This window comes from Glandiceps talaboti, chromosome 22 (genome assembly GCF_964340395.1).
Source record: "Glandiceps talaboti chromosome 22, keGlaTala1.1, whole genome shotgun sequence".
Lineage (NCBI taxonomy): Eukaryota > Metazoa > Hemichordata > Enteropneusta > Spengelidae > Glandiceps > Glandiceps talaboti.
The window spans coordinates 4,540,277-4,828,634 of record NC_135570.1 but is presented as its reverse complement, the minus strand read 5'-3'; the positions used below and the strand labels follow the sequence as shown (position 1 = coordinate 4,828,634).

The window sequence follows — 288,358 nt, the reverse complement described above, 5'->3', positions numbered from 1 at the left end:
AAATCTCTATAATAGAAAGGTATATTATCGAGCATTGAAAAATATTTTCTGTATGGCCTAAAGAGAAGCCTCGCCACCTACCCTGAAGTTATCATTGACGAAAACATATACCAATGGGTTTACAAAGCTGTTAGCACATGCTAGCCATAGAAAACAACCATGTAAAATCCTCATCGTATCTTGAGTTCGCACATCAGCGTTCTCATATAATTCTGGATAGAACTTCATGACCACATTGATGATGTGAAGCGGTAACCAGCAGAGAGCGAACATCAGAACTATAATCACCAACATCTTGACGGTCTAATATGGTGGAAAAGTCATATGCATTAGAAGACAACTAACTGTAATTCCTTGGGATGAATTGTTTAATGTTGTATGTACGATCTTTCAAATGTTGATTAAATCAACTATCTTGAGTCTGTTATGTTTCCACATCATATACAGTTCCATACATAGAAACAGTCTGTCTGTCTGTCTGTCTGTCTGTCTGTCTGGCACCTGATGAAGCTTTTCGAAAGGTTCACTGTGATTTGTTAGAAAGCAGTGAATATGAGATGATAATAAGTAGCTTGTAATACGACTTATAATAAGAAAGTGAAGCCGTGTTCGTTGGTCATTTTTTGAATACTTCTGGTCAGAAAATCTGCTTGCCTGACCATTTTTTTGAAGTTGTTATAGTTACCTTTCTTTTTGACTTGATGTGTGCTAAATCTCTGTCCTTGTCAACATAACCTGGTATCTTTCTTCCCCATAGTTGTTTCCCAATATTCAAATACGTATAGGACAGCAAGCATAATGGTATGACGTAGGTGATTATGAGGATAAATACTTCATAACCCCGAGCAGTTTGGGGATCTAATCTTTCAGTACAAAAGTAGACATGTATATCTCCTTCGCCTTCGTAGTATTCATTGAGGTCAACAAGACGTGAACTCGCAGAAGCAAGTTGTACGATAGAGAGACAGATGGAGATCAACCAGATGATAGAGATAACAAGCTTGGTACGACTCGTTGTTATTCGCCTTTTTAATGGATATACGATAGCGTAGTATCTGTCTATGCCGAGTGCTGTTAACGTGTAAATGCTGACGGAGACAGACACCTGCAAGAACAAAAACAAAATGTATGTCTGGTAAATAATCTACAAATAAGGCACACACCTTTTTCCAGACAACTTGATTGGAGCAATTACATTTCACGATTGTCATGATAGAAGTAGTGTATTACAAGACGTATTAATATTGCAAACTGGATTGTGAAATTGTATTCTACTGCAACACAGTCCTACTATCAAAACGTTATAAAACCCATTACTTGTAAAAAGGTGTGTGCGTAGGGGGGTGTTATTGAGACGCTATCTGTCTGTCTGTATGTCTGTCTGTCTGTCTGTCTGTCTGTTTCTCTTTCTGTCTGTCTATCCGTCCGTCCGTCCGTCCATCCATCCATCCATCCGTCTGTCTGTCTGTCTGTCTGTCTGTCTGTCTGTCTGTCTGTCTGTCTGTCTGTCTGTCTGTCTGTCTGTCTGTCTGTCTGTCTGTCTGTCTGTCTGTCTGTCTGTCTGTCTGTCTGTCTGTCTGTCTGTCTGTTTCTCTTTCTGTTTGTCTATCTGTCCGTCCGTCCGTCCGTCCATCCATCCATCCGTCCGTCCGTCCGTCCGTCCGTCCGTCCGTCCGTCTGTCTGTCTGTCTGTCTCTAACTTATTCGGCGTTGATATACTCCTGGACTGAGTAGTAAGTCAAGTTATGCTCGCCTTTAAAAAAAAGGGTTTTGTAATGAATTCATGACGAGTGAAATGTTGTTATGTAAACGTTCCATGTATCAAACGGAACTCTGTTTGGACAGGATGTCCACGCGTAATTGTTAGCGTAACGTTTATCGAGGAGTCCTGTACAAAATCAATTTGTTAACATGTGTGAATGTCGTTAACTAACATGTTCAATAAGTCAAATCTAGCGTTGAAGAAAACGAAACTTTCGGGTAATCATACAAAGCTGACCTGGTCAATTAAGTGGTCACAACACTATCTTGTATCAGTGAAAGAACTAGATGCTCTCCGTTTTTAGACTCATGTTACTACATGATCAATCTTCTTTATTTTTCGTATGGGTAAAAATATTTAGAATATCAATTATGATAAAATTTAGAAAGCAAAGTGGAAATAGTATATATTAATGTGCTAGATATGTGAGTAGGCGACTGGGGTAGAGTACCTTGTCATCTTCATATTACAAGATTTGGCTCAGAATAATTGAGTTATCATCAAAGAGGTTTCCCGCCAACACTGTAGACGAATACTTCTTAATTTAAATTCACAGTGCAGGCAAACATGGCCAACAGGAAAAACATAGTAACACCGGTAAAATACATCCTGTGTGCTTATAGATTTATGTATGCATGGCTGGCACAGGAAGCAGGCAACAAACAGCTTTTGTACAGTAGTATATGAGAAATTTGCCAAAATAGATGTGTATGTATGTATGTATGTATGTATGTATGTATGTATGTATGTATGTATGTATGTATGTATGTATGTATGTATGGTAGTTTTAGGAGTAAAATTGAACTAGAAGTGATATTTTTTATTTTAAAATTTGTATATTTTCTCTGTGCCTGCCTATAGCAATATGCCATGAATATACACAAATTATTCAGGACTACTATTCTGATGGACATGACAAACATTGAAATGCACACGGCATCAGATAAAGTGAATATGCTCCGTGAAATGCAATGTTTTAAAACTCATTTAGTACATTCTATCTGCAAGTGATAATAGTTTTCAACCCAACATTCAACATCTCCTCATTCAGATTAACACTATGCCTGAAACATGTTCATTCCTTTTTCTTCATTTGAAGTCTATGAAGTTATCTTAATGTGTTACAATACTGAAATCTAATAATGAAAAATAATGCCTGTACCCACAGGGACTCGTGTAAATTTGATACGTTTGGGAAAAAGGTGAGGTACAATTAGATAAAACTTCACTTCATCTCACTATGGTGAGAACATATTACTCTTGCTAAAGTTTAACGTAGTTATTTGAACTGGGTATCATTCTTAAAACAGAGCATTATTTATCAGTCAATTAACCCTTTTAGTTAGATTAACCCCTTATTTAATTTCCAACATCTCTAACAACTATCCATTACTTTTGTAACATAGAACCAGAATTAATACTACATTTTAATTCGTATTAGAATAGATAGCATTTTTATAAGAGCAACAGTTTAGTATTCATTACATTACATTATGTTTTGTGCAAAGTAATTTTCGGCTAAAATACAAAATCAACCCACACAAACCGAGATATACTATAGAAGGGTTGTATAAGTACATCCAACACAGTGTGATAGTGGTGGTTGAGTCTGTCTCTCATATATTTTTTTTTCAGCCGAGTTTCGCATTTTCTTCCAGTTTATTAGTAACGGGTAAATTATGTCATAATTACATTACATTCATATAAAACATCCCAGTGCCGGATGAGAGCTCCTCTAATTGCTAAACACAAAACAGTTTGTTGTATAGAGCTTGTCTACTAAGTTCAGTATGTAGTTTCCTCCATATCCTGTATCTGCCCAAGAAAGGAACAGGGCTGTTTCGTTCTGTTCATTGAAATGGCGACACCCAGCGACATACGATTCAATCATTCATTCCTTTTCTTCTTGGAAGCAATGTCACGCAACTTTAAGTCATATTATTCTCTTAGCGAAATACTCATTAGCGTTTGGCGTCAGTATACTGTGTCAAATATCTCTGTCGGTAGCTAAAGTAGAATCAAATTATATTACGTATTGAATTTGAAAACTTTATACAGTTTGACAATATGTGAGTTGCCATCACAAGTAAGATTTGAAAGGGAACACAGTACCACTGTGATCAGTACCAATTTGTATGTAAATAACTATTAATGACAACTCCGATAGGGAAATTCTTCCAATTCTCAAGTGTGTATCTTGGAGGAATTTTAAAATGTCTAATGTGAACAGACTCGACACCTATGACATTTATCTTAATTCAGTAGTCTTATGCAGCCACGTCACCTCGGTGTTAAATCACACCGCACTCATTTCAATTATTACAAAGAAGTCTAGTCGTTGATGGAGAATGATATGATAGCCATTTTACGCTTTTTGTGGGCATTTTAGGACTACGAGATGTACAATACTATGTAGGGTTATGATATTAAAATCATGGGCATTCCCATACTCACATACATTATGTTCTCATAGTCAGTGTTAATCTTGCTAGGTCTTGTGTACGTAAGTGTGACTTATTTCTGACAAATTTAATTTCAAAATAGTTTGTATGACGCTAAACTGAATTATGCCATTAACACTGTTATAACACATAGTTTCCTTACTGCTTTCAGTGATCGGCTTACATCGTACCCTGTAGTATAGACTTGTTGCCCATAGTGACGTCAATTTGTATACAGAGGGGAATATTTCCTTTGGGCACCATTACAGTAGCACGGGAGTAATGTATTGGTGATGACTTCCTTTGATCCAGACAAGAATACTTGCGAAAAATGTGACGTGTTATACAACACTATACTGTCTGGCCTTATTCCTGCACTAGCAGACGTTTATATTAACCAGTCGTGCTGTTATGTAGCATATATTTCCCAATGCTGAAAGTATAACATCCTCGGGGTAATAGACGTCTAGTAGAGCCCTCATAGCCAGACAATAAGCGTATTATATTTCACCTTCACCTTCACCTTGGCAATACATATCATATAGCTAGGTGTAGCCTTAGGCTAGAAAGATCAAAATCAAAGTTACGAAGTATATCAACTCAATGCCAAATAATCTGTATTCTAATAACTAACTGACCTGTGTGACTCCAATTATTCGTTCAATGTACAACGTCAATGGAAGAAAAGCTAACAGCAAACATTAACTTTAGTGATCTATGCATATAATCTTTGGAATAAATCATTATAGTGCTTGCTTGAGTTCAATCTTGATGAAAGAGTCAGTCAGATGGAATCTCTCCATAAACGGTGTGAGATTGCGCAGTTGTGCAGTGGTAGATATTAGGCTGTATTTTCTTAGTCATGATGGATGGAAAGTACAAATTCGAATAACTGACTGTAATGTTCCATTTATTTGTATTCAAGCCACTATGTGTTTTTTCACAAATCAAGAGTAAACCATGAAAGCATGTAATAGTTGAGGACAAATTTCCCTGACAGTCAAAGTTCTTTACTTCTCTCGAAATTTTTCCTGGGGGAGGGGGTATCGGTGGACCAACAACACGACTCTGATCATACATGCAATTATTTGTTAGTATTCTTGCTTCATGTACGGACAATATATACAATTTCTTTGAAAGGACAGGGACAGCTTAACTTCAAACCCATAAACTGAAAACTATAGGCCCTGGGGCTATTTGTTTAATGTTTGGGCTTTTATTAGCTTCGTTATGATTGACAGGGGACGTTCCATGTAGTAATCGTCTCCAACATAGTACGCTTGTGGCACAGCCTCACGTTTTCTTTCCAGTAGGTCGAATAAATAGGCAAAATCGTTCCTTTTTCTTCTCGATGTCAAATATATACAATGTCAGGTAGCTTTTATAAATATTTTTCGAAATCTCTTACGACCGCGAAATCTCGCGTGATTATGAAAAGTAGTCTTCTGTTCTTCGACATACATGTAACTCCTCCATCATGTGTGCGCCTGAACGTGAGCATTCTGCTCACAACTTTGTGCCAGTCTAAAATACAGATGAATAACTTCTACGTCAATAACGACTGTATTTTAATGATTTTATAAAGCGAGTGTGTCCATCATTGTCCTAAATACCCGTGGCTATTGCCTTAGCGGGAATAGTCAACAAGACGCCGGTTATTGTGTCATAGTGTGAGATAGTTATCTCGATTGGTATAGTTTCGTGACTATTCCCGCTCATTAAAGCAATGGCTAAGGGTATTTTGGCCAACGATCGACACGTTTGTCATCTAAAATCAAGAAAATACCGTCATTATTGGCGTAGAAGTTTACTCACCTCTGTTTTAGACTGGGGCCAACATTTTGTACTTATAACAGCCCGAAAACAATTTTCCAATTTCCGAAAACCTGGTATTTCACACAATTGTAGTAGGAAAAAGTGCAAAAAATTCACAAAATCTAATATTTTTTAATAATTGTTGAAGTAAAATCCAGTTGATCAACTTTTGAATATTCCTTCAGTGTTTGTACCTTGAAAATGTTAAGTACATCATATTTTAACTGCAATCATCAATTCATTTAACTACATGAAAAAATGTCAGCTTGATCATACACATACCTAAATTAATATATTTTTAATTCTGAACAGAGATTTTTAACCTTGGCATAAAAAGAGTGAAATATTACCAGTGAAATTATAAAAATTCATATAATTGCTGTAAGATTATCACAGTTTAAAACAAAATCTCTCAGGTCAGTTGTTTTAATCTAAAATTCCCAAGTTAGAATTTCAATTTCACTTCCCTGTCACACAAATCAGGCATTTTTTGAGGAAATAACAAAAAAGTCATTGTCCCCTCCACCAATCTGCAATTCTACCGGACAATATAAAATGTTTCATAGACTGGTGTGTCGGTCAGCTATCAGTTGCAGGAATTGTCCTGCAGCTGAAAGGGGTGTGTCAGTTGCAGGACTTGTCCTGAAGCTGAAAGGGGTGTGTCAGATGCAGGAATTGTCCTGAAGCTGAAAGGGGTGTGTCAGCTGCAGGAATTGTCCTGAGGCTGAAAGGGGTGTGTCAGTTGCAGGAATTGTCCTGAAGCTGAAAGGGGTGTGTCAGATGCAGGACTTGTCCTGAAGCTGAAAGGGGTGTGTCAGTTGCAGGACTTGTCCTGAAGCTGAAAGGGGTGTGTCAGTTGCAGGACTTGTCCTGAAGCTGAAAGGAGTGTGTCAGATGCAGGAATTGTCCTGCAGCTGAAAGGGGTGTGTCAGCTGCAGGACTTGTCCTGAAGCTGAGAGGGGAAGTGTCAACTGCAGGATTTCATTGCCTAACAGTTTCTGAAATTGTTGCATAGTTGAACAGCTTATAAATGCTCTGCATGACACAATCAGGATCGTGGATTTTATAAAGTAACCTATTATTTATTTGTTTTCTTTTTATTTAGTTGAGTGGGGGTGCGATATATGGGTTTTACTGCACATGTCTGCAATTACACAATCACATGAATTATGTTCTAACACCACTCAGTATATTGTGGTCACCAAGTTCAAATAAAAATAGAACAAATAGACAAAATGTTACCAATAAACACACAACATTGGATAAAAGGTTCTTCAAAACATCCATGGACTTGAACCAAGTCAACCCACACTCTTGCATTAACATTCCACACACACACACAAACAAACACAAAGAGATGTTCCCTTTAAAATTTAGTTGTTTTATTTACAATGGTGTTTCTAGTCTGTTCTCTATGGTGGTCTGAGCACTAATGCTACTTTGCTAGAAAACATGTTCAGGAAACACTTTATGGTTTTAAATTTTTTTTAAAGCCCATCAGTTTGGAGAAGATTTTAATACAAACAATTGAAAGACAGCGGAGCTAAAAATGTTTCATAATAAGCATCAGGAAACAAAAATTTAAAAATTACAATTTACACGTCTTATTAAAGACGAATCCCACACTACCTGACTTTTCTCTGTGTCTGTGTCTGTGGATGGCGGAAGAGAAATTTATTAATTTGAAGTTTCCATATAAGACACTACGCTTATGTTACAGATGTCATTATGAGCAATACAAATGAAAACGATTAGATTCAATATACACTTAAGTTATACTTGTAAATTTGAATTAGCAGACTTTCATAATGAACCATGGTATTAGAACTGAAGTATATAGTCTATGAAATTAATGAATCAAATGTTGTGATGTGTTCATGATATTTTACATCAGGGTTGCTCGGTTCTTTATGATTGGACAATATTGATGCCTGTGTGCAATCAGGACATACAAGACCACAATGAAAACTGTGAAACATTTACAGATCACTCTCATTTCAAATACAGACAATTACAGTAGGCTGGTTTTGATTTTGCCTGACCAGGTAGTACACAATGTAAAAGGCCTACACCCCAAAAGCAATGAAGGAATTAAATCGACAATCAGAAAATTATGCCTGATTCAAATTATTATTTAGTTTTGAGACCTATAAAGAACAATTTTAAAGGTTGTGGTATTGGGTTAGTGTTTGACTTTGTACATACAAGTAACAATATAAGGTAAAAGACTACTACAAAGTTGCACAAGTAAAAAATTATCTCAGTCTAATCCATCGATGTCAACTTCATTATCGGTTAATAGTGCATCTGCTAACGATCCGCATCTCAGTTTACAGAAGTTGATGCACCTTTCATCTTTGTCGATCCCAACAACACCATTGTCATAGCTGATACCAAACCACTCTATGAAACAACAAAAAAGATAACAGCATTATATTAACAATGGCTTAATATATGTTTAATATTACAATTATGTTAAAGTTTTGGAAATTGGTGATTTGAACAAACTTCTGTATATTCTAGTTTGCTGAATGGATGTAAAATAGGAATTTAATTGTTTGTAGGAATTTTTAATGTTGAAAAAAACATGTTTTCACTTATATAGTCATAATGAGTCCCCTCAACCTACAGCAGAGGCATCCACTGAATATATTAACATATATATGCATACATGGCCCAACCCACAGCCATACATCATCTTAATGGAATGCCAAGTCAAAAAATGACTTTAGCTAGATGTTTGGGCATTCCATCCTTACAGCAAACTTTTTTTGCTTATCAAATCAAAAGAAAGCCTGAATGTCTAACAGCAAGACTATCATTGCCACAGACAAGTAAGAAGCAGATTGGCAATGAGTATTGTTCCGAGGTTCTAACAGGAGGATGAGCTTGAACGTCAGTTTCAAACATATGCCAAAAGTTACAGAGTGTCACATGAGTTGCTCTTCGGGAACCATCGGTGTTTGTTTCTATAGCAACCCCAGTGTTCTCCATGAGGGTCTTTGCCTTGATGTGAACGTCTTCATGAGATTCTATTCAATGTCGTCAATGAAGGAAGTGAACAGCGACACTGCATCTTTCATCATTTATGAACTCATTTATCGCCTTGACTATAACAATGGTAGCCGAAACAAAAACAGTAAATGTAGTACCGTCTTAAAGTAGAAGACGGTATGTTTGTAGTTTCTATGGCTAGGTAAATCAACCCGGTAATTTCCAAGCCTTCTCGCATACGTAATACAGTACACATGTTTGCATACAATGAACATGTACGATGTCACGACAATTTTCACATTGTATTGATGAATACGAACAAAAACCTAAAATTTATACATGTTCTTTAGAAATAACTACTCCGGTACGGTTCCATCGTAAAATTAATGTCCTAAATGATCACGTTTGGATGTGAATCACAATCATAGTACCATGAGGTAGATCCGACGTGGCAGGCATGTTTGTTATGGTACGTTTGCACTGAACGTATTCGGTTATTCTTAGCCCAAATTCATCACATTAAAAATGTATGTACATGTATTTCCGGCAAATTTTGATGAAAAATCATTTTCCATTCATGAAAATTAAAAAGATATCAATTTTAGAGAAATAAAGGGAAATGGATTGTTTTCAGTTAATTTTTATGAATGACATGCACATTTACAAGGTGAAACCAACAACTCAAAACTAAGTGATAGCTAGCCTAGAGGTGCATACATCAACAATGCCATGTGTTGTGTTGTGTAAAACATGCTTGCCAACATTACTGTAACCGTCTGAAATATGAAAATTAGGTATAAAAAGGTGAATTTTAACGAAATACACTCACATTTGGTTGTACATGGACCTATGGGCATGGTCATTGTTGTTTGGGATATTGCACTCATTTTTGAACATGTACTCTCTTGCCTACCAGATGTTATTATGGCAAAAACACACTAGCATTTGGTTGTTGGACTTAGTCATGGTTGCTAGGGCCAATTGTGTCAAAATATTTTGAATGAAATTTACAGAATAACACTTCAAGAAACCTCTCACCAAACGCCAGTCTTATTATTAACCACATAATTTTGGAGATAAATTTTAAATTTCAGCCAAATCCTCAGAGTAGTTTTTGAATAAAACTACCTAGTATTTTTATTTCAAGTCTTTTGACCAAAAATGGCAATTTTTGCCCTAATCACACACCAGTGATGCTATTATTTTGCTTTGGACACTTTCCCAACTAGATACCAAACCTAAAGTAATGTCCCCACCAAATACCAAGGACATTGGTCTGGCAGTTTTTTGAGTTTAAATCATTCAACAACAACAACAACAAGTCAACAAAAACAGCAGCTACAAACAACAGTTGCTCACAAGTTAGTAAAATGAAAAAACAAAAAGTCACATTTTAATTTTCTTTTAATAAACTGTTAATGTAATGATAAATTGAAAGGGGCGAATTGAGTGGTACAGATTGTTTTTTGTCTGAAAATACCAGTGTCTTTCATGTACACTGCTATCTACTGAAATTTGGTTCATTTAATGTGTGAAATTACCTTTACGCTGTACTGAAAATATTCTTTGTGACATGACTGTGTTTTGATTCTTTGTGACATGATTGTGTTTTGATTTGTGGTTATCACAATGATATGTAACTTTTTCATGTAAATTCTTACTAGTATTGAATGACAGACAAATATGACAGACAACATTTTACATTTGCAGCTCTTGGAAGTTAAAAAAAAAAAAAAAGAGTTGGAAAAGGTTCATCTCAGCCTGCCATCAAAATGTAAAAGGTGCACATGCACTAAAACATACTTGACAAGTATCAAAAACTTCTGTTCAAGGTATTTTTTCATCCTATAGATATGACTATAATTTTCAACATAAACTTTTAATAACACATTCTAAATATTTCCTAAATTAGCATATTAGCAACGTCTGCTACATGTGAAACAGAAGACAATATCTCACAAGCTGAGTTAACAGAGAAAAAGTAAAATAAGTTTTTTGCACATACTTTTCAACTTTGCATGAATATACTATTACTTGTAAATATAAAGATAAATAAATAAACTTTGACATAACTCTCAATATAAAGTTACCCTAAAGATATATGGCAGGAATGAGGTAGTGAACCTGTATAGTAAAGGGTTAGTGTCAAGTAAAAATGTTGAGAAACTTGAAGAATTGAGCAAGAAACTGTGTGTCAAAAAAGATATATTAAAGGGAGCAATCCTTCATTTAGAACAGAGAACACTTGCCTCTATGAGGGAAAGAAAAAAAATGAAAGAAAGGGAGCAACATGCTGAAAAAAAATGTGATGAATATGACTGGGATGCGCTTGTCAGAAACGGTGACATTTCCAAATTGAAAGTGAAAGAACTTGATAAGTACCTTTCCAACTATGAAATTCCTGCTGTGGCAGGAATGCACAAAATAGACAATGTTGAGGCTGTACGATGCCACTATTATCAATCTAAAGAAAGTGAGAGTGATTTGTCATCTGATGACAGTGACAGTGACAGTGACAGTGAGAATGATGATACAGCTAGTTCCAACTCTGATGAAGTTGAAGGAGAATTTGGGTCTGATGATGATGATGACAATGACATGTTTATATACACAAGATCTGGAAGGAGAGCTACCACTTGGAAATCAAAAATTTAAATAAACACATTCTGAGACTTTGTTTAAAATCCTGCATTCACCTTTGTAATTTAACATCAAAACCAGTCCAATAATCAGGCTCTTACAAGGTAAATGTATTACCAGGTTCAATTACCAGGTATACAATTACTATGATAATAGGGCCATCTTAATTATCATTACCACTATGACTAATATATATCACTTGATTCCTATTCTGTTAGATGAAATGTGGCTGGCATTTTTGAGTCATACATTTATTTTCTTTTGACATTATATTGAACTAATTTACATCAAACAAGAACGGGATACATGGCAATGCATTTTATTAAGGTTTTTTTCAGTGTTATTTAGACCAATTTGATTTCTTTTAGCACACATTTAGGAAACTGAACTGGAACAATACAGTATAAAACTCTCTTTAGATAACATGTGCATCACAATATTTGCAAATACAACTAAAATGACATTCAACTGTAACACTACTAGTATAATGTACTAATACAATATTGAACAGAAAACAAAGACTCAGCTGGTCTGCTGATCATTTTGCAAGAGTTATTCAAAGTGTAATTCATTTACAAGTATATGTTGTTTTTTGGAATGGCAATGCACTGGTTAACATAACATTTTGTTTTAACTGGTGTTTGTGTATATATATACACACAATATACAAATTGATTATATATATAATGGACAAAGTTGGTATTAAGTGTATTATGTACAGTTTTGTACTTGGTATGGAATTTTAACGCACAGGAAGAGTATTCCAAAAAAAAATTATTCGGGTGGGGGGGGGGGTACTTGAAATATTTGGGGCTTTGGCAGGGGGGGGTACTTGAAAAAGTTTGGAATATGGCAGGGGGGTACTTGAAAAAAAATTAGGGTTTTACAAAAATTCTCCTGACCCCCCCCCCCCCCCCCCCCCCAACAAGTTTTTGTGAAAGCAGCCTAAACAATAGCTTACATCTGAGATGGTACAATGGCAATGGTGATATTGTTAATTTTGATTGATTCCAATTGTGCAAACGACATTTTCTGGAACTAAAACACACATGTAACCATAAATGAGGTGGCTTACCTTGCACTTCGCCGTTTATCAGCGACGATTGTTTTGAGTGTTCAATCATTGTTGACAATGATATGCTAACGACTGTTTGCCGGCCTCCGTTAAACTCTTTCCATCGTTGTAAATCGCTCTCACTCTCTCCACAAGGCTTTTGAGAATTCTGGTATACCACCACAGTGTGTTTCATAAAACATGATCACTCCATTGAAGACGCATAACTTTCACGATTGTCAGAACATGAACCAAAAACTGCTTGGCCGTGCTGACAAACACAAAGGCAAACTTTCATATCATAACCCCTGCGTGACCTAATGGTAAAGTCCATTTCTCAAAGGTACACGAGCAACAAGGGTGAAGGGCTCGTCGACTGCAGTCATTGCCCAAAGACATATAACTAAAAACTGCTTGCGTGGAAGAATCTTACTTTGAAATAGATCGAATCAAAATGCACGAAACGCGTCTTAACATGCACGGAAGAAACATTTTTATGTGTGTGTGTCTCACAGTGTGTGTAGCGTTATCATGTTCAGTTACTCGTATATGACCTGTTCATAACATGAACTAATCCTGATTACCCAGACTCCTTTTGTTCGGATATGCAACCCCAGACCATGCAACCCAGCTGGTACTGGTAAGCATTACGTAATATACGTGACCTCTGTTTTGGAAAACGACGCGATGGCCGTGTGTTTGGATCGAGGAGTCCATGAGAAATGCACGGTAAGTAACATGCCAAACAGTTGAGTTGTCCTGTTTATAGACGTATGCAAGCAGGACTAAGTTGTTGTATGATTGAGTTTGTGGATAACCGTCATATCACTTTATCAGCGAAATCGTACATGTTTTATGCAAAGTAGAAAGTCATCATGACAATCCTTCCATTGTTTGTAATGCAGTCGTTCTAAGTTCTATCTGACGGTGTTTGTATTTATCATTCGTATTGACGTTATTAGTACTACTCATTTATAGATATAAATATCGTATTTCTGTATTAAACGTGGGTGCTTTATGACGCGGTGTTTGCCTGCCTGAAATATTATACATTGCTATTCTGTTCCATGCAATGTCTTGGATCAATTGGTAAACAAACCATTCACACCAAAGGAAATTCATTACATTCAAAAGGTGCACATCATGCATTCATTTACATGTCATTACCATTCTGTCAAGATACATTGTACATATATTTTAGCATCATTTTCCCAACTGCACTAAGTACTGTAGTAGTACATGTATCTTATATTATCATATGAAGACACAAATTCACTGTTGAAAGACAAAAATCCCACACATCATTTTTAATCAAAAGTTAAGATAGCCTTGTGAAATATTTTAGAATTTATTTCTCAAATTTCAATTAGTCAAAATCTGGACTCCTAAATTAATAATTATTTATTCCAAAAATATATATCATGTACGTAACATAACAAAACACATTTACTAGTCAAGATGAATATGTATATCAATAACTAAGGGGAAAGGGGAATGAAAATATTTGTTTTGCAACTAACTAAACTAGTCATATTACAGTACATTTGACATTGAAATAAATACTATCTCGGCATAACTGCCATATGTCAAATGTGACATACTAAATCTTGGATCATCAAAATTCACACACTATGACATAGCATAAAGATATGCCCAATTTGTATTAATCGAATATAGATATTTTTTTAAACTCTCATTTGAACTCTGACTGGCGGGGCCGTGGATGTTCCTGATATTCAATGGTAGTCTATTCCATATTTTTGTGGTGCATTCTTTATGTGAAACTGACCCTACTTGTGTGTGCCTCTTGGAATACATAAATCATTGCTTGTACTTGCCTTGTTGAGTAGGAATGACTCATTGGAGTAAAACAATTGTGAATATCTTTGGAAGACTACATGTATTGTGTAAAGAATTTCTCGTGAACAAATTTAACAATGTTTAATTTGTTGAAATAATATCTGTCACATACACATTGATATAATATTTCTCGCAGTGTATATGTCAAATAGGACATTAATTCGATATATTCTTTCCTTTTTTCAGGTAATGAAGATGGATTGGTAGCACTACAAAGGCACCAGTGTTGTCTATGGTATAAGCCAAGAACACCTGTATATGACACCCCCCCCCCCCCAACACTCAACTAAATAAAAAGAAAACAAATAAATAATAGGTTACTTTATAAAATCCATGATCCTGAACCAGTTCTAGAGTGTGGTTTATTGACTGGATCCTTGTGTCATGCAGAGCATTTATAAGCAGTTCAACTATGCAACAATTTCAGAAGCTGTTAGGCAATTCAACCCTGCAACTGACACACCACTTTCAGCTTCAGGACAAATCCTGCATCTCACACATCCCTTTCAGCTTCAGGACAATTCCTGCAGCTGACACACCCCTTTCAGCTGCAGGACAATTCCTGCAACTGACACACCCCTTTCAGCTTCAGGACAATTCCTGCAACTGACACACCCCTTTCAGCTTCAGGACAATTCCTGCATCTGACACACCCCTTTCAGCTTCAGGACAAGTCCTGCAACTGACACACCCCTTTCAGCCTCAGGACAATTCCTGCATCTGACACACCCCTTTCAGCTTCAGGACAAGTCCTGCAACTAACACAGGTTCAATTTTACTGATTATGAGGGAAATTTGCTAAAATTAATAAATATCTTAATTCAGATGTAATTTTAACACATTTTGATGGAAATATTTTGAAAAATACATTGCAGTGTGTTGATTTCATTATTTCACTGGAATCTTTGCAGTATATGAAAGGGTTTGACTACAGTAAACAAAATCTTGAAAATTGTCATGGAAAAATGTCAAAATTGATACCGTACACTCATTTATGAATCTTTCTTATGAAAATAATCTAAAAATGTGTACTTTTCGGAAAGTGGAAAATAGTTTTCGGGCTGTTTTATGTCATCGCCACGCATGAAAGTCGTGAGCATTCTGCTCACGTTCAGCGCGCACACGACTCATAGCCAAAATTATCAAACACGCTAGATTGCCATGAGTGAGATTTTTGCTCAGCTGATAATTCCTCTAGTGTGCGCCTGGTGTTATCGTAGTATATTCATTGTTTCTCCTCTGTGTCTGTGACGACAACCAATTGCAAGTCTGATAAACCAGTTGAACAACTATAACGCCTTTCGCTGTACTAAATAATGGGCTGGTGAATATTTCATTGCTACCAAGTCCGTCACGCGGAGGACGTTGCGCTGTGCAAAACAGCGGACGTAATTAAATAACAGTTTAACATTATCTCAACGTTTTAATTGGTTTATTAGAACAACGGCTCAGGTGTGTGGTGCGTAGGAATGAAATTAATGAAAACATTGTGGGTAATTGAAACCAAACATACGATAATAGATTTTACCTACTTTCCGTAGCAGTGTACTCACATAGATACAGTGAAACGTTAAATCTGCCAAATGTTTGGGAGCAGAAGGAATAAAACATTGAAAACCTCACAATTTTGGTTAATATTAAAGCTTTGACCATACGCCATTTGTGCACAATTGTACGAGTACAATTGACTCTAGTTTTACCTTAGCTCTAATTAGCAAATTAATCGAACAGAAAGTCATTTTGATATCGAAACAGAGCTTTTTATTTATTAAAAGTCCATTTTGTGTCTGTCTTACAGTGCCCCAAGTTTTTCTTTGCTATGCATACTAATTGAATATCTTCAAACCTAGCATTGTGATATTACTAGATTTTATCTCCAGTGGCCGCGCGCTCCAGTGGCCGCGAGAGAGAGAGAGAGAGAGAGAGAGAGAGAGAGAGAGAGAGAGAGAGAGAGAGAGAGAGAGAGAGAGAGAGAGAGAGAGAGAGAGAGAGAGAGAGAGAGAGAGACAAATATCTTTATCTGATCATGACGTGTTGGCGATTTAAGAAACCGTATCCGATGTTATCAAACTGAATATATACATTGCAAGCGAATGGCTTTAAAATGCATGACCAGTGAACCATTATACTTAGTTTCTACTTAGAAACCAAAATCTTGGCATTTGTAATTTCATTTTCAGTGATCGATGGCTGTGTATTTATTTGATGAGTGAGGCACTCATTCTGTAAATAGCATGAAACAAATATGTCTTGTAATGTCTTGTTATGTTTTCTTATATATTATGTTGATATGTATCCTAAAGGTCTCCAAAACACTCAAAAAATGCAGCTCTTAGATGTATCCAGACAAAATCTGTCACAGCTAGCAAATGTTAGGATAAGCAAGAACCAACTCTTTTAGTAAGTTTTTGCATTTCAGCAATAACTCTCTACGACACGGAAAGTGGTTACCGTCGTATGTGGATAGAATTTGAATATGTATACATAGATACATACTTACATCGATACATAGATACACGCACGCACACACACACACACACACACACACACACACACACGCGCGCGCGCGCGCGCATACTACATACATACATACATACATACATACATACATACATACATACATACATACATACATACATACATACATACATACATACATACATACATACATACATACTTTGTTTAAGGTCAGGTTTAAAAAAGTCTATTATTTTCACTAAATGATAACTGATTAATAACAAAAAATTACCATACCTGTTGCAGAAATATAACGACTGGGCACATCACTTTACCAAATATCCAGTGACCAATCATAATAGTTGGAAATGTGAACGGCATGCAAAATATAGCCATAGTCAAATCAGCCAATGCTAAATTGACGAGATAACTAGTCAGGTCTGTCCATACCCGTGCAATGCACGTAAGAACGAGAACGACCAACACATTCCCAACGACAGACAGTAACATGTTGACGGTGAAACTGAGAGTGAGAAGGATGATACCCACACGTGGCATGGCAAGGTCTTCCGGTGAAAGAATTCGAAACTCTTGGCCTGTTAAGTTATAGTACAGCACTTTCAACAGTTCAATATCGTAGTCGGCAACATTTTGAGTCTCTGACAAGGTTTCTTGTGGTTGATTTTTCAAGCTGCTGCTGTCGTCAGTATCTCCCATATTCATAGATACACTTTAGATCAAAACGTATATGCAATACCTTGAACAACACTTTCTAAAATGTCCAACAGTATCGAAACGGACTTTTCCCCAATATCTGGATAGCTACTGCTAACATCAAAAGCTAGACAGAATCATGAGTTTGATTTGGTGGACGGTCCTGAGTTACTGGAAGAATCCATTCTACAAAGTAGTGTAGGGTGAGCGTGTAGGTTTGTAGACAGATCAATCAATCTACACAATATTTGCATGGATGCATAGATTTTCGACTGTTTCTTTCAATCACTATATTTATACAACATTAAAGCTGTACTCGCCGTAACTGTAGTATTTTTTTTTCGGTTAGACAACCAACAAGATATTCATTTTTGAATATATTTACTCTTAAAATACCAGTAATTAGACTGTGACATGTTAATTATAATATTCATAAGTAGTGCTAGTACATTTTATAACAGGTTTAAATCATGATTGCGTTGGGGGCGCTGATTTTTGGATGTGGACCTAAAAATCAATTTGATTGGAATTATTGCAACATATTATGTGAACAGCTACATACATACATTTACCCACAGGTGATTCATTACTGTTCAGGGTGTACGATATTATGAGCAAGTCATTGTATGTAATTGTAACAAAGCTGGGGTTTTTTAAAACACGTTTTCCGTTGCACCTGGAGCAGCTTTAAAGGTATCAAGTCCTGAATTTTCATCAGACCTGAGTTTTGAAGATGTGTGTACATTAACGTTAACGTTCTTGTAACGGATTAATAATACACATGGGGATAGAAATGGCATTTGTATTCTGATACTCGACTTTAGCTTCGATAAAAGCTTGTACAATTTCTAGAACTAAATGGATTTAAACTTGAACAGCTACCTACAAAATTACGTTTGGGTATTAGACTCAAACCTCCTTACGTTAGAAATACATTAAGCAGTTATCATTCAAGCTGTGTAGATAACATCCTTAGATATAAAGTTTCGTTTGTCTTCATCAGTCTTGCAATGAATAATATTTGTTAATAAGTACTTGACATTTGTTGACTTGAAACAAAACGTCTGAGTCAACAAAAATCTTAGTAACATTGCAACATTTTATCGTCTGGAGCTACAAAAATGCTTTTTATTATCTGATTGGGACATAAATATTACCAACATTGCTACATTCTCATTGCATCAGCTACAATATCTTCGAAAATCATGTAACAATGTATTCTTTCCAGAACTTGTTTTGTCCATCTAATTATTAATGTCATAGTGCAGAGGAACTGGGGATGACCCCTGATGATGCAAGCCCTAATCTATTCCGAAGCCGAAGGCACTCAGTGAATAAAGGCTACCTATGGGACGTATTAATGTGTTTATACCACGTGGTTCAGTTTTTCAGTGTCAGCACGACGTATATATTTGTAAAAAGGGTGTCATTGCGATGGGTGTTAAGATCAAAATGCTTCAAGTGATGCAATTTCACTTGATTGACTCGGATTACTATTGTACTGTGTCTTTGTCAAAGTACTCACGAAGAATTGGCTCACACTCTTTCTTTTTAATTACTGAATGCCAGGAAAAATTGATTTACAATGTGGATGGAAGGCACACGTGGTCTACCGAAATAAAATCTGTTTTGATACTACTTGAACTTTAGGAGGCCTGACTAGCTAAAGATATATTAAATGCCGAATATACCAAAAGAAGTGAGGTGAAATATAGACTTTTACCTGTTAAAATAGAAATGATAGATTCATGACAGATTTATGGGGTTAATATTATGCTACAGCTTTAATACTAATACATAAATTCGTCAAAACAATTCAACATAAAAGAGAAGGCAGTCTACTCGCTTTTTTATATCAAATATTCACTATTTTCTGTATGTACAAAAATAACCGCTGGACCAATCTTGCGTTACCAATTATTTATGATATTAATATGATGACTCGTGTTGTCTACCCTAATAGAGATTATGTGTTGTCATTGTACTGAACATAGCATCCAAACTCGTTAACCTATGGCAGTATATGTATTACGGTTTCATCTGTACCATATCTCAAATATAGTCTCTTGTGTGGGTTGCCTGAGATGTGATACATCGAATTTGACGATGCGACTCAGCACTCGGTACAACTGAGATTAATATATAAGCTTTGCATCTGTACGAATTGGGTACACGTTCCGGTAATATTCATATGGCAGAACCTGGCATACTCAACATGTACTACCTTTGGGTATTTGCACGAGTGCCTGCAGTGTTCTCTGGAGTCATACGTTTGTGAAAGTGCAACAGAAAACACTGCAAACGCGAGTGCAAATACCATGATAGTCTAAGAGTACCTACACTAGTAATACTGACGCTGCATGGGTCGTTGTTATTATTACATAAGTTTGTCGAAAACAGCAAATATCATGCAATACAAATGATACTATGCGAACACGAAAACGAACTATTATCATGATTATAACACTCGCATTCGCATGCATTTCTGCATTAATGTGCAAATACCACTAGTGTATATGCACTGGTGCTGGTGATCTGAGGTACACACAGCCCGTTGCAAGTTGCCGTTCACCGGCTCTGTTGATATAGTCACCTAGTAACCGCGATCAATCTCATCTCATCTGCAATATGTCATCAGCTACACTCAGGGCCACATCGTTTTATTGGAACAAGGCTTTCTCATATAATCTGGGAAACAACAAACTTATTTAGCACGGATACGGGATACATAATATAGTAATTCGTTTTGTCATGGACGAACGATAAACTCACTGACCGTTATGTATGCCACTGGGAATATGAATGATTCACGTTTATTGATTGTAAAGCCCTCTGGTGGGAAATTTATTTTCTGTACTGACGACTTCGAATTCAATACATCGATTTAAACGATCTTGTAGATCACTGTCGTATCCTTGGTAATATTATCTAAACCCAATTACTTTGGAAATTTCCAAGTGAAATGGGTGACGTGATTGATCTATAAAAAATATTTCGTTCCCCTCATTTATCCTGCATTACCTGCAACTGGGGAATGTTCCAATTATACGTACACTATTAAAATTGTATTTAAAACAAAAACGTGTTGTATATATATATATATATATATATATATATATATATATATATATATATATATATATATATATATATATATATATATATATATATATATATATAGTTATATATATAGTTATATATATATATATAGTTATATATATAGTTATATATATAGATATAGAGCACTGTGTTAGCAGATTGATACTCACCGAGTTATATATATATATATATATATATATATATATATATATATATATATATATATATATATATATATATATATATATATATATATATATATATTGCAGCATTGCTTTAAATGGGTTTAAAGTATCCGATGTCATCACAACCAGAGTGGACACCATCTAAGTTCTCAAGCAACTCAAAAAGTTTTAAGATAATATCCCATGCTGACAGTTATTTCTTTTCTCATCTCCTCTAATCTTATAAGACTGAAACAAACTGCAGAATCTGTATAATTGTCGATGAACAGGTCATTTCCATCTAATTCACAAAACCTACAGTTGTGACTGTTGTTGACCTAGTAATCCAAGGTCACTTTTCCATGGGCAATGCAATCAATAAGTTATTAAGCCCGACTCCATCGGGATTTAAAAAAAAACGTGAGGGTATTTTAGATCATAAGGGCACGATGATAACAAGACTTGAAAATCTACAGAAAGTATTGTAATGAGTGTTTTTAATTCACCTTATGAACTACGTCACTCAAGTTATAATTGTTTCCTTGAGATCGAAAGAGAAGCATGCGAGTCCATTCGAAGCAGTCCGTTTCGGTTGAAATGGTATAACTCTTAATACTGTGTCCATCACGCCAATTCACTCAATAGTCCATATCAGCTTCAGAGACCAAACTTCGACCAGGGAATCTAGATAACACAAGAAATCCCCCAAGGAGTGTTTGCCATATGGTGCGTGTAAGAAGTCTGGAAATCCACTGTGAAAATCCACTTTACCCAAAGGGATATTTTACGTCAGACTCAGTTGCACTTCATGTCTTGCATATCGATCAATGTAAATGCTTGAAGATAATCATTCAGTCTTCTAGAAGGGAAGAAAAGACGAAACTGGTTTTGACCTTGCTACTTTACTTGATGTCCAGTCACATCTACTACTCTTTTTTGAGTGACTTCTATAAAAAATAAGAGAACTTATCCCTGTACATGCATGAACCTACCACGTGACTGTACACTGGAGTAGGGATTTCTGGGATTGGAGCCCAATATTACGTATGCTAATCATATTACGTATGCTAATGTCACCCTATCCATCAATCAAGAGCATTAGTGTCTGTATCTATTTTCCGTTATTTGTTCTACCGTACAGGCTAATAAGTAGAAGCAATAGACGGGTGAGATAAGCTTATTAGCTAAAAACATATACCCTACACGTGTAGGCATAGCCAGTGGAGGGAGGTCTATTATATATATATATATATATACATACACCACACACATACTGGGTTGCACGTATCTAGTTTGACATAGGAGGGGGCGGGGGTTATACTGGAGTAGCTCTGTTTGCACTACAATGAGTTATACTAAGGACCAAAAGAAGTGACGCCTACAATTTATATTAATTTGGTGTAATACTGTTAACCATACTAGATGCATGTACTCAAGTTAAAACTTAAACTAAACGTCAATCTCGGATAATCACTAGAACACGCAAAGTTGATCCCCGGGAGTTGATCGTCCAGCTGAGCGTCAATACATGCAAGAGTTTTTTGACCTTGAAGTCATGTGACATAATCCTTTGAAGTATCACCTGACTTTGAGTAGTAACTCGTGCTTTGCACTTTGAGTCCTGCCTGGTCCGGAATCCACGATGGTTGAAACCATGGCCAATTTTGCTCTTATTGCGATTGTTTTTATATCATTTGGTACAGTTTGTTGTCGTCCAGAAGGTCAGTCTGGTAATTTTTACATTGGTGTCGGAAGTGGAGATATTACGGGACCTGCTGCCGATGTAAACATGGTGAGTGCCAAGTTATGACTTGTGATAGCTTCATCCAGTCGATATACGCCTACTGGTAAACTTAGACGTTATAATAACATACTATGTATGACTTTAATACATGACCACAAGTTGGTATGATTTTGTTTTTGTTAGATTAAATTTAAATTTACCTGGTACGCTGACATCTCCCATTACACTAAGTTACAACCAGGATGTGCCCTTTGACTCTGATTCCTGCTTTTTTTTAATTCGCCTGGTGAATGTGAATAAAAGATGATTAAAACTAAGCCTACTATTTAATTGAGACCATTTACACACCACTAATTAGAGTAAGTGTGCACATTCAGAGGAACATAATTCTTACTGGTACCTCAGACCACCAAATGTGTTGCCCGTTAGTAAGCTGGTACGTATATTTTAGGAGGAATCAGCATGTACGTCGCACAACTTCTGAAATAGTTGTAGTGAGTTTTTTTTTATTTTGGGCTTTGAATTTTTGAATTAAAAAAAAAATTAAAGCTTTTTTATCATACCGAGGTTGACAAAGGGAGGGTCAGTGGAAAGCAGGCTCGGGCTGTCGCGTAAAATGTCACCCTCCCCCAATTCAGTCGTGCTAAGAAGTAGCCCTCCCTCAACTTTTTTTCTCTAAAACATGACCCTCCCCGCTGTTAAAATAGTTCAAGACATGAGTAAAATGCTGGCAAAAAATTGATTATGTAAAACAACACAAGTCTCACAATCAATGGTAAGTTCTTGGTCCCACTGCTGCCACCAATATTGGAAGTTTTAAAGGCATTGGTTATTTACCTCTACTACTGCAGTGTGATGTGTTTAAAGGCACTGTGTTACCTGTGTTTGGATCTCATTGGCTGAGCTGAAGGCCACACCTTCCAATGATTATATTGGCATACACACACTCCCGACATTGTTGGAACCAAGGTCATGATCTCCACAACATTATCCGTAGTACCTTGGAAACTATGCCAGTTTTACCATATGCCCCTTTTCTGTTATACCAGGATTCCCCAACCTTAGCAAAAACACTGTACTGGAATTTTGATGGATGTACATGTACTGTATATTTGTTATAATTTTTTGAATGATTAATTATTGACCCTGTGACATGTTTTACTACAGATGGGTTATGCAGACCCATCTCAAACTGCTGGTGGTATACATCTGAAACTGTACAGTAGAGCCTACATCATAGCTGATATCAACGATGACAAACAACGTATATTGTTTATAAGTGCTGATAATTGTATGGGCTCTCAAATCGTCAAATTGGAGGTGAGTGTATTTCAGTCAGTTATTTGTTGCTGGTAGTATATTGGTAAGATCTACCTGCGATTCATGATCAGTCATTTTACCCTACCCTTGTTTTTAAGGCAGGTAATTGAGTTTCCAAGTCATTTTACCTAGGTTCCTTACCAAGATTTTGTCAAGGGTGGTATCTTAATAGAAGCTACCTGAATTATATCTCAGAGGTTATAGTACCCCTGGCAGTCATTTTACCAACATTTCCTACCAGTGTTTTTTTTCTTTTTATTAAGGGTGGTAATTAAGTGGTTTTATGGATGATAAATGGAGTATTCATTTTGGATTTTTAATTCATTTTGGATTTTTAATTCATAAAACACCTCTACTATCTTTTTATACTTGAAAAAAAAATGAAACAACATAAAATAAATCCTTGTTTGAAACTCAATAAATTGTAAAACATTAAAACATATTTAAACGATTTGTTATTGTATGTATTATTAACAAACTTTTTACACACTTTTTAACTTTTTGTAATTTATTGAGTGACAAACACAGATTTGTTCGAGTCTGTTTCACCTTGTTTTTTTTTCAAGTATAAAAACATACTTATCTAGTAGAGTTGTCTTAATAATTAAAAATCCACTGCAATGCAATACCAAAAACATTACTGCATACCTACATGCAAATGATATGAAGATTAAGATGCGATTGTTTGTTCCACATGAAAGTGTGTGATTGCATAGTGTCATTTTTACAGAAATTTGTTTGTTTCAGATAAACATATGTAATAATAACAAAACCCCATTCGATGAGAGTGCCAGTGTAGGTACTCAGGGGGTATTTGCACTCGTACTTGCAATGTTTTCTGCTGCAATTTCATACGCTATGCTCATGAAAGTACTGGCACAGAGAACACTGAGTATGCTACACTTGCAATCACACATCATGAGGTTCTGTCATAGTATTTGCTTGATCAGAGGACAACACATTTTGTTTACAGGTACTCAATAGACTAAAGAAGTTATATGGAAACTTGTACACTGAACAAAATCTATGTCTTAGTGGCATTCACACCCACTCTGCCCCAGCTGGATTTCAACAGTTTGTCTTGTTTGATATTACATCTCTGGGATTTATCTATCAAAACTTTGAAGCCATTGTACAAGGAATTGTCAAGGTAAGTTTTTAATCATGGTACATGTAGTTAATTATTGAATTGATATCACCTTGTGAGGGGATCAAATAAACCATGTCTGTGAGTGTTACATTGTAACATTCTGTCTGTACCAAATAAACTATGTCTGTGAGTGTTACATTGTAACATTTTGTCTGTACCAAATAAACTATGTCTGTGAATGTTACATTGTAACATTTTGTCTGTACCAAATAAACTATGTCTGTGAGTGTTACATTGTAACATTTTGTCTGTACCAAATAAACTATGTCTGTGAGTGTTACATTGTAACATTCTGTCTGTACCAAATAAACCATGTCTGTGAGTGTTACATTCTAAGGTAGAGCTGTTGTATTAAAGTTGCCACATGGATTTTAAATTGATAAAACAAATTTACTATTATACTACTTGAAAATAATATGAAACAACATATACCACGTTCTTGTTTGTAACTCAATAAATTGCAAAAAATTGAAAAGTGTGTAAAATATTGTCATTGTACGACCATCGTCGCAAACCACAGCCTGTTTTATGGCAACGTTCTTAACGAGCCTCCCACTTTTATTTCGAAATGTAGTGGTAGAAATAATAACTCGGTTTGCGAGAATGTGTGCGATGTACAATAACCACATTTTCCCACACTTTTGTAGCTTTTTTCAATTGATTGAATAACAAACTTGGATGCTGTTTCACATTTAATTTCAAGTGGGAGAAACATGGTGGAGTTGATTTTTATAAAATTAATTAAAAATCCAAAATAAATGCCCTTTTATTATCGTTGCAGCGACTTGAACAGTTTTACTGTCAACTTGTGAGTGGAAAATGTCTTTGTACTGAACCAGATGTGGCATTTGACAAAATATTAATTTATATTCATATTTTGAACTTTCAGAGTGTTCAAAAGGCACATGATAACTTGAAACCTGGGAATATAATGATAAATGAAGGAGAGTTATTGAATTCTAATATCAACAGAAGTCCTACAGCATATGAAAATAACCCAGCAGATGAGAAAAAAAAGTAAGTCATGATCATATTTGATAGTTTTATTAAATAAAAATAATAAGAGTTTGAAATGTTTGTGGAACTCAATCTGTTGGTGTAATCTTCAACTAGACCCTACAAGCTGTCTTTTTGTTGTTGATATTACAGGCACTGGTATAATTATGTTATTGTCAAATATTTTTCTTCATTCAGCCGGAAAATACTCATGATTTTTAGTGACAAAGGCCTCTTAGGTCACTTGTATTTTCCTTAGCCGAATGAAGAAAAATGTTGGAGAATAGCATCTAATGATATTATCTTATCTTATCTTATCTTATCTTATCTTCTACTGTACCGTTTGTTTTACAGATATAAGTACAATGTAGATAAAACTATGTTACTCCTGAAACTTTTGGATGTGAATGGTAAAGACATTGGTATGGTCAAGTAAGTGTATATTATGATAATAAAGTGGCTATATTGATGACGATTGGGTATTTATTTTGGATTTTTAATTTATAAAATAACTTTATCATGACTTCCGAGTTGAAAAAATCAATGTGAAACAACATTGATAAAGTCTGTGTTTGTAACTCAATACATTGCAAAAAAACTAGAAAATGTGTAAAAAAAGTTTGTTATTGTACATACAATAACGAAGATTTACTAATTTATTAATCTTTTGCAATTTATTGAGTTACAAACAAGGACTTGACATATATTGTTTCACATTGATTTTTCAAGTAGGAAGCCATGATAGAATTGTTTTATAAATTCAAAATCCAAAATAAATGCTTAATCCTCATCCATATGGCCATCTTAAAGGACACCAAATTCCAATTTTTTTGAAAATTTTAGATGATATTTTACTTTATATCTTAGGTTTGCTGTCCATGTTTTAAGTAAGATAGAATGTGCTTTAGGGACCATTTTGTTTGAAAATCAAAGTAATGACTTTAAAGTTAACCATAAGAAAGTATTAGTTGCTCTGGTCCTTTTGGAATCGTGTCACAGAAATTTAGTCGTTCACCGTCTTGTTTTCAAGGAAACTGGCTATCTTTTATTTGACCTGAGAGTTACAGTGCATTTGATGGCCATTTTGAAGTGCAATATTGATAAAAGTTTAGATCATTTTGTTTGCACTTTCAAAAAATTGCATGGTGACCCCTCTTTCATCTTCATGATTTTTACCTGAGACTAGGTTGAAATTTACTTCAACAAAGTATTAGCAGCAACATTTTTAAGTGGCCATATGAATGAGGATTGGGTATTTATTTTTATCATGGCGTCCTGCTTGAAAAAATCAGTGTGAAACAACATAGACGAAGTCTGTGTTTGTAACTCAATATATTACAAAAACTTGAAAAAGCTAATAAATGCGTAAAATGTTTGTTATTGTATACATACAATTGTACATACAATAACAAACATTTTACACATTTATTAATCTTGTGCAATTTATTGAGTTACAAACAAGGACTTGGTCTATGTTGCATTGCATTGATTTTTCAAGTACGACAAAATGATAAAATTGTTTTATAAAAGGGAAATTAGTAAATAAATTTATGACCACAAACTAAAATGTTGAAATTACTTGAATTTACATAGCAGCTTTTGGACACCGCTATGATAATAATTCTGTTTATTTTTGGTTTCCTTAAATTATTTTTTATTTCTTTTATTTTTGTATTTTACTTTTTTGTTATTCTGTTTTTTTAATATTATTTTTTTCAATTTTAGTTGGTTTGCTGTCCATTGTACAAGTATGAACAACACAAATAAACTGATAAGTAGTGACAACAAAGGGTATGCATCCTATCTCTTTGAACAGAAAATGAATCCTGGATCACGACCTGGTCAAGTAAGTACATTGAGTGACTACAAAGCATGGTCATTTCATGCCAAAAACTCACAACTACAACATGGTCATCTAAGTAACCTAAGGGGCTTTGTTACTACGAGTCAAAGATGAGAAATGACAAAACCATTAGGTCACAAGTATTTTTGGCTAAATAAGGAAAAATATTAGGGAATAATGTAATTGAAATAATTAAACCTGGGCAACAATAACTTCTGAAAAATCAGAAGATTAATAGTAACTCTGAATTTCTTCACTATTCTTTGAACACATTTTGAACAAATTAATGATGTAGACATGTGTTGTGATGTAGAACGATCAGGGTAGAAATGCAATATATTTTGTTCAAACGTGTTCAATTTGATTTACATGTGGTACATTGGCCAAATAGACATGTAGTTAGTTTTTGTGGAGATGAAATTATGTTGATACATATTTTTATCGTGTTTTAAATAATTCTCAAGTTTAGCTCAGTTCAGGAAGATTGATGTTTTCTAGGTTTCTTTTCTTTTTTCCTAGGGATCATTTGTCGCTGCTTTTGCACAGAGTAATGAGGGAGATGTGTCTCCTAACACGAAGGGTCCACACTGTCAAGATACTGGTCTACCCTGTGATAAAGCTACAAGTACATGCAATGGCAAGGTATGTCTGGGTCTATCTAAACAATCACTGTATGAATCATCATATTTGACCATGTCTTTCCACCCGGGGTAAAGCTTGAGCAGAGAGGATGCGTAAATGTGATGAGTATGAGACAAAGTTCCACCTTTGACTTCATTTACTGACGGCGATCTCTCCCCTGGGGGCTGTAGACAGTCAAAAGTGGTACTGCGTCTCATACTACCCTTGACAGAGATGGTAGTTAGGTGGGTCACAGGAAGTGGGTGCTAAAATAAAAGTATCTTATGCAAAGAAAATGTAGCCATGTTGGCAAGTTTTATGTCCTGCCAGACGATGAACAAACTGGGCAACCATATTAAGAGTTTAGTTGAGCCAAACAACATTTTGTTTCAAGTCAACTGCCTTCCATTGTATTATCTTAGATCTGGAAAGGGAGAGATCTGTAGCCTGAATCATACAAGTTTACTGACAATAATCTTTGAGAGACAGTTAGAATTGAAAAGTTATGATTTTGTATTTGTACACAAATATGTTTTATACATTAGATGTCAAATAAAAAGTGAAACCTCACATGACTGTAAAATATCACATTGTTTCATAACATGTTGTTTGTCGAATAGTACAGATAGTAGTTGCTAGGATAATGAAAAATCCAATTTAACTCAAACTTTGTCAAAGAAAAGCCGTTGAGGTATGAAACAAGTCAAAAATTTTACCCTGTATTGTCACTCATTTACTGCTGACTACTGGCAAATCTGACTTCCTTCTCGTTTTCTTTTTGATCAGAGTGAACTTTGTATTGCTTCTGGACCTGGCAAAAACATGATGGAAAGCACACAGATAATTGGTAAACAACAATTTGATAAGGCCGTGGTAAGTCTTCACTTACATTGTAATCCTAATCTGGTTTGGATTAATAGAGTGTAAATATCAGTTGTTATTCTATCCGTTTGAATGATGACATTAATTACATTTGTCAACTAATAATTGTGTGTTTAATTCATCTCTTACAGCTTCTATACCAGAATGCATCTACTTCTCTGTCAGGATCAGTTGGTTACATTCACCAGTATGTTAATATGAGTGATTACACTGTCAACATTGGTCAGAAAAAGGTAAGTACACTGTGAATATTGGGCAGACAATGGTAAGTGTGGGTGATTGCATTGTGAACATTGCCAGAAAAAGGTAAGCGAGTATACTGTTAAAGTGGCCATGTGGATGATAATTTTGTGGGTGGGTAATAATTTTGGATTTTTAATTTATAAAACAATTTTATCATGGCGTCCTACTTGAAAAATCAATATGAAACAACATACGCCAAGTCCATGTTTGTAACTCAATACATTTCAAAAGACTGATAAATGTGTCAAATGTTTGTTATTGTACGTACAATGACAAATTTATTTACACATTTTTTTAGCTTTTTGTAATGTATTGAGTTACAAACATGGACTTGGTCAGTGTTGTTTCACATTGATTTTTCAAGTAGGACGCCATGATAAAATTGTTTTATAAATTAAAAATCCAAAATAAATACCCAATCCTCATCCATACAGCCACTTAAATATGAATCAGACAAAGGTAAGTGTGATTACACATTGTGAACATTAGTCAGACAAAGGTAAGTAAGCAATTATGGTGTCAACTTTAGTTATTAACTGTAGTCAGACTAATGGTAAGTGACATTGCAATATGTCATTATTGATTGGATAAAAGGTAAGTGTTGTTTACAATGTTAACATTGATCAACAATAGGTAAGTGATTGTTTACAATGTTAAGATTAGTTAGATGAAAGTAAGTGAGAGATTACAATGTTAACTGTTACATTAATCGGACAAAAAGGTAAGTGCACTGATTGCGTTTACAGTATCAACATTAATACAACATAAAAGTATTAAACTCTGTAATATTTGTCAGACAGACATAAGTGAGTGTCAGGTTATGATGAGTTGATCACTGATTACTTCTAAAACACTAACTTGGTGAAGAGAACTAACTTGTAAAGTCACTATATATCTATCCAGTAACACATACCTGCTATTTCTTTTTATTTCTGTTTTAGGTGAAAACTTGCAAGCCATCTATGGGGTATAGTTTTGCTGCCGGTACCACTGATGGACCAGGTGCATTCAACTTCACTCAAGGCATGTACCGGGTCAATTCATGGCTTTTCATAAAAATATTTCAACATTCATAATATTAAAAGGAAAAGTTCTCCATGAACTAAATATTTATAATTTTTGTAGTAATATGTTCTTGTACATACCACGATGCAGGGTTTTGACACAAACTAAAACTATTGTTGTTTGATGTGGTAGATTACACAAGTTGGTGATAGCGGTTATCCTGTTGTGTGATTCTAATCACCCTGATCACGATAGTGTTAACATTTGAAGTCCCCAAAAATGTACTGTGCAAGATCATGGAAGTCATCAGAAATGCCACCCTACTATTAAGTAAATTTAACCACCATCGATTCAATAGCTTATATCAACATGTTGTAATGATTAGTTGGTGCCTATCTTAGTAAACCAAGACCTCAGTTGCCAGAGTAGTATGTTGTATTCACTTACATGTACTGTGTTTTTCTCTAGGATCAACTTCGGGTTCCTTGTTTTGGGATGCAGTCAGAAACTTGATACATGAACCATCCAAAGAACTTGTAGAGTGCCAAAAACCTAAACCAATCCTACTACCAACGGGAGAGGTGAGCCAACTTTTGAATTATTCAATTTGTAAAAACTTTAATTTTATGTGACAAATAATGATGATATGATTTAATATAAATATTGTTTACATTCAATTCTTTGTATGACGGTAGAAAAGTTTAGCTGCACGTTAGAACTCATACCTACACAGGATTATAATCATACAGGTGTATATGTAATGACACATAAATCGTTGTTTTTAGATACACGTTCAGAACACACACATGGAAGACAGTGAAACATGCGTGCACAAGCATTCACATTTTCAGTTCAGAAGGCTGAAGGCATGCTATTGTTTCCCGAACTTTTCAATATTTTAAACATTTTTCCTGTAAAAGTACCCAAAGGAAAAATTCAACAATTGTTTACAATTACATGTACATTTCTGTACTTTGAAGTTTGATATCAAAATAACAACATTCAATTGAAGAAAAATGACAAAAAGTTCACACAAATTTTACAGTTATGTGTAGACTACCATTTGTAGATACAGACATCTGCAGCTACAGAACATGTGTGTTGCCTTTGAATCATGTGACTATGACACTAGGCATGTGGAGCACTACATGCAGCTAAATCTGTCTAGTGACAACGGCACAACAGAGTTTAAATCCAACATGGAAATAACATTAAAAATTGGCAAACATTAAATGTTCTTAGAAGTGGTGTCATTGTCATTAATACATGATTCAATTTTTTGAGGGAATACAGAATAAAAATAAACAATTTATATGTACATGTATGCAATATGGATCAAAACACAAAAGTTAAATACTAGTATACAGTAGGAACCCATCATCCACTCACACAGTTAGTCCTCACAAAGTGTCCTTCCCTCTATATACAGAAATATATGAATTTTTTATAAAAACCTTAACAATTTAAGATGCCTGAAACAATAGTTCCACTTATTTCAATCGTCAATGCCAACCATACCCACATTCCAACTTTTCTCCATACACATTTAGACACCCACATTTATATAACATTGGTCAATGTTGGGCATCAATTCATATTGTCAATATTTACTTTTGAAATAACGTTACTTGATCCATGCAGTGTGCACTGTAAGTCATGAAAACTATACTGTAACATGGAGAAAGAAACGCAGACTTTCAAAAGTCTAAGGATTTTATTAAACACTTTTTTTTTTCAATCATGAGCTACTGTGATTATTTCTACCAAGTACTTAAGTTTATAATAATTTATGTTCTAGCTCAAAATACCGTATGACTGGCATCCTGATATAGTTGATACTCAGATACTGAAGGTTGGTAATCTAGCCATCATTGCTGTTCCTGGAGAATTCAGGTAAATTATAGTCACTGTGTTATTAGGTGGGAAAAAAATGTGTGTGCTTCCGATAACATGGCCTCAGAAAATAGGGTAGTTAGGTTGATATTTTGTTTTACATTTTATTTCATCTCTTTGATTGTTTTTATTTTTGAAATGATACAAAATACAAAATACAAGAAAAGTTTATTATCTCTCATAAGAGAAATTATGGTGACGTGGTTCCATACACAGATCTTAAAAAACAAAATACAAACTTTAAAAGATTTCCAATACATAATTTAAACACACAATAAATAACAAAGTTTGCCATTAAAATCTTGTAAATATTCCACTGTATAGACCTGTATAAGTCAGAGTTGTTGATAAAACAAAGCAATGTAGAGTAAATATCCTTTTAAAAAATCATCTAGTTTGGTTTAATATTCTGACTGAAGTGGGCACAAAACTTGATTTGGTTCTAACTGTTCTCAATTTTGGGATATGAAATCATCCCCTGATGGCAGAAGTTCAAAGTGTTGAGACATAACGTGGCCTTTGTTATTTATCATTTCCGTAACTTTTTTCTGTGCATGAGATGTAAACAATTCATTCAAATTAGTTTGCTTTTCGCCCACTACTTTACTGCACTCATTTACAATCTTGTTCAAGACATTCTTGTAGCTAGTCCTTAGACTACCAAACCAGAACAGAAAATGTTAGAACTGATTCAATAAAACTTCTGTAGAATGTCTGCAACACCTTGGCATTTACATTTAGGGCCTTTAGTTTTTTTGTAGACAGTAAAATCTAGATTGACATTTCTTGTGAATGGAATCTGTGTTGGCCTTGAAATTTAACTTGTCATCCAAGATTGTTCCTAAGTATCTATATTCTGTCACCCGTTCAACGTTAACATTGTCAATACACAGGTCACTGCTTTAGGAAAAACATTGCTTCGACCCAAAACCAAAATGTCAGTCAGAATACCCCAGCCCTTCTGTGATAGTTTGATGAAATATGTACAGGCATGACTTGGGAAAGAAAACAGATGTGTATGAAGATCAAGAAGACAAAGAAATTCTTATGTTTTTATTTTAAATGAAAAATGTTTAGGGTTGGCGGTTTAAACTAGGGTCAGTCAGGTTATCGGAAACACACAATTTTTTATCTTTTCTCATTATTATTATATGTAAAGAAGAATTTGGAAATTTTTAGACGTGTCAGTTTTACTTACCAATTCTTGTTTCCTTCAAATCAAAATTCATCTGTGTTTGTAAATCATTGAATTGAACTTTTGCTCCAAACACAAACAAGTATAATTGATAACTTTCTTTCCTTTTCACATTGGATATATTCAATCTCTGGAATTAGGTGAAGGATATGACCCATCATTTGACCATTTAGATCTTTATATTATTTTATGCTAAGTTGTGTAGTATCATCATGACAACCTGTACGTACAAGATATACCCTACAATGTTGAGTATTCCAAAATTTGACTAAACCTGTGTATATTTGTATTATACATATATAGTACCATGTCTGGAAGACGGACTAGAGATGCTGTTAAACAGGTTAGTGTATACACAGAGTAATTGAGATTATTTTTAATGACAGTGGAATTGATTGGTGTGTTTATTTGTTTATTAGTTACTGATTGATTGATTGATTGATTGGCTGGCTGGCTGGTTGACTGGCTGGATGACTGACTGACTAACAGTTTCACTGACTGACTGACTGACTGATTGACTACTGGCTGGCTGTCCGGCTGATTGATTGATTGATGATTGATTGATTGATTGATTGTCTGATTGACAGACTGACTGACTGACAGACTGACTGACTAACTAACAGTTTCACTGACTGATTGACTGGCTGACTGACTGGCTGGCTGATTGATTGATTGATTGATGATTGATTGATTGATTGGTTGATTGATTGATTGATGGATTGATGGATTGTCTGATTGACAGACTGACTAACAGTTTCACTGACTAACTGACTGACTGACTGACTGACTGACTAACTGACTGACTGTGACTGATGACTGACTACTGATTGACTAACTGACTGACTGATTCAAATTATTAATGATTTTCAATCCCCAGACTTTGATAGCCAATGGCTGGTCAGAAGATACCCATGTTGTTATTTCAGGATTGTCCAATGTCTACACTCATTACATAACAACCAATGAAGAATACCAGGTGAAAATAAATTTTGCACTCTTAGAAAATGAATCCTTTTTATTAAGAAAAATGTCAAAAAATCTGCAAGTACAATTTGTTTGCCTAGAATGTTTACGTCAGTCAAAACAGGAGAAATTACAAGTTTATTTTAGGAGAAGTGCATGATTTTAAACGTATGTGTACAAGTTTAGTAATGAAAATTTCTACCCACAGAATCAAAAAAAATTCTTGGAAATGAATCCAAAATTTTCACTGACATCTTGTCAGCATCGTCAGGGGTGTCGTACTAGAATCGGCTATTGTCACGTATCCCAGAAGAAACACTTGAAATGAGCTTGAGAGGAGCAGCTGATGTAATACACCCTGGCAATGCTAATGAGATGTCAACAAAAATTTTGGCTTCACTTCCAAGAAATAGTTTGACTCTGTAGGTAGAAATTTTCATTACTAAGTATGAACTCAGAGTCCATGAATATTCATTGTCGCATGTGCAACTTGTTAGTCTTACAAAAACTACAACTTCTAACATCTTGAAAGCAGCGAGGTCAGACGATATATTGCATTAAATATATTTATTGTAACCATAATAGGTTGCCTTTGTAGGCCATGCGCAAGGGAGATATAATCGCAGCTTCTTGCATTTATCTGTGAAGCGATAAGGATTACATAGTATCATAATTACTGTGTTGTTTTTGTTATGGGTTAAATGTTTCTATAGCTCTTAGATCTGCCAGAACTGTAATCCTTATCAAAACTGGACCTTCTAATAGACATTTGAAAAGTGCTAAATGTATGACTGACTGCGATTGCACTCTTGGCTTTTTGATGAAATACTAAAAACTTGGCAATTTTCATTAAAGACTTATTTTTGTTTATTTCACTGGACTACAAAAAACGCAAAAATAAGTAGTAACTAAAATGTCTTCTTGTACATGAACACAATGTACCAGTCTGATAATAAGTAGTGACTAAAATACCTTCTTGTACATAAACATGATGTAACAGTTTGGTAATTAGTAAAAATTAATCTTTGAGAACTAGCTGAAGACTGTAAAATTGCATAATTTTCTAGTAGTGAATATATCTAGGTTTACAGTAACCATTATGTACATTTTTTTTATCCCTGGGACAAACCTACAGATTCAACGTTATGAAGGAGCCTCCACTATCTATGGACCACATACACTTGAGGCATATATCCAACAGTTCAAAATACTTGCTGAAGCCCTAGCAAAAGTAAGTATGCACTTTGAAGTCCCCAATATGCATAGTCCTAGGGGGACTACTACATTGGGTTCTGTCCCTTTGTGTGCATGCATACATCCATGGCAGACCTATCGCTGAAATGCTTTGAGCTGATTTCAACCAAACTTGGCACAAATGTCAGATACTGAGTAGTCCACATTATATGCACATCACTTTGAGTCTATATCTTTGCAATAGTGGCTGAATGGCGGCCATATTTGTCATAAAAATTTCACATTTGTTGCTCACTAACTCTGGAAGATTAATAGTTAGAGACCTCATTTGAATGTTTAGACTTGTTTTATCCATAAGGAGCTTTCTAACCGACCTTGATCTTTGACCTTGACCTCTATCTATAAGTTCCAGTTCAAGTGGACAAGTACACCTTTCCATTTAAGGAACAACTCAACTGCTATATTTAGTATTAAGATATTTTCAGACTTCAATGACTTAAAGAGCTCAGAATTCCAAAAGTATCATTATGAGATTGAGAGCCATGTATACATAATTATACTCAAGATTTTACAATGAATTAGTGAGAGCAAACTTTTACTAAAATTAAATTTAGTAACAAGCCACTATTTGTTATCATATTCTTGCTCTCTCTGTGACCCTTACTGATTGTGCAATACTGTGCACAATAAACATCCACTTTAAATGCATATATTGATGTTCTCCCATCTGGTCAAAGATGCTCCAAAGTTTGATACAGAAAGAGTTTTGTTCCGTCAGCCCTCAGCTGTCAGATTGTTAAATTGATGGGCCAAGTTATATTTGTGTATATGTGTAGCTTGTCTTTGTTTTTACTCACCCTTTCACTGTTTTTTTTTAGGGATTTTGTGTTTCATGTTTTTATTTATTCTGTACAGATGTGAGCTGTAAGTTATGTATCCTTTGAGTACTAATCAATGAATAATTAAACATATCATTTTCTTTATTCCTTTATTTCTAGGGCAAATCTGTGTCTCCAGGTCCCTCACCACCATTTCTCCTAGATCAACAGATATCTCTGTTGCCACCGGTGATCTTTGATAGAGCTCCAATAGGCAAGGAGTTTGGTGATGTCATCACAGATGTCAAGTCCAAATACACCGTGGTAAGTTGATACTGTCGTATCATATCTTTATCATTTTTATTCTCCTTTGTATCTGCCATGAATATTGGACACATGTGGATCCTTAATTTAATACAAAAGTGATACATTTCGTATTGTAGCACGGCTAATCCTTATGTTGTGATTTGTCAATACATGGTCATTTGGTCTGGACTTCACCCTTGGGAAACAGTGTCTGTGTTGGGGTGACCCACAGTCCCTCAAGGAAACAGACGTATGATGTTGCCCTCACGATCAGTCAACATGTGTATAATGAGAAATGTACATCTGTTTCCGTAATGATTTGTATTGCTGGCATGTACGTACTGAGAATGACTTATTTTTACATGATCCATGTAATGAAGTGTCTTCAGTGTGCAGTAGAAATGATGTAGGCTTGGTGTTTCACTCATGGAACATTACATTTTTGACACAAAGATAGACATATTTCAACTCTAGACTAACAATAACAGAGACACAATAAACACAGCAGGATAAGCATTGCTATTCATTCACAGTGCAGTAAAACAGGCTTCTCATGAAAACAGTACATATGTTCTTGATGATTTTAATGGCTGCAATTGTTTATTTTCCAACTGATAATCAGCATATCAACTTCACTACTTCTACATCCCAACTGTGTATTGCACCAGTGTATTAAACTGTTTCTTTTGTGATTGAAGATGACTGAATGTGTGTAAAAAATGTCATGTTACATGAGTGGAACACTAAGCCTAAGTCATGTCTACTATTAATTTGGACCAATAAGAGTAGGAACACATACTGGCCATGGTATAGTCTGAGAACTTTCACATAGTCATTCATTTGTTGTTTTTCTCATTTTCTACAGAATTCAACCGTGCTGGTGTCATTTATATCTGCCAATCCAAGAAACAGTCCAAATGTAAGTTAGTTCAATTATGTCTAAGATGATTACTCCTACAACTTTTCAGGTAGAATCTGTCTACTATAATTTTGTCATAAAAGTATACATTCCTAACCCCCAAATTTAGTTTGACATTATACTATGGACCTACTAAAGAAGCAAGGCTAAAGTCCTCTCAAAATATTTGACTTTGAAATGCACAGTTTTGTTAACATATGATTACTTATACATAGAAATTAGGATGGAGCTGCCCCTCCCCTCCCTCTCCCTCCCCCTTCCCTCCCTCACCCCATGTACTGTATTGCTATTAAGAATTCCTACACATATTCCTAATCATGTTCCCACATGTAGAATTGTGTCCAGCTACCTGATTGTGATTTTTCTAGCTGATGCTCTCAATATCGAGGATTTTAACCCAATTTCCTTCATTCTTTGGCTAAAATATTTTGCTGTATTTTAAGGAGTCTGTAAATGGGACTAGTTCCCGTTGGTCAACCTGGATATAAAATAAATCAAATAAAGATCATAAACTAATGAAATTATCAGCATTTCATGAACACTTTAATGTTACTGTTGTTATCAAGTCATTAATTATGAGAACCATACACACATTGTTATACTTACAATTAGAGGTGTATGTTTTGTTTTTTATTTAGCTTGAAGAAAACTTTCTGAGTGTTGATTACAAGAACAAAGATGGCAAATGGAAACAAGTATACAATGATGGAGACTGGTGTACTAGGTAAATGAGTATGCAGTTTTATCATTATCATCATCATCATCATCATCATCATCATCATCATCGTTGTCATCATCATTACCACCACCACCACCACCATCATCATCATCATCATTACCACCACCATCATCACCACCACTTATAATCTAACATATCTTAAACAGATATCTTTCTTCAAATTGTCAATACTTTTTTATCTTTTCCAGGTTTCAATGGATTCGTACACATCTCTTACTTGGTGAAAGTCAGGTCAATATATACTGGGATATTCCTGCTGAAGTGGAACCTGGCTCTTATCGCATACATCACATTGGTTACTCCAAGCATTTCACTGGCTCAATCACCTCCTACAGTGGAATGTCTGCCATTTTCGAAATTACGAAATAATGCAAATAGCAAAGCATAACTTACCTAATTTGCATATAAACTGATTTACATCTTATAAACAGTACAGCTCAATCTTATTTTTTATTTGTGATTTTTTATGTTTTATGCTTTATGTTTTATGTTAAGACAGAACTAGTAAGCTGTAATTTTAACTTTGATAAAAATAACAAAACGATGCAAACTCAGAAGCATAACTTACCTAATTTGCATATATACCAAATAACATTTTACAAACAGAGCATTTCAATCCTGAGACAGAACTAGTAAGCTGTAATTTTCTTGAAATAACGAAACAATGCAAAAGGTGACTCGGACACATAACATACCTGATTTGCATATAAACTGAATGACATTTTACAAACAATATCTCAATCTAATTTTTATTCATGATTTTTGTGACATTTTAAATAGAATTAGTTTGTTGTCTTTGAGCTTCTACACAAGAGATGTGAAATGTCAGTATAGAACTGAAAAAAACATGATATCTTTTTGCCATAGACATTTGATGGGGCTATCAACATGACTTGACCAGATCCAGGTTATTAGCCTCATCTATTAATATTCATAAGTTATGCAGTGATATAATATTAATTATATTAATATACCAATATTGCAAACACCCCTAATCCTTGTAAATGGTGGCAAGTGATGAAAATGATGGAGCCGTCATGTAATCACTCAGATGTTATTTGTATTCCTGGATTTGATTAAACCAGGGAGTTTGAGACTTTGACAGGTAAAGAAGGATAAACACCATAATGAGATCAATTATCACTAGAGTTTGGTGTTTCATTTCTGTGTGGGGTAATGTTGGAATCTTTTTTCAAATAAGGTAAGATGGATATGATAAAGTGATATCATACTTCAGTCTAAGAGAATGTGAAATATTCTGCTTTTTGATGTGTTTGCAACATGGAGCATTAATATACACCTGATTGTGTAAATATAGAGTGTCTTATTAGTCTCCAATAGGCAGAGCCTGGATGGAGGTGACTACTAATTTGGGTCCCATACATCAGTCCAGTACCACCACAGACATTATCTCAGACATATGATTTCAACCAAACCTGGCACAAATGTGTAATCAGTATGTGAATGCATGTTTAGATGATGTGATAATCTCCCATAGGATATGATGGTAGGTAAACTGTGAGTGAAACCGATACCTTGGTAATTATAAGATGTGAAGTGTTTTCATTTTAATAGATGAAGGGAACTGAATAGAAGAAAGGACAGTGTCTTTATTAAGTCACTAAGGGGAGGAATTATTCCATCAGAAGACTTAAAAGACTACACAGGAATAGAAAAATAACAAAAAAATCAGTTTTATTCAACCACAAATATCAAATCAAATCATCACCAACATGCTTGCTGTACCCTGTGGTATATACGTTCATATGAATGTGATCAGAGGCTTTGATTATCATGATATGATGGTCATGGAGTCATGATGGTTGAATGGTTAGAGTGACTGGCTTGTAATCTGTACATTGCTGGTTGTGTAGTCATGATGGTTGAATGGTTAGAGTGGCTGGCTTGTAATCTGTACATTGCTGGTTGTGTAGTCATGATGGTTGAATGGTTAGAGTGGCTGGCTTGTAATCTGTACATTGCTGGTTGTGTAGTCATGATGGTTGAATGGTTAGAGTGGCTGGCTTGTAATATGTACATTGCTGGTTGTGAAGTTATGATGGCTGAATGGTTAGAGTGGCTGACTTGTAATCTGTACATTGCTGGTTGTGAAGTTATGATGGTTGAATGGTTAGAGTGGCTGGCTTGTAATCTGTACATTGCTGGTTGTGAAGTTATGATGGTTGAATGGTTAGAGTGGCTGGCTTGTAATCTGTACATTGCTGGTTGTGAAGTTATGATGGTTGAATGGTTAGAGTGGCTGGCTTGTAATCTGTACATTGCTGGTTGTGAAGTTATGATGGTTGAATGGTTAGAGTGGCTGGCTTGTAATATGTACATTGCTGGTTGTGGCGTTATGATGGTTGAATGGTTAGAGTGGCTGGCTTGTAATATGTACATTGCTGGTTGTGAAGTTATGATGGTTGAATGGTTAGAGTGGCTGGCTTGTAATATGTACATTGCTGGTTGTGTAGTCATGATGGTTGAATGGTTAGAGTGGCTGGCTTGTAATATGTACATTGCTGGTTGTGAAGTTATGATGGTTGAATGGTTAGTGTGGCTGGCTTGTAATTTGTACATTGCTGGTTGTGAAGTTATGATGGTTGAATGGTTAGTGTGGCTGGCTTGTAATCTGTACATTGTTGGTTGTGAAGTTATGATGGTTGAATGGTTAGAGTGGCTGGCTTGTAATCTGCACATTGCTGGTTGTGAAGTTATGATGGTTGAATGGTTAGAGTGGCTGACTTGTAATCTGTACATTGCTGGTTGTGAAGTTATGATGGTTGAATGGTTAGAGTGGCTGGCTTGTAATATGTACATTGCTGGTTGTGAAGTTATGATGGTTGAATGGTTAGAGTGGCTGGCTTGTAATCTGCACATTGCTGGTTGTGAAGTTATGATGGTTGAATGGTTAGAGTGGCTGACTTGTAATCTGTACATTGCTGGTTGTGAAGTTATGATGGTTGAATGGTTAGAGTGGCTGGCTTGTAATATGTACATTGCTGGTTGTGGCGTTATGATGGTTGAATGGTTAGAGTGGCTGGCTTGTAATATGTACATTGCTGGTTGTGAAGTTATGATGGTTGAATGGTTAGAGTGGCTGGCTTGTAATATGTACATTGCTGGTTGTGGAGTTATGATGGTTGAATGGTTAGAGTGGCTGACTTGTAATCTGTACATTGCTGGTTGTGAAGTTATGATGGGTGAATGGTTAGAGTGGCTGACTTGTAATCTTCAGGTTGCAGGTTCGAGCTCCATCTCTGCCATTTGTTTCTGAGTGGCTAAAGTCCTTGGGCAAGATTTGAACCATGATTGTGCAACCCAGCTGTATAATTGGTGACCTGGTAGGATAGAGATTACAATATGAATGCTTTAATCCTATGCGCTTATAAAGGCTGCAATAGATTGTATACTCCCCAGGGAGTTGAGGAAGTATAAAGGGTCATTGTGCCACAGTTTCCCAATGTTCAATGAAGATGTTGTGTCAAAGTGGCCATATGGATGAGGAATGGGTATTTATTTTGGATTTTTAATTTATAAAACAATGTTACATGGCGTCCTATTTGAAAAAATAATGTGAAACAACATAATACCAAGTCTGTGTTTGTAACTCAATGCATAGCAAAAGACTGATAAAAAAGTTTGTTATTGTACGTACAATAACAAATTTTTTACACATTGTTTAGCTTTTTACAATGTATTGAGTTACAAACACAGGCTTGTTCTATGCTGTTTCAGATTGATTTTTCAGGTGGGAAGCCATGATAATATTGTCTTATAAATTAAAAATCCAAAATAAATACCCAATCCTTATCCATATAGCCACCTTAGGAGAACTAGAAATTTAATAAATACTACAAAAAAATGTCATGGACGGTCATGCTTCCTACCCTTTGTATATCCAGCCCAGCATTCTAGATATTTACACAGTGAGGTGAATAACATTGCCCTTACAGTTACACCTGTTCATGTCATTCAGGCATGATGAGTCAAGTCAATAGTGTTGTATGAACGGTTTCCAGAGGGGCACCTACCATAGCGATAATGGTGCAACCCATAGGACGCCATCAACGGCGGAGGACTTCAACTATAATCGTATCACCCTGAAAATCCCGTAGGACGATTTACAGACAGCGTTGGTGTATGACGATTCTATCAGCTAGCCCTCGGATGTTCTTCCGATAAAATACGACACACAGCCGGCTAGCCGAACAACGCTATCGAGGATGGAACATCGTGTTCGGGCAAGCCCTCACATGCGAACTTCGTTCGCTTATAGTTATAGCATCGAAAGAAAGCCCGAACGTCTAGCAGCAAGACTAGACGATAGTCAGTTCAGGTAAGACAACGTCACCTCGGCTTTGATTACAACAATTGGCGTAGTCGGCCTCCCGTATCTGAGCGGTCACTCAGAATTTTGTAAACTTTTAGTTGTGGTAAACTTCTTTGTACTGGTGTGGGAACGTCATCTTGATTGACATTTGAAGGAGGGGCCAAACAAAAAGAACCCCGGGTGGCTCCACACTAGTGCACAGAGAATTACCAGTTTTCGTTTAGAATTGTTTGGTGTTGTATATTTCTGTTAGTGGCCCTCGTATGTTGTGATTTTCAAAGTGTCTTGTCAATTTCAGTTTCCATGTGGTCGTTAATTTATGCATAGCGCCCGTTCCACCTGTTAGTGGGTACGAAACTGAAAAGTGGGGCCAAGTTATAAGAAATAGTAAACACAATAAAATAGTACCAGCACTGTATATCACATTAGCAGTAAATTGTAATCAACTTATCAACATCTCAGTTTAAATACAGAACTGGTTATTGTTGAAGACGTGAAAGTTTTCTAAATTTGGTTAGAAGTGAGAAAATGAAGTTCAGCAATCCATTGAAGACCCCCCCCCCCCCAACAGACAAACATTGTTTATTGATCTTGTGTGACATTGTAGAAGTCCCTAACTCTAATCAAATTTGTTGTAATTTTGTTTGCAGAGTGGTTATTAAAGAAGACCATTCAGAAGTTAGTGTTAGTTGTGACTGACTTAGACACCAATGAAGTATTAGAAAGATGGCAGTTTGATATTGAATCAGAATGTGATAAATCAGTGACAGAGGATAGGTAAGTATTATGTAGCATACTGTTTAATAACTCTCTCACAGTCCTGGAAGCTTCGCATAAATAGCTAAAACTTGGGTTGTTTTGTATATTTCTACTGCATAATTGTACTCATATACTAGTATCCCAGTATCCCTAGCCCTGTACTGTGCGCCCTCATCGATCACATAGGGCTAACATTTTGTTGATGTGTTAGGTGAAGCTCCTACCACTGTTAGCTCTATGTGATCGATGAGGGCGCACAGTACAGGGCTAGGGATACAGGGATACTAGTATATGAGTACAATATTGCAGTAGATATATACAAAACAACCCAAGTTTTAGCTATTTATGCGAAGCTTCCAGGACTGTGAGAGAGTCTAACTGTTTAATAGCTGTACGTTAGAATGCATACGTGTATGGGAATGTAATCATGTAGGTTAACATGTTTTTTATTTCATTTTGTTATTTATTTAACTTTGACAAAAGTCAGGCAGTCCACACAGGTGATGAACACCTATAAATGTGGACCCAAATCAAATATACATAGAAAAAAAAGACTACAGTTATAGTGCACAATAAATGGAAACAAAGATAAAATTACATTCAACAACATTTTGTACAATGACGGACTGACACCTGCATGTACAGGGATTTTCATGATCAAACTTGTTCATGAGTAGCTCATGGTAATGATTTGCAATCTGAGTATTTAAATTCTTCAAATGCTTGTTTATAATGACAAGTGAAATATCAAATGACAAAGAGTTCAAAATAGAATGAATTCTGTTTAAAGTAGAATATGAGTTTTAAAATAAGGTACTTTCGTTGTTAGGATGTCATTATACCTAAAAGAAATATAATTATCTACGTTGACATCATATTTACAATTCAAACTATTGACAATAAACTTGACATCAATCAATTCCCTTCTGTAGTGTAAGAAAGTGGAAGCAGATCCAAGCTTAGAACACAAAGTTTATATGTAATATGATCATTACTATCATTGCCCAACATGTGTTTTGTTAATTCTGTATTAATGATAAATCAAGTGCTATACACATTCAGAAGACAAATTTGAAAGACACTTGAACTTGCATCTTCTGTTCAGAAGGCTGAAGGAATGACATTGTTTTTCCAAACATGCAAATTGAGGTCACTTTGAGTCACTGCTTCATACCATGTGATACAATCTAAGCCAATCACTGCAGCCTGTCTGAAAACAATGTGTTATTTCATGTGTTACATGAGTAGCACATTCACAAATAGAATTTACATATTCTTCATACGATATATTCATCTCATTCCAGCAAACCTAGAAAAGTAGTGGAGGAAGAAATCAACAAAGGAATCAAGGCAGTTATCAGACAAATCACAGCATCTGTTACATTTTTACCACTTTTGGAAGGAGCGAGTAAGTTATACTGTGATCATTATTCCGTGACCACAGGAGGGCATTGTATACTACCGATATGAGAGGATGGATATATCAGTAGTAGCCAATGCCCTCCTGCTGTCATATGACAAATTGACAAGTATAGTATGTCATTGAATTGTATGCAGTAATTTATTTATGCTCAGAGTTTGGAATTAACATTGTTACATATTGTTACACAAAATCTGATTGCAGAGCAAGGAAACAAAACTTCCACTCAAAGATTACGTATTCGGACCTTTGACCGATGATGTTGTGTTGCTATAGATAACAAACACTGATATTTCCTGAAGAGCAACTGACGTGTCACTTGGTTGTGATTATAAATCAATCCCTTGTATCATTTCATCATTGTGATTCAAATTTGATTGTTTTTCTTGTAGCTGTGTTTGATTTGCTGATCTACACAGACAAAGATGCCGATGTACCTGAAAAGTGGACAGAATCCGGTGCCCAACTCATACCACAGGCCCAAGAAGTTAAACTGAGATCATTTACCACAACAATACACAAAGTGGATGCCATGGTAACCTACAAAAGTGATCAGTGATCAGTGATCAGTGACAAACTCAAATGAATGATTTAGGGACTCTTAAAATGTCACATAAGCTCAGCAAGTGAAATTGTTTCATTTAGGTCAAGACCCCTCTCCCCCTTAAGGTAGATGGGGAAGAATCACTAGCCCCGTGAGGCACGTAGATCTGTAGCATACATTGTTGACTTCAAAGGCCATTCACATAGAAAGTTGCCTTTCATGAAACTTCAAATATAGACTTAAAAATACCTAGTGAATTGATGTATGAAACAATTATTGATTGGTGGAAGCAAAATTCTGGACAAAAACATCAAATTTGGTCAAATTTTTGGAAATAAATTAGTGAAAATTTCGCAGAGCTTTGCCTGTAAATATATTTGCCGCACACCCAGAACTGTGCCCTAGACATATTCAAAACAACAAATTCTACTGATGTTTGATAGAAAATAAGTGAATTTCCATTAATTTGACGTAAAAAAATGTGAATATGATCCATTTTGAGTTCAAACCTTGTCATTTTCAAGTCCTAGGGTAAATCGTGGAACTCCGTAACGAATAATCTGATCGAAAAACGAAAACCAATCATCGATAGGTCAGAGTTCGAAGAATTACCATACAATTACATTGCTGACAAACAAACACACACTTTGACATGTGCAAATAAAACACGTAATAAAAAGTAATAAAAAGTTCAAAGTCAATCTCGTCCTAAACACTTCGTGCTTTGTTGGAAATCAGTTGAACGATTCTTCCCCGTGTACCTTAACCAAACTCCACAAGTGCAATGTTGGGATTTGTGATGGATGTTCTATTGTGTCATTTTTGTCCATATTTATTGATCTTTGTCCAAGTTATTGATTTAATACTAAATGGAAACCACAGTGAAATGTTAATATAGATTGTGCAAAAATGAAGTTCAGCGATTGAAACGAACCAAACCCCTTCCCATAACAAAGAATTTCATGTCCTGAGCCTAGGTGACATTCCAAGACTGTCCCTTACCAGTATAGTACATTATAACACACAACAACAATGCAACACACTGCCTGTAAATTGTGTAATGTATGTTTCATGCAATCCCAGGACATTTTATGAAACTTAACTAAATCTAAATTTACTATATTACAAAACAAATCAATGATGCTACAAACTGCCAGTTAATAAAATTACAGGACTATTAATTAAATTTCTAAAAACTTCAGACTGCATGATTTTGATAAGCATGCATACAAAAGTAAAATTCTGTGAGGTTTTTTTTACGACACTAACATAACCTCAATATACTAATGTTTTGGAGTATTCCCCCTTCCAATTTAAGAGAGAATGATGGCAATTTTTCTCCAGAAAGATGAAAAGTACATAATGACAATCATAAACAAAAACCATAAAGCTATGAACATTTAAAAGATGGTTTAAAGCCAGATCCAAAGTAGATAATTTGTTCTTACTTAGGGTGCCTGTAAATAATTCTTTGTTTCTCATCGTAATACCTTAAAAATAATGGGTCTGTCAGTCAGTAGTTGGCCAGTCAGTTTGTGTATCAATCAGTCAGTCAGTCAGATATATTAATATACATAATGGTAATATTTTAATTTCACAGTTGCACTTTAACATATGACTCAGAAATGGTAATTTAAAGTCAGAAGGAAACTTTGAGCCTTTTGTTTTATTAAATTTCCCCAATTACAGCAATAAATTATAACTCAATTCACTCATGTGGTCGCCATCATGATACAAATCAGTAACGCAATATTTCCTAATCTTGCCATAGAGGGCATCATTGAAGAAATATAGGTGATGAGAAACACAGATTCAAGTACAGCCACCCTAATCTGTATATGTGTGCAATAAGTGAGTACAAAACAGCCATTTTTGTACTCGATTATTGCCGCTGTGATTAACTTACCATAGTGTTCACTCCTACTACATGTATTGGTATTTGCATTGTAGTGGAATACCGCAAACATTACATACCTGTATGCAAGTGAGTGTGGGAGTGTTTCATTCACATGAAATCACATGAATGCAAATGTAATAATACACTTGTTATGAATCTCAGTGTGTGTGTGTACATACTAGTAAGTCCATAGGAATAACATTAATCAGAAAGGCAGAATTGAACGTTGGTAATATCATTCCTTCAGGCTCCATGTAAGTACAGTTAGATTTGCAATATAAAGGGTGTGTGCAAGATACATACAATTAGCAGTCCATTAGATAGCATTTCCTATGAAACAACTAATGGTTCCCATGTTTTAAAAAAAATGTAAGCTAACAGTGAAGTACATACTCAGGATATGATTCGCCATACAAAAATCAATATGGCTGGTATGTCTGCATAAAATCATTTCATTTCATCAGTGAATGCAACTTTTAGTGAAGTACTCATGTCATTTTTTCAACCCATTTAATTGAGAAACTTCACCTACATTATTGTCTACTTTCAACCACCACAAAACCATATAAGCAGAAATGTATACTGGTAAAATTAATTATTTGACATCGTGTGAGTCGACCCAAAATTTGAAGCTAGGTCATAGGTCAAAGGAAACAATAGTTCATCTAGTTGTAAATAGACAGCTTTTTGAGGCTTCCTCGTGTCCTGACAAAAATGCAATGTTATGTTCCAATTAGCTGACTCGTCCTTGTCAACAAAAATGCCCAAATCTCTAGCATTACAAGAAAAAAATTTGATTCTAATGCACCACCATTTTAGTATTTCGTGGGACAACCAGTTTCAGATACAACCAAAAAGTCATTTGGCTAGCCTTTTGCATACGTTAGGTATCTTGAATGCACCCATATATTAATATGTATAAGAGAACTTTATGATGTGTTAAAATTAGTGTGACTATTTGTTGCATTTGTACTTTTGTATGTAGTGTTTTGTGCCATAATTTCATTAGTGAACACAGCAAGAACTACTTCCCAAATACATCGTAATTATACTCATGTGTCATGTGGTGCATCATCCCAGTCCATCATCCACAGGTAGGACAAATTCAGTTTATTAAACATACAACTAAAAAGAACAGTACCTGTCATAAATAGTAGATTGAGTGACATGTTTGTTGAGAATTATAAAAAAATATTGTCATTGCACCACTTTACACAAAATGTCCTGACCAGAAACAATTCTTTCTTTTTTTTGGCCTAAAATATCATTTCTATCATTATACTGTCATTACTGTCCACTTCTTTATTCACCAAAAAACTCACCAATAACATATTATTTATCATAGTGTAGAAAAATTAGATATCATTTAGTTTGTAGTTTCCTGGTACTGATAGTATGTTGTAAGATTGCAAGTGTTTTCCAAACAAAACGACACAAACACACCACCATATAACATCTCAAAGTCTTCCTACTTGTATAAAACAAGTTTTCTCTGTCATAAATCATTACATTCCCTTTGTTGCATTATTCCGTTGATAAGTTAAATCATTAGTTGACAGTTTGAAAAGTACTGTAAATTCACTCATATTGAATTACTTCGTGTACATATTTTATAAAAACAGCTACAATACATATACATATACATTAGCTTCTGATGAACTTACCTCGCACCACACTGCCACCAAAGTGCTTTATTCTAAACACTGCCTTCCATATAAAAGAAAACACTTTTCACATTTATTTTCTTTAATATTGTGACTAAAAATTAAGTTAGTAATATGTATATTTCTTTCTTTGTAAATGTTCTTTTTTGTTTTTGAATGTATATAATAAATTTTGAAAATACCTGTCTGTGATGAACTACATGCTTATGGGTCTCTGTAACCATGGATACAAAATGTCTGTAACCATGGATACAAAATGTCCATCACAGCTCCTTAATAGCCTTCTCTGCAATATTGAGAAAATAGAATATTTTGTGCGAGACACACTAGAATTGAAAACAAATTGAAATACAATATTTGATATCTATGTAATAGGGTATGAAAATATTTCACTTGCAATGTCCAATCATTTTTCTATCAGAGGGGGTAATACTTATTTGCTCTCAACTCTCCCATTTTATTTTTATGATCAGTATCAAAGACTTTTTCACATGCTAATTTTGACAAGTAGTTATGTACTCTCTATTTTTTCAAATTACTTTGCATTGCCAAGCAATAAAAAAATATTTTCATTTTTTCCATAAGAAAAAATTGTGTTTTATTTCAGTGTGACTAAAGCAGATACCACACTACAGAAAGTCTTACTTGCAATAGCTACCAATGCAGTGTTCGGCAGATTGTCGGCAAAAATCGAGTAAAGTGCTAATGCACACATATATATTTCTATATAATTAATATCCTTTAAATATGTAGGGTTTAAAGTAATGTATATCATCACACGACATGTGGCACAGTGGTTAAGGTTCTTGACTTCAAACCCTTAGCCTGTAAAGTTTCAGGTTCAATTCCTGTTAAGGTATAGACATTTTTTTTCATTCACTTGGTGATTGTAAAAGATAAAAGTGATAAAAACACATGTGTAAAAGGGGGGGACCCGACAGAGTAGTGGGTAAGATTGTGGACTGGCAAGACAGAGTCCTGAGTTCAATTCCTAGACTGGCAAGTAGGACTGGAGTTGGAGTTGGAGTTGGAGTTGGAGTTGGAGTTGGTGTTGGAGTTGGAGTTGGAGTAGGAGTAGGAGTAGGAGTAGGAGTAGGAGTAGGAGTAGGAGTAGGAGTTGGAGTTGGAGTTGGAGTAGGAGTAGGAGTAGGAGTTGGAGTTGGAGTAGGAGTAGGAGTTGGAGTTGGAGTTGGAGTCGAGTTGGAAAAAAGAATTGCAAATAAATCTTTATTAGAACATTTTTTTATTGACTATAAATTTGAAACAATTTCAAAATAAATGTAAGTGTTAACTTTTTTTTGCTACACAACAAATGATTCTTTATTAGAACATTTATTTATTGAGTATAATTTTGAAACAATTTCAAAATAAATGACACAAATTAACTTTCATAGTAGCTTTAACCAATTATAATGTACCACTCCAAATAAAGACTACTATAATTCTTACTAGACTTTGTTCAATATATTCCAAGTACAAATATAAATGTCAACCCTATTTTCTAAGAGTAATTTCATAACAGTAATCAATACAACTGTACTAAAGGCAGAAATATCCTTGACTGCATTAAGTTGTTATGATGAGATATGTAGAATAATTTAATTGGTCACCATTTGGGTAAAATGAGGAACCTTCAGTGATATCCCAGTTTCACCTTGGAATGGAGTAGTACATTCTGACTGGTTAAAGCTACTATGAAAGTCACTGCTTTACAATTTGATAAGCATTAGAACATCATTGTGTACTGTGAAGAAGATGTACTTAATTCCTGTTTTACCCTGGTCCCTGGAGACTAAGTGAGGATGTTGTAAGAAGATGCAGGGAGAGCTAAAATTTACATACAAAGACATAGTGTCCTGGTAAAGTTACACCTCTCACTGTTAGTCTAGTAAACAAAAGAACACAATACAATCATCATTGGGGGCGCACTTCAAAATCCACTGCATATCATGTTTCGGAGGGTAATACTTTGGTGAAAGATCAAAATATTTTTGACAGTAGATAAATAAATGTTATTCGTCCTACATAACCATTTCGTATCATTTTTAGAATGCTAAGTTTGACAACATTATTGTGAATGGCATTGTAAAATAACTGACTGAAATACATCCTGTTGTCTACTTGTTGCATGCTTAAGACTAACTGAATCATGTCTCCATGTGACGTCTAGTTCTCACCTGATATTCATGTACTGTATTGCTCATTTAAGCACTTCTGAACAATTTGTTCAGTTTCATGCACAGCCAAACAATCAGCAGCCATGATGAAGAATTGTAGCTTTCACTTTGCCAAATCTGGGGCGCCCACCTCTCAATCTACATACAATAAAGTACTTTTCAAGTCTGTGTGTCAAAAGATCGAAATTTCAGATTGGCTCGTTCCTTTCGCTGATGATCCCTGGGAAGCCAATGTGAGTCTGAATCCTTTATCAATAATGTCAGCATCGTCTTCACCCTGTACAAAATAATAAACAAATGAAAGGTTTAGTATTTTGCACTAAATTAATTTTTTTCAAACTAAAAGATGAATAGTGAAACACCATCACCCATTTTTCTCACCTATTTTCAAAATTTCCAGCTGAGGAAAGCAAAATTCTACGTGCATAATTTATGAAAAATGAAAACAAAATAGTGGTGACTTTGAACATTTGATTTTGAGCAAATGAAGAACCAATGACTTTGTCATGATGTAGGAAGACCACGGTATAAATTCCATATTTTTTGTTTGAATGTCTTCAACTTGGCTTGTGCAAAGTATAATATGCAGACACTGAATACAATTGACATGAATTTTGACTACATTGGCATGATGTAGGAAGACCACGGTATAAATTCCATATTTTTTGTGTGAATGTCTTCAACTTGGCTTGTGCGAAGTATAATATGCAGACACTGAATACAATTGACATGAATTTTGACTACATTGGCATGATGTCGGAAGACCACGGTATAAATTCCATATTTTGTGTGTGAATGTCTTCAACTTGGCTTGTGCAAAGTATAATATGCAGACACTGAATACAAAATTGGCATGATGTAGGAAGACCTGGTATAAATTCCATATTTTTTGTGTGAATGTCTTCAACTTGGCTTGTGCAAAGTATAATATGCAGACACTGAATACAGTCGACATGCATTTTGACTACATTGGCTTGATGTAGGAAGACCACGGTATAAACTCCATATTTTTTGTGAGAATGTCTTCAACTTGGCTTGTGCAAAGTATAATATGCAGACACTGAATACAAAATTGGCATGATGTAGGAAGACCACGGTATAAATTCCATATTTTTTGTGTGAATGTCTTCAACTTGGCTTGTGCAAAATATAATATGCAGACACTGAATATAAAATCAACATGAATCTTTTGACTAGTTTGACATCACTGGGAGATTATTAAAGACATTTTATTAGAATTTAATAATCAAATTATATAATTTTATATAGCCAAAAATTTAATAAAACTAATTTTTTATTTTATCACTGGTGCAGTGGTTTTAAAGCCCATTATACCATGCACATGCCATTTAGAACAAAAAATATGAAATACTAGTATGCACTCTGGTCATTCTCCGTCACAACAACACATGTCTAGCTACATCACTGGTTCTGCTGTGTTCGAAATAAGAGTCAAAACGTTCAAAACTGCTATTACTTTCCCCAATTTTTTTTGGACATGTTATGATCAAAATCTGCAGATATAGTCCAGTCAATCTTAGCTAGCGGAAAAAATGGCCAAACCCAAACATAATTGCAACAGAAATAATTTTTAGTACATCTTGCTCAGAATTTTATGCTGAATAACATATCAAAAGTCCAGAAAAATCTAAGTGGTGGAACATGGCCAAAAATGACATTTCCTAATTAACAATATTAGTGAAAAAATAATATTCATGAGATATCATTTGTTCAAAAAACCTATGCAAGTAACATGTCTATGGGTAGGTCTGAAGGTGAGAAATTACTTTGGAGTCACTGTACGATCGTGCAACCATTCCCATAGACTTAATATGTGTATTTTTAATTACTTTAATTAAGGACACTGATTACTTGTAAGGTACAATAACTATACAATTTTTGAACGTCCCTGTTAGTTGTATGTCTATCATTAGGTATTTGACTAATTGAATCCCTTACTCTCATCATTAAATACCCCCTCCCTTGTTAGACAAATATGCATGCTAAATAAGTGTTAATTAGTGTAATTAACATGTAAAACAATACATTAGTAAGCATACATGATATTTTTTGTTCAATAGTTATTGACACTCGATTTTGAGTGAACATAACTTTTCAATCATCAAACCACTCCAAGGTAAGCTAAAGAATAGTTTGTTTCCTAATTAATTAATTAATTAATTAATTAATGTAATTATCGTCAAGATGTTGAGAAGTTTTTTCGATTTAAAGTATGCAAGTAATATGTCTTTCGATAGGTCTTGACCTTAACCCTTTCACCACCAATTCCCGCTATTGCGGGAACGCTCTAGGGCGCCCACCAATTCCCGCTATTGCGGGAACGCCAAAGTTCATTCACCTACCTCGCCGTTATGCCGTTTAACGGCAGCTATTGCTGCAAAAATTGCTGCCATAACTAGTTCCACACATGCGTATTAGCCTTGTTTTATCTACACAGCCATTTTGAAAGCATGACAGTGAACGGTATCTCGAGTATGATCCAAATGACGAGCGATCGTAATTTTTTGTGCGTTTTTCGCCCACGAAATCGAATTTCAACATGGCGGAAGTAATTAACGGCTCTCATAACATGGCCTACGATATAAATTATGTCACTATCTTTGGATATTTCGACAGAATTTGACTTGAAATACATCGTTGAATACAAGTGTTTAGCTATGGGAACACATTGTACTTGTATGTAAGCATCAAATTCCCGCTAAGGCCGTGTGAGCTGCCGACGGCAGTTTACGGTTGAATTTTTGAATGTCGTTCAAATTTACGCAAAATTGTGACCGTGCCGACGCCCATGCTAACGTTCTGGAGGTAATTTTGGGCTATATAGTGGATTATTTTGGTTTTATTTCTTTTTGTTACGGCTCAATAATGACTTGTATTTGTATTAGCTCAGTGTGTAGAGGTCAGTGGAGGGAAACTTACTCGTGATATGGGCGATTTTCCGATCGGATTTTTTACGCGAGTTTTTCAATGTAAAATTCAAATTTCAACATCGCTGAGGCAAAATCTGTCTCCCCTAACATCGTTTGCAATGTAAATAAAGGTGCTGTTCGTAGAAATTTCCACTCAATTTTGACTATGAATACGATGTTTTATACAAGGAGATGGCTGCGTGAACTCGATGCAGTATATGGAAGGATCAGATTATCGCAACGTAACTTCAAAGTCCCGACTGCAGATTTGCTTTTGTTGGTAAACATGTCGGCGAAAAGCGTCACGTTGGCGTTCCGATTCGGACTCGTAAACTACCAACTTGGGGGCATTTTTTACTGATTTTGAGGATAAATTTGGTGATAATTTTTTGTTGTTCTGTCAAATAATGATATATAATTACACAAACTGATTTTTCAGAAGGTATTGGGGCGACGACTTCAGATATTTTTGTCCCTTTGATTGCCGGTGTGGGGCTGACTATTGCGTCGTAATCGGATTAGTGAGCCGTTAATTATTTTCGTTCAAATTTATTACGACTAATAATAACATTTTCTGACAAATTTTCGCCGATTTTGACCATTTAACCAGTATACAGAAGTTTTGTAGGAACATAAATGTTGGTAATTTGAATTTTGTTTGTAATATAAATATTTTGTTTATTTGTGATATGTCAACCTATGCTTGTTTTATTAATATTTTATTACATTAATCCATATTTCGGTTATGTGTGTGATATTTGAATTTATGTATTTGCTACTATGATGTAGAAAATTTATTTTCCATTCAAATGATACCTTATTTTAAAAAAATAAGCAACTCTAAGTATTTTTATATCAGTTTGATTACACCACACTCACTCTCACATTATGTTAGTGAGGGGGCTGGTGGACAACACACAATCCCATGAGGCCATTGGTGGTGAAAGGGTTAAAAGTCAGATGAACATCATTATCAAATTGTCAAACCTGAGCGGGTTGTTGGTTTTATAAATATTCACCCTATTAGACATTGTGTAAGGAGAAGATTCTGTTTTCATTATGTGATTTTATATCACACTGTGTGTCCAGATGGTCGTTCAAAAATGATGTATGGTTCCAATCGTAGCTACACCATAATTATACAACCTCAACGCTGGCAGTATCTGAGATGCTGTACTCCTAGAACTTTTTGTCTTCTTCCCAATAGTTTTGATATCACTCAGAGAAAGAAATGCCCCTTAATTCTATCAAATATTCCGTCACTGTTTGTTTACATAGGATTGTATGCATATCTATAAATATGTCTTCTTTGGGTGGGTTTACCAGTGCTGCCCTTTGTCTTTCAATTAAGGCAGCACTGATTGACTTGTTTCTAGATCCTGTTTTATCACATACGTGCTATTATTAGTGGTACCGGTTTAGGAATAAGTTGTGATTATCTGCTTATCACAATTGTATATTTTATGTAGTTTTCTTGATTTTCAGTCATTCTAAATGAACGTACTATATTTGAAAAGTACAATTTGTGTAGTATCAGTGTGTTTGTTATTTCTTACGTTGTTGATACCTTTTGGTCTTTATGTTCAATTTGTTTAAAAGTGAAAAAAATCATGTTCACATTCTGTTCTGTCTCAAAACATGCCAGTTGAAACTTTAATTTCTAACTATGAACTATGACATCCTATGAGTTATTGCATTACATTTTACAATAAAGTTTGGCTTTACTAGTTATTACTTGGCATGTTCTACCCGTTATATTTCGTTTAAAGCTCGATTACTGACAACATGATCTTGAGTTTGTAAATTGAACTGTATATTGTTTTTAGTCAAAGATATATTCTTTTGAAATTGCGCTATGTAACACGGACACATATTACTCCTACAGACAAGTATTCAGATGAGTATTATACATTTGTAGATTTCCAATATAGTATTTAATGTGTTGTCCTAAATGGACAAAGTTCATTTATTGAGCTTGTGAGATATTTTATGCGATTGTCCCTTAATCCTTGTAGAAACAATGCTGATGATATCGTTTCAACAGATTTTTAACTCCTATTCTGTTTGAAAACGATTGTATAACTCTATAAGGGGTCGTGTGATGCAGAATACTATAGGCGAAACGTAGACCAAAGCTGATTGTAAGCAAAATGAAATATAGCTACAATCAATCACCTTTGTAATATTAATAGTCTGGCTGATAATGACAACGTATTATAATTATTTCATTTTTCTTTTTATTAGTTTTATCATCTAACTTTATTCATATTTTCTGTGTTTGTGTTTACATTGTTACACAATCATCACAACATTTGTTCTAATTCCAGATGACAATGCTAATTCTTACGACATGATATTTAAAATTATCAATACTTTAGTTTGAATAGCAGGGGCGGGTAAATGTAGCGAAGTACTTCAGCTTCCCTCATTTTGTTTTCAATTTCTACAAAAATATATGGTATATTTGTTTAAATTTCATTTGATTAATTTTTATTTAATTTTGATTCCAGTTTGTGAGGGTGATTTAATCAGTTTTTATTTTTATAATTTCTTATTCCCCATAAAACACGTGCACAAGAACTAAGCATTTATCAACCATGCAGTCCCTGTTTTTTAAATGAAAATTATTTGGTTTCCATAGAATCAGTGAGAATTTAAATCCTTTTAAAGTTTTGTCAGTCAATTTTATGACAGGAGTTTTCAAATGAAACAACTGAATTTGATAGCCTTCTTGACATGTCATTTGTTTCGAACAGAATTTATACCGTATGTAATTCCTGTTATATCAGGCTAACCATTAAGTTTGACTAATTATTTGAGTCACTACATAAATGATTGCGGGCTAGATTGAATTGGAAGACGATTGCCGTCTCATTGTGGTAAATTGACACAAACAAGTGACTGATGATGTTACTTTCAAACTATATCAGTGTTGAAAGGGGTGTTTGATTAGTTTATCTTTCTGCACTGTTAATAATAATATTTATAGAATTGAATCAGAAAGTTTGAAGATGGGAATGTGTTAAAAACGAACAATATGATAAGAAAGAGATTGGCCATTTAGTTTAGTGATGAGAAAGATGAGGGGAATGGACATCCTATAATACTTTTGTGTCCTTGTCGACCCTCAGTATAAGTACACCTTAATCTTGTGTTCCTCCTAAGTTAATAACTTGATATCAGTGCGGTATGCAATAACAATATGTACATATTAGTATACAGCGATACATTGGTATTAGAAGTACATAGTGATCCAGTGATATAAGTAGTAACTTTTGCAACATTGTTGGTTAGATGCATAAAGATCATTATACCTATACTATAGGGTGTAAGTTTCAGGCAAGATGCAATTGTTAACATTTATTGCCTTGATTTCTCTGTTGCATAACTACAAAACAGAAATGTGAGTTATCAGACTGTCTTTGATGACATTAAAAGGTCCATTTTAGCCTATGTAATTTGTCATTTCAAGACCTTCCCAAAGACATATTACTTGCGTGGGAGATTGATAAACCTTGTATATGCTAATTATGCTAATTACTAATTAATTAAGAATCTTTGATACATTTTACATGAAAGGTGTTTGATGATGACAAGCACGTTAAATTTATTTCCCACTGTACTGCAAATCAAATGAAATATAACCTGCATACATTTGTGTTAAAATGTTATCAAATTTGAATATGCTGATTATAATTTTTCATAATTTACATATCAATTATGCTGATGAGATGTTGAATCATCATGTATGAAGGTCCTAGTATGCTTTTTCACCCTTAGACCTATCAATTGACATGTTACTTGCTAGGTTTTATTTCGAAAACAGCATTTTAAGAATATACTATTCTCATTAATTATGCTAATTAATAAAAACCTTATTTCACCAGGTTCCACTACTTAGATTTTTCTAGACTTTTGATATGTTGTTCAGCATAAAATTCTGAGCAAGATGCACTAAAAATTATTTCTGTTGCAATTATGTTTGGGTCAAACCTTATTTTGACTGGACTAATAGCTCTTAGACAGGTGTGAATGTTTACATTTGGCCCCCATAAGTTGGAGATTACACAACAACACCTTTACATATATGTACAGGTATACCAGATGTCTATTGGCAACAGAAGGTGAGATTCTTTTGATTTGATTTCCACAACACTGTGCCTACAGTTGCCAGCGAAGGGATGATAAGGTAGCTCTCATAGATCATGGATGTATTAGTGAGATGTAGTTTACAGGATTTTTCTAAGGTTTTTGAGGTTGGGCATTATGTTACATATATCAGCACCATATTTACATATACCAGACGTCGCATGGCAACAGTAGGTGATTCACTTGATTTGATTGCCACTGCACCATCCTACAGTGTGCCTACAGTTGTAAGGGGAATTATGATAAGGACACCCCCGCAACGTATTGAACAGTCTAGATGTGAACTCAATCTGATGTCGTGTACACTTCGCGATTTTCTTTTGACTGTTACTTTTACTGTCATTTGATTAAAAGATTTGATGTGCACTATGACTTACCAATTTGTTGAAATTCATTCCACCTTCAGGAGCTTTAGGACTTGTTTCTCTCTTAGTGTTTCTCGGCTGCTCACTTTTGGCTGGCCATGTAGGGAAATCAGACTCATTTATTGGTAGAGGTGAGTCTTTGAAATATTCATGTTCTAATGCTGTGTCTGCAGTGATACGTCTCGTACCCGGGTTGTATGTTAAAGACCTAGAAAAAAATGTTTTTAAATTTAGTTTTGCTTTTCACTCTGTGTATCTTGGTTCTCCCTTGAAGAAACGTATCAATTTTTATGGAGGAAGTATACCCCACTTTGCCTGAGATGATTGGTTGCATCAAATCATTGGCAAAACATGAAAAACAATGACAGATATGGCGGCCATCTTGGATTTTCAAATGTCCAATCAGAACCATTAAAAATACCGCCAATGGCGTAGTAGCACAACTGTACAGTTTTTAAAAATGCTACCATGCGAACAATAAGTGTTCATTTGGTGAATGACTATCCAGTTGCCTATCCAACCATGTTGCTATCTTTACGATATATGCTATCATTTGGCTGTTGCTATGGATGTGGTCTTGTTGCTAGGCATATTTACATACATTTTTTGAATGTTTATTCAATTGTCTATTAATCTCCATTGTTATCTTCACAATATATGTGATCATTTGGCTGTTGCTATGGGCGTGGTCTTGTTGCTAGGCACACTTGCATACATTTTTTGAATGTTTATTCATTTGTCTTCTATTCCTTTTATCTTTGCAATATATGTGATTATTTGGCTGTTGCTATGGGCGTGGTCTTGTTGCTAGGCATATTTACATACATTTTTTTGAATGTTTATTCAATTGTCTATTAATCCCCTTTGTTATCTTTGCAATATATGTGATCATTTGGCTGTTGCTATGGGCGTGGTCTTGTTGCTAGGCACATTTGCATACATTTTTTGAATGTTTATTCATTTGTCTTTCTATTCCTGTTATCTTTGTAATATACATGATTATTTGGCTGTTGCTATGGGCGTGGTCTTGTTGCTAGGCAAATTTACATACATTTTTTGAGCGTTTATTCAATTGTCTATTAATCCCTGTTCTTATCTTTGTGAAATACACGACCGTTTGGCTGTTGCTATTGGCATGGTCATGGTTGCTATGGTATTTGCATACATTTTTTGAATGTTTATTCATTTGCCTACCATATGATCTTATTTGACCAAAATATACTGCCATTTGGTTGTTGCTAAGGGCGTGGTCATGGTTGCTAGGGCCAATTTTGTCAAAATGTTTTGAAGAATAACATGCAGAAACATCTCACCAAGTTTCAGACTCGGTGACCAAGTACTTTTTGAGATATAAGTTTTTGACCAAAAATGAACATTTTTACACCTAATTTGCATATCACTCATGGAATCATGGTATGCTTAATATTTCTTTGTCCATACATCCCTAGATACATTCCCATTAAATTTCAGCCCAATCTGCTCAGTAGTTTTGGAATTATAGATTTTTAACCAAAAAGACACATTTTTAGCCCTAATTTGCATATCACTAATGGAATCATCCCGTCATGGACAAATCTTACTTTACATCCCCTTAAGAATGTTCCCACCAAATTTCGCACCAATCTGCCCAGTAGTTTCTGAGTTTAAGTTTTTTGACCAAATATCACATTTTTTGACCCAAATCACACATCTGTGATGCGATCATTTTGATTTGAACAATTTCCCAACTAGACACCCAAGGTAATGGACCCACCAAATATCATGGCAATCGGTTCAGCAGTTTTTGAGTTTAAGTTGTTTACACACATAAACACACACACACACACACACACACACAGACAGACAGACCTCAGTTCAGTTGTGCTAAAAAAACATCCATCAGGAATATTCAGGCCATGTTTTATGCTCATATCACACCTGTGAAGACACCATAATTTGAACACAAAATACTGTAATGGGCTTTTGAACATCAGTCACTTTATAACCAGACATGAAAACAAAAGATAAACATAAATGGGTACGTGGGGGCGCTGTTCATTTTATTTTGACCTTAGCAATGGTAATAGTTACCAGTCATTTTTGAGTTTTTGATTCTTACTGTTTGCAAAGTCCAAGTTGTCCACGTTGACAGTATTATATGTAGTTATAGGCAGCCCTCAGATATGCAACCTATGGTCACTTTAAAAAATACAACCTTTTCCTATGAACTTGCATAACTAAATTGTTTCAATGAACTGTTACATCTAAAGAAGAACTCAGGTCTGCACTCTGAATGTTACCCAACACAATCAGACAGTCCACAGTCCCTACTGGCAAGCCCTCAGGTATGTAACCTTCACTGACTTATGTAATTTAGCACATGTATCAACAATAGTTTTACATTGAGTATATTTGAATTTGCCTATAGCCTGATTTCCATACTAGTATGTAGAATGAATCTCCTTACCTTTGCACCTAGCAGTAGTTCAGGAGCTCTATACCATAGTGTCACTACTATAGGCGTGTACTGTTTGAGAGGGGTACCATACTCCCTAGCTAGTCCAAAATCACCCACTTTGAGAACACCTTTATGACTTAGCAACAGGTTAGAAGTCTTCAGATCACGATGAAGTATCCAATTGTCATGGAGATGACGTACAGCCTGTAGTAACTGACGTAGAAGACATTTCACTTCACCTACATGGATATCATAGATAATATCAATATATGCATGAACACTCATTTCATAAGACAGTACTGCTAAAAATTTTGTTTCTGAAACAAAGTTGAACAAAAGAAGTGACGGGAAAAAGGACAATGTGATTTAAACTGTAAATATTTTGATATTATTCCCCAATGTTTTTCTTTGTTCATCAAAGGAAATATGAGTGACTCAAGAGACCCATGTCACTACAAGTCGCTGGATGAGTAGTGACAACCCTTAGGTCACGAGTATTTTCATGGTGAATGAAGAAAAGAATTTGGGGAATTATACCATTGCCAGTAAATATCAAAAAGAAATCGAGGAAAGAAATGGCAATTTTTAGTGTTTTGACTCATATTTCAAACACAGCAGAACTGATGACAGCCATTGTCGTGACATAGATGTGCATTGTCATGATGTAGAATGACAAGAGTAAATATTCCATATTTTTTATTGAACTTCATTCATGCATGGTATAGTGGTACATAAAAGCGTCTTCCATGATGGATGCCATGATAACTTTGACAAAGGCCTATATCGACACAATTGCCCTCAACTCCTTAGACATGCGTTGTTGTGGCATATTAATATAGATGTGCGTTGTCACGACCAGAGTAAATATTCCATATTTTTCATTGCACCTTGCCCGCGCAAGGTATAATGAACCAAAAAAACGTCACGTCTTCCATGATGGATGCTATAATTTGGCACGGACCTATATCGACACAATGGCCCTCAACTCCATAACTTCCAATGTATTTACTCTCATATCATTCCTGTTCACTTACCCAATGTGAATGGTTGTTTCATAGTTTCAAGTCATGTTCTACATAGTCCATAGTATATAAATCTTATCCATGTTACTACCGACGTATCTCCTGTTGAGGAAGTAGAAATGTGAATTAATAACCTGGGGTGAAAATTGTTGAATCCTGTGTTTCCCAACTTGTAGGTATTTGTTTATTGTACAAACACACTCAAAGACAAACATGCGTACATACATGATAATACTTACATACACACACACACACACACACATACATACATACATACATACATACGATGCGCATGATTCTTAGATCTTTCTTCATGTATTTGACCGTTCATTAGAACTTGCGGTGTTTCGTTCTATGTCATATCATCAGAACTGTTCTACTCATTACTTTGCATTCCTACATACATACCATGTGTCAAATATATATGCATACTATGAAGTTTGCCAATCAAATCAATTAGTCTGAAGTGATTGATTCGTCAATTAATTTCACAATGTACACAATTGGATTTAAATGTTAGAAAAACTAAATAAGCACCCAATAATAAGAAGTTAACTCGCTTAGAAAATTACCTTAATTAATTGAGAATCAAGTTAACTACATGTTATTCAATAATCTCAGAAAGAATATCCTACCAACACACTATCTCATGTTCACTGACCCCATAGCCCCACGTTGGGCGCCATCTTGAACTCTCGACCATATGAGTATTTGTAGACTACTTTGCCAAGTTACAGTAGAAACTCAACAGCAACACCACTAACCCGTAGACGACCGTTTAGCTATCCATGTATCAATGAGCCATTACCAAAATCACTCTGGAAAGTTGGCTATATAGTCAGTCTTATATTTGTATCTAGTTCATCACTTTCGAACGTACCGCCATGCAGGGTCTCCACACGCGGTTACCGTATATGGTATGCACTACGTCATCAAAGTTCACGACCTTTCCCGTCCCACTGACGTAAACGTGCATGATTGGTGGAACGCTCCGAAGTCAATCGCAATACGGCCCTCGAAATCAGTTTGCGATTATACTATTACTAGTGTTGCGCCGGACCGGAGTTTAGATAAAACGTAGGGAAAAAAGGCACGAGCGACTGTCGACAGTCTATGAGCGTCCCTAAAATGGCCTGAGAACCCTGCATATATAACCTGTCATTGCATTAAGATTTTTAGTAGCATTTCTTGACACCCTCTTGTCCATGTTTGATGGCTATACATTAATTAGGGGGTTAATGGTATCAAGAAGTAGTATAGTCACAGGTCGAAATCATGATTGCGAGGGAGGGCACTGATTTTTGGCAGTGATTATCGTAATTTATGCAGCCTCAGTCAGCTGTAAATTTGCATAATTTATTCAGTAAATATTTAGTCTCCATGAGCTGTGGCAAGTGATATCAGTGGGACTTGCATTTTGAAGGTCAAGAAGACAAGTTTTGTATTTTTTGTTTTAAATGTTTAACGTTTAGTGTTGAGTTATCGAAAAACACATTTTTTTTCTATTTTGCCTAATGCCGTAATTATTCAAAATGATGAAAGATTAACAATATATCCTACTGGACTTGTTGTTTTCATTTCATTGGCACCTGGTGGTGGCAGTCCCAGATGAAGTGGGTATGCATGCTTGTTAGAAATTTCATGGAAAAGGGGGTGTTTTTCGTCACCCATCAAGGTCCGTGGAATTGTAAATAAGGGGTACTTTTTCAGATCACCCTCCGAGAATAGGGGTAGGATGCCCTCTTTCTACTCTCTCTAGATTTCCTTGAAGGAAATACGGGGTTGTTTCTTGCAGTGATTTTCTCCCAGATTCACTAGGAAAATGATGTTTTTCATTGAAATATTCCGGGAAAAGGGTTACATTTGAAATTTTGCTAGCAACCATGGGGGTACTCACCCGTCCAGGGACCGCCACCGCCAGGGATTGGCAACAGGAGTGTACACTGTGAAACTGTTGCCATGCAAAACATCCAGTCCAGTAACTTACATTACAATTGTTCCATTAACTTCATACCTGGATGACTGAGAACATTGATATAGGGATTGATATAAGGATGTTTTACTTGTACCAGACAAGTGATTTGAAGCCTTCAGAAAGTGTTTTTTAGAAAGTACTTATCCCAATAGACGGGTAGAATTTCTCATGGTTGATTTAAAACCTCTACTCACTTTATACTATAGGTAAAACTTTTCTGTACTTGCAGAAACTTTCAAAGTGATATTTCAGCATATGAATAGAAGTATATGAACAATGTTTAGGGTTGGAGGTTTAAACTAGGGTCGGTTTGGTTACCAGAAACACATAATTGGTTATTTGGCCGTACTGAGAAACTATGTGTTGATACTACCATGTTTTAAAATTTTGTTTTTTTCCAGATTAGGATTTCATCCAAGACAAAATACACAAGCCGACACAAGACAAAAAGACACTATTACTATAAGTGTTTTGACTCAACTTTTTGTATGATATGTTTTATTAGATGCAAATATGAAAAGTTAACAAATAACATTAGCGTAGTCACCAGTCGATAATTTCAATACATAAAGCCAAAGCTCCCTGATGTATATAATTATAATATATATATGTTCCAAAAATGCATATTATAAAGCACTTGTTAGTCAGCTGTAAATATTTTTAATTAATTCACTGATTCATAACTGTATAAAATGTTATATACAAATGATAATATTAAGAAAGCATAATAAATGATTTTTGTTAATCAAAACATCTTAATTGCAAATTGCTGTATAATAAAACAGTTGTAAACCTTGATAGATACATTTGTCAAGTTGATTACTTTGTACAATAACCACGATAACATATCTATATGCATCGAGAAAAGTAAGTGGGTAAATATTTAGCAGGTATGGGTTTGACATGAATTCTCAAACGCATTTTGTACACTAGATAAAAACATGATAAATGTATGCATTATATACTCCATCTAAATAGTAATATATACAGATATTTTAATTCAAGCTAGGGGGTTGGGTTTCAGAAGGCTAGGTTCATACCCCCTAGCTTACACTTTAATATGTAGCTTTGACAGCAGGTCTTATTTGCTCGCCATACTGTAAGCTAAATCTAGTACTATACGTTTGCTGTGTATGTAAGGATTACAGTCCAACACTACTGAAATAGATCATTATGCTGATAACACACAAAAAAGGTGGGTTCAAGTATAACAAACAAATTTTTGTTATCCGTACATGTAAAATGTAAAATTCGGACACAAAATTAAGTATATTTGTAGCTGTTGTTACCAGCAAGAAATTCTTTTTTGAGTTGTACATGTAGTAAAGCTAGTAAGACATTTGTACATATCTATATGAAAGAGAAGAGTGTTGGAAGCCCTTGATTTGTTTGTACATATTTGACATTTTGGTTATACCTGCACCATTCATTCTGTGTAAGGTTCCTCTTCACAATCAGTGCAGTTTTATATAAAAATAACATTTATTTATACAAAATTCATTACTTTGTTTCCTTAGTACTTTCTTCATTTTTAGTACAAGTAAAATACACATTACAATTATACAAACTGACCAGTCAATGATCAGATAGTGATTTAATATGACGTAAAGGCACAAGATTGTGTAATACTCAAAATGGAGATTGAAATGGACAGCATTATATTTGAAATCCACATACTTGATTCAAACCTCTTGAAAATATTGATGTACAAACTAAGCACTGAGGTACAAAATGTAGCAGGCAGAATTTTCTACTCAAGCCATACATTTATGACATTTAGGATCATGTGTAGTATTCATTGCTTACAATCATTGTATTTTCATTACTGTAATCCAATTTTGTAAGTTTCAGAATTCCAGTAAGGCAAAAATATGTTTGTACCTTCTTGAATTGACGAGAGACTCTGATTATTGCTTGCAATTGGTAATTTACTGTATTTTGTCATTTTTGTAGTGTTCACTAGCTCTGTTTAATATTATCACAAAGAAACCAGTAAGATACTGCACCTGCTAATAGCAAGACTGAATGAACACAGTTTATTGTAATATTTTGTCTAAATAAAATGAACTACCATGCTACCATGCAGCCATTAAAACATTCACACCTGTGTGTCCGAGACATTTTGGAGTATATTCAAATGGCTGATTTCATTCAGGAAAAATATAGCATGAAATTACAATCAGATTTCATTCAGTCAAAATGTACAATGAAATTGCAGTCTTGCTGTCTTAAATTTGCTTGAATGAGGGCACTAAACTGGCTCGATAGCGATGGGATAAAATATCATTTTTGAGAAACATGATTTTAGGATATTTCAAGGCAGCCCCGTCATTAGTACTGTTGCAAACATACTGAAAACACTCAAATATGTTTTATGGGAAAACACTTCAAAATTATAACCAGACATACATGTACATTCATAAAATTTCTCTCTGAATATTATAAAATAAACATCTTGTTTTGCAATTCAGTAACTCTACTTTTAAAATATTTTTGTTTTTTTTCTTCATTATTAAAAAACATTTAAAATTACCAATAATTTTTTTAGATATGCATATAACAAGATGGCACCATACATTGAAAACCTTTCTTTGAGAAAAACTTTCTGTGAATGAATATTCATTTTCATTCACTGCAACAATGTCTTCGGATAAAAATTGTCATCATTGTGCAAAATATATATAAAAAAAACTTCTTTACAAATTGTGGTACTGTATCTTGTATAAATATTGCAGGATATATAGAGTAACTTATATATAAACTTTGTCACTTGATTAGGAGTGTCCAGGTTGTATATATGTGTTTATACCCCTGTGAGAGGCATTGGACCTCTCTGGAGTATATACGTATACTATACTTTAGTGAGAGGTACACCTTCGTCGCTATACGTTGTATCTGACGATGGTTTTCCACGTTTTGATCCTTTATTGTTTACTGTGACAGGGTCTATACTTTCTAATCTCATCAACAAACCACGGACTGATGATTCATCTTCCAGAAAGTCTGACGTATCCACAAACATGTCCATTGTTAATTCCTGTGGATCCAAACAAAATTAACATTTTAAGTTTTGTTTCTTACATACATATAGCTGCTAATGATGTAAAATAGAGAGAATGGTTACAGTCACAGTGTAACCTTAACCTCTATGTTATCATATACCCAGTATTGCTTCCTATGTAATTTAATGGCGAGTGCACACATTTAACCCAGGCACGTTTTGTCAAAATATAGTAAGAGGCACGCTCGTCGATATCCATTTACTCAGTGATTCAGTTTAGATTTTAGTCAATATTTTTACGTTTTCAAGCATAAAATTTTTAATGTTTCACTATCAGTTTTGATGTGATTGAAATGATCTTTCCATGCCATTACATAGGGTACATGATAAATTTTTTACATAATATGGATATGCTTTTGCAGACTTCAGTAGTATGGCTTATGGGTCCTCCTAAAGTAAGGCCCTTTCCTGATACAACCTATGTCTGCAACACCTGCAAGACTGTACATTGATACAAAACACTAAGAAGTCTCTGATGAAAGTTCATGCCATGTTATGATCAGTTTATTTATGTCTGTAAAAGTTCATCATATCATTGTATACCATAGACTAACTTTCACTGACAAACTGATTAAAGCATTGCTTTAATCTACATCAGAGCAATTCACTGTTGTATGTTAGTTTGAAAGTGTGATAAGTGTACGATACAATGATACTCCGATCAGCAGTAGTTGTAAAACATGACATCAATCAATAGCTCTCAAGTCCTGTCAAATAATGGCAAAACTTAATTACAAATAGTAGTAAGTTTTATATATCAGCATGGTTGTACAAAGGTTATAATAATGTACATTGTCAAGCAGTGCAACTTTAGTTATAATAACATGCATGTAGAGCTTACAATCTGTTCTGGTTGACAGAGGTCAGCCGTAACTATGGAAATTGTCACTCTGATGAGGCTTGTCAACCAGGACTGATTACAGATTAAATTTTCTTGACTGAGTTGAACTGCTTGTGTGTTAAAACAAAACTGAATTTGATTAATTCTGCTTAACTCCTTGATCAGCATTAAATAGCAATTATTTGTATTTTGTTTTCAGATGGTGATTTGTCAAATGTGATGGACAGGAAGCATTGAGAACCATCATCAGTTTTCACAGGACTTGATTTAAGGGAAGACTGGTGTTTTTTTCTATATACTTACTTGTGACTCGTAGCCCATGTCATCTCTAAGACCTTCTCTATGTAGGGTAGAGCTGGGTTCACCATCTGCCTCCCTGGCTTGTATCCAATCATCCGTGCCGTCGTCATGCATACTAGTTCCAAACTCAACTAGAATTGATTTACCACCTGGCGGAACTTCCACTGATTTACCATCTGAACCAATCATATATGTTTTACCATCTTGAGTAACATAGGTGGTCCTATTATGCAAATTAAGACACATGATTGGTTTAATCATTACTATAAGAGAGACCTAGGTGGGACTCCAATATGAGTCATAATTTTATTATGATTGGTTTGGGGGGAAAAGATATGGGTTCAAATTTAACAAGATGACCATATACATTTCCAATGTTAAAATAGCAAAAATAGAAAAAGTTTTGTTTCGGATAACATGACTTAAGAAATTAGGATACATGTAGGTAGGTTGGAATATTATCTATTTTTTCAACCCACAGACAAGATAATCATTGGTCATAATACTTCCGTAACAGTTGATGAGGTGTAAAAGAGGTAAAAGAAGACAATTATGTGATTCAGAAGTAGACAAACACAATATGCAGACTGTGCTGACATCGTTTCTCTCTGGAATGTGAATTTTTAAAAAGTAACCAAAGATTCTTTGACAGGGTAATTGAAGTAAATTGTCATAATTTTATCTTTTTCTTTGTAAAAAATGTTTAGGGTTGGTGGCTTAAATTAGGGTTGATCAGGTTATCGTAAACACTTTTTTTATTAGGCCCAAGTAATCAAGTCAGTGATACTTTTGCATTTAAATAACTTGGCACAAAACAATGTCTTGTGTACTTTCTGACACACTGACAGCAGTTACTATGGTAATGATATGGCTTTTGAACAAGTTGATGATGAGAACAGTAGCATGTATTTGATAGATTCTGCATTTAGGTAAAATCCACTCAGTGGCACTTTCTAACTCACCTTGAATCCATAAAAGTTGATGCATCAGCTCTGTTAAAATACAAAATAATTAGGATTTAATGCATGAAATGATATTGACAAAATATACTAATGGCATCTACTTGGACAGAATATAGGAACTCACTATGTCTAGATAATCAATAAAAAGAGTAATATCCAGCAAATAACAATTTATCACTGGAAAGATTCACAGCTGTGGATATGCATAGCAAACATGAAAAAACAATTGAAAGTAATTCTAATGAGATTCCTGATTAGACAAAGAAAAAAACTCTGTTTCCAATAACAAGGTTCAGAAAATAGGGTAGATAGTTGAGGATTTTTTTTCATTTTTTGAAAACATTTTGCTTCAACCCAAAACCAAACAAAATGTCTGTCAGAATACCCTTTCTGTGATACTTTGATTAAATATGTACAGACATCACTGGGGAAAGAAAACAGACATTCATGAAGGCCTTATCTTTTTTGTTTTAAATATTAAAAAAGTGTTTAGAGTCTGCAGTTATACTCTAGGGTCAGTTGGTTATCAGAAACACAGTTTTTATATTTGGCCTTAAAACTAAACTTTCTGCAATGTTCTCTATAGGAACTTGTTCAGTTTCAACATTTTGCAAGTCACAAACATTTGCATGAAATAGATTTCAGTATAAACTCTTAGACTAGTTCTATACTTGTCTTGTACCAGTTGACCATCAATTTCAAAATAATACATAGCCGACTGAACAGGAACAATAACTTTACAAAGCAAACCACGTAATATACATATTGAAATAGTGTATGATGGGGAGGGGGGGGGGGGGAGTGATTAACTGAATGTAGAGGTTTATTACTTACTGTAGCACAGCATCTGAGTATGCAGGGTTCTCAATACCCACACCAACATTTGGTAGTGGATACATTTCAGCCCAAAGATGTTGTCGTCTAACTTGCTCCTTTTCACGCCTATATAGCAGGAAAATAAGATATACATATTTAAATATCTATGTGAACATGAAATTCAGGTGTACACAGCCAGTTTTAGTTTCCATACTGTGTGATGCAGTGTTTTTTTAAGGAAAGTCAGTACTTGTCAAGGTTCTCCACCAAAATTTATATATTACAATGTATGGAACTATTTTACCAAATTTATTCCCGTTTGTTACCGGGGTTACCACACCTTAGCAAAAGTACTGTATAATTGGAGAATATAGCAAACTGCAGCATAGTTGTGCAAATGGTACTTGTATGTTTCATAGTATTAATAATATTGCTCTTGTAATATTTCAATATAAGCTGAAAATCAAAGAAACACCTGAGACTCAAACAAACCTATAAACATTTGAAATTTGAGCATTAGGTAAACAATCAACTTTACACATGACTCCCCATAAATCTGAAATATAAGAAATCAAACTACTAAAGGTAAAGGAATGAAAATTAATGTTAAGTGATATACTTACTTCTCCCACCATATAAAGAGTGCAACGATGGCTAGAATAGATGCAATTAATATCAGTATACCCAATGCTATTAACGCCGCAACAACACCAGGTAGTTCTGACGGCTGTTTCCTTATCTTGTCAAAGATTTCTGTAATTGTGATGATTTTCCAGTCTTTCACAAATGTTTTTTCATCAATGTCACCTGGCTCCTGAGGCGATTGGCTAATGAGGCTGTTAACAGATGTAAATAGAAGCGACAATAATTACAGTTGGCTTTATAGTCTAATGGAGTACCTTCTCTTTGAGGCTATTAACAGATGCAAATTTAAGATACAACAACTACAGTACATTCTCTTTGATGATTTAAACCATGGCAGCTACTAATGGAATTTAACTGTTTATGTTTGTTACTTACTCCAAAATATCTCTAGCTGGAACTACTTGTCCACTAGCAGGATCAATGCCATAGAACCATACGTCTGTCCTGTAATCAAAACAACAGATAGTGTGAAGAAAACAAACAAACATATATTTTGTAAATTTAATGAAGTGTCAATAATAGTTTCTGAAAAATCATGAAAAATGATGGCCATTTTGAAAACATTTACTCATATTACAAGCACTATACACAAGAAATAATGTAAGGGTTAGTTTCTCTGTCCACTGCTCATGGGGATCCTAGAAGCTCTGGAGGTTTTTAAAACTTTATCATGCCTGGTATAATTCTCAATATTGGATGCCCTTGGTCAGGTCAGTTCACCAAAGGAAAATTACACAGCTGGACTCGTGAACTCATGTACCTTGTACTAAAATAAGTGTAGGTATTTATTGTCTAGTTTACATTTACAAATTAAACAAACTTACTCATCAGGGTTAACTTCATCACCTTCAACTCTTGGTCCTACTTTGATGTGGTCAATAATTAAACCTGTTAAATTAGCTAGATCACTGTAACAAAACAACAAATTGTGTACTGTTAATAGTAAAAAGATTGAAGGGAAGTTTTCATTCGGGCTAAAATTAGAATTGGCCATCTCAGTGTTGTTTCACTAATACATACATTTTGTATTACCATAATTTGATAAAACTTAGAATTGGCCACTGTGTATCCAAGGTAACCATCTCAGTTTTGTTTCACCTGTATGTGTAATACCATAACTTGGTTTGGATTATAATCATCATGTCTAGAAGCATATCCATCAATAGCAACTGTCATTGTATTGGGAGAGGGCACTGCTCCAAAAAATTATTTGCACCATATTGTGTACATACCAAAATATTCCACTTGTAGTTAGTGCAGCTTGTTTGTATCTTACTGTAATATTGACTAACTTGTAGAAAGCAGATTAAATGTAGATGTACAAACAGTAAGTCACTAAATACGCTTTGATGAGATTTAGTTTAGCATTATAAGTACAATGCAGACTATAGGAATTTCACTAGTTTTCTGAGTACTTAAGCATACTTACTCTAGAATGTCATCTAGATTTTCCAAGACCACTCCAGGTGGAAGTTCAGAGGTCACAACACCAAGATCATTCACAGTTAGTATGAAAATCTAGAAGTATGAAAACCAGTACATCACTATCATAATGTATTGTGGAAATTTCATTTCTTTCAAGTGTTGAATTATATTTCATCCACTTACAAGTAGAGATCTGAGAGTTAAAAAATCAACTGGGCAGGACAAATTTTGGTGAACCCATCTCTCCCACCTTGTGTAACTAGTCAGACTAAATTGATTGTATTGGATAGATTTTATTCATAAAACTTGACACCATAGTGAGAAAGGAACATTTTCTGAAGCCTTAGTCATGGCTACTCAACAAGTTAGTCTGACTGGTTCCAGCACTATGCACCTCTCGTGGCAATTTTGAAACAGAAGTGTGGAGTTCACCATCTTTGAAATTCTAAAATAACTTGAAGAAATAATCTTTGTCTGTCTATCTGTCTGTCTGTCTGTCTGTCTGTCTGTCTGTCTGTCTGTCTGTCTCTCTCTCTCTGTCTCATTGTATTCTATTGTATTGTTTACTTACAAGAACAGTTGCTGGTATAGCTTGATTTCCAGTTCCATAGGTATCTGAAGCTTTCACTTTAAAACTATAACGAAGTCCAGCTTTGTCAGTAAAGATGTCAGCTGTATTCACAATACCAGTTTCTTGTTGTACAATGAATTTATCACTGCTATCACTACTGTCCATATTGTACCATACCAGGCTGTGGTTACCAGTGTCAGCATCAGTTGCCTTAACAAATACAAAAAAGATATGACATTTATCTAATAAAATTATTTTTTCATCCATTCAGAGGTAGAAGACCGCATGTACAGAAGAACTTGGTGTCCTTGTGTCAGAGAAGGACTCAATATGTACAAAAACCTATTATCAAGAGCTCTGTTGATATTTTGGGACTACATGTATATTTGAATTTTTGATGTTGAAACAGTAATTAAAATGTGTTCAAAATGTACATATTATGTGTCAGTTTGTTCAATGATATGAATGATGATGTCTTTAATAACACATGTTGACTGGTCTTCTTTGGACAACAGCATACAGCGAACTGATCACCCAAAAACTAACCTAAGGCCTTTGCGGAAATAGATTGGTTTTGGGGTGATCAACAGGCCCTCATATGCTGTCACCCTCATAGCCAGTCAACAAGTGTACAATGAATACCAGGCTATACTGTAGAACAGGAAAGTACAGATTCCTACACAACTAATACGCCATAACAAATCCAGACTATGATATTTTCAAATGTATGCATCAAAGCAATGAACACATACATACCTGAAGTTGTAGAATAGAGCTGCCATAACTTGTATCATCAGTGATACCCTTGACGTATCTATCCATTGTAAATAGTGGTGGGTTATCATTGACATCACCAACAGGTACTATAACATACATCTCATTAGAGGCAAGATCTACAATATACAAGGACACTTAATTGATGAAAAAAAATAATGTTACAGAATTCATTATATCATAAATAGTTTACAAGCCTCCAGTCAAAGACATAGGCCCCCAACTTGCATTTTTATATGGCAAAGGATTTGACCAATTTGCTATTTGACCTTGATAATGGGCATCAAAGTCAAATATCAAGATATAAAAAGAAAGCTTACTTTTGGGTATAGACATTGAAATGGAGCCTTTGTGTATTCAACGTGTTGAGTTAATGTAGAAAGAAAAATTTTGTCATTTCACCTTGAATATATTTGTCAAGGTCAAAGGTCAGTCTCATTAGAAAGTTCATTATTTATAACATGAATGGTGTCCATATGTATCAAACCTTTGGCGATAACAGGCAAAATGTGCTTTTTTATCACAAATATGGCTGCCATTTTCCTATACAGTTGAAGTCCTAAATACACATGCATCAAATGGTCAAATCCAAGTCATGATTATAATATCATCATCACTTGAAATGTTTGACTCAAAAAGATGTGAACATAACCTAAATTTAGTTATTTGACCTTGAAGATATTCAAGGTCAAGGTCTTAAAAGAAAGTTCATATTTGATATTATGAATGTAGGCACTTGAATGTAGGCACTTGAATGGAGTGATTACGTATTATACATCCAAAGTTATGATATATATTGTGAAATTTAACAACAAATATGGCTGCCATTCAGCCATATTTGATTCAGCACAATACCAAGTGACTTGCATATATCTCACATAGTATGTTACCTTTGTGCCAGGTTTGGTTGAAATTGGTTTGTGCATGCCAGAGATGTGATGGGGAACACACACATGCATGCACAGACAGATGGAACCCAACATGTAAGTCTCCTATGGGCAGTGCCCGTTGAGGACTAAAAAAGACTAAATATAATAATTGTAATTGGTGTTATAAATATATAAGGTATATTTGACTTCACTAGTTGATAAAAATGGACAAAATTATCAACAAGAAGAATCTTCAAACTGCTAGTAGGTTGGTCAGTCAACCAACCAAAGATTTGTGTTGAAATTACTTACTGATGTCTCTTTTTCTTCTTTGTGTACTTGTTGTATTTCTTGTAGTTGTTGCTTGGATTAATAGTCTGTATTCTGATATTGATTCCCTATCCAACACACCTATAGTTGTTAGGTGTCGACTAACTGGATCCAATAAAAAGTGGCCTATCAAATCCAAAACAAAAAAGTTTGTAAGACGTACCCAGCACCATATATCACATTAGAAGTAAATTTTTATCAACTTATCAACACCTCAGTAGTAAATACAGACACCATGAAAGTTTTCATTATTAAATGTGCGAAAATGACGTTCAGAATTCGCATTGATGCTAGACCCTCTCCCCACCATAATGAATAAAGTTCGCTTATTGAGCTTGTGTGATCGTCCCTAAGGGTATGATAATTTTTATAGATCTATACCTTGTTCATTTCCACTGATAATAACATACATAATCTCCAAACCGTCTTCATCCAAGGGGTCATAGGCAGCTGGGATTATTTCATCATAGCTTCCACTCACAGCATTCTCCATGGCTTCAGGCATTCTGTTGATGTACAGTCACAACACACAATTTAATTCTCAAGTTACATAAAATAAAATAAAGTAAAACACAGATACAGATATCTATATTCATCTACAATCACCAGTGCAAAAGTGACTCCATACCAAATTTAGAAAAGAGCTAAAAATCTGTTTTGAAAATAGCACATCATGTACTTATGGTAATGTATATTTTGTGCTAATGATTTGGTAGTATTGATACATGTCAAGGTTTGTCTTTCATTGGGGATATCAACCCTAAGTACTTGCATTAGGCCTAAAAAAAATTGTGATTCCCAGGCCAAATAAAAAAATTGTGGGGTTCCAGTTATGCTCAATTTTAGATCAAGTGGGGTAGGTAGATTTTTTAAATTTTTTACATTTTTTTTTCATGTGTCAGTGTCTAGTTCAGGTAGTTATGTTTTCTGTTGTTTTTCAAATAGTCTCTGTGTTATTGGTTTCTTCCTATCAGATGTACAACCATTACAGATTTCAAGAACAGTTAAAACTCTGCCAAACAACTTTTTATCACCAAACTGGGCCATCACTTAGAGGATTCTAACTTCATCCAATATGTAGTGAAGTTTTGTACTAATCATCTTTTATATAATGTAATGAACAAGACCTCTCTGTCCAATTACACCAAGAATATCTACCTTTTGCATCAGCTATCATCTATCAGTCACTGTTACTGTAATAGACCATGACATTGACATTTCAACTTTGACCTCATTTTTACTTACCTATGTTCCTTATCAACATTAATGTAAGTTGGTTGACCAGCACTGTAATCCAACACACTGATCATAAGGGACTGATTTGCTTCTTGTCTTGGGTATCCACCATCATATGCAACAATAGTCAGCTGGAATACATAGGAAGATTACAGTGTTTAATGCTATACAACCAAAATCTTACAGGGGGCCACTTACAGTGTTTAATGCTATACAACCAAAATCTTACAGGGGGCCACTTACAGTATTTCATGATATACCACCAAAATCTTACAGGGGGCCCCACACAAGCTGAGTTTGTACATTTTTTAAGCAAGATTTATGCTTTGAATGTACTTACTGATTAAAAGCATACATGAATATTAAAGTGGTCATATGGATGAGGACTGGGATATTTATTTGGATTTTTAATTCATAAAATAATTATATCATGGCATCCTACTTGATAAATTTGAAACAAGATAGAAGTCTGTGTTTGTAACTCAATATATTGCAAAAATTTAAACGTGTACAAAGTTTGTTATTCTATGTACAATAACAAACATTTTAGACATTTATTAATCTTTTGCAATTTACTGAGTTACAAAACAAGGATTTGGCATATGTTGTTTCACATTCATTGTTCAAGTAGGGAGCCATAATAAAATTGTTTTATAAATTAAAAATCCAAAATAAATACCCAATCCTTATCCATATGATCACTTTAATCATTAACTATGTCAAATCATAAAGCTATAAAAACAACAGAATTAACTTTTTTTCAATGGTCCAATCAAATGAAAACTCCTTTTACCATATTCATGTGAAAATCAAATTTTTTTTCTAAGCAATAACATGTGTTATATATCATATAGACGATACAAATATCTAACCAGATATGAAGTATAGAATTTGTGATGAACGCTACAACAATTCCCATCAATATACCCAAATAAAGTGACGTTTCTTACTTCATGTGACTGCTGATTGATTCCTTGGTCAAACAAAGCAGAAGTGGTCACTTCTCCTGTGTTTCTGTCTATGGTAAAATAGGCACTGCCTTGGGACAACATATATGATATTTTGGCATTGTCACCCTGCAAATAAACAAGAAAAACAAAAGAATTGTAGACAGTAAACTCTAGGGAATAAAAGAATGAACAAAATCCATTAAATTGTCATCTGTTTTAAAACACATACTTTCATCTCATCTTATTTGAAATTTGTTCAAATACTCGCAGATACAAAAGATTTTGGAAAATTTTTATATTTTTTTAAATCATAGTATTTGATTCTTAACCCTCTTATAATGATAATATGCATAAAAGATGAAGAGCACACTTCAAGTTGAAAGTAATCATTTTATTCTTCCAAGTGAAGAGGAACACTCCTCTAGGGTATAATTTCGTATTCTGAAGTCATTTTACATTACATACATTATGAGCGATGGTTGTGAAACATTGAGTTGAAAATTGTTCCTCATTTAATATTCAGTGCAGGTGCTCACCATGGACATGCATTGCATCATGTGAGTCCACAGTTATGCATATGTAATGACTGAATATAAATATTCATGATTCCTTAGTGCATATTACCTTCAATGAAACAATCAAATTGGTAAAAACATTGATTTACCAATTCAAGGTATAGTAAAGTGGTATTTCAAGGAAGACAAATTTTGACAAAAACTAACCTCATCGGCATCTTCAGCTTGTATTGTTATCACTGGAGTACCAACATCTGATGTCAGTGGTATTACTGGGGAAATGTATGATCCAGCAAAAACAGGTAGGTTATCATTAGCATCATCAATCACTATCGCTATGGTGATGGTGTCATTTAGCTGCACTGATGCCTTGGTGTTGGTTGCCATGACAGTCACATCATACATCCCTCCTGTGCTTTCATCTTCTCTGTCTAGCTCAACGTTTGTAAAAATCTCACCAGTTTCAGAGTTTATGAAAAAGACATCTAATCCACTGCCACCTTCAAATAAAAAGATAATTCTATTTTTAGATGATGAAAGTCAGTTATTTTGGAATGACGGAGACATTCTGATCCAGCTACCATGTTTAATGCGTCGGAAATTGACATCATATAACTGTAATCACTATATCTGATTATACAAGTTGTTCTCAGTGAACAGGACACAATAACTAAAGTACTGGGTTACTCTGTATACACTGGAATTAACAGATTAAGATGTGTTGTTAACTTGAAAAAGCACATGTGAAATATTCATGATGTCGCTAGCCTACCTGTAGACTTGAAGGACTAATTTGTGTGTGGTGCTAGTGGTATTACATGTAGACTTGAAGGACTAATTTGTGTGTGTGGTGCTAGTGGTATTACATGTAGACTTGAAGGACTAATTTGTGTGTGGTGCTAGTGGTATTACATGTAGACTTTTATATCATAAAAACAAATTTAGGATAAGGATCATTTAATTACATTATACTTGTTGTCACATAATGTACAAATTCTTCTACTGGGCATTATTATCATTATTTATTTATTTCTTGTAAAAAAACGCACTACACATGCGTCTCAGCGCATTGTACAGACTGAAGTTAAAAAATTGCAAAAGTAAATAACTGAGCAAAGAAAATAACAGCACTCACACACAGGAAAAATAAATCAGCACCAAGTATAAAAATCAACCCATTAGAATAATTCTAATTGTATAAAAACCGACAAGTTAAAATCAAATACTTTCCTTAAAACCGACTGGTGAAATTAAATTACTTGAAATGTTGTCTAAAAAGATGCGTCTTTAAACTATGTTTAAAATGTCAAATGTCAATGTCTTTGCATTTCTTATTTCAAATGAAGGCAAATTCCACAGAGAGGCAATCTGATTAAAATTTGATGTGGTAAAAGCGGCTAGATATCTTTATTTACCTCTATATGTCCATCATTTTGTGTTGTTTGTTTTGTCCTGAGTGATCGCTGCCTTTGTGGGAAGGCGGCGATCACTCAGAACAAAACAAACATCACAAAACAATGGAAATAGAGGTAAATGAAAGCATCTAGCTGCTTTCACCAATTCCGATTTTAATCAGATTGACAGAGAGGGTGAGCGCACACTGAAAAAGCCCTCTGGCCATAAGACTTTTTAAAAAATAAAAACATGGTATATGATAGTTGATATTGCCGTTGTGGATGCAAGTTTCTGTTTCCCTTTACTCAATAAACACAAATAAAATTCAAAAAAAGTTTTGGTTGTGCACATGTGTATGGGGACACTAGTAAAAGTGAAGACTGTTGGTTTATGTCAGAGCAGGGTTTTATTTCTGCAATATAATTACAACTTTCTATTCCTTCTATTTACAACTTTGTGTAGAGTAAGCATTTGTGTATATAATACTTACCAACAAGTGAGTACTCCAAGTATGCATTATCACCAGTATCTCCATCACTTGCCAAAACTTGACCAACAGACGCATTGACAACATTTTCAATGACGTGGAAAGGAGCAGTGGGCTATATTATCAAGTAAAAGTAAATATAGAGAACATTATATTATGCACAAACCAAGTTATTATCTTTGAACAGAAAATATGGATTATATACCTTTGATGTTCTACATCATGACAACCTGTGTCTACGAAGTTCTTCGGTATGCGTAATGTAAGTCAAAATGTCCGTTGCCATTATTATTTCCCAATTTTCATAAATTATGCTTGAAATATGATTTTCGATATTCCATGATATTTTTCTTCATTCAGCCAGTCATTCATTCAGGGTTTTTCACTACTCGTCTAGTGACTCATAGTGACAAGGCCCCTTAGGTCACTCAATTTTTCCTTGGCTGAATGAAGAATTGCCCAAGGCAAACAACACACATCTAGGCCCTGGTCTTTCCAAAAGTTCTTGATATGACACAGCAAAAGAAATCCATGTAAAAAGCAAAATCCAGCAAATTTTGAGGAAAAAACTTTATTAGGAAGAATATGAGAATAATTGAATCACCTGTTCAAACTGTGGAAGTTCATCATTGACATCTTTTATGGTTATTCCTACAACACCATAGCCTCTTCTTGGTGGATACCCTCTATCTTCAGCGTATACCAATATCTGTTTGAAAAGTTATCAAATGAAAATTAGTAAGGTTAAATCATTTTCTTTAATTATCCATAATAGCAGGGGAATTGTCTATGGTTTACATAGGGGACATAGTGAAATTGAGAAAGCTTTGCCATTACAAGTGAGAGACAGGTAGTGCCCCAGCCCTTTCTTTCACTACTAATTTTCGAAAAAAAAGTGCATTGAAATTTGAGTTACGTTTGTTCATTTCATTTCAGAAGTCTACTGTACAAATGTTACCCTAACAATAAACTTGGTATCTACATGTATGTTAGCCTTTTTATTTCTGCTAATGTTTTACATTTGCTGAAAACAAGAATATGAAATTCACTATCAAAAATTATCAGACTAAGCACTTTGGGTCTAAATCACGTCACCTTCACAGTGATTGCAAAACTGTCTTTATACACTATATATGCAATTAAAATTAAAATATAACATTGGAGTAATATTTTTGCAATGTACATCATTGTATCATATATGTTACTTCTTCTCCAAATTTAAGATGACTGCACTGACAGTCGATCTGTGTACCCATAAATTATCAAATTACTCATTTCATTATCTGGTGCCATCTATCTGCCTACTAAACTAACAATGCAAGGAACTTTCTATCACAGCCCACCTAGAAAAAGGATTAAAATTTAGGTATGAAAAACAGAAAAGTTGGTCTCAAGGCTCCACTGATAAGATAACACTATTGTGAGAACCTGGGATTGAAACCCTGATACATATTTCTTACATTTTACGTGATATAATCTGCCATTTTGTCTTTTTGAGACTTCCTACATCATACTTACTAGATACAGTCTATATCTACAATATAAGAAGGACAAACTCTCACCTGATAATAAGTGTTTCCGTTCTCAAAGTCAAATGCTACCAAGGTTGTAACTTCACCACTTAGGGGGTCAATATCAAATACAGCATTGTTACCAGGAGTGTAACTACCTATGTACTGGATGTCAAACACAAACTCACCACTGACACCAGTATCGTCATCTGTTGCCTTAACTGTGTGAATGACACTACCTATAGCAGTATCCTGGGTAGAGAAGATCAGAAAAATTGAATCATATACACTAAGCAGTTTAATTTGGAAACATAGAATAAATAGTGAACTATCTCAGACTAAATTGAGCTGCCTCAGAAGGCCCAATCCAAAGATTGAATCAACTAATAGTAATTTAATAGGGCCAGTTTGAAATGTTTTACCGCTGGCGATGCACTCATTCTAGGTAGATTGCAGTCACTCCCATTTTTCAGTTATAATCGATCGATTCCACAATAGTCCTTACCATGCGATCTAGCAAAAGTACTTTCGGAAGACTGAGTTGATCATATGACATCTTCGCAACATTGCTCAAGATTATTTCATTTTTAAAACACTAAATACAACTAATATATCTCTACAAATTATAGGGTACATATTTCTTAAGACGGGAACTTATAAGTGCTTTTGCTAGATCATATGCCACATGCCGCTAAATTATAATAGTCATGAGTCATATGCTACCTCTGATACCCCCCCCCCCCCCCAATATCAAACAGTGTTGTATATTACCTCATTTATCTCCCGACTAAAGTCTGGTGGGGTAATGACTGGAGTATGTAAATTGCCTATCGTCCTTGTGATATTAACTGTCACAACTGTAGAGTCATTAAGTGGAGGAAGCCCACCATCCATGGCTATCACAATGAACTGTACTGAGTATGTAGCAATGGGCAGCAAAGACTTCTTGACAGTGATACGTCCATCTTGGTCAACATCAAAATATTCTACAGGAAAATTGAAATCAACAAAAGTAAACCATTAAGTTCACTTGACACATTAATCTTCATCATTTTTTTCAGAAGACTCAAATTATTTTACTGATTCAATATACCGATAGACGAGTAAATATTTTTGAAAATACCTATATTATGCACTAAAAATATAACTATTTCTAAGATATTTGTAGATTATCATTTTCCAATAGCTGATTAACACACGAAATCTAATACTGAACTGATTCAACAAGTCCCTAAAATATTTCACAGTTTTTGAGTTTATATTCAGTTGATATGACCGCCATTCGGTAAGCAGTGATTCAAGCACAAAAAGTAAGACATGTGTATATTTCTTTTGTTCTGTATTAGCTACAAATATGGCTGCCATTAGGTCAAACTTGTGAATGTCACAAAACAAAGTAATGTGTATATGTTCCATATGATATGTCACCTTTGTGCCAGGTTTGAATGAAATTGTGTAATACATGTCAGAGATATGAGGTATTGCAAATGGATGTATACACAGACAGACAGACAGACAGACAGACAGACAGACATACAGACAGACAGAGCCCAATTTGTAATAGTCCCCTGCCCTTTGAGGGACTAATAAATTGTGAACTGGACAGGATCTAACAACAAGTTGGAAATTCACTAGAAGATATCCATTTCCACCAACATCTACACTTTAATAGAGGAAAGTCCTACACACACTTACCAGTACTTGGATTATTTTCCTCAAATGTGTATGTAATTTGACCATTACCATAAGTTGGTGAATCTGCATCACTTGCTGGTGTTGTGGTTACCAAGGTACCAGGCATATCTGAATCCTTTATCTCAATGGAGTATAATGATGATGCAAATACTGGTGCAGTATTGTTTGGACTCACAACAATGACATCAACCTGTAATACAAAGTCCAAAATAGATTTACATGTGAAAATATTTAGCTTTGTACAAAATACTTTGTAGATATGATATCAAGGAGCAGAACTATGTAACCTTAAGTCGGTAATTATTTACTCTCTGATCATGACAGATCCATGCAATAATGGATTTTCTGATTAATCAAGTCCCTCAAACATTATCAATATGATCTTTTGCCAATCACCATACGAAGTGTTGTTATTCCATGTGAATAGATTTTCTGTTCATATTACTCAAGAAAAATTACCACCAGAAATATTTTACCACTTACAAATCTGTACTAAGCACTTGACTGACTGTGCAATGTAATTTCAGATGGGCATAATGAGACTAACCTGTTGTATTTCCATTTGCAGATGGAAAATACTATACTTTTAATTCACAATATGCAACTAGGCCAAATAAGTGTAAATTCAATCATGTTTTCCGAGATTCTAATGTCTGGGAAGAGAAACTATCATCCATGTTCATTCCCCTCCAAAATAACCCCCATCCTCCACCCCATTCCTCTCATACCATACAAAAAGAAAGTTCCTCATCCTGCAAACATCATGAACAAACTTTATACACAACTTACAATGATTGAGGATGATTTAGATGGATCGGATGAATTCCATGCAGTCACTTCCAGTTGATGCAATCCCGGATTTCCACTTACAGGATTCTGGAGGTACACGTTACCTGTATCTGGATCTATGATAAACATGTCACTTGGTATGACCGGCCCACCCGGATAAACTGTTGGAAGATTTAAAAACATTGTTTAAGGTAACTTATAGGATTGGAAAACTACTGCATATGATTGGAAGAGTCATCTTAATAGTATAATATTACAGCAGAAATCATAATTGCTTTCAGTTTCAATGATCAAATATGTTTGACTAATATAGGAACATCAACAAACACTTAGATAAGTAACATCTGCTTAATAATAATTAGTGTAAGTAATAAACCACAGCCAGAGTTATACTTATACACTTGAGTTAGGTTTCTAATATTTGAATATTATGCCCACTGTTTGAAGAGATCTGGATACACTCTATACTCAGCATGGTTGACAATTTACACTAATGGAACACTGATTACTATCTCATTTTACTATGTTTCGTGGTTGAATGTGACTCAGACTAAAAGTGTTTGGTCATTGAAACTGGACACAATTATAAGTTCCACTGTACCATACTATTAAAAACAACTAACAGATACTTCTCTCTTGAAGTATATTATAGAGGTTGATAATCAAAATAAAACCAGAACAAAGTATACAAATTTCAAACAAGTATCAAACACTCAAATGAAAATCTGGGTTCATCTTTCCTTGGCAGACTTAGAGAACAATTTTAATGGAAACTGTCAGTAGATTTAGTGAAAACTCAAAAAGTAGTTATTAAGAATGTAAAAGTTTTGATAAATGTCACTTCCAAACTATTCAACTGTTACAATGCTAATCACTGTACGATTACTTTAACTTTCTCAAGAAAACAGAAAGAGGGAAACATTACATTACTGTATGATTTTAGTATATTAGCTGTGAGATCAATAGTTCAATGTAAGATAAAAAACTAGTTCTTTTTAGTGAGATAAAAATATTCTTTTATTGACACTTTATATGGTCATAATTGAAAGCTGACAACAACAACAACAACAACAACAACGTACAACAAAAGTATAAACAAGTATTTCAACAAGATTTGAATATTCAACTCATGCACGGCCTATGAATGACATCAAAACAGTATATTGATGTACATTTCAGTAAAAATGAGAAGCGTTTTCAGAAATGGTTGTACATTTTGACCCTGTTCCCAATATGCCCTTGTAGTGCCATGCATGTTATACTATTAATAGTAAAAATTCTCTCATTTCTCACTTTGACAATATTTTTAAGAAAAATTTGTCTTTTGGGGTACAAAGCTGATTCCATTAAAAGTGAATTTGTTTTTGTAGCATAAGAACTAAAATGATGAAATCTCCCCCCTCCCTAACTAAAAGAATTCAGTTTTTCATCCTACATTAATCCCCCCCCCCTTCCCCTTATATACTTCTCATCATTAGTGCAAATATATTAGCTTACTGCAAACCTAATGTTAGTGTTAGTTATAAATACAGCTTCATAGTAGACATAAAATTTGCTTATACCTCATACTCTGCTTGAGATCGACAGCTGAAATGAAAGCTTGGCAAGTATTAGACTTTGCAAGATAAAATTGTCATGTTAGCACAAAGCGATAAAAGCTGAGGTTAGTTCACTATGCATATTTATCATTGTTTTTATTAATGACAAGTATTTCAAATCTTGCCCAATTCCACAAATGTTTTACAGAGGTTGCCCATCCAAATTATGTCAATTTTACCTTAGTGGCTTACATGTATAAACTACAGTAACTGTCATTTTTCCTAGGCACGGCCAGCACCAGTAGCCAGCCGCACGCATGCATGCATTGCACGAACGAACGCACGCAAGCACACACGCACATACGCACGCACGCACACATGCACGCACGCACGCACGCACGCACACACGCACACACACACACAAACACACACACACACACACACACACACACACACCCTGACCTCTAGACATTCAATGGTTACTCAAGCTCCTCTATACACATCAATACATTGCTGCCTTTAATATGTGGCTGCGATATTTGAGTCTGTATCACTGATTCACCACTTTAGTGTAGTGCATATTGTGAGACACAACTGTCGAGTTGTTGATAATAGTTAATTAATCAATAGAATAGTAGCCCAATATTGAAATATACTGTTAAACCATGATTATATTCAGTCCACCAACAGCTAGTGCAGGGTATATTCAAATTTAGGGTTTGTATGTCATCCGACCAGCATTCCTGTACACACTTTGCCAAAATTTGCTCTCATGATCTAGAAACTATACCGAACTTAAAATAGTTATTCAAACTCGTTTTGTTAATGTTCAAGAAATTGACCCTTAGATACAATTCTTATGATTTGTATTTGAATGATGTGATTTTACAACAAATCCAATCAACAAATCTGATAACAGCACTGTCTTGAAAAACTTGACCATGAAAGGTGAATACATTTGTAGTTATTTTTGTATGGCAATGCTGCAAAGGAGCATGAGATTAGTGGTATATGATAAATATCTTATTATTGTTGCAATTTCAGATCAGCACTATAGGGAATTTTTATGCAAGATAGTACTTTACAATTGCATCGACAGTATTCTAGTTACAACATACTGAAAAAGAAAGCATGAATATCTATTACTGCTACAGTACTTACCTTGCACAGTTTGGTTGGTAATGTTATAGTAGATGCCATCTGATAAACCATTGGGATTAGTGGCCACAACTTGGGTAATGGACTTGTTACCAGGTGGTGTCTCAGATGATATTGTAGTGTCTATTTCATCCTCCTTATCAAAATCAAAGTATTCCTCATATGGTGGTGCTGTAGGAGTAATGGTTTGTTGTGTTAGTACTGGGGAGGGTGTGATTCCTGTGTGAGGACCTACACTTGAACCACTAACTGTTGTTTGGGGAGTGCCAGGGCCTGTACTTGGGAGGGATCCAGGGGAGAATGAAGATAAAGGTGTTGTTTGTCCGGTTCCACCTGTACCACCAGTTCCTCCTGCTGCTGTTGTTCCACCGGCTCCTCTTGTTGTTGTTACACCTGTACCTCCTGTTGGTCCAGTCCCACCAGTACCTCCTGCCGTTGTTACACCTGTACCTCCTGGGGCTGCTGTTGTTGTAACACCTGCACCACCTGTTGGTCCAGTTCCACCAGTACCTCCTGGTGCTGTTGTTGTTACACCTGCACCTCCTGTTGGTCCAGTTCCACCAGTTCCTCCTGCCGTTGTTACACCTGTACCTCCTGGGGCTGCTGTTGTTGTAACACCTGCACCACCTGTTGGTCCAGTTCCACCAGTTCCTCCTGCTGCTGTTGTTGTTACACCAACACCTCCTGTTGGTCCAGTTCCACCAGTACCTCCTGCCGTTGTTACACCTGTACCTCCTGGGGCTGCTGTTGTTGTAACACCTGCACCACCTGTTGGTCCAGTTCCACCAGTACCTCCTGGTGCTGTTGTTGTTACACCTGCACCTCCTGTTGGTCCAGTTCCACCTGTGCCTCCTGCCGTTGTTACACCTGCACCTCCTGTTGGTCCAGTTCCACCTGTACCTCCTGGGGCTGATGTTGTTGTTACACCTGCACCTCCTGTTGGTCCAGTCCCACCAGTACCTCCTGCCGTTGTTACACCTGTACCTCCTGGGGCTGCTGTTGTTGTTACACCTGCACCTCCTGTTGGTCCAGTACCACCTGTACCTCCTGCCGTTGTTACACCCGTACCTCCTGGGACTGCTGTTGTTGTAACACCTGCACCACCTGTTGGTCCAGTTCCACCTGTACCTCCTGGGGCTGCTGTTGTTGTTACACCTGCACCACCTGTTGGTCCAGTTCCACCTGTACCTCCTGGGGCTGCTGTTGTTGTTACATCTGCACCTCCTGTTGGTCCAGTTCCACCTGTACCTCCTGCCGTTGTTACACCCGTACCTCCTGGGACTGCTGTTGTTGTAACACCTGCACCACCTGTTGGTCCAGTTCCACCTGTACCTCCTGGGGCTGCTGTTGTTGTTACACCTGCACCACCTGTTGGTCCAGTTCCACCTGTACCTCCTGGGGCTGCTGTTGTTGTTACACCTGCACCACCTGTTGGTCCAGTTCCACCTGTACCTCCTGGGGCTGCTGTTGTTGTTACACCTGCACCTCCTGTTGGTCCAGTTCCACCTGTACCTCCTGGGGCTGCTGTTGTTGTTACACCTGCACCTCCTGTTGGTCCAGTTCCACCTGTACCTCCTTGGACCGCTGTTGTTGTTACACCTGCACCTCCTGTTGGTCCAGTCCCAACTGTACCTCCTGCTGTTGTTACACCTGTACCTCCTGGGGCTGCTGTTGTTGTTACTCCTGCACCTCCTGTTGGTCCAGTTCCACCCGTACCTCCTGGGGCTGCTGTTGTTGTTACACCAGCACCTCCTGTTGGTCCAGTTCCACCTGTACCTAATGCCGTTGTTACACCCGTACCTCCTGGGGCTGCTGTTGTTGTTACACCTGCACCTCCTGTTGGTCCAGTTCCACCTGTACCTCCTGCCGTTGTTACACCTGTACCTCCTGGGGCTGCTGTTGTCCCACCTGTACCCGTGATGCCTGTATGTATGCTTGTAGTTGTTTCTGGGCTACTCCCTGTTGTGGCATCTGTAGTCAGAGTAGATCCAGTCATAAAATTGCCAGTTTGCAGTTGGTGCAATGTGATTTATGCCGAGTGAAGGAATTACAGGCGAAGCACGCAAAGTGACAATGAAGGAGCTGATCCATTGGTCCTTTCAGTTGTAGCAATTATAGCTGTGGTTGGCGAGGCAGAGAAAGAAGGGTTCATCATTGGGTATGGGGGTACTACTTAGTAGGAAAACAGTTAGTGGTGAAGCAATACTCTCTAATGGTACATTAGTTATTGAATAATCACTGTGTGTTATCAATTAGTGTCTTTACTAACAATCTACTTCTATTTAAGCTTATATTTACTTTTAATACTACATTACATGTACATTAATATCAATCTAGATATAATGTACTGGGTACTGCTGGTAACTTTAATGCATAAAGCTGTGGGAATACTGCTTACTCTACAAGTACTAAGGGATTGTCTTAATGACATATAGGCATCAGTTACTATTGGATTTCATATATAAATGACTATGGTACTTATTTTGCTTAAATATGAAGCTAAGCTGACTAATAATATTAAGTTAGGATGCGTGCTGCAAACAGAACATCTACCCATGTTGATGATGAAGGAGAGACTTTAGAACAATGTAATAGAAGAGTGTACACTGCCATCATGCTATTGACAATTGACACAGGCAAAGGTTAAAGTTCAGTCATGCTGATGGAAAAAGATGATGATGATGATGATGATGATGATGATGATGATGATGATGATGATGATGATGATGATGATGATGATGATGATGATGATGATGATGATGATGATGATGATGATGATGATGATGATGAGGTTGAAGAGGAAGAGGATGATGATGATGATGATGATTAGGATGAGGAGGAAAAGGAAGATAGTTTGAAGGGGGGGGGAGGAAACAGCGATACAAGTCCAGTCATGCTGATTAATAAGGAATAAAGATAAACCACCATTCATTGACAAAGATGATACCAACAGTGGAGAACATGCTGAATTGGTTGTCATGGTAACATGCACTGATGGTGATGATGATGACGATGATGATCATGGTGATAGTAGTAGTGTTCATGCCTCTGTTCCTGATTCAGTAAACAAACTGGACACAGCCCCTGGTCCTAATGGTCCAGATGTTCTTTGTATACTCTGTGACCTTATGGAGCAGTGACTGTTATTCCAGCTGTTCTTAGACTGGACTTCTGAAATATCTATCATACCTGTTGTTGTGATGACTGGTGTGGTTGTTTCTGGATCGTTGATAACCTGGATAGTTACCACAATTGTATCCTTCTGATCTGATACCCCAAGATTGGCAGCACTGATAGTTAAATTGAATTCTATGTCTCCTGCTTCGTAGTCTAGTGACTGGAGTGTATAGATAACACCTTCAAGTGCTGCAAGTAGATAATCAACAATGTGTGTGTTCAATTTATTCACTTTCCATTCAGAATTTCCTATGATACAACAGCGGCAATCAAGGGTTCAGCTTACTAAGATAGACACAATAACTTTGTTATTTGATGTTGTACATTACACAAGTGGATACATGATAATGGTGATAATTGTTCTAGCTATCGAAAGCAAATCTTGCTATTTCATGTTGAAGTGACACAAACCGTGTTTATAAACCTTTCACTCAATTTCCATAAAACCTAGATTAAACTATTATGGTATTATAAAATTAATGTCGAGGCATTCCTTCTATGATTGCCTTCTGGCATTATTGGAACACTTGATTGCCTGAGAATGGATTCCTTGACATTTTTCGATATGTATCAAAAATTACATTATGAGATAGTTTATGTGTTATATCGTAATACCAGGTTTAAGTTCAGTCAGTTGCAAGTGATAGTCACGTATGCTTCAGTAAGTAGAATAATACTATGACTTTTAAATACGTAGCGTAAACCTCGCCCACAAATTTATAAACTCAGATTGTGTCCCTTTAACTAACAAATATTGGGAATGATCAAATCAATGCATACTTATCTATGTCAGATTTACTCTTATATATTTCTACACATTCAAAAGTAACCTTTCCACTCTTTGAAGCCACCAAGAATGTAACACAAGTATCATACTATCTGTTATGTTGAAATGTAAAATACAAGTTGATAGACAGTCTTACGGCCAATGAAAAACTTGTTTTCTTCATTGCCATCCTCTATTGTGTAAACTGTGATATCATTGGGTGATTCATCCTTGTCATATGCAACCATTGCTGGTGTCTGTTTGGAAAAAGAACAGTTTGTTATTTATTATATACGAGTGAGTGAGTACTTGCATCAATGTACATACATACATACATACATACATACATACATACATACATAAATACATACATACATACATACATACATACATACATACATACATACATACATACATACATACATACATATACATACATACATACATACATACATACATACATACATACATACATACATACATACAGCTTTAACAGATCAATGTTATATGTTTATATATATTTTAATATTTTTGATTTTTATTACAGGTGACTCTTTATAGTGACATTTTACCAGTCATTCTACCAGTGACCAGGCACCTAATGTGACCTATGACCCCTTATTAGGCTCACGTGTCTGCAAGGTAACGTGTACTGAATAGGGAGTCAATCTGTTGACAAAGACTGAAAACAGCTTCCGGGAAACTTTCGGAAATTCTATTCCACTTTGGAAAGGTATCTTTTTTTGAATGATAAAGGGTTAATAGATATGCTGCTCACTGTAGACATATCAAATCATGACATAAACTTGCATTTGACACTTTCATTTTCAAGATTAACCCATGTAAAAAGTTGCCATTTGGCCAAAGAATTGCCCAATTTTTTGGTATTTGCCAAAATATTGGCCAATATTTTGAGACTTCCCAAAATATTGGCCAATATTTTGAGACTTCCCAAAATATTGGCCAATATTTTGTGAGTTTGCCAATATATTGGCCAATATATTTTCAGCTCTCAAATAAACTGCCCAATATATTTTTCCTAAATGAATGTATTTGGTCAATATATTGGTTTCCTTTAAACAATTTTACCATTTTGTCCCCACAGTTACAAAATTTACTACTTGTAACATGTTTTAGTCAAGGTATGTTAAACTGAGACCATGAACTGAGAGTCTCAGTTGCAAAAAAATAACCATCTGAGACTAGTCTCATTTTGCCAGTCTCAAAAGGCAAAAAAAACTTCCATGGTTAGAGTGTTTAATATATTCTTAGGATTTCGATATTTGTTTGTGTTTGTATTGTAATCAATATTGCCTTCCATACATATCTTTTGTTATTCTGTGTATATGGTGTCAACTCTTTCTTTTGTGTAGTTATCATGTGATCTGTATGTGTAGTTTACTAAGCCTAATTTGTTTTGTTTCTAGCATGGATGTATTCATAGACCCTTATGATGTATTAGGGATGCATCTATGTTACTTGTAATGTTTGTTGTCATTACAATCTTTGGTAAATTTTCAGTCTCAATAGTATACATGTAGTGTGACATCATGAATTTTTGTGAACTGAAACTATTCTCAGATAGACTTTTTTTTAATCTGGGACTGAAGTTCATGGCAAACCGAGACTGGTCTCGGATGGCTATTTTTAGCAAACTGAGACTCAGTTCATGGTCTCAGCATGTCACACCCAGTCCCTCCAGGTGGGTGGAGGGACTGTGTCTCAGTTTAATGTTTTACATGTAGGTATTTGTGTACCATTACATACCTCTTTATTCATTATATTTTAAACTCATTAATTAATTGCAGTTTTACTTGTCAAACACAACTAATAGCTCCCTTTCAAAGCCAGGCACTGCACTGTTGTGTGTTTTTAATCCCAGTAAAGCTCGAGACTTGACATTTTTTACAGCTCATTTTAAAAGATAGCCACTAGGCCAATGGGTCCATGTTCAAGATGGCCACAAGCTTATGCTCCATGTTCAACTACAACGGCTTGCCATATGGGGACCATATCTTGTGTGAATAGTTTAAATCTTAAAGGTATCTCAGACATGCAGACATGTTTACAAAACTAATTTATTTGAATGTTGACAGTTTCTTCTAATAATGTACAGAGTTTATACACATTGTGATTGTGACGTCCTATATGTAATATCTCTGGATAAATTCTCAGGATTGGGGTTGGAGAACTACTAAACATTTTGCATCGGAACTTAGGGAAGGGTTTGCCTGTGATCAGTGATAGTGGTAACATTTACCTGTTACCAGTGAATATATCACTTTGATGACAAAAAATTTTCATTTGTCCTTAAAACAGAGAGGACTTATTTTGATTCTGATGGCTAATTGAAAGATGAATATTTTGACCATGTATCTGGTACTATGAGGAAACATTTAGTCAACATCACAAAAATATTGGCAATTTGCTGAAATCTACCGACAATCTGAATAGCTGTTGGTGAATGGTAAACTAAATAACTATCGATTTGCTTGGAAAAATCATGGGAGTATAACCCACTACCTGGGATATCCCTAAACTCTTGTTCTTTGTTGAAATTTATCAACATGACAAAAGAGTGACAGTCACCCTTGTATTCAGATTGTAGCAATGTCTGTATGTACTTTACTTTTGCACTCACAATGATAACACAACATTGTAACGGTCAATACAAGTATGTTCTGTCACAGACAAGGAACACATGTGCTGCATGTCTGTGGTTCGATCTGTGTGTCACAAACCATACCCCTTTCTACCTCAAGTTGTCTTGGCCAGTAGATGTTGTCTCTCTTGCATGATCATATAAATGTATCTGTAAGTGAAGCAAGTCACGTCATTTCTGATATATTTAATATTTCATGGGTGCACCATTGAAATTTTTTCTTACTCAGATATGTGTATAGGGCTGAAAAGTATATTTTACGGCTATAGTTACCGGACATTCCCTAAATGTTGTTTTTTCAAATCAATTAAAAAAATTGTGCATTTTGTCACAGACAAGAAACACTCTGTGCTGAATGCTTTGTTAACAAATGGCATGAATGCTACATTTGGAAATAATTAGCACACTGTCATTGGGTATAAAACATGGCCAACGTAATACAAAATATGTAAATAGTATGCAAATGAGCATTTTCCAAATATGATTTAACAACCTGACAGTGTTACGTAATCATGATAAAATATCCTGAGATTATCACAGTCTACATGTCATAATCTGCAAAAGCAGCATACTAGTGCTTGACCGAAAACCGTCGCGTCATGTCTAGTCTTCAAATGCTTAGATGGCAATGTTACCATCGTATGGCACGTCAATGGAAAGAAGGAAAACTTGCCCTAGTGGAAATGTCACTTTGATAAAGAGTGGAAGTGAAAGTTCCGAGATTGTGGTAAGTGTAGCTCTATCATTTTGGAAAGTTGATTTCTGTTGTTGTGAATGTTATTGTCAATAGAAATTTTACATCCATCCTTGGAGTAATTAATTACTCAAAGATACATCTATGCTGACCAAAGATGATTTGCTACTCAATTTCCAGACTCCACAAACTTTTTTACTACAATCTCAAAACTGTTGTTCGATGTTGCACGTTTTTTTACCCATAAGTATGTGCACATATGGTGTTGGCACAGTGTAGACTACCATGCATTAACATTGTATGTCACATGTTTTGCAATGGCAAAGTGTGGGGCAACAGAATGGTTGATTTTCAAGTGAAGATGGTAATTTTATGGTAACATGTCATTGTCCAAAACGTGTGAACAGTAAGCATTCTACTGTGGAGTGGCCTTGCATTTCATTTGTTTTCTCAAAGTGTTGAACTAATCACAGACAACTAAGAAGTTAGTTGTCTGTGAACAAATTAAAGTGTAGCAGTCTTTGTTGTTTGCTTTAGAGGTGCTTCCTTATCGAACCTTCAATTACTCTTGGAAGGATGTGACCCCAACCCATTTTTACCGGTAAAAACTGAAACTTCTAGCATAGGCAGTGGATCACCTTTGTCCATAAAATATATGCTAGACCCCTCAGGCTATTTTTCTCACTATGATGGCTACCAAAGGTTTCCAGTAAGGGCTAGCCCGAAGTATCTAGGAAAAGTTGAAATTTTCCTTAGAGCTAATTTCTATTTTGTGGGTTGAGTAATGTATGGTAATCTATTCAATAACCTGTGACCTTTAGGATATGTACATTAACATACATGATTATAATGTTTGTGTTCTTACTGAGGATTACATCTTAGTGTTTGTGTAGCAACTGTTTTGCAATTCTATGCATATCTTTTCTTATTCTGTGTATATGGTGTGAACTGTTTCTTTTGTCTGTGCTTTGTGAAGTATGATTCATATCACTACTAGTGATGTGATGTGACCCCTAGCTGTACTGTCTGTGGTTGCATTTTAGCCCACATAGTGTATTCCAAGTTCAAACTGGTGATACCTCTTATACTTAGTTTCAAATTGATTTCTCACAAAAAGGCAACTAAAGCTTGGAACATTTCCCTTGAAGCATGTCAAGAGAAAGGTTCTTGTATCTGAATGCCTTTTTCAGTTATTCAGTCTATACGATGGGATGTCTATCTAGGTTCTATGCTCAGTCATGATGGTATATAATCTCACTACTGTATATACATGTATGGTAATTGTGAGTTTGATGAGTGTGTAGACATTGTCATTCACACATTTTGGTTGATCCATTGTGGTTATTTTTACCTCAGACCACTAAAGCCACTGTTCTCTGTATTACTAGCTGTCAACTACCTTCTCTGATCAGCTGTTATTTATATCATCAAAGTGTGGATGACTTTAGCTAGACCTCAGGCTTTCGCCCTTGATTGTGTCCCACCTATCAGAAACACAGTGTTGAGAAGAAAACCTTACTGCAAAAAATTTTCAATTAACATAATGAGAATGAAGATTTTTTTCCAAAAAGCCTTCAATCATCATATGGATATAATTGGAGCCATTTATTAAATTGTATGTTTGTACCAATCCAAAGCATCTCACGGGGTTGTGAAAATGTATTCTTTGCCTCTGTAATCAGTAATAACATCTGTGTTATTTTGTGATGAAATCTATAAACTTTTCATTGACATGCACAAACAATTTGTACATGATACATGACCTGTGTGTTTCTCGAAGCACAGAAAAAATGCTGAAAACAAGACCCAGAAGCTAGTGCTCTGTACAGCAGTTTGAATTTCCCGCATTTGCATAGATTAGCCATAATCCTCTTTATATAGGGCAGTTGTGTCTATATTCAGTTACATAATGCAAGTTTTAATGCAAGCTCTTTTCTTTGTTTTTCAGGTTAAAGCTGTAATGACTGCCTTATGGAGGGTGAATGGATTGTGACAATATATGATGAACTATGTGTGGGAAAGATCATAAAAACTAACTGGAAAAATGCTTTAGTACATTTTTTGGAAAAAAACTGGTGTTTATGATTTGTGGGGTGAAAGGTAATTCTGTTTGGGAGGGAAATTTCAAAATAGAAACTTTGTCTTGGGAAGGGGCTGAGATAAAGATAAATTTATGAAGTAAAAGTTAGATGTTTCAATATTACATTTATGCATCATGGTCTTTTTTCAACGTGTGTATGTGTGTGCCATTTCTCATTGTTAACTCTTCACCATGGTTACAAAAAGAACTGTAGTTCTTGAGAATGTTTCAAGAATTTTTGTGCTTTGTATCAAACACTTTTTCTTTTTATATTCCGTATGGTATGTAAAATTGCTGAGTATTTGGCTTGTCAGTATACCTTGTATATATGTGATGGTCAGACTCATTGTTATTGTTACAAGAAAGTTCAATAGGTCAGTCACAAACACTCATTCGATTGATCTGCTCAGAGCAATGAAGTTTTGTAAAAACCCCCCCCCCCCACCAAAAAAAAAAAAAAATAAATAAATAAATAAATAAATATTAATGTCAAAGCAAGAGTTCATGATGGAAATTTTGTTGAGGAAGCTTCCAACACTGCAGCAACTAGGAAGTGGGGAACATAGAATTTTGGATAGTAAATAAACAAGAAAGGATTACTTTCAGCTGTATTTCCCATTTACGATAGCTCTCCCAATATTGTCACTGTTATTATACTAGTTTGAAAGTGGTCATTTCTTTTGTCCTGGTCCATAATGTGTAACCTAGCACAGCAACTAGGCTCATTTAAAATCAATGTTCAAATATTTTAAAGTAAATTGGCAATAACAAGGTGTAGATAGGGGAAATGATGGATAGTGTATGAAAGTAAAATATTTCACAATGTTTACATTTGATGCAACATTTGGTATTAAACATTATGGGATGGAAAATTTGATTTAAAAAAATGAGGGAATAATTCCTAAAAATCCTGCAAATGGCACTGTAGCACAACTGTACAGTTTTTATAAATGTTTATCCACATGCCCAGGTCCATGTTAACAATAGGTGTTCATTTGCTGGATGACTATCCAGTTGCCTATCCAACCATGTTGCTATCTTTGCAATGTAAGCAATCATTTGGCTGTTGCTATGGGCGTGGTCATGTTGCTAGGCATACTTGCATACATTATAAAATGTTTTTCTTCACTTTTCTATGAATTCTCGATATTATCTTTGCAATGTACGCAATCATTTGGCTGTTACTATGGGCATGGTCTTGTTGCTGAATGTTTACTCACTTGCCTACCTGAAGATGTTGTTATTTGACCAAAATATACTGCCATCAGGTTGTTGTTAAGGGCGTGGTAATGGTTGCTAGGGCCAATTGTGTCAAAATATTTTAAGAAAATCTGCAGAATAACACTTTTAGAAACATCTCACCAAGTTTCAGTCTCACTGACCATGTACTTTTTGAGATATAAATTTTTGACCAAAATTCACATTTACAACTACTTTGCATATAACTGACAATATAATTTGCATCATCATGTCTTTTGAATCATCATGTCATGAACAAATCTGAATTTACTAGCCTTCAAAACTGTTCCCACCAAATTTCAGGCCAATCTACCCAGTCTTTTTTGGAGTTTAAATATTTTTACCAAAAATCACATTTTTTTGACCCAAAAGCACATTTCTGATGCAATCATTTTCATTTGAACAGTTTCCCAACTAGACACCAGAAGTAACATGACCACCAAATATCAAAGCAATCGGTCCCAGCGGTTTCTGACTTTAAGTTGTTTACACACACACACACACACACACACACACACACACACACACACACACACACACACACACAGACAGACTGACAGACAGTTTGCCATGCTTATAGCACTATTGAACCTTATCAGTTCAGTTGTGCTAAAAAGGAACCAATATATTGGCCAATACATTTATAGGGGAAAAATATATTGTGAGCTGAAAATATATTGGACAATATATTGGCAGACTCCAAAAATATTGGCCAATATATTGGTAAACTCACAAAATATTGGCCAATATTTTGGGAAGTCTCAAAATATTGGCCAATATTTTGGCAAATACCAAGAAATTGGGCAATTTTTTGGCCAAATGGCAACTTTTTACATGGGTTAATTTTGAAAATGAAAGTGTCAAATGCAAGTTTATGTCATGATTTGATATGTCTACAGTGAGCAGCATATCTATTAACCCTTTATCATTCAAAAAAAGAGACCTTTCCAAAGTGGAATAGAATTTCCGAAAGTTTTCCGGAAGCTGTTTGAAGTGTGCAGTCGAAAATTTCAGGTAAATTTTCAAGTTGTGTTTGGAGCAAAAGTTTAAATTGAATACTATTACCAGTCATTCTTGTTTATCATAAGTGACTTTTTATTAAATGGGACTCTTTTTAGTTTGTTTTCCACCTTAGTAGTTTTTATCACTTTTGTAGTGTTTGTACCTATAGGATATATGGCGCTTTACAAGTGCTATGATTATTATTATTATTAACGTTACAGATTAAATCTACTCTATTTGGACTAAAAGCAGTACAGTAATACCTACCACAGAAACTATCGTCATTGCAGGTTGATTTTCCATCACTGTACCACTATATTCAGTCTCATTGAACATTGGCAATTCATCATTCACATCTAGTACTGTTATCACTAAAGATGCATTTGATGTCTTGGATGGTGTACCATTGTCTTCTGCAACAAGCTGTCAAAATTTGAATGCATAAAATGATTTAGTCATAATCACTTATCCCTAATGATGTAGTGTTCTAGATCAAATAATAACCATAGAATATCAACAAAGGCAATCTCTGAAATCTCATTCACATAGATTAGTTACAGTGCCTTGAAAGGTGAAATGTTTGGTTTCTTTTACTCTTTTTAAAACTGTTTTCCGTTTGTCGATCTGACTTGTACTTCTCCAGTTTACTGTTGTTAGTACGGAAACGGTAGAAAATTACACGTTCAGGGTCTTGAATCTCTCAAAAATTGACCCAATAAATAAGATGTGGTATCTGTCAGCGTTGTGATAGCACAGACTGCATTTGTACTCTGATGTCGGCAGTCTTTGTGTACTTTATAAATGTCTCATGTTTCCCTTGTACAGCAATTTTCTCTTTGTCAGTATAAGATGTCATCATAAACACAAAAAACTCCTAAATCATTGGCACAATTGAGATTGATGTATAATGGCTGGACATCAGCCATTTCTGTGATTGTTCACTGGTGTTTGGGAAATATTACTTTTGTTAGTATATCAAACTGTTGAACATAATGTATTCCATTAGTAGACTTTGTATGGATAGAAAACCCTTTAGTTAAAAACTTATTAATAAGTCATATTTTTCAGAATGATGTGAGATACAGTAACTTCAATACATTATAAACCATAATTATGAAAAGCCAACTTGAATGTGAAAATTTTGCAAACTTGTATCACCTTGGATTTTACCAACAAAATAAAAGAAATGTACCACAAAATCTCATTAAGTAATTGGACTCACCAGTAGATTGTAAACAGCAAGAGCTTCCCGATCAATATCTCCACTTACAGTTACAAATACTTCACCATCTGCACTTAGAGCTACAGTAAAATCACTGTTCTCATCACCTTCCAAATGTACACTTATATTGCCATTATCAAGGATATCTTCATCAACGGCAGAGATTGTAGGACTCTGGAAAATTTAAAATAGTGGGAAAATCAACTCAATTTAAAATTTATCATGATCTGGAGAATGAAACAATAACGCTATTTCGAAATGTTTTGCTGCCGCCCATGCCAGTGCTCACTTTAGGTAGGTTGCAGCTACTTCCACTTTGCAGTTGTAATCGATTGCGTTCATGATAGTACGTGCAGCGGCATTCAGCATGTGATCTAGTGTGTGAAGTAGCATTCGGTATGTGATCTAGCAAAAAGACTTATAAGTTGCTGTCTTAGAAAATACATACCTAGAGATATATTAGTTGTGTTCAGTGTTTCAAAACAAAATAATCTTGAGCAATATCACAATCAACTCTCCACCTTCCAACAGTACTTTTGCTGGATCGTGTGCCATGGCACTTACTATCGCAGATATGATCAGTTCTATTGATATTAACTGCAAAACGGAAGTGACTGCGACCTACCTAGACAGAGTGTGCCACCAAATCATTTCAAAATAGCGTTATATATTGTAATCCATTGACTACGGATCCATAATTTCCATTATTTTAAAATAGCCAATATGGATGAGGATTGGGTATTTATATGGGTTTTAATTTGTAAATCAACTTTGTTATAGCTTCCTACTTGAAAAAATCACTGTGAAGCAGCTTAGCCCAAGTCTGTGTTTGTAACTCAATAAAGTACAAAAGATTAAGAAATGTGTAAAATCTTATTGTACGTAAAATAACAAACTTTATACACATATCTTAGCTTTTTGCAATGTATTGAGATACAAACACAGACTTGGTCTATGTTGCTTCACAGTGATTTTTTCAAGTAGGACGCAATGATAAATGAAAAATCCAAAAAATTACCCAATGACCATTTTATAATGTTTTTCACCTTGGTATGATAAATATATACAGAACTATGTCTTCCATCTCAGTATCAAGGAATATACATGTAATTACAAAGTCATATCAACTCATAAATGACACTTTTCTGGATCTTACCACATCAAGTGTTATGCCTGACAGGGTGTTCTCAACGATTGTTGCGGTGAAAGAGCTACTAGAAATTTGTGGAGCATGGTCATTTTCATCCAAGACAGCGAGTTCCACTCTTGTAAATCCCTAAAAAATAAAGCAAGAGAATATGTGAGAGGACATGTCATTTAAAGTGGCTATATGGACGAGGATTGGGGTATTTATTGGGGTTACTATCACTTGTCTAAAACATATGATTGAGGAATCCATACTAGGTAATCAGCTGATCTAACAATGCCAGAAGGCAATTGTCATGTCATAGAAGATATGCATTGACATTAATATTACAATAGCTAAATAGAGATTTTATGTAAGTATTTTCACACAACTAAAAGATTTATAAACTCAGTTTGTACCACTTTCAATGTAAACACAAATTTGACTTTTAGATATCTGCTTCACTGAGGATGACTTGTAGAGTACAGCTTTCCTATCATTTACTTGATGATTTTGATTTGTTTGAAAACTCGCAGTATTCAATACAAGATATTTCTAGATTTGACTGTTTGAATTCCCTTCATGTGTGTCTCTTACCGATCTTGGGCTACTTCCACTGTCTGTTGCTGATAGCACCAGTGTGTATCTATCCTGGGTTTCCCTGTCCAAAGTCCCATTTGTGGATACTCTTCCATCCTGTCCAAAATGATAACATAAGGTAAATTATAACATATGTACCAGAGATTACTTGCACTGGTGCATGTGCATACTAGTGGTATTTTCACTGCAGTGTACAATACTGTATACTTGTATCCAAATGATATGACAGTGCATGTACAAGGTAAAAAAACTGGTAATGTAAATAAAAAACCTGTGCAACTATTTCAAGAAATATATCAAATACTGTGAAAATGAATGAAAAAGCAGTGGTCTGAAGTCATCACCAAAATATACCTGTCACTGGATCGAGGATGTCAATGTTCAGATGAAATTAATTGACTAATATGTAATGTTTTTTCATTAAAAATATGAAAAAAAATAATGTTTCATACTTTACTTCATTTAAGCTGTTGACATCGATCTTAGACTTGACAACAGAAGTACCTATTTCATCCAATCCATCTCTCTATAGATACTAGCAAAGCAACTCATAACACAACAAAAAGTCTGTTTCTGAAACATTACTGCTCAAGCTCACCTGATCAATTTGGAATATTCCATCTTCATTTCCCGAGATAATGCTGTATGTAACGTCATCACCATCAGCGTCTGTGGCCGTCACATTACCAACTTCCATGATAAGCAATCCACCATCAAAATCATTCTCGGACACATTGAAAGTATACATCTTTTCATCAAACACTGGATTGTGGGCGTTATCTTCTATGGTATTTAGTACTGTTATTGTTACTGTTGTCTGTGTGTGTGGGAATATGAACATTTTTTACATATCAAAGATGGCCGACTTCTATAATGACTGTCTAAGTACATGTTTGGAACTCCAATTTCAAAAGTATAGTGCATGTTGATCAAGGGCTCCTTTTATCAAAGATGGCCGACTAATATAATGACTGTAGTACATGTTTGTTACTCCAATTTCAAAAGTATTGTATGTGTTGGTCAAGAGCTCCTTATAAGCCACGTAACGACTGAAAGAACTTACCTTTTTACATAAGTATTAGATAAATAAAACCAAATACATTTTATTCATAAACTACTCTATGGCTTCCATACTAACAATTGATCTGTCTATAAGGAAATCATTCCAGTTTGTTACTACACAAGAATTTTTTTCACCTACCATGGCAGAGAGCACACCATCAGTAGCTTGCACCGTGAGTGTATATTTATCTTGCTGTCTGGCATCTAGCACTGCATTCTTGAGGTAGATACCACCATTAGATACATCAATGTCAAAGGCATCTGTAAAAATTATCATTCAATATTGAAATAATTATAAGTTCAAAAGTATAAATATGTCATTTGCATAAAATTTCACAAGAGAAGGAATAACACCAAACAAAACAAAATTGTTTGGTTTGGGTAACCCAACCCAATTTTTTTTACTGCCCAAACTAAACAATTTTTTTTTAGATAATTTGAAAAAATTATAGGAAAATTGAAAAAATTTGCAAAGTCACACTAGAAATAGTGAGATTTGAAGATATCATCACGTCATGTGATCAAAACAGCATGATGTCTTGAAAATGTGATCACATCAATGATTTTTTTTTAAAATCCTACCTACCCACCCTATTTTGAAATTGGGCATTATTGGAACCACACAATTTTTTTTATCTGACCTAACCACTAAACTGAAACACTACAGAACTTTTCATTTCAAATGATGTTACTTTTAACTTCAGAAAATAAGTACAAAATTCGTTTGGAATCACTGTAGAGTAGCTTTGTAATGAGTTGAAATGTTTTTATCATGTTGTCAATCCTACAGCAAGACTACAACAGGCGACATCCGACCACAGACAAACGGAACCTGTTATACACAGGGAAAGTAAACCACTGATTTGGATTAATAATACTTGACACAGCATGTTGGAACAGCAGAGACTTTGATTACATTCCATCGTTTGACAAATGTCCAGTTCTCATGGCATTTCATGTACACATAAAGAGGCCATAAAATGGTTCTTATCAAACCATGGTGTCACAAGTGTGGTCCATGCACAACAACATGTACAACAAAAGCTGCCTCGCAAGGCCTGTATGTGACTACATCTAAACTCTGATCAATGCCAACTCCAGACTGATGAGTGAAAGTGAATGAAAACCAACACATTTCATCTCATTTCATATCCAAGTTTTAATAAATGTAGTGAATCACAAGGTTTCCTTAAAGTGACTGTATGGATGACAAGTGGGTAATTTTTTTTGGATTGTTTATGATTAAATAATTTTTACTGTGTCTTTTTTTTCTATTGGAAATTAATATGGAAACATAGACCCAAGTTAATTATTGTGACTCAATAAATTGTAAAAAAAACTTTTGTCAAACTTTGCACCAAATTTTCTACTCACCATTTGTATTTCCACTTTGAATAGTATAATTTATGGTAGGGTTCCAATCCTGATCAGTAGCTGTAACTATGACAACAGTTTTACTCAATGTCGCATCTTCTGCAACTTCTCCAGTGTATGATGATGGCATAAAGACAGGAGTATTGTCATTGACATCTTCAACATACACAGTTACCTAGAATTGTTGAAGTAAACAATTGAATAGATAACACTATGTATTGTTCATTATGGAAGCATTAAGATTCATACACAAGTTCCCTTCTTCCACTTTTAATTGAGAAACAGACATGTTTTGAACACATCACTTGTCCTTCTTCAGTGTCTAACTTGATCTGACAGAATGTTTTGATGTATTAAACCACATTACAAAGAACTTAGAATCTTTGAAAAGCAAGTCATCTGTCACAATGAACAATTCTCTCTATCTGGTGATCTATTCTAACTGACTAGAGAATCGGAAGCAGATCTGGAGTGAACAGACCCTGGAGTGAACAGACACTGGAGTGAACAGATGCTGGAGTGAACAGACGCTGGAGTGAACAGACCCTGGAGTGAACAGACCATGGAGTGAACAGACCCTGAAGTGAACAGGAGCCAGTTGACAATGTCAACTCCAAGCTGCTATGAGCAGATCAAAGTATAACATTTCATTACTTACTGTGGTTGTTGCACTTTGTGGTTGTGTTGTTCCTTTGTCTTTAGCTATTACTACAACTTCATATACACCATAGCCCTCAGTGTTAACCACGTCACAGGCTTCACGGTCAAGGGGTGAACTTGAAGATATCTCTCCCTAAAATAGGATTGGGAATTTTAGAACTTTAAAGACAATAAAATGAAACATGTAGAGTCTTTAAACAATTTCATTTGATCTAGTGAACATTTGTATTTAAAGTGGGAGTTTTCCGAAATCTAGTTTGAGAAGTTTGTTCACGGAATTGAAGCATAAAGGGCCATTGTGCCGCTAAAGATCCATGCTATGGATAATAATTGTAAAGCACTTTGAGCACAGGGTGGGAATTTAAGTGCTATATAAAAACCAACATTATTATCATTATAACAAAATGTTTCATTTACAAAACTTACCGAGGTACTATTAATACTAAATAGATTAGTATATGATGCCAATTCATACATTATTTCGCTGTTTGTACCATCATCTTTGTCATCAGCAGAAACAGACAAGATAGCCATTGCACCATCACCTAATGTCAGAAAATGAAAGAAAGATTTAAAATTTGAACCCACAAATGTATATACCTAGCTACATGTATGTTAACATAGAATTACAATATACGACAACACTGGTAATCCAGCCTTCAGTTTACTAAGATAGACACAAACTAAATTTCTTGTTCTTCAATGTGGTAGATTACACATGTGGGTGATAGCGGTTCCTCTGTTGTGCAAGTCTAACCACCCTATAATCACGATAATGTAAACATTGGAAGTCCCAAAACAGTATACTGCAAGTTCATGGAACTCTGTCAATATAACTCATGATCATTTATGGGCAAGTTTAGCTAAATTATTCATTGACCAACCTTCACTAACAGTTGTGTTGTAGGATGTACTTTCAAATTCTGGTGCATTGTCATTCTCGTCCAAGACAATAATTGTCACTGTGGTAGAATTCTGAAATGAAATGCAAAACGATTACTACAACAAACGGCATTTTTTTCCTCAAACGATCATTTAAACATACAATTCTCGTAAATTTTCTGTTTACCGCATCATGGACATTTTTAATTATCATTTAGGTATTTAAAATGCACATCAAATATCAATAACGTACAAGTTGCAATTTTCGATCTGATTAAATGTTGATGGTTTCTAGCTAGTTGTTCACTTCAATCTCTTTGTCTTAGTTTTTACTAGTATCATCATTAGTTTTTACATGTTCTCTCATTTCTGTCTTGGTCACCAACCAATTCTCATAGTTGGCAAACGTTGCATCTCGCATGTACGCATAGCCAATCAAAACTCACTGACTGTGATGGTAATTGTAAGGTGGATTTTGATTGGCTAGGTGTCTGACTGTGATGTTAATTGTAATGTGGATTTTGATTGGCCATATAGAATTTCTGACTCATCTGAAAATCAAACACAACATATATATTATGTAGACTCTACCGTTAGTCCTGCTGTATCAGTCACTATAATTGGTAAATCAAAGTTTGGTGTCGTCTCTCTGTCAATGTTGGCTGCTACTACAATGTCACCACTGTATTTGTCAATGCTGAAAATGCTGACACCTAAATGCAAAGAAAATATAGTGTAATATATAATAATCCTAATTTAGAGGTATTGCAAACACAGGACTGTTAATAACAATTTCATTACAGAAAACACTTTACAATTTTGAGACTTATATTTTGTTGTAAAAAGTTAAATTCAATAATTATTGCTTATGCTTGAAAACGCAGTTTTGCAACATCGAGGCATAAAACAGAAAACACGTTGGAAAAGTTTTAATACCAAGATTAATTACTGGAAATAACTTATTTAATATTGAGGTATAAAAAAGAAAGTGCAGCAGGTTTTGTAACAGGGGTTACAGTGGGAAGAAAAATTGAAATCTTGAAGTATACAAATGACATCCTGATTTTTGAATATACAAGGGACAAGAAGATTTGTTTGCTTGTTTGTACACTTTCAAAAAAAGTGAGATTTTGAAGGGAATTTTGCAGAAAAGACAGAAATATTAGGCCAAAAAAAAATAAAAATCTGGTTCTGGTCAGGGTAAACTTTCTAAAGTGGTGCGACGACGCGCGTTTTTTTTTTTTTTCCTAATTTTTTTTTTTTTTGGCAAATTAGTAAATACACATTTTTGACACTTTACATGCTCTCGGAAGATGTCATACAACTCTGGAAGTTGGCACTGTTGTATGGCAAGTTTTATACGATGCGGATCAATCATCCATCAGGGCATCACTAGTCACATTTACAAATTTATCTTATCGCCCAGTGATTTGCAGTTATAATCCCGATTTGCAGTTATAATCCCATCCAAGATAATGAGTCTTGCCTTGCAACCACTGTATAATGTCATTGTGCAACTTGCAACGTTAAATAACGAGAAATAGGTCTGTCCAACGGACGTAGAGGAGGCAGTGTTTTCTTTCGAGCACCGTCCATCATCAGTCTGATACGCAGTCTGTATACGGTACGATGTTTGACACGTCTTTCCAACTCATCGCAGATGGAAAGACGTGTCGAACATCGTAGCGCATACATCCAGAGCTAACTGCTTACGCTACAGGAAAATCTTTGTATTCAGAAGGCAGAACGAAACGATCACCAGAACTAAGAACACCTCGAAAGTCAGCTGAATTGATATCAACATTTCGATTGCTCACGACGTACTCAAACTTCTGACATTTTCGAAACATGTGAGCGGTTTACCACCTAGCACAGTGAACACACTATTTCCCGTGATTCCCATCAACCACGCTCATCGTACATATTACGTACACATATCGTACGGGGGATTATGGGTATGCAACAGTACTAGAAGAAAAGGGTACCCGTTACCAAATAGAAGTGCGCCATCACACGAGTTAAATTTTTTCCGCTAGCCTTGCATACAGTGTTGATCGACGGGGAATTGTAAATAAGGAACGGGAAAGCAAAAATTATCGGAAAAAAAAGGATCGACGCGGGGGTATTCAGGGCACGCGCGCGCTGACCAGAACCAGACATATTTTTTTTTTTGGCCTTACATGAAGGGCATAGTGAAGACACCATAGTGTATACAAATGTTAACCATATTGAAGAAACTTGATTCATTTATGGGCTAAGCTATTGATAACTTGCCTTCTTGTAATTTTGACAACAAAATTATCACCTTACCTGCTCCAATACTATAGATCAGGTTATCTCGATCTTCCATGTTGAGGTCAAATGCCATCACCGTGACAACTGGAGTGCCATAAACAGAGTTCTGCAAATGGAAAGTATTACTTTTATTGAGTGTATTTAGAAGTAGGTGGTGTTATTTTGTAATGTTATGTTGATGAAATACTAGCAATAGTATCGACAGTAAAGTCACATATCCTTGATGCTTGAACAGCTCTTTAATACAGAAATGTCAATTTTTTGTTTTGTGTTTTGTTTGCTGCAAGTCAGAAGTCATACTTTTTAATCTGACATATTCTTTCTTCACATTAATACAAATGTGAGTTTCAACCCTAAAGTATAACACTGTAAATGGATTTAGGGGCCCCATTCACACTGTATTTTGTACTTGACTTAGTGTCAACATAAATCACGTACTAAAATCATCTAATATTAGAATTGCCTAAATTTGTTCCAACCTTTTTCTGGTTAAGATTATATCCATTCAGAGTAGACACAACTTGTATTTTCAAGTGTGAACCCCCTAATCTATCACTAATGTATTATCCATCAGGTTGGTAAAACATAGCAATAATACATTCTTGTTCCACAACCAAGAGTTCTAATTACTTATGAGTAAAGTTTCACCTGTTCAGGTTAACAGACGTTGTCAAACTATCCATTTGCTGGCTTTACCGCTAGACGACATAGTGGTGATAACATTATTATAAAGATGATGTAATTTGTATGACCCCTCGTCCCTGTTCATGGTGTTACATTACTCGTAAATAATAAGAACCCTCGATCATGGTACAAGAATGCACTATTGCAATGTAATTTTGTCAAAAAATGAAGATAAAAGATAAGAAACATTTCAAATATTATGATCTTAAATTGTGAATCAAAAATTTTTTGTTTGTGCATGGTCTTACCTCTGTAACTTGGGCTGTATATGTTTCATTGAAGAATGGTGCAAATTCTTCAGTTCCATTAGTAGTAACATTAAAGTCAATATTCAAGGTGACAACCACAGAACTGTTGAGTGGTGGACTACCTGAATCTCGGGCATACACTGTCATGGAGTGTTGTTGGCCAAATGAGTAACCCAGAATGGGTTGCTGGAGAGTAATGGCTCCTGTTTGAAAGTTGACAGCAAATTTACCTACAACACAAAATAGAAGACATGCCATGATTTTAACTCTGCAATCTAAACAGACAGAACCAGTAAAAGATATTATTCAATGTATTGTGTGTTGAAGAGAATTACACTATCTTGAAATCATATTCATGGCAATAATTCATTTTTAAACATACTGAACTCTATAACTGTAAACACAGGTGCCTTTTGTTTTCAATGTAGTCAAAAATGGACAGACTGTTCTCATATTTGATATCTCTACAAATGATCAATTTTATGAATACCGATATACTGCCCTCTGTAGTCGAGTTGCTGGATATCTTTTGTCTTCATGACACTTTCATTCTTACCATTGTTGGTTTCTGTGAAGTAGATGACCTGATTCTGTTCATCCAAATCTGTGGCCTTGACACTGAGTACAGCTCTGCCAACTGGGTAGATTTCAGAGATTGTTTTACTGTATGAACTTTCAGAGAAGTCTGGTGCATTATCGTTAATATCTAGTACAGTCAGTGTTACTGTGGCATAGTCGACATTCACGCCATCACTAGCACTGACGTTAAGCTGCATTGTTGGAGTATTTTCTCTGTCTAACTTTTCATTGGTCTTAATTTCTCCTGATGCACTGTCGATAGTAAAAGCTGTTGGACTGTCGACTATAGCATAGGTAACAACATCACTGGGATCAGCATCTGTAGCTGTCACCTGTGAACGTAACAAATTTTATAAGAATCAAGATTTCAACCTCAGACGTCTCCTAAGCCAGATTTGCCAATTTTGTAATTCTATTTCTGAGAGGTCTGCTACATTTTATCTTCTGGCTCAACCAAAATTTTACCAACAGAGATATTTGTCAAGCAAGACTAATAAAATGTAGCAACATTTAATAGTAAGATTTTTGTTGAGCCAGATGATAAAATATCTTTTGGGCAAATTTTTTGTTCAGTCTGATGTTACAATGTAGCACTGTTGGTCAGATTTTTGTTGAGGCAGACGATAAAATGTACAATCTTGGCAAGATTTTTGTTGGGGTACATGATAAAATGTACAGTGTAGGTAAGATTTTTATTGGGGTAGATGATAAAATGTAGCAGTGTAGGTAAGCTCTTTGTTGAGGCAGATGACACTTTGTTTCAGGTCACTTTGTAGTCCATGTACCACTGTTGTAAAAACTTCACATTACCTGTACTACAAACACCGCTGGGTCTTGTTCTTCTTCAATGCTTACAACATACGTCTCCGGATTAAACATTGGTGAATTGTCATTAACATCTTGGAGTGTAATAATAACACTTGCACGGCCAACTCTAGGGGGATTACCACCTGTACAAATCAAAGCAAATTAATCACATGAGAAGAAGAATCCAGCAATATTGTACAATTTTTGTGTTGACAGGTCCAGTTTGGTTTTGGATTAAAAAATTAGAAGTGAAAAATTGTTGTCAGACAGAACTTTAAAAAATAGTTAATCCTGAACAACTTAGGAATAATCGTATGTAATCCATATGGTCCCACTGATAGGATAAATACTAATGTGAACACCTGGACTGAAATTCTGGCTGTGACATCAAAATTTCATTATTTCATTCTCACCATCGAGTTATTTTCACGCCACTATACTTTCTTGTTTTTGTTTTTACAGTTATTTTCGGGGGGGGGGGGGGATTTCTAATTCATAAGGGGGGAGAGGGAACTACATTTTGCCACCAAAATAGATGGTTTATCACTATTATTCCCTAAACAGGCGTCCATTTTTCTATCTGAAAATTCCCTAAATACGGGGTTGATAGAGGTAGAGATGTGTACCTATTCCATGCTTGGTAAAATTGTCTTGGAAAGGTCACACATTGTGTGTGCCCACTGAGTTTCTAGCATGACATTTGTAAAGGTAAGCAGTCATGTTCATGGGTAATGAATGACCTGTTAACTGCCCCCAACTGCTGAATAATCCTTAGTCATGGGTCACATTTTTGTTGAAAAATAATTGATTACAAAAGTTTAAATGTTTGGAACCTGGGTGACACACAACTCTTGTCTATACCTCATCCCCCCTCCAAACAATCTACTACAATGTACCTCTTAATACACTACATGCTATCTCTCATTGGTATCAAAGTGGTTGGATATGTGTATAGATACACTGTCTATCATCTTAACTTACCATCTTCAATGTGAACTGTCAGGCTGTATACAGGATAAGTCTTAATATCAATTACTGTACTGTTTCTCAGGGTGATTGTTCCATCACCACTGATGCTGAAGGCGTTGTCATGGTTACCTGCATCTAGGATACTATATGTGATGAAACCGTTCTGTCCTTCATCCCTGTCTGTTGCATTCACCTATCCAAGTAAGATGTTAAGAATGTTTCACACATAATTTTACTCACGTCACTGATTGTATGATGGCAATCCAAAGAGAGTGTATCTAAGCAAAAATTGTTAGTTATTGCTGAAATGGTGGAACTTTATTAAAAACAATGGTTCAAAGTTTCCTTCTGACTTTAATTGTCATTTCTACGTCATTCAGACTGTTAACATACGGTTATAAATTGAAACATGTACATATATATTTAATAATTATATCTAAAACTTCCTTCAGCATTCTAAATACAGCTATGTAATAATTTTAACATTTGTGTCTGTCACCCTCCTACTATTATGCTGTCTTTGCATTTCACATATATATATATTATCATATCATATCATAATAACAGCTGGGTAAGGCTAAGAGCCTATAAGCTGGTCCGCAAAACAATTTAAATTAAAATAGTGTCAATCCATGTCCTTATGGCTGTAGTGAGAAGTCAAAGTTCGTAGAATATTTCCAGTGTTCATATATTCAGTGATGTGGAGTGTATTTTCGTTTGTTTTTTAGTTGTTGATGAATCTGAGGACAATTTTCTGTGGTTTTATATGCAGACAATATCATAAAAATAAATTGAATTGAACCGTATACTCCATTTGTTCATGCCAAGATTCCTCGGCACAAACGCTGTAGGTTGGAAATAATTTCCGTATGAAAAGATACCTTACTTGAGGTGTGAACTGACTGTCAATCGGTTATTGCTCTGAAAATATCACTGTTTGCTCTAGAGTTAAACCCCAAGGTTTTAATCCCATAAACATTGTGATCTTTTGTTCCACTTGATCGGTAGTTTATTTACTCTCTGGGTAGTCATAAGCCATTAATTTGGTAACACGGAATTTTTCCGCGTTCAGGGAATTAGCCTAGATACATGGTTTGTGCCAGCCAATCCCCTCATGTTAACCAACTGACAGACTCATTACTAAGGTGTTACAATGAGAATCATAAAACCAAGTATAGCTTACCTGTACAACTACAAAGTTGTCAGTTTCATTTTCATTCATGTCAATTTCATACACCTCTGGTGAAAACGTTGGTGGATTATCATTCACATCTAACAACGAGACCGTCACAGTTCCATCTGTTGTGTGTTCTCCATCTGTTGCCGTGACAACTATATCATAACTGTTGGTTTGTTCATAATCAAGAATACCTGCCACCTGGATGTCCCCAGAGTCTGAAACGCTGAAAGGTGCTGAAAAATATTTTGAAATTTTATTGTAGAGGACATGACCAAATTTCAACGCCAGCCATGTTTGCTATCCTGTCAATAGTGAAGGACAGTCAAGAACACATGACAATAATACTTCAGATTATCATCCATTCATTGACATTCCTGGTCTTTTTTTGATAAAAACACCAGCCAAATCCTCATTTCAGGGAAAACACTATGTTGTACCTAAGTTATTGGGTTTAACTTCATATTGCACCGAAATTTAGCTCAACATAGCTTTGTCAGTGTTTTCTGAAGTCACAACGCATGCGTCATCATATACTTTAGACTACAATCATTACAATATGAATATGGTACATTCACAGAAGTCAGATATATTTACAACCAAAGCCAATCATTTCACATGCCGTTATTTGTATATTTATGGCAAATTCAGTCAACTGTAACCATGACTACCAAGAATTACAAGTCTTCTGAGCACTGGAAAGCAGAAAAACACCAACTGTAGGTATGTACTCACCACTAGACAGCTCACTATATGTAAGTATATACTCACCACTAGAGGGCGTGCTGCTTGTAATGGAGTAGGTAATTGTATCGCCATCGTCATCTGTTGCCGTTACACGACCAACAATTGTGTTCATTGCAGAGTTCTGTTGTAGAAATTATGACATTTTAGCAAACACATTTCAAAGCTATTTTTCTTCATCATTCTTGGTGGTAAATGAAGTCAAATTTCATTAATTAATGTTTCTTTTAGGGCAGTATGTAGGTAACATCTAACCATGTTCTTCAACCGAAAAATAATTACACAGCATGAAATCTATGCATTGGTGAAGTGGAGCATGTTAATCCTTAGTCGATTGGAAAAATGAAAAATTTAACACTGTATGAAAATTTTGCATCTCCACAATGACTAAGCTCCTGAGGAAGCCAATCAAAATGTAACTTCTTGGAAGAGGTACCACAACAATTTAGGAACACAACACTTGGATGACATGCTTATAATTAGATGCAAATTTATTCATAAATGACACCTGTAAGCTAAGATTATATCAGTAGAAGGCAGAGAGTAGGATTTAGCTAAAAACATTATTATACTTACTTCAGGAACTTGAAAGTTGTAACCATTCATGAACTGAGGTGGATTATCATTAATGTTAAGAATATTAATGATGACAGATGCAGTTCTGAAAAGGAAATTAAAGTTTGTATTAAATATTCAAAAGTGTAAACAATTACTGTAGAATTCTTTATCAATGCTGGATTATACAGTACCAGCAATCTAGGAATACTATTCAACTCTCTAGACTTATATTTGAGGTATATACATAAAGAAAAACTACCCCCTCCCCGTGCCACCTCAGTAAATGGGTTGCTTTTTTGGCCTAAAAATCACTGAAAATGGGTTAATTTTTCATCTGAAAATTTCTTAATCAAGGGGTCGATAACATGGGAAACATCTTTATGTTTTAAAAATACCTTCTAAGCACAGAATAAAAGTAAATAGCTGGAGGATTGTGACTAGAAATCCCTAACAATGGGTCTGTTCTAGAATTATCAAGATGTTTGGTTCGCACACCCCTGGGGAGTATTGTTTATAATACAGTGTTTTTGCTAAGGGCGGTAAGTAGGTAAAATTTACCTGTATTCCACTGTCATTTTTCCAGGGTTCCCTACCAGTGTTTTGCTAAGGGTGGTAAGCATGTAAAATCTACCAGGATTCCATGTCTTTTTACCTGGGTTCCCAAACAAAATTACCATAGATTTCATGGGGAAACGCTGCCATTTTTACCCTTTCTGCTAATACCAGGGTTCCCCAACCTTAGCAAAAAAACCTGATAATTACCCAGTGTTATTGCTGGCTCCACCATCAGTTGCCGTCACTTTGTATTCAAGTTTTTTCATGACCTCATAGTCTACTGGCATCTGTAGTTCTATGGTACCACTGTTATCAATAGTGATTCCATTACTAGGTTCAATGCTATAACTGATGATTTCTCCATTTGTACCAGAATCATTGTCTGTTGCTAACACTGTTGTAACACTTATTGGTAATGTTGGTGGCAATGTTGTTTCATTCATATTGATCTCATAGACCGCTGTGTTAGGATTCAATTCAGAATTGTAATGTAAGGTTAGGTCAAATTGTTTGTGATCAGCCAATAATATGCAAGACTTTAAAATGACAACAAAACTTGTCATAGAGAATTTAGTTCTTTACAGGCCTTAAACAACAACTTGATATTGTACTTTGAAAACAGAATACCATGTGTACCAAATCTCAGAAAATAAATCTATCAGATAGAATTTGAGGAAAAGAAAACAGCTGTCCTTTCCATTTTCACAAGTCAGATTAATCACACAGAATCGATTTGTGTTTAGAATAAATCTCAAAGAATATACAGTCCAATAAATACAGATATGGCACTCTCTTTCTTAGACATAACCTGGGGAAGTTAACAAATAAAAAGAAAATGTTATTTGCGTGAAACAAATTAGAACAAATCAAACTTCAAAAATTATACATATAAAATATTTACATAATTATACAAACATTTGCTTATGATGTACAAGTCTGAAACTTTTCTGTTACTTTTCTAAAGAAAACTGCAACCAATTCTCAATTAAAATCACAGGAAAAATGAGTGACCATGTAAACAGAGGTCAAAATTAGATCTCAAAAGTAACTTATTTTAAAATCCAAAATGGCCATAAAATACGATGTTGATTTCCTTGAAAACAATGCAACCCTCTCCCCATCCCCATCCTCATAAATTTCTGTTATTATTTAAATAGGCCCAGGAACAAACTTTCGTAAGAAAAAGTTGTGAGAACTATAATGACTTGCAGGTAAACTGGCTACTGTCAGTCACATTCAGGAGATTCTGAATCAAGCCATGTCGTGTGTATGTACCACAACATTAAAGCTGCGCCAGCTGTAAATGGACTTTTTTTTCTGATCAGAAAACCAAATATTCATTCAGTGAAAATTATTAAAATACAGTTAATTAGACATTGTACATGTGAAGTACAGGTCAAATTTATCCACAAGTAGGACAGTAATAGGTTGGAATTGTGATTCATAGGGTCACTGATTTTATTTTTGGTATGGACCAAAAATCAATTTGATTGGATTATTGAACCATATAATGTGTACAACTACACAAATTTGTTTATCCACAGGTGATTCAATACTGTGAAGGTTGTACAATATTACAAATAAGTCATTAAATCTAACAAAACAGTGTCAAGAAATGGTCCAGTTGTAGCGAGTGTACCTTTAATGAGAAATTTCCAATTACAGCTAGTGTACCTTTAATGAGAAATTTCCAATAAACAAAACAAATAACAACACACCATAGAGAATTCATGAAATGGGTTATATATATCTTTATTGACTAAACTCAAAATCACACATCACAATGGAACATAAAGCTATTATATTTGGAGAGGAGGAAAAGAATATGAGAATGAGGATTAATCATGCACACACATCAAATCATATCACACAATGTTAAATTGATCATATCAAATATGAAATGATTAGTGACTTTCATTTGAATTATAAACCAAAGTGACTGCCACAGTAATTTTGGTTATCTATTTTCTGAAATTCAAAATTGAATAATACGCAATAAAGAGATATTTACAAAAATCTAAAAATGGTTTCAATGAAAGTGTCAATTGAAAGTAATGAATATTTAACACAAAAATGTTACATATATCACTTCTTAGGACGTGAAATTTATAACAAGATTGTTGAATTTAATTGAAACACTTTACTGCTGTTCTTTATTTTGAAATATGAATACAAGAATCACTTTCAAGATATATCGACTTACCTTGTTTGAATACAGGACTATTATCGTTGATGTCACTGACGGTAATTTCAACAACAGTGGTATCATCTGGAGTGGTAATGTCTCCATCAGACACTGTTACCTGGAAAGAAAACAAACCAAACAGTGAATTCCTAGTAGGTGTAAAATGTACAATCATTGTATTTATCTGGGTGTATGAAAACTGTGGTAGATGGCAATTTAACACATGTGAACGTCAATTTGGTGGACAGTGCTAGGGCAAAGTAAACATTACTTGTAAATAACTTAATATCCAGTCAGCCCACCGTATTCAGTGTAACTGTCATTGATACTTTTCACAACAGTACAATACAGAAATATGACTATACTCATAAAGTATGTTTGCAAGACTTATTTCTGAAGGAAAGTATTTGCGTGAATTTAGCCGGAAAACATATGACTACAGTTGAATTTCAAACAATTCAGCATAACAAGTCAACAGCACACTGAATATACAGGACGCCAAATTTTCTATTTGAGAACTAACCTACCTAGCAATTTTGTTCTCTTTGAATAGAAATAACATCTCGATATCTAAATTACACATTATAACATTTTATCATCTTGAATGTGTTTAAATTTTTACCTAAAACACTCTTAGGAACTTCACTACAGCTATCAAAACTACTTGGCAAGTATTTTCTAGGTTTAAACTTAATCAAAAATACCAAAAATTTTACCTAATTTGCATATCATCATTCATGTCAGTTTGTAATGAATAGTTTAATAAAGGAATATATCCCTATCGATTTCAAATTTCAGACATGTCTACCAATGTAAGAAGTTCTGGTGTTAAACTTTTTGTTACCCAAAGTCATTTTTAGATCTAATTGGCACATCACAATAGGGTCATGTCATGAACAATCCCTAATCAACATCAACCCCCCCCCCCCCAACACGCACACACACGCACATGCACAGACAACAGAGAGACAGACAGACAGACAGACAGACACACACACACACACACACACACACACACACACATTTTTTTAAATACATAGCATAAAACAAACAAAAATACACTTACAGAAAGGTTGAAAAAAGTTTGGTAGTTTGGTGGATCTCTGTCTATATCTCCAATAATTGTAATATCTCCATTTGTAGGGTGGACAGAGAACAGGTTCTGATCATTTCCTGCATCGATAAAGTAGGTCATATCTGATAATGTAGGGTCAGGATCTTCAGCTGTGACAGTTACCACGGTAACACCTACTGTACTGTGTTCAGATACATCAGCTAAGTAAGAGTCATTTAAGAAGACAGGACCATGGTCATTGATATCCTGTGAAGAAATAGAGTTAAATATATGAAGACTTATTTGGAACACTGAGCTTGTAACTCCATTAAAGTTATATCAATTCTACTGGCAAATATTTTTTTATTCTCTCTTTTCCACAACAATTTACTTATGTTGTTATATTGGCTAAAGTATGAGTATATTCAAGTGGATCGCCAATCCAGGAAATAGAGACATTTTCATAAATTATGTGTTCTGGAGAGTCATTTCATGATTTTACATCACCTACAATTACACACGATTTCAGAGAAACACCATTTGAACTTCTGCCTGGAAGGTTTGCAGTGGGTCACATTGCATCATGGGAGTCAGAAGAAATGCATATACAATAGGTTAATAATGAATATTCGTGACACCTAAGTGCATGCTACCGTCAGTAAAACCTCCTTGGATTGATTTGCATATTTAATCATAACGCACCTGTACATTAATGATAACATTCTTTGAGTTATTATTCCCACTGCCAACATAAGGTTCCACATTATAAGCAGTAACTTCCAATATAAATTGTCCTCCATCAGTTTCAAGATTAATGGCTGTCTTCACACTGATTTCACCAGTGGTACTGATTTCAAAATGGCCACCATCATTACCATCACTGATCAAATATGCTGTATCATCATTGGGAGGTGAATCATCATCTGTTGACTGTAAGAAGAAAGTTATTTGAGCTGGCTTTATGATCAAATTTATGTACGATTGGTAGTTTCAAATACTGTGAATGTAGTCATTTTTGGTCCACAAAACTTTATAGAAAGACAATGTTGTCACAGTTTGGTTTCATTTCATTTAGTTTGGTGGATAAACAATTGTTTACTACAGTTATGAGTGGATCACAATGGAAACAACTGTAATAATCTTTTTTGTGTCATCCTCGGCAAAAGTATTCAGTACTGTTATCTTTTTGTATTTCCTGCGAAGTGATTGTTGTTGTCTTGCATATCCATTTTTGTTTGTGATTTTCTGAATAGTTTTTGCCAAATCAAACCAAACCAAATCAAATCAAATCAAACCAAATCAAATCAAATCAAACCAAACCAAACCATATCAAACGAAATCAAATCAAATCAAACCAAATCAAATTAAATCAAACCAAATCAAATCAAATCAAACCAAATCAAATCAAATCAAATCAAACCAAATTAAATCAAATCAAATCAAATCAAATCAAACCAAATCAAATTAAATCAAACCAAATCAAATCAAATCAAATCAAATCAAACCAAATCAAATCAAATCAAATCAAATCAAATCAAATCAAATTAAATCAAATCAAATTAAATCAAATCAAATCAAATCAAATCAAATCAAACGAAATCAAATCAAATCAAATCAAATCAAATCAAATCAAACCAAATCAAATTAAATCAAACCAAATCAAATCAAATCAAATCAAATCAAATTAAATCAAATCAAATCAAATCAAACCAAATTAAATCAAATCAAATCAAATCAAATCAAATCAAATCAAATCAAATCACTTAAAGTATTGTATTGATTTGAAATAAATCTGTTACAAAGAATTTACCAGTGAAAGTGATTTCATTTTCACACTGAATAATTTTGGTGCAAAAACAATGTTTTATCTAAATAAACTAAAATCAAGTTCTATATTTCACAATTTTAATTCCTCATAAATACATGTTTACTATAATAATATATCTAATATGTGTAGTTATCCTGGCTTACTTTTCCTTTTTAACCCCCCCCCCCCCAATATATTTGTCATGTTCAAATTATTTTTAAATAATTATCATTTGCTTAATTTCTATTACAAAGTGCTTACAATGTACTGCATTCTGCAAATCATATAATACAATAGCTGCTTCAAATTTGCTATTATCTCAACTTTTCCATACCTGCAGTATAATTATCACCATGCCAACAGCATCACCTCCTTCATCTAAATCACCTTCATAGATTCCATCTTGTGAGAACACAGGTAAATTATCATTAATATCTACAACTGTAATGCTAATTAGCACCACTGTACTTCGTGCTGACTCTCCATTATCAGATGCAACTACATACACTTGGTACACGTCTTGAGTTTCTCTGTCAAGTTCAACACCAGTAGATAATATACCAGTACTATCGACTGTGAAATAGCTGTAAGGAAAAGATACACAAATGAAAACAAAGTGAAGCTTAAAGGGGGCACAAGCTGAGTTTGTATAATTTGGGGTGAGATTTATACTGGGTATTTAAAAGCCGCTGATAGTATTCTACTTACTGAAGTATATGTACCATAAATTGGAATTAACTGAACTCAAGCCTGGTATTAAGATATAACATATGAACGATCTGATGACATAATTTTTGATATGTGTCAAAAAATGTCAAGGAATCCATGCTAAGCAATCAACTGTTCTAACAAAATTTAGAAGTCAATTATACAGTCCTGGATGGCATGCATCAACAGTAACATGATACTATAATAGTTTAGTCAAGGTTTAATTTTAAAGATTTTCACTTGAGTAAAGAGTTTATAAACTCGGCTTGTGTTACTTTAATTCTAAGTGTTTGTTTGTTTGTTTGTTTGTTGTATTTCAATGAAGTGTATTGTTAGTCTTTTTTTAAAACTGTGTGATTGTTAGTAAATTACTTTAAAATTAAAACACAAACACAAAAGGGAAATATACAACAAAACATAACATATATAGTTGTCACCACAAATAATTCTCATTGATAAGAAAGACTACAACTTACCCATTCATGTCAAAAGGTGGCATAAATGAATACAATATTTCAGCATTTCTACCCAAATCTTTATCGGTGGCCTAAATTCAAAATTGAAAAACAACAGACATCAGTAAACAGTAATGGTTTGGTTCACTTTATGAAATCATGATACATTTGAGAGTTTCGGTAACAATAAAATCCGAATGGATTTTTTTACACCAGTATCTGAAATCTGAAGGATTCTCGCTCACTACCAATTTACTCCCTGATCGGCCAGATATAGTTAATTAACAACCTAAGTGGTTCTCAATCCCCCTTAGACATAGCTTTATATGATGAGGAGCAAGACCAAGTACTGATAGCGTTCAGTGTAGTGTTGAAGGTTTGTACATCAGGTGTACAGTAAACTTCTGTTGGTATATTATAGAGTACGTTTTCCATTGGGGCAGTGTTGAGTAGTAGTAGTACATGTATAGTCTTAATTCAGCTATTTATTCTTTCATCTCATCAGTGGAGTCATGTGGATTACTCAGCAGTATTGTTGTTAAGGGTGGTAAGCAGGTAAAATCTACTGGGGTTCCCCTGTCATTTTACTAGGATTCCCAAACAAAATTATGGTAGATTGTATGGGAAACTGTACAAGTTTTAACCCTTTCCCCATTCTGTGTACCAAAGTTCCCCAACTGTAGCGTAACACTGCATTCAGGACCCACTTTTTCTAAAGCTCTGCCAATCAACTACCTTATCTTTGCCTTTTTATTTTTATCATGATTCATGAAGATATAAAATAGATTTCTGACAATGTAGTACTGATTGACTTACACTGATGCTACCAATGGTTTCATTGTCCAGTCCTTCTGTTGCATTGAAAATGTATGAATTGTAGTCAAAGACAGGAGCATTATCATTGACATCGTCAATATTGATGGTAAGGTTCACACTAGTGCTCTAGGAAAGGAAGAAATAAAGATACATACACTTAGAATATTTTAATGTATAGTTAGTAATTGTCAATCAATTACTCAATTAATTGATGCCAATCCATAAATTAATCAATCTGTCTATCAAATAATCAATTAATCAATCAATTGATCAATCAATCAATCAATCAATCAATCAATCAATCAATCAATCAATCAATCAATCAATTAAATTGTATCAAGATATTTTATATCAGCTGTTAATATTCATTTGTATCAAAATTTGAATGTTATAGAATGAGAAAACATGCGACCCCTCTGCAACTGGAAACACTTCTAAATCACGACTCATGTTTGACATCAGTCTTGCACTGAGGAAAATCTTACTAAGCAAAACTCCTATCCATGGGTTCTAAATTATTTCATTTTATTGGTTTGTTTGTTTGTTTGTTTGTTTGTTTGTTTGTTTCATTCAGCACAATTAAAATGCAAAGATTACAATATAAATCACCTACAACACCAAACTTTTATTCTTTGGATAACAAAGTAAAGTTGCAAGACTGGTTGAAAAGCAAAATGTAAAATACAATAAAAGCATAACTACTTACATAAATGCCATCTGTCACACTAACACTGACTATGTATACGTCCTGTTCTTCTCTGTTAAGTGTAGCAGCTGTTTGTATGACACCACTACACAAAAAAAGAAAAAGCAAGTTCACTGTTATTAAGAAAACAAATAACTATCGTCAAAATTATCCATTTCATGATTGAAAAGCTGAATTTTTTATAAATTGTTTGCTCGGTAGATGTAATCATTTCTCTTAGATGCATAATACAGATTCTAGGCTTGAGTTCATTCAAGTGGTGTATATCTGTTTAATACTGAACACATATATAAAATACTTCATGTTCCAGTTATCAAAGTTCTGATCGTTTCCCATGTAAGAATCACAAGAGGGCACCCAGCTTTGGCAAAGTCTAGCGAATGTCATTTTCAGACCGGACATTCCATTGAGATTACATTGAGCGGTGGGTTGGGCCATCTATGCATATATATACTTTAATATATTCAATAACCTATGACCTCGGGGAATCTCTGCATGCAAGTGTTGACAAACACATTTACGTCATTACTATGGCTTATCGGTTTATGGTAATTGTGAGTTTGATGAGTGTGTAGACGTTGTCATTCACACATTTCAGTTAACGCATTGGTGGTTATTTATACAAGCCCCTCCTCAAGATGAATATGCATGAAAATTTAGCTATTGTCCTCTGTTTGTGCTTGTCGCTAATACGGTTCTCTGATTGGCAGTTATTTATATCCTGATGACATTCGCTAGACCTCGGATGTTCCATCCTCGATAGCGTTGTTCGGCTGTGTGTCGTATTTTATCGGAAGAACATCCGAGGGCTAGCTGATAGACTACACTCCTAGTGGCCAAACTATGAAATCTTTTAACTCTCTGATAACCAGAATGTGGCATATTATCTATAATTCAATCAAAGTTTCTCTGTGTATGTTGAATAAACACACCAATTAGTGACTAATTCATCAGAAAATAGCAGTGTTATACACTGATCAATTATCAAACTAACTATAGCATGTCAAATAACAATAAAGATCATTAAAATGGAGTAAAATGAAAATTTATTTATTACCTGATGTTGTTTATAACAAACGTTGAAGATTCATCATCTATAGAATACACAAGATTACCTACAGTATCTGGGTCAGATGCCTGTGAAAGAAAAATGAATTTTTCTTAGAAATACAGAAATACAATGGCAGCATTTATATTGACATCAATATTGGCAGTGTTCAGGATGCTGAACTGCCTTAGAAATCAAAGACTTACATTTTTGCTGTTATTTTGTTCAAGAAAAAACCCCTATCTCAATTAAGAAAACTCCCTACCTCAATTAAGAAAACTCCCTATCTCAATTAAGAAAGAAAATAAATCAGGGGTACTATGCAAATTTTTAAAGAGGTCAAAATAATATTAAAATCAACTCATTCTAGAATCCAAAATCGCTGCCAAATATCGTCATTTTTTTTACACAAAGTGCAATTGGTGATTGCTGTTGTAACACTTACCAACATCTGTAAGACTGAGGTATCCAATGCAGCAGATTCATCAATATTAGCTGTGTAGATTGCCTTCTCAAACATTGGTACTATGTCGTTGATATCGAGCACATTCACAAACACATTCACTACAGCTGATCTAAATATAGGAAATGACAGACAAAATGGTGAGAAATATACCTATAGACAATAATGCTGTAATCATGATGTGTTATTGCCCACTGATGAAGCTGTACATCAGGAGTATGCTAATTAACTTGCTCTTGTTCTATAGTTGCATTCTGAACTGATGAACAAATTAAAGGCCAGGGTTTCAATCCCAGGTTCTTAGTGTTATCATATCACTGGAGACATAAGGATTAGATAGAATCATTCTGTTGTTCTGGACCAACTTTTTTCTATATCTCTGTTTATAGACAACTATTGTTCACACCTAGATTTGAATCCTAATCTGATATGAGCCTTTAAAGTTTATACTCTCAACAACTGAGCTTTTAACTTCAAATTACCTGCTTTTTCCATCCAAAGGTTGATCAGTGGCTTGTACTGTGATAACATAGCTATTCCTCAATTCATAATCCAGTTCTGTGTTATCTTGGATGAAGATGCTTCCATTGTTACCATGGATACCAAAGATATTATCCCCATTATCACTGGTTGTGTGGATACTGTATACAATGTCAGCATTGGTGTCCAAATCAACATCAGTTGCCATAACCTACATTTGTAAGTTTGAGGAAATAATTTAGTACTGTGCTGTGAAATTAATTTTGAGATGCCTCAGATTTTTTTAAAACTGTAGCCCTGCTGAATCATGAGCAACTAAACTGCGGAAATGAAAAAAGAATTGGTTTGATATCCTACAAAATATAACATTTGTTGTTCACAACCTGATTTGCTTAACACTAAATCTTAATACACGATGAACCACTGCCACTAGAGGGCACAATTTATCTGTTCAGTCATGTTCTGACAATGAACCATGTTAACTAAATTTACCCCAAGTCCTGCCATCATGCAGCCACCACACTGCAGTTTGTCTGAATTCTGGGTACCCTTGCATGATGCGAATACTCTGAAAACATTCTACATTGTGGGTAACCAAAAATGTGGTGTATTCACTCACTCATATTGTCATATTATCTTACCTCTAAGATTTCACTGCCATCATTTGCATCTTCAGTAATATTTCCCGAATACACTGATTTTTCAAATACAGGTGAATTATCATTCTCATCCAAGATTGTAATCATAATATCAACTGATTCTGTGAATGTTCCATCTGTTACCACGGTTACCAAATTATACTCATCATTGGTCTCTCTATCCAAATCTCCAGACACTATCAGTTCTCCAGTGTTAACATCAATCATGAACGGAACTAAATGTTAAACAGGAACCACAAATTAGGATTCCATTATTTTTATAAAATTTCAAAAACAAATGCACAGAATCAAAATTTTTAAAACTATATTCTGTTGTTGATCAAACAACTGCTCATTAACATTTAAAAAAAAAAAAAAATTTAAAAATGTTGTTTCTAGGTTAATAACCTAATCTAATCTAATCTTATCAAACTATTGTCACTATCCGAAAAGTCAAATTTACCCACCTTTACCCTACCTGTGACCCACCTAAATACCATCTCTGTCAAGGGGTAGTATGAGACAAAGTGACACTTTTGACTGTTTACAGCCCCCAGGGGAGAGATCACTGGAGGTAAATTAAGTCAAAGGTGGAACTTAGTCGCATACTCATCACATTTACACATCCTATGCTAAAGATTTACCCCGGTGGAAAGACATGGTCAAATATGACTTTTCGTATAGTGTGTGTTTGACCTTATCAAATTATTGATTATGACTACAATTACCAGTGGAACTTATATTTCTTGACAATTACGGCCGAGTTTTCATATTTCCAAATACAATGAAGAATAATCAAGATATATCAGACTGTACCTGAAGCACTATTTTGAATACTGTATTGTACACTATCACCATCATCATCTATGGCTTCTACTTTATTGATAACGACACCACTTCTAGAGTTCTGTGAAGAAAAACACAAATTCAGTTCACATTGACAGATTTACCATAATATTTTCAAAAAGTTCTAACAAGTTTACAAAAGTTCTAACAATTTACCTGTAATTAGTATGAATAAATTCAGATGACAGCTTTGTAGTGATACCCTACACTTTTAAAAATGAAACTTTGCATTTCAGTCTGAATAAAATTTGTTTATTTCTCTAAAGTGTAAATCTAGTTACTTATTTTCATACTCGCTAACTACAACTATCCATGACAACACCAAGTTTTGTTTATTTTCCAAGCAGAAATACCTCTAAAACTGCACTAGCTTGCAACTGGAATGTTTTTGGAAACTGTTTTGTTAGATAAATTGACTAATACTTGTAATATCGTACACCCTAGCCTGAAGAGTATTGAATCGCCCATGAGTAAACATATTTGTATAAACATATTTGTATAAACATATTTTTGTAAACATATTTGTGTAAACATATATCTGTACGCATGGTAGGATACAGTAAATCCAAAAAACCCCAGATTTTTTGGTCCGCACCCAAAAATCAGCGCCATCAATGCATTCATGATTTCAAACTATCACTGCACTACTTCTCGATAAAAGATACCACTGATTGACATGTACAATGTCTAATTATTGGTATTTTCACAATTATCAGTAATGTATTGTTGTTTGTTTGTTTTTTGTTTGTTTGTTTGAAAAATACTACTCTAGTGTACAGCTAATGCAGATTTAAAAGAAAGAACAGCAAATGGTGAAGAAAATGTCAGGATTTTTTACCTCATAAACCGTGAAGTTGAATGAAGAATCCAGATATCTTGGAGAATTGTCGTTAACATCATTAACAGTTATAACTACACCAATTGTACTGAAAATGAAATATACGTATTAGTATGCACATATTTACATAACAATCATTGAGAACCTGTTCAGAGATACAGTGAAACAGACAGACAGGCAGACAGACAGACAGAGACAGACAAACAGATAGACAGACAGACACACAGACAGACAGGTAGGCAGACAGACAGACAGACAGACAGACAGAGACAGACAGTGAAACAGACAGACAGACAGACAGACAGACAGATGGATGGATGGACAGACAGACAGACAGACAGACAGACAGGTAGAGACACACAGACAGCCAGGCAGACAGACAGGACAGGCAGACAGACAGACATGCAGACAGACAGACAGACAGACAGACAGACAGACAGACAGACAGGCAGACAGGCAGACAGGCAGACAGACAGACAGACAGACAGACAGACAGACAGACAGACAGACAGACAGACAGACAGACAGACAGACAGACAGACAGACAGACAGACAATGTTATTACAATACCTCTTGTGGATTATTGCACACTACACTGAAAGACAATCAATGTGAACACTCAGAATAAATTGATTAAATTTTTTTTTAAATTGCCGAAATGTTGGCAACAGAAAGTCAGAGTACACACTCACCCACTTCTAGGAGGATTACCACCATCCATTGCTTTGATAGTATATGTATATTGTTTGACTCCAGGGTCTAACACTCTAGTCAGAAATATCTCTCCAGTTGAATTGTCGATAACAAACACACCATCACCATTTTCAATTTCATAGCTAACAACATCACCATTGAAACCGTCATCTTTATCAGTCGCCATCACCATGCCAACATTGGTGTTCACTGTTGCATTTTCATTAACACGGAAATTATACTCGACTGTTAAAGTGAAATCAAATGAATTCTTGTTATTTTCGTACAATGTTTTCATACAGTTTTGATATTGGTGTCTTACCATTGTATTTTTATCGATATGAAAATTATGCTCCACTGTAAAAATTGAAAACAAATTTTACTACCAAACCAGAATGACTATATAGAGTTTCAATTATGTATGTAACACAGTGATTTTGAACAGGTTTCATTTTCTTAAAGTTTCAAAAGATTATTGAATGTATTAATTAAACATATACACACGAGTTCTGATCATTCAAGAAATAATTTTGGAGATGAAAACCAGGTAAGGATCTATGAAACTTAAGCAGCATAGGGGACCTAACAAAACACCGACTGAAGTAGTTCCAAACATGACATACCTTCTCCAAACACAGGCTCATTATCATTAGCATCAGTTATTGAAATATACATCAGACAGGTATCATTGTCTGTATTACCGTCACCATCACTAACAACAATCTAAGCAGAAGGGATGAAAAAATCATATTACTGTGATATATAACTCAATATAAACTAATAATATTCTACAATAATCTTTATTTATACTGGATAGTTCTTTAAGTATATAAACACTTGTCTCCCAAGAAGTCCAGTGAGGGCCATCCCTCATGGATTCAGTGTTAATATACTAGTGTATATATATATACATGGAAGCTAAAAGGTGTAAATATCTTAGATGTTCCAATATAAAACAATATGAAATCTGAAATGCATTCTTCGGTAACAATTCAGAGCTTGATTGAAAAAACAAACATACAAAAAAACACAATAAACAAACAACCATACATACTGTGAGAGTGAAGAAAGTTTGGTTGTTTGGTGGATCTCTGTCGATGCCTCCAACAACAGAGATGTCACCACTTGAAGGATTGATTTCAAAATGGCCCCCATCATTGCCATCACTTATCCAGTAAAACATATCAGATGGAATGGGATCTCTATCTACAGCTGTAACTGTTATAATAGTTGTTTCTATAGCAACATCTTCTGATATTGTTGTAGTGTAGGTGTCATTAGGGAATACTGGGCCATTATTGTTAATATCCTGGAAAAAATAACAAGAATTGCAATTTTATTTTCACTAAATTGTTGATTTAAACACACAACAGGGCATTGTGGGTAATCTATGCAAATGCAGGAACCTCAAACTGTCATGCATAGCATTGTCACCGAGATCTTGTTTTCACCTTATTTTTGATTCCCTGCGATATATGTGACTTCTAGTTTCTGTACAAACGGTTTGACATTAGTTATGTTGTTGGTGTTACAGAATATAAAAACTAAGGAAACACAGAGCCTAACCTTAAAGTTGGCCATTTGTGTCCTGGGTGACAGTGTTATGGCTTTAAAGACAACTAAAGTGTCAATTTACAAGTGATGTAGATCTGTGACATAATTCCAACAGTTGTAATCATATGTGACAATCTACACTGATATTTGATGTTTACGTAGGAAGCATGTGGAAACGTTTCATCACTAGAGGTTTGAGAACTTGATGCTCTCAAATACACTATCCATTGTCAGATGATGTCCGACTATACTTTTTTGATCATGTCCTATAATATGGACAGTAAAATTACATCAGTTCTACTGTCTTGGTAATATTTGTTCAACAGGTTGATGATTTTTGGACCTACCTGCACTGTTATGGTAACATTGACAGTGTTGTTACTTCCAACCCCATAGAAAGGTTCCACATTATAAGCAGTAACTTCCAATATAAATTGTCCTCCATCAGTTTCAAGATTAATGGCTGTCTTCACACTGATTTCACCATTGGCACTGATTTCAAAATGGCCGCCATCATTACCATCACTGATCAAATATGCTGTATCATCATTGGGAGGTGAATCATCATCTGTTGACTGTAAACAAAGTTTGTTGCAATTTCAGTAAAAACAAAATGAATTTTTTTTAATTTAACTGCAGTCCTGCCCAGTGAACATAATTTGGAAAAAACATCACGAACATCAGTCAAATGGTGATATTTTGGTTGCAGCAATGTTATAAATCATGTACCTCTTTGTGGCTCCATAAGAACCTGCCCCAAAGAAGGGGGAATAATTATCCTTCTTGTACTATCATGTGCTACAATGTTCAGTCTTGGGACACTGGAACCATTTGGAATCAAAAAACAAGTTACATATTAAATTCCCCACCTAATTTTTAATGCATGCCTGGTGGTAGTAAGACATTGTACGTTATATCTCTTCTGCATGACACGTACTGACCAATTGATTGTGTCCATTTCAAAAACTAACAAAAACACCAAACTTTGTCAAAGAGTCATTTTATTTAAGGAGATGCTCAAATGTCAAGGTCAAGTTATGTTACTGCAGGGGCTGTTTTGATGAATTATCACTTGTGCCTACTAAAGCCAATTTGACCGACGCACACAATTTCTAGTGACACATGAAAATTTGGTGTTCTCCTATCTCTTACTCTGTGCAGACCAGTGTGCCCTCTAAGCCAATTTGACGTGCCACTGATGCACACGATTTCTAGTGACCTACCAAAATTTGGTGTTCTCCTATCTCTTACTATGTAGAGACTCACAAGAAATGTCAGTTTTTATCATTTTGACCCACAACAACAAAATTTGGCTATCATTAGAGGGCACACTGATGACTTCTCAATAGTAATAGATGCAATGTTTTCTCACCTGCACTGTCACAACACCAGAACCAACAGCTGCATCACCCTCATCAACATCACCTTGATAATTACTTTGTGAGAACACTGGTAAATTATCATTAATATCAAGAATATCAATGGTGACAGGAACAGCTGTACTTCGGGGATATCGTCCCTTATCAGATGCAACGACATAAATGTCATAACTGTCCTTCAATTCTCGATCCAGTTTAGTAGCTGCAGTCATAATTTCTCCATTGTCATTTACTGAAAACCAGCTGTAAGATGAAAAGATGGAAATGTCAAGATTTTCAAGGATTTCAAGGATTAATATGAAATTCCAGGATTTTCAAAGAGTGAACAAACCGAAGATTTAAGTTGATACACTGTGTAGTTTATAAATTTAATAGGTATACTTACCCAGATGTATCAACAGGTGGTTGGAAAGAGAATGTTATTTCAGAATTAGTGCCAAGATCTATATCACTTGCCTACAGTAAGTAAAATGAAATGAATATGTTTGAATGGGTATACATTGAGACCACTGTTACATGCATATGCTGTTAGATCAGCAATTCTACAACTGAGAACAGGATTTTTAAAAGTCATTTGAAATTGCCACATTGAATATTTCTTTTTTCATATATGTTCATACCAGTTACATTTCTTCGGTCATTACTGGTATTCCTTTGTTTATCAATATCTTTCCCACCACAGCTCTATTTCTTCCTCTTATGATTATTCATCTCATTACTATTATCATTACCATGGAGTTATAATGGTCAAATCATAGTGTCTGACTTGGAATCTGTAGGTCGCAGGTTTGAGCCTTGCAGCTGTCATTTGTTTCTGAATGGCTAAAGTCGTTCGGAAAGATTTGAACCATGATTGTGCCCCAGTCAACCCAGCTTTATAATTGGGGACCTGGTAGGATAGAGGTTACTATGTGAATGCTTCCAGTTCCAGAGGCTGCAATGTCTTCTATCTACATGAGGAGTTAAGAAGTATACAGGGCTTCTGTGCTGATATATGTCCCTACCAGGCATAATAACAAGTGATTTGCACAGTGTGGGAAAACACAATATATTAATATTATTAAATTCACACAATAACAAATCACAGTACAACTTACGTTAACAATTCCTACAAGTAGTCCCATTTCCTCTTCACTAACATTGAATCTATATGTGATACTGCCAAAGACAGGACTATTGTCATTGGCATCTTCAATATGAATAGTTAGAGATGTAGTGGAATCCTGATCAGAGGTAAAAAAAAAAGACAAAAACTTAATTACAGGGTTACACTACTTGGATATTCATAGAAGTTGCTATTTCAATATGTAAGTAATGTAATATTTAACAATGTTAAATAAGAGTTTGATGACACAGGAAGGTATATACCATACAAGTTATGTAATGATATTCATAGACATAGTTTTCATAATCTGGATTCATTATCATATATCACACACATTACGACTATCTGTGGACATGTTTAATAGTATACATGAAATTGTAATAAAACAGCTGACACTATACTCACTTGTATACCATCACTGACTTGAATGGTCACTTCATAGACATCTGTATCTTCTCTGTTCAGTTCACTAACAGTTCGGATAATCCCACTAAAAATATAGGGAAACAGAACAATTATTTCCTCAGGTACCTTTTATCACGGTGGACAGGAAGGTTCTATAGTGGAGATGATTGAAGTGATCGTAAATCATTGATGAGGTCTCTCACCTGGTGTTGTCAATTTTGAAAGTTCCACTTTGGTCTTCTATACTGTACAGTAAAGTACCAACTGTGTCTGCATCTGTAGCCTGCAATCAATAAAATACAAACTCTTGGCTAGTGTTTTAGGGGACATGGGTTCAATTCCTACACAGGTATGTCACTGTTCTTTCCTCATATTAACCATTTTATAATTATAGCAAATCCAAATTGAAATGACTACCACTAATATTACCTGAATCTGAGTCACTGATGTCTCCATGGCAACTGCTTCATTGATGTATGCTACATAGGATGACTGTGGGAACTGAGGATCTTCATCATTCACATCTATAATGTTCACAATGACATTTGCAGCTGATGACCTGAAAAAAAGTGTGTAGTTTTTTAAATATATGAATTGTCATAATTAGACAGAAAATGAGCTAACTATTCAATATTTTGTGGGGAAATAGCTCACAAAAGTTAAACATATCATCAGGTTCTGTTTTCACAAAGTTTCAAAACATACCTGCTCTTGCCATCCAAAGGTTGATCAGTTGCTCTGACAGTGATGGTATAACTGCTTATTATTTCAAAGTCCAATCCTGTCTGATCTTGGATGAAGATGCCACCATTGTTGGTATGGATACCAAAGATACTATCCCCATTATCACTGGCTGCTTGGATGTTGTACAGAATGTCAGCATTGGCGTCCTTATCAGCATCAGTTGCCAAGACCTAATGTTGAGACAATTTATTATTTAGCATTGTAAACATATCAACATTGGTTAGAGTTCACTACTGAACACAATATCAAGTACTCCTAATCACATATAAGGCACTGTACTTGGTTACCTATCGGACCTGGTCTGTGTCCTGGGAGTTGAAGAAGTGTAAAGGACCACTGTGCCCCTATAGATTGTTACAGCAGTAGTAACTGTTAAGTGCTTTGAGCACAGAGTTGAAACCACAGTACAAAAACTAACATTATTAATATTATTATTATTATTATTTTAATTTGACATAATCCTCAGTCACTTTACCTGCACTAGATCCATTCCATTGACAGCATTTTCAGTTACATTGACAGCATACACCATCTCCTCATAAACGGGTGAATTATCATTCTCATCCAGGATCACCATGGTAACATTGGTTGATGCAGAAAACACACCATCAGTTACCATGACAGCAAATTCATAGCTGTCATTTCCTTCTCTGTCAATGTTTCCTGATAAGGTTATTTCTCCAGTATTACCGTCCACTTGAAAAGGTACTGCAGAAAAATTATGATCAAACAGACGATAACTTAGTAACTAACTCAGTCATTGAAACCCACTCTCTCTCAAAATCAATTTGAACAGCAATAATTTTAATTCAAATTATTTGAAAATTTCCAAATATCTTACTGGAAGTTGGGTTTTGACAAAGCTTTCAATTATGATTTTGTGTTCTAAGATGCATTGCATGAGATGACATCACCTAGGTTGGTACATTTAGTCTTGTTTTGTCTTTATTACATTTGAAATAACATTTTCATCATGAAATGATGGAAAGACATGTTGATCTATTTAATTATGAGTGATTTTATAGAACAAAGACTAAATGCCATCAATGACAGAGAAGGATTTTATCCAGGATACGGTCAGGAGATAACCATCGCCCAAGCAGTGTGCAAACCCCCCTCCCCATGTGTACAAAAGACATGGCATTGTATAGGTAGAAACATCTTGGACCAGCACCAAGTCTATAGCAGAAAGTCATAAAAATAAGTAGTATAACTCACAATTGGTAGGATCAACTATGTTATAACTCAATGTGTCTCCATCAGGATCGTCTGCCTCCAGTTTACCAACAAACACACCTGATCTGGTATTCTGTCAAATTGAGATTATAATTACACAAAAATCAATCAATTAATTATTGATCTTAACCAGATGAGGCCAACTTTGACATGCTACTCATTACAAATAAGAAGATAAATTCATTATTGATGGCTTAGATGAAAGTTGATGATAACTTCCAAAAAATCAAACATGGAATGCAATCAAATATTGTTCAACCTCATCTAGTAACAAATTTGACATGATGCTTGAAAACAAGGACCATTTTACCTAAAACTTCTGAGAATAAAGTGATACATAGCTGGCGTTTGGTGAGTATTACCCTTCTATGAGCTTAAGTCCAACAATGTAGGAAATCTATGTTATGACCAGTTTACCTGCCCAATGGTTAAAATTGTATGTGGATTCAAATAAGACATTTCAAATGATTTAACATCTCACAAAGTTTCAAAAAATGTCATATTTTCTATATCATAATGCTATATTTCAACTCATCTGATTGTAAGTCTGTGAATATACATGTACAATATTATGTATCTGATATAAATGACTGTGAGATTACAAAATAAAACATATTAACAAACCAATGGACATGGTCAAGTGCACGTAAATTGACATGTTACTTACCTCGTATACACTGAAAGTATAGTTTGATGATTTGAAGACTGGAGACTTGGTGTTGGCATTGTTTACAGTAATTTTTATAACGACAGATCTGGAAAATATTACAGGTAGAGAAAATTATATATTAAATAAATCTTTGAAAGCCAATAGATAGACATGATAAAGTCTAAATTGGCGATACAGCATGGAGATTGACACTTATGGCAAATGTTTATGACTTTGAAATTGGTAGATGGACAAGCAGACAGAAAGACACATGGCGGACAGGCAGGCAGGCAGACAAAGGATGGAAGGTATGTAGGTACACAGAGAGGAAGATAGACAGATAAATAGATGGATGGACAGACAGACAGACAGGGTGAAAAGGCAGGCAGATAAACGTACTTAGGTAGGAATTTAGAGAAACAGAGAGGTGAATAAACAGACAGACAGAGAGACAGACAGAGAGAGAGATAGACAGACACAGACAGTCAGACAGACAGACAGACAGAGAGACAGACAGACAGACAGACATTAAACAATACCTACCCCATTTGTTGAGGATTTCCACCATCTTTGGCTATCACAGTAAATTGGAATTCAGTGTCACCATTTTCATAATCTAATGGTCTATCAAGAAATATCTCTCCAGTTGTGACATTTATAGTAAAATCTGTATTTGTATTGTCAAATTCATAACTAGTAATATCACCATTAACTCCATCATCTTTATCAGTAGCTGTTATCCTGCCCACACTAGTGTCAACTACAGCATCTTCAGCCACAGTAAAACCATACGAGTCTGAAATAAAGGTAGTTTACAAATGTGAGAAAAGATACCCAATGTAAAAGTTAAATGCAGTAATTCATTTAATTTCTACAGCAATTATTTGACACTAACATAACATCTTCATAATCACATGCAGATAATCTAATACCATCTTAATAACCCTTTTTTTTTTGGCCTAAATTACATTGGAAGCTCTTTCGTGGAACATTTCTTCATTTACATATCCCTAGAAATATTCTTACCAAATTTCAAATCACTCAATCCAAGACATTTAAAACAAAAGTGCTCTGACAAAAACTTACTCTTTTAAGATAATTTGCATATCCCTGACACTACTATGATATGCAGCTTTGCACTGACAATTCTGCAGTGACACTGTCAGGCCATGCCTACACTACACTGACAATTCTGCAGTGACGCTGTCAGACCATGCCTAGCTACTCTAAATGTACACTCACTTTTCTGCAGTCATATGTTGAATAACACATCAACTACACACCCTAAGTAACATTGCCACCAAGTTCACTGTAGTCCCAAGCAGCTTTATGCCCAATAAATCCACACCCACCCTTCACCAAGCATGTTAATATCACTACTGAATTTGAGTCCAGTTTTGCTTAATAGTCTTTTTGGTGAAGATTTATCAGAGATTCAAAATTCTGATGAAAGAAGCTTCAGTTTGATTGAAACTTCCAGTTTATGCCTACTTTGCACCAACATCATCATAGTCACTTTCAAACCATTTGCCTTCTCTGACAACATGCAATCACTTTCAGAACATTATGATGAAGACTCATCTGTGTAGGTGAATAGTTAGAAATACATTCAAACTTTGTACTGCACTAAAATACTTGGAGAAATCCTAGCTTTCGAGCTGATACACTTTACCACCTGCTAGGATAATATTCTGAAGTCATGCATGCGTAAACAATGCATGACCACATCCCTGAAGAAGACCTGAGGAATGAGGTCGAAAACTATAATTTATCCAAGAATTCTGGTGCAGTACAAAGTTGAAATTCATTTGAAACTTTCACAACATGCATACTTCGTGCTGACAACACCAGTCATTTTCAGATCATTTCAATGTGACGCCTGCTTTGCCAGTGACAACTCTAATAGCAGTCATTTTCAGACCACTGGACAACAGCTGTGTACTAACAACATTGCAATCACTACAGACCATGTCTTACTATCTACTTTATATATTACAACTTCACAATCATTCCCAGTTTTGTGACAGTAAAACCAGACTCAATATATCAAAACCTTATTTCATTTGTGACACATTACTAGTTCCAAGGTTTTAAAGTCTTAGCAGCAATGTTAGTTACACACCAAAATAAGTGAAAGTAGCCAAGTTCTGAGTTAAAATTTGAACTAGAATTTTGGACCTTTATTATTTCATAATGCATAATCTGAAATATTGATAATAAAAATGATAATAATTATATATGTTCATGATTCATTATACATTCATTTCTGAATATATTTAATACATATGAAAAATGAATGAATATTTCATATTGATATGAAAACATGTTCAAATTAAACTCTGAACTCTGCTACTCAGAGGCATTTAGTACTTTACAGATAATGTATCTTGTGTATTTATAATAAGTTTAGAATATTAATACTAAGCAGTGTATGTCACTCGTTACATATTAAAGGAACCCACCTGTCATTTGTCCATCAGGTAGGTAGTCATGACAACTGCCACCTCATAAAGGAATATGACCGATGTCTACACGTAGTGTTGATACTAAGTTGGTGTTTAAATAACGCAGGTAATTCTACTAGTGTGGTCTTTAGACGCAATGGTTATTTTTACAAATTGGGTATTTAAATGTAGTGATTATTTCAAGTTATTGAGATGCAGTCAGTATGGTTATGGGTATTATAAATCGGGGTTTCACTAGAGGGATAATAGTACTAAATCAGCATTTAAATGTAGTGGTTATGGGTACTATATTGCTGTTTCTACACCATGGGTAGGGGTTTAGTGTTTAACATGTCATGGTTATGGGTATATAATATTCAGTGTAATTGAACACAGTTTGTTGTAAAAGGCACTGAACTAGTTATAATACAGAGTCACAATATAGCCATGGCGAGTACTATTAATAATTCACATATTTGCCGATTCTGTTCTCATATAGGGGGGCGTACCAATGTAACATATTACACACAAACTCTCTGGGTGGCCTTATTAATTCTGTGTTTCTCATGAACTGACCCTTTATTCCTTCAATCTGGAGAAAAAAATATAAAATAAACCCCCGCTATGGTAAGATTAGAAAAAATGACAACAATACTGTGGTTATGGGTAATTATAGCAACAAGCACATATTTGAGCAAAAACTGTTATTTATTGCTGAAATTTGGGAAAACTGATATGGAAAATTTGATAAAACAAATAGTTCAAAGATTCTTTTTAACTTTAATATTTATTTTGAAGTCATGTAGGTGGTTATGAATTGAAGTACATGTATCACCAACATGTACAGATAAAGAGAAAGCTTTTTTTTTTACTTAAAAATTTTTACCCGACCAACTGACCCAAATTTTGAAGGTGTTGCAATGAGAAACACAGAATTAAGTACAGCTGCCCTATGAAAATGTAGACCCTTATTCGTCTTAAACAATTTACTCCTCCCCTTGAAGTGAGTATCATCGACAGTGTGCCTTCAAAGCCAATTGACGCACAACTCAAAATTTGGTGTTCCCCTATCTCTTGTGAGACTCACAAGAAATGCCAGTTTTTGTCATTCTGACCCACAACAAAATTTTACTATCATTAGAGGGTACACTGATCCTCAATAATAACACTTTGTGAATTCAATACTTTGTTTATAGTTGTCCAGGGTGGTAATAAAGTAGGTAAAATCTACAGATCATCAGGATTTTTTCACTAGAGTTGCCACACCAATCTGTTGTCACAGTTCAAAAAATTAGACATGAAAATATATGACTTTCTCTACAAGATAATGAATACTGTTACTCATGACGTTATGAATTAATTTTTTTTTAAAAAGAAAAATCAAATCATTATACACCTCTTTTTAAAACATTGTTTAACAAGACCAGCACAATAAAATCTTATCTCTGCAAGTCAAGACACATAATAAGTATAAAAACAGTTTTCCAGAAAACCAGAGTACATGTATACTATTGGTACTATGATAAACAATATTTTTAAAGTTATAAATCATAAAATATTGTTTCATTCATCTGGGATAATAATCTGTTTGTCCTTCGTACATCATAAATTTACACATCTGTACATATATATCTACACTATAGTTAATAACTGAGTTTTGCTATTGAGTACATGAACAGTTAGTGTAGATGGGGTGATTCTGTGTTTTTGGACTACTGTCATTTTTAAGTGAACTAAAAAATTGTTAGGTCTGAGGGGTTGTATACAAAGAAAAAGTTGATGCTTTGGGGTTTACAGGTATAACAAAAGTTGAATCAATAAGTGTTAATTTTGGTTGAAATGTGGTAATAACAAAATAAAATTCTTCCTACCTTGTTCAAACATAGGTACATTATCATTGACATCTGTCACGGTGATCTCAACATTAGTACTGTCATTAGCCGTGTTACTGTCACCATCAGAAACTGAAACCTACACAAAACAATAAAGTACATTGTAAATATTAATAAAAACAAGTAAATTTGAATTCACCAGAAACAGAATTTATCATACAATTTGTGAAAGTATATAAGAACAGAAACTATTATTTTGTCAGGACTGTAGAAGAAAACGTTGAATTAGACACCCTAATAAATTCCATATTATACTTCACATATATGCTGTCCAGACCGTCTTGACATTAACAAGACGTGTGTGTACTGAAAGAAATGGAACTTATAGCTAATTATCAATGTAAACGTTCTTTTGCACTGTTACTGCTCTATAAGGTATCCCCTAACAACAAGACAGAATGCCAACAAAGGTTAATGGTTGCTGTTTTTTTTAGATTTCAAACTCAATAATGAGGAACTTTTCTTTAAAAAGTCTGTGTAGTCATTTCAAATGGTATCCACTCTTAGACAGATTTTATGGATAAGAATGACAAGACAGAGTTCTTTTTTTTTGCATTGCAGTCTTCATACATATTTATTCCTCAGCTGTTTTGTGCTTTTGGCTCACATGACCTCCTTTATTCGTTCTTATGTATTTCTGTATAACCCTCCTCTGGGGATAAATGGAGGTATGTTCCATAGGATAAAGAAATATACTTGATAATTTTGAAGCAACTTACTGTGAGAGTAAAAAATGTCTGATTATTTGGTGGATCTCTATCAATGTTACCAAGTGTCATTATTTCTCCTTCACTGGGATGGATGTAAAACTGGCCATCTTCGTCACCACCACTGATCCAATACAAGAAAGGAGATGGCGTAGTGTCTGGATCTACAGCTGTGACTGTGTAAAAGACACTGCCAGCCTTGATGTTTTCTTCCACGGATACACTATAAGTATCATTTATAAACACTGGACCATTGTTATTGATGTCCTGCAGAAAGTAATGAAACAGATTCCATTCCTTTAATGTCATATGTACCTTGGGTATTAAACTGTACTAGCTGCAGTTGGGACATTTTTTTCCATCAAATAACAAAAAATGCATTCACTAATAAAAATTGGTCTATTACTTATAAAAAGACATTGTGTGTTAATTTGTGGTCAATATTATCTCTACGTAGTGTATTGGTAAGTTTAAATATTGAGCGAAAGCTTGGTTTTGAATTTGTCACCATGTTAAAACTGTACTAGTTGTAACCAAAGTATTATTTTTAGATTAGAAACCACATTATATTCACTGACAATTGTTAAAATACCAATAATTAGACACTGTACATATTAATCAATGGTTGATATCATCCATAAGCAGTACAGAAACAGGTTGAAATCATGACAACTCTTGAGGGCGCTATTTTTAGGTGTAGACTAAAAAATCAATTTGATTTGATTTGATTTTTCATGTATACAGTGATATATGTGACACAGGTGATGAAATACTGTTCACAGTGTACAATATTTACAAGTAAGTTATTGTACCAAACAAAACATTTTTTTTAAACGTTCCAATTCCAGCGAGTGCAGCTGTAAAGTTTTGATTGTATATAGTTCAAAATAACTCCAGCCAGTGCACTCAGGCAAACTTTAAGAAAAGCTGCATTTGTCAAGCAAATTTTTTTTAAATCAGCACATTTTAGAATCCTAAATGGCCACTGAATATTGCATGAACTCTATAGCACATAAAAGATTATTCATTTTCCGACCTACCTGCACTGTGATGGTAACATTGACAGTGTTGTTACTTCCAACCCCATAGAAAGGTTCCACATTATAAGCAGTAACTTCCAATATAAACTGTCCTGCATCATTTTCAAGATTAATGGCTGTCTTCACACTGATTTCACCATTGGTACTGATTTCAAAATGGCCGCCATCATTACCATCACTGATCAAATATGCTGTATCATCATTGGGAGGTGAATCATCATCTGTTGACTGATGAAAGATAAACAAAGGTTCAAGGTTTGAAGAAAAACAAGCTCCAGTTTCCAAAAAATACATTCTTTATTTAGAAATTGCACTGACATAGCGGTCTCAGACAAGAGACGTTCTTTAGGGATAGACTGCACAGTTAAAAACAAAACAGTTTAAAAAGTGCACGATGTTTACCAGTTGGAACAGTTAGAGTTCAGATTAATTTTTTATTTTATCTTAGCTGCAATTCTGTATGCTTAAAGTGACACAGAAAAGTCATTTTCATCAATTCTGATTTTTGTGACCTCGCTCAAATAAAGTTAATTGGTAAATCTGGCTCAAAAGAAACCTGCTGACGTATAGTGATGCATTATGGGAAATATGCAAAAGTTAGGGGCTTTCTGTAGTTCACAAACCTAGCCACAATGTCGTACTGGAATTATTCAAGAGGTGTGAATTCCCTCCATAGTTTGAATATCGACTCAACAACATTTGAAGCAATGTCAAGTAAATTTCTCTGTACAAAAAACAACACTGCTGAGTATAGACTCGTTATGCATGCTTACAACTTCATGATTCCTAGATGTACAGGTACACTATATCAATCAATCAAAGTGTCTAAATACACAATGGAAAAGCACATTCATGTAGGATCTATGGGAAAACAAACTAACCTCTACAGAGACGACTGCAACACCTGATGTATCCTCATTCACTGTACCGCTGAAAGTCGGTTTCGTGAAAACCGGTAAATTATCGTTGATGTCCAAAACGGTCACAGTAACAGGTACTGTAGAAGATCTAGAAGCCTCTCCATTGTCACTAGCAACCACTGTGATTTCATAAACATCTTGTGATTCACGATTCAGGGAACCAATGGTGCTGATTTCACCATCAGAGCTGATATTGAAGATACTGTTGGACAGAAATATAGTGGAAACTCTTAAACATTAAAAGAAATCATTTTTCCAACTAAATTCTAAATTCTAAATTATCTTTATTTATACTGGATAGTTCCTTAAGTATATAAACACTTGTCTCCCAAAAAGTTCAGTGAAGGCCATCCCTTATGGGTTCAATGTTAATGCACGAGGAAACCAGAGTACCCTCAGGCCTGGGAAAATCTGCATTGTTCGATAGAGTCAAACTGAATAACACTTTTCTTACTTTACTTACAGCGTGGTAAATTTAATCGAACCCTGAATGGGGTTCGAACCCTGACCGCAGTGGTAAGAGGCAAGTGGTTTAACCACTTGGACACCGACAACCCAAATAATAACATAAGTTTGAAATGTTTCATAGAATTAAAACAGCTGAAATATATTAAGCCTCTTACCTTTTGTGGGGTTCTAACACTGAAAATGTTATTTCAGCATTGATTCCTTCATCAATGTCAGAAGCCTGGAAAAGAATTATCGAAATCAAAAAATAATCACATTGTAAAACTTTCACTTGCAATTAACATAATAAGAGTTTAATACCCGATAAACAAAGATCTTGCCAAGCACAGACTGACAGAAATAACCCAAATGCAAAACTGTACATGCCGCACTTTTAGATAGCAAGACTGAATGACTAAAGTTTCTTGTGGCATCTTGTCTACATCATATTAACTATGTATCACCATACAGATAACAAAACAAAGGCACCTGCATGTCTGCTTCTAGTTGTAGTGCATTTTAATAAGTGTTTTATTTCATTATGTAGCAAAAAAATTGTGACCTAACTATCTCAAGAGTTCACTATGCGGTTTCTTTATTGGTTTCTGCATGGTTGTATCAAACAAAGTCGATGAACTCTAACTTGAAACAGGCTGTAGGCTGTAGAAATATTTGTAGTGAAAAGAAATGATAACTTACATTAACAGTTCCAACAACTTCAATCTTCTCCTCTGTTACATCAAAGGCATAAGTAGAAGCACCAAATATTGGATTGTTATCATTTGCATCTTCTATTGTGATAGTCAGTGTGGTACTGGCATTCTGTCGAATATACAATATAGAACACACACAAGCAAAGTTGTGAACATAAGAACAAAAATATTGAATTTGTATCCTGGTCACTCTATGTCCTGATAATGTGTGGCCATATCAATGGTTTGAAATATAAGTCATTAAAAATATTTTCACTGTTATAGCCATTTTTTCAGAATATTACCTCAATTATGTTTAATGACAGGTATATTACATTACTTAACAATAGATTTTCTACATTTAGCTGGAACCAAAGGGTTTTCTCTACTCAGTTTCAACTAAATATTATTTGGGTTACTTGTATTTTCGTAGGCTTAACATAGAAAAACAGAATGGCGTAACATCTGGAAGTGGAAATATATTTGTAGGCTAAACATAGAAAAAACAGAGTGGAATAACATCCAAATGTGGAAAACATGAATTGTCATTTTAATATATCATCTACTTAAACTTCAACTGGTACATCCCCCCCCCCCCCCACCTCCCACAAAAAAAAAAAAAAAAATTAAAAAAAAAAAAAAAAATTAAAAAATAATGTTTTTGAACACAACATATCATAAGCATACACATCGTAGGTGCAAGTTATGTAGCTTTTAAAGGGTAACAAATTCTAATCCTAGCTGATTATAATTTCTACTCTTTGAAATGCCTTCATGGTTTATCAATAACATGGCATAAATTTTGTTATTTTTGACTTACAAAATCTCCATCCGAGGCCGTTACCACTACTGTGTACTCAGCGATTTGTTCTCGGTCTAATGTTTGTAAAGTCTTCACAATTCCACTGCAAGAATTAGAGCAATGACAAATGTTCATGGCATAGTGTATTTGATTAAAATCTAATAAGTTGGTTTTTACTACTGATTGACAATCTTATCATCTTGAATAATACACATGGTGAAAACAGCTCACTTCTCTACAGAACAGATTGGCTCTCTTAAAAAATATATAGATCAGAAATAGAAATGAAATTGCCATTTGCAAACAAAACTAGCACAGGAATGAATATTCATGGCCTCTGAGTTCATACTTAGTAATGAAATTTCTACTCACAGAGTCAAACTATTTTTTGGAAGCAAATCCAAAATTTTGGAGACATCTCATCAAATAGACCATAGTAACACACCCTGATAATACTGACAAAAATTCGGCGAAAATTTTGGATTCACTTCCTAGAAATATTTTGACTCTGTGGGTAGAAATTTCACTACTAAAACTTAAGAGTCTGAAATGTAAAGAAATATCATTAAAGTTTCTAATATAGATCATATTTACCTGTTTGTTTCAATGCTAAAACTTGTAGAGTCATCAGTGGTATATGTTAATATTTCAGTATCAGAATCAAGTGCCTGTGCAGAAGATTAATTTGATAATTGTTCAGTTAAAAGGGAAACAAAGGTGAGGATGATTTTATCTTTATAGCTGCATCTCTTATTATAAAGCTTGGGAAGTCTAGAAAAGTTTTTTCCTGAATGTATGAAGAGCCTAAATGTATTTGTTTACTTCTCATTATGCCTCTCTCCATTGTTCAGCATGTCTCCCTACCCCCATTCCCACCCCAGCCCCTGTCAGATTTGCAAACTTTCATACAAGAAGAGAGGCCACACACTGCTTACACAGGGATGTAGATGAGGGCAGGTAGATAGCAGAAACAACCAAGGAAATCAAGGAAACAAATCACAGATTACAATGCTAAGTTTTGATGTACAGATCAAATATCAATATCAAGCTATTTTAGAAACCAATATGGCTCCCAACCCCATATATTAATAATAAAAAATTGTCGATTTCCTTGAAAACAAGACAGGGAAACCCCAAATTTTGTTTATCATTTTCAGACCACAAACAAGCTTTAAGATGGCAAAGGTTTGAAAGATTTGAATAACTTTGATTCACAGGGGAATTGATCAAGGCGTATTTTACTTTAAAATGATTTTACAGACACCAAGTACTAATCTTTATGAAAGATAACTGCTGTGGAGTGATTTGTCACATTCAGTCACCATCCTATATTTATTACTCATCTCCTCATTAGCATTTTAACATACTACACACCTGTAACTGGATAACTGAAGAGCCAATGGTTGCAGCTTCATTTATGCTTGCACTATATGTTGATTGGGCAAAACTTGGTGATACATCGTTTACATCTATAACACTGACCAACACATTAACAACAGAAGACCTGATGTGTCAAAAAAATAACAATTCAGGGTTAATAAATAGTAGTATGTCATCAGATAATTTAGTTATTTTTGATGATTATTAATACAATCATGAGACTCAAATCTGCAACCTGTAGAGTCCAAGCCAACCACTCTAACCATCCAACCATGACTCCCACTAATGGAAATTTACAATCATGCAACATACAACCACCAGACAGGTTGGAAAGATATCATTATCACAAAGAGAGTCACAAGCTTATACATATTTTGTATCTGTTTACACCATAAGCATTATTTTGTCAGTAAAACAAAATTTGGTCTAAAAATAAACTTTATCAAATCACTAATGTTAATCTTACCTTTTCTTGCCCTCCATAGGTTGATCGGTTGCTTGTACTGTAATGGTATAACTTTTTATAACTTCAAAGTCCAATCCTGTGTTATCTTGAATGTAGATGGTTCCATTGTTTCCATGGATACCAAAGATATCATCCCCATTATCACTGGTTGCTAGGATACTGAATACTATTTCAGAATTGGAGTCCAAGTCTTCATCTGTAGCTTCAACCTGATTCGTTAATAGTCAGTGAAACATTCAGAATTTAGCAAACAGGAAAATCACAGCTTTGCAATATTTATCAGATCTTCTAGAATACAATCAATCAATCAATCAATCAATCAATCAATCTTTATTTCATAACAACATGCAAATGCATAAGATAAAACTATAACTTTCTGATGGGCCATTGCGACATGTAATGATTTGATGTCTCATTTCATAGAAGGTTGTGCTATATACATGAATAAAGCATTTTCAACTTTTCAAATTAAATGTACACTTTCATCATATTATCTTTTACAACAGAATTCCTATTGAGAAGTCTGCATGTTTCTCACGTAATATGTTTATAGTAAAGACTTAGGAAGTGATCTAATTTCTGCAACTCATCAGAACCATCTAATTGGTAAAATTGTAATCACTTGAAGAAAAATAGTCACAATTGATGTCAATGTGGTATGTTTATATATTAATTTAAAGACTTAGAAAGTGATCTAATTTCTGTAACTCATAAAAACTGTCCAATTGGTAAAATCGCTGCAACTTTAAGAAAAATGGTCACTAGAAATAACATCTCTATAATATTGAGGTCTTGAATGATTAATCCCATTACCTGCACAATATCTGTTCCAATGACAACATCTTCAGTCACATTGACACTGTAAAGTGACTTCACAAAGACTGGTGAATTATCATTTTCATCTAAGATTAGGAGAGTGACATTTGTAGTTGCAGATAACAAACCATCTGATGCTGTGATGACAATCTCATATACATCTTGCCCTTCTCTGTCCAGACTATCAGACACCGTTATCTCTCCTGTAGTATCATCAACTTCAAATGGCACTACAACAAAGAATCAAAGAAGTCATTTATACTCTGAGTGCTATCCCTTTGGGGAGATTTGAAAGTTTTGATTTGTTTAATAATGATCATTATACCATGCATGAGCCAGGTTCAACAAAAAATATGGAATATATACTCTAGTCATTCTACGTCACAACAACGTTGATGAGAAATCTCTGTTGACCTCTACATACACTGCATCAACCTGAACCGGACCAAAAAAAATTACCTACCTACGCCACCCTGTTTTGAAATTGGGCTTTATTGGAACCACACATTTTTTTCTTTGGCCTTGGGACTCCATTGATAAGGTAACACTGTGAGAACTAAGGATTGAATTGTGGGTCTTTAAAATTATTGATTCTTTATAGAATGCCTTACCTTCCATAATGACTGCATTTTGTATTTCTGTCTATACTTTTCACTTTTTGATATGGTCAGAAAAAAGAAAAAAAAAAGCTTTGACCAGGGGAGTCTTGCCAAACAATTTATCGCTTTTATTCCCGTTATAAATGTATACAGATTCTATGTGGTTACCTGAATTTGGTTGTGTTATCTGGTACGATAGATCATCCAAGTCTGGATCAGTTGCCATAACTTTCCCAACTAATGTACTTTTCCTGGAGTTCTAGTAAAAGAAAGGCAATAAATAACTTACATACATTCATTAAAGGAATATCTACTAACACATAAAATATTACAGTGGTCATGTGGTTGACAAATGGGGACTGTATTTGTGAAAATGTTGACGTGATACACATTGGAAGTGTTGAGACACTGACCCAGGATTGAAATTTAGCCCTTTAAAAAGAAAGCTACAACAATTTTTTGATGTAATTTGGAAAAAAAAATATTAAAAGATTTACTTGCAAGCAAAAAAAAGTGAAAGTTTCCTGTACTTAAAATAGTTAATACTTATTGAATATATAGAATCATAGTTACAAACTTGGTGACAATTTATAATAAGAAAATTTTCACCTGAAATACATTTATCATTAATTTTAGCTTACCTCATATACATTGATGGAATAATTTCCAGATGAGAAGACAGGTTCATTGTCATTTGTATTGTTTACAGTAATCACCACGACAACTGATCTGAAAACAAGGAATAACACCACATGGTCATTTGATTCACTGAATTTTTAGGATAACATTTATACTTTAATCCGTAGTGCAGTGAAACATTGCACAACAGAAATAATTTTTTCAGGATTATTTTCAAAATATCTTGACTTATTTTTATATATTTAACCGCAGGTGAGACAATGTTGGGTTTCATGTATGTAAATTCAGATGTGAAAGTACTTGTCAGTTATGTGATGATGTCACTATAGATGTCACTTTTCTGGTTACTCAACACCTCCAGCAAATTTGGATCATTCTGTCAGATACAGTTAGACACTGAAGAAGGACAAGTGCTTTGTTCAAACGTCAGTTTCTCAATCAAAAATGTAAGAAAAGAATTTGCGTATGAATCATAGTGCTTATGATAATATAGTGTTATGCAAGTTTCCTATATCTATCTGATATATGACTGGTGTACAGCAATATCTCAATTTCTGTTGGATTTACGACTTGAAATAAAGCAGCTACTAACCCTGTTTGTTGAAGATTTCCACCATCTTTGGCTATCAGAGTAAATTGGAATCCAGTGTCACCATTTTCATAATCTAAGGGTCTAGCAAGAAATATCTCTCCAGTTGTGACATTTATAGTAAAATCTGTATTTGTATTGTCAAATTCATAACTAGTAATATCACCATTAACTCCATCATCTTTATCAGTAGCTGTTATCCTGCCCACACTAGTGTCAACTATAGCATCTTCAGCAACGACGAAATTGTAGGAGCCTGTTAAAATGAAAGTGGAATTTCAAATATTGACAACCATTCTGACAATAGTTGATAGAGTATCAGCTAACAAACACAGACACAGACACAAAGTAAAAATATTATTGCAACTCAGTGATGTATAAACTACTAATGGCCATTGATGGAATTACACTCACAGTGAGGTGGCATCTCTGATGGGAGTTTTTACTCACGTGATGTCAAATCAACCTCATTCAATGTTTACACAATCTTGATTACAGGATACTTAAATCTACATACTATAGGGCACTGCTATCATCAACGTCCGTAATCTACCGCATGCAATAACAATAATTTTACTCTGTGTCTGTAGTAGTTTGTTGATTTATTACCATAGTAATAAGAACACACCATTTATATGATTTGGGGTAAATGGTTGCACAGGTTTTGCTTTGCTTATTATTAATTGAAAGCACTTTTGTTCATGGCCATGCATGCATTCGAACAAACTTACTGCAAAGCCACTTCAAATATATTCAAAGTTGATTCATAGAGAAATTTAGGTCTTAAATGAACGCTTTACACAGTTACTTCTGTTGGTTTGCCAATGTGTCTACAACTTCTTTTTTAAGTGTATATATTAAAGTTGGTAAAATGCACTATAACTTGAAATACTGAAAACAGAGTCATTCGTTTTTTTTATACATAACACAAGACAGAATTAGGGATAGCAACAGACAACACGACACAGTTTGCAAAGATGAGAAACATAATCGCAGCAGCTAGTACATACAGCAAAAAGCAAACAAAATAGATAAACAAATAAGTAAATGCAGGTGCAAGTGTAACCACAGCAGGATCAGTACCGGATTCTTAAAGGTGTTGCTTGATTGAACAATTAATATGCAAATCAAGTGAATATTAATGATATGCAAATATCAGCAAATATTAATGCCATAACATTACACCTTAGTGCATGACATTTTGTGCTTATAAATTATTAATAATTGACTTCATTAGTTTTGAATAGACTGATAATGAACTTAGGAACCCACCTTTTAGTTCCCGAGGCCTGAACGTAGAATGGTTCCAGTGATACCGCAGATTATCAGGTAAAATCGCGACCCACTCATTAGCATATCAGCGCGTTTACATTAAGCGATTAGCAGCTATTTACAAATGAGTGGATATATTCTCAAAGCTGCTGATGACTTAGTACTTGTTAGGTTGGATATACGACTCGTATTATAATGAAGGGATCATGATACGATATGGTATGATATGGTACAATAAAGGGATTGATCACATATTTCTTGTCCAAGCATTAAACATTCATTGCTTGATAATATATTCTGAAGTTTAACATTAAAGGCAAAGATAACATTAGTGGTATAAGTTATTAAATGATACACTACATCAATACTTAAGTCGCCTCTAAATACTTGTTAGTTTTGTTCCAAAAATTACTACTACTTCTACATTGGCCATTGCTGGTCTTATAATTTTTCAAAAAGGACATTTGTTACATTTCCTCAGGTGAAACATACATGTATATACAACGTATGTAGACTCGTCGATCCAAGTCATTTACTTAGTAATGAGGTTAGAATTTTATATAGCACAGTGTTTGAATTTTTTTATCCAGAGTTATCAAGTTCAAACTTTATTACTAACATTCATACAATGCGTTTTATCCAAATTTATATCATAAACCACAGGCCTCTTCATGGCACTGTCCAAAACATACCCGCCATATTGTGTTGCTTCAGGAATATGTGCTTTGGCTTGTGAGAATGGTTTAATCCAATGACAATGTTATACATGTCTTACTTTCCTACATTAATCAGACTCAACTAATGTGTGTATAAAGTTTCTCTGTGCATTCCTTATAATTTAAGTGATCTAAGAATTGTTTATGCATTCCTTAAGATGTGCCAGACAAAGAATGAATATTCAGCAAATACACATGATGAGTAATGCCTTATTACTATTGACTGGGCTAAACTGTCATGCTTTGAAAAAGAATGAAACCAACATAAAAACATCCGTCAGAGCAGAAAGACTTGAGAAGTAAAGTTGAATGGTGTGAATAAATGCAGAAAAATAGACCTTGAATTGGAAATAGTAGTGAAAGATTCACATAAATTAAACAACAAAATAGTCTGAAAAAATAAATGCTGTAAGTATAAACTTGAAACACAATAACACAGGAATGAAAAAACCTGCAAAAAACTATATGCATATGAACAGAATAATATGGTATTAAGTAGCTAGTATACATGTAGAATAGAGGGGGTAGGAGTAAAGGGGAGGGGGGGTCGAGAGTGCCATATCTGCTTACAATTGGACATGAATTATAACTAGTACATGTAGTCAATGCATGTTAATTAACATAAATTAATTTATGTTCATTACTTGATGTTTTGTTATTGATATTAATTCAGCACTATAAACTGCACTACTGCATATGCGTAGCTGGTGTTATCGATAACTTGAGTTTCCGCAATGATCACCCAAATTCTGCAGTTCATACAATGCGCCCCCCTTTTACAATAAATTTAGCTTGCAGACAGACAAATGGATACAATTTCTTCGTTTTGTAACATGATCGATCTAAGAGTGACTGTTTTTGTCAACAGCCTGAACATAAATACTTTAAAATTTGTAAGAACTGGATGATCATTGCAGATAGTATTACTCACCTTCAGTAAATACTGGCTTGTTATCATTGATGTCCAATACTGTTATTGACACAGTAGCAGTATCATTGTCCGTGGTAATGTCTCTATCTGTTACAGATACCTGTCAACATGAATGAAGGCACTGTGTTCAATCCAAAATATTAATACCTTAAATACCACCAGATAAATATCTATCACACATACAATCACTTACAAAAAAAATCCTACAGGATCCTATAGGGCAATCCTACGGACAGTATAAACATGGAAATGACAACTGAGCTTACCACTTCAATTAGTTTTGTTTTTTTGTTTTTTTGGTTTATTTTGCTATTTGTGAATGTAACGTAATCAACTTATTTACTCGCACCCTCATTCCAGGAATGAACAAGATACATTCAAAACAGTTCTAAAAGGTATATATACTATATATATACAGTTAATAAAGGCTCACCGAGAGACTGAATGACTGGTGGTTGTTATCAGGATCTCTATCTATATTACCAATAACACTGATGACACCATCGACAGGATGAATAGTAAAGATATCATTGTCATTGCCAGCACTAATCCAGTACAGAAAATCTGCCGACTTGTCAGTCAAGTCTGGATCATCAGCTTTCACTGTTAATATTGATGTTTGCAAGTCTAATTCTTCATCAATGGATATGGTGTAAGTGGAGTTCTCAAACTGTGGAGCTTCATCATTGATATCCTGAAGGATGAAAAAAAAAAAAAAAATCAGTTAATCTGAGTTCACTGCCAAACTTGATTTTACAATACATGGCAGTGGAGAATAGAAGATTGACCAATTCGGTTGTTCTTCATGTTTCCAAGGTAACCATCAATCTATTACTGGAAACCTGGAAACCTTTGCTCAGTGAAAAGAATTATTTTTGCTTATTTTGCTGGAAAACAAAAAACGGTAAGTAGTGGCTAAAGTAGTGACTAAAATGCCTTCTTAACGAAAATTTCTAGCTTTACAGTATTTTGTATATACAGATATTAACATAACTTTACTTACCACAACATTAACAGTGATATTTGCAGTGTTGTTAGTTATTCCACTGCCAACACTATAGGGCTGTATATTGTATGCAGTCACTTCCAGTATAAACTGTGAGTTGCCTCCACTGTCTACATCAATAGGATTTATGACACTGATTTCACCAGTTGAAGCATCAATATCAAAATAATTGTCATTGTTACCAGCACTTATTGCATACTCTGTCTCATCATTTGGTGAAATGTCTTCATCGGTAGACTGTTATTGATAAAATTATATAAATTAAATGACTTTTACTACATATTAATCAATAAGTATTTTCATAACTTATCGTTTTCATACAGCCTTCAGTGCTAATTGGAATAGATTGTGTCATATGGTATGGACTAGTGACTGTTATAACACACCGCATACTCGAAGTCATGATTGGTCAATGCGACGTCACATGTTATGGACCATTCTCACGCTGTTCCATGATAAATGATGTAACAGGCACTAATGAATGGAACTAGTACATAGAGACTAGTTCCATCGATTTAGTGCCTCATGATGACGTCATCTATGCACGCAAATACAGACAACATTTTCATTTCATTTTAATTTTGAAAATCCATGAACCCAAATGTAGAAAGTAAATCATCCGGTCCATTTCACTTTTTCCGTGCTCAAATAATGTTTCTAAAAATACTACTACTGATGGTTCAACAAGTAAGAAAGCAACAGCTAAAACAACAGAAAGATTTTACCTGTACTGCGACAACGACACCAGTTGCTTGATTCTCATTAATACTACCAACAGCATCAGATACTATAGGTGGATTATCATTAACATCTAATATATTGACTGTCACTTGTACAGTCGTCTGGCGATATGACGTTGCCATGTCCCGTGCTATGACGTCGATTTCATAACTGGCTTGTGTTTCACGATCTAAGGCAACACTTGTGCTTATGTCACCACTGTTGTTGATTGCAAAGACTCTAAAGATGTCAAATAAAAGGAAGACAGTATCACAAGATAAGCAGGGATATTATCAAAGGGTTTGACAGGGACCAATGCTGGTTTGAACATGGTATGAAGGAAAGAAAGTTTGCTATCCAAGTGATAAAACTAGATCATAAACTCTAAGCACCACATTCCCGCACTTATTAATCACAATTTACCCTACAAGAAATCATAATGTTGGAAACCTTAAAGAAAGAACTAAACAGAAAGAACTCAGTCCAGTTTACTGTGTTAAAGGTGATTCAAAATGCTCCATACCACAATCTTGAAAAATATTCTTGAGTGAAGAAATTCATCCAAGCTATCTATTCAAAATTGCATGATAAGTGAGAAAAAAGAGTTAACATTGGCAACCAGCAGCCGACCTGAGCAGCCATGAACCTGCAGTTATACTGGATTATGACGTCATAGAGGGTACCATTTCATTTAGTATAGCAAGCAAAGTGTTAATATGTTGTAAAACAGTTATTGTCCCTAGTCTGTATTTGTCACTGTAATATTTTCAATTGTCATATTACTACACTTTTTATCTGTTAGCAGTGTCTTTGTCTCTTATTCCCTTTTTAAAAAAGTAATATAAACTTTGTAATTTGATCAGTACACCGCAATGTTTGGAAATAAACTATTATTATTATACTACCATTATCTATGTTAGAATGTTAAAAGTACACAGGTGTGGAACAGTTACTGTAAGTATGATCATTTCTGTCTGAATGGCTGCTCTTTTGCTAAAAAAAAGCAAAATTTAACAGTACAGGGCATTTCAATAATCAAAATTCAACGTTGATACCCAATCTCTCTAATCAAAAAATATTATATGGTCACATGTTCCTGTGAATAAAAAAATTGAAAATCCAAATTGTACTTACGTGTCATAAGGTGAAAGAATCAAATATGTAACACCTCCATTGGTTCCCTCATCAACATCTGATGCCTTTGAGAAGAAAAAACATCCTATTTTAATTCATGACTATCAAAAAATGACATTATAGTTAGACAACCTATGGTATCTGAGGTAGCATTTGAATCAGATTCAATTTGGAGTTCTCATATTATCGCTATCTTATCAATCTTACAGAAGAGATAATCCTCACTGTTAATCAGGACCAACTTTTTTATAGATCTACCAGACTGTTTTTTCTTTCCAATTAAATGTTAATCCCCATCCAACAAGAGCCTATCTAAGAACTCCATTCAGAAAAATCTGACCAAACTCTTTAGTTAGCATTTAGCTTGCAGTTCACAGAAATTAATTTCTTTCTGGCCATTTATGCAACTTGTAGACTCAAGCCCTGTCACTGTCATTTGTTTCTGAGTGGTTAAAGTCCTTGGGTAAGATTTAAACTACAATTGTGCCTCAGTCAACCCAGCTGTATAATTAGGGACCTGGTAGGATAGAGGTTGCAATGTGAATGCTTTAATCCTACGCCTTTTCAGATTGATAGTGGCTGCAATGGTTTGGATGCTCTCCATGGAGTTAAAACATAAAGGGCTGTTAAGTCATTATGCTGCTATGTAGATCGTACCTCTCAGGAGAACTGAGCTGCATTTTAAATACTTATTATTATTTCTATTATCATACTTACAGTAACTGTTCCAACAGTCTGTCCAGCTACCTGCTCTTCGGTCGCTGTAAATGTATAAGTGTCTGGATCAAAAACTGGACTGTTATCATTGGCATCTTCTACTGTAATCATTAATACTGTTTCAGCTTCCTGCAAATGTAAAAAAAATATCATTTAGAAAATATAACTATCATTTTCTGAGCAAGTTCTATCAATTGTAATTGATTTTCAATATCAAATGCAATTATTTTTGTAGTCCATAGTGCAATAATTATTAGTTAAAAGTGGACTTTTCCCAAGAAATGTACAAAACAATGAACTGTCTTAAAGTGTCTAATTATCTTATCTTGCTCTGTCTTGAATTTGGGCAGAAAATATGGATTATGCATGCCTACCCTGTTCATTCTACGTCACAACAACCTGTGTCTACGTCAGTGGTTCTACAGTGCTCAAAATGCAAATCAAAATGTTCAAATTGCCATATATTTCCTGATTGTTTATGAAGAGTTATAATTATATTAGTCTCCAATAATTTTCTTCATTCAGCTAGAAATACTGGTAACCTAAGGGTTTGTCACTACTTGTCTAGCAACTCATAGTGACAAGGCCCCTTAGGTCACTCATATTTTCTTGGCTGAACAAAGAAAAATATTGGGAATGATATATAATATTATCATATGCAGAGAACAAGGAAAGAACTACGGTATATGTGTACTTACTAGTTGTCCATCAGATGCTGTCACATTTAAATTGTAACTTTTTGTAGTTTCATAGTCCAAAACAACGGCAGTTCTAACTATACCGCTATAATAAAAAATACAAATTATAAATTTACTGAACATATTCAAATTTCTTTAAAATGTCCATAACAGTTAGAAATAATTCATGGTAGTTTGAATTTGGTGGCAAATGTTATACATGAAGGATAATGGAACAGTAAAACCATGTTGATTCCCACTTTTATGATATTAGAATTAAAATCTTTGAGTACACGCAACAGAAATGGTACATTAAAGGGGAAATGCCACTCCAGGAAATAACGTTTTTTCATAAACTTTGGGTTCTGGAGAGTCATTTAAAATCTTTTAAAATAGAAATGACAACAAATGTACCTCAAGTTAATTACTATTGCAGGATATAACTTACCTGTTAATATCAATGCTGAAAGTAGATGTATCACTAAGACTGTATGTCAATGTATCACTATCTGAATCGGTTGCCTAAATATTGAAAAATAAAAATGAATAAAAAGTTATGAGATGTCAATTTTCATTTGAAAAGATAGTACACTAAATAACCATGACATAAAAAAGATAATGACAATGTCATGTAACAATTACAGTACAACAACGGCCTTTAAAAGTGGTAGAATGGACCTCAGATATACATTTTTTTAAACTTTCTGCTGTTTCTTTGTTCAAGGAAACTCAAACCTATTCTCAGTTGAGGTCACCATGCAAATTGTTTGAATAAAGGTCAAATTGATAATCAAAGTTTAGTCATTTTAGAATCCAATATGGCCACCGAATACTGTGATAACTCTATGGGAAAATAGAATCCAATATGGCCACTGAATACTGTGATAACTCTATGCCATTTTAGAATCCAATATGGCCACCGAATACTGTGATAACTCTATGCTATTTTAGAATCCAATATGGCCACCGAATACTGTGATAACTCTATGGGAAAATAGAATCCAATATGGCCACTGAATACTGTGATAACTCTATGCCATTTTAGAATCCAATATGGCCACCGAATACTGTGATAACTCTATGCTATTTTAGAATCCAATATGGCCACTGAATACTGTGATAACTCTATGGGAAAATAGAATCCAATATGGCCACTGAATACTGTGATAACTCTATGGGAAAATAGAATCCAATATGGCCACTGAATACTGTGATAACTCTATGCCATTTTAGAATCCAATATGGCCACCGAATACTGTGATAACTCTATGGGAAATTAAAAGATTGATGATTTCTGGAAAAACAAAATGGTGAACCCTCAAATTTCTTTTATTATTTAAAAGGACCATGAACAAGCTTTCATGTTGCAAAATTTGGAGAGATTTTTAAGAACTCTGATTTGCAGTGAAATTTGTCATCGAGACAATGTCAATGTCGTATATTTTACCTTCATTCCTTATATCACATATTTCAATCTTTGTAAAGTATGAATTCATTACCTGTACTTGGAATACTGAGGAGCCAGTAACTACAGCTTCGCTTACACTAGCAGTGTAAGAGTTCTCAGCAAAACTTGGTGGTTCATCGTCCACATCAAGTATACTTATAACAACAGTAGCAATCCCTGCCCTAGACATACACGGAGCAGTAACAAGAGAGAGACATTAATGCCAACTAATTTAACCATTGTGTGAACAAGATCTGTAGTAGATGGATTAAAATGTTGAATTCATTTTGAATTTACCCTTCCAAATTAACTATATTTTACTGTCATATCAAAAGAATTATGTAATTATCGTAAGCCAGGTTGAACGCAATCTTAAAAGAATATGGATTTTTATACCCTAGTCGTTCTCTGTCATGACAATTAGCATCTACATCATGTTCTGTGGTGCAGGAAATATGAGTCAAAATATTTCAAATTGACACTAAATTATTTCCATGTTTTTCATAAATTATCCCTGAGGAAGTTTAATTATATAATTCCCCAATATTTTTGTTTATTCAGCCAGAAAATACTTGTGAACTAAGGATTTTGTCACCAATCATCGACAGACTCGTAGTGACAAGGTCCCTTGTATTTTCACTAGATGTATGAAAAAAAATTGGGGGAAATTACATAATTATTCCCTTTGTCTATCTGTTACATACTGACTTCATTTCAAAAACAAAGATAATATATGTAAAAATTTATCAATCAATTTTAATGTATATACATTTTATAAATATATCACATATTTAACACAGCTAACAAAAATACATAAAATACATATTCAATGCATACTAACAAACAATCATGCAAACAATATTTCAGGTATAAAAGAAGCTGAAAAAGAAATCGTTGTACAGGTCCAAAGATATCAAAGGGATAGGTCTTTAGTATGTGCACAAAATATGTGTTAAAAATCAAATTTTGATGGTGGATTAATTGCAAACGAATCAGTGTGTGCAACTCATTCACAGCTACATTTTGGTCTAAATGACTAAATAATGTGCAGTGTAATTTGAACACTTTTGACAGGCATTAAAAAAAAGTGCATTTCAATATTTCCATGTACACTAATCTTCTTAGTTCTGTAACTTCTACAATCTATCCATTGTTACACACTACTTGCATTATTTTGATATACAGTAACATGTACTTGGTTTGTATCCCTCTTGGGCTAATAATATTCATCAGAACCATCAAATATGATTTTGCGATATCAAAGCATTTTTTTTGGAAAATGGACTCACTATGGTGAGATTATCTATCAGTTACTACAATAATATACATGTACATTGTACCTTGCAGAATTACCGTTTCATTTTTTTACACTTCAGGCCCACATATTAAAATCATCCAATGAAAATGATTCATTACTTTTCGATATAATGTATTGAGATATTCTTTTATTTCAGCTGTTGTACCCACAAACAAGTTAATAATACATTATTATACACTTAGGAATATGAGACATAACAAATATGGACCTTGCAAATAATACATCAATGTGGATCATGCAATAGTCATTGTCGGGTATGCAGAAATATATGAAAAAAAATCAACAAATTGACACAAATAAATAATTTGCGTGGTTTTCAAAGACAGGAACACCGTGCTTTGGACTAGTTAATCAGATGGTGCTATATACAATGCTGTAACAATAGCACTCAATACAAGTACCTTGGTGTATAGACAATAAAACCCATTATATTGTCTATGATTGGTGTTTCCATAGTTGTGCTCATCTCACTCCTACAACATCAACAACATCAAATGATACTTATAACATTTATCAGCACCAAATAAAACTTTCCGTCATAGTAAAACATTTGCAGTATGTTTTATGATTCCAGGATGATGCAAACAGTTCCACATCTATCAGGAATTTTAGGATCTTTGAGATTCATATCCTAATTCCAAAACACGACCCCAGAAATACATTTTAATATGATAGTACATTTGTATACAATGTGCATGCAATTGAAAAGAAGTGTTATCTTAGAACCTACTTGTGTGCAACACTCACCTTGGTGCTAGCCCACGATCAGTAGCAGCTATGGTGATAACATAACTACCAACTAAATCAGCATTTAGCAGCGATGGATTTTTGACAGATAAAACTCCAGTATCCAAGTCAATAGCAAATATCTCTTCATCATCACTTACAATTGTAAAATTAATTGCACTATTCATTTCTCCAATGTCATCATCAGTTGCTGATATCTGGAGAAGAAAATTACATTTCATTAGTGCATAAAAAAATGAGTTCACCCAACCATCCTGTCTTATTTTAGAATTCGACCAAATCCTAAGACTTCTTCTTCTTCCATTATAAGGATCAACTTCATAAATGAAGGCTCAGACCCAGGAAATGTCGAGAAGGTGATTATGTATCTTATGGAACATTATAAGACGGGCGATATGACGTCTTTCATCTAGTGTTTTCCACTCTAGTGGAATCATGTATACTCAGGCAATTTAACAACAACATGCTTATCATAAACACCCCCACCTCCCTGTGAGTGAGTGCCTTGTTCCTACATCTGACACAATATGAGTTACAAAGCTCAACTACTGAGTGAATTTTAATACTCAACCAATGACAACATGTAATGCACTGAAACATCCGGGTGCAATACCTCAGAATGCTCTGTTTCGAAAAGAGCTCAGGCTCAAGTCCAGATAACGATGTTATTCTTATTGTTTGGTGGTTCTCTTTGTTTCAATTTCGAATGTGGAGTGTTACATTGTAAGATGGATTCTGGTTGGCTTCACATATTGAAGTATGAGATTTTTACTTGAACTCTGTGTCTGATGTAGGTACAAGGTGCTCACAGGACTGTGGTAAAGACATACATTTTTGTTTGGTATTTTGTAAGCTTTAGACTTAAATGCACCATCCAGTAGATTGTCTGTGATTCTCTCTGACTCAGAGGAACCATTCTTGATCAACTGTGTTATTTAGTTTGCTAGCAAGGAAATTCATTTATCTTTGTAAACTGAAAGAAAAGTTGCCATACTTTGGGGAGTTTATATACCATGCTAAAAGATTTTTTCACCATGCATCACTTTTTATCACAATGTAGAAATATTCCAGTTGGAGTTAGCTAGCAAAATGTATTATCCAAAATGTTATGTTTATTGACAGCAAATCATACCAATATAAACTATTTTTATAAAAGTATGGTGGATTGCAGTACAATCTTACCTGGGTTGTCATAGTGACAAGCTCATTCACAGTTGCATTTTCGTAAACAGACCCGGAGTAAAATGGCTGGCTGAACACTGGACTTTCATCATTGACATCTTCAATCTTGATGTAAATTGTTGATATATTGCTTTCGCGTTCCTCTGCTGTAAGAGTTTCTTTGGCATACACCTGTAATGAAACATACAAATATCAGAAATACTTGAAGTGTGCATATTAATATTTTGGTGATAAACTGTAAACATTTCATAGAGTTGAATAATTTCATTCCATTTGTGGCGTTCTCAACAAACAATAATAAATAACATATCAGATATGATATTGAAAGCATCTGATATTTTTACTGCACTGTTGATTAATGAAACAGTGACTAAATGTTGTTATACTAAACATTTCAAATAAGAGCATTCCAGTGCTACAATACAACTAACAGTGATATTACATAAAGAGATAAAGGCACCATCACTTAAATTCTTTGTTTACCATCCACATGTGGCTAGATTTGTTGGTAGATTTAGAAAAGACAAACACATTTCGTTTTGCTGACAATTTTCACTGAGGGCTATATTTTATACAATTGTAAATGGACAAATCATACAGTTATCTTCAGAATAACTACACATATCTCTAAATAGTTAAACAAACTTTGAATTTTGACATTTGTATTTCACCAGTGTAGTAGATTTAGGTACAAACAGAAAATGAACCAACAGAAAAGTGAATTTTACATGACATGCTAGCATTGTGTTTTTTTCTGTGTTTGTTTGTTTCCCTGTCTGCCTGGTAGGTTTTTTGGGAAATTCAAGGACAACAAACAAAGTACTTAATTGAGGGAGCTTAATATTGTACAGTAGAGAAAATGTGAAAATAAAATAATGAAAATGTTGAATTTTTTTCTGGTGTATACTTACAGTAACATTGTAATATTCACGACCATGATCTGCATCTAAACCTGATGTATCTTTGACTGTGATTCTACCAAAGTGAAATGGACCAGCTGTAGTTGTCTTAATTTCAAAAATGTCAGCAGGAGTGATAACAAATTCATACACAGCATTGTCACCCTGAAAAGAAACACATTTAGGACTGAATGAATCTTACAGACTGGAAAACAAGAACTTTAGAATTTATTGAAAATAATTGACCACGGCCTAAATTATGAGTTCTGTGAGGAAGTACCCAACTATGGAGGGGGGATATAAGCTATGACCTTGCATGGAATAGCAAAGCCCATATATGGAATATAAACATTTCTTTAGATGCACAATACAGGATATTGTAGTATTAACATAATACAGTAATTGCTTCCACCTCTGTAACAAAGGTTGCCAAACTGACCTCATCCCTGTCAATTGCTTCCACCTCTGTAACAAAGGTTGCCAAACTGACCTCATCCCTGTCAATTGCTTCCACCTCTGTAACAAAGATTGCCAAACTTACCTCATCCCTGTCAATTGCTTCCACCTCTGTAACAAAGGTTGCCAAACTTACCTCATCCCTGTCAATTGCTTCCACCTCTGTAACAAAGGTTGCCAAACTTACCTCATCCCTGTCAATTGCTTCCACTTCTGTAACAAGGATGGCCAAACTCACCTCATCCCTGTCAATTGCTTCCACCTCTGTAACAAAGGTTGCCAAACTTACCTCATCCCTGTCAATTGCTTCCACTTCTGTAACAAGGATGGCCAAACTCACCTCATCCCTGTCAATTGCTTCCACCTCTGTAACAAAGGTTCCAGGTGGAGCGTCTTCTGTTAAAAATGCATTATATGATTCTTGAAGCATCTCTGGAGCATTGTCATTAATATCCAATACTTTGATTTGTACCAATACAAAATTATATCGATATCTTGGCTTGTCTTCTTGTGCAGCCTGAAAACAAACAATTTTCATTGATAGTATATGATTCTTACCACTTGATGAGTTATCCAAAGTTTCTACATAAACAGTAATAAAGTGGGTAGTTCTCATTAAATTGTACATTCATAAGTCAATCTTTCTCAACGTCAACAGAATAAGACAGCTTAAGAAAAGAAAGAATTCACACACTTCTATCAATACACCATACTCATGCCATTTTACTACTAGGCAGCATATTACATTCACATTTAGCAATAATACCACAGGGGTCAGGGAGCATGTAACTGATTGATTGATTGATTTATTGATTGATTTATTATTTGGTTGAATGATTGATCGATTGAATGATCAATTTTTTGTGGTGAAATAAAACTTATTTTGCATGTGATATTGATCAACAGGCTCATTGATTTTTGTGATGATAGAAAACTTTTCTTCTTCTTTTCCTGGCTACTTTTTTGTCTTTCAGCTGTACATAATTCTCTCTTTATTGACTAAATAAAGAGTGGTAAGGAGAGACGGGAAGGGTGTTGGAAATACAGGCAGAATGTGAGCATTATCACATGTAGAAAAGTGGAATTTCATAAAGCTCAATATCCAGAGTGATTCATTGTTCTTTTTCTGGCGTTATATCGACCTAATGGCAAATGTAAATATGAGTTTTGAAGAGAAGACGAAGTTGAATGATGGGAGGGGCAGTGGAGAGTATACCCAGGCAATATGAAGAGAGGAGAGACAGACACATATTTCTGGGCATGTGGATCTAGCGAGAGGGCATGTCATGATATGTTACAATGTGAGGACACATACAAACAGTTATCACTTTCTCAATATACCGGTATTTCATTAACAAATTTTTTGATTTCTGAATGAATTCAGAAAATTGACTCATTGGCTGCACCCGTACATGTAGTCCACAGTTTAGCAAAAGGGAGGAGACTTTAACACTGCAATTTATTCCTACATTAGCCAAAAGTTTCCTGGTATGAAATGTTTTCGCACTCACCCTAATTCTTACTAATATGTTCTCGCCATCTGCATCCTGTTCTCTATCTATGCTATGTAGAACACCTACTTGTCCTGTGGTTCGGTTGATTCGGAAGAACTCATATTCAGAAAGTGTGTCGTCTAGTAAATCATCAGGATCTAGGAAAACAAGGAAAACAAAGACATCAAATAAAGATGGGCTTGCACAAATAAACAGTTATTACTATTTCTTACTAGAAATTTACATTATTACTGTAACTCTGTCGGTATTATAATAGCAATAACACAGGTAGGAAAAAGCAACATTTTGTAAGTTACGAGAATGAATGTTCATCAACTTTGGGTTTATACTTAGTTATAGGAAATTTCTGCTCACAGAGTAAAAATATTCTACACTCTTAAAGATCCTGATGAGACATCAGGATTCGCTTCGAAATATTTTGACTATGTGAGTAGAAATTTCATTACAAAGTACGAACCCAGATCCCAGGAATATTTATTCTCGGATAAATAGCTACAGTTTTATTAATAATATACTTACTTGCAAAGCTAAACACGATGGGTTGATTCAACGTATCAGGATCATATGCATGAATAGCTGGTGTTATATTGAGTGGTAAATGTTCCTGTTCTTCAGTAATAGTGGCTGTGTACTGTGTACTTGTAAAAACGGGATTCTGATCATCTCCATCTGTGACATTGATGTATAAATATGTGGTACCAGTCCTCTGTGGAATTCCAGCATCCTACAAACAAAAACAGAATCACAGATATAAGGGTTGGATATACAATAACTTTTCAATAACAATAACTCTTCTTCCACTTTTGATTGAGAAATAGAAAAGCTTTGAACATAATCAGTTGTCGTTCTTCAGTGTCTAACAGGATCTGACAGAATGATCCAAATTTGCTGGAGGTATGAAAACGTTGGCTTCAATATATAGCAAATTTGAATCATTCTGTCCATCCAGTTAAACACTGAAGGACAAGTAATTTGTTCGAAACAATTAATTTGTTCAAAACATGTTTGTTTGTCAATCAAAAGTGGAAGAAGAGAACTTGTGTATGAATCTCAGTGCTTCCATGATGAATATACATAGTGTTACAATAACTTTTGTTTTATATACACAGAACACAGTTTGGTTTCATTAAACCCTCTGAAAAGCTGGTTGGTTGGAACTGGAAAACTGGAAGAAATCATTGTGCTTTGTTTTGAAACTTTGTTTGTAGTAGTCATTTTAAGAAAGGAGAAACCAAGAATAGATGGCTTTGTTGTATATATGTACTTCACAGCATTAAAAGCTATGAAAACGTTGTTTTTATTTGTTCATCACAAACTGTTTTATCTAAATTGAGTAATGAAGGTGTCTGTATACGATATATTGCAATGTCTGACATTCTTCAATAAACATGACAGATACTTTGGGTAACTGTCCATCGCCACTCCAGTTATGTATCTCAGAGAATTTCATTCATTTCTACTCTTACATGTTCATTTGCATATATTTTATAGTACATTCATTTGTGGTACACACATGTATATGCTTTTAATAATGTCAAAAGGAGTCCAAGTTATGGGTAGCATCCTAACCAGTGAGTTACTGAAAAGGATAATTTTGTGTCACCGCTGCTCTTTTTCGAAAGATTTGACACAAAATTTAAAGTCTTGGAGAGCTGTTTTCCTAGGTTTCAAACCTATTAATTATTCACTTATGCCAAATTCAGTGACACCTTTAATTGTCCCATTAAAATGTATCACTGGACTTTATACTGAGGTCGACTTACAACATGTAAACTCTGGAGCAATGATGATATTATTGAGTTCATCTTTTGAGTATAGTGAAAGTCTTAAACTAACTAACATATTATATGTGACAGTTTGGGACATGTAATATCTAATATTCCTACATTGTATTTTACAACTAAGTAAGTTCTGAATAACTGTCATGAATTTAGAGAAAAAAAACGTCAACTTACCATGACTAGGAGAGTGACATTGTAGAATGGATCAGTTTCAAAGTCTAGTGCTTTGATGAGTATAACTTCAGGGGTATTCAATGATTTAAATTCGACATACTCTGCCCCTGAACCCTACAAAGGAAAAGCAAAAAACGTGTAATGCAATGAAATTTCGAAAGGAAATAAAAAGTTTACTAACTTGTACTGTAGCCATTTGTGGGTGAACTTTAGCAAAAAAAATTGCATTGTGTCACATACAATAATTATTTTAAAAGACTTTATAGCTTGTCCAGGAAATTGAAAATTGTAGATATTAACAAATTTTGCAAATATTACAAACAGTTGAGTCATTTACTTACTGTAATACTGTATGTTAGCTTGGTCTTATCACCTTTTATATCTCCATCATCAGCATCAATATCATAGTATATACCAAATCCTGGTGGAGTTAACTGAAAGTTACAAAAACCAGGTACAAATTTATATTGGATGTCAGTTTTCAAATCCACTATTTCTTGCGAGACTTCACAATTTTCGCGATTTTATTATTTTTTTCTTGAATACATTAAAAAAGTTTAGGGCTGGCAGTGAAAAACTAGGTGGGGTCAGGTAACCGGAACCAAAGGATTTTTTTTTTTTTTTTTTGGGGGGGGGGGGGGGGGGGGGGGGGGGCTTCATATTGAATCAAATTGTTAAGTAACTAAATAAACAAAACAGCCTACCTCATTGACTTCCACATAGTATGGTCCATTGACGAAATCTGGATCTATGTCATTGATGTCATACAAAGTTATTACCACTGGAAGAGTCTGAAAATAACAACACGAAATTTGTCAATAAAACTCGCAATACATCACAAAATTGATTTTCAATGTTTACATAATTAGTAATGTTTTTATTTAATTCTAAATTGACACAAAGGAATACACTTAAGAAAATATATAACGAAATATGCATGTCAATTTTGCATATTAATTCAATTCATATAATTTCATTGACTACCATCATCATCACCATCACCACCTTCATCATCGATTGTCATCATTGTCATCATCGTCGTCATCGTCGTCGTCGTCGTCGTCGTCGTCATCATCATCATCATCATCGTTGTCACCATCACCATTATCTTTGTCCTCATCATCAACATCATCATTATCATTTTATTTACCCTTTTAACATACTACTTTATATGCTTTACTAGCTAGTAATCTGTGAAGAAAATATTCTTACCGTTCTAGCATTGGTGTTACTCTGTGGTTTATAACATTTGACATTGAAATACAAATCATCTGGATTGGTTGACTGAAAATATACAATGGATATGACAATGAAACTGTTTGCGAATTATTCAAAATGCTGTGTAAAACTATGGAACATTAAGAGTAACATTCATGTGTCAATCACTGATGAGGTGATGCTGTTGTTTAACTTACCAAAATTGGGTTTATCCTCGCTCAAACTGTTAGTCTGTCTGTCTATTACCATGATAGAGACTCCACTCATTTTTGACTTTGAGTCACACACACACACACACACACACACATATATACACACACACACGTGCGCACACACACATACATACACATACACACATGCACAAACACACATACACACACACACACACGCACACACACATACATACACATACACACATGCACAAACACACACATACATACACACACACACACACACACATGCACGCACACATACACACACATGCACTTGCACACATATATACACATACTGAACCATGCCTAGAGTAATTGAACCTCAGTTTACTTGTGCAAAAATTATTCAAAACAACATGGATCATGACAGATACAAGCAGATGGATATGTGAGGAAATTCAGAGTTCTGTAAAACTAGTAGAACTGTAAAATTACCATAAATGACACATAATTCAATATATTTATTCATGGTAAAACCAAACATACCAGATCAATATCATATGCTTCTTTCCATGTAATGTTCTTGCCATCAAGCTGTACATAAACAAGTGAATCAACAGCGCTTGTAGTATCTTCTAATTCTAGCCGAATACCTGTATCTATATCTCCATCAACAAGCAGGCTCTGAAGCAAAGTGTCTGCAACACCAATAAATATGATTATAACGTATCCGTTTGTCCAGAAATACATGACAATGTACATGATATGTATATTTTACAGTTTGTATTTCTATAGAAAGGAAGCCATCAAGCCAAATTGTAGCTTGTATCTATGTTATCAACTAGCCAATAGTTGATTGGCCAATGCAGTATTTTGGCTCTCAATTTATCTTGCTGAAAATGATAGTTGTGTTTTATGAGTGTGAAAATGGAATCACATTAGTCAGTAAATTGTGAATAATGGCAGTAAATAAAAAGTAGATTTATTTATATAGTCATTTAATAATAATTGAACACAAATGTTCAAAAATAAAATGGCACTCGAAAGTCCAAGTTCTGTGGTATCAATTCCGTTACAAATCAACATAAGCAAAAAACAAAAACCTTTAAATTAACCATTGCTTTGTTCAAGTAACTAGAACCCATGTTTTAGTTAAATTCAAGAAGAAGAAAAATCAGGGGCCACCGGACAATTTTTTGAAATATAGGTCAAAATAATATCAAAATTTTAGAATCCAATATGGCTGCCAAATATTTTCTTAACACTTGAAAAATAACTGATGGCCGACTTCCAATGAAAAAACAAGAACATGAATCCAAAAATGTCTTTTGTTATTTCAAAGGTCTAGGAGCAAGCTTTTATATAGCAAAGTTTGGAGAGATTTTAAGGACTTAGATTTTCAAGGAAGTTGGTCCCTGTGGTATTTATCTACCTTAACAGTTAGGATATGGGGGTGATGTTTTACCTGCTGGTTCTTCTTCGTTAGCTGCAATGAATAAGGTACCTGAATCTAAAGGGGCTTGATCAAAATCACACTCTGAAAAACAAAAACATATAAATACATTAAGGGGTTTTTATAACCAAGTCCATGAATGGAGTATGTATGCTTATAGATCAGCTCCTATAAACCTCAATATTTTCGGTAAAGACTTGTTTTCACTTATTTCACTGGAAAACAAAAACCGCAAAAATCAGTACCACAGTAGTGACTGAAAAACCTTCTTTAGTATTAGTGAAAAATTATTCTTTAGGAAACCAGTTGAAGACCGTAAAATCACAAAATTTTCTAATGGCGAAAATATCTAGGGTTCAGAGAATAAGACTAAATTTGATTTCTAAATTGCAGAAAGAAGTCAAATGAAAATATGCAATATAACAAATCATTATTGTCAATTACCAAAAATTACATTTTAAACGTACACTAGCTGCAACAGGAACAATTTTTGAAACTGTTTTGTGAGAATTAATGACTTATTTGTGATATTGTACACTTTGAACAGTATTAAATCTCCTTGGTAAACATATTTGTGTAGCAGTACACATCAGTGCAATATAGCCAAACAAATTGAATTTTGGGTCCGCATCCAAAAATGCCTACATATGAAATTGTATCATGAAAACTGAATATAGTATATCCAATAGTTTAGGTACACACATGAAAATGCATCTGTTATTCAAATCATATTAAAAATAGGACTTAATAACTTTTCAATGCAAAGTATACCAAAGTAAAAGGACTATAGCGGGTAAATAGGTTTCACACAATTGCAACCTAAAATTTCACGAATACAAAAAAAATGTTTGCTCTCATCTTTATCACAAGAAAAGAATTCACAGAACTCAAATACTGTCAAATGCTATACTTTCAAAATGAAAAGAAAAATTGTTTGAATTTCAAGGATCTAATTGTCATATACATAGGGAGGTATGCATAGTATCTATGAATAAAAAATAGTTTCAAGGATTTTATTTTAGCTGAAAAACTACACCAGCGAAAATGGTGAAAATGAAAATTTAGTATTTCACAGTAAGAGGGCCCTCAATGTAATATATTTCAGTGTCAGACCCTTAAACAAAAGAATTGACATAATGACCATAGAGGGCACTCATCAGGAATATGACAACAGCTACATTCATCTATTGGGAATCATCACAAATTTCACAAATTTCAGAAATTTTCTGCATGTATTATTTCACATCCTTTTATGATACATATTACATCTAAATTTACAAAAAAATGCAAAATTGATTACTTAAAAATAAAAAGGTGAAATTCTGTTCACGAATCAACAGTTGAAACATGGTTTACAAATGAAAAGTTTTAAAAACAACAGCTAAAATAATGAAGAGATTTATTTTCTGTAAAATTATATTCAATACGATGAAACCAACTGCATTACACTCTACAATCTGTAGCTACAAGTCTACTTTCAACATATCTAGGTCGATCTCCACCCACCATCAACAAATACACTTTTAACTGAATATTTTTCTGTGTCAATTGTCAAGCAGGTGTCAGACACCCTCCATTGTTTAAAGTCAGTTATCTGTCATTCAGTCTTTATACCTAGGTTATAATTCTTTGGTGAAGGCAGAAGTTCATCTACATATCAATGACATCCACTATTGTGTAAATATCAAATCTCTATGCTATAGGAATTTCAAGGGAACACTTGACCTCCAACTGTAAGAACGTAAAAGCAAAAAATCACTGTATGTGAAAATCAAGTATTTGTTAAAGCTACAAAAATTACCAATGACACTTCCCACGTGTTAGCTCAGTATTTTGATATGCTTTCCTTTGGTCGTAGGTATAAAACATTATCCTTAAGACCATGTCATGCTCAGTTCAGTTATGTACTCTCTCTGCCATCAGAACTTAATCAGAAAGAATGTAAGAAATAAACGAAAAGTGGGTCTGTTTGTATGTACTATACTACTCAGTTTTTGATGTCTTCATATTTTGTATTTTACTGTGTATGTTTTTCTGTACTGTTGCAAGACAACTTTCCCTGACAATAAAAAGTAAGACAATAAAGTAACAGAATACAATAAATTTAAAAGAAACTGTTTTTATGGCATGACATGCACATGATATCTATCTGAATTACAAAAGTCTCTTAATGATAACAGTCCCCACAAAATTTATGGTACATATCATGAATATAGACAACTTTTTAGATGTCGGAGTTTGCAATGTTTTCTGTTTGAAGCATTTAAAGTATGTCAGTATTGGTTTTTATTGAGATCATATACAACCATGACAGTTGAGAAACAGTTCTGATGAAAACAAGAAGTCTGTCAATAAACAAAATACTGCATATATTTGAAATTCCCAAAATGAAATAATTTTAACTGATTTTATATTTCTATGCAAGTTAAAACTGTGTGGTAGCCATATTGTAGTATAACTTTTCGTTTTCGTTTTAGAAAGCTGTGTCTCATACCTAAGGACTTCATCAGTTTGTGTTAGTATATAGTAATTACTTAAGTCTGCTGATGAAGTCCTTAGTAAAAGGACGAAAACTTTAGACACAGCTTTCCAAAACTGTGTTGGAAATTGAAAAGTTTAGACTACATTAATATAGTTTTATTGAGTTTACACTAATTATGAAGCATATTGTGAAATATCTAAAAGCCCTGTTCAGATATAAGGATTAACATTTCGGTGTGAAAAGACAGTTTTCTGGCAGAGGTATCAAAAAAAAATTGGTCCAGAACAAAAGAATAATCCTATGTAACCTTTCATCACCACTGTTAGAATAAATACGAATGGGAGAACATGGGATTGAAACCCGAACCCATAACATTAGGGTGAACCTATTTTTTTTCTGTTTCTCATTAACCGACCGACCCAAATTTTCAGCTCAGACATATAAAAAAATTATTTTTGCTCGCCCTTAATATTTTGCAGAAAAGCACCTTCTCTGGCAAGAATATGCAAGTGTCTAGACTGTTGATGTCATCTACAGTCATGGCAATGACACCTGTTGGTGGGGCTGAGAACATGCCAGTTGGGTAGAGAAGCTGGGAAAGGCTTTGTTACCGGGGAATCCAATAAAATGAAGATAAAGAGGAAGAAAATACGAAATGTAGAGAATCATGGTTTTTTTGTTTTTTTTACCTTTTTCTTTTAAACAAAATGACTGACCGACCCATAGTTCCCATGAAAAAGTAATGAGAAACATTTTTAAAAATACGGTCACCTTTATGAGACATACATAAGAACATAATATGTGTGTGTGTGTGTGTGTGTGTGTGTGTGTGGATAGGGTCACCTTTACAAGACATACATAGGGACATAATGTGTGTGTGGATAGGGTCACCTTTACAAGACATACATAGGGACATAATGTGTGTGTGGATAGGGTCACCTTTACAAGACATACATAGGGACATAATGTGTGTGTGGATAGGGTCACCTTTACAAGACATACATAGGGACATAATGTGTGTGTGGATAGGGTCACCTTTACAAGACATACATAGGGACATAATGTGTGTGTGGATAGGGTCACCTTTACAAGACATACATAGGGACATAATGTGTGTGTGGATAGGGTCACCTTTACAAGACATACATAGGGACATAATATGTGTGTGTGGATAGGGTCACCTTTACAAGATAAACATAGGGACATAATATGTGTGTGTGGATAGGGTCACCTTTATGAGACATACATAGGGACATAATATGTGTGTGTGGATAGGGTCACCTTTACAAGATAAACATAGGGACATAATATGTGTGTGTGGATAGGGTCACCTTTATGAGACATACATAGGGACATAATATGTGTGTGTGGATAGGGTCACCTTTACAAGATAAACATAGGGACATAATATGTGTGTGTGGATAGGGTCACCTTTACAAGACATATAGGGACATAATATGTGTGTGGATAGGGTTAACTTTACATACATAGGGACATAATATGTGTGTGGATAGGGTCACCTTTACGAGACATACATAGCCTATAGGGACATGATATGTGTGTGGATATAGGTCCCCTTTATGAGACATGATATATTGTGTGTGTGGATGATACAATAAAACATTTAAGGGTGGAGCTGACTAAGCTAGAATATATTGACTCATCTCAGGGTGTACCTCCTTGACCTTTAACCCCAGAACAAAACAAATGACATCACCTGCATACCAACATACCAGTGTCTGACTATGGTATCATTGAAAATAGAAAGTATACGATGTGCAAACAATGTGACTGGATAGCTTTTTATTGACCTACATACTCTGTGTCTGAATACAACATTGGCATTAAACAGAGTAATATATAGTTAAGGTTGAGTGAATAAATCATTATTAATATTTAAAGGTTGCATCACGGCTAATTTCAGCTAACCTTTCTGAAACATCACAGCTAATATTTCAGCTATTAAACCTTTCTGAAACAGCATGTGGTACTAACATGTAAATTTTATCTTAAATCACACAATATTGGTAGATATGACCAACTTCAGATGTGCTGAATCTTTATAAATGTCGGAAAACAAAATACAATATTGTGATATACTACACTGCTACCAAGCCAATTGGCAGTAGACTATAAATTAAAGTGTAACATTTTGAATATATTTTCCAGACTTTCATGACTTTAGTGGTAACAATGTCTTTTATTTACATTCTATTTTCATTTGTAAAGAGTCAGTGTGTCTGTGTTATTTTTGTCTACCAATACTCTATAATCCAAGATAAAAATACAATAGGGAACTTGCAATCCAGACTGAGCATGCTCAGACGCAAAGGACTATGGGATTATCTGAGGTTATCATATTATCTAATCTGGAGCTACCGATAAAATAAATGGTCAGGGTGACTATGAATTGATCATTTGTGGTTACAAACAATATAAAAATATTGTTCATAATACTAATTGATTAGTGTTTATTATCATTTCCCATGATGCAACATTCATCATGGTGGGTTTGCAAGTTCTCTATTGTGACACACACAAACTCTACATGTAGTTCAGCAAGCTTAGATAAAATTGGCTGTATTAATAACAGTATTAAAGGTCACACATCAATGAAAAGGTCATATCAGTATATTAAAAATAGGTCATGTGAGGTCAAATAAAAATGGTGAAGATGATCACTGGACCATGTAAAAATGTTGTTATGATCCCAATAAATGCAATTAGTATTTTATACGCTGTACAAATGACTGTAATTAGTACACATCCATGACACAGACAGGATTATTGATTACTTCAACGTCTAAATGACAACATTTTCTACAGAAAGTACAGAGAAATAGTACAAGTCATATGTACAATGAAACATGCGACTAAATACTGTGAATTAACCTGGAAATTTTCACTGAAGACTTATTATCATTTATTTCACTAAAATGAAAACTCAATGATAAGTAGTGACTAACATGCCTCTTTGCATATAAACAGTGCACCATAAAAATTAGTCTTTTAGAACGTAGTGGAAGACTGTAAAATCTCAAAATGTTCTAGCGATGAAAATATCCAGGCGTAACACTGTGTATATTCACCACATTTATCCCAGAGATGACATTATTTATAAAGCTAGATTATTCAGCCGAAATGTACCTAACAAGAATCTTTTCAAAGGGAAGACATCATAACCATAGTACAGGTGTCTTATTCGGCCCTATGCTAATGTCAACACACTTACGGACTTTGAACAAAAGAAACATGATTTAGCCATTACAGTAATGGTGAGGGCAAACAGGAAATTATATCATGTGTACATGTATACAGTTCTCTGATATGACTGTTACCACTATCAAATGCAAGCAATAGGAGATAGTCCTTTGTGTCTTTCCTTCAGGCATTTTAATCAGCAGATAGAATTTTACATCTTTCCTGGAGGTATTTAATAACAAACAATCAATATATTATGATGACTGGAGACAGTGTCATCCCATTGAGGCATCGATTTTATTACACACAATAAAATATGTATAAACAGATTTACTTAAAATGTATACCCTCTGGATATTCACTTTACAAAGTAAATGCATTCCTTTCCTTCCTTTTTGACCTCTCAGTTTTATTTACTGACGAATATTAATAGGAAATTTACCTCAAAGTGGTCATATGGATGAGGATTTGGTATTTATTTTGGATTTTTAATTTATCAAACAATTTTATCATTGCTTCTTCCTACTTGAAAATTCAATGTGAAACAATATTGACTATTAAAATCTAACTCAACACAATACCGTCTGTCATCAAATGGAATTACTATAAATATAATATTTTCAAACAAGCCTTTTTTATGATTTAGGGTAATCACCTTTTAAATATTTATTTCACAGCTGCACCAGCTGCAACTGAAAAAATTTTTAGACGTTTTTTTTAGGTGCACTAATTTACTCATAATATCATGTACCATGAACAGTATTGTATCACCTAAAGGTTAAAGGTATTTTTGTAGCTGCATACAGGATAAATCAAATGAAATTGCATTTTGGGTCCGTACCCTAAAATCCACACCTTCAACAGTGATCATAGTCTAATTCCTATACAGTATCGTTACAATTTATACCTTCACTTCGAAACCACAGTAGGCATCCTGACTACAGTGATCATGATTTCAACCTATTTCTGTACTACTTATGAATAATATCAACCACTGATTAACATGTACAATGTCTAATTATTGGTATTTTAATAATTTTCAGTAAATATATTATGGTTGTCTGATCAAAAAATGATACCCAAGTTACAACTAGTACAATTTTACCATGGTAACAGATTCAAAACCAAGCTTTCACTCAAAATTTAAACTGACCACTACACTACCTACAGATAATATTGAACACTAATTAACAGATACAATGTCTTTTTGTAACTAACTGACTGATTTTTAGTGAATATAAATAACTTAATATAAATTTTAAAATGTCCCAGTTGCAGCTAGTACAAATTCAATGTCATAAAAATATCTTAAAGACTCCCTGAATAAATGTCAAAAACTTTTTACGCTTTACATATTTATAAAATTTTAACTAATCCTTGCTTCAGGTCAAACTTGATATTAATTTTTTTTACCTACAACAAACATAATATAATTTTATTTCTTCAATCTTGGTTCAAAAAAAAAGATAAAATCCATTGAAAGCTACAGGAATGTAATCTATGATACATTCATAATATAAGAACTCAAACTTTTTATTTGTGAAGATAACCTGTAAAGATGACGTAAATGATCAAATATTAAATGCTGTTAAATAATTTTCACAAATCTCATTCCAGTACCTGAGGGAAAGAACAGAAAATTATCACACATGATGCCTCTTGTTCACATCTACATGGCAAAACATAAACAATTGTTTGTTTCTGCTAACATGACTTCAGAAAATTGGGTAGGTATATATACATGTAGGTTGGAATCTTACTTTATTTTTATTTTATTTGGAGAAATTCTTTTAACTCCAAGACAAGACAATGTGTGGTTTGTTAGTTTGATAGTTTGTAATTTCTCAACAGACTGTTTGTTTGATAGTTTGTTATTTGTTTACCTCCTGTAATCAACAGGTGGTTTGTTTGATAGTTTGTTATTTGTTTACCTCCTGTAATCAACAGGTGGTTTGTTTACTAGTTTGTTATTTGTTCACCTCCTGTAATCAACAGGTGGTTTGTTTGTTTGATTGTTATTTCTTCCTATAATCAACAGGTGGTTTGTTTACTAGTTTGTTATTTGTTTACCTCCTGTAATCAACAGGTGGTTTGATTGTTTATATTCTTTACCTCCTGTAATCAACAGGTGGTTTGTTTACTAGTTTGTTATTTGTTCACCTCCTGTAATCAACAGGTGGTTTGTTTGTTTGATTGTTATTTCTTCCTATAATCAACAGGTGGTTTGTTTACTAGTTTGTTATTTGTTCACCTCCTGTAATCAACAGGTGGTTTGATTGTTTATATTCTTTACCTCCTGTAATCAACAGGTGGTTTGTTTACTAGTTTGTTATTTGTTTACCTCCTGTAATCAACAGGTGGTTTGATTGTTTATATTCTTTACCTCCTGTAATCAACAGGTGGTTTGTTTACTAGTTTGTTATTTGTTTACCTCCTGTAATCAATAGGTGGTTTGATTGTTTATATTCTTTACCTCCTGTAATCAACAGATGTTTGATAGTTTGTTATTTGTTCACCTCCTGTAATCAACAGGTGGTTTTCTTTGAGTATTATATCTTCACTTCTGGTAATCAACAGCCTGTGTTTGATAATTTATTTCTCTATCTACACAAATAAACAGACAAGTTTTAGATGGTTTGTTGTTTCTACATCTTAAGTAATTACAGTATGATTTACTTGTTAATTGTTGCATCCTAAACCTCGAGTAGTCAAAAATTGATTTGTGTGTTGTTTTTAAATCTTTACCTCCAATAATCAACAATGCTTTGTTTGTTGGTTTTTTAATTTTTAACCTCCAGTAATCATCAGTGGTTTAATTGTTGCTATTATATTCAGATTATAAAACAAAATATCAAATGGTTTCTGCTCTAGCTACTTACCTACATTCTTATGGAATTAGTCAATATGATAGTGTAATTAATTGATAATTTTAAATCTTTCTTTAAAAACACATATTTATAACAAAGAATTTACAAAATATTTTGCACCAATTTCTGTAGTTTTGATCACCCTAAATCTGACTTCCACACATTACACATACTTACAACATACACACTCTCTCCTGAAAATACTAAATTTGTTATTCACAGCAAAAAATATGCATTTTTATTAGAATTTGACGTAAAAATGTCCCTCAATCCTTTCAGATTAAATCACACAATATGGCACCCACTACTCCATAATGGCTTGAAAAGACCATTATAACTAGATTTTCACAGATACAAATAGATACGGAGTATAAAATACTGAATGGAACATATTTGATATTTTAGCTTGCCATACTTTTTAAATATAACATGCATTACATATATCCTGCTCTTTTCATACAAGGGAAATGACCATCTTTTGTTGTGAGGCTATCAATTGCAGTTTCTAAAGCGATGTTCATATACTGTCTTTTATTGCAGAGCTGGGGTAGAACGATTCAACAGCATGCTGTTCATAAGTTGGTATGTATTCACAACTTATGTGGTGCTACACAACAGTGTCCTCTGACGACAAATATTTTTAGTTTTGGGTGAAAATAATAAACACTGGACAATTTTATGAGTCATCACTTCAGGATAAGGGAGTAACACCAAAATTTGTTGAGTCACAAAAAAATTGCTGCACTGTCAAATTTGCTTGAAGGGAACCAATATTAATGCTATCATCAAAACAATATTTGTGTGCTATGACAATGTTGCCATGACAACACAATATGAAAAAATAAGACATTTTAACTTGATTTTATTTCTTACAACTTATCAATATCAGTATTATCATACAAATCATACAAACTACTCATACTCAAACCATGACTAATAACATGGAATTAATTTTCAAAACTGTAAAGTGGCTGTATGGATGACATATTGGTATTTATTTTGGATCTTTTATTCATAAAAAAAACTGTTTTTCTACTTGAAATAATCAATGTGAAACAATGTATACCAAGTCCATGTTTGTTACTCAATAAATTGCAAAAAGCTAGAAAGTGTCTGAGAAGTTTGTTATTGTACATACAATAACAAACATTTACATGTTTTTTTTTTTAATTTTTAGCAATTTATTGAGTAACACAAAGACTAGACATATGTTGTTTCATATTGATTATTTCAAGTAGAAAAACACAAGAAAGTTGTTCTATGAAAAGAAAATCTAAAATAAATACTGATTTGTCATCCATATGGTCATTTTAATATTCAAGACTACAGCTGTACATATCCACTAATATCCCACATCATAAATATTGTACTTACACTCCGGGGTTGGTGCCATAATACATTATGTTTAAGTGGAATTTTGTACATCTCAACACAGCTTGAGAGTACACACAAAGAACTATTTATGCAACATATAAATCTCTTGGCTTTATAAGCATTGATATGTTTTGACAAGAGAATTAACTTTACATCCATATAGTTCATTCAGGTTTAATTTACTATGACTTATTATTATAATATAGCTTAACAATACAGCCTAAACAGGGTTACTTTGGCGTTTCTATACAGCTTGACAACACAGCCTAAACAGGGTTACTTTAGCGTACTATACAGCGTGACAATACATTACTTTGACATACTATACAGCTTGACAATACAGCCTATAAAACAGAGTTACTTTGATAATATTGGGTAGACACTTAAATGGAATCTCTATGTAAATAAGGTTTTGAGTTATACTGTAAAATATTGACTTTTAACTACAAATATGGCTGCCATTTGGTCTAATCTGCATATATCATAAAACAAAGTGACATGCATATTTGCCACATGATGTTACCTTTGTGTCAGGTTTGATTGAAATTGCATCTCAGAGAAATGATATAATACATATTTTGTATTACAGTTGGATGGACAGAGGTAGTTCATCATAGTAGCTCCTCCTTCTTGGGACTAAAAACATCATGTTCCATATAAAGTAAAACGCCTTGAGGTAACCTAATTTTTGTTGTCACACTGAAAGCAAACAGTACTATTATGGTAACTACACATATAATCACTCCCTCATGTGGATACGACACACACCGAATATACTGTGAAGGTCAAGCCATTAAAGTTAACAAGGCTTATAGGTATTTCTCAAATCTTGAAAAACAATAAAACATGGTTATTGCTAGTAAAAGCCTTTGAAGAAGGCAATTAGTTTGCTTACACTCTCCAGTTCTTTTCATGTCATTTTACCACTATACCAACACTTTAGATCTGTTGTTTACATTTTACTATGATTTCGTACAACAGTTTCACTTTTTAATTTGTCTGTTTTTCTTTTTACTGTTTCAGCCTTGAAAAAGACTGTCTGTGTACAGCCAAAATGTCAGGTAATTTAAATAGATGGTGATTTTTTAGTAAATCTTGGACTTGTCTCCTTAACCTAAATCATTTAATTTATGAACACAACAATATCACTGACATACTTAGTACAACAAAAGTTCACCTTATTTCAAACTCTGATTTCCAAATTTGTTCCTTTCATAATATAGCCAGTTAACAACCTACATACTCATAAGTGTTTATTCCCTTCAGTGTAAAACATCTCATGAATATTCATGAGTCTTGAGTACCCATTCCCTTCAGTGTAAAACATCTCATGAATATTCATGAGTCTTGAGTACCCATTCCCTTCAGTGTAAAACATCTCATGAATATTCATGAGTCTTGAGTACCCATTCACTTCAGTGTAAAACATCTCATGAATATTCATGAGTCTTGAGTACCCATTCCATTCAGTGTAAAACATCTCTCATGAATATTCATGAGTCTTGAGTATCCATTCCCTTCAGTGTAAAACATCTCTCATGAATATTCATGAGTCTTGAGTATCCATTCCCTTCAGTGTAAAACATCTCTCATGAATATTCATGAGTCTTGAGTACCCATTCCCTTCAGTGTAAAACATCTCATGAATATTCATGAGTCTTGAGTACCCATTCCCTTCAGTGTAAAACATCTCATGAATATTCATGAGTCTTGAGTACCCATTCCCTTCAGTGTAAAACATCTCATGAATATTCATGAGTCTTGAGTACCCATTCCCTTCAGTGTAAAACATCTCTCATGAATATTCATGAGTCTTGAGTATCCATTCCCTTCAGTGTAAAACATCTCATGAATATTTATTGTACAACCATGTATAGTCTATCAGCTAGCCCTCGGATGTTCTTCCGATAAAATACGACACACAGCCGAACAACGCTATCGAGGATGGAACATCCGAGGTCTAGCAAATATCATCACGATATAAATAACTGCCAATCAGAGAACCGTATTAGCGACAAGCACAAACAGAGGACAATAGCTAAATAAACTGATAAGACATGGTAATGACATAAATGTGTTTGTCAACACCTGCATGCAGTGATTGAATATATTAAAGTATATATATGCATATATGGCCCAACTCACCGCTTATCGTAATCTCAATGGAATGTCCGGTCTGAAAATGACATTCGCTAGACTGTTCGGGCAAGCCCTCACATGCGAACTTCGTTTGCTTATAGTTATAGCATCGAAAGAAAGCCCGAACGTCTAGCAGCAAGACTAAACCATGTATTTCTGCTGATTCCTATCATACAATAGCCCATACCCACAAAGATGCCCTATAAAGGCACAAAATCATCTGAAATCGACAAGGAATTATTTAACATGTGATGTAAATCTGAGCTTAAATTCATCACAAACATATGAGATGGTTTTGATGAAAATAATTTATATTTTGTAACGATACATGGTATAGTCTGTGTTCTGTACTGAAGCATAGTGGTAATATGACTATGGTCACCTGTTGGCAGTGTAAAGGTACTTTGTCAGTGATTTATGTTTGTGTATGCCAGGAAGCCCCGGAGAACAATAATATCACTGTCATAATTTGTCATAAGCATAACAGAAATGAGTCGGATGTACATGTAGACATCGTACAAATACATATTTTCCTGCTTGAAGCTATCATTAACTACTTATCAAATATATACTAACTTTTTGTTTGTAAAGTAAACCTAATTGTAGAATTAAATTGACAATAAGAATAAAACAAACAAGTAATGATGATGATATACCTATTACTATACAGGAACAAACAACCTAAATTTGCCTCTGTTGCCTAGCAACTGTAACAGACAGTAACATCGCACATCTTCCACATTAGAGCTTACTTTAAAGAAACACACATTAGGTTTAATTGAAGAAAACTTGATTGGATTTATATATATATGTGTATCCCAGGGGATTACGATCAAATAATTCATGTACAACTTAAAAGCTTACATGTCAAACTGTCTATTTCATAACTGTTATCAAATTCGTGTTCTGACTGCAGTCAATTAAAATCACTGACACCTACTATCTTAACAAAAATGATTAGAGGTACTAAGCCAACAAAAAGAATTTGACGATCAATCGATATTTGATGTCTAATGTATTTGGAGTTGCAAAGTGGATGATGTACTCTCTTTCTTAGAAGTTATTAGATACACATCCAATACAAACACAAGAAAAATCTATAATACAGTAGAAGGAGTAAATCAGACGTGCATATAATTATTACAACATTAAGTGAACTTCTAAAAATACGCAAAACATTTGATTGTGCAAATTTCACAAAAATTTCATTTTTCTAAATGAAATAAATGAAGCAAGATTGCTGTGACACTTCAGTATGATTTAATTTGTATTCCATTTCACTTATAAGTGAAACGTTATCATGAAGTAAATTGTTAATGTACGCGCTAAATTATAATAACCACAAATATTAATTCATTTCATGTATCATAAATCAAATAATACCAGATGTTACTATCAGAGCTATTGTCAGCTGCTCGCTGTCATGCATGATTACATTTTACCCCAACATCCAGACCTGTCGATAACTTAGAGTGACACAACTGCAGTACATGTATCTACTTTTTGTATATTAGCCCTAACAAAATTGTTTGGTTCTGGTTACCCGATCGTGCCTAGCTTTTCACTGCCAACCCGAAACTATTTTTTACATATTCAAATTTTTTTAAAAATTGCAAAAATTGTCTCACTTAAATAGTGGATGAGGAAACTGCCATCAAGTTAAAAAGACACTCTGTTCTTTCAATCTGTAATGGCTTTACATCTGATAAGATGAAATAAACAACACAGAGACCATTTGAAAAACAATGGAAAACCTGAACTAGACACGAACACAGAAAAAAAAATGCAAGATATTCAAAATATTTAACAGCTTTCCAAACTTAAAAGTTAAAGCTCGTTCTTCTATCCACCTTGTTTTCCTATAACATAATTATACATCTGTGCTGACTCCCTTGAGGCAATGTGTCCATGACAAGGAGTTAACTTGAACAATGAATGAGGAAGAAGTTTCAATGTCCATTTTTCGTGGCAATCGCATATAATTTCACTAAATGTAAGGTCATGACATGACTCTCCAAAACCTAAATTTTACAACTATGCTTTACATTATTTCTCAGAGCTGTGCTGGTTTTCTCTTTTAAAACGTATTGAGTAGTTAAACCTAATCATGCAAGTACCTGCCATGAGACAGCATTTATGCAGACATAGTTTATAATGAAATGCACACCTCAGTCTTAAGTCTCATCACCTTTGTAGGTACCTGACCTCTGGATGAACACAATATGTATTCATGTGTAACAAAACAGACAATAGTCCCTCTGTTGCTTTTCCAACCATGGCCATTTTTGAACAACAACAAACCTTTTCAAAATGGTGAAACAAAATGAATATCTAATCTTACAAATAGTTACAATTGTTATTACATTTTTGGAAATCAAGAAACACCACATGTTAATGAAACTGACCAAATCGCAAAGTTCAACGGACAATAACATGGTGATTAACTGTCCAAAGGCTAGGGGTAATTTGCATTAAATGGACATCAACATACCCCAAAGAATAATAACTAGCAATCGGCTGCCTTTACTGTCCTTAAAATAAATTCATGGCCATACATTTCAAGTACTATCTTAACTTGTGCATGAATATATATATGTTACTTGCATATATAGACTGTGCCTACGCAATAAACTTCCCTGAAAATCAAAGTTCTTCTTTTTTCTCCAAATTTTGCCATACGAAAGTTTGTTCCTGGTCCTTTTGAAATAAAAGAAACTTTGGGGTTCGCCATCTTGTTTCTAAGTATATCATCAATCTTGTATTTTCTCAGAGTTATTCACAGTATACAATCTGATTAAAATCTGATGTAGTGTACACGTTTTGTATTTTAGAGATGGTGTGCTTGGTATTTTTAAATTTTGCATTGTGAAGCGTCTCAGAACAATTGCTTTATTTTTGGATTTTGGTGCAGTACAAGTTTTTACTTTACCTTTATCTTTAACATGCGTGCTCCAATGAGACATTGTTGCCAATGGCATCAACTTACATTTCAGTGTTAAAAGTCAAATACATCAAGGGACAATAGGATAACATTTGATCTTCAAACCTATCAATAACGTCAATGTTTCTGAGGTATATTAAATAGTCTAATGAAATCAGATAGGTACCACCACACCTGACACATACATACATACATACATACATACATACATACATACATACATACATACATACATACATACATACATACATACATGCATTACAATACATGCAAACAATTCTTGTACTCAGACTCAAACACATGGTACACTAAATAGTGTAAAAGACTTCTTTGTGTTCAAAATTTAAAGTCTTTTAGTATTAGGAAACACCCATCGGCTTTCTAAAAGAATCACATAGGATACAATGGACACCATGTTCTATTGAAAATGGTATAAGTATCAACCAGTACATACGGTACAGTACATACAAAACATTTACCCTAATTTGACTACAGGGTAACATGTATAGTCACCTATGGACATATAAAGACACTTTAAATCAAACACCTGGGGTCAGTCTTAACTTTATAAAATTCGTAGAAGAAAGTGTCACCTGGGACTATAATATTGTAATTAATCTTTGTCACATGAAAAGACTCACCATGAGTGTTTACTTAGTAGAAAGTAACATGAGAACTAACACAAAAGGTATAAACCACCTCCAGGTCATATTCATACCATCTAGAATCATGCAGGTTATGCCGTGGAGTAATCTATTCATACTAGATAATAACACAGTGAAAACTAAATGAATTCCAACACAGTTCACCTCTTTTCAATATACTCACCAACTTTATGTACTAGACAGACAAGGGTGTCAGTGCAATGACCACAATCGACAATTGTGCATATTTCTTCGTTGTTGTAATGTCTGACTCATTTGAATTCAACTTATTAAATCATATAGTAACATTGAAAGGATTTCACCTATTTCTTGTAATTTTTCCGCATGACGGAATACCAATTTCCCAAGAAATATATTACCATGGAAACGGCATTGCTAGTTTTCTTACCCACATTTATTCTTAAAATTAGATTATCCAAAACATATGTGGTGCAGCACAGATTCAACTTCCGTATTTCCAAACAATATAAGCTTTCAAATCAAAGTAAGTGAAACAGGAAATAGTTGCTATGTGAATTTGAATATAAAATCTAGCTTGCATTGTATGGTGTCTACCATCATAAGGAAATCATTGCGTTATACATCAATTGAATCAAAAGACCCTTGGGGCTATACAGCTCTTAAATTAATCAATTGCTTGATTCAGTTTGTCATTTCTGACCAAAACGACTTCCGTATCAATCTTACCACTATAAGCAATGATTACATAGAATGTCACTGAAATTTAGGTAGATCGAGTAATCTGAGTTTTAAAATTAAAATGAGAGTAAGTAGAATTTAAGAGTTCCTGTTGACTAGACTGACATGCACTTAAACAATGATCTGGGGCTACATGCTACAAGGAAAGAATCCGAGGACCAAATAAAAAGATTTGTTGATAAGTTAAGTAGTATTCTCAGCTTTAAAATTACAATTACAACAACTGGGCTTGAAATTAACAGTAGTCCCGTGTCCACAGACTACCAATTCTGGTTATGAGACTACCATAATTTGCAGCTGGTAGCCCACTCAGGCTATCACTGATTATGTGATGAAGATGCAAGATTTATGGACATAAAAGTATTTTAATAACACACATATTTCCAATAGAGGAAATCTGTTTTCAGTTCAGGAATATGGGACTACAGGTCACAATCCCTTCTGAATTTTTGAAATTGGTAACCCACTATGACTACCAAAGAAAACTGAACAAGTATACAAGTTTATGTTGTTTTGAAATACTGTATTAGAGATTTAAATGTCAAGTGTTTTTGTGCAGGTTTGGGAACTCTGGCAACAACAAGTACAGAAAAACTTGTAGATTGATTGGACAATGTTACCACATTTTGTAATTGAGAAATCGAATATTATTATCAAAAATTTGAATTTTAAAAGGGCACGACCTGAGTTTATGTTTTTTGGATGTATTTTTTGTACATATTAAATGGTAATCACAGTATTCTACTTACTGATGTACACTTAACCATCACTTGTCATTCACTGAACTCAAACCTGGTATTAAGATATAACCCATAAATGATCCGATGATGAAATTTATCATACATTATACATATCAAAAATGTACAGGACCTCCCTACTATGCAATCAACAGTTCTAGCAATGCCAGACAACAAATTGTGATGTCATAGACAGCATATATCAATATTATCAATATAGTACTTTTTTAGAATAGTCTATATTGAGTTATTTGTAAGTATTTTCACTTTAGTATAAAAAAGATGCAATCTCAGCTTCTTCCTCTTTAAAGGAGAATATTTTTTTTTAATTATGATCAAATAGTTTTACATGTTCTAGAGCACCCAGTCTGACTTGTTTGAGAAGTGAAAATATTGATTATGAACACAAATGACTAATATGGTTCATTGAGATTATAAATTTACAGATGCCATTAATGAACAAGCTAATTTCAAAACAAATGTTTAAAGTGGCCAAATGACTGAGAAATAGATATTTATTTTGGATCTTGGATTTTTAATTAAAGCTGCAGTAGCCGTAACAGGAATATTTTTTGGAAATGTTTTGTTATGTACAATAACTTACTTGTTATAATGTACATTATGAACATCATTGCATCAACTGTGGGTAAACATATTTTTTTAAGGGTATACATGATCGATCAAATCAAATTGATTTGGGGGTCCGCACCCAAAAATCAGAACCCTCAATGGCAATCAAGATTTTAACCTGTTTCTGTACTACTTCGGGTTAATATCAACCACTGATTAACATGTACAATGTCCAATTATTGGTATTTTAACAATTTTCAGTGAATATGTTATGGTTGTCTTGTCGAAAATGATACTACTACACTAGTACAGTTTTAACATGACAACATATTCAAAACCAAACTTTCTCTAGAGATTTAAACTTGCCACAACACCTTCACTGGATATATTACCCACTAATTAACAGAGTCAATGTCTTTTTATATGTAACTGGCCAATTTTTAAGTGACTATATCTTTAAAAATTGCAGCTAGTGAGTGATACAGGTTAATAAGACATCTTTACTATGTTTTTCCTTAACATAGACAAAGTTAATGTTTGTAACTAATGATTGCTATTATCTGTATACATAGTGATTCACAAATAAACTTGGTAAATGCGAGGAACCACTACATCATGTCCAGACTACATACATCTAGTCACTCCCATGAAACATCACTAATGTTGTTTCACTTTCTTTTTCAAGTAGAAAAGCGTAGTAGTTGTTTTATTAATTAAAAACTCCAAAATAAATGCAAACATCTGATCCATATGGTCCCTTTAATACAAGTGTACATGTATACAACCCAACCCTAGATTAATATTTGCTAATAATATCAACAAATACAGTATTCTATGTGTAAATGAAATTTTAACAATAAACCACCAAATTCAATGTTTACTTTATATTTATTTTCTTTCAGTTAGTTCTACAGATTATTATTAATTTCATCATTTTCGGTATTGATATCTACAATTTAACTTTTTACAATAATCTTAGATATAATTTCTTTGTAATTGTACCTTCCATTACTATGATGTACACAAAGTATGTCAATGATAATTCTAATAGCGTATGGACTAAATAATGTTTCAGAAAAAAATGTAATAAAAATCCTCATATGTTTGTGCCTGTACAAGTGATATGAAATGAAGGTAGGTTGGTAGGTGGTTGGTAGTTGGTTCATCTCTGACAAACTGATGATCATCTGATGATCGCAACAGCATAAAACACTGTGTAACGGCTCCTGTATATTTTGCTTGATACTGTGCTATATTGAACACATATTGCCTGGCCATGAGGGCTATAGCACCTGTTTATTACACCCGGGGGACTGTGAGTTACCAGAATCACATGCTATTTCATATAGCATGTGATTCTGGTAACTCACAGTCACGAGGGGGTAATGAACGGGTGCTATAGCCCGAATATAGGTCAGGCAATATGTGTTTTATAATATACCTCATGCTGTGAACTCAGGTGGCACACGGTATCGTCAGAAGCTGCTATTTTGACCTGCTGTGAACTCGCGGTGGTCACATGACTATGTAATAGTTGATGGAACTATTCCCCCAGGGAAACAGTCATTCTATTTTCCTATCACGTGACTGATTCTAGCAAATCATGGCACAGCATTATCACTAGGTATATTATAAATATATATATGTGACGAAGTCTGATATAGGTATGATAAAAATATTAAGTTTTCAAAATGCTGTGTTTATCCAATAAAATTGGCACAAATATGTTTACAGTGGACAGGATAAAAGACAAGATTTGGATGAGCAGGATAATATTTAACCCCAGGTGTGTAATTAAGGTAGCATGAAATGAAAATTTTAAACTTTTGTTACTTTGTTCAAGAAACCTCAAACCCAAACTCAGTTAAAATCAAGAAAAAAATCCACTGTCACCATATACATTTTTATAATATAGCCAAAATGATACCAAAATTAAGCCAATTGTTAATCCAATATGGCCGCCAAATAACTACAGGAAAATAACAGCGTATCAATTTCCTTGAAAACAAGTGAAACCCCAAATTTCTCTTATCATTTCAAAAGGACAAAGAACAAGTTTTAATATAAGAGATTTGAATAATTTCAATTTTCAGGGAAACATGGCCCCTGAGGCATGTTCTACCTACAGTTACACAAACCGTGTGCATACTTTCTGACTGTCAGCCATTTTGTAATTTAGTGCTTGGTTGGTTATAAAGAAACCACTAATTACCCAATAGTTATCCAATGGTATGGTCTGTGAGTATATGAATGATGGATTCAACAAGACATAACAATTGAAAATTCATTTATAATCAGCACTCTAATTAGGGAACTATATAAAGTGATCGACAAATACTAAACTAACAGGAAATATTACGACTAATTTAATGTTTGGGTTGATCAAACTATATGACAGAGACCCTTAAAGTCACTTATAGTCAATTTCGAACAATCATCATATTCCATTTAATCAAAATCTTAATCAAAATGTCTCATTATGATAGTGTTTTTTTCTGTCATAATGCCAATTTTTTCAACTTAATTTGTTCGTGATGTTATTAAAATAATTTTTTACCTATACCTTCATACATGTATACAGGTCTTTAAGCACGAATTTTTTCACGAAAAAAAAACAACAAATTTTCATTTACTTAATCTAATAAAAACATAAAAATGAATTTCAGGACAACTGATTTTATTTTTTTTTTAAAAAAGAAAAGTAAGTAAGAGTTGTTACGATGATTTGACTCCAATATCATAACTGATGTCATACAAATTTTAGCAAATTAGAATATCAACAAGTGAGAATTATTAATATTATATTCAAAGAAATTATGGTTTCTCTCCAATATCATTTTTCAAATGCATATAAAGATTTTTAAAAAAGTACATAACATTTTTACCAGCCAAAAATATGCCACCATGAATAACACTAAAAGATTCATATCAAACAATTACCTCATTAATATTCATAACAGGCCTTCCTCAAGAAAAAGCCAGATAACAACCCCAGCTGATAAAACTATATCCTGTAAACCAATACTGTAATTCTGTACGATAATAACGTTACCATAGCAACCATGAAATGCTCTATCGCTATGGATATGATGCCTTTTAGCGGATGTCATACGAACAAGTCTAAAATTTCTCGACTATGAGGAAGTTAAAAATGTCTACTTTAACATCCAAAGGAGTAATTTCCTTTTTTGTATGTATATATACCCATTTGCTCATTTTCAGAACGATGTAGTCATGTCAGACATTAAATACCAGTACAAACAAGGAAATTTCCTTACATTCTAATTCAATAATATATCACACAATAAAATACAGACATTTCCCATCATGACGGACTCAGTTTTGCCGTTAACATACAATTACAAACATGTATGAAACTATCGATAAAAGTGTCGCTTGCCCATTGTTGATGGTTGTCATGGCAACAAGCTATAGTTACACCTAAGGTCTCTGCTGTTTTAGTGCCAACATTTTCCCATGAAAATGACAGCAAAATATTGTTCATATTTTATGAAATTTTACTAATGTTTTTCATTAATTTTGACCAAATTTGCAATATTTTATGTTGGTAATTATTAAATGAAAATGCAGACTTCGATAAATATTTAATACTTCACAAATAAAAAGCATTTTATGATAAAATGAAATGGAACAGAATTAGGTGAACTGTTGACACGGATACTACACACTTTTTACACATACCATTTCAATACCATACAAAGAAAATTTTCATTCAAAACACATTGATTTTGTTTCAGAATAATAAATACCAGCATTTTCCAGTTTTTAATTAAAACATGATAATAACTATCACACGATATTTTGTACCTGACAGCCCTAGTATAAAGTCTCTTGGTTCATGTACATGTAGTTTTGATATTCAGGTAGGCAAGACAATGAAGATTCAAAGCAAAGAATAAACATTCAATGGACTATGAATGGCCAAATAAAATCATTTCATAACAGTAATTTACAAAATAAGTAAAGCTAAATTCAATAGCCAAATGAATTGTTTCGTAATATTTAAATACATTATTTAAATCAGCAAAGTCAATGGCTAATTTAAGTCATTTTATAAAATATTATATTACAAATTTATAGCCAAATTCAATAGCCAAATGAATTTGTTTCTTAACATTTAAATTCATTATTTAAATGAGCAAAATTCAATGGCTAATTTAAGTCATTTTGTAAAATATTATATTACTGCCAAATCAAATCATGTATACTATTTAAATACTTATAAGCCAAATTCAATAGCCAAATAAATTTGTTTTGTAACATCTAAATAATTACGTCGTGTGTGAAAGAATTCATAATGTAACAGTATCATATAGTTGAACACATGTCACAAGTAAAAACATGTTTCAAACATGTTTACTATTATAGAAATTGTTTTCTATTCATGCAATAGGGACAAAAGACATTTATTGACATTAAGCTTTCATATGAAATTTACACCATCCTGATATTTCTCTCAGTTTCACTGATCTGTTTAAATGAAATAACAGAATTAAACTTGATTAACTTGATAGTAATTTCATGCATAATATATTTATTACTTCTAACAGAGAAAATATTGTCAAATCATAATTATAATTTTAGGTTAAGATCATTAATCAAGCAACACCTGTTACTCTATATGGATTGAGTTGCTATGGTAACTAATGAAATGATTCACACATACCACTACATGGTTAGTTATGGTAATTTCTGTCTCTATGGTAAAACATTCCCATTGTTTTTGTATCGAGAATTTTCAGTAATTTTCAGTGTCACATTTTTTAACTAGCAGGAATAAATATATAATATCAAGTTGTGATTTTGATACCGATATTGCTTCATAAAATGGCTATATAGAAACAAAGCTTAGCAATTTCCAGATTTCTTTTTTTTCAAAATATATCTAAATTATGTTTAAAAAAATGAATTCCACTCATTAAGTGACACAGTCCGGAGATGGATTCCTTACTGATGGAATGAATATGGAAGTTGTGCCACTAGCTGTCTTTGATATCAAATTATTTCACATTTGATATCAAAATCTAGCTTTCCTTTTTTCTAAATAGAACTAAATTACATGCAAAAAATGACTTCCACTACACAGCTTTTAGCTTTTGAGAATTCCGTAAACCAGTAATGAGATGGATTCCTTACTGATGGAATGAATATGGAAGTTGTGCCACTAGCTGTCTATGGTATCAAATTATTTCACATTTGATCAAAATTTTGAGTTCCATTACTTCAAATCCTTGAGTTTAATAATCCTGACACTTTGTCTGAAATTCCAATTCAGATTATTATTATAATTATTATTATTATTATTATTATTATTATTATTACAATTTAACAACAGAAATTGATCTACAGATTAGTTATATATAAAAGATCAATTTTGAAATAAATGGAGAACAGATGTACATATCACCTCGATCCTTATACCACCCCTTTATATAAAAGATACTGTAAACCTAGATATTGTCACCACAATAAAAATTTTATGATTTTACAGTTTTCAGCTAGTTCCCAGACTAATGTTTACATATTTCTATATTAAAGCCAACATGTTTATATACAAGAGGGTATTTTAGCCATTACTTATTGTCATGTTTTTGTTTTCCATCAAAATAAGCGAAAATAAATTTTTAGCAAATGCTTCAGGCTACCGTACTCATACATGTAGTCAATAATCAAATTTGCACTATACATCTGAATACATAATTCTATACATGTATGTGAGCATATGGAACAACGATGAGTTCAGCTGTCACTAACTTGACAATGGTAAAAATAATGGCCTTGTACATTATTATATAAATGTACAATAAATGTACAATATCTATCAACACATAAAATTTGGCCTACCAACTGCTGTACATGTGCGTTTCATACTGTAAGTGAACAGTTACCTTAGTTGTAACGGTTGAAAACATTGTAAGCAAAGATAACTGTGCAACCATCACAATTACAACATGGTCAAAGTTATGCAGTTATCTATTTATAGCTTAGATTATTTTAGAAAAATTATAAATTCGTTTGGGCTCCTGTACTTACTTCTATGTTTCTCACTGTAATACATGATCGGTCGGTCGGTCGGTCGGTCGGTCGGTCGAAAAAAATATTCAATAAAAAATGTATTTGTACATGTTGATACTTTCAATTCATAATCGTACTATAACAGTCTGAATGACTTAGAAATGATAACTAAAGAGAGAAGGAAACTTTGAAATATTTATTTTATTAAAGTTATAAAATTTCAGCAATAATTTTCACTGAGATATGCACTTCTGGATTCACCATCGTATAATGATGTTGTGATTTTTTCCTAATCATACCATAGAGATGTCATTTTTTTTATTTTAGTGTTTATGGTTAAACTAAGAAAGTGGATTGAAACATTCAATTTTTAAATTCATCAAAAACAGGCAATGATTTAGGGATGTAACTAAGGACCGTTAGCAGCAAAAAAACAACCAACTACTCTGCAATTTTTTGTCAGCTACTTTTTCAAGAATTTGTAGAAAATCTTTGTTTCAACCACTAAATATCCACTGTTGGGCAGATTCAAGGCTCTCCTTTGTTGGTTTTACTGCCTTTTTTACAATTCTACATTCTACTTTTAAAATTAGTTACATTACAAACGATGCGTGAATTCATCCTATTTTGGAAAATATAAAAATATCTCTGGTAGGTAGGTGTTCAAATGTATCTACACTATCTTAATCTGTTATACAGTTGTATGCATAATACTCTTTATCTGTTATAAATATATTTAGACAAAAACAACATTGGGGATTAACTGTAATGTTTAATAATCCCCTATTAATATGCAGTATTCATATTTAAGGCGAATACAAATATAACTAATTTGCATATGTATACCAGTGATTACACAAGCACTGTGTTCCCATACAGCTTGTCTCTTAATTCTCCTTTAACCTTTGACCTATAATGAAAATGCATGTTCATCAGCCTGGTGTTATCTAAAACAAATATTCTCACAAAATAATTCTTCGTTAGAAACACAATCATTTGGAAGAAATCTTCTAGAATAGCATGGCATACTTTATTAGTTTGAAAAATAGTCACTCATCCTGCAGGTACTGATCAACATATCTAAGGGTGAGGTTTTTGTTTTTTTTGTTTCTCATCTCCAATGGAATAGTCAGGCGGGTCGGGCGGGCGAAATAAAAAAAAAGGGGGGGGGGGGGGGGCAAGAAAAAAAAATGTATTTTTTCAGTTCTATTCTCTGTCCTTTCTGTCCTGTTAGTCTCTATACAACTTCATTTCTCTTCTCTTTATCGACTTTATTGATTTCCTTGTTACAAGTCTCTTTCCTTCATTTTAGCAAGGTTGACAAGTCTGTAGAACAACTTTGTAAGAAGATGATTAAATACTTATCATCCTGATGGGTGTATATCTGTAGCCATGAACTATTGTGTGATTTTATCAGGAGTACTAATACATTCGTCCTATTAATCAAAGTGGCATTGCCATCGCTAACAATGTTTTCAAGTTATCCAATTTGAACTTTAGTGTGTAACTTTTTGAAACACGTACGTGATTGTCACTGATCAGTGTGCTAGATGAATTTTCATTTATATATATCATTACTTCTATGAAACATTTTTCTTCAGTGTGAACTTGTCAAAATAATCCACCAGATAACATGTCAAGCATTTCTAGAACTCAGAACCCCTTTGGGATTTACTGTTTAAAAGTAATTAAAAGTAATAATGTAAACATTGGAATGTCTTCAAAGGTCATGCATGTCATGGGTCATGAAACGGCTATGGAGTCGGTCATTTCCCAGATAATACAACTGATTTAAAGCTAAAAACTGGTCAAGAAATTTGGAATGCAGTATGACTTTTACCAATTTTAAGCATAATTTTGAAAATGATGGAAATATTCTGAGCTATTATTGCATTGCAACAAAATGTACCGCGTGACAGTATTAATTTTGAGCCCTGTCCCTCATCAAACCTCAACGGCTTCTGCCATGATGAAAGACACATGCTGCTCTGACGTAACAAAGGGGTTGGGTGGGTGGGTGGGTGAGAGGGGGGGGGGGTAGACAGCGGTGTTCTGCCAAGGTTTCCAACAAGTGGGGACACAGGCCCCTTAGTTCCAAAAAGTGGTGTCATTTGACAGGGAGTGGGGTCAATTATTATTGTTTATGAAATATTCATATAAATTATCTCAGACCACTATAGAGATACTGTGGTCTGAGATATTCCATTACGTATAGACCATTAACTAACAACATAAAAAAATTCCACTCATAATAACAGTTCCCAGTGCTAAAATTTATAATTCCTTTTTTTTCAGACAAGGACAATGACCAACTTCAAAATAAGTCACAGTGAACATATGATTGAATAAAAACTTTGAGAATTCCTAAACTTGTAACCACTTGTTTCATTTTTAAAATTGTTAGTACACTGCTGTGTTTATCATTCCCTCTTCAAATTCATTTCATTTTGAAGAAAAAAAATCCCTGACTTTAAAAAGTACCAAATGTGAACGAAAAACTTACAAATAATAGTCAAACAAACTTTAAAATAATTTATTTTTTATTAATTAACCGTTACTGGCTGTGTATCATGATTTGGTCCTGCTATATCAATGACAGCATAGTTACGTACCGTAAACTTGCAATGATACGGAAAGCTGACATTAGGTGTCCTTGAAACTCAGAACTTGAATCTTTAACTAAAACTATCAACAAAGTCAAAGTTGGGATGCTCTGTAAATATTACATTAATTTTTTTCTGATTTGCACAACAAGTTCGTTCTTCATGTCTGACCGGGCGCACATGCATCGGCCGTCTATAGTGGCCATGCCAGTGATTACGCATTGATTCAGTGCCCAACATTCACGTGTCACTAGCACTGTCAACATCATGCAACACGATCCCCTAACACAGCTTTTTCGGAATCAAAATACACATGTACTCATCTAATTTAACCCATCAACAAATGAAAATCACAACCTGTCCCATAAATTTGGTTCACGAAGGCTTCTGAGCTGTGGCATGGCAGATGTTCCGGTAGCAAGTTCAGTGTTTCGCACACGTCAGTGATTAGGTCAGAGGTCACGACAGTGACAGTAGACAAAACATGTGACGAGAGACGTCCATTTCGACGTCTCATCTAATCCCTCTAATGTTTTAATTTGTAGATTAAGTTTATCAAAGTTGATCTTTTTGTGGCATTTTTTATGTTAACAATAGAACTGCGCGTTGTCACTGTATCTTATATGATGTTTCACAGTCAGTATACTTCTTGTGGGATTCACGTCGAGTCAGAGCCTGGCCTGGTCCGGCCGTGGACTTAGATAATTTTGATGTCTGCCGTAAAATGAATGCGCCAAAGCGACGCAAGGTGGGAAAATTATTGCTTCATTTGTAATTTTAGGGGGCCAATGTCGCAAGGTCGTGGCCTCGGCAGAACTGGCCTAAGACGCCATGGGGAACCTTACAATTTTGCTGTGCTCAGGGGTCGGTCGGAAATAAAAAAACTTTTTTTTTTCTAATGTCGGAGCTGCAAATTAGGGTCGGTCGGGAGATGAGAAACAGAAAAATAAAAAGGGCCGCCCTAAGACTCAATAGTAATCATCTCCATAGATTTCATAATTAAGTTACTTAGTAACTGTTATTTTTACATAAAAACATTCAAAAGGACAAAATCTTAATTAAAATGTTCACATTATTGTAAAATTTATACTGTTATTTTCACATACCATGTAAAAATTCAAAACAAAACAAAAAATTTGACTGTCTCAATGCAGTGTTATTGTATAATCTAAACCTCATTCTGATCTGTTCTATTATTAATTTAGTAATTCAAATATCATTTTGAAGACTGCAATAATCAAACATATTAATTTGCTTTTTAAATTCTTTAATCAGAAAACAGTCAATAGCCCATGGTAGTACATCCCTGGCAATGCTGATGAGACTTACGTGAAAGTTTGCTTCTAAATGTTTGGACTCTGATTAGAAATTCTCATTACCGGGGGTAGTAGCAATTCTATGGCATTGCAGAGTGGTCATTTTTATAAAATATTGATTTTGTTACTAATACTACTTATGAAAAACATGAAATTGTACCAAAAAAAATTAAAAAGCTGTTGAATAAAACATCTTTTTAGTAATTAGACACTCTGCAGTTCAATAAGTTGTATACTAAGATTATATAAATCTAAGCTTGGTTTGAAATTCAATAATCTGAAAGAATGTCGATTTCCTTGAAAGCAAGATACTAAGTCCAAAATTTATTTTATTCATTCAAAAGTATACACAGTCCTTATAGTTATTCATACTCCTTATATGGTCATTCATCATCCTTATATAGTCATTCATCAGCCTTATAAAGTCATTCATTGTCCTTATATGGTCATTCATTGTCTTTATATGGTCATTCATCATCCCTATATAGTCATCCATTGTCCTCATTGAGTCTTTCTCCTAATATGGTCCTTATTTAGTCTTTCTCCTAATATGGTCATCCTTGTTGAACAATGAAGTTTTCATATTGCAACATCTTAAAATTTGAATTCAGGGAAATTGACTTAGTACAGAGCACATATGTTATACCTTCAAATGTAAGACCAGAGTGTTGCTGTAACGACATACCCAATATCATGAATAATACATACAATAAACAAGACCTGTAGTGCGGTCTGCTCCATTTCACAGTGCAATGAAATATAGTAACGGGTCACCAGGGACACATTCCCAAGTAGATGATTCAATAACTTCAATTGTATCATTTCACCAGTTGAAAACAAATACATAAATACTTAGCTAACAATAGTAAATAGTGAATGGCACTACTCACATTTATCTGAAATGATAATCATCAAGGATGACCTTATTAGGAGAATGAAATACTAAATAAGGATGCTGAATGACCATATAAGGAGAGAGAATGATGACAAGGATGATGAAAGACTATATATGGATGCATGACCTTATAAGGATGATGCATGACCTAATAAGGATGAAAAATGACTTAAATGTAGTAGCTATGACACACATTATACAGAGAATATTTTCCTCCCTCACATTTATATTTTTGATTGCTTTGATTTTTGGAAGTCTAGATTAAAGGTTTAAAATCATTTGTGTGTGCAATTTTTATTAATCAAAAGATCTGTAAACTTTTGAACGAGACTTGTAACATTGTTGTCTGATAAAACAGAACAGGGAGTCCCTCCTTGTTGTAGATCTATATACTGACAATTACTGTACTACTGGGTATGGTCAATTTTCTCTTTGCAGATACTTAATCAGTAACACCTTCCAACATGGAAATCTGTGATTGTAGGTTTATTAAATATTTCTGTTAGCAATATTACATCAAATCTTATTAGCATGGAAGCAAGTCCTTGAGTTAGTTGTAACATGATAATTTAATGTTATCAAAACTTATTCCCGTTCCCATTCATTTTCTTAATGAAATTAAATATAACAAATTTAATTAACTCTATGATTTCATGTATGAATCATGTTCTTTGACTAAAACAAAATTCCAAGTGAAAACAATTTTCCAATATATTTCGTCAAATTTTTTCATCTGATAATGCATATTTTTTTAATTTTCCCAAAATAAAAAAAAATAAAAATGAAAATGAAATAAATGTTGATGAATTTACAGCATTTGCTAAGGTTTAGGAGTCCCAGTAAGAGGGCGTGATAAAAGGAAAAAAATAGATTTTAACATCTCGCAGGGCTGGAAATTAACAGTATTCCCGTGTCCACAGACTACCAATTCTTGTCATGGGACTACCATAATTTGTAGCTGTAGTCCACTCAGGCTACCACTGATTATGTGATGATTTAAAGGATGGAAGATTTACAGACATAAAAGTATTTTAATAACAAACATTTTTCCAATAGAACTTAGAAGAACTCTGTTTTCAGTTCAAGAATGTAGGACTATTGGACACCATCCTTGGGGTACCATTTCTGAAATTGGTAACCCACAAGGACTATTAAAGAAAAAAGTTAAGTCCTGCTTTGTGATATAGTTATGGAGGGGAAATTCCCTACACAACTTAAGTACATTTTATGTATACTTCAAATACTCCCTCCTAAACAACAACTGTTTATTTAAGTCTTTAGCCAATTTTACAACGATCAGAAGAATGTCTGGTTATACAGCCATACAAAATCCACACTATAACTTTATTTATGAACAAACTGACTTTAGCACTGCATAGTTGGGCAAAGCAGTTTGGTAACTGTGAGACTCTGTTTTCTGATTTTGGTAACTAAAAAATTATGTTAGGATGTAATTTTTGTATCATATCTCAACACATGTTGAGATCTCTACCAGTCATTATTTGTCATCATTTTCATACTGCCATCATTGATTGGCTTAGATTGCATGATACAGACTAGTGACCCAAAGTGACCTTAATTAGCATAGAGCCAGACACTTTCGTATTCTATTTTCCCTAGGGCACTAGTCGTGTAGCATGGGAGTTTTTTCAGTAACTCGCTTTGACTATGGAAAGAATATATGTCTGAGAACATTATATGTTATAAAGATTTATACAGATTTCCTGCCCTTATTCAGACACAGGTAGGTATTTTGGAATTTTAGTTTTATTTTATAAAAAATACTTCGACGCAAAGATACTCATCAGTCAAAATACTTCCATGATAGTTTGATGAGGTGTAAAAGAAATAAATATAAATGAAGACAATTATAGTTAAGTAGACGAACACGTTACGCAGTATGTACTTTTAAATTTTATACAAAAAGACCTGGTTTCTCTCTAGAAAATGTTTTTTTAAAGTGACCACAGACGAGACTAAGGCAATGAAGGTGTACATGGAAATTAGAAGTAAATTGTTACCACTTTACATGCAAAAAAAATGTTTAGGATTGGGGGCTTAAAGTAGAGTCTGTTGGGTGATCAGAAACTCACATTTTTTTATTATTTGGCCTAACCATGTAATAACCTCATCATCTACCTACATTTTCATGTCATTTTAATTATTCATGCAGAAATAACATATTGCAATTAAAAAATATGCTGGCATGAATGATCAAGAGTTGTACGCAAAAATAAACTAGTCTAAGGCGGTGGTAGGTGTTTGACTTATGCAATATTGTTTCTTTTCAATTTCCCCTCAAGGAAAAAAGACACAAAACGTGTACATCTCAGCATGAGTAATTTGAGAATTATGTCTTACATAAATTAATTAAAGTAATAAAGGTAAAATTTTCCACCAAATGGGCATTTTCTAATGTAACTTGACCTTGACCTTGAGTAGCAACATTATGGAGTACACTTTTTCAAGTGAATTTTTTTTTCTCACCTAAAGACATTCAAAACGTCCCCCTGTCATTTAGAGCTAAGACAAAATTAAATAGTTACTTGAATGGTTTGATAAGGTTGAAAATATAAATGGTTATGCAAAAAAAAAAAATAATTTCTGTTACATAAATTTTGATATAATAGTTATCATACCATGTCTGGCAAGCCATATAGTCAAAAAGTATAATTCTTTTTCTGGTTGTATTTTTCTGTGTTACAGATTATTTTAATCATTTATTTGTAGTTTTTCAAAGGAATCCACACTTATATTTATAATCAAGCAGTGACACACAAAAAATACCAAAATACAGCTAGAAAAAATGTTGTCTCTGTTTTGCAACATTTTCTCAGAACGTTAGTTATTTTTATTTTTATTTATTTTTTGTGAGTGCAATTGTAGGGTTTAAATAGGTCATAGACATTTACTATAGTGAACACTTGTCTTTGCGTGTTCGATAAGGAGTTTGAGTCCTACTAATGTATCAATACATAATGAATATAGTTAAACTACACAGAAGGTCCTTAACGGTATCAATGGTTACAGACGAAGTAGTTAAAAAGTGAAGAACTGGAAGGCTTCTTAAGTTGATGTGAGTAGACAGTCACTTTATACAGTAGTCATTTTTAATTTGAATGATTATCCCCTAGTGGTTTGATTTAACTTACTTCATAGAGGACATTTACTTCTCTTTATTGAATCAGAGTAATCTGTCTGATGGGACCTTTAATGTACTCCATGCCTGTATTCAGATTCATGGTAATTTTTTTGTGGTGGCGATTTGTGTTTATTTTAATAAATTTATTATATTTTGTTTTTGTTGATGAGTTTCTGTTGTTTGTTATTATCAACTTTTTTTTTCTTTTGCTTTTTTTAATTTGGTTTTTCTTTGTTGTTGCTTTTTGTTTTTGTTTTGTTTGGTTTAGTTTGCTGGGTTTTTTGGGTTTTTTGGGGTTTTTTGGGGGGTTTTTTGTTGTTGTTTTTTTTTGGGGGGGGGTTGTTGTTTATTTTTGTTTGTTGTTTTTTGGGGGGTTTTTTGGGGGGGCGACAATCTTTGTTTCTTTCCTTTAGTTCTAAATAGTCCAAGCACTGTAAATAAATGTATTTTGGCTTTATTTTAGCTTTTATTTACTTAGCTAACAACAACTACGCTCCAAAGTGAATCAGTATGAAAATGAAACCACTTTCACTGGTAAATTCTGAGTATGTAATAATTACAGATTGATGTAATGTCAATCAAAACATTAACTTACAAAAGTGACGTGGTAATAAGTACATCGTAGACAAATATTGATTGTCAGTTAAAATAAAGTGGTGGCAATATGCTGAAAATTGTATTTCCCCTAAAATGCTTGTGCACCAAATTAAGTACATTCACAGTAATTATCAACTTAGAGCGATGCAGATACTTTTCACCCAAAACATTTCAGAATTTGGTGGTGTGAGCTTTTATTTCATGATTTAATTATCAGCTTTTTTTATTTTATTTAACAGTATTCTTGTGTTTTTGTCTTAACTCTTTTATGGAGTGAAATTTTGAGTCAAACTTTAGAAATCTTGACCAAAATTATTCATCAGGTTGGTAGATCAAAAAAAAAATATCTTTTTAAAAAAAAAACTTTGCTCTGCTTGTAAATTAGAGCCCTTGTAATATAATTTAGAACTCCTGCAGATCATGGAAGCTTACCTAGCCATACCTGTGTACTATTGTAAATACACGCTCACAAATCATGCAAGAAAATCAAGCTACATCTCTGACGGTCTTCACAAAAAATCTGAAACGTGTATTTTGGTTGAATGTTAGACCAATCAGTGTTACAGAGGTAACAAAATTCATGTACATACCTGCAGCATAAGTAGTTCTGATCGACAGAAAAGTAAATAAAATTCCATAAATTGTTAACAGGGACCACTGTTTCCTTCGGTAAATCCAAAACTTTTCTCTAGTAGCCATCGCTGGCATCAATTTTTCCCCAGCCTGTCGCGAGAGATTGACTTCCGGGTATTTTTCCTCGTTTTCTCAACTACACTGTCTACAGTCACCTTTTTTCGTTGATCCCCATGTACGAAAATCTGCGTGAGAAATTAAAAGTACGTTTGTGTTTTCAATGAAGGATACAGTACTTTGTGTCAAATCACAAAAGGTCGCTATGTTGTCGGTACAAATCTACATTTGAAAGAGAGTTGTCCCATGACGACCTTCTTCAACTCGAACAAAGAGAGAAAGTCACGTCAAATTCCTGATTCATTTCGCACGGTGTTTTGGACAAGGGCCACGATGGAGAAGATAGCATGTGTACGTGTGCGCACACCGCATACAATATTTCTACCAATTGACTTTAAACGAAAAGTATGACATTAAATTGTGTAATCAAACGTAAGTGTTTCGTTGATTAAAGAGAGTACAAATAATTGACAACAAGTCTAACACTTCGGGGACACTGAAAATAAATAGGTATAAAGCGTAATGAATATTTCAACCAAATGGACCTTCGCAGTGTGGTGGACCACCAGCTGCTCTCTCTAACAGGTTTCCCTTCTGTACGTCAGAAAATTTGGACGTTATCAACATCACTTCATCAAATTCCTACTACTTCAAATAAAAGCCTCTAGCTCTCGACTACATTTCTATCAGAACATAAAATTTTACGGACGTAGTTGACACAATTCACACCAAATTCGTTCATTGGAAAATAGTACCATTCAGTTCTTGTATCCAATATGTAAATGAATGGTTCTCACCTGCAGTGGCCTATGCTACTTCAACGGAAGATACTCACTACCAACATACACAGTTCGGGATTCAGTCTTCTAATTTCTCAATGTAACGACGCTTCGGGGCTTAATCATGCACACCATGGGTGAAAAACTACTTGAATTCGTATATTCGTGTCCAGTTCGATGATAAAACTGACTGAGGCACACCCATGTCAACAGACGTCCACACCCTCATTACTCCGTACAGGACAGCCAACAATAGAAAGTGGAATCAACTATTTTTAACAAGGGTGTGACGCACGTTTCAACCCAAGGACACCGCAGAGTTACATCGTTGCAACAAGTGTGAGTATTAATCTAAAGCATCGCCAGAAGACATTCATTCATGATATTTCCCAAACGTTTACATATACTACTACACATTTACTGCAAAATTTCCCACAGAACATTACAGATAATAAAGTACATATCAAATTATCGGATTGGTCCCGAAAGCTAAATAGAAATCATGTTGTCCTAAACCGACTGAATTGAATGCGATATTAAACTTTCAGCTGTGCATCTGCCTTTATTTCGTATGAGTAGCACTTGTCAAGTACAAACAAGGCAAAATAATGTCGAAAACAAACGTATTACATGATGAACACTTGAAGAAAAAAGAGCTTTTGAAATGTAAGAGTCTAATGATATGTTGTATTTTTTTAATAATACCCTCAACAATGTTACCGGTACATCAGTAGTATAGCGAACACTTTTATATACAGCGCACGTTATTTTGTTTTTTAAACGAAAGAATTTTTTGTGCTAGACGCATGCTACCAATTGAGACCGTCCTTAAAATGACACAATTTTGGTAAATGTGCAAAAGATAAAAATGTTTTTCATAATTGTAAATGTACTAAAGCATTTAATAAAAATGTATACCACGGCAAATAATTTTGTGATTCCGAAAGAACTTGTTAGACTTACTGCTCTTCAAAAAAAAGCCTTTGAAACAAATGCCGAAAAGATAGGAAATTGGCCTTATGTTGACGAAGGTAAATTTACTGACGTGAGATGGCGCTCCTTATTAAGAATTCGCCACACTGCCTAAATGCGATATCGCGTAGATCAATGCATATTTCTCTTTTTTGTAAAAATGCTTTTCATGGGTTTAAGTCTTTTGGCATGCGGGGATCTCGAAAGAGAGGGATATGATGATGGTGACCGGTGGTGGTGGTGGTGCATGGTGGTGGTGGTGGTGGTAATGCTTGCTGCATTAACGGTGATAAACTAGAATGAATGATATTTCAAACAGTTCGACTTTTACTATTTCACACTTTCCATGATTCAAATAATGCCCAATCATGGTAAAAGTACCATACTATGTTACTCCATCCCTTTCAAATAGTATCAGCTATGGTTACATATGTTTCACTACTTAAAGTATAACACATGAAAAAAACCACAAAAAACGTAGAAACTCACCTTACTTCCTATGTACGTATGGTATACATATGGATAGACCAATGCTTTCAACATATACTTGAATTAATTGTGGGTCAAATATTGACAATCTCGTCTCTCATGAGCTTTTCTGTTTGCCGAATTTGCCGACAATCAAACGGAATTAATAATAGATGTGGCATTTTATTTTTGCTCATTAGCAACCGTCATAAATTCATAAAGGTAAAAGCAAAGGAGTGGCAGTGATGTTTTCTAGTGTACTGTATGTCATGTAATGAAATAATGAACCATTCTGATATTGGCTATTGGCAATATTGATAGTCAATTGTTTATACAGCAAGAGGTGAGTTTGAACGATCATATTTTGTATATTTCTTCTCCAAGAAATTAGTATATTTTTCTCTGATATTATCATAAATGATGATCAAATCTCGAGCCAGTGTTCAAATTTCCATGTATTTACTATTTGTCATGAAAGCCAAGTTCTGTACAAAATTCTAAATTGCACAAAGTAAACAAGTTTGACCAGGAGTCACCCTAAAGTCAATGTCCAGGTTAAAGGGGAACGCCACTCCAGGAAGTGAAGTCAGGTTTCTTTGCTATGGACCATTGCATCATGGTAATCAGCAGAAATAATGTAGTCAAGTTGCACACTGAATATTCATGAGAGATGTTTTACACTGTTAGGGTATAGGCACTCAGGACTCATGTATATTCAGTGTGCAACTTGAATACATTATTCCTGTTGAATTTTCTTTGTTATTTCACTAGATTGAAATAAAATGGGGTGTATTGGGTTATGTAAACATAGAATTAAGTACAGTGGCCCTAAAAAGAACAAATATATTCATCCATTCCTTACATCAAATACATAAGACATAGTATTTCGAACGTGATTTGATCTTTTATTTGATCAGATTTTACAGATATTGTACTTGACAAAAGTATCAAAATTTCCAAGAGTTTATCTTATGTAAATTGAAAACAAAAACTGTTAAAAATAAACAAACATATTCTTAATGCATAGATAAATAGTCGACACACAGAAAAGCACTTTCTCTCAAAATGTGTTTTGTTAATAATAGCTATGAAAGTTCCTTGTTCCAACATTTGATTAGTTAACTGTGTTATGTCTTAGCAATATTGTTTTAGAGTGGTGCATGGTGGGAATCTCCTTAAAGTGAATATACTTTGAAGTATTTGCCTATATCATGTTTTCAAGACATTACTGTATTACTTATAGATAAAATACACCTCTCATTGACGTGTACAATATGTCTCATTATTGGTATCTTAACAATTTTAGTGAATATATTGTTGGTTGTCTGATTGAAAAATAATACCCCAGTTTCAGCTACCAGTGATTCTTGTTTATCAAAAGTGACTTTTTATTAAATGGGACTCTTTTTGTGTGTTTTCCACCTTAGTAGTTTTTATCACTTTGTAGCGTTTGTACCTATGAACTTTTATAGGATATATGGTGCTTTACAAGTGCTATGATTATTATTATATCATTATTATTATTATTATTATTATTATTATTAGAGCTAGTGCAGTTTTAATGGATTTAATTATTCTAGTTGATGTATCTGAAGTTGTAAACTGTCTCCTGATAATTGTTTTCCCTGTGAGACTTCCACAATGCTAGAGAAATTGCACTTAAAAATTGTGAAGAAATTGAACAGCGCCCTCAACATGTGGTAAACACATTGAACAGCGCCCTCAACATACAATCTGATAAAATAACCCCAAGATGTACAATGTAACATGTTATTCTACACTGACCAATTCAAAGTGTTCAATCTTGCAATACACCTGTATGAAATGATATGTGTTTATTAGTAATAGAACTTTCTAAAAAGAAACCCTTTTTTACTATACTGACCACTTGAATATAACGATGGACGATCGCATAATGTCACACAATCTCAATATTCAAACAAATGTTGTTCATTAGGGGGGGATAGGGTCTGGCATCATTGCAATTTCTGAACTTCGCTTTCACACTTCTAACCAAACTTCAAAAACTTTCACTCCTTCAATGATATAAACAGGATCTGTATTTACTACTGAGATGTTGATAAGTTGATTAAAATTTACTTCAAATGTGATATACAGTGCTGGGTTTCCTGTAACATTTTAATGTGTTTACCATCATGTTTTTACATTTCATCAATCGTTGTTGTGTGACTGCTACAATTTTCACCATGGTTTACATCGTATATAAATGTGTCAATGTGAACAATTGTTTAGGGGAGGGGGGATTCTGGGGTTTTGTCCTAAAGAAACGAAGTTCGTTTATTAAGAGCTTGTGTGACATTGTCAGATCGTCCCTTAGGTAACCTCATTGAGAATACAAGGCAATCAATTCAAAGTCTCGTCTACCAACTCTCGCAACCTACAAGACTACACTCAAAATCTCTGTTCTCATTGCCTCAGTGACAGTTAAGTACCTCAACCTTGTTTCTAAGTCTGTTATAAAAATCTTACTGGTTCAAAAAAATTGTTAGTATTTCTGAGTAAATAAGACCAGTGCCAGAAAAACGTGAGTCTAACAGTCAGACTCACAATATTTTGGTTTTTTAAGCTATTTATGTTAACAAAGAATGCACCTACAAAATAAACTCTTTGAACTTTTACTGTTACTTTGTTCAAGAATGCTCCAACCTATTCTCAGTTCAAATCAATAACAAATCTGGGGTCACTATGCAAAGTTTTGAGATTAAGGTCACAAAGATATCAAACTGTATTCATCCAATATGGCCGCCAAATCCAATATGGCTGCTGAATACCGTGTAAACTCTAGCAAACTGTATTCATCCAATATGGCCACCAAATCCAATATGGCTGCTGAATACCGTGTAAACTCTAGCAAACTGGGGCGCGTTCGGTAGTCAAAACATTTTGTCATTGTCTGGCCAGGGCGCCCTGGCCCTGCGCCGAACTGTACCTTGCATGTTGCGCGTGAAAAACTAAAGATGGCGGCACATTCAAACAGAAGATTGTCGCATGTTGTGTACATTCAGCACTCATCATTGAAAAGACGATGCACATAGTTAAATCACACCTTTGCAGTACTGTCAGGATGCTAGAATGCCTAAAAAAGGCCTGTTATTTATGCATACACTATTTTCACACTAACGAAGTGATCTTTGACCTGTGACCTGACCCCAAGTTTATCTTGAATCGCTCAATGTACGTCAAATCGACCGTACCATTATCCCGACGGGTATTCGTATTTCTAAATACCGTTGCCAATTGTAAATGACCAATTCCATGAACTTTTTTGCAGTGCTGAATCAAACCTAATGTTCACTAAGTAATCCTACACAAAAACGCAAGTTCGCCGATGAAGTGAGAATTCGTGGCCGCCATCTTGGCTTTTGGCGAGTCACCTCACTCTTCCGCCTTCCTTCGTCCCGGGTCGCCCGCGATAAACTATGACAATTAGTCGTTCGGGAACAAAACGTTTTGAAACGTCCGCGGGCGCTTTGTCTACCGAACGCGCCCCTGTATTCATCCAATATGGCCACCAAATCCAATATGGCTGCTGAATACTGTGTAAACTCTAGCAAACTGTATTCATCCAATATGGCTGCTGAATACTGTGTAAACTCTAGAGTAAATAACTCAAAAACTGTAATACACAGACTCCATTCAACAGTCTACCCCATACTATATTATCAGATGTAAACTTTCCTCTCAGACATTAAAGGGGCGCAAGCTGAGTTTGTACATATTTTGATGTAGTTTTTGTTTCATATTTAAAAGATATTCACAGTATTCTACTACTGAATCATACTTAAGCATCACTTGTAATGATATTAAGATATAACATATAAACGATCCGATGATGTAATTTAAATACAGTATCAACAAATGTTCATGAAATCCCTACTATGCAATCAACTATTCTAACAATGTCAGAAGACAATCATAATCTTATAGAAGACATACATTGACATTAACATTATACTGGAATGTGGTTTATGTAATATTTTTACTTGAGCAAAAAGCTTATAAACCCTGCTAGTGCCACTTTGACCTTGACTTTGAAAAATAACCTCCAAATTTCTTTTATTGTTCCAAAGGGTAAAGGAACAAACTTCCATATGGCAAACTTTGGCGTGAACTGAAGAACTTAGATTTTCAAAGAAATTTGTCCCTGAGGTGCATTCTACCTTACAGCATAAGAATACAATTTCTAGACACAACATTACAATTTTGTGTATAACTACTGACTTCGGCTTACAGATTATTTTTCTATAAAATATATCTGTATAAAATCTCACGTTAGTCTGATTTTTAACTGATTTTTTCTTCAAAATTATCATTAATTAATTTTAAAAATTGCGTAAAGTTTACAAGATTCCCCTCTTTAAAATTGTCAGCTGGGTTTTAGAAACCTTCAAAAAATGAAAAAAGTACTGCAGTATGGCATCTCTCATTTGTGCATTTCTCTCCAACCAGTATCTTGGTGGTAGGAGGTCAAAGGTTATATTTTGAATAAATTTGAATACTTTAACCAGGTCGAGCTTTGTCTGGTACATTTTGTAGTATGGCTTCCTGCATGGCATCCATTACACCTGGTATACCCACAATGCCATGCAAGACATCACTCACTCCTTCCCTGTTGATAAAGAAAACAGAAAAACATAATTTTTAAAAACTTGGATCTTTTTCAAGTGTTTGAAATGAACCATCATGAGAATGATAGATAAGAGATTACTGTATGGTCAAACATGAAATATACCATAAATTTATGATTCTGTCCAATCTGATTAAAATCTGATGTAGTGAACTTGGCATGATTTCTTCATTTACCTCCAGTTCCTACTTTTATTGTCATTTTGGTTTTTTGTTCTGTGAGTGACTGACTTGTTCCTACATGTGACACAATAATTTAGGAGTTCATGTTCAAATTGTGTACTTACGAGTAGCCAATTAGAATCCATCTTACAATATAACACGAGATGATCTAATTTGGGAAGCACCAAACAATAACAATAACATCATTGCCTGCATTTTGTGCTTGAGCTATTTTGAACAGAGCATTCTGAGATACTGTACCCATAAGTTTCAGCATAAGAAGCGTTCTCATTGGTTGAGTAAATCCAATCAGTGTTCAGGATTGGAACGTGAACTCCTATGGTATTGTGTCATATGTAGGAATGAGGTGCGCATTCACTCACAGAACAAAAACGAATAAATTACAATAAAGAAGAAAACACGGGTAAATAAAGAACTGGTGCCAAGTTCACTACCACTACTGTTTTTTTCCATACATTGTGTTCATGGCCTCATTCATAGCCATATAATTAGTGGCCTTGACCAAATTTTAACCCTCAGTTTGCCAAATCAGGGGTACCCTCTTGCGATGCTTACCTGCTGGAACTTCACTAACTGGAATATGACGTATTGAATGATATGGTATGTGTGACCAATGCTAATTTAAATATTGACCCAATGATCTATAAAGCATACTGCACACCAGCCATTCAATACGACAATAAATAGACCACATCTGCGGGCAATCTTGCTGTTCAAAACTATTCCAATGATTACCGATTGGCAGAGGCTATTCACGCAGCGGCTGGGCGGCAAATAACAGCATTTTTGGTACTGCTTGCCCAGCGGTTGGGCATATAGTATGAGAGATTGAATGGAATATATACTGTAAGCACCATAAACAGGCTAAGTCTGAACATTACAGATTTAAGAGTTCCCTTCAATGACATGAAATTTGTACTGAACCTCTTTGTATATGGCCATCATCACGTCTTCCATGTTGCTAAACTCAACTTTTGCAGAAGCAGATATGTGCGATGTGTTGGCTGGAGTTCTCAGAGCGTATGTTTTCAAAGCTACGTTCCATTGATGTAGTAACTAATCAATATATACAATGTCAGGTTTGGTAGTATAGAATATTCTTTTTAACAAGGCATGAAGGAACAACAATCTAAAGACTTGCCGTTACGGAAGGCATTCATAAACATTTGTTATTGTACATATAATAACAAACTTTTTATTTTTTTGTAATTTATTGAGTTACAAACATGGCCACTAACCAGAAGGTTAATGTTGTAAAGTTATAATTTTTGTCCACTAAAATACACTCCACTTACATTAAGTTATCCAACTCACCGTAGTAATGCTGATGTCACTGTGTCTGTTGAATGTGATAAGAGATAAAGTACCACTCGTAGACCTTGATAACGGATATTTACCACAGGTGACTAAAAGTAAATATAACAAAAAAAATATAATTTCCATAAAATAAGCAAAAATATAACAATAATACTAATGGTACACATTTATAGAGTTCCTTCTACAATGGACGTTGTGATCATAGTACTAAACCACTTGCCTCTTACCACTGCGGTCGGGGTTCGAACCCCATTCAGGGTTCGATTAAATTTACCACGCTGTAAGTAAGAAGAGTGTCGTTCAGTTTGACTCTACCGAACAACGCAGGTTTTCCCCGGGTACTCCGGTTTCCTCCTGCATTAACACTGAAACCATGAGGGATGGCCCTCACTGGACTTCTTGGGAGACAAGTGTTTAAATGCTTAAAGAACTATCCAGTATAAATAAAGATTATTATTATTATTATTATTATTTCCCATAGCACAGACCAATATCAGGACTATATAACTTCCTAAACTTTCTGGTGATACATGTAGCTACCTTTGTCGTACCAGATCCAGAATTGTACACCTGGGTTTACTGGGTCACAATTCTTGGTACCTGCAATAGCTTTGAACCTCATGCTAGAGGGTAAAAAGACAACTTGAAGATTGACTTATTGTCATGCATGCCTCTACTAATGCATGTGAAGCAGAAATTATTGTGTCAACCAAGAAATCAACTCTTTTTTTCATCTGTAGAATAACTTTTTTATGCTGATAACCAAAAAACACTTGATGGGGGGTAAAGTCAACTCCTTCGACAATTCATGACTTTACTCGTGACTTCAGAAAACACTGACGAAGCCATGGTGGATACATGGTGAATGCTTTGGTGAGCTACTTGAAAATTTTGGAACAAAACAAAGTTAAATATATGAACTTAGACTGAACGTTTGCACAGATGAGCTTACATCATACCATTCACAACTTACCTTTAACAGTGTTGTAATGATGTTATTCACATGCTGGAGCTGAAGAGATAATAACAAGTCTTCATATATGATACAGGCCCCTCAAATACATTACTTCTATGTATACTACAAAGTATATGTGATATGAAGGACATGGCTGCATTTGATAACTGACCATAAATATCGAAGTTAAGGTCAAGGAGGAATGTCTTAAAAGAAACTTTACAACCTATAATATGGTGTAGACACTTGAACAGAGTTTCTGAGTATTACAGTTGTTGAGTTATATAGTAAATATTGATATTTAACTATAAATATGGCTGTCATTTGCTCACATTTGCATATGTCATAAAACAAAGTGATGTGCATATGTTCCATACAATATGTCACCTTTGTGCCAGGTTTGAAAGAAATCGGATATTGCATGTCTGAGAAATGACGTATTACAGATGGTCCCACGGATGGATGGAAGGACTGCACCCACCGTGTTAGATACTAAGCATATATGTGTCAAATTTTTAATGTTTATCAACATGCCTATCCAGCCCTGTTGTTGTCTGTGCAATCACAGACCCTCCACCAACATTGGTGGAGGGTCTACGGTGCAATATACACCATCATTTCACTGTTGCTATTGGAATAGACATAGTTGCTAGGTGAATATATATTAATTTAGCATGTTTATCCACTTATCTACCCATCCCTCTTGTTATCTTTGCAATTTACACCAAGATTTCACTGTTGGCATGGTCACTTGAAGAAGTTAATACAAGCGATATTATTCTGGAGACATAATTTAGAAGGTGTTTTTAACTTACAAGGGCTGGAGTATGTATTTTATACTTGGAGAAGTTGGCAATGGCTCTGGAGACATGCTTGATAACGTCATTCTGTGAGGGATAATTCTCCAGCATGTCACATACACAGTTCAGATAATCTTGCAATGATCCCTAAATAAATGAAGAGGTTAACGCTATGGGAAAAATACATTCATACTGTAGAAATATTTTTGAATATCACATCCTGCTAACCAAACATGGAATATGTCAAGAAGACAATGCCCAAATATGGAAAATGTAGGATTTACAATGACTGAATATGGAAAATGTAGGATTGACAATGACCAAATATGGAATTTTGCAAGTAGACAATGTCCAAATATGGAATGTGGTAAGAAAATAAAGCCCAAATGAGTAATATGGCAGGACAATGTCCAAATATGGAATGGAATGTTGACAATGACTAAATATGGAATATGAAAGGTAGTCAATACCCAAAATGTGTAATTTGGCCAGTAGACTATGACCAAATATGGAATGACTGGTAGTCAATGTCCAAATATGGTATATGGCCAGTTGGGAAATCTTTATCAGCTTCTTGAGCTGCAGCCAAGACTTTAGTGGCAATTTAAACTGTAATACAAGTATGTGCAATATGCTAAATTTCCAGAAAATAAAATTCTGAACATTCATGAATTTCCCCCTTTCCCTTTAAATTGTATATTCACTGATCATTATTTTGGTTAAATATGGGTGTCAATGTATTTTTATTGCACTGGGTAACTTTGAATACATATACTATCCATAGATACTGTCACTCTAAATCTTGTGATACAGCGCCACCAACGGCCATCGTGATAAATTCCTTTGTTTGGTCAGTAACCATGTCACATGTAAATCCTAGAGAAACCAACCTGATTCTGTTCTTGAAGTGTGGCAAGATTAGCAAGCAGACAGGCAGCATTACAAAGGACTTGTGTATTCTTAGGTTTTCGATTCACAGCCTGGATAAACCGCTTACCAGAAGAAAGATCTTCCTTTGAGAGGGAAATAAATAAAGACTTGATACAATCAATGATAATGAACATGAATAAACACAAACTTCTACGTATAATTTACCACTCATTCATGCATTCTATCACTCCATATCAAATGTCATATGTTCCTACCAAAATAAGCCACATTTCCAACACTGATAGTACAGTAATACGTGTCATGTGAGATAGTGACGTACCTTATGTAAATATAAACCAAAATTATGCAATTTAAAAAAAAAATGCTACAGTAGAATGTCAGAATGTCATGTTGTTCAGCCCTAATTAGACTGCTCCAAATCATGTGAGTACTGGCTGCTAGAGTAGCACAACGCATTGTACCTTACAGACTATCAATAACTCTGGTTTCACTTCCTATCAATGATAGCTTCTAAACAGCACTCCTATCCTAGTAGCCAAACTGTGCAATCTTTTGTCTTTCTTATCATCTGCTAAACAGCACTCCTAGTGGCCAAACTGTGAAATCTTTTGTCTTTCTTATCATCTGCTAAACAGCACTCCTTGTGGCCAAACTGTGAAATCTTTTGTCTTCTTATCATCTGCTAAACAGCACTCCTTGTGGCCAAACTGTGAAATCTTGTCTTTCTTATCATCTGCTAAACAGCACTCCTAGTGGCCAAACTGTGAAATCTTTTGTCTTTCTTATCATCTGCTAGCTAAACAGCACTCCTAGTGGCCAAACCGTGCAATCTTTTGTCTTTCTTATCATCTGTTAAACAGCACTCCTAGTGGCCAAATTATACAATTTTTTGTCTTTCAGAATATCATAATATAGCATATTTGAGCACACAGCTGCTTGGAAATTTAAATTACCATATTCATCTCATAAGAAAAGTTGAATATGGTTTGAGTCTATGAGTTAAAAATGAACACAATGGTATATATAATTCTTGACCAATACAGCATCTATGTTACCCGAGGGCAGACATTTTCAGACTCTTTTTGTATATAGAATGTGGCTACAACATACAGGATCATAATGAAGATTACAGACAAGGCGCTATATTGCCAGTTTGACTCAGTTTTTATGCAAGATAGTTATTGAAACAAAACCCAGAGAATACACTAAGTTGCTAAACGGGTTGAAAGTTTACAACTCAGTTTACATGGAGAATGGTTACAGAATACTCTCGGCTTTTAATAATGATTTCAAGCAATACTCCATATTTGTGGAAATTAACAAATGATAGCAAACTGCTAATAGTTACATTATGTGCTATTACTCGGGATAATAAAATATCACCCACCCCCACCCTTATATTTACTCTGAAAAACCCCTAATCATAACAATAGTTTCACCTTCAACACAGAAAACAAAGGAATGAACTAAACTATGAGGTCAGTAGGGGTGGTGACAGTCTCACCTGTATGAGTCGTTGTCTATGGTTCTCTGTACTCATGGACAGAAATGCCAAAGTTCTCAATGACACTTCCTGCATCTGTAAGAAAAAACACTGGTTATACTTTAGACGCAAACTAAAACTATTGTGGTTGAATGTGGTAGATTATACAAATGACAGGCTGTAATATGTAAGGTATGCTGTGATAGAACAGCCTTATACATCTGTCAACCCTATAGCTGATAGGCTGTGATAGAACAGCCTTATACATCTGTCAACCCGTATAGCTGATATGCTGTGATAGAACACCCTTATACCTCTGTCAACCCCTATAGCTGATATGCTGTGATAGAACAGCCTTATACATCTGTCAACCTGTATAGCTGATATGCTGTGATAGAACACCCTTATACATCTGACAACCTGTATAGCTGATATGCTGTGATAGAACACCCTTATACATCTGTCAACCCTATAGCTGATAGGCTGTGATGGAACACCCTTATACGTCTGTCAACCCTATAGCTGATATGCTGTGATAGAACAGCCTTATATATCTGTCAACCCGTATAGCTGATATGCTGTGATAGAACACCCTTATACATCTGTCAATCCGTAAAGCTGATATGCTGTGATAGAACAGCCTTATACATCTGTCAACCCGTATAGCTGATATGCTGTGATAGAACACCCTTATATATCTGTCAACCCCTATAGCTGATATGCTGTGATAGAACAGCCTTATACATCTGTCAACCTGTAAAGCTGATATGCTGTGATAGAACAGCCTTATACATCTGTCAACCCGTATAGCTGATATGCTGTGATAGAACACCCTTATACATCTGTCAATCCGTATAGCTGATATGCTGTGATAGAACACCCTTATACATCTGTCAACCCGTATAGCTGATATGCTGTGATAGAACACCCTTATACATCTGTCAATCCGTATAGCTGATATGCTGTGATAGAACAGCCTTATACATCTGTCAACCCGTATAGCTGATATGCTGTGATAGAACACCCTTATACATCTGTCAATCCGTATAGCTGATATGCTGTGATAGAACAGCCTTATACATCTGTCAACCCGTATAGCTGATATGCTGTGATAGAACACCCTTATACATCTGTCAACCTGTAAAGCTGATATGCTGTGATAGAACACCCTTATACATCTGTCAACCCCTATAGCTGATATGCTGTGATAGAACACCCTTATACATCTGTCAACCTGTAAAGCTGATATGCTGTGATAGAACAGCCTTATACATCTGTCAACCCATATAGCTGATATGCTGTGATAGAACACCCTTATACATCTGTCAATCCGTAAAGCTGATATGCTGTGATAGAACAGCCTTATACATCTGTCAACCCGTATAGCTGATATGCTGTGATAGAACACCCTTATACATCTGTCAATCCGTATAGCTGATATGCTGTGATAGAACAGCCTTATACATCTGTCAACCCGTATAGCTGATATGCTGTGATAGAACACCCTTATACATCTGTCAACCCGTATAGCTGATATGCTGTGATAGAACACCCTTATACATCTGTCAATCCGTATAGCTGATATGCTGTGATAGAACACCCTTATACATCTGTCAATCCGTATAGCTGATATGCTGTGATAGAACACCCTTATACATCTGTCAACCCTTATAGCTGATATGCTGTGATAGAACACCCTTATACATCTGTCAATCCATATAGCTGATATGCTGTGATAGAACAGCCTTATACATCTGTCAACCTGTATAGCTGATATGCTGTGATAGAACACCCTTATACATCTGTCAACCTGTAAAGCTGATATGCTGTGATAGAACAGCCTTATACATCTGTCAACCCCTATAGCTGATATGCTGTGATAGAACAGCCTTATACATCTGTCAACCTGTAAAGCTGATATGCTGTGATAGAACAGCCTTATACATCTGTCAACCCGTATAGCTGATAGGCTGTGATAGAACACCCTTATACATCTGTCAACCTGTAAAGCTGATATGCTGTGATAGAACAGCCTTATATCTGTCAACCCGTATAGCTGATATGCTGTGATAGAACACCCTTATACATCTGTCAACCTGTAAAGCTGATATGCTGTGATAGAACAGCCTTATACATCTGTCAACCTGTATAGCTGATATGCTGTGATAGAACAGCCTTATACATCTGTCAACTCGTATAGCTGATAGGCTGTGATAGAACACCCTTATACATCTGTCAACCTGTAAAGCTGATATGCTGTGATAGAACAGCCTTATACATCTGTCAACCTGTATAGCTGATATGCTGTGATAGAACACCCTTATACATCTGTCAACCTGTAAAGCTGATATGCTGTGATAGAACAGCCTTATACATCTGTCAACCCGTATAGCTGATATGCTGTGATAGAACACCCTTATACATCTGTCAATCCATATAGCTGATAGGCATTACATGTGGCATGACGTGATAGGGGTGCCTCAGATATGTAGATATAATCACCCTGTAATCAAGATAGTGTGAACACGGGGTGAGGTTGAATGAACACCTTTGAGGTAAATTTGCTATCAGGGATATCACCATTCTGTGAGAGTATCTACATCAATGTCTGTGAGTGTATCTACATCAATGTCTGTGACTGTATCTACATCAATGTCTGTGACTGTATCTACATCAATGTCTGTGACTGTATCTACATCAATGTCTGTGACTGTATCTACATCAATATCTGTGACTGTATCTACATCAATGTCTGTGACTGTATCTACATCAATGTCTGTGACTGTATCTACATCAATGTCTGTGACTGTATCTACATCAATGTCTGTGAGTGTATCTACATCAATGTCTGTTTCTAGCTTTAATATATCAACTCGTCGCAATAATAGTCTTAATTCCTGTCTGTGTTAGCTAGCTGATACCTGACTTTCTGCTGTCAGTAGGCGATGTTAAATTTCCATAATTTAATTATTATCAAAACCAAAATACACTTTCTATCATTTATACATGTATAATACTTTTGACAGTCATTAATCAAATAAAGAAGAGATCCACACTCAAAGTCACAGTTTGAATTATTAAGATTAATATTTCAACAACAAAAAGTGGTTCGTCAGGCAGAGCCAAAGAAAAAGTTGATCCAGAACAAAATAATGATCCTATGTAATCCTTATGACTTCAGTGATAAAAACACTGACATGAGAACCTGGTGTTGAAAACCTGGCCTTTAAAAAGAGTGTATATAATACAGGTAGTATTTGTATTTCACACTGTGATTAGCATCATCACCCCTCTACCATTCAATGGTATGTCCCTACGAATGGCAACAGTTGGTACCATCCAAAAGTAAGTCCCTATGTACTTATGGCAACAGTTGGCACATACCATTGTATATGGGAGTGGACAATCACAATGAAGTCTTTATACCACAGATGGTATATTTTTATTTTGATAACTCATACCCTATTGAAATTGGAATAAATGACCTATTTTTACTTGATAATTTGTTCCCATATTGAAATTCTAGTAATGGGCATATTTTTATTCCCTGTCAAAAGTGATACTGCATACTTCAGGGCATTTTTAGATCTCAAGAATTTGTTCACCTATAAAGAAAACATATTTTTTAGTTTAGATTTTGATAGTTCATTCACCTATTAAATTTGCAGTTTTAGAAGTGCAAATTTGTGGTGATAGTTCATTTGCCTATTGAAATTGTAATAACTGCCATATTTCCCTATCAAAATTCTAGTAAAGGGCATATGTTTTTTTTGATAGTTCACTCACCTACAAAATTGTAGTAAAAGGTCACATTTTTGATAGTCCTTGTTCAAAGTGTAATTGAGGACATTCACCTCTCCCTTGCACAGTTACCTTAACTTTGTGTTTTCAATGCTATTCAAGGCATTATTTTATTCAATGATATTATGAGCAAGAGTTCGTTAACATATGCCCTCCATTTGGGAAGGACACTGACCTCAAGTTAACTGAACTGAAATAAACTGTGCTGACCTTAGATATTGTAAATTTATAATATGATATTTATAATATCAAGGATGACATGCTATGCTTATAGAAACATAGTGTAGTGCAATTTGTGACATCAAATCTCAAGATTTTTCTTTTCGTCTACCTCAATGAGGAGCTGAAATAAAATATCAAATTCAACCGAACCAATATATACCCACACTAGTCTAGTTCCTTTACGATATGAGGGAGTTACAATTACATCCACTCTCTTGTATAGTCAAAGTAAAAAATGTTACAGTTAATCTGACTAAACCCCATGCTAGGCAAAAGGTAAACTGTGCATGTCAGTAGTAATCCATCACAAATTGACTGGCAATTGTAATTCATTACTTCCTTCACATAATTACTCATTAATAATAATATTCAAATAGAACAATTAGTACAGCTGTTTTGATGGGGGAGGGGGGGATTTAGCATATAATCGAAATCTACCTCCAATCTGAAACTAAAATCACGTGGGGACACAATAACGTCATCATGTTTATATGAATGCAGTCGAGGGGTAGCACAGATTTCTGTGCTAGAGTAACGACTTTGGCTCTATGAGAGAGTGGATGTAATCGTAACCTGTATGATATAGGAACTAGACTAGACTATACCCACACAGTCATCAACTTCACAAAATTCTGCAAAAGAATAAAGTTAGTGTTTAATGTCCAAATGTGGTACATTTTTCAGCTCAGGATGCTACTTTAATGGGTATTTGTAAAACCAGTAATGACCTCTAACTAGCAGTAAATAGCAGTAAGTAGCAGTAAGTAGCAGTAAAATAGCACTAAAATAGCAGTAAATAGCAGTAAAATAGCAGTAAAGTAGCAGTAAGTAGCAGTAAAGTAGCAGTAAAATAGCAGTAAATAGCAGTAAAATAGCAGTAAGTAGCAGTAAAATAGCAGTCAGTAGCAGTAAGTAGCAGTAAAGTAGCAGTAAAATAGCAGTAAGTAGCAGTAAAGTAGCTGTAAAGTAGCAGTAATTAGCAGTAAATAGCAGTAAGTAGCTGTAAATAGCAGTAAGTAGCAGTAAATAGCAGTAAAATAGCAGTCAGTAGCAGTAAAATAGCAGTAAAATAGCTGTAAATAGCAGTAAAATAGCAGTCAGTAGCAGTAAAATAGCTGTAAGTAGCAGTAAAGTAGCAGTAAATATAGCAGTAAAGTAGCAGTAATTAGCAGTAAATAGCAGTAAGTAGCAGTAAATAGCAGTAGGTAGCAGTAAAATAGCAGTAAAATAGCAGTAAGTAGCAGTAAATAGCAGTAAAGTAGCAGTAAAGTAGCAGTAAATAGCAGTAAGTAGTAGTAAATAGCAGTAAACAGCAGTAATGAGCAATAACGAGCAATAACTAGATATAGCAAAGAATGAGCAAGAACGATCTACCCAAACAATATGACATAATTTCCATAAACTAAAGTAAGGCTGACATTTAACCACCACCCCCCCCCCCCCACCACCCCCCAATATTAGATATTAGTGTCTGGTTTAGGATGTGGGAACAAATGAGACATCATGTTAACCCAGGCTATCATTTTAGTCTTGGTTACTTTGCAATCATTATCATTTTAGCCAACATGTAAATTGTTATCATTGTCATTTTATTTCTGTATTTTGAGCATCTAGGAAGCACTGAAATATAGTGAAGTGTTAACAATGAAATCATTAATTGTTGAAGACTCCAGAACAACAGAAATTTACTATTTCAGAAGGACTTTGAAATAGACGACATTGATGAATTTCAATGTTGCCCTGCTTTCATGTTACAACCCATAACATCAAAGTAAAGGTTTTCTGTATGTACCACAGTCATTTATAGCATCCATATCAAGTGTAAAAGTGAACTGTTTCATTTGCTAATTGACCACATCAGAAAGGCCACATGCTAGGCTTGTAAATAAACCAATTGAAACAGTATACTTTCATACTTGATATGAATGCTATAAATGAGCACATAGAGAAATTACTTTACTTCAGTGTTACTTGTTGTATTTACTTCAAAGGGTATGGGGATATAGTCTGTATTTATGGAAAAGAGGACTGTCTGTGCCGGTAAACAACTCATATGCCATTAGCAACTGAATAAAATGACCTCTTCTCAGTCAGTCATTGAACATTCATGATATTTCCATTGCCATGCTTGTATCATTTCATTCACATAGGCTGGACACAGCTTCTGTTATTGTCTGGGCTAGACAATAGCAGGAATTAAGAGCCCTGGCTAGGTATGTAAACAACTCTTAATAACAAAGGGCCAAGTAGGATGGGGTCGGGTCGTTGAACTTTCAATGCACTGAACTTTCAATGCTACCCTTTGAAGTATCAGTATCTACAGGTCAACGACCTCCAAAATTGTGATGAGGATTGCTGTTAGGGGTCAAGGGTGACAAAACTGGGTCAAATTTCCTCAGTCAATGACAGTGAGTTTGGAGTCAATTTAGTCGGGTCAAATTTAGTCACAGTGTACTTGGAGTCAATTTCATGAGGTCATTACTAGTACAAGACCCAGGCCTGACACAAACCATTTCCAGAACCTCTAAAAAGTCAATATTTATAAATCCACTCTTTTGGAACTTCAGACTTCCATTAGTGTTGTTTAAACATAGCCATCACCTCCAAATGTGATATACACATTATATACAGGAACACAAAGAAAAGGATAGTCTCACATCTTTATTACCCTCCACCCCTCCCTAAAATGGAACCCCCAAAGTGCCGCCAAGGACAAACAGGATACCTTCCATTGACAAATCAATTCCCTTGAGGAATGAGATGAAATCAGAAGTAACTGACCTGTTCATCATTGGAGGTTGTTAGATCTATTATCCGTGGCAACACATTTCTGTCAGTCTGAAAAATAAGTGTGAAAAAGAGAAAAAAAATATGATACACATATTAGAGTAAATGGAAGTATATTGGAAGTAAAGTTGTATGACTCCCTTTCGATATAGCTTGGCTATACATCTGTCAGTCTGAAAAATACGGCTGAAAAGGAGAAGTAAAATATGATACGCATTTAGAGAGGTTAAGTTGTGTGATTTCCTTTTGATACATCAGACATGTATACATGTATATGAAATGCCAGGGAAACTGGAAATTTGTTTGTAACCTTAAACTATAATTTTTTTATGTAAAGTGGCCATACAGCTGTACTTCCAACATGCTGTTGTGCTGAATGTTATTAATCCAATTTATTTGTTTACTTTCCCTGTTTGTAACAGGTTCTGTTGTCCATGGCCTAATGTCAGCAAAAGTAATCCATCACAGACTAACATGCAGTTGGTTACTTCATTCTGATCTTTGCACATTGATCTTCAATCAGTACCGGCCGGCACAAAACACAGGTACAGGTCAGACACAGGTCAGGCACTGATCAGGTATAGTCAGGTATCAACTGAATGTTATAGGATCATCTCTACTCTCATATAGCCAAAGTCGTTATTCTAGCACAAAAATCTGTGCTACCCCCACCCCCCCCCCCACCCATATCCACATACACACACATCCACATACACACACATACATATACACTTCACCATGCTTAGAGCACTACTGAACCTCAGTTCATAATCAGTTGTGCTAAAAAAACTAATATGCTTCTGACTTGTTTGTCACATTTTACTTCAACCTTTGGAAATGCCACTCACATAGAGACTGCGATGTACAGACTATTTGAGAAGAACTGGGCTTTAGTCTGCATCATCTGCCTATGGAACGAACTATTATTAAGCTGGGTGAAACTGATTACAAGGATGTGGCCTTTGGAACATTTCATTCTTTGAGGAAGGACGGTCACCGATACTAAAGTGAGGTCAATTCAAAAGTTGTACACAGCAAGGATGTTGATATTGCTGGTATCAGATCTAGAGTCAATGTTCTCTCAGTCATTGACCTGGTATGTAAATAATAATGATTATGCTAATTTGCATAACAACAAGATACATTTGAGGTCTCTTTTGTGGTCAACATGATAAAGTAATCTTACATTTGTAATTTCTAGAGCAAATAAGAAACGTTCAGTTCATCAAGTTTTGGGTAAATGAATGTACATGTAATGTAAACCTGATCTAGTCTAGTGTATACTGAATTTACACAAAATATGTCTAGAAAAAAAGTCTGACAGTAACTATAAAAACCTCCCCTAATCCTGAATAATGGATTGAGCTACCTATACAAACAATTTCGATCATACCAAAATATGGGGGACATTGTATATACATATACTAAACTGTTAACCTCCCCTCATCCTGAATAATGGAATAAACTTCCTATAAAAACAATTTGGACCATACCAAAATATGGAGGGCATTGTATATACAGTCATGTACTAAACTATTAATCTCCCCTAATCCTGAAGAATGGAATGATCTTCCTATAAAAACAACATGGATCGTACCAAAATATGGGGAACATCATATAAGTGGGTGGTCAGCTAAACAAACAGACTGACACCAGAGAGGCCTAAATTCTGATTTTAGGGTCTATGATGGTAAACAAAATGCCTGGCAAAAAAAATCAGGACTAAATTTTGGAAATTGAAAAGAAAAAAAATATTTTTTTAAAAAAACAGGAAAACACGTCTATTACCTTCAAAACTAGACAACAATCTTTTAATGACTCTATTTTCACCCTCATGACAAGGACATTCTAAAAATAGAATGTTCCCAGGAGCAACGTTAATGAGTTGTCTGACCTTACAATGTCTATGGTCTCACCGACAGCATCACGTTTGTCACAAAATTGTCTTCTTTGACGTTTCTGATGACGATATCATTCCATCAATCAATTAATATTAGTGATTATGTTTGTTTCATTTTCTATTGTAAAATCTTAAAGATGCAACGGAAATGTTTTTTGAAACTATTTTTTTTTAAATAATGATTTCATCATAATAATATTACACATACACTCTGAATAGTTAGTCGGGGATGTGACGGGGAGTGCTCACACATCGGTCAACCCCTCCCAAGAAAGAGGAGGCTGGTGAGGATGGAACGGCATGATGTATCTTACAGTCTATCTAAATAGTATGAATCACCTGTGGGTAAACATATTTGTGTAGTTGTACACATGATATGGTACAATAAATTCAATCGATGATTTGTGGGTCTACATACTAAAATAAGTGCCACCATTTTGCAATACACAAATTAAGTGACTTGCATACACCTCACATAATCAAACCCAGGTCATTATTAACATATTATGACTTGAAATGTTCGATTGAAAAGCTATGAAGATAACCCAAATTGTGATCATTTGACCTTGAAGAAGACTTTCAAGGTCAAGGTCTTAAAAGAAAGTTCCTATTTGATAATATGGGTGTAGACACTTGAGTGGAGTCACTATGGATTATACCTCCAAAGTTATGGTGCATATTGTGAAACGTAACATTCGGCCATATTTGATTCAGTCGCAAAACAAAGTGACATGCATATGTCTCACAATATAGTATGTTAGCTTTGTGCCAGGTTTGATTGAAATCGGTTGGCGCATGCCAGAGATATGAAGGTGAACGCATCATGGATGGACAGATGGAACCCAATGTAATAGCCCCTTCAGTGCCCATTGGAGGCTAAAAAAACAACTAAATTAGGATCCTCACCAAACCAAACTAACCCAAACCAGAAAGCGGTGGAATTTTTCTGTATCAATTTTGCTTCATTTTACAGTGTGTTGTCTTGGTTTTATATATTAACCTGGTAGTTGAGCCTTCAGTTTTCTAAGATAGACTCAATTAACAAATATTGCCACAACATGTTGATACAACAGTGATAAGCTATGGACTGGATGTCGGTTTAATTAATCTCAGTAGAGAGGTGTCTCTGAAAACTAGTTTATTTAGAGCTCCATAAACTTACAATGCTGTTTTGGGACTTCAAATGTTTATGCTATGTTGATCACAGGGAAATTACAAGCACAACAGAGGAACGGCTACTATCCACTTGTGTAATCTACCACACAGTGTATGGGAACAATAGATTCAGTTTACATCTATCTTAGTAAACCAAGGCTGGATTACCAGTGTGCCATAATTTTTGACCTTTATGTAGAAATATGTGTTTCACCCAGACTGGATGTCTGGCTGTACATACGCACTGGAAATAAAGTGTAGCAGAAACACTGTCACTTGGAAAAGATGTATTTGTTAAACAAGGGACCACAAGCTATTCTTTGGATTAGGCAAGACCTACATGTAACTGATATGTATGAACAACTGCTTATATGTTGATAAACTACCTGGGTCAAATTTATCAAATGCTCCTCCCAGATAAACAAATGTATTCTGTTGCACATGCGCAAACCTACTTCTGTAGCATTGGCACCTAGCCTGGATGGAGCTTTGCTTGGTTTCTGTACTAGACTATAGTGTGTCAGGCTTTAAAGGAATATAGACAGGAAGACTCATAGGAAATCTCACATAATTATATCAAAATTAGGACCCTAAACCAACCCAACCAGACTAAACCTACACCTTAAATTCTGTGTCTATTTTGAATATTCAGGTTTGTTTCATTTTGCACTGTTTGTCTTTATTATTTCAAAGGTAGGAGGATAATACTATAGTCTGGATGCTAACATGGTCTCTAACTAAACCACGGGAAGGTGTAAATCGTAACATAGCCCGGTAACTAGACTAGCTAGGAGGCTAAAGGCTTAGGGACCCAAATGAAATCTAACATAAATACATGCATAGAAATAAGCATGTGATTCAAGGTTAGCTTGAATTGAAACGTAATGATTACATATGCCGGGTACTACCATATATACATTATGCATTGTTTATACGTATATTGAATCTGTAATGTGAAATCTATGCCATGCTTTCAGCTGCAGTGCATGATGTAAATTAGTGTTGTATTAAAGTAATGTTACATCTCTAGAATAACCTGATAATTTCAATCCAGACAAGAGGAATTCATTTCCTACATCCTGGTTACTTGTAACCTTACAAAACAGTGTCATGATTGAGTCATTGACAGTCAACGCTATTTGCTGATGTCAATACACTTCTGTGTCCTTTTTTAACCACTATGACCCTTACAACGACCTTTTTGAGACTTCAACGACCTTTTTGAACACTAACTCGCCCATGTCAAATGACAATTCAAGATATATAAAGGGCTTTACACTCTCTTTTGGTGGTCTATTAGATAATGGTAGCTTAACAATTATAAAATATAGTTACTATAAAATCATGTATATGATTCCCTACTAGGTTTCCTGCCACCCATTGCACAACCTATCACCCCTATGTATGACAATAGTTTGATCCAAAACAAGCTAATCACCTATGTGCAAGTGATATACTAGTAACAGTTTAACCAACCTAAGCAATAACAGCCCTATTTATCTGAATGGTATAACCTAAAAGAATAGAATTTGGACAGTAGACAATGAATTTGGGGGGTACAACTATAGTTCTTTTAAAAGTGGCCCTTTTTTATTAAGTTCATTTCAAAGTTCATTTACGGAATCTGAATAAAATAAACAACATATCATTGCTACTGCATTATCAGATAAAAGAACATCACAAACGATAAGATAGATGTCTATCTCCTTTACAAGTATTGTTTACCCTTGAAATTCTGACCTTAGTAAATAAATATTTCACAGCTAGAATCCTTCTTGTTTCTACAGACAATTTTAAGAATAATTATTAAAACATCACCTAAATGAACACATAACCTCATCCATTGTTTTTTTAGTTATCATTTTTTTTTTAAAAACACACACATCATTTTGAGGTGTTACATTAATCAACAGAATTAAAGTGTCATTCTCACACTTATTCACACTATTATATAACAGGTGTTCACATTCAAGCAAAAACAAAAGTCAAGTATTGCAACCTCTGTGATAATGATTAATTAGTCATCTAGGAATCATCCTTCTTTACCTATTGTTATAATGGAATGGTCTAATCTGTGGGTAATCGATCCCACACAGCCAAATAACTGAATTTTTGAAGCCATCTGTGGAACAAAGAATAGCATATTTCTCGGATCCAAAACAACAATCAATTAATAATAAACTTCACAATCTATTATAATACCAGATATTTTTAAAAGAAAAGAAGAAATTGAATCACCCTCTGATAGCCAACCCTACACACAATGGTATCACACTCTGACAGCCAACCCCAGCATGCAATGGTATCACCCAATGAACATACAAGGAGTACTGTAATACAGTATTCTATGAATGCAAAAATGTGTCAGTACAGGTAGAAAGTCAACAGAATGGGTAATGCTTCATCAAAACCTCAATTGTGTATAGTTTTTCAATGCCAATATTTCCTTTATGTCATATTTGTAGTAGTGATTTAGATTTCAGAGATATCACTAAAAATATATTTAACAAATAACAAATAACTAAATGAGCATAATGTGTTTGGCCTCAAGAAAAATATGGTCAATACTGCATATTTAATAAATATAGCTGCTATGTATGGAAGCCCTCAAATTGCAGGTGAAGGCACATCTAACCAGGTTTAGTTCACCTTGGTAGGACTTAGCTGATAGGGCCTTGACTACTATTTTCTTGCACCTTTCAACTTTTTAACCTTCAAGTTTATCCTTTTCATGTGTGTATTCTGTTTATAATTACTCTGCTGAGCTGCAGTGAACCACTTGATTAGCCAGCCAGGCTTTTTTTGTTGTGTTAATTTAGTCTGCCTGGCAAAGCTATTGTTCACATTGTACATACAAAAAAGGCCTGCTGAATTTTACATGTATTTCAAACAGCATGAATTTCCTGTTTCAGTGCCTGATATTAAAGGCTTTTCAGAAGGTGTCATCTTTGTGGAGGGAAGTTTTTGCATTAATTCTCATGATAGTAATAGTAATAATGAACGTCTTATATAAGGCTCTCATGTATCACCCTATTTCCATCAGGGCCAGGAATGTGACAAAGGTTTCAATATTTTACATTCCAGTAGTGTAACCAACTCTCTGTTTCCCTGACAGATTGCCACAGTGATTCTAATCTTATGTTTCAGTAGTGTAACCAACTCTCTGTTCCCCTTACAGATTGCCACAGTGATTCTAATCTTCTACAGATCTATGAGTTGGTCCATACAGAACAACATGAATTGGATGTTACCCCAGGTTCATTTCTATGTGACTGTTCTCTATACAACACATGCTGTTTTTTATCCTAACAACACTATGGTTGATGACTGCATTATAAGTCCTTTTATTTATACTACTGCTAATTCGAGCATGCACATCACTTAAATACCCTCATGTTGGTCTTTTTTGTATGATTGTCAAACCCATGATCAGTCTTTTTGTGTGTGTGTTTGTTCAGCCCATGCAGTCTGCAGATCCGTGGGAGAAACGCAAAAATAACTCTCTGTACTTCAGTGAAGACAACTGCAGAGCCAATCATGAACAAGCAAATGACATCTGTCCCACATACACACCTACACACTCTAAAGTACTAGATAAAAAGAACAGTAACCATCATAAAAACTGTGGTTGGCATCCAGAGTACTCAATCTACTATTTATGACATATTTTTGTGTTTCCCCACAGATCTGCAGACTGCATGGGCTGGACAAACATGAAATAAAAGACCAAAGTGAGTGAAGGTATAAATCATAACAATACTGTATAGGAACTAGACTATAGACTATAGGTTTGTTGGGGATAATTTTAAAAAAATGCATTTTCACACCACTTTAGACAAAATGTCCTGATTAGAAACAATTTTTTTTCTTTCTTTTTTTGGCCTAATGTTGCGTGCTGGGTTAAATTAAGCTACACTAGCTGCAACTGAAACATTTTCAGAAATTGTTTTGTACGATAAATGACTTGCTGATAACAACATTGTACACCCTGAACAATATTGAATCACCTGTGGGTAAATGTATTTATGTAGCTGTTCACATAAATAATGGTACAATAAATCCAATGAAATTGATTTTTGGGTCCGCACCCAAAATTCAGCACTCAATACAATCATGATTTCAACCTGTTACTATACTATTTATATCAACCTAATTACTGGTATCTTCACAAGTTTCATCTATAATTAGATATTATTGCCCAATATTTGTCTTCGTTCAGCCAAGGAAAATATGAGTGACCTAAGGTGTCTTTGTCAACAAGTCACTAGATGAGTAGTGACAAGTTCTGCTAGTTATTGCTTGTCTGTCTCTGGTTGTAAATCAACTAATCCCCACCATTTACCCACACTATTCTATTGTTAGGACTTTCAGCATGTATGTATATTACCATATAATATATATTCAAACTAGTCAAGGTAATTTGTTCAAGTGGTTGTTATATACAGACACAGACACACAGACACACAGACACAGACATACATACATACATACATACATACATACATACATACATACATACATACATACATACATACATACATACATACATACATCATACATACATACATACATACATACATACATACATACATACATACATACATACATACATACAGACAGACAGACAGACAGACACAGACACACACACACAGACAGACACAGACAGACAGACACAGACACACACACAGACACACACACACACACACACACACACACACACACACACACATACACACACACACACACACACACACACACACACACACACACACACACACACACACACACACACAACTCACTTCTATAACAGCATGGTGTGTGCCATAATGTTCAACTATCAAACTAAGAGTCATCATGGCTAGCAATGCAGTCTCTTCTTTAGCAGTACACAATTGTAATACTGGCTGTAATGCACCATCTTCTATTGCTGTATACACAAGAAAATAAGTTTGAAAATAAACAAATGTAATCTAGCAATGTGATGTTATAGTACTCATTAGTTTGAAGTCATGGTTACATTTCACAAATAACTGTAATTTTCTTTGACAATACTTTTTCCTGTCTTTCTTTAACTTGATTTTATAATCCAAAATTGCAAAGAAAATGAATTCTTCTTGAAAACTTCTCAAAAGCAGTAAATTCTTGAAAACTATTGCTTCTATTCAGACCCTGAAGTGAGAGATACCCGGTAGTTGAGGAGGGGCTTTCACTTTTTGTCATCTGTACGAAAGACTTTGACAGGATGAAAAACATGTCTTCCTGAGAAATATAGTAAGGAACAAGTGTCAAAAATTGTGAAAACAAAAATATGAAATACATCCCTTCAGACTTGGATGTTGGAGAGAGATGTCTGTGCTATAAGGTATGGTAAAAGAATTGTAAAAACAAAAGTACACATATATTCTGTTATTAACATAGAGGGCGCTCATACCTTGCATCTTGAGATCAGCTGATTTACAGAATATCATTAGTGAACTTATTGCATTAATGATGGTGTTTTCTTCACTGCCATGGGCTCTTTGTAACAAACTGCCAAAAAAAAATAAGAAAGACAAATGTGATTCTGCACCTATAAAGGAAATTTTGAGTTTGTTGATGTGAAAGGGGTATATAAGAAAATGTCGTTAATAACTTCTTCCTTTGATACAAAATGTTATCATCATGAGATCAAACAACCTTTCATTACTGGGATCTACCAAACAACGCATGTACCTGGAGGGTATTGCATGTGCTACTCAGGGGAGTGGTTGTCACCTGACTGTACCCTGGGTTTACCAGTAAAATCCCTCTCTGTCATTGATAATGTTGAGTCTTTGTTCTATAAAATCACTCATAATCAAAGAGGTCAACATGTCTTGCCATCATTTCATGATGACAATGTTATTTCAAATGTAATAAAAACAAAGCAAGACTAAGTGTAACAACCTAGGTGGCATCATCTCACGCAATGCATCTTGGAACCAGAAAATCTACCATCACCATAAATATCAGATGAAGTGTACATTGCCCATTAAAAATAAATGAGAAAAAAGAGGCATATTGTCCTGGTTGCAAAAAATTTTCAAGATGCTCTAGAAATTTGGCAATCTAGCCGGATGAAAATCATACTTACAAAAAAAAATTTAAAAACAAATTCCTGAAAGGGTAGCCGGCAAGAAATTTGAAGTAGCCATCCATTTATCTACATATCTGCTCTTCATATTGGGGGCAGATTATCCAACCATTCGATTCTCGCATGTAAATGTCCATATTAGGGAAATACACATATGATAGCCCCAGCTAGGGGACTCTAAAATACACTCACCTACAGACAGCTTTGATAGCCCCAGCTAGGGGACTCTAAAATACACTCACCTACAGACAGCTTTGATAGCCCCAGCTAGGGGACTCTAAAATACACTCACCTACAGACTGCTTTGATAGCCCCAGCTTGTGCTAGTACAGAATGTAGTGCTGTATGTGTGGTAAATGTATGTATGGCACCAGCACAGGCCTTCCTGATTTCAGTATGGTCAGCTCTGGCTAAATACACCAATGCATGAAGGCCCCCTAGTTGTAGTATCTTGATCAGCTGTGATGTGTCTTGAATCTCATTGTACAGGCCTGTGGCTGATTCTAACTGGAATGACTAGACAGGCAAAATATATGATAGCAGAGTTATCATGCCAATGTACAGGTTTGCAGCTGATTGTAGCTTGCATTACGAGACTGTCAAATTCTACAGTGACAAAGTTCACACACCGCTTTAGAGGCCTATGACTTGACAAACTGTCAAAGGACGTCAAGTTCGAAAAATTGCACAGATTTATTTTACCCATCAACTGTTGACTTGTGGTGACCATTTGTCAAAGCAAAACAGTACATACCCATTACAAGTTTATGTGGAAAGTGGAAAGGGCAATGAACCCAAATTCATATGTTGTAACTTAAGGAATGACAATTTTAAGGAAACATTTTGCCATCAGTGGCAACTATGATATATTGTGTTAATAATTACCGAGTACTAAACACATACACATAACTATATAGGTATGAGGAAACTAATTAACCTGCACTAGCTATAACTGAGTTATTATTTTTTACAGAAGACAACCAAGAATATATTTACTGAAAATTCTGAAAAAGAAATTGTATATGTCAATTCGAAGTTTATTTCATCTAGTAAGTAGTATAGTAATAAGTTGAAATCATGATTGACTGGGATGCTGATTTTTGGGTGCGGACCAACAAATCAAGATATGTTCCACCATATAATGTGTACTGCAACACAAATATGTTTACCCGCAGTATATTCAATACTGTGCAGGATGTATATTATTTTGAGTAAGTCCTTATATCTATTGAAACAGTTTCAAAAACATGTTGCAGTTCCTGCTAGTGCAGCTTTAAAATTTGACCATTCCAAATATATTATTAAAACTTACGACATGGGGTGATCGTGACTTGGTGATCAATTCTGTAACCGGACGACAATCTTCACATACTCGTTCTGGTTCTCCATACCCAAATTGAGGTAATGGAACTTTTTCTTTACAGCATTTATTGCATATAACTCTGCCACAAACTCGACAGTGGTGTTTTCGACGAAGTTGATTGAATTTATTAGCACACACATTACAGGCTATAGCCTCATAGTCTTCCATCCACCTTGGAGATAAAAAAAATATCTGATAACATGCGAGTCTTTTTTTATATTTAGCAATGGGCAAGGATAAAGAACCGTGGACTAGCCATACACTGTACATATATTTATAATAAACCTAGGGAGTAGAGTAAGGGTTAGTTTCAAGATCTACAGTGTACCAGTAGGGTAAAAAATTTAGATCCCTCAGGGATGATCCCACCATATTGCACTAGTTCAATAAATGAACTTTATTCATTTAGAGCAAAACCCCTCCCCTTAAACGAACATTCCCGTGTGCGACATCAACACATTTATATACGATGTAAACCATTATGAAAATAGCAGAGGTCAATACAATGTAAAAAGATGATAGTAAACACATTAAAATACTACTGGAAACTCAGCACTGTATCTCACATTTGAAGTAAATTTTAATCAACTTACGAACATCTCAGTTGTAAATACAGAACCTGTTGTCATTGAAGGTGTGAACATTTTCAAAATTTGGTGGAAGTGGAAAAAATGAAGTTCAGCAATCACAATTATGCCAGACCCCCTTTCTCCCTAAATGAACAAAGTTCGTTTATTGAGGTTGTGTGACATTGTGCAATCGTCCGTAACTTTAACATGATTTGAGCAGTGACAATAGTAATGGTCTGTTTACATCACGATCTGTGGTTTTGCTTTGCTATCTCACCATCTGCTTGTAATGCTAGCAACTGCAACCAATTATTAACTGTAGTTTAAAAATTGCACACTGAACTGATTTGTTTTAAAAAATGCACTCAAACTGAATCCATTTGCAATGGAGAGTGATAATTATGTACTGCAATGGGGTGTGATAATGTACATCAGCCTAACTGACTATATTCAAATGAAGTCAATATGTAAATGTGCACTCATTGAGATGACAATAACAAATTTACACACAGCAATTATGCAAATTATGGTAATCTCCATGCAAATTATGTAAATATGAATAGGAAATTACTACATTATCTATTAGCCTACCTGTACACTTGAAGGACTTCACTACTAGTACATTATTTACGCTATCCTGACATTTTGATTTTTTGAATTTTAGTGCCTCCTTCCAAATCTACTCTGATTTTTCAGTTGCACTGGTGTCGAATGGCATTCTGCCATAGAGTGTGAGTGGTCAAATACAGAATTAGACATATTTAAATTGCGCAATCAGTATATGTAAATGTGACCCATCGAACCACGTACATCAAATTTCATTCAAATTACGCTAATGTTTTGCATAATTATGTGAGTGGTGGGGCATGGGTTAATTCCAGTGTAACTGAAGAGTAGACTTGGCAGGATGAAGAAACCAAAATGTCAGTTAATAGGATAGTGGAAATAGTGAAGCAGTATTAGTCTTTCAAGTCTACAGTTAGGCTAATCACTTATAAGTCTTCACTGCACTTTACTTGCCTCATGATTATAATTCAGATAGCAATTTAGGCAAAAAAAAATTATTGTGTGTTTCCGATAACATGGCCTCAGAAAGTTGGGTAGGTGGGGATTTTATTCTATTTTTCAATTGTTTTTTTATTTTTGAAAACTACTGCTTCAATCCAAAACCAAATGAAATATCGGTCAGAATACCCCTTCTGTGATTGAATATATATCATATGTACAGCCATCACTGGGGAAAGAAAACGTATGCATGAAGGTAAAGAAGACAAAGATTTTTTTTAGGATCAGCAGCTTAAACTAGGGTCAGTTGGGTGATCGGGAACACATTTTGCCTTAGTAATGATAGACATGATAGTCTAGTGGCATTTTTAGTCATATGTATCATACTATCAATACAGATAAATACAATGACAAATTCACTGAATGTTTCATGAAGCTATATATTCAATGCTATCTCCATGATTTGCTATAACTTCTTTTCTAGTTTTTTGGACAGTCCTGCTTGCAGACGAAGTGTATACAGGACTCGATGGACAGACTCAATGATCCCGGAAATAGAATCCTGAAACACTCTGTTTGCAAACAGGACTACGTGTACTTTACATTGAAATCACAGTCACTTGTGGGCTAAAGGTAGACTCAAGCACAAAACATTCGTGTTATTAGATATTTGGGAATATTCTGATACCGGTCACAGTTTATATTAACACAAGTGACTGTGAATTAAATGAACTATACTGTATAAAACACACACAGTACACATCCACAGCTCTCTCAACAACTCACCTCGATCGCACTAAAATAAAGGGTATATCCGAAAACACATTATTTTGGCCTTCAGTTTGAGCAGGATAAAACTCTTTCCCTTCTATCTTGATTTTAACACCCAGGTTCGTCATTTTTGGACAAAGTACACAAAGTTTTGCAACTTCTTCCAAACTAGTAGGCGTTCCTCGGTCGAGTAGGAGCCATGTTTTTATACGATAAGGTCAAAGGTCGGCAAGTTTTATGCTGTTGTGTGGGGGCGCTAGGCATGAAAGAGAACAAAGGATAAGCGGGGAGAGAAGCCGTGAAAGTATTAAAATGGGAAGGGGACCCGGGGGAGGGGGGGGGGCGTTCTCATTATTCGTGATCGGCATTTTTTTATTTCCCCCTTATTCGTGATATAGCCAAATTATTTCCGTGATTAATGAGTAAGTATCTTCCTTGAGCTGGGACTTACTGGGAACAATTTGTCGTGATCATGAAATGCAAGTAACATGTCTAAGCCTCTTAAAAGTTTTATTTCTCGTCATTCTAAGTTTAGGGAGCCTAGCCTTCAGGGAGCTGGGAATTCAAGGGGGTCACTTTTTAGAAATCGGTTCTAAGGGGAGGTCCATATTTTAGAAAATGGAACAAAGGAGGGTTACATAGCTATTTTACTGGCTACTTGAAACTAGCTACATCGTTTTGTCAAGTAGGTAAATAGTGTGATTTCATATCATGACCTAGATCTTAGATCCATATAAATCTTTCATTTATTTGTACGAGACTATTTATATACAAAACTGATCAATGTAAGGGTCGCTATGCTGCATACCTTTGACGGTTTGTTTATACCCCTAGACAACCACAATGTCGAGGTTGTTTGGGTTTCTGTTTTCGTTGTTATCGTTGCCATCGCTTACGAGTGTACTACTACTACTACTACTACTACTACTACTACTAGAAATGACAAACAAAGATAGGTAAACTGAGTCGTTTCTAAGGAGGTGTTTGAATAAAAAACTTGGCGACACAGTCACCTGTGAGCTAATATTCTATTCTGGGATGATAATATATATTCTAGGATGATAATATTCTATTCTAGGATGATAATATTCTATTCTAGGATGATAATATTCTATTCTAGGATGATCATAATACAAAATAATAACTATACTATAATACTATTTTCTGGAGCAATCACCGGCGACGGTATTTTTTGGATAAGTTCGTATAATACCTAATAATGCCATTTTGTATTATGATCATCCTAATATATAATAGTATCAGCCTGGGGTAGAATATTAGCTCACAAGTGTTTTATTGAGCCCAACGTTTCGAACCCAAGGAGATATCAGGTTAAACCATGGGACAATCGTCCCCACATGTACAGCTTCAACTATATTCAGTGGAGTTGCGTACTTTCAAAGGACAAACATTCATTTTCAGTGAGAATTTGGGAATTTGAATACCACATGTCATTACGATACTTGTATTGCAATGTATATATGTTGCAGAAGTTGGTGGGAACTGTAGGTTATATGCACTCACTGTCTCGGATTTTTTCACCGTTTTAAAATGGTAATCGTTGAATAACAAAACTGTCCGACAACAGAGACAGAGATCGTGTTAGTGTACTTTAAGAGTTATTGCTACTGGCAACTTTACAGGGCAGCAAACTCTCATTGCATGCATGATATTAAAGTACCCCATAGCGAAACGTTAGGGGTGAACCATTTGATATCCCGGGGGCTTGGAAGATTGGGGGGTAAAGAGGGGTAAAGATGTCGAATGGAGTTGCTTGTCTCTGTTTCTTTCATAATTTTTTTACTTACTTCATGTAAGAGCTCAAACATAATTATACATAACATTTTACATATACATGTATTACCTGGCTACAACACTTAACGAACATACCATGTACATGTTTGGCTGTTTCACAATCAGTGCTTCACTTATCTTACACTTTGGGCCAAAAGTGAACTTGAAGGTTTTATAACGGTAATCTTCATATATAGTTTATAAAAGAATTCAATTGTTCTAGTCTCTTCAGTATTTCAGGGGAGACATTTTTTTGTACAACAAAAAGTAAATCGTCGAACCCATCCCCACTCCAAACCAAAGAAACTGACCAGTTGTTACTTATACCGTACGATACAACGTGTTATGCATCGTATAAGCCACCACTTCGCAGCGAAGTAATGAGTTGGTCTTGAAGGGTTGTAGTTTGTAAAAAATATAAAATGTAGAACTTGTGTATTCGATAAATGCGCTGTTATAGTCCATCGATATCATCGTAAACCACAGCCTCTTTTACGACACCGTCCAAGACGCACTGTCAATATCTTGGACGTTATTTCATAGAGTCGCGGAAGAAATAACAGCTCTGTTGGTTTGCGAGAATGTGTTAGTCTGCCTATGTACGTCACGAAAATATGTACGTCACGAACATTATGTTGACGTGTATAAAGACAAGTAATCAAGTAAACTCTTACGGTACAAATTAAACATTTCTAACATTAAAGGTGATGAAATCCGGATCCTTTATCTACGCAAATTGGTCCCGGCCCCACTGACTCATACATACTTGAAGTACTGGACGAACGTGAGAAACGTAATAAAAGCACGAAATAGTCGTTAGTACGGAAGCACGAAATCCCAGGAATTAATCACATCACATAAAATATAGGGGCTTGTGATTGGGACTATGGTCTTAATATTTAGATATCCGTTTGGCGTCTTACGATTTGCTCAGAGACGAACATTAATCATGCAAATGTAAATACATAGTACATGTGACACAGTTTTAGTTGAGATATCCGTTTGGCGTTTAATACTGTCTGTGACAGTATGTGTCGTTTGGTGGTCATAAATACCACGTTGTGACACGACTAATACATTGCTAGGCGTCCACTTCAGCTTATGTTTTACGTAGCCGAAGTTTTGTATCGCTTAAATCACCTTCACTGTGCTTGGAAATTACATGTATTAATATATACATGTAAAAGGCAAACGATTAATAAATGTGTAACATGTTTGTACGTACTAAATACCAACCATTTTAAACATTTGGTTAGCTTTTTGCAAGTATTGAGATACAAACACAGATTTGGTCTAATGATTTTTCACGTTGATTTTTACAGTATCACTCTTTACGAAAGTCATTGACACCGATACTTAGTGACAAAATTGTATCCCCGAAAGTAGTTCATGTTTTCCATTTGCAATTTAGACAACATGCAATTCACCATCAACCACTTAAAGTTGACTCGAGCAGACAGTGAACACTTTGATGGAACTTATTATAATCAGTGATAGACATAGTGAAACTATGTACTAAAGGTCAGGAGTTATTGAGAAGTGAAAGAGTGGGTAGTCACTTTCGTTACAAGTAATTTTAGTTACTTTTGTCCATGTGCGCCCCCACTCCCCGACTCATAAAGCATGATATTTTTTGGGAGTCCCTAAATTTTCTTGAGGAAAATCCATTACCCTACGCCCCCACCCTCATACATCCCGTGAGCCACTCTGTAAATTAAAATTAACACTCCATTACATTGGATTTGAATTAGGCAGGCCATAGATCTAGAAATGCACAATTCAGAGTCATGACGATTTCAGAGTGAATGTGTGAGCTTATAAGTTAAATCAAAACTCTACACTATGGAGAAAAAATATCGTCGGATACAAGATTGATTCGCTTGTATTCTTTATTAACACCTGTATTAACCGGGGCGGGAAGGGGGGGGGGGGTAAAAGGATACTAGGAGTTGAGATAAAATGTCTGGGATCCAACAAACTTATAAACATAATTAAAGTACCTGACGTTTTGGGCGTATAACTGTTTTTATATGACCATTGTAATGCCTGGAGATGATCCGGAAACGATGTGCTGTACATTCAGAGGGTACGTATAGTAGAAGTCTATAACTTCCGAGTTTCCTTTGTTATAACCCATAGCTCAGATCACAATATTGAATGTATACAGAAGGAAGTAGCATACATGACAAGTCATCGACTTGTATTATCTGAACCAGTGTCCGCTTTCGTGTAGGGTCTAGACCACTAAAAAGTGGTCTGAGGGTCTATTTAGCCTAGTTCACATCGTGGCGGCCTTCGACTAACACATGCAGTAATAACACGGGTGAACGAACAAAGTACTGTGTATCATGCAGTGAATTACTTTATACCGAGAACATTCAAAGGTATACATACATATTAAAACAAAATACACCGCACTATTACCTTATGTTGCAGGGGTGATATGGCTCAGTGTCACGAACGCGGGCTATATTGACCAGAAACAAAATAATGTACAAGTGCGTATAGGCTGCCGATACAGTAAATGTTTTAAACCACGCGTGGAAGTGTCCCCACGATACTTCCATGTTTTAAACTCTTGCAGAGAAGTCCACGTTTAACTTGTACAATTGTTTCTAGCGTGGAGTGAAACTTCCGTAACAGTTGAATGCCGTTCAACCCGATACAAATGACCAAGTTACATGTATCTTTTCCTGTGGGTGCGTACATTTTTTTGGCCCACCTCAGGCAATGATAGGGTGTCTCCCTTCCATCGCCTGTGCCTTATGGTTTGTTGTTACAAAGACAAACCGAAAACATATCTGTTGCTGACGAAGAAGCACGACGCGAAACGGAAGTTCCTTTGTGGAGGTGTTTGAAAGGCTAGACACCGACCTTAACAATTGATGACGTCAGATGCGTAGACACGCACGATTCACGTATCTCAGTTGTCATGACCGACACAAGAAAGTTGTATTGTTTTCTACTATTGTTAGTTGCTTAGCAAAGTGAAAATCAAAATATAAAGGTCATTCCGATTCTACACAAACTAAATTAAGAAACTATGAGGTGAGAATGTCTCAAAAGAGAAGGGGGAGTCCCAAATTTACATCCATATTTTGTGTTTTGTAAACAAATATTCTAGTCCCGTTTAATTTTAGCTTACCAAATGAGATATATTTAGAAATTCGAAGATGTTAAATAGGAGAAACTTTCATGGTACAAACCAAAAACTCTCAAGATCTCGACAAGTCAAGTTTGAAGAGCGAAGAAGTGACAACAAGTTCCACAATTCACTGTATATTCAGTTTGAAACATTGGATCTGATACTGCTTCAAGATGTTTGGAAGATTCTTCGAAGGAATTAGCATGGTGAGTTTTTCAAATATTCCGTGAAAACTCAGATAGATTGTTTTTTCAGAAATTTAAACTTGATAGTCATAATCATTACATTTTAAACAATGTCGGCAACTTAAAAAGGAAAGTCTGCCAAAAGCCATTTCTACTAGGGTTGGATATAACTGAAAACCAAGAACTTGAGTTTGAGTTTAGTACAAGTCGACTTTTTTTTATTTTGTTCTTTGATGTTAACTTTTTAAAGCAAAGATAATTCAAAAACGATCTGGTGAGTAAAAGTACATTTCGGAGAATGATGTAAAATGATTCGGCAATTTAACAATTCTTACAACTTTTACAAGTTTTTCGCTGCTGCCACAATAAGCGTACACGTGTATGTTTAGAGCTTCTGGAATGAGGATACTGGTTTGCGATTATGTATATGAATTTGAGTCAAAATCAAAACATTGAGCAGACAATTACATATTTTGTAAGTGGGGTATATCTTGAGATCTGACTACGTCGTTGAATTGGAACATTATTAAATATCTTCTTTACTGTTAGCATTAGGCCAAATAAAAAAAATAATTATGTTTCCAATAACTCGACTGACTCTAGTTTAAGCCGCCGACTATAAACATACAAGATAAGAGAATTTACTTCTATTTCGATTTTTACTGTAGATTTTCTTGTCAAAGAATCTTTTTAAAAAAAAACATTCCAGAGACAAAGGATGTCATTTCAGCCTATAACAGTACAGTCTGTATATTGTGTTTGTCTACTTCTGAATCATAGAATTGTCTTCATTTACACCTCATCAACTGTTATGGCAGTATTGTGACCAAGGCAACGAGTATCTTGTCTTTGGGTCGAAGAAATTAAAAAAATGCTATGTTAAAGTCATGTTATCGGAAACAAAACCCTTTTTTGTTGCTTTATTTAATATGCTCGAAAATAATATGACATTTATTGATTTCCTAGAGCCATAGATCTTTGATAGAATGATCAATGTCTTCTATTGTCTGTGAAAATGGTAACTTTAACCTTTAACCTTTGTCATATTTTGTACTGATATTCACAATGTATAATTGGTGCCTATGTTCTTGTTTGTAATCTAGGTTGCTTTCACCGTTTATGTGTTGTTAATATGTGGTAGTCATGGTAATCCTGTAAAAAGGGATGCTTGTAGCCACCCGAGCGAAGATGACCTGAACACCATGTTGACCCATTTCACGCCGAACGCCTTGTCATTTGCCACGACCCCTGGTGCCTTCAGTCTACCTGCATCGACGTCATGTCCACTGCAATACAACCAGGGAGCACCGGTAGAGCTGAGATCTACATGTCCGTTTTACAGAGTTGAAAACACGGATCCCGAACGATACCCACCAACTATGGTCGAAGCTGAGTGTTACAGTTGTCCCAACTGTATCACGGATATGGCGAGAAATGAAGATTTTCATCCCCTCTGGAGCTGTGAGAAGTTGATGACAAAGGTCACCATACTACGCAACACTGGTGTATGTATCAACGGAGTTTATCAGTACATAGTCGAGCGAATCAATGTATCTACGGGATGTACTTGTGCTAGAGAAAGAGTTTAGCTAATTTGACATCCCTTGCTTTTACTAACAGAAGTTATGGATAGGAGTCATTCAATCGTGACAGACGAAATCCAACACATCGTAATTTAGTGAAGTACTTTAGTTAACTTAATACTTCAATATTTGCTTTAAGCCATTCCCATTTTTAAGAAAACTTACCCTGTAACGATGCACCACAGAAATAGCATTTTTTTTATTTCCCGGTCAAAAAGTAGAAGTCATCGACTTCTACTTGCTGTTCAAGTTTGTGTCACGTGCAATGAAAATAACAACAAAACATACTTTTGAAGCAAATGAGCACAAACACTGCTTGAATCTTCAACTTGTTCCCCACAAGCAAGGACTTCTTCAAGAAGTTTGCTTCGAATTTTAACAGAATGGTAAAAGCTTGTTCTCTTATTTAGAGTGAAAAAAGTCCAATAGTGAACGAATATTTACACCAAATGTTAGAATGCAACAGAGAAATGTTGATACCAGTGAAAGTAGACATACTTTCAAATATCCCTGGTAGCAATATTCACATTTTCCATGAAAAGTTACCTTTGCCGTGCAGAGAATTTGTTTCTTTTACCCGTGCAAGTTATGCGCTAACGTTTATGATCCGCTGTGAAAATCCCATAATAGTAAATACCGACATCGTTATTCACCGTTGAGGGCGATTTTCACAATGGGTCGAAGAGTATGACACGTTTTAAGTGTCACCATTGTTGTATGTTTGTTTGTTGTTATTATTCTTATATTATTATAGGGGTTTTAAGGTTGAAGGATATGATGACGCAATATGTATCAATAGATATGTATTCGTTTGAACCTTAGACTAACAATCCTAAGTTGTCAAAAATGAAAACTTTTCTGTGTGACTAGTTTACCTTACTTACTATGTAATACATTTTCAGATATATTAACTAACACACACGTATTTCAAATGAACCAAACAGTTCTACATATATATACCAGTTTATATAAACACGTCTACTGGTATAACTCTGTCAAATCACTTGTTTTAAATACATTAAAATATGACTACTAAAATTTCAAATGGCTTTGTGTTCGTATTGCAATTGTGTGTGTGTGTGTGTGTGTGTGTGTGTGTGTGTGTGTGTGTGTGTGTGAGAGAGAGAGAGAGAGAGGGAGAGAGAGGGAGAGAGAGAGAGAGAGAGGGGAGGTAGGCAGACAGTCCGACAGCTTAAACAGTCAAGAGACAGTCAGAGGCACACTGACAGACAGACAGACAGACAGACAGACAGACAGACAGACAGACAGACAGACAGGGGACATGGAGGGGTACCCGGTGGATAGACAGACAGATGTATGGATGAATGGATAGATGGACAGACAGACATTCAGAGATATACAAGAAGAGGGATACTTTGCACGTGTTATCCGGTAAACAGTAACGCGCATGGTGAAGCAAAGATGATAGATGTTCTTTGTTTCGACACTGTTGTATCATTTCAAGTACCCCCCCCCCCTCTCCCCCCTCCCCATCACTTACTAAATCTTATTAGCAATTCATGGTCAGAAAATGTAAATAAGAGAATTCTAATTTTAAACGGAGGAAGGCTTTGCGAAACCGTGTACGTACGCGTTGTAGACTACATTGCCATGCATTCAATTCCTCAACACTATCAGCCTACCTCGCTCCATCTATTCTAGCTGTCATCAACCAAACTCTCTAACCAACTTATCATCTAGAAGCCCTCCCCTTCTCCTCTTTCTTTCTCTGTTTTTCTCAGTCTCTGTCTCTATCGCTCTTGCTTTCTCACTCTCTCGTTTACTCTCTCTCGCTTTCTCCATCTCTCTCTCCATCTCTCTCTCGCTCTCTCCATCTCTCTCTCCCTCTCTCTCTCTCGCTCTCGTGTTTCTGTTTTTGATAACAGAAGGTAGCATGTACTATTAACAATCTTCAAATACGAACGCAAAACGTGTCAGATTAAGTATCGTGAGTTTTATTTTGAAACCTACATTGAATAAAAAACATTAGAACGCAAGAAATGTCTATTGAATTTCTTATAGCCGCTTATATTAACAGTTACTTTCAAAATCTAAATTAAAGCGCCAACTATCCAATTTTATACACAAAGGTGACAATTAAAAAAACGCGTTACCCCCCCCCCCATACGTCAACTAACAACATTATGAGGTATCATGGGTATCCAAGCAACTATAGTTTCTAAATCTTCAACGCTACCCATTCATTTCTGTTATCGATACAATCGGATTTTCACAATGGATCATATAATTGAGTACAAAACTTGCACGAGAGAACGAAAAAAAAAAATAATTCAACACAGAAAAACATGTTCATGCAAACTGACGATAGCCTTGTCGATAGAAGGCTTAACTTTGCATTGCAAAGATAATTAATTGTCCGTGGAGAAATCCATGCTGTACATTTTGCTGCCATGGCAACTGTGAATCTGATTGAAATGTATCTGTTATAATTAATCATATTTCTATAAATTATTTTGTCATTACGATTTTTCTTACAAGTTTAAATATCGATTGAGTTACAATACTCATACACGATAGTGACGTCACCAAAACGTAACTTACATAGCTAAATCTCGTGAGATTACATCACATTCTTCAAATTGACAGTGTCACTAGCACTGATGCAGACTTGGGTATATAAGAGTATAAGTTCTATTACTTTTTGGCACAAATAGTTTTTTCAATACACTACAAACAGTTCATTGATGTGACCATAGACTATTAAGCGAGACTAGAGGAAGGAATGAAAACATGAATATTAAGTCCTTAAAACTACTTGTACGCATAAAGTGAAATAACTTCAGTCAAAATGCCGCAACTTTAAGTTTCTCATAAATTTAAGCGAACATTTTGAAATTCTCAAAGTCTCTCAAAGTCTCAAAAGCGGTCCATCGTCTAGACTTAATAAGTTCACATGTCCGATATATTGGTCCCTAAAGTTTAACGATTAATTTATAGATTGTATGCTTCCCTAGCACAAACACATGCTACCTGCATATCGTAGTCGTCAACTTCATAGTCATAAAATCCATTTACGTCACAGGATCCTGTCTTACGTAATACTTTCATTGTTTGTCTCACTACTTCACATCGGTAGTAGGGATGGAAACCACCACTTGCTGAATCGATGCACCTATCACATTCGTAGCATTCGGTTTCTACAATTGTTGGTGGGTAACGGTCGTAGTCTGTGCGTGACTCGTGGTAGTATGGGCAGGTTGAACGAATTTCATACGAAGCACCAATTTCATATGGGTATTGGACTCCTGGACAAGTGGTTGGGTTGGGACGACTGTAGGCGCCTTCGGTGGTTGCAAAGGACAAGACGTTGGGAGTGTTACTACTTAACATTGAACGTAGAACATCATCACTTGGGTTTTGACAGACTTGTCTTTTCACTGGATTAGCACTGCCAACATCGATGGTAAACACATAGAAGAATACAGAAACCTGAAAATACGGATATCATGAGGGTAAACTCAATAAACTTGTAACCACATGATGACGTCATATTACGTTATAGAGATAACGGTAAACAAAGGGTATCGAATTTTACTTCAGTTCCAGCATGAATTTTAGAACGAGTGTCACAGAGTTCAGTTTGTACCAGGTTGGCAAATCATAGCACTTAATGATTTCAAAACAGTGATGGCAGTAATCGCTCACGGTTCAAGAAATTCATTACAAAATCAATACTAGACTTTTGTATAGGTGAAACATTACACTGTTGATCAGGTAAGGAAGGATGTTAGTTCTCTGTTCCACCTGTTTTCAGCTAACATTGAGTTTCTATTATAGTATCTAAAGCTTATCACAAGACTTGATGGTTTATATAACTTGGGGGGGGGGGGTTCTCTGTTAAGTTATGGCATAACCTAGCTGCAATAATTGTAGCTTTGTTTTTATTTACAGTACTTTTTATTCTTTTTCATATTTTATTTTGTGTCACTGAACATTTTTTTTGTTTTACTTTTTATTTTCTTACAGGGTTTGCCAAAAAAACTAGTGGAGGACCGAGATCGAAGAAGCGAAACCGTTGCTAAGCATAACCAGTCGTTCTTCTAGGTTAACTCTAAAAGACTTACGGTCTTAAAAAGTTTTATATGTAGCATTTACCATCAAAAGAAATCTGGGGTTTTTTGTGTTGTTTTTTTAAAACACTAACTCGGAATGGGATGTATTTCTTTCACACATGGTAAAATTTGTTTCACGGATTACGCTAGCTTTGAATCCAAATAATCACAATATTTGGTATGATTAATTGCCTTTCTCGAACTACTAATTATTATCATGTTTGAAGTATAGCCAAATAAACCAGAATCTCATTTTATTGTTTGTATTTGTGAACGTAAGCCACAATTAATCATCTTTTAAAACCAATACTAGATTTGAAATGTAGGATGATTATTTTCAAATTAATTTCTGGGAACTTAAAGAACTTGAAAGAGAACGGCATAATTGTATTTCAACTCACCAAAACGTTTCTCCAAATGTTTTCTATCTTCAACATCTTCTGTAAAGGTATCAAAGTGACCAGTGATCGGAGTGACTTGAAGCTGAATTGTTATTGGTCAACAGTGCTGCTGAGATCTGGTTTGAATTATTCGTTACACCTGTACCCCGTTTTATACTTTCTCTTAATTTCATTTAAAGAAGATTTACTCATCGCAAAGTTTTCGAAAACTGTTAGACTAACAGGTAATTTTCATTTCCTAGCAACTTTGGTATTTCTTTCTTGATGACTTCCCTGTAGGTTAATAAACGGGTAATCACTCTTCGAATTATATTACCCCAATGACCGCAAAGTAGTTGACAGAAAAGTATATTAAATTTCAATTAGGGAAGTTATTAATCACATTGTCACTTTGTCACACAGTCGTGCAAGACATTTGACGTGTATACTCGTACCCTTACATGTATGTACTATTAATGGGTGTATGAGAACATCTGGGCTCTATTTTGCATTTCAAAATGACTTTGGAAACTTCATGTATTGTACTGTTAGTTAATCTCACGACCAATAGCTCGGGGCCGGGACTGGCTTAACGCTTAACATTTCAAACCCCCATTTCAATTCCGCGTGTTCAGTTCTACAAAAGATACCGTACGAGGGTTCGTGTTGCACATTATATAGAATTTATTTTCTGCTTTAAAACCATTTACTCTGAAGTCTCGGTGCCAAGTAATTAAAATAACTTTTTATCCCCCCCCCCCCAATATTTATTTTTAAGGTAAAAGGTTACATACTAGTATTCATTTCCCATGCATTTTATCACATATTTACGTAGGATTATAATCCACCATGAAAAATCCGTCTTTATGATTTGTCGACAATCATGCTATTTTCCCTTTCCCTTACTTTCTGTCATAGTGGTAAGCGCATTATCATGTCTAAAAATCGGCTTTGCTATTTTATGTTAATTCAGTTTATGTACTAATTTATTCATTCTTTTTATTTGTTAATGTGTTCGTTGTGTAGTTACACTATTCCTACATCTCAGGATTTTATTCCATTCAACTTTATTTGTTTACTTGTCTGTGGTCTACAAATCGTATCGAAGTTGAAAACTTGTCGTTATTTGGACGTACGTATATTTTAACCGATGTCTAATTCAGATCTGTTTTCTTTATATACTCCAGTTCCGATTTTAGACAATAATGTGACTGCTACAGGCATTTCGTGGTAAAAGTTACGAAAACAGTAGTTTTAGGGTACTACATGTAATTTGATAAATACAAAAACATTTTCTTTAAAGTGAAATTTTGAGACTTTTCTTCCCCAAATCTGCATATAATTTACATAAACAAAAAAAGAACCCTTTTTGAGTGAAAACCTTTTAAGGAAACTTCCATAATGCCTTTTCCAACTGCTGACAAATTCAGATACTTTTTGGAGCAACGTGTCATGGGAAAATTCAACGCAGTGGCCATGTTGAATCCTTTGACAACTTTGTTGAAATTTTCAGTGGTATAATCTCAAACTTCTCTTGGACGACATTTTTTGGATCACTGAATCACCATAAAATAATTATCTGCCAACTTTTACCAAGAAATGCCGACAGGACAATTTTCCAACGACATTTTCTGAAATCGGAACCATACAATATGTAATGTATATGTTCGAAAGTTGGGAGTCAATAAGTCAAATTGGTGGACCTCTATCGGAAGTGAAAAGCGTCGTCTCAAAATAAACAGTTTATACGGCTACTGTTTCAGTTGAATCAACTTCAAGTCTTGACTCGCTGTACACCCATATACATAGGAACGGACAATTCAGGGGATAACCCAATAGTTCAATACGGTGTATTTCCCTCGTCTGAAGTAAGTAGATCGATACTTGTTGCTATAGGTTACCTCAAATAAAGTTGAAATAAAGACAACAAATTCTCTATATCCGAAGACAGACAAGTTGGTCAACAAATTAAGGAGAGCGGAATCCTGACAATTAGGGTGTGAAATCGGTTAACTAAACAATAAACGCATGAACAAATGAATTATTAAAGTTAACAAACAAACTGATGCACAGCATAGACTGAATTCAACCGGGGAGGGTGGTTCATCATAACGTTCTCACTCTGCAGACAGTATGAAGACTTCACGTTAATAACTGGACACATTCTACAGCTAGACTTTTCATGGGGGGGGGGGGGGGGGGGAATACTGATTTCACACAAATATATGGTAAAATATACATCAGAAATTATGTAGCCTTCCAGTTTTACATAAAATCATTGCAATGTTTTGGGATATAAAGTTAACAATTCAAGACTTCTGAGTAAACGGGGAAAAAAACATGTACACACATGAACTATCGTACCGTGTCATACATATGTAGAACTGAACACGCGGAATTGAAAAGTGGGTATGACATGTTAAGCCAGTCCCGAGCTGTTGGTCGTGAGATTAACGATACATACTACTACTACTACAAGTTTCCAAACTCTAATTAGTTATTAATATATATCTATATATCATTCATAAGTACATGATTTATGATGTTATTTTTCTTACACGACTATGTGGCAATGTGACTAGTATATAGATAAACGCTTCCCCCTAATTGAAATTTAATCTCAAACCACTAATAACAAACTTCTATGTCAACTACTTGCGGTCATCGGGGTAATATAAAAAATACTCCAAAGATTACCCGTTTATTAACCTACAGGGAAGTCGTCAAAAAAGAAATACAAATGGAAATAAAAATTACCTCATTGTCTAGCAGTCTTCGAAAACTTTGCGATGAGTAAATTTTCTTTAAATGAAATTAAGAGAAAGTATAAAACGGGGTACAGGTGTAACGAATAATTCAAACCAGATCTCAGCAGCACTGTTGACCAATAACAATTCAGCTTCAAGTCACTCCGATCACTGGTCACTTTGATACCTTTACAGAAGATGTTGAAGATAGAAAACATTTGGAGAAACGTTTTGGTGAGTTGAAATTGTCAACAACATATCGTTCCCTTTCAACTTCTTTGAATTTCTGACGCTAAAGTTGAAAACCGTCACCGTACAACATTTTGAAATGTAGTCTTCATACAATGTATTAAACTAATCAACCACTTGGTTGCACCTTAAATTTACAATTGAAAACTATAAATGGGAGTTTAGTTTATTTGGCAATATTTGAGTTCAAAAGAGATGGTACGAAGAGAAAAAGCAAATAACCATACCATAGTGATTACTTGGATTCAGTACTACCTCCATTGTTGAAATAAGTTTTCAAAATAGTGATATATATTTATTGCGTTTCTAGGCTACCGGCCTATATGCAAAGTTTTCAAAATAGTGAAAAATAGATCTTCTGTCGTACAGAGAGCAAAAAAAGTGAGAAAAATATATTACACAGTATTTTACTTTCAATGTTCTCATCTCCATAGCTTTGTATATATATTTACATAAATTGAGCAAGATATTTGAATTAGCAGTACTCATTATAATTTTAAACTTATTGTAATACCTCGATGCCGCCCCTGTTCTATAGCCAAAGGCAAAGACGAACATCTGAAACGTGCCAAACCCTGAATAGATTTAAGACTACCATTCAAACATAAATACCTTTCAGGTTCAAATACACTTTTAAAAATGCTGTAAGTATGTAATTTGGGTTTTCCTCTCAACTTAATCTTATTAGGGGCAAAAGTTGATCGCACAAAAATTACAATTGCCATTTCAATGATTTTAATCTGACGCTGATGACCAATTTTATATTTCTAAGATTCGCTCTTATTTCTGAAGTCTTGACTTTCTTTTGGCTTTGAAATGTTGTCCAGATTTAAAAATATTGACGGTTATTTTATTTCCCTTCCCTGTACACTTGACACTAATGACACTTGATGCTAATTTTAGCTGCCTACGTCATGATGCATTTGTCACATGACAGTTGTCAAGGGGTTGATTACTCAAAGGTCGTCAACTTGCTCTCTCACGACAAAATCTTTGTGCAGGTGTTATTTGATCTCAGCCCCAGTAGGTAAATCATGTCTATAAGTATCATTACCCATGATATATCCATTTAAACACGGGATAACTTGAAGTCCAGGATCATTGAAGATTGGTTAATATTTGATATACCATAAATATACACAAAGACCAAGTCATATTTGAGGTACAGTAACTGTAAATCTACTTGTTAGCTGAAAACAGGTGGAACAGAGAACTAAGTAAACTATTGGCCCGTCCAAAAGTATAATGTTTCACCTAAACAAAAGTATAGTAATGGTTCATTTCTTTAATTGTGAACGACTACTGCTATCACTGATTCAGTGGTGTACAGTGGATATATCTATGTACTTGGATTTGCCAACCCGGTGCAAGGATTTGCCAACCTGGTGCAATCTGATGTTTAGGCCATCCCACTCTAAATGTTCAAACAGAACTGAGAATCCTAAAACTTTAGAATACCGAATATCTATTATGTAATTTAATCACCTGATGTCATTGTACACTTTTATCGCGTTTTGACCCTTAACTTCATGATATCCGTATTTTCTTAACCTTTCCAGGTTTCTGTATTCTTCTATATGTTTACCATCGATGTTGGCAGTGCTAACCCAGTGAAAAGACAAGTCTGTCAAAACCCAAGTGATGATGTTCTACGTTCAATGTTAAGTAGTAACACTCCCAACGTCTTGTCCTTTGCAACCACCGAAGGCGCCTACAGTCGTCCCAACCCAACCACTTGTCCAGGAGTCCAATACCCATATGAAATTGGTGCTTCGTATGAAATTCGTTCAACCTGCCCATACTACCACGAGTCACGCACAGACTACGACCGTTACCCACCAACAATTGTAGAAACCGAATGCTACGAATGTGATAGGTGCATCGATTCAGCAAGTGGTGGTTTCCATCCCTACTACCGATGTGAAGTAGTGAGACAAACAATGAAAGTATTACGTAAGACAGGATCCTGTGACGTAGATGGATTTTATGACTATGAAGTTGACGACTACGATATGCAGGTAGCATGTGTTTGTGCTAGGGAAGCATACAATCTATAAATTAATCGTTAAACTTTAGGGACCAATATATCGGACACGTGAACTTATTAAGTCTAGACGATGGACCGCTTTTGAGACTTTGACAGACTTTGAGAATTTCAAAATGTTCGCTTAAATTTATGAGAAACTCAAAGTTGCAGCATTTTGACTGAAGTTATTTCACTTTATGCGTACAAGTAGTTTTTAGGACTTAATATGCATGTTTTTATTCCTTCCTCTCGTCTCGCTTAATAGTCTATGGTCACATCAATGAACTGTTTGTAGTGTATTGAAAAAACTATTTGTGCCAAAAAGTAATAGAACTTATACTCTTATATACCCAAGTCTGCAACAGTGCTAGTGGTACTGTCAATTTGAAGAATGTGATGTAATCTCACGAGATTTAGCTATGTAAGTTACGTTTTGGTGACGTCATTATCGTGTATGAGTATTGTAACTCAATCCATATTTTAACTTGTAAGAAAAATCATATTAATGTCAAAAAGATAAACTGATTATAATTCATGCATTTTTAAATATTATGATTTTGGACCTTTCCCACTGAACACAGAATGAACTTTTGGGACTTTGAGAATTTCAAAACGTTCGCTTAAATTTATGAGAAACATGAGCTCCAAGAAAGAAAGTGTTTTATTTTGATAATTTCGACAGCAATGTTGAAATCGTTTCCCGTATTTATGAGACTTCATAAATTTGATTTGTATATTATGCTCTTTTCTCTTCCTTACTTTCTTTTCTTGTTTTTTTTTTTCAAAATAAACATAAATAGTAATAGTAATTATTGTCATGTCTTATTCAGTTAGTTTTGTTAAGCTGTATGTATGTATGTATGTGTATGTGTGTGTGCGAGTATGTGTGTGTATGTGTGTGAGTATGTGTGTGTGCATGTGTGTGTGTGAGTATGTGTGTGTATGTATGTATGTGTGTGCGTGTTGTATGTGTGCATGTGTGTGCGTGTGTGTGTGTGTGTGCGAGTATATGTGTGTGCATGAGTATGTGTGTGTGTGTGTGAGTTTTTGTTGAGCCCATTCAGTTTGTATTTGTGCACACGAATGGACACAGATGTGAACACACATACACAGTGACAAAGATGGACTCACACACGGAGAGAAGGATGGAACACATTCCTCCAGCCCCAACTGACAATATTTCACATTGTACTAGTAAGTTTCTACAGAAGTAACAACTAAAACAGAATGATGTTTTGTTGCAACAAATGTGTAAGTTTAATGTCACCATGGTAATAGGCAATATATACAATGAAAATTAACAGAGTAAAATCATATTACAAAATTATAACCCATTGATTAAGTTGTAAATAATGGCATTAAAGTATCATGCAAGTGATTATTATAGTAACAACTTACAACCAGAACAGGGTTGCTTGGGTGTTTCATTCTTAGGACAAGAAATTTGCACAGACACTCTAACTTCAAAATGTAAAGTAAACAAATATATAGGTGCCATGCACAGTGGGGATGTAGATGTAGTTGATTATCAGTTGGCAAGTAAACAACTGAAATCACTGAAGTCATCATGTCCATGTGTTATCACTTTTAGCAGAAGTCTGTTTCTACTGCACTGTGAAGGAATACCAATGCTTATCCCTTTTCAATGTGATTAGGTACAGGATCCTGTGATGTGTGGTGTCTCTAGTACTGTTAGTCTAGGGTTGAAATGTGTCCTTTTTTATGTAATGTCCTTAGAGCGAAAATGCCCAAAAAAACCTGTTTGCGCTGTACATTCCTCTATCTAAGAAATGATAACTGCAGAGACAACAGCTGTAGCATTTTGGCACATTTTAAAAAAGAATTTCTGTTGAGTAGGATGGATTCACTATGTTGCTATATTTTCTACAGCATGTCTTACCACTAGTTGTGCTCTGATGTTTTCCACAACTTGTATGACTACAGTAAACCCTAACAAAACCCAACCCTACCGACAAGTCTCTGGGCTCAGTTCCTCAGTCCTTTTGATATAATTATTTTGTCAGTTTTTAATGTATAGTAGTATGTGATGAAAACGGTTTTGGTCTATATATGTAAAAAATATTGAAAACAAGTGAAAAAAATATAGCTGTTATCTATTCACGATAAATGTTATCGTTTAGTTATGTAACTTATTAACCGGTAATATAACATTTCTACAAGTTTGGATGGAAAGCATTATACATACAGGTCACTCTAGTTTCGCTATTATCTTGAATAATGAAGACATTCGATGTGTTTATCATGTACTAGTACGTTAAACATAGCAGAATACATAGATACAGACAAACAGATTTGGCAGACAGATTTTTCATTTACAGAAATTTACATAATACATGTTGGCATAAACCAAGCTGCAGGATTTAGGATTTTTCAAAAGTGTGTAAGATGACAGAACCATATGATGTGAGAATGCATGAGTGGTGTACTTGGGTTATCTGCATGTGTTCTTGCAATGTTCTCTAGCTCTGTGGACAGAATATTTGGAGTGTCCGAAAGAATGATGGAAACTTCACTGGAGAAATGTAAACTCGGTTTTTGTATTTCATGCCACTAAGCATCTCTTTACATGGTGGTCATGCTGAAGTGGAAATTAGCCAGTCAGAAAATAAAGCAAAAGTGGACGTAGAGGTGACTGGGTTTTGAGAAATAAAAGGAAGGGCCAGTATCACAACCATAGCAAATACTTCAGGGAGACTAGATATCTCCAGTGAGGACGCAATACTGGTAGGTGTTAAAATAAATTGATGAATATTTATAACCGTGGCATGTAGGTTTCACAAGGCTTGGATGTACCTTTTACACCACAGTTTGAGTTGAGTGTGGGTGGGGGTTGACATGATATAAAAGATATTTGATACTGAGTTCTCTTGGCAAACGTGACACAAATGAATACATCAACAATGCATAGGTATATATTAGTATTACATCACATATATCTAACATCAGAGTTGTTTCAATGCAGACCGTTTTCCAAAAACTTGCATCAATACATACATACAGACTTTGTATTAGGTTCAACTTCAGAGCATGAATAATTTATACAGTATATTTCGAGTAAATCACTCAGCCTTGTTCAATGACCCTAGACTTGTCATATGACTGCAGGAGTGCATTGTATACTACCGGTATTTTTTTAAATTTATTTATTTATGTTTATTTATTTATTTATTTATTTATTTATTTATTTATTTTTTCTTTCTTAATTTTTACTGGTATTGTATACTACTGGTATTTTTTTTTCATTTCTTACTGGTATGGTTGTGATAGGCGTTGCTGTGTTATCTTGATTGCAATGCAGTCACATGACAAGTCCACATCATAGAATCGTGTACAGTAACAGCTGAAGAAGGCTGAGTGATTTAGACAAAATATACTATAGGTAAATTATTTAAACTCCGAGTTCAGAATTATTACAAAATATGATTCCAGAACAAGACAGCAATGTTTTTTGGTTGTAAATAACACAGATGCCATAATCAAGCACTGGACTATGACAAGACATTGAAATTGCCATAGCAACAACGGTTAATGTCTTGTAACTATGTCTATGACATCATATCACTATGATAATGAACATGGAAGCTGGAAAGTGTAGCCGTGCTAAAGCTCCATAAAATCACTGGAGTAGCACCCCTATCTTGATGGTCATTCTTCAACTGTATATCCAAAGATGGATTCTGATGTCTATTCATCATTTACCATGGTGGGCATTTTTCAGATGTGTATGACTACCTTCTAGAAAACGCCAATCCAGTGACCTGACTTGTACTAGACTTTGATGACTATCTGACTTCAAACTTTTGAAAGCTTCAAGGAACCTGTGAAGAGAAAAAAAATTATATAAGCATTTATTCAAAGCTGCTCGAGATGTAACTGAAGAATTATTTTTGATCGTGTTTTTATAGCATTCTATATTGTTATTACCAAGGACAGGATTTAGCTTGGACAAGACAGTTGACAGTTGATTTATATTTCTTGGCAGGTTTATTTCGTCAGATCAACAACCATGACAACTTTTATCTGAGATGTTAACTTCACATTTACCTATCTGTAGCTGCAGCATTGTTGTCAATGGCAACCATAGAGTCTTCACTGGATTTGTCAGCCATGATAGATTGTAACATATTTATACTGGCAAGACTCATAGCGGGTTCAGCTGCTGATCTTGTTGGAATTTCTGACATTAGCGGCGCTGCATTCATATGTGGACCTGTGTGACGAGATGGTTGCTGGCTTGGTTGGTTCATGCGTGTCTGTTGTAGAGAAATTGAAGGAGAAGCTATAAGAACATAGTATCCAGATCACCATTGTAAACCTAATCCACTACAGGGTTCAGGGGGAGTATAACAACTGATTAGAATGCTACTTATGTAATGAAGTTTGGTGCCTTATATAACTTAGGAGGGGGGTGGGAGAAGGAAATAAGAACTTCATAATTTTCAGACATGCTAATGTTATTCACTGGTATCCTACAGCAAACACTGCACCAGAGACAAGTAGAAGCAAGAACTGTTTGAGACTGTCAAGTCAGGTCTGAGGAGGAACCTTGTCACAGGTTGTCATTCAGTGCCTCTGCATAGAGCAAATTCTGTAAGACTGGCAACATGGCAAAAGCTGAATACATGATGATACGACCATGTAAATTGACCTTGCAGTCGAAAATCAGCTAGTATATACTTCTTGTCATTTGTGAAAGTTTCCTATTTCAGAGTTCAACAGACAGATATAACAGCTGATACCAAAGCACTTATGAATGGAACCTGTTACAAACAGGGTAAATAAACAAATGAATTGGATTAATAACACTTGGCACAGCATGTCATGTCAGAATATATCTGTCTGTGTCAAACTCTGAATTCTAAATTTCAGTGTGTTTTTGTGTTTTGGACAAACACACCGGTTGAAAATGGTGCCTCGATTGATGCTCCTTCAACAGAGTACATCTGCCTGAGACAAACTCTGAAATGCTTAGCTTTGTATGACAACAGGTGTAATAACATCAATATGTTAATATTTGAGATAACTTACTGCGACCTTGACTAACTTCCAGATGTCTTTCTGTCGTTGTTCCTGCATTTCAATCATATCTTTCCTTGCATCTCCTAATGTCATTAACATGGTTTCTAGTTTGGGCATTAACAAGCTTACTTCGGACTTAAACTGCATAATTTTACTACAGAAAGAAAGATTAGAATGAAAATGACATCAGTGTTAATATTAAGTCTTCACACTTGATATTGTCATTAATTCTATCATTATATTCAAATTTCATATTTTTTTCATAATTTTTATTTCATCATAAAAGTGATGAGAATGCTGATGATGAAGTTGATGTTAACAATGACAATGCTTTGTGTTGATGACGACAACAATGATGGATGTGGTGATGGCATTACATTTTGTATCTATGGATGGTGATAGTGAAAGTACATTTAGTTATAGGGGTGTTTTATCATGTTGTTGTTGGTGGTGGTGTTGGTAGTACACGTTGGTAGTCGTATATTCTAAGTTCTGAGTTTCAAACATGGCAACATTCATGAATGTCAGTGCTGTAGCAGCAGAACTGCAGTGCTGCAGCAGCCCTGCATTGCCACAGGACTGTCGAAAGTTGGCTGTGTAATGATAGTTTAGTAATGGTTGAGGGATTGGTAACATTTGTATGGACTTTAGCATTAGTGATGTATAGTAGTGGAATGGAGATGTTGGGGAATGTTAATTCACAATGAGAATGACTGTGATGCTAGTTCTAGCAATCAATCAATCAATCAATCAATCACTCAATCACTCAATCACTCAATCAATCAATCAATCAATCAATCAATCAATCAATCAATCAATCAATCAATCAATCAATCAATCAATCAATCAATCAATCAATCAATCAATCAATCACATAGTTAGATTTTTACCTAAGATGTGCTGCTAAATCTTTAGTGAGATCTTCTTTTCTAGTCAGACATTTGATAACCACAGTCAACATTTCAGTGCTGTCTTGAAAAAGATGTCTTTGGTCTGAAAACAAGGATAGAATACAAAAAATAAAAATACACTCACTTGAAAAATTTGGATCTACCTCTGTCTGTCTGTCTGTCTGTCTGTCTGTCTGTCCATCCATCCATCTATTTCTCAATCCATTCTCTCATTTTATCTATCTACCTCTCAATCCATCAGCCAGCCAGCCATCCATCCAGCCAGCCAGCCAGCCAGCCAGACAGACAGAAAATGCTCATGACTTAAGACTACCAGGTCACATATTCCATATTTTCTGTTCACACACAATACTTTGGCTTGTGCATACATGTATTATAATATCTAAATAAGTTTGTTTCTGAGTTCCTTACCTTTTGATTTCTGTCTGAGACTGTTATACAAAGCATGGGACTCTTTCTCTCTGCAAGCAGAAATTTACAAATAAAGTAAATATGATTGAAACTGTTGTTATGGTAACAGCAGTCATACAAATACAGATAAGTTATAGTATTTAATGACAAAATTTCTCATTTAAACCACACACTTTTTTACATGAGGCTTTCAATCTCAGGAAACTCACCATCTACAATTGAGACATGAGAGAAAACTATTCATCTATTTAATAATATTTTAATTTTGTAGACTTTGTTTGTTGTAACTTAAGCCAGAGGGGCCGGATGTGGTTCTTTCTTTACAAACTGTACTAAGAACTGTATTTATAATGTGATAAGTCCACACAGGGCACTTTCATAAACAAACAAACAAACAAACAACAACAACGACGTCAACAACATGTGGACAGTTTTAATACATCTGAAAATAACGTTTATATAAGAATCACTTTCTTTTTTCTTTTTGCTGTGGTTTCCATAGAAATTGTAGTCATGGTAAAAGTGGCTAGAAATTCTCATATCTGAAAAAGATTTTTAGTGACTGGATTCTCTTTATTTCCATACTTCAAGTCATGGAAACGGTTGTCAGATTAATGGTATGCATTGATAACAATGTCTGAATTAAAATGTGTAATTTATTTATTTTTTTCTTCAGTTCTAGTGCTTCATTGTTATGGAAACCTTTGCCATGGCAACGGTAGCCAGGAATACTTACATCAGTACAAGATCTTTAGACGCATCACTTTGTCGTATCCTGCTGTAAGGACTTCTCTGGAGTTCCATCACCTTACCCTGCATTATCATGGCTTGTTGCTCTAAGTCTTTGACTTGTCCTTGCTGGTAATAAATGATACAAAATAATCAATTACATAAAAGGAAACTAACAATGATACATGTTAGCAATGAGTTGCATTTCCCACTAACACGATGTCTCCATTTGTGGTAATGACTTGATAATATTCATTATACCAGGCATAAGCCAAAAATATGGAATATATACCCTGGTCATTCTACATCACGATAACATGTGTCTACATCACTGGTTCTGCTGTGTTCAAAATATTAGTCAGAATGTTCCAAATTGCCATTACTTTCCCCGGTTTTTCTTTGATATTACTGGTGGTGGTATAATTATGTTGTTCTCCGATATCTTTCTTCATTCAGCCGGAAAATACTTGTGACCTAAGGGTTGTCATTATGAGCTAGTGACTTGTAGTGACAAAGGCCCTTTAAGTCACTCGCGTTTTCCTTGGCTGAACGAAGACAAATATTGGGGAATAACATCTAAATACCACACCTTCCATTGTGATGATGACTTGACAGAGTTCAATATATAACTGCATCCTTATCTCTTATTTTCACATATACACATATTCTCATTGAACCAGTTCATATTGATCATACCATGGTATTAAAGTGACTATATGGATGAGGATTGGGTATTTATTTTGGATTCTTAATTTATAAAACAATTTTATCATGGCTTCCTACTTGAATAATCAATGTGAAACAACATATGTCAAGTTGACAGAAAGTAGACAGAAATGTCACATTTAGAAAATATTAACATACCAGTGTATATTTCTGTACGTCCTCCCCCATTTTCTTCCAGGAGTTGTATAGTTTATCTGATGCTGGTACAAATAGAATTGAAAATTCAAAAATTAAACTCAAAATATCTGCAATCGATGTCAAATTTACACTATTCATTCACTATTGTAATAGTCTTTAGTAGTCCAAAGACTTGTCTTGGTGTTACTATCTCAAGAAATTCTCTAGCCTAGAAACTTGTCTTGAGAAGTCACTGGGCTAGCGACCAGCCCAGTAATACCACGACGAATCTTGACCATGAGTACATGTAATTATCTGCATTCAAAGATTAGCAGATAATTGCTATCTGTTCGGTATGTGAATAAATTTGTCAAGTGCAGTTGCAACAGGCGCTAATGCGTGATTGGTCAATGTATGCTAACAGGTGTAACAAGTGTTACAGGTATATATATAAAGGGTGTTGAAAGACCAGTGTGTTCAGTCTCGGTTGCTAACTGCGTGTGGTACGTGGGAACAGCAACCAATGCAAATGCAATTTGCATGCTCTTGTTTTCATTGTATGTTTGAATTCATATGCTATGAATTTTAGAATAGACAGACATGTCTCTGGAGTAGAGTGTCTTGATAGTAACACCAAGACAAGTCTCTGGGCTTGAGCGTCTTTATATTAGATAGTGACGCCAAGACAAGTCTCTTGTCGAGAGAGCTTCTTGAGATAGTAATACCAAGACGAATCTCTGGCCTAGAGAGCTTCTTGAGATAGTAACATCAAGACAAGTCCCTTGTCTAGAGAACTTCTTAAGACAGTAAAACCAAGACAAGTCCCTTGCCTACAGACCTTCTTAAGATAGTACCACGACAAGTCTCTGGGCTACTAGTAGCATAGTTACATAACACTCTATAGTAATGATAATCAGTGTTTATGCCATGGACAGTAAGTCAAATATACCTGACTTCTCTGGATAATCTACTTGGGTTTCCAATCAAAATAATGGTAACTATGCATGAAAAGCTACACCAGTTTACATTTTTTCCACCAATGGGTATAACTCTACCAAACACTACACTCCTTCATACTTTCAGTGTACCTGAGCAGTTTGTCTAAATAATAAGGAATTACTTTCTAGCATTCTAACTATAACAATGAGAAGACTAGTGAAATATATTCATATGCTGGAATTTTTTGAAAATTTGTAAAAGATGATGTTAATGGAAATTGAAAGTTAAGTGATGTGATAAAGTTGTGAAATTCCACTTACTAACACCACCTTCAGCCTGGTCATTGTAACTTTCAACATCAACTTGATGACTGAAATGGAATCAAATATGATAGATTTAAACCTCTGTACCTGTACAGTATTGCCTTCATTTTACAGCACATCCAGGTTTACCTTGGCATTCCACTCATGAAACAAAGTGGTGTTTTTGTTTACAAAGATAGACATACTTCAACTCGAGATTAACAATGACAGAGACACAATAAACACAGCAGGATCCTTTACCCAATCAGATCGACAAGTGGTAAGTATTGCTATTCTTTTACAGTGAAGTAGAAACAGGCTTCTACTGAAAACATTGGACTTGATGACTTCCATTGTTTACTTTCAAACTGATACAGTGCGTAACACTGAAGTAAAGCACTTTCTCGTGCTACACTCATTTAAAGCATTCATATCAAGTGTAAAAGTATACTGTTTCATTTGCTAATACAATGAGTAACACTGAAGTAAAGCACTTTCTCTATGTGCTGCTCTCATTTATAGCATTCATATCAAGTGTAAAAGTATACTGTTTCAATTGGTTTATTTACAAGCCTAGCATGTGGCCTTTCTAATGTGGTCAATTAGCAAATGAAACAGTATACTTTTACACTTGATATGGTTTTTATAAATGATTATGGTTACATACAGAAAACAATTTACTTTGGTGTTATGGGTTGTAATCAATATGACAACTGTATTATCTGTATCTATAAAACCAACTGTGTGTGGCATCTGTATGATTGTTTATATTGCAGTTAAAGTTGTCAGAGTGTGGCTAAAAAAATGTTAGATCCCATGAACAAAATGCCAAAGCAACTCCATTTGTGCTGTAATTCTTTGAGTACTATTATCATATCAGTGGAGTCATAAGCACCTTTTTGTTCAGGACCACCTTTATAGCTGTACCAGACAACTGTTTTGAAAACCTAAATTTTAATACTAATCAGGCATTGAATGTCTACTTTGCTGAATGACTTGGAGTTAATTGGGTCGTAAGGCCCACAAAAAAAAGAATTGTTTCTGGTCAGGACATATTGTCTACAGTGGTGTGACGATGCAATTATTTTTTTTTTATATTTTTTATTTTTCAACAAACCTGTCATGCAATCTAATATTTATGGTAATTACTGTTCTTTTTATTTAGTACTTTAGAGCAAGTGTGTTACTGTATGTGGGACAAATGTCATTTGCTTGTTCATGATTGGCTCTACAGTTGTCTTCACTGAAGTAGGGTGGGTTATTTTTGTGTTTCCCCTCGGATCTGCAGACTGAATGGACTGGACAAACACACAAAAAAAAGATCAATGCAAAGGTACATGCTGACTAGAAACAATTCTTCATTTTTTTTGGCCTAATCATTCTTTCGTCTTGACAGATTATATCCCTGTAAGGTTGCTAATTTTGCCAAGCTGTTGAGTTGAGTCAATAATTCCTTCATTCATACCTTGTAGTAAAGAAATCCACCAGTGCAGTTACTTTATGGTAATCCTCTATCATCTGACCTTTGACCTTGCTCAGGTTGGAGTTTAAACGTAAGAGACTCATCCTTTGAAGACATGGAAAGTTGATGATTAATTAATTTACTTTAATGTTAGAAAACACACAAAATACCAAAGTTCAGAGTTATTTTACAAGATTTATTTGACATACCTTCAGTACATATAGACTTTGTGAACACTAGAGGCACGCAATGGTGGTATGCCAGCACCTAGTGGTGTGTCAGCAGAAAACAGCAGGCTGGCAGGCAGGCAGGCAGGCAGGCAGGCAGGTAGGTAGGTAGGCAGGCAGGCAGGCAAATAGACAGAGAGACAGGCAGACAGAGAGAGAGAGAGAGAGAGAGAGAGAGAGAGAGAGAGAGAGAGAGAGAGAGAGAGAGAGAGAGAGAGAGAGAGAGAGAGAGAGAGAGAGAGAGAGAGAGAGAGAGAGAGAGAGAGGGAGGGGGGGGATCCAGACAGACAGACAGACAGACAGACAGACAGACAGACAGACAGACTGGCAGGCAGACAGGTATATACTCTGGACCTGACTTGCACAGCTGCTGTAGTTTTCAAGGTAATTCAATTCAAATGTCAGTATACTTGATGGCAAGCTTCATTCCAATTCAATTGATAGGTGTGACTTACATTGCTGCTCTCTGTGCACCAAGTTGTCTCTGATAACTTAATATAAGTTGACCACAGAAATACAACGCATGGGCCCATGTCTTCCTCTGCTCTTCATATGGCATGAGTGTCTGTGGTTCTGAAACTAAAAACATTAAACATTAATGAGCTGTATAAAGAACATTATTACATTATGTTTGTACCAGGGATTACATTATTACATTATTACCAGTGATTACATTATTACATTATGTTTGTACCAGTGATTACTTGCACCAGTACACATGCATACAACCCTACTTGTATGTCTGTAGTGTATGTTACACTCTCAACACAGCTATACAAACTTACTTTGAAAATTCACTTTCTCAGTGTTCTCTGTCTGAAGTGAATGGTAATAATTTTTTTCCACTTTGAATATATGTTATATTTCAGAACTCTTTCTATACACATTTTGATGACTGCTTCATCGATCCATCGTGCAATTGACATCAACACAGAAATAATTTCATCCTTTAGTGTATCTACTTCTGTGGCCATTAAAAGACACTTCTCTCAACATGGCCACAGAGGGAGTAAGTATAATATGGTGAAATCAAAAGGTACCACTGCCAGAGTTTTGATTTTCTTGACTACCAATAGTTGTGTTTGTCAAGTCTGTTCAGTCCTTAAACCGAGAGCTTTAGAAACACATACAGTTATTGGTTTGTCATAATAATGACATTCGAGTCCCAAGTTTCTATTGGCTAATTCAAATATTGTATCCATAGCAACATAAATTTACTATGGTAGTAATACTTACTCATGCATTGCACTAGTTCTGGCATATGTCTCTCACTTGATACAACTTGTGCTGCATGTTTTCTAAACAGGAATATGATTGATTCTCCTCCCTGTAAATCAGAACATACATAACACAAATTATTATTGGTACAATGCCCAGAAAATCAAAATATTACACTCTGGTAATTGAGCCATCAGTTTTCTAAGATAGACACAAACTAAAATTATTGTCACATGTTGAAACAGCAGTGATAAGCTATTGCATGGATGTTGCTTTAATTATAGTCTCAGTAGGGAGGTGTCTCTAAAAACTAGTTTATTTAGAGTTACATGAAATTGTAGTGCTGTTTTGGGACTTCCAATGTTTACACTATGTTTATCACAAGGTGATTAGAATCACACAAGAGAGGAATCACTATCACCCACTTGTGTAATCTACCACATTGAAGAACAAGAAATTTAGTTTGCGCCTATCTTAGTAAACTGAAGGCTGGATTACCAGTGTTGTCGTATATTGTAATTGCAGTAAACTGAAGGCCCAATTGCCAGTGTCGTATATACTAAAGTCAGCAGATAACCAATAGTATACATTTACAATAACATAGAACCCCATTATGTCATGAATATCAGAGAAGTCATATATTCAGCTAGTTTTCTCATTTTATTTCTCATTTTTACTGAATCAAAAGTTATACGTTGACTAACAGCAAAAGAATTCCATTGCATAGATGTCTGGTGTTGGAAGAAACACCATGCACAGACAAAAATACTGTCAATGGCAATGTGCACAACTGAAATCCAATGTCAGACCACAGACCCTACAACATGCATAACAAACATGTATATTTCCTGTCCTTCACCCCTTCCACTTACCCACCCCCAACCACCCTCTTACCTCTTGTGGTTCAGTCCACAAATGTAAAGATGGCAGCGTGGGATCAGCAGAGTTGCCTGTTGGTAAAAGTATCTCCTGTTCTTTGATTTCTATCCCAGAGTCCTTTGCAATCTTTGTTTGTAGGTTACGCATTGTGATATTTTCAGCCACAACATACGACAGCAACTTGTTGCTATGGATACAATATATGTGAATTACCTGCGACAGAAAGTTAGAATAGGACAAGTATAAACAATGTTGTAGACAAATAATGTTTGAGAATTTTAAAAGATTATTTTTGAACAAGTTGTTGCTAGAAGTGAGCCAATTATCTTATCATTTGCAGTTGCTATGGCTATCTCATCATTTGCAGTTGCTATGGCTATTATCATCGTTGCTAGGGATTTAGACATTACAGTTTATCCATAACCATACTTTGTTTTGGCTCTAATACCTTTGTTAATCAGTTGCTATGGGTATAGCCTTGGGTGCTAGTACCTGTATTTTTGTTTCCTGTTTTGAAATACTTGTACTTGTCAAAGGTAGAAAACACGACTGGGAGCTACAAGTTCCTTGTAAATCACAGTCTCTTCAAACTTTGCCATTTCAAAACTTGTTCATGATCCTTTTGAAATGTAAAAGAAATTTGGGGTTCAGTCTTGTTACAGCAAAATTTTAAACAATTTATTTCTGAAAAGACCTACAACAAACCTTTCTGTTTAATATTCTATCTATATCTGAAAAACATCTCGGCCTTTTGCTGTCTGCATCCAGAGGCCCTCCTCGTACCCTTGGCAACCACAGCAGCATCAGTCTCAACCAATCCTCTAAGTCTTCTTTGAAAGGTCTGAGGATAACAAACATGATATCATTAAATCTTATAGTACTAAATCTACATTAATTCACTGGAAACAAAATCAGAGGAATTCCATCAACTTGAGTATGTGTAAACAGTAGTAAATACTACACTTGCATTCACCACATGCATGTCAGATGTGTACATTAAACACTTTGAACACTTTTGGTTATTTGACCTTGAACATAGGGATCAAGGGCAAAGGTCAAGGTCTCATTAGAAATCTCATTATAGATACTATAGGTGTAGACACTCAAATGAGGTCTCTATCTATTATGTTTCCTGAGTTCATGGGCAAAATGTGGATTTTTGCAACAAATATGGCTGTCATTCAGCCATTATCAAGAGTGTCGCAAAACAAAGTAACATGCATATGCCACCTATAGCATCTGACATTTGTGCAGGGTTTGGTTGAAATTAGCCCATGCATGTCTGAGATACAGGTGAGAACGGACAGAGGGAGGGAGAAGCGGATGGACAGGACAGGACGTAGTAGTCCCCTCTCAGCTTAACTATATTGGCAACTAACAAGCAGTCAACAATATTTTCAAGTTCCCTACCAAGGCCTGTATATCACTTTTGCCTAAGATCTGATCAATGTACTGATTAATGAAAGTGAGTGAAATCAAAGCATTTCATCTACTTTAAATCAAAGTTCCTTATTAACCACAGGTATACTCCTCCTTCAATGCATTCATGAAAATTCAAATCCCACCCTTTATTAAAAGATAATATGGTATGGGTTTTCAGTTTTACTACCCTAGTATCACATGATGGGTTTTTTAGTTATTTATACTCACTGACAAAGATGATTGGGACCAGTAATCTTATCAGAAAATGCTGTTTCACCTGGATAAGAAAATAGTTAAACATTATTACATTGAAGACAGAAATAATAATCTTAATGTAATTCATGTATTTTGACTGGCCAAGAACACAACTGGCTTTTATCACCTCTTTTCAAATTAAGCTACAATACTCTGTCCCTAGATACGTCATGTTGTTCAGCCCCATCAGGCTTCTTTGCTGGCTGATAGCGTGGCACAAATATCTGTATCCTACAGACTACTCTGTCCCTAACTTCCTGCCAATAGAACCTTATGAACAGCACTCCTAGTGGCAAAACTATAAATTCTTTTTTTTTCTTTTTTAAAACCTTAGTATGACAAAACATGCCAGTGTATACATAGACAGTGATAGTGTGTAGATATAAACAAAGATAGGCATGTACATAAAACACAGAATATTGCAGAGCACACACACACACACACACACACACACACACACACACACACACACACACAGACAGACAGACACAGACACACATACATACATACATACATACATACATACATACATACACACATACATACACACATACATTCGAATGGACAAACAGACAGACAGACAGACAGACAGACAGACAGACACATATCTACACACACACACACACACACACACACACACACACACACACACACACACACACACACAAACATGTTCATTGAGATAAAAGTTTCCTTTAGCATATATACACACCTCTCATAGTGTAATAAGCACAAATATGTTCATCCCTCTTCTGTTTAATTATACCATGCCTATGTAAGAATCAAAAACACATATTTCATAATTGTAAGTGTTACATTTGATTGTCATGAAAACACATTCAGTTTCTGACCTGTACATATACCGGGGGTATGCTATCTGCATTTTTGAATCAATATGACCGCTGAATCCAATATGTCTGACAACTACTGTGTTACTGTGTTAAATCTATTGGAAAATAAAGATTGACAATTTACCTGAAAACAAGATGGTGAACCCCCAAATTTCTTTCATTATTTCAAAATGATACGTACAAGCTTTCATATGACAAAGTTCAGAGAGACTTGAAGAACTGATTTTCTGGGAAGTTTGTCACCTTTCACCATTCTATCTTATGACCCAATGTCAGATTAGGATTAAGATTCTGGTCATAAAAACAGTTGTAGAAAAAGTTGGGCCTAAAGATATCATGTGATGTTGTTTGCCAATAAATGATGTCATGTATATCATACGTATGGCATCATGAATATGCAAATTTCTTTTGATCAGTAATCAATTATTTTCAAAATGGCCACTGCTTACATGATAAATCTTCTGAAAATGTTCTTTGATGTTTGTGAAGAAAAAATGGTAGATGTCCCTCTAAAAGAAAATTCAAGATGACTTGAATTATTCATAGAAAACAACTTCTTGTTTTCGAAATTTTGAAAACTGCTAACTTACCACTGTACTGGTGGAAGGTTTGGTAAGAATGGTCTTACACCAGTTACGCATTCAAAAACCACATTTCCAAAACTCCAATAATCTACTGTCCTTGTGTATTCTTTATTTGAAAACAATTCTGGTGCCTAAGTGATACAAAACAAGAACAATTCATTTAAATTTTCATTTTTAAAATCATATATACAATGTAGTCACAGTTACTAAGCAGTATGTATTGGCAACTGTCTATTTTGCATTAAAACTGGGATTCTGGGAGCATCATAAAAATAGTCTGACACAAAAGAATAATTCCACCTAATTATTATGGCTCCTCTGATAAGATAGTACATGTACTTTGCAAGAACCTGGGATTGAATCATACACCTTTAAAGGGTAACACCCTTACAGGAAATAATGGTATTTGGGTTTTGTAGTCATTTCATGAGCTCACATCACATAAATTTCATTCAATTGCCAAGAAACACAAAATTGAAATGCCTTTTCACATCTATTATTCTAGCAGTGATGTTCATGGGAGTTAGCAGACATACATATATTATATATTAGCTGAACAATGAATATTCATGAGACAAAAGTTGATCATCACTAAAATGATGAAGGTGAAATAGAGTTCAGCCTGATGTCTATATTATAGTTATTATCAACATTTTATTGTATACTAATAGAAATATTTTGAGACATATCTCGGGAAACAAGTGCCTGTGGGTCAATGTAAGTTTTATGTGGACACAAATTTCTATTTGATTATGTAGTTTTCAGTTTCCTATATAAGGGTCCAAAGGGAGGATAATAACAAAAAATGTGTGGCTCTGGTTACACTCAATGTTAGAATAGGTGGGGTAGGTAGATTTTTTATTTTATTTTATTATATATTTTTTTCTGTGTGAGTGTCTAGTTCAGGTTTTCCATTGTTTTCCAAATGGTCTCTGTGTTGTTTATTTCTTCCTATCAGATGTACCATTACAGATTGAAAGAACAGTTTTATTTTGTCTTTTTAAGTTGATGTCAGTTTCTACATCCACTATTTCTCTTGAGACTTCAGCGATTTTATTACTTTTTTCTCAATTACGTAAAAAAAAAGTTTAGGATTGGCAGTGGTAAGCTAGGTGGGGTTGGGTAACCAGAACCAAACAATTATTTTTTTAGGCCTTAAGTCAAACCCTGAGGTGCATTAAGTTAGGCTAGCTGCAAACGGATTATTTAGGGTCAATGTAAGTTTTATGTCAACACAAATTTCTGTTTGATTATGTAGTTTTCAGTTTCCTAGATAAGGGTCCAAAGGGAGGCTATATAGGGTCAAAGTTCATGGTTACTGCAAAGAATTGAAACAAATGAAGGCTATGCAATGGGTTATGCTAATATTGGATGGTTTTGGTGTCTGATTAATATCTAAACTGAATCAAGTACAAAATACAACATGATTGGGACCCAAAATCCAGTTTATCAGTTTGACTACTTATGTTGCCTTAGAATCAAAACTCACATAGTCTAAACATAGTATATATGGCAAACTTTGTTCTATGGTTCCTCTACAGAATGTTATAAGAATTATTACAACACTGGTAATCAAGGCGTCAATTTACTAAGATAGATACAAACTAAAACTATTGCTGTTTGATGTGGTAGATTACACATTTGGGTGATAGCAGTTATCCTGTTGTGCAAATCTAATCACCCAGTGATCAACATAGTGTATACATTGGAAGTCCTAAAACAGTACAGTGCAAGTATACGGAACTAGCTTTCAGAGAGCCTCCCCACTGAGACTATAATCAAACCAATGTCCATTCAATAGCTTATCACTGTTGTATATCAACATGTTGTGACAACAGTTTTAGTTTGTGTCTATCTTTAGTAAACCGAAGCCTCAATTACCGTACCAGGGTAATATGCTTTTGGTTTCACTGACTCTTGGTGTTTTCTGTAAGTTCAATGTTACACAGTTGGAAGTTAGTAATCAACTACTAAAATCACACATATCGTCCATTTGTGTGTAACTATGTTTTTAAGATAACCTATTATCCATTAATGTGTGTAACTATATGTTTTATAGTTCTACTTGTAAAGATTTACTATCATGTTTGTCACTCTCATGCCAAGACTTAGACCTGTACATTTACAGCTGTTTATTTCTGTCACAAGCGGGTGATAGCAATTCCTCTGTTGTGTGAAAATAATCACCTTGTGATCAAGATAGTGTAAACATTGGCAGCCCCAAACCAGTACACTGCAAGTTTATGGAACTAGCTTTATAATTCAACCAACATCCATTCAATCGCTTACCACTATTGTATATCAACATGTTGTGACAGTAGTTTTAGTTTGTGTCTATCTTTAGTAAATTGAAGCCTCAATTACCAAAGTAATATGCTTTAGGTTTCACTGACTCTTTATCAAAGACACTCATGGTGTTCTATGTATTAAAGTTCAATGTTAATACATAGTTCAATGTCAATGTTAAACAGTTGGAAGATAGTAATCAACTAATGAGATCACACATATCGTCCATTTGTGTGTAACTATGTTTTCAAGATAACCTATTATCCATCAATGTGTGTAACTATATGTTTTATAGTTCTACTTGTAAAGATTTACTATCATGTTTGTCACTCTCATGCCAAGACTTAGACCTGTACATTTACAGCTGTTTATGTCTGTCCACTTATTTTCTACTATACACTAAAGAATACTATAGCTATAAACTTTTACTGACTTCCCTTTCTCTGTTACTATAAAATGCAGTAAATACAATATAGTTAAGGACTATATCGACCTACTAGGGGGCCTTGTCGCTACCAGTCACTAGACAAGTAGTGACAACCCTTAGGTCACGAGTATTTCCCAGCTGAATGAAGAAAAATATTGGGGAATAATTAAATTGTACCTCTTTACACATGTGCATAATTTATGAAAAATTTGAAAAAATATTGGCGTTTTGACTGGTATTTTGAGCACCACAAAACCAGTGATGTAGACATGGCATGGGTTGTCGTGATGTAGAATGACCAGGGTATATAATCCATATTTTCTGTTCAGAGATAATAACTTGGCTTGAGTATGGTATTACTTACCAAATATTGCAGTGTTCCAACAAATGAATTACAAAGACTACCATCATCCAATTCCTTGGCATAACCTAAATCAATTATCTTATACAAAATCTGAAAGAAAAACATCAAATAAAACTAATAATTAATAATGTTACAGAGATTGAAATAAACCATCGACATCGTCTATGAGTAAACAGACTTTTATGTTAATGTAAAAGACTCCAGAATCATCCAGCAATTTATGAGTGATGCTTTTTCTAATTTTTTCATTTTCAGTCAGATAATTTTATTTAGTTCTACATACTTCTCACAATAATTAATCTGCTGAGATTTTCATGTCATATCCATGAACACACCAATAGATGTTGCAAATACCTATTTATCTTTCCTTTAGATCCAATCTGATTAAAATCCGATGTAGTATACACTTCACGAGTTTTTTCTGGCTGTTACGTTTACTGTCTTTTATTCTTTTGTGAGCGCTCATTACATCCATCTGACACAACACCATAGATACCAAATCTTGCACTTATGAGTAGCCAATCAGAATCCATCTTACAATATGTACACATACGTTCGAAATTGAAAGAAAGAACCAAACAATAATGACATCATTCTTTGCACTCTATGCTCATGATCTTTTTGAACAGAGCACATTGAAGTACAGTACCCGTATGTTTTGGCACATTGCACGTTCTCATTCGTTGAGTGAATTCACTCAGCACCGAGATTTGGTACAGGAATGCCTATAGTGTTGTGTCAGATATATGTAACAAACGCCCACAAAAGAACAAACAACAGTAAATGTAACAGCCAAAAAGAAATCGTGAAGTGTACAATACATCGGATTTTAATCAGATTGCTTTAGATCTAACTCCTCTGTTTTATATGCAGGTCTTCAGAGAATTTCACAAGCAAAACTAGTTCCCTTTGGCATAATGATTATAGCTTAAGATAAGTAGTCGGGAGGTCATGGATTCAAATCCAACCGGATATGAGGGATTTTCTGTGACCAACAAAACCCCTGGGTGAGTAGTCAGACTCAATGTACCAGCTGTATCACTTGGACATGTCTCACTCACAAGAGAAGTGTGAATTTGGGGAAATCTTGGAGTAAAGACTTGATCAGTTGGGGATAGTTACTCATACAGAGCCTGCAGGTGCTATGTTGCTTATCCTGGCTGACTCAGGGACAATCTGTGGACTGACTGGGAAAGTTTTGACAATTCCACAAAATGACCACCTACAAGAATATCACCACATACAAGAATATGACCACCTGCAAGAATATGACCACTTACCTTTCCTGCTTTGGGTTGTAAAACGATATTTTCTGGTTTCAGATCTCTATGTATTATTCTCTTTGAGTGGAGATATTCAATACCAGATGCAATATCATGAACAGCGTCCCGTATTACATTCTCTTTCAGTCCACAAGAATTCTCTGGTTTGTTTAATGACTGCCAAGGAAGGAAAAAGATGAGTTATACCATGCATGAGCCAGGTTCAATAGAAAATATGGAATATCTACTCTGATTGTTCTATGTCACTACAACATGTGTCTATGTCACAACAATGTGTGTCTATATCATGACAACACCTGTCTACGTCATTGGTTCTGCTGTGTTCGAATTACCATTACTTTCCCCGATTCCATACAGCCACTTATTGCTGCAGTGTTCTCTCTGACTAATGGTCTACAAGGCACTCAAAAGGGGTCGGCCAATGTGTGAAAACACCCTGTAACAACATATCCACATCAGACCATGGACAAATGGAACCTGTTAAAAGCAGGGAAGGTAAACAACTGATTTGGATTAATAACGCTTAGCACAACATGTTAGAACAACAGAGACTTGTATTACATTCCAACATTTGATAAGAACAGTTGTATGGCCTCTTTACATAATACTTCACATTCATAAATAAATTTCCATTTCCCCTGGTATTTCATGCACACATAAAGAGGCCATAAAACTGTTCTTATCAAACCATGGTGTGTAATACAAGTCTCTGCTGTGCCAACATACTGAGCCAAGTGTTATTAATCCAATTCAGTTGTTTACTTTTACTGTTTGTAATTGGTACATTCCGTTCATCCACAGTCTGATGTCACTAGTTGTAGTATCCTCTGGATGTTGGATAAAGGAATAGCTATAATTATTCATATTACAGTTGTTGATATTTTTGCAGTTATAGTCTCTCAGCAATGTTGGAAATCACACACCTTTCTTAGATCTCCACCAGAGCAGTATTCCATGGCTAGTCTTGGAAGTTCACCTTCCAGTGGTAGGAGTACATCCGGTACACCAATAGCTTTGATAATATTAGGATGGTCTAATCTCTGCATTATGGTCACTTCTAATTGCCATCGTTTTCTATGTTTCCCATCTAAATTAAGTCGACACTGCTTCAGTGCAAGATTTTCTTTGGTTTGCTAAAAACAGATCAAAACAAGGCATATATATTAAAAGGCACTCAAATTTGTCAAAGTTGTAAAACCACTACGATTCATCACAACAACAACAACAACAACATAAATAGAACATGAATCATGCAACTAAAGAACACTGTACTTATTCCATGGATTAAGTAGCATGTTTACTGCATGATGCTAACCTTTAACCCTTATCTAATTGACCAATTGCAAAACATCCCTTGACAAAATAACCTTTAACCTTATCTAATTGACCAATTGCAAAACATCCCTTGACAAAATAACCTTTAACCTTTATCTAATTGACCAATGACATGACAGACTAACTATTACTTTTAAACTTACCTCATTGACCCATAACATAACAGTTCCAAATCCTCCAGATCCAATATTACTTTTGTGTATCCATCCACCTCTTTCTGCTTTCTTGGTTTGATAACTCATTCCATTCATGGTTCAGCATTTATACAATTACTTGTCACAGATCTGAAAGATGAATTAATTTCTTTCTCTTTATCTGAATACAAAGGCAATGTTACATTACTCATGGTCAGCCTTGTTTATAGGGTGTGCCAACCAAGCCACAAACAACCCCATGCTCAGGGTTTTCACTAGCTTTTTTTTCAGCAGGAAAACTATGTAATTAAGGCGTAAATGATAACGGTACATAGCCCCATACCTGGGGGGAGGGAGCACACAGCAGAATACAACATATACAAATACACATACTGAACACATGATACTCAGATCTGTAATGTTAAAGAGATGGCTACAGCACACAGCAGAATACAACACACACAAATACACATTCTGAACACACAATAGTCAAGTCTGTACAAGGTGGCTCAAAGTACTTAGAGATTGCATCCTGTGAAGTACTGTGCTTATGTTGGTCTGTGAGCAAATTTATGGTGCATGATAGTGTGATAAGGAGAAGACTTCTTGTCACCTTCTACAGTGTCCACCACTGATAAAACTCTACTTGTGAAAGAATTTATGTATGTGCGACAGTGCTAATGAGGAGATTTTCCGGCACCTTCTGAGGCTTCAAACTTTAAAGCCAGCCTTAATTAATCATCCACCACTGATAAAACAACGTTCTGCTCACAGGCATCTCTAAATCACAGTGACAATAGTATTCTACCAACTGAACCATAACTTTCTATTCAAAACTCAATCCTGGTGCATGTCTCTAGGCATAATATTTTTGATGACATAATACACAAATTTCTATACAGGTAATGGAACCCCCCACTATGCTAACAAGTGTGGTATTAACACAAGAGGCTATTACACTAGATTGATTTCCTTGTGTGGTTTTTTTTTAAGTTTTTTTTTTGTAAAAAGACCCAAGTATTAGTGAGATTAAAAAAATCTAATCTTGAGGCATTGGGCCACTGTTATTTGTGCTCCATTGAGCTCATCAAATGTTGGTGATTGAATTGAATGTGTCACCAAAACTGTCATATTGAGGAAATGAAGTTGACAAAACTCTAGTAAATACTTGGGCAATTTATTCACTGTTAGCTAAATCTCCAAAAGTCGAAAAAGTGTTAGGCCAAATAAAAAAAATATGTTTTTTATGTCTCCAACCCTAACATTTTTATAAACATTTAAAGATAAGAAATTCTTAGTCTTCTTGACCTTCATGCATGTCTGTTTTCTTTCCCCAGTGATGTCTGTACATATTTCATCAAACTACCACAGAAGGGGTATTCTGACTGACAGTTTGTTTGTTTTGGGGTCAAAGCCATATTTTTCAACAACAACAACAACAACAACAACAACAATTAAAAAGATAAAATAAAATAAAATGAATTCCTGACCTACCTACCCTATTTTCTGAGGCCAAATTATCAGAAACACAGAATTATTTTTTCACCTAATTTATAAACAAATTAGAACTAAATAGACAGAATAAAGGAGACAATTGTAAAATATTTACTAACATCAATAAAATGAGTATGTATACAGTCTGTTCACAGAGCTAAGGCAAAAATAAAGAAATAGTTTGTTTCCGATAACATGACTTCAGAAAATAGGGTACGTAGGTCAAAATTTTGTTTAATTTTTTTAAAAAATTTTGTTGAGAAATTGCCTGAGGGTCTATGATTCAACCCTAAGATAAGATACTCATTAGTCACAACTTTTGAGATGGTTTGATGAGGTGTAAAGAAAGTATGAAGACAATTATATGTAAAGTAGATGAAGACAATATACAGACTGTACTTTCCCTGGAATGAGAGTTGGAAAAAGAAATGACCACAGATACTTTGACAAGAAAATTTACACAGTAATAGAAGAATACAATTCTCACCATTTTACCTCTTTGAATGAAAAAATGTTTAGGACTGGTGACTTAACCAGGGTCAGTTGGGTGATCAGACAAGTTTTTTATTTGGCCTTTTGTAGCAATAATAGTCTCAAGTATTGACAGATGACGACAATTGTTAGCAAAATATGAATATTCCTATGGGGTTGGGGGGGGGGATAGATGTACCGAATTAGTAAGAAACGTGTTAAGTCTGTGTACATATATACATCAACACACACTTCACTGAAATGTTTCATTTTCATAGTTTAGGGAAATAGGAAATACTAGTAGTCGTAATAACTCCCCAAAACAACTATGTCAGACTATGTAGATACAGTGTGTATTTTACCACATATTTAGTCCTACTAATTCCATGTATAATTTACTTATTATTCAAGTCATATCTGAAACTATTCAAGTTCCTATAACGTATACGATACGAGTTACAATTACTACAATCATCTCCCCTCACTACGTATATACTTATAGAGTCAACGAATTAGCTAAGCTGATTTGACTAAAATCTGGTTGGGACGCGATAGCTTCATCACGTTGATGTGAACGCAGTCGGGGTTAGCATAGATTTCTGTGCTAGAGAAATGACTTAGTCTAGCTAGACATAGTGAGTGGATCCGAGATGATCGTAGTAATCTCGTATATGAACTATACTAATGTGAAACCAATCGACAGTTTCGCTACCTTTGCACTAGTCTCAGTACTAATCTAAAGAAGACTTTCGTGGAAAAAGAAATACTATAATTCGCGGTGAATTATGAACGCGCCATAATACCTGATTTGAATAATTGAAAGTTAGCACTGAGTATACTATGCGATGAACGACAACTTGTCCTGTACCTACCAGGTTCAAGAGAGGTTCGTAGAATTCGGAACCAAGCGCTGAATATTCTTAAAATTTTACTGAAATGCAAACATTTTCCTTATCAAACTTACCCGTTGATTAAAGTGATGAAACAGCTACAAGTGTTGCTGACAGAATATTGTATAATTTCCAGCAGTTCACTTTAGTCAGAATAGTAAATGATGTCACTTCTTTCCATTACACGAATACTTCCGGGAAAGTCCCTTGTTTGTGTGTCTGTAATTCATTACTCCAATGTATACAGTTGTGCTGTACACCACATCGCACAGATGGTTGTTGTTGTTATCAATGTTGTTATCGTTGTTGTTGTTATTATTATTATTGTTGTTGTTGTTTTAATTTTGTTACAGTGCAATTTATTTAAACAAAACAGGATTGGTGTTTCGATAGCATTCCTGTTGGCTTTAGACGGATTCGATACTAAATCTCAGAAAAATAACTACGAGATGATAATATAAAAATATAAAAAATGTGAATTATCAACCACCATTTCACGCATGGTTTGTGATAAAAAAAAATAATATGGAGACATCAGAAATAATTAAAAGTGAAATGCTAAGGGTATAATCACAAAGTTATACTCCCACCAAATTGCTATTTTCTTTTCATGGTATTGGTAAGGCCAAGTCTACAAACAACCCCAACGTTCGAAAGTAGCATTCGCATATTGTGGAAATTCCAAAAAAAAGTTGTTAATGACCGATGTTTCAATCCCAGGTTCTTGGATTAGTGTTATCTTATCAGTGACGCTATAACGATTATATAGGAATATTCTTTAGTTCATGACCAAGTTTTGGTAAATCTCTGCCAGACAACTTCAACTTTGTCTTTTTTTCTCCTCCATCGTCGCAGCGACCAAGACCTACAGAATCTGATGATGACGTAAGATGGAATCATGATATGTACATTGGACAGATCTTGCAAGTATTATAAATCGCTAGAAGCACGTATACACTCTGGGGATTCCGACTCCGTCGTTGAGTGAAACGAAGATTTGTCGGAGTTCTTGAACCATATATTTTTCAGAGCTACACGTATTTATAGAGGCAGCCCCCCCCCCCCCCCATCACAGGTTGCATGCACGTGCATGCATCGTTTCCACGTTTATACGGGTGCAATGTATTTTATACCCACAAGAAATGACTCAAGTTATAATCTTACATTTAACTCTTACATCTTTTCTTGACAATTTTCCGCATCGTTGTATCAAAACTAAAAAAGGTTATTTTTCCAAGACTGAATTGAAAGTCACATGTTTTGCACATTTTTCGGGATTCCACACTCTCAAAAAAGGAGTCTTGTTCCTCTTGGGGTTGCCACAAATAGCCTGTGGCTTTGAGCTGACAATCCAACCAAATAAATACATCATAATTCGAATGTATAACACAAAGAAAGGGTGATCTTGCTTGTACATGTTTTAATCGGTAGCACGAGACCCTCTCTCTATCATGTGACATCACTAACTTCCTTGAGCCAACTGCATACTTGATTCTGTTAGATTCGTGCCATACATGCTATGTGTTGTATTTTAGCAACTTGACAAAAAAATGAATAATTTCTCAATTAAATCTTAAAATGATAGTTCCAAGCTTTTAACATATTACACTCAGGAATCACACCGATAGTAAAACCACCATGATCGCTCACTGAGGCTACGCCGGTGTATCAGTTAATGACGCTGTGACGTCACGGCGAGGGAATACCCCACTGTGCTATTTTTGTACCGTGAAGCATGTTTTCAATGTGGTTTCCAATTGGAGGGGAGGATTAATATAAACCTGAGAGCTTCATAACTATATTTCAAATGTCCGGTTTCACTTGCTCAGAAGAAGACAACGTTTTTCTACAGCTGACATTGTTTGTATATTCGGAAATACGGAAGCTTGTGATCGAAGGTGAGTAGATGTTGGAGCGAACGCTGCCACAGACCACTTGCACGTCCATTGTCTCTGGCACCATTCCACGAGTATGCGTGGGTGTCGCTCTGGAAATATGCGCTCCGAGGGTTCCGACACGTAGGCCGGAGTGGGTCAACGTGACGATACCCTCTCAGCTCATATTTCCAGGGCTAGCGTGGGTGTTGAATGCCATTCATGCATTGTCTATTGGGCTAAGTCAGGTGCAGTCAACGAACAGATTGTGGCTTGTCATTAATCATATATTCATACCAAAAATGATGTTTTTATAGAATCGCTCCCCCAAAAAAATTGTGAGGAGGGTACTTCACTGTTCTTATGTGCCCGCCCACTGGTGTCAAAGGATATCTGCCCCCCCCCCCCTCTCCACTGGGTTTCAATTTGCCCGCCAGCCCACTGCCCACCCCGCAATATTTTGAATGATTTACCCACCCACTCTCCACCAGGAAAACGTTTGTGCAATTCCACGATATCATGGAGGTATATTGGAGGGAGACCCTTACACCTCCATGACTATACCAATAATTCATTTTGGCATACACAATGAGTGTTACCTTACAGACATCATCATGTTTTACCCTCCTCCTGTATGAAAATCGGAACTTCTCCGCCACACTGAGTTTTCCCTTGTTTGCCCCCCCCCCCTCCTGCTACCGATGGAAAAATATACCCACCCACTGAAAAACAACAGTATATGTAGGGGTCTTACTTCAGACCCTCCACGTTGTGGTGGAGGGTCTATGTTCATATCCAGTTGATTCAGTATTGCCATGGAGGTACTAGTATAGCTATCGCCATGGTTTTGGAAACTAAATACTAGTATAGCAGTTTACTCCCAGACAAGTATATGTGTCAATGTGTCGTTGTTGTTCTGAACCTGGCGAACCAATAACGACCCAAAGTTCCAAAAGTAAACCATTCACAAACCCAAGACCCATAGTCAGTGTCGCATCATCATCATAAAAATGCCTCTTTACGGTATAGTAGTGGAACATGCGAGTAACAAGCGAGTACCGCTTTGCGACAGTGGAAAGTACATATGTCGAGTGAATTTTTCGAGAGACACTGCTCCTCTTCGAGGAAAATACAACCTCCGTGGTCTAAGCTACTGACACCCCCACCTCTGTGTTTTCTCCCTATTTTCAAATAATAGCTATACCGTGATGTAGGCTTTGTACGTTTGCGCATAGTGTCTATGGTTTGGGATACATTTATTGTTATTGTTTTACAACTGAAATCCATAGAATGTAATATAATAGAATAGAGTAGAATAAAATAAAATAAAATAAAATAAAATAAAATAAAATAAAATAAAATAAAATAAAATAAAATAAAATAAAATAAAAGGAATAGAATAAAATAGAACAGAATAGAATAAAATAGAACAGAATACACAATGGAAATGTTTTTTTTGTCAGAAGTTTTCCCCGTTTTAATTTAATAGAGAGTTCAAATGGTAAATCTAAGAATCCTAAAGTGAAAGTTGGGGAAATTCCAAACTGGCTTTTGTTTTATACTTGGCACCTGTATTGTTTTCGCTGTCATAGTGTTTTTTCCCAATCTGTAACCATGGTAACAGTACTTACTTTTTTTTCTAATTTGCCATTGTTCCATTAAATTTTATAGTCATACCTTATCTTCGAGATGTAAAATATTGCGTCACTAGTACTTTTTAAGATATCGCATATTTAATCACATTTCACGGTTGCACATTATATGTACCATAAAGTGTACCAAGGTTACGTTATTTCCTATTTTAGAAGTGAAAATTTGTGATACTTTATATTTTCTTCTGTTTTATGAAAGTTCACTTCGATAACAACGTAGCAATATAAGAGTATTGCGCCCTCTTTGTCAATGTACATGTTTTCTATCGTTTTGGTTGTCACAGTAGTATTTTGGGGTTCCATATTCTCCGTCCCATAGACTTTTCGGTTTCAGCATATGAGATGCCAGTTTTATATAAAATGACAAATGTTAAAGTTGATTTATAGGAGTTAGTATATTTGTATTTTAGATTTTAGCCGTATATATGTTAGGATAAATACATAATGATATGAGAGACTGACTTGTGAAATGTGTCTTTTATGACAAGCACCATAGACCTTCAACATGTTATGAAACGTTCATATATATAAGGTCACATTGTCAGAATAATCATAGTAACTCGTGTTTTTTATATTTAACCGTGATGATGACATTAAGATTATCTATTATCAGTGACAGTATGACAACTTATCTAGTCATTTCAACTCTAGGTAGATGTACTGTTTTACCAGTGGTGTTAAATTCATTCATTCGTCCGTCCGTCCGTCCGTCCGTCCGTCCATCCATCCATCCATCCATGACAAAAAATGCCTCGAGGGTATTAATGGAATGTAAGGAATGTTAAGTGTTACTGTATGCGACAGTTTTTTGTGGCAATAGTTGTAGCTATGGTGGTGAGGTGGTGGCGGCAGTGGTACGGTGGTGGTGGTGGTGGTGGTGGTGGTGGTGGTGGTGGTGGTGGTGGTGGTGGTGGTGGTGGTGGTGGTGGTGGTGGTGGCGGCGGCGGCGACGGCGGCGGCGGCGGCGGTGGTGGTGGTGGTGGTGGTGGTGGTGGTGACGGCGGCGGCGGCGAGGTGGTGGCAGCAGCATGGTGACAGTGGTGGTGGTGGTGTTGGTGCTTGTGGTAGTTGGCAGTGGCTAGTGACTCTGGTGTCAGCAGTGTGTGTATGAGGGATCAGCCTCGTACAGTGGTAAACTATAGCACTGGTATACGTAATATCGGTTTCTCAGATTTAGTGAGTTTCATTGCAAGTATAAACTATTCTAATTAACGTCATAACTATTGAAATACATTTTCTGATACTAAGTATAGTATAATTTCAAACAATAAATAGAATATGTCTAATTCCCCTAAATACTGTAACATTAGACGCCAAGATTGAAATATACTGGCTAATTATATAAATTCCTTTCTCAAAATGAAACTGAAAATCAGAGACGAATCTATGGTTATAACAGACTAAGAACTGGAGACGTCATCTGGGCCAGTAACAATGACGTCATATTAAGGGAGTTTTTGAAATATTTGTGCGCTACTAGTTGTTTTGGTTTCACTTTTTACCCTCGGGTCCGCCCACGTCTGTAACGAAAGTTCCCTAATCAACCAAGCGGCATCAATTATCACTAAAAACTAAGTAATATTTGCATATTACAACAAATTTCCTTAAATATACACGGAGAATAGAAACCTCTGTAAACATGACATAATGGCAAATTAGTAGACTTATACGTCAACCTTAAAGTTGTCGACGTCGTCATCATATGTATAGCGCCCTCTAGCATCTAATGTGAGTATATAAAGCGAATGTGTAATCAACATACGTTACCAGTCAATGAAAGATGCTGTACACTAAGGTGTGCTACAAATCCCTGACTGGTGACTTAGACGATTCACAGTACAGACTTACTGGAGACATTAGGTGTAAGATCGGAGACAGCCGTGTTCAAGGTGAATCGATGTGTAGAAACTTTCCCATCCCGACTTCATCTAAAAATCAAAATTGGAACCTTGTGGAAGACAGGTATTTGAAGCCACTATGGTTGGATTAAGCCTATCTATGTAAACCTTGGAAATGAATTGTTCCGTGTTAAGATTAGTCTGAGTGATTTGAAGCTGACAATTATAATGGGTTCTCATACATGTACACTTCAAATCGAACGTTAAAGTTACACAAGCTTAGTTTGTATGCCATTTGACTCGAGTCAAAATATTTACATAGTACCACAGTTAAAGTATATAAGTATAATGTTAATATCAATACATATGCTTTCCATATATGGCAATAACATCATATTCTGGCACTGTTAGCATATTTGATATCATAACGATTTCCTCCACATTTTAGGTATACACGTACACACCCAGAAATGTATATAAACTCGGTTTGTGTTCCTTTAAAGTTGATTAATTAGAAATAATTATTGTTCAATGTACAGATTAATCTAAAATCTTGACATTTGATCGATTGCATAAAACAAAGTCGGGGAGAATTGGTAGGGTGACATCTTTGTTGACAACCGCTGCTTCAGCATAGACCCGCTTGTTATACGGTTCATCACAGTCATCCGTGGGTTCGTGCATTATATATCAGATGTAACCAATACACCTCAGGTTACTACTATAGATCATAACCAAGTTTAGATCGGAAATGACAACATGACCAAAATTGCATATATTAACTTATTATCCATTAATACATGTATACAGACATCACTTATTATACAATTCAATTTATTGCATTAGGTCTCTTGACCTATGAGCACACCGTAACAGTTATATATAATATTTGAAAACGTCAGTAGTACAGTAACAAAGGGGAACCATGCCACTTAAATGTATCATTTTCTGTACTTGTAGCAAAGACGAGTTCGTCTAAACAGCTTCCTTTGACCTCAGACCACCATAGAAAATCTTAGTGGTCTGAGCTTTTGACCTGTGTATAGCCAATTTGTAGTTTGGGTGGAGGGCTCAAATTCGTAATGATTATTTTCACACTTACCTTAAGAAACAATAAATTGAAAAGTAATGAGTATAAATTACCAGCTTATATCCGGGATCATCCGTGTCAAACACGAGAGAACAATTGATCCATCGTTACGGTAAGGCTGTGTTTGTGTGTGTAGTCACGAGTACGTATCGTTTTTTATGGTACGTGTATGCTTTGTACCAGCATCGAACAACCATTCATGCATGCATAGACCGATCTCTCACATATCTGTAAAATAAGGCCGACGCGACATGTCAGCAGTATCAATGGTCGCTGTGTTTGAAATGGTATTTTAACAAATGACCACTGCAGACAAAGACCGGTGTATGTTACTTATGCAATGTAATAACTATACAATGTATAAATGGTTAAGGCTTGAATAATTTCTAAACAAAGCTTGGTACCTGTACACTTTTAAAAGACGGTATTTTGGCATGAAGACGGTGTAGTTCCATATAGATTGGTGACATTTAATCAAATTGTAACGATCGTGTGAGAAATTATGATATATAATCTAAGAATCTTATGGTCAATAGTAAACTTTTTTCGTGGATATCATCGCATATTATATCATTTTACTTGCTGGAGCACTTGATATTTACAGAACCAAAACTTTGTATTTAGGCATATATCACATAAACGATAACATGATTTGGTCTATGTATATTAACAAGATGAGGAAATCATTATCATTATTATTATTATTATTATTATTATTATTATTATTATTATTATTATTATTATTATTATTATTATCAACTGTGCTAAAAAAGCTAATGAGAAGTTTATACCGGGTACCATAGAAAAAATGTATCGACACAAACATTATGCCAGACACGGTAATATTTTATGGAATATTTTGAGTAAAAACCTAGTATAAAATAAAGCTTGTGAACCCGGCTTGAGCCACTTTAAGTACTAACTTATCGAGGATATTGACCCCGTGTGTACGTATTACTAATTTGTTCACATTACGTTATTGTTTTATCTAATGACTCATTTAAACCAAACATTGTATTGCAAGATGTCGTCTGATTTAAGCTTAGTTAGGTATCAATGTATGATGAAATGTTACCTTAACTTGCGACATAAACTATTTTATGTGCGCATTTTGGTATGATTTCACCACCACCCGCAAAAAAATAAAAAATTAGTATTCTTGTATTTTGATGATCGATGTTTCTAACAATCACTATATTTCTAGAACTGAAGAAGGTGGGTGTGGATGGCGCCATTTTGGGTTACTCATACAGGTGTGCTATTTAAACAATGTTTGTTCGTCTAGCCTCTTTGTTTCAAGAGGGGCGATGACAAATCGACTGTCACAACCCACATAATCCAACATATTCAATCCTATTCTTAGCTATGTACGAATACGCACGATATGACAGCTTCTATTCTTCTTCAAAAGTGGCGCCATACTTGTCCAAATTGCAAACCTTTTATAGCGAAGCGGGGATTTCTACTGGCTGTAGTAGCACACGTAGTGGTACCGTGACTTTGTCAAAGAAAGAGCTGACGTCAAACATTCGTGTAGCGTATCAACATCGGCAATGTGTACCAGTATACCAACACTAGTTCTACAACCCGTTGCACATTACTGTTCACTCTCGTTGTTTGATACTAGCAACCACCCAGAAACCAATAGAGAAACTACACATGCTACACTAACAAGATTGAATGAAGACATGTTCTTGGCATATTTTGTCTAAATGAACTAACGTATGTACCATCATGTAGACATCAAAACATAGGCGCACGCGTCAGTGTCTGCACCTAGTTGCAGTACTATTTCATTCAGACTATATGTAGCAACAAATTGCGATCTACATATTCTGCGTCATTCAAGTTGTGTCAAATAGGGTGAACAGTAACCTGGAACACGCTGTAATTTCTATTCCAAACTAGAACATCTAGTCGACAAAACAATATCTTTAGTATAGAATATTTGAATTCCCTTTTATGCACACACGTGTATTATATTTGTATCTTTGCACTTATGAACATTTTGGATCCTAGAGGTTGAGGGTATTACTAACAATCAAAGAAGTTAAGAGACAGTTTACGACCACTGGAAAGGAGCGTGCAAAGAAACTGGCAGCTCAGCACGGTTCACTTAAAACTACGTAGATTTTACGTTAATCCTAACTTAAAATTACTCATAATTCGAAAAAAATGAAATTTCAACTCTAAAATGAATGATATACAGTAGCTCGGATTTGAAGACTTGTGACAAGTTCTTCGAAAAGTTCCGCCGCTGAGATATGATGTACTATGATGTACATCCGCCCTTGCTTGCAAGGCTTATTTTAAAGTTATTACTTTTGCTTTGATATATCTCAATATTTCAGTGACTTTACAGGCACGTTTATAGAATGAAAGTATGGAGTCTGGTAGCCCGATACCATGTCGGTTACTTTCAAGACGTCATCTTTCCCGGCGAGAGCATGCATGGATACCAAGCTCAGTCGCCTGAATCGTCAGTCGTCAGAATCGCTAGGAGTGTTGTAGTCTGGAAGCTATGATCTTTGGCGTTGATTCTCCTTCCACGATGGAATCAAAGTCATGGGTATATAGCCTCCAGACTAGGAGTTTGGGTATTCCACATGTGGGTCACAGTTTTTCAAGACACCGTGGTTCTTACTCTTTTACAAGGCCACCACGCTGCATAGACATTTGGATGACATTTTATAGTCTCTTGTGATTTCGTATAAAAACTCGTGAAAACTTTCAACTTAGCATAGTTTGTAAATATTTTAGTTGTGCGTCGTAAAATACGTGTTGTCTGTTCTCTTCGTAAGAACCTTTGATGTGGTCGTTGCTGGGTTGTCTAGCAATGTTGTATCTCAGACAACTAACACTGTCGTATGTCTATGCATAGACAGTGGAGAGGAGACCCCTCCACTGTCTATGGTCTATGTTGGTCACCTTTACAACATAAGGCAGTACGTCCTCCGTATTTTCACAAATGACATGTTTCTAAGATATGTGACATATACGTGGTAGTCAGATCAAGCGAGATCATGTAAACTTTAAGAATGTAATCTACAAATGTGTGATTTATAGGGGTTATACTAGGTAGGTATGCTGCCGATCGATCACAGTCCGGTCTATTATCATTCCTACATACTCACGTCAGAGTCAGAATAAGAACAATAGACGTGATATAAACAAAACAACCATTGTGCTAATCGCATCTTGAAGTCAGCTTTACAAGTGTCTGTGATAGCAATCTCATCAAAACTGTACACGCGGAGGTTCGACTGGAGGTGAGTTCGGCTTCAACCTACGATGAGAAAGGTCAGTTTTCCACGTTTTCATCAAGATTATGTTTGAATTCGTGAATTACAAAGCGACCGCACTGCATAGACATTTGGAGGGTCATATAAAAACTCATGAAACCTTTCAATTTTAATGTTGAATTTAAATTACGTACAAACGACACAAAACGATGGCAATAAAGGTGAATAAAGACATCTAGTCGCTTTCACCACATCAGATTTTATAGATTGTCACGTGAGAACGTTTCTATATCGTCTGATGCTACCGTGATGTAATCGTCCGGTGCAAACCGATCACATAAATAGTGCTATCTAGAGACTGGTGTCGTCAACTTTATTCTAGGACGTAAGTGTAAATACAAACACACATTTTGAATACTACTTTTGAACGTTTATGGATAAAATCCTTGAAAACTGTAAATAGCAAGTGACGCAAATGTGGATTTGCCCAGTTTTTGATAGGGACATACACATGCTGTATTGTTGTCAACAACAGAACAATGGTGTTACCCATAAATGGTGATGACTTCACCGGGTATGCCCCATTACACAATGACAAACAAATTTTGCTATCTTTCGTTCCTCCAAATGTCTTTGTGTTCTTACGTATCTACGCTGCACAAATTCATTTAATAACAGCATACAGCAATTTTTTTAATGTAATTCACAATTTTAGCAATTGTTGGTTACATTTTGTAAAGTGCATAATTGTTTCTCAGAACGAGGGAGACTACGCCATTGGAAGCAAAGCTGAGGGAATTTCCCCACCTTGTTTTGCTATTTTTAGAACTAATTATATATGCACGCATGTGCATTTCTGATTTCCACAATGGCTGCGTCATGAGGCTCTGCCTCAAATGATCGTTTCTGGTAAGTTTTTAGTCTTTCGTGAGACGAGTTTTACTTATTTTACCCACCACAGTGCAATGCCACATTCACTTGAATTGACACCTTAAAGTACGGTGGCTGAAAATCAAACATCACTCTCCGATCCTTGCACGCCGTGTCACCGTTACTGTTTAGTACTGGTTACTTTTTTTAAAAATGTTCGTCCATTTCTCACAACGTTCGAAATATTTCTAACGACTACTGATTCCATAAGAGAAAACAAACCAACACTAGTTTCATGGCATTGAAATCAGACGGAAAGCGCAGAATGATCACACAACGTTAACTGAAGTAGTTGAATTCCAGACATCGTTTATCAAACTCGTCCATCTAATATTGGAAGTTGATTCAAGGCGGATTGTGGAAAACCCAATTTTTCACCGGGTTTTTCCCGTCCACGCAGTATCCTGTTTCGACGGTTGTCTAAATCATGTCCAAACATAGGAATGGTGCAAGGCACTCATTGTTGCCTAGAAGTACCCAATCATCGGACACTGCTTTGTTGACAATATTAATAAAACATGACGAGTCAAGTGTTAGTTGGCTTAGCCGCTTACGATTATAATTAATATTATTTTGGTTTTGTAATATAATTTATAAAAGAAAACGTATGAATGCCAAAACCCTTTTCACTGCATGTAGACCTCACTGATATTTAGCACAGAGAACGTTACGCATCTTGCCAAAATTTTGCGGGACTCTAGTAATAGTATGCTCGCATCTTTTTGGGTATGGAATATCAGGCAAGACTCACTAATATTAATAAGTATACAGAAGGTACAGTTGTTTTTATTATGTTTGTCAAGTTTTTATTTCGCCAAAATGTTGACTTGTGGGAATACCCTGTGTTTCCACTCACTCATTCAGTATGCATCTCTGACAGACCCATAGTTTCACGGAATTCATTCATATATTGCTCCGGGATTAGGGTCCGGCAACTGCACCGGAATATGGAAGGGTCCGGGCGGGGGTCCGGGGAAGAGAGGACACATTTGATTGTAGACGCCTAAAAGGGGTCAACTTTCAAAGTAATATTTTCTGGATAATAAATAACGAAGTATTCAAATGAAGTCTTGACCGAATTCTTCTTGTGAAATGCTCTTTAGATTGTTCTTTTAAAGATGAACTTCACACGGAAATTTCGCCATTTTAAGAAAAAATAGAAAACTGAAGGCGGAAAATATTTCAATATTTGCCTATTAATACATGTGAGAACTGACAAACTGCCATGAGACAGGCTACCTGTGTTCGAGACTGTTCGGTCATAGTTCACAGTACGAATTCAAAGAAATATTATCTTTTACTATACGTAGGTTGGACACTAAATTGATACTTTCACCTAGTGTGCGAACCTTTTGTCCGTCCGGTCGACGACCGTAAGTTAGTAAGTTGTATAAAGTGAGGATGACTGACGCACGGCACGTACCTACGGAATACATTTCTATTATTATAAAGTGTGACGTAGTGCAATGACGTAGGCTACAGTGAAGGTCACATTGCTTTACTGTATAAAAACACACACTAATAACAACATCCCAATAATATTCCTACTGTTTATCGCACGGCTACATATTTTGTCATTGGAATTGGATCTTACTCTTTTTAACTGTAAACACTACTTTTGTGAATCCTGAAGATATCTTACTCACACTTCATTAACTAACTCGTTCAAGTGTTGTGACTAAAGTGACTCAAAGACTCCGCATGAGTAGTGGGGATGAGAGGTGTATTTGATGACTGATTCGCATGTGATTCCATATTTCGTTTAAATTTAGACTTTTGCGAGTGGATGCTTTATAACCTGTTATGGATAGCTGTGAACACGTACCGTCTTTTGGACATCGTATACCAGAATACCAAGGTCACGGTCGACTTGACGACTTATCTCAGCACTCACAGACTAACTTCGCACAACTGGAAAGACAAAATGAAAAGCTGGAACGTGAAAACGCTAATTTGAGACATCGGGTGAATGGCTTTCAGACGTTAGGTAAATTAACAAATTGAGTGTTCTGTGTGTACTAATAAAACTACTCCGTCTGGAAACGACAAGGTGTCACAAAGTTTATAACATGGTTCGGGAGGATACATAATTCAGTAAAAAAACATGCTGTACCGTCTTTTGTCGCTTCAGACTTCTTCGTCTACAATTTAATGCTTTTCAGGAAAACGCTTTTAAATGTTATCACTGATTTGACATGAATTATATATCGTTGACCGTCACGAGTGTTACAGGGGGAGTATCGATATTTATTCAACCAGCCAAATCGGCGTTATGGCTGCTACTACTACTATACTGTATACAGTAGGCCTGTGCGTCTCTATTACAACATAGTATTTCCCGTTACAACTCTACTCAATTAGAGGAAGTAGGAATACAGAATTGAAATAACTGATAATATGTTTAGGAACGAGGGTGTGTCCTATCCCATGAACTTAATGTTGCGGTGTTTGTATAATGTACCAAAGACAATCGTTGTAAGCTTATTTAGATGGTATATCAACCGAAGTCTTCATTCTTTTAATAGCTGGTATGTTGGACCAATCAGAACTCCAAGTAAAGCGACTCAAAGAAGAAATCGAAGTGTTATATGCATCCCAAAAAGCTAGTGCCAGAAACGGTTCAGGAGAAAGGGGTCTCAGCTCCCAAAGATGTGACCAGCTTAAACCAACATCAACTTTAAGGCTGAACGGACACACGGAGCATGACAGTCAAGGGGTGAGACATTCTTTCTGGTCAGTGTCTAGCAATGGCATGTCAGGGTTACTCACACTGGATGTGTTTCCGACCACCTACAGCTGTGCCATTACAGAGCTGGGTACTGCACGGCCACATTCGGGTAGAGCCACGGAGGTAGAAAGGACTTGTCTTATAGTGTTACCATTCTCCCAAACCAAAGGTGATATTTCTACCGTGACATTGCGAAATGTCTTGGACGGTGCCGTAAAAGAGGCCGTAGTGCCGTAAAAGAGGCCGTGGTTTACGACGATGGGTGTTACTATCTCAATGGTGTGGAGAGCTTCTTGAGATAGTGACACCAAGACAAGTCTCTTTGCTAACACTGGTACTGATTTTAAAAGTACACAATCGTTTTCCTTGCAAAATATTACCTATAGATGTCTTGAGAAAAATGGTACACTCTTGGTATGAAGTCCTCAAAATATCTTTGAAACCTTCACTTAAAAATACGAGTTCAAGGCAAATCATAATGACATTGAAATCCAGTTACCCAGAACGGGAGGGGAGACGTTTACCATTATAAACTGTAGTGCCCTGAGTAATAAAGAGGCATGTGAACATGGTGCCTTCATCTTTCTCAGAAATTCTTCGACAGCCAGGAAACTGGATCTGTTATGATCCAATGAGTAATTACATATAATTGATTACAAAGGACGTTTAGTGATAAGTTATTTATCTGATATTTTCCATTACAGACGCACAGTGGAAAACAGTACTCCTCACAGAATTCTACGAAAGGAGCCTTGCTGAATTCTGGCTCATATCTGACTAGTCAAGTCGTTTGTGATTCCTCCCCCTCGGACGTTGATCAAGAGACAGAAGCACATAACTCTAACACAGAGAGAAATACAAGTATGGCGTCAGAACATGGCAGTGTGAACTCACAATCTCCTGATATAGCACCATTACAGGTATGTTTCTTTTTGGCAAAAGTGTCATCTCAGAGAATGCGCTTTATACTCCACAAGTTCTGAAATTTCTTTCAGGTCACTCCTTGTTGCAGCACCGACCCTGTGCGACAGAATTTACCCTTTTACGGTTTGGTTATACTGTTCGAACAATTTCGGTTACATTTCTGGTTATTTCTCATTCAGAGTGTACATTCCGAAGAATTCCGAAGTGAGATACTTTCAGAAAATCGTCTCCAAAGCAGAAGAGCAGTAACTTCATCCAATGCGTCGTCTGCAGAAATGGTAGAAGTTCCCGCTGGGGCGACAGCAACCGAACCACGTGACATGGACAGATACGAATCATTTCCATCACTTGCAGTTAGAAATCTGGAAGCAGCTGTAACAGAGTTGGCCGGTCGTGATGAAATTTCTGCTTTAACAACTCACCTTACTAAAACAATTACCCAGCTAGTGAAAATCGACAGAGAGAACAATGCAAAAACGGTATATACTATTTTTTTAATGAATTTGAGTGGGTTTTCAGTCAAAACGGATAGTGAAGTTCGGATGTAAAAGTCAGGTGATGCCTTTTGTCCACTTTGCAGTACATTGCGCATATAAAAAGTCACAAGACTCGCCTTCAAGTATGACGTCAATTCCTATTCGATCGTGCAAAGAATATACGACAATGAACACCTCTTTGAAAAAAGTTGGAAGTTTTGATTTTTGTGGGTTGTAAATCAAATTTGGGCAAAATGAACACTCAGCAGTGATAGTCACCTGAATATTCCTGGTTGAATTATTTAATGTATGATTTATAAAGCATCTTTTTGTTCCTTTCTTTCTTTCAAATTTCTAAAAAAAGTACAGGTGACACGAAATTATATTTACGCATTTGGAAGTAGGGCGCCCTCTGTGTCAGAAATCTAGGCAACGCGACTGTCGTTAACTAGTGTACATTGTGTTCTTTTTATAGGTTTTGAGCAAAACTTTGATGTCCGAAAATGCAGAAATGAAAACACAAATTAGACGAGTTAAAGAAGAGTACGACGAGTTGTTGAGCCGTCAAATGTACGTACCATGGGATTTATTTAATACGCATAGATAATTTATTTACTCCTTCAATATCAGAATACCTATAAAACGATTGGTGAAATAGGAAGGTTCATTCGCGATATCGCAATTCTGGTTAATTTTACTTTATTTATCAGTTTGACTTTTTTTCCTATTTAGGGAAGAGATAGATGCACTCAAAAAAAGCTTACGTAGACTTTATGAGGATAAAGAAAAACAAGAGTACGAAATCGTCGATAAAGCACAAGTGGAACAAGCAATGAAAACGTCGTCATCGTCTCCAGAAACTAAACATTCAAAGGTCAGTTTAAACTACATGTAATGAACATCATTTCCACTCCATTCTCGGAAAAAAAATTACCTCTTTCGTTATGTTCGTACTAAAAAAAAAGAGGTTTCTCTCGAAACGAAAGGGAAATATCCCGCAAGTCGTTCGTATTTGTTCAGACTTCACCGTACATGGATGAAGTTCCTTATCGGATGTTGAATTCCTATTATCTCCCCTATATGCGAAGGAAGGGGCGGGAAGTGAGTCTTGGTTTCTGGTTATTTTCATTTCGTAAAGTTCATGATATCATTGTGTTATCCTGTTCTTATATTGATTCAGGCGGAGGACGTCATGCTAACCGCACCGCCCAAGAGTTCTGACATTGACTTTGACAAACTCAA

General features: G+C 35.0%; 11 protein-coding genes across 13 annotated transcripts in view; 4 read left to right on the top strand and 7 right to left on the bottom strand.

The window, feature by feature from the left end:
- Positions 1–4,146, bottom strand: part of LOC144452441 (tachykinin-like peptides receptor 86C) — a 4,776-nt gene extending 630 nt beyond the window's left edge. The window contains exons 1-3 of the mRNA XM_078143533.1: positions 4,132–4,146; positions 686–1,105; positions 82–303 (exon numbers count right to left, since the gene is read on the bottom strand). Coding sequence (XP_077999659.1) covers positions 82–303; positions 686–1,105; positions 4,132–4,146 — 657 coding nt within the window. The remainder of the gene's footprint in view (positions 1–81; positions 304–685; positions 1,106–4,131) is intronic.
- A 3,370-nt stretch (positions 4,147–7,516) lies between these two features.
- On the bottom strand, positions 7,517–13,002 carry LOC144452348 (uncharacterized). Its single transcript, XM_078143436.1, has 2 exons — positions 12,728–13,002; positions 7,517–8,421 (listed from the first exon to the last, which is right to left on the bottom strand). Exons 1-2 carry the CDS (start codon positions 12,900–12,902, stop codon positions 8,279–8,281), a joined length of 318 nt encoding a protein of 105 aa, XP_077999562.1. The 5' UTR covers positions 12,903–13,002; the 3' UTR covers positions 7,517–8,278.
- A 9,614-nt stretch (positions 13,003–22,616) lies between these two features.
- Positions 22,617–39,961, top strand: LOC144452153 (neutral ceramidase-like). Its single transcript, XM_078143190.1, has 19 exons — positions 22,617–22,792; positions 23,912–24,064; positions 25,038–25,214; positions 26,104–26,231; positions 26,565–26,642; positions 27,936–28,056; positions 28,573–28,695; positions 29,461–29,547; positions 29,688–29,789; positions 30,741–30,822; positions 31,273–31,385; positions 32,603–32,697; positions 34,196–34,235; positions 34,770–34,868; positions 35,991–36,086; positions 37,048–37,191; positions 38,039–38,092; positions 38,731–38,816; positions 39,020–39,961. The coding sequence occupies exons 1-19, from the start codon at positions 22,643–22,645 to the stop codon at positions 39,198–39,200; spliced, it is 2,109 nt and encodes a 702-aa protein (XP_077999316.1). The 5' UTR covers positions 22,617–22,642; the 3' UTR covers positions 39,201–39,961.
- Positions 39,962–40,564: 603 nt separating this feature from the next.
- On the top strand, positions 40,565–45,903 carry LOC144452439 (mitotic spindle assembly checkpoint protein MAD2A-like). The gene is made up of 4 exons (XM_078143532.1): positions 40,565–40,583; positions 43,815–43,941; positions 45,228–45,331; positions 45,736–45,903. The coding sequence occupies exons 1-4, from the start codon at positions 40,565–40,567 to the stop codon at positions 45,900–45,902; spliced, it is 417 nt and encodes a 138-aa protein (XP_077999658.1). The 3' UTR covers position 45,903.
- A 5,894-nt stretch (positions 45,904–51,797) lies between these two features.
- LOC144452438 (cyclin-dependent kinase 11B-like) lies at positions 51,798–63,305 on the bottom strand. Its single transcript, XM_078143531.1, has 5 exons — positions 63,190–63,305; positions 62,541–62,630; positions 61,550–61,745; positions 59,082–59,277; positions 51,798–51,902 (listed from the first exon to the last, which is right to left on the bottom strand). The coding sequence occupies exons 2-5, from the start codon at positions 62,560–62,562 to the stop codon at positions 51,798–51,800; spliced, it is 519 nt and encodes a 172-aa protein (XP_077999657.1). The 5' UTR covers positions 62,563–62,630; positions 63,190–63,305.
- Positions 63,306–64,994: 1,689 nt separating this feature from the next.
- Positions 64,995–200,242, bottom strand: LOC144452437 (cadherin-23-like). The gene is made up of 81 exons (XM_078143530.1): positions 200,041–200,242; positions 199,144–199,371; positions 166,302–166,373; positions 165,383–165,534; positions 164,679–164,750; positions 164,171–164,257; positions 163,808–163,900; positions 163,467–163,580; positions 162,031–162,235; positions 161,509–161,648; positions 160,338–160,514; positions 159,554–159,706; positions 158,643–158,813; positions 157,461–157,657; positions 155,448–155,577; positions 154,397–154,470; positions 153,970–154,054; positions 153,272–153,400; positions 152,555–152,619; positions 151,426–151,660; positions 150,698–150,937; positions 150,128–150,388; positions 149,695–149,794; positions 146,779–147,031; positions 146,189–146,276; positions 145,716–145,806; positions 144,946–145,178; positions 144,133–144,341; positions 143,661–143,790; positions 142,881–142,954; positions 142,305–142,389; positions 141,492–141,614; positions 140,969–141,033; positions 140,307–140,547; positions 139,426–139,653; positions 138,398–138,652; positions 137,658–137,757; positions 113,741–113,993; positions 112,997–113,081; positions 112,448–112,544; positions 111,683–111,912; positions 110,512–110,692; positions 109,534–109,673; positions 108,701–109,055; positions 108,145–108,374; positions 107,228–107,318; positions 105,509–105,630; positions 104,920–105,010; positions 104,462–104,580; positions 104,034–104,168; positions 103,376–103,550; positions 102,141–102,262; positions 101,538–101,756; positions 100,937–101,035; positions 100,370–100,489; positions 99,214–99,387; positions 98,259–98,414; positions 90,472–90,571; positions 89,561–89,737; positions 86,375–88,342; positions 83,676–83,836; positions 82,887–83,076; positions 81,963–82,177; positions 81,243–81,443; positions 80,285–80,389; positions 79,684–79,795; positions 78,006–78,298; positions 77,284–77,409; positions 76,343–76,464; positions 75,479–75,603; positions 75,080–75,223; positions 73,881–74,017; positions 73,125–73,334; positions 72,558–72,646; positions 71,953–72,036; positions 71,504–71,572; positions 71,107–71,319; positions 70,502–70,609; positions 69,668–69,697; positions 68,709–68,928; positions 64,995–67,540 (listed from the first exon to the last, which is right to left on the bottom strand). Exons 2-81 carry the CDS (start codon positions 199,259–199,261, stop codon positions 67,355–67,357), a joined length of 13,824 nt encoding a protein of 4,607 aa, XP_077999656.1. The 5' UTR covers positions 199,262–199,371; positions 200,041–200,242; the 3' UTR covers positions 64,995–67,354.
- Positions 114,331–129,415, bottom strand: LOC144452198 (cadherin-23-like). Its single transcript, XM_078143246.1, has 19 exons — positions 129,197–129,415; positions 128,172–128,399; positions 127,325–127,579; positions 126,894–126,993; positions 126,270–126,516; positions 125,578–125,665; positions 124,710–124,800; positions 123,897–124,129; positions 123,258–123,466; positions 122,758–122,887; positions 122,322–122,401; positions 121,265–121,349; positions 120,559–120,684; positions 119,764–119,834; positions 118,914–119,163; positions 117,475–117,702; positions 116,785–117,039; positions 115,737–115,836; positions 114,331–114,341 (listed from the first exon to the last, which is right to left on the bottom strand). The coding sequence occupies exons 1-19, from the start codon at positions 129,413–129,415 to the stop codon at positions 114,331–114,333; spliced, it is 3,006 nt and encodes a 1,001-aa protein (XP_077999372.1).
- Positions 200,243–203,018: 2,776 nt separating the features above from the next.
- Positions 203,019–231,619, bottom strand: LOC144451938 (uncharacterized). The gene is made up of 12 exons (XM_078142857.1): positions 231,439–231,619; positions 229,028–229,250; positions 228,008–228,231; positions 227,035–227,132; positions 226,403–226,530; positions 218,543–218,599; positions 211,760–211,834; positions 210,255–210,377; positions 209,380–209,511; positions 208,583–208,621; positions 207,607–207,698; positions 203,019–206,092 (listed from the first exon to the last, which is right to left on the bottom strand). Exons 1-12 carry the CDS (start codon positions 231,549–231,551, stop codon positions 205,984–205,986), a joined length of 1,413 nt encoding a protein of 470 aa, XP_077998983.1. The 5' UTR covers positions 231,552–231,619; the 3' UTR covers positions 203,019–205,983.
- Positions 231,620–237,749: 6,130 nt separating this feature from the next.
- LOC144452435 (interleukin 17-like protein) lies at positions 237,750–238,136 on the top strand. Its single transcript, XM_078143528.1, has one exon. The coding sequence runs from the start codon at positions 237,750–237,752 to the stop codon at positions 238,134–238,136; it is 387 nt and encodes a 128-aa protein (XP_077999654.1).
- Positions 238,137–250,841: 12,705 nt separating this feature from the next.
- Positions 250,842–272,548, bottom strand: LOC144451934 (inhibitor of nuclear factor kappa-B kinase subunit alpha-like). The gene is made up of 21 exons (XM_078142853.1): positions 272,437–272,548; positions 269,517–269,657; positions 268,962–269,171; positions 268,036–268,194; positions 266,756–266,845; positions 263,685–263,809; positions 262,956–263,014; positions 262,217–262,265; positions 261,272–261,407; positions 260,582–260,779; positions 259,706–259,796; positions 258,925–259,048; positions 258,246–258,347; positions 256,799–256,848; positions 255,561–255,622; positions 254,704–254,825; positions 253,968–254,017; positions 253,536–253,638; positions 252,655–252,799; positions 251,671–251,879; positions 250,842–251,444 (listed from the first exon to the last, which is right to left on the bottom strand). The coding sequence occupies exons 2-21, from the start codon at positions 269,622–269,624 to the stop codon at positions 251,318–251,320; spliced, it is 2,319 nt and encodes a 772-aa protein (XP_077998979.1). The 5' UTR covers positions 269,625–269,657; positions 272,437–272,548; the 3' UTR covers positions 250,842–251,317.
- A 10,347-nt stretch (positions 272,549–282,895) lies between these two features.
- LOC144451933 (uncharacterized) overlaps positions 282,896–288,358 on the top strand; it is a 10,249-nt gene continuing 4,786 nt past the window's right edge. Inside the window, exons 1-8 of one of the 3 annotated variants that reach the window (XM_078142849.1) lie at positions 282,896–282,967; positions 284,761–284,975; positions 285,514–285,704; positions 286,421–286,636; positions 286,820–287,119; positions 287,592–287,686; positions 287,849–287,990; positions 288,297–288,358. The exon at positions 288,297–288,358 is cut by the window's right edge and continues 37 nt beyond it. In XM_078142849.1, coding sequence (XP_077998975.1) covers positions 284,792–284,975; positions 285,514–285,704; positions 286,421–286,636; positions 286,820–287,119; positions 287,592–287,686; positions 287,849–287,990; positions 288,297–288,358 — 1,190 coding nt within the window. In that variant the 5' untranslated portion in view covers positions 282,896–282,967; positions 284,761–284,791. The remainder of the gene's footprint in view (positions 282,968–284,760; positions 284,976–285,513; positions 285,705–286,420; positions 286,637–286,819; positions 287,120–287,591; positions 287,687–287,848; positions 287,991–288,296) is intronic. The other 2 variants (XM_078142850.1, XM_078142852.1) reach the window with 2 other exon arrangements.

Bases quoted from the DNA above. Each gene is read 5' to 3' on its own strand.
- LOC144452348 (XM_078143436.1), bottom strand. From the start codon at position 12,902: ATGAAACACACTGTGGTGGTATACCAGAATTCTCAAAAGCCTTGTGGA. The intron at 8,422-12,727 runs GTAAGCCACCTC...GTTGTTTCATAG, and splicing joins GATAAACGGCGAAGTGCAAG to AGTGGTTTGGTATCAGCTAT.
- LOC144452153 (XM_078143190.1), top strand. From the start codon at position 22,643: ATGGTTGAAACCATGGCCAATTTTGCTCTTATTGCGATTGTTTTTATA. The intron at 26,643-27,935 runs GTAAGTGTATAT...TTTCAATTTTAG, and splicing joins AAAGACATTGGTATGGTCAA to TTGGTTTGCTGTCCATTGTA. The intron at 38,093-38,730 runs GTAAGTTAGTTC...TTTTTTATTTAG, and splicing joins ATCCAAGAAACAGTCCAAAT to CTTGAAGAAAACTTTCTGAG.
- LOC144452439 (XM_078143532.1), top strand. The intron at 43,942-45,227 runs GTAAGTATTATG...ATCTCATTCCAG, and splicing joins AAATCAGTGACAGAGGATAG to CAAACCTAGAAAAGTAGTGG. The intron at 45,332-45,735 runs GTAAGTTATACT...TTTTTCTTGTAG, and splicing joins ACCACTTTTGGAAGGAGCGA to CTGTGTTTGATTTGCTGATC.
- LOC144452438 (XM_078143531.1), bottom strand. From the start codon at position 62,562: ATGAAACAACCATTCACATTGG. The intron at 61,746-62,540 runs GTAAGTGAACAG...ATATCCATGTAG, and splicing joins GAAACAACCATTCACATTGG to GTGAAGTGAAATGTCTTCTA. The intron at 51,903-59,081 runs GTAAGTCATAGT...TATTTTGTACAG, and splicing joins GAATGAATTTCAACAAATTG to GGTGAAGACGATGCTGACAT.
- LOC144452198 (XM_078143246.1), bottom strand. From the start codon at position 129,415: ATGACTGCAGCTACTAAACTGGATCGAGAATTGAAGGACAGTTATGAC. The intron at 120,685-121,264 runs GTAAGTAGTTAT...TTCCTTTCCTAG, and splicing joins GTGTGACAGATGGCATTTAT to AGCACTAGTGTGAACCTTAC. The intron at 119,835-120,558 runs GTAAGTCAATCA...TTTTGAATTTAG, and splicing joins AAACCATTGGTAGCATCAGT to GCCACCGATAAAGATTTGGG.
- LOC144452437 (XM_078143530.1), bottom strand. From the start codon at position 199,261: ATGCCAGCGATGGCTACTAGAGAAAAGTTTTGGATTTACCGAAGGAAA. The intron at 81,444-81,962 runs GTAATATACAAC...TTCTCTACCCAG, and splicing joins TTAGTCGGGAGATAAATGAG to GATACTGCTATAGGTAGTGT. The intron at 78,299-79,683 runs GTAAGTATTATA...TTTTATTTGAAG, and splicing joins CTTGGAGTACTCACTTGTTG to GTGGCAGTGGATTAGATGTC.
- LOC144451938 (XM_078142857.1), bottom strand. From the start codon at position 231,551: ATGACGAACCTGGGTGTTAAAATCAAGATAGAAGGGAAAGAGTTTTAT. The intron at 228,232-229,027 runs GTAAGTTTTAAT...TTGCCTGTCTAG, and splicing joins AGTCACGATCACCCCATGTC to TCATTCCAGTTAGAATCAGC. The intron at 227,133-228,007 runs GTGAGTGTATTT...TTTTTTTGGCAG, and splicing joins GCTATCAAAGCAGTCTGTAG to TTTGTTACAAAGAGCCCATG.
- LOC144452435 (XM_078143528.1), top strand. From the start codon at position 237,750: ATGTTGACCCATTTCACGCCGAACGCCTTGTCATTTGCCACGACCCCT.
- LOC144451934 (XM_078142853.1), bottom strand. From the start codon at position 269,624: ATGAATGGAATGAGTTATCAAACCAAGAAAGCAGAAAGAGGTGGATGG. The intron at 259,797-260,581 runs GTAAGAGGGTGG...TCTGATTTACAG, and splicing joins TGTGGACTGAACCACAAGAG to GGAGGAGAATCAATCATATT. The intron at 254,018-254,703 runs GTAAGTATTCCT...TTCTGCTTGCAG, and splicing joins TCTAAAGATCTTGTACTGAT to AGAGAAAGAGTCCCATGCTT.